This window comes from Pantherophis guttatus, chromosome 6 (assembly GCF_059756535.1).
Source record: "Pantherophis guttatus breed Tessera chromosome 6, ASM5975653v1, whole genome shotgun sequence".
NCBI lineage: Eukaryota > Metazoa > Chordata > Lepidosauria > Squamata > Colubridae > Pantherophis > Pantherophis guttatus.
The window spans coordinates 27,418,054-27,682,195 of record NC_142068.1 but is presented as its reverse complement, the minus strand read 5'-3'; the positions used below and the strand labels follow the sequence as shown (position 1 = coordinate 27,682,195).

Below are 264,142 nucleotides of genomic sequence, written 5' to 3'. Positions count from 1 at the left end.
CAGAAATATACTTAATTTCAGTTGTAAAATGAAAAAAGATTTGGCAACACAATCCGATAAAATTGTCTCTAGCCAGAGCAAGCTCAAAATTCTAGCAGTCTCAAACTAATGACTTAGTTCATTTCTTCCCAGGAAATGTTTGAAATATTGTAGGAAAATTAATAAATCAGCTAACTTCCAAGGGATTTCTGCCACTCACAGATAAACCAATGATCATTTCAGGGACATATGATTTGGATTTAGCTGCAATCACTTCCAGTCCTGCTACTATATGACTCCATTGATATTTTAGATATTTTTTGTGGCACCTGGTAAAAATTCTTTGAAAAAAACACTTGTAGTCTCTTGCTAAAGCAACATATTTTATCTTGGCTTGCAGTAGAAAAAAGAGGAAAAGAAAATGCATTTCAAAAAAGGAGAGAATTATACTTCCACTATTTCTTATTCTAGGTCCTGTTTCAGCCCTATACCTTTTCAACATGTGATGTCATTATAAAGCAATTTATCCTCTGGGAAATCAGTCTTTGGTAGAAAATGAACTTCCCTCAGCTATTTTAGGGCTCTGCTATCAGTATAGTGCTTCTGATTTGGTAATAAGCCTAATGAGATGGGACAATAATGGGTGACAAGATTCTCTAAAATACAACTTAATCACAGTGTTGATTTTATTTTTCTGTACTGCTTAGTCACAGGAAGTTGACAGAACTTGAATGATTGAAGTAGAGATAGGAACTTTTAATTCCCTCATTGAAAAGTCCTATATCTACTAAATTTGGCAGAATCGTGGACTTTCTACTCATTTTAATACAATAGCTTCATTTACATGATTTTGTGGCAATGGCTCATGAAAGTGGGAACAATACACCCAGCTTGGACTAGTGGCTAAGACACCAATGTAGATACCAGGAGATTGTGTATTCGAGTCCTGTTTTAGGCATGAAACGTAACTTTGGGTGGGCCACTGTCTCTCAGCTCAACTCACCTCGCAGAGTTGTAGGGAAAATAAGAGGAGGAAGGAGTGTTAAGCATGTTCGTCTCTTTGAATTATTTAGAAAAACAATAAAGTTGGTTTTTTTTTAAAAAAATGTTTTGTAATTGGATGGAAAAGGTTCAGGACCCTGGACAGTACCCCTGGCTTTAGAGATTCTTGAATGAAATTTATTAAAAGTTATGACAGATGATCTTGCAAGAATCCTATGGAACTGTAAAGAAAGAGACAAATAACTCCAATACTACTCTGAAGGTATTCTTTTATAGGTAGCCTTTTATATTTTGAGCAGAATAATCCTTCTCAGAACCACAGAATTGAATTTGCATCTTTAAAGCCAGCACTTATGTTTTCTGCAGCTGTCATGCGACCTTCCAACCCCCAAAATGTTTTCATTCTGAATTCCATTTATTTCAGCTAATAACTTCCTAGAATTCTCAGCTTGATATTCCCTTAGATTTCCTAGCATTTTTAGTCTGAATTCATAACAAAACACAGGTCTTTCATCTGAGCACTGAAAAGTCCTCAAAATGTTGAGTCAGAAGCATTAATAAGCAGCTGAAAGAAGGTCACTTTGACATAATGCCATTTCCATATTGCCAGGCTGGGGAGACAGAACATATTTATTAGTCTACTTTTTATAAAGAGTCGTTCTTTTGGCATTTATATAAGTAAAGATAATATTTCGGGGGATGGGTGGGTATTTGCAAGGCTGTAATAAACCAAGAAATCTTGAGGAATGACCATGAGAATTTCATCAGCTTTATAACACAATTGTACTATTGATTTACTCTGATAATAAGTGAGTTTATATCTTTGACAAAAATGCACCAATATTTCTTTACCAAACCACATTGGTTATACTGTATTTGTATGATGTGCCTGTTTATGGTTAACAATGGTTTAATCAATAATCCAACTGCCTATATTGAACCATAAACCTGAATATATGAGTGGAGTACACACATTATTTTTACAATAATTTTATTGAAGTTTGCAAATACAAAGATAAAAAACTAATACAACCTAAGGAAAATATAAAAAGAAAAGAAAAAAAAGGAAAAGAAAACATATAAAAGATTATTCCCCTCTGTCTCTAGACAAATATGAACAATTTCATGAACTTAACATCTTCTCTATATTTCAATTAAAAAGCTCTTTTCTTCCATATCTTATTCATTATCAAACAAATAAAAACCCATAATTCAATTCTAATCAGCAAAATTCAGAAATATTAACACACCTATTTTAATTTTAATCAAAAAATCCATTTTGTAATCTAATATTGTTCTCTAAGAAACAAAGTGAAAAATCTTTCCACTTATAAACAGATCCTTACAGCCTCGCCATTCAATTTCCATTAACAACTACCAGAAACCACAATTTATATATTTTAATCCTGATCAAATTGATTCACTTTGTAGATGTTCTGTTTACCTTTAAAAAGCTTGATCCTTATTTGCATTAAGTAATGTCCCACAGGTTGAGTTCTTATCATTTTCTCTTTATCTGCTCTCAGAAAGTTTCCTTTGTTTCATACTTTCCTTTTAGAAATCTGAGATAAGAAGGTCTTCCACGTTCTTCTTTATTATTATTATTTATTTATTATTTGTAAGTATCTTTAATTATTAAGACATCAGCTGGGTTCATTTGTAAATCATTTTGTCATCTTTTTCCATATCACTCTAGCATTTTGAAGTCCATTTTCACATCCACAGCATGTTTTTCCATATCATTTTTGTAATCCATCATCTCTTTTGAATTCCAATTCTACACTCAAATCTGAGTCTTTGTTTTATCCAATAAAATTTGTCTTAATTTTGTTTCATCCAATAAAATCTGTTGTTATTATATATCCTTTTCTACAATAGTTCAACTATAAGATAAGCATCTTGAAACAACATATGGCTAAATTGTTTCCCAAAACAATAAGGCTTTGCTGTGACCAGCAATAGAAGTAAGTAGTTTACTTAATCAGTATTGGTTATATTTAGGACTTATATTTGGTTGTTTTAACATTTATTATTTAGACTTGGACTGCAATTCAATATTTATTGATCGGTTGGTTTTTAGTTTTTAGTTTAGTGTGATGTGCAGCCTTTGACATTATGATTTAGCATGCCATAGGAACCAGACTATTTTTTATTTGAGAAATGTTTTATGACAACCTTTTCAAATCTGGTCTTTTCAGACATGTTGTTTCAAATTCTCATTATCTTACATAGCCCAGTTATCTTAGGATAATACAGCATGATGATTTTCTGACATAGGTACGAATATGCTGGGGGAAGAATAAATTGATACACAAAAATATATGAAAACGTCCATGTATGCATTTTGGAAATAGCACCAACTATTGGAACTAAAATAATAAACCTGAGAATAAATGTGGAATAACAGAATAACAGGACAAAAGAAAAATAATATAAAAATTTCAGAGATACAATTTCTAAAATTTCTTGTTACACATAATACTAACATACAAGATGAGTTAGAATAAGTTCCAACACAGATATTTTATTTTCTTCTGTTTTGAACATTTTTTTCTACCAACAATTATTTGAAGCTACAGGGCATAGCAGATTTATTTATGAAGCATAAAATTCCATATGAGAAAGATCAGATCTAAAGCTAAAGGAGAACAGTGAAAACTAAAATAAATATTTTAATAAAGAAAGAAAAATATTACAACTTTACTGCATAGTTTACTACATATGGGTCCAGAGCTCTCAAATATGACATTAAACAGAAGGTACAAACATCTTTGGTAGTTCATAAAAAGTATTTCAGTTAGAAATTAATTATAGGACATTAATTTCTAACAGAAATGCTTTCCTATAGAAGAGAAATAACACAAGATGGCACACAATAGATGTAGTCAATGAACAGAAGCTGCTTGAGACCCACAGAAGGAATTCATTTATGAGTAAACTCTCCTTTTGTGAAAAGAAATTCCTTGGAGGTGAGTTGAAAATACTGGATGCCAATTATAATGTCTGATTTCAAATTGGCACTTCTCATTTCTATTGGAAAAGTTTATTCATTGTTGATTTTGACCACAATTTTTCATCTCTAACAATTTCAGCAGATCAAATTTTTAATCTGTATGACTTGCTGCTGAAATTATGGTATATGGCAGGGGTGGGTTGCTACCAGTTCACCCTGGATCATCGAACTGGTAGCGGCGGTGGCGGGAGGCTCCGCCCACCCACCTGGACATCTCTGCGCATGCACAGAAGCATCGCCCGTGCGTGTGAACGCGCGCATGCCCTTGAGTGAACTGGTAGAGACAGGATTTGAATCCCACTACTGGTTTACGGCTGGATGTTTTCAATTTTAATTCTTGAGCCCTTCTTTGAAATGAAAACTGAGATGGCTGCACATATTTCAAATTTTTTTCGAAGTATGGATTGACAATACTTCTAAACAAACGCTTTTCAACATAATTTGCAAATAGGAAATAAACAGATTCTGTTATGGATTGCTGCAGGTGTTCTGTTTTACGTTCTTTTTGTATTGCTGTGATGAAAAGTGATAATATAATGAAAATAATATTACTGAATAAAGCTCTTATGACATTCTGTTTGCTGGTAGCTTGTGGATGTTTCTGCCTTAAAATACACTTGTAAAAATCAACCTTTTAAACATGTGTATTCTTTGCATCTTTTGGAAATAAAGACAAGATGAATTATTTGCATAAATCAAGATTTAAAGTACGTTTAGTACATTAGATCCATTGCTCCATTTGGTGCCTCAGAATTTTTTGATTTTGAAAAAGGAAATGCAAATCCAGCCAGGCGTATAAGCAGAATGTTCATAAAGTGTACTAATGAGCACACCAGGATGATCCAGAAGGATTTTGCAAACTGCTCACTGTGAGTTTTAAAAATAAAACTTCCTTCTTTATAATTAGCTATTTTCTCAGAGAGGTGGTGGATTTTCACTTCTGAAGAAAACAGTATCAAAATAAGAAAGCCACAAGAAACTGAAAAAGAAAGAAATGCAAAATTAATATTTGGTCAAATTTTCAACCTAATTCTACAACATTTGTTGTTATACTTCAACATTTATCAATGAGCTCTTCTGTCTATTTTTTTAAGAGGTTGGGTCCCAGTTGAATCCAACAATTAATAAGAACAGATAATTATAACTTGATTTTGCTCTATTTCTTCCCTACCTTTTCTCTAAATATATCTGTTTGAAGTCCACGCTCCACTGAGTTTCACCTGGTTTGCGTAGCCTGCCAGCTTCATCTGACAGATACCCTTTCTTGCTCTATTTGGTACTTGCTTGGATTAAAATGAGTGTTCCAATTCATGTATTAAAGGGTGAACATGCTAACTCTAGCTTTTTTCTTCTTTATAAATGAAACAAAACTCCCCCAAATCTGTTTGTGCATGAAAAATAAACCATATTAATCTGTTTGAATGGTAATGTTTGTTGAACTATATCTTTCCCACTGCTTGTAAAGCAAGTGTGCTTGCTGAGCTAATTCTATTCCCTGTTGCTTGAGACAGTCATAAATAGCATTTTTTCCTAAGAGCAAAAACTAAGGGTATAATGTTCTATGTATGCCAGAGCTTTGTTTAAAGATTCTTTAGAAAAGAAGTTTTGCCCTTGTAGATGATGCTTCCAGCTTCCCACAGTACAACTTGGTCCAAAAGATTGCATAGTCCTGTCCCAGTGTCTGGAAGCTGTAAGGGTATGGATTGCAATGGATTTTGATTGAACCCAAGCAAGAACGAGTGCTTTAGGTATTTGGGCCTTACATTGATATGTTTTTCCCCACTGTTGTTCCTAGATGGGGTGATTCTGCCCCAAATGGATCCAGTGTGCAGTCTATAGTCAATAACCGCAGACTCACATTCCTGATATCAATTCTTGCCTTGGATTGATCCCTGGCTGTATACAAAAGTACCCAAGGATTTACATGCACATGACAATGAAGGATTTATTCAGACCGTGGTAAGGTATAGTGAGGCTGATTGTTGTGCAAGTGGAAAGCCTTCTAATTTTCATGGAGAATGTGCAAGAATCATTAATCAATATATGCCTTCGGAAGCAGGTGCTAGAAAGTTTAAATAATGAAAATGTTTTTATTTAAGGATACAGTTTTGAAGTTTTATAACTCAGAGAGTTATATTTAAATTTAAACCAAGGTTTATTTTAAATTCAAGCTGGATTTTGCTTGCTAGTTTGTAGTTCTGCGCATTATGTAGCTTTGTACTTTGCCAATTTTATATAAGCTATTTTATTCATTTTTAAAAATTGTTTTATAAAATAAAATTACATTTTAATCTCTAGCACATATAACAGTGTAGTGTTCTTTTGATAACTATTGTAAGTGTTTGTAGCATTTCAAACTCTCAATTTCCAGCAGGGCTATAGTGTGAGGGGAAGAGTGACTGTGAGGGGAGAGCGAGGGGAGGGGAGGGCGAGGGGTGGGGCCAGTCAGTGGTGGGATCACCTGACAGGGAGCCACAGCAGAGGACCCAAACAGCCACATGTGGCTCCGAAGCCGCAGGTTGCTGACCCCTGCACTAGGTGAATCCATTACCCATAAAAAAAAAAAAATAGAAGGAAGGGAAACGATGACTGCTTACACTAGATGGAGATGTTGAGGCTGTAACAATCACAACTGGAGTGATTCTCTTAACAATTGTCAAAATACCAAGTTGGATTGCATGTGATGATGACAACATATTGAGTAGAAAGCATCAGTTTAAAAAGAAAAAAAAACCTGTTTTTTTAATGTTAAAAAAAAAGAATAACCAGCAAAAAAAAATTGGGGGAACATATAATAACTGTCCACCTCATCTTACATGAGAATCTGGTAAATGAATTTATATCTACATGCCAAAGTATTGCTGGACTTACCTGAAATGAAGCTCCACAGATAGAGTCCTAATGGACCATGTAAGGTTTCATAAGGATTGCCAAATGCATTGTACATGAAGAAGCCAGTTGCAATCAGTGCAAAGACGAATAATGCCAAGCAAAATAGGATGACACTTACATGGATACTTGCAGGCATAATTTTGAATAATTCTGGAAAAACTAACAGAGTGGGAAAATATTTATTATTTATAAAATCTGAAAAAATAATGCAGAAAAATATTCATTTATTTATCTATGACACTGCATGTTGCCTCCATCAATCATTGTGGCTGGAACAGGGAATTAACTATCAACGTGGAAGGAATCTTGATAAGCAAGGCAAGATGTTTTTGTAACTTATTTATGATTGAGGATTGAAATTAAATAGAAGTATAGATAAAATAGACAATTATATGAAGATAGTAAAACTGATATAACAGAGGACATATTGTCAATGTTTATGTTTTAATACATACCATTTTACGAGAAAGGTTTGCAAATTAAATGTAGTTTGGTATCATTTAAGGTCCTTTTGTTTCATCACTGGAACAAAACTCACATATTCAAACCTGATGAGACACATCAATCCACCAATCAGCATTCCTACATTTCCTAACATGGTTTCTTCCAGAAGAGCTAGACTTCACTCCAGTGGTGGGATTCAATTTTTTTTTCTACCAGTTCTGTGGGCGTGGCTTGATGGGCGTGGCAGGGGAAGGATACTGTAAAATCTCCATTCCCACCCCACTCCAGGGGAAGGTTATTGCAAAATTCCCATTTTCTCCCGATCAGCTGGGACTTGGGACGCAGAGAATAGATGGGGGCAGAGCCAGTCAGAGGTTCTCCAAACTACTCAAAATTTCCACTACCGGTTCCCCAGAACTGGTCAGAACCTGCTGAATACCATCTCTGCTTCAGTCCCAAAATTTCTATCCAGCAGCACAGTCATATATAGACAATATTGTTTATTTTCTCTAGGTTACTCTCCATTATTTAGTGTACAGGTACTCCTCAAATTACAACAGTTCATTAAGTGAACAATGGCACTGAAAAAAGTGATTCATGACCATTTCTCCATACTTATGACCATTGCAGCATCTCCATGGTAACATGTTCCAAATTCAGATCCTTGGCAACTGACTCATATTTATGATGGTTACAGTGTCCTGGGGATATGTGATCATCTTTTGCAAACTGATAAGCAAAGTCAGTGGGGAAACCAAATTCATTTAACAACCTGGTTTCTAACTTCACAACTGCAGTGATTCACTTAACAACGGTGGCAAGAAAGGTCGTAAAATGGAGCAAACTCACTTAACATGCTCGCTTTCTTGCCAATGTTGTTAAGTGAATCACTGCAGTTGTTAATAACATGGTTATTAAAGGAATCTGGCTTCTTCATTGATTTTGCTTATCAGATCAAAGATGATCACATGACCCAGGATACTGCAACTGTCATAAATACATGCCAGTTGCCAAGCATCTGAATTTTGATCACATGACCACAGGGATGCTGCAATAGTCCTAAGTGCAAAAAAACCAGTGATAAATCACTTTTTACAACTTTGCCTTTATAACTTTGAATGATTGCTCGTTGAATGCTGGTAAGAGGACTACTTGTATAGTTTAATTTCCAAATGATTTAAATACAGCATGCATTCCACAGATGGTGAGTTTTTGTTTGTGAATCATATCCTAATTTGGTTCAGCCTTACTAAACATATTGTATATTAATATATAGCAAGAAATGCACTATTTATCTAAAATATATGTAGTCACATAATGGCTCTAAAGGCAATGTACAAGTAGAAAACTATTTAGGCAGAATAGTTTGTGGGTTAATCTTTCTACTGATTTTTAAATACCTCTGCTGAGTTAGCCACAACACATATTTTAAAATGATTTGTAGAATACAAGATAACTGCTCTTAGTCCACAGGGGTATGATTAAACTGGTGCTAATAATTCCTTAGAATTGCTTGGCTGTGGTTAAAACATGCTGAGAAAAAGCAATGTAGGTACTGCAAATAAATTTATATAGCACATATAATATAAATTATCTGCAACTCCATTTGAACTCTCTAATTCCATCAACTGGCTTGAGATTCATGCACTTCATCTTAATATTATAATTTGCTGGTGGAGTAATGGTGCAGTAGACTGTGCTGTTGGGCTTAAAATGCAGATTTCTAGAACATTCCCTGACTTTGAAATGAATTCTAGTCGTCAATATTGCAAATTAGATCGTTGCCCACGAGTGGAAGGCTTAGATGTACTGGTGTAAAAACATTAATTACTTTTTCAATTACAAGCACAATTCAATGTCCTGTCCTGATCTTAATCTCTAAAATCTGTGTAAATTTGGATCCAGTTATCAGAAGGACAATGTCTTCTCCGACAAGCCTGCCTGAACATGTCAGATCATTATCGAAGCTTTGTCTCCAAGCTTTTACTCTTCAAGAGGCAAGACAGGTGCTAAGTGAAGAAATAGTTGTTTCAAATATGCTCTTTCCCCATAAAGATTTGTGTGACATCATTTTGTTCCTTTTTCACACAATTCCTTGTTCTGAGAATTGTTTCTGTTGCTGTTCCCCCCACCCCGTTTGATTTATAAGTTTCTGGGAGATTTAGTTTAACCTGAAGAGCAGTATCTTCTTTAAATAAATATCACTATCCTACCACTAAGAAAACTAATATCACGGCATCCAACCCTCTCAGTTCCTGACAAATAGATGTGGAAGAAATGGAGGTAGTAACAGATTTTATTTTCCTGGGCTCCAAGATCACTGCACATGGGGACTAGAGCCAAGAAATTAAGACGCTTGCTCCTGGGGAGGAAAGCTATGGCAAATCTAGATAACATACTAAAAAGCAGAGACATCACCCTGCCAACAAAAGTGTGTATAGTCAAGGCTATAGTTTTCCCAGTTGCAATGTATGGCTGTGAAAGTTGGACCATAAGAAATTTTGGTTGAGCGCCAAAGAATTGAGGCCTTTGAACTATGGTGCTGGAGAAGACTCCTGCAAGTCCCTTGGACTGCAAGGCGATCAAACCAGTCAGTCCTAGAGGAGATCAACCCTGACTGCTCTTTAGAAGGCCAGATCCTGAAGATGAAACTGAAATACTTTGGCCACTTAATGAGAAGGAAGAGCCTAATGCTGGGAAAGATTGAGGGCAAAAGAAGAAAGGGACGGCAGAGAAAGGGACGGCTGGATGGAGTCACTGAAGCAGTCGGTGTGAACTTAAATGGTCTCCGGGGGATGGTTGAGGACAGGAAGGCCTGGAGGAAAGTTGGGTCGCGATGGGTCGGACAAGACTTCGCAAATAACAACAACAACATCCTACCACTTCTGCATTCAATAGCTAATCAGGATAAACAGACTATAACAATAAATTAGTGAAACAGCTTGCCTTCAAATGTTGTGGGTGCGTCATCACTGGAAGCTTTTAAAAAGAGACTGGACAGCCATTTGTCTGCAACGGTATAGAGTCTACTTCTTGAGCAGGAAGTTGGACTAGAAGACCTACAAGGTCCCTTCCAACTATTATTCTGTTCTGTTCTGTACTATCGCAAATAAATAAAACAAATAAAGTCACAAAATTTATCTACTGTGGGTTAGGATAAACAAAAGAATATTTTGATTGACTTAATAAAAAGCTGGTAAAGTTTTTAGAATTTAATAAAAAACTGTGAAGATTTTAAAATTGTAAATATGCCTATGTGCACTTCTCTGGAAATGAGGCAACTGGATAAAGAAGCTATTGCTAAAGATAGATAAAAAATTGGATGCCGTGATATCTATTTCAACTGATCTTCCATGGTTTAAGTAATTGTACTCCTTTCAAGGATACTTATAGAGATAATTGTTCAAACGTTAAAGTAATCAAATGTCTAAGGCATCTAATTTTGCAGCATGTGTCAATGAAAATATCCTACTTTACAGCAGGGGTGAAATCCAGCAGGTTCTGACAGGTTATGGAGAACTGGTAGCGGAAATTTTGAACTGTTCGGAAAACTGGTAGTGGAAATGTTGAGTAGTTTGGAGAACTGGCAAACTTCGGCTGGCCCAGAGTGGGGTTGGAATGGAGATTTTGCAAAAGCCTTCCTCCAGGAATGGGAGGGAATGGGGATTTTGCAGTATCCTTCCCTCAGGAGTGGGGATGGAATGAGATTTTGCAGTATCCTTCCCCTGCCATGCCCACCAAGCCACACCACACCCACCAAGCCACGCCCACAGAACCAGTAGTAAAAAAAATTGGATTTCACCACTGCTTTACAGGCATATCCAAAGATTTACGCTGATGATGTTGGGAATTTCAGTGATCTGCCATATTCTAATTTATCTTGATATAAGTGATGAGCTCAATGTAGCAGAATGCACAAAACAGCACGGCTAAAAACTTTAGCTAAAAACTTCAAGCTAAGCATTCAATAACTGACTTCAGGAATTTGGCCTTCTAAATGTATTTGGACTTTCTCCCACCATACCAACCTAGAATTTAGGTCACCACACATTGTGGCATCTGTAGTCTTAGCACACAATTAAAGCAACATATAGCAACCAGGCGCCTGATGGATCCTGATAGGTTCCAGATGGAGCTTGGGCCATTTCTTGAGATTCTGGCTCATGACTCGGCTGAAGACTTGGTGACCGCTTGGGATAGTGCAGCCGCTGGGGCTTTGGACTGCATTGTGCCTTTGCGGCCTCTGACCCGGCACTGAACTCGCCTAGGTCCTTGGTTCTCCGAGGAGCTGAGGGAGATGAAGTGCCGGAAATGATGCCTGGAGAGTGGTTGGAGGACCAGCTGCTCCAAATCTGACTGAACACTGGTGAGGTCTCATATTAAGACCTACCTTGTGGCGATAAAAGCGGCAAAATCTAGCTATTTTTCCACTCTTATCACGTCATCAGATAACCGCCCAGCTGCCCTGTTTAGAGTGACCCGCTCTCTCCTCCATCTGGAAGCGCGGGATGATCCCTTGCAGAGTTGAGCTGAGGATTTTGTCCAGTATCTGTATGATAAAATCACTCAAATTCAGGAAGGCTTGGCCTCTGACTGGGTAAGTCCGGACGGAATGATTGAGGCAGGTCTTGAGAGTGTTATCTGGGAGGAGTTTGATCCTGTGGCTCCCGAGGACGTGGACAGGATTCTGGGATGGCTGAACGCAACCACATGTTTATTGGACCAGTGTCCCTCCTGGCTGGTGCTGGCTTCCCGGGAGGTTACACGAGGCTGGCTCCAGAGGATTATTAACGCTTCTTTGAGTGAAGGTGTCCTGCCGGCTGCCTTGAAAGAAGCAGTGGTGAGGCCCCTCCTCAAGAAGCTCTCTCTGGATCCAGCTGTTTTGGCTAATTATCGTCCAGTTTCCAACCTTCGTTTAATTGCGAAGGTTGTCGAGTGTGGTGGTGCGGCAGCTTCCAAGGTACCTGGATGAAGCTGTCTATGTAGATCCGCTCCAGTCCAGCTTCAGGACTGGGCACAGCATGGAAACGGCATTGGTCGCGTTGGTGGATGATTTCTGGAGGGCTCGGGATAGGGGTTGTTCCTCTGTTCTGGTCCTGTTAGATCTCTCAGTGGCTTTTGATACCATTGACCATGGTATCATGTTGCGCCGGTTGGAGGGATTGGGGGTAGGGGGCACCGTTTTGCGGTGGTTCTCCTCCTATCTCTCTGACCGGTCGCAATCTGTGTTGGCAGGGGGGCAGCGGTCGATCCCGAGGCGCCTTGTTTGTGGGGTGCCACAAGGGTCGGTCCTCTTGCCCCTTCTGTTCAACATTTATGTAAAGCCGCTGGGTGAGATCATCCATGGCTTTGGGGTGGAGTTCCATCAGTACGCTGATGATACCCAGCTGTACATCTCCACTCCAGGCCACCCCAACGATGCCCTTGAAATGATGTCCTGGTGCCTGGAGGCCATGCGGCCTGGATGGGGAGAAACAGGCTCTGACTCAACCCTTCCAAGACCGAGTGGCTGTGGCTTCCGGCGTCCCAATATAGCCAGCTTGTGCCATCGCTGGTTATTGGGGGTGAGTCATTGGCCCCCACGGAGAGGGGGCATCCTCCTGGACGCACGACTGTTTTTAGAAGAGCATATGACGGACGTGGCCAGGGGGGCTTTTTATCAGGTTCGCCTGATACGCCAGTTGCGTCCCTTTCTGGATCGGGACTCCCTATGCACGGTCACTCAAGCACTCGTCACCTCCCGCCTGGACTATTGCAATGCTCTCTACATGGGGCTCCCCTTGGGGTGCACCCAGAGGCTCCAACTGTTCCAGAATGCCGCCGCGTGGGGGATTATGGGAGCGACGGGGTGCTCCCATGTGACACCTCTCCTGCGCGAGCTGCACTGGCTCCCGGTGGTCTTCCAGGTGTGCTTCAAAGTGTTGGTGACCACCTTTAAAGTGCTTCATAGCTTAGGGCCTGGATATTTACGAGACCGCCTTCTGCCACCAATTGCCTCCCACCGGCCAGTATGCTCTCACAGAGAGGGCGTCCTCAGGGTGCTGTCGGCCAGACAATGTTGGCTGGCGACCCTCAGGGGGAGAGCCTTCTCTGTGGTGCACCCACCCTCTGGAACGACCTATCCCCAGAGATATGCACGATATCGGACCTCCGGACTTTTCATCGGGCCCTTAAAACTCACTTATTTCATTTAGCCAGGCTGGATTGATTCCATCCTTTGGTTTTAATTTGAAATTAATTTTAACTGGGTTATTTTAAATTGTGGCTGACATTATTTAATATCTTTTAAACTGTTTTAATTTTTGTATGTTGTGTTTTTACTTTGGCTGTCCACCGCCCTGAATCCTGCTGGAGAAGGGTGGTATAAAAATCAAATCAAATCAATCAATAAATAAATACACCAGTGGTGGATTGCCCCCGATTCGGACCAGTTTGCAAGAATCGGTAGTAAAACCCATGGGAGGCTCCGCCCACTGACCTGGATGTCATCGGAAGTGATCTGCACATGCATAGAAGCTTCTGTGCATGCTCAGAAGAGTTCACGTGGGCACAATGTGAACCGGTAGTAAAGGTAAGTAGAACCCACCCCTGATATAAACCTAGTTTATGCAGAGTTCCAGATTATGGAAGGCTATGCTGGTGAGTAAACCCAGTGGTGGATCATGGATAAACCTGCTTTGACCTACAATGCATATTGTGCAAAAAATGTCCATAATGTACATGTACATCACAAAATGTTGATTGTTTTGATAGCTAGTGTGATAATTTTTCTAAGCAATTGCAATACTTAGGCTTGACATCATGCCACACTAGCCACCTATTTCTCTCCATAGCTACATTTAAATTTTTTAATATATCATTAAAATTTATAGCTGGCCATCTAATAAAATTTAATCCTGCAACAATGTTGCCCTAGAAGCAAAACCACTTTAAACGACGAGGAATAAATCTGAATGCTGATGGCCTTTTAGAAAATGAACTGCTGATCCAGAAACTGACAAGAGTCAGAGGAAACCAAGCAGAAGGCTCTCTCTGAGCCTGTATGGGTTTTACAGGCAGAGCAAATTCATTTTACAATTAAAATATATATATATATATATAGTGGTTCATAGGAAAAACATTTAATTGGAGAACAGGCCTAAAAAAGGGCAGATGATTTAATTTTTCTCCTCAAGCATGACACACAGGGACTCAGTGCACTAATATGCAAACACAGCAAGCGTAAGTAAATGGTACCATCACCAGGGACATTTTTTGTGTGACTTAAATAGAGTTTGCATGAGTGGTGCTGCAAGTGATGATAAAAAGAGTGTTAAACCTTTCATAGGAATTAGCTGCCTTAAAGCTACAGTGCAAAAACAAATTAAATCCAGAAAAAGGGCATTAAAAAAAAATGCTGCCACTATTTTATGCCATCATTGCTTTCTGCTGTCCCTAGATTAATCACACTTTTCTGGTGCCAAGGACTTCAGTACAAACACCTGTTTTTAATATAAAAACAATAAGTTATGAACAAGCAACCTACGGAGAGAAGGATTATATAGACACAATTTTCCCATTTATTGGCAAAACTACATATGCCAGAGGTGGGTTTCAGCAGGTTCTGACCAGTTCTGGAGAACCGGTAGTAGAAATTTTGAGTAGTCCAGAGAACTGGTAGTAAAAATTCTGACTGGACCCACCCCTATCTATTCTTTGCCTCCCAAGTTCCAGCTGATCGGGAGGAAATGGGGATTTTGCAGTAACCTTTCCTGGATATGGGAGGGAATGGGGATTTTGCAGTATCCTTCCCCTGGAGTGGGGTGGGAATGGAGATTTTATAGTATCCTTCCCCTGCCACACCCACCAAGCCACGCCCACCAACCCATGTCACGCCCACCAAGCCACACCCACAGAACTGGTAGTAAAAAATTTTGAAACCCACTACTGATATATGCACTGTCTTGTACACATTACACACACATATAATCAGTATGCTTTACCCAGTTTCCTGTAAATGAACCAATCAAAATTCCACATTTAGAAGGAATATTCATTTATCCTTCTAGCCTTTGATCATATTGCCCAAACATACCTACAGCACATGAAAGCTGGATTGGATCCTAGAACAACGGGTTGCTTACTAGCTTCAGTGGATGTAGACAGACAGTATGAGAAATTTACTGCTGTCCCCAAAGCATCAAACAACAATTTTTTGAAGAGTAGTTGTAGACCAAATACCATAAACCCTAATAGGAATGTTATTGTATCGGTGGTGGTTTGTTTTAATTGCACTGTTGCTGTTGTTTTGTTTTACTGTTTGCTTTACTGTTTGCCACCCAGAGTTTATTAGGTGTTGCTTGGAAATGCTGTCAAATAAATATAAGGCACAACATTTTTAAAACATTCATTTATATGTTGTTATTAGTCCATTTGCCTGTTTAGAACTTGATTTTACTCCTAAAGTGTATCTCTAGTTGCAGTATGGAACACCTTTGTATTTTGATGAGTTAACTGACATACAAGTAGTCCTTGACTTGCAACCGTTCATTTAATGACTGTTTGAAGTTACAATGGCAGTGAAGAAAGTGACTTATGCCTGGTCCTTGCACTTATGACCACTGCAGCATCTTCACAGTCTTGTGGTCAAACTTTGGGTGCTTGGCAATTGTACTTACGACAGTTTTGACCATATTAAACAATCATGACGAGCAAAGTCAAAGGGAGACTATGATTTAATGAACACCTAACGTCCTAATGATTTCCTTAACACAATGACAATAAAGGTTGTAAAACTGAGCATGATTCACTTAATAACCGCCTTGCTTAGCAATGAAAATTCTGCTCCCAATTGCGATCATAAGTTGAGACCTATCTGTTTTTTTGATTTCTCCTTCGTATTAAGGAAATTCTAGAAGTTCGGAGTTCATTCCAAGCTATATTTAACCTACTTGTTTTTACTGTTCCTTGATAAATAAGGGAGGAAGAATTTTCAAACAGCTGAAGATTGTTTAGGCGAGCACTGGCTTATCAGAATGATCATTTCCATTTCAGAATTATACACTATCTGGTCAAGGCCAGAACTTGCGGTCTGGTGACCATGGAAGCAGGGCCATGAAGTCTTGGTGCCAAGATTTAATAACACTGAATGTTCATTAAGCTTTGTGCCTCTAAACAGGCTTGTAAAGTCAGCGCTGTCATCCCTGGCCTTGGACTATCTCTGTTGCTTGAAATGGGCCTCCCTGCAGCTGAAGGAAAACCATCTTGCTTGGAATGTAATGCTTTTTTGTGTTTCTATTTAGTTCCTGTTATAATTAAAGTTTGAAATCTCCTTATCCACTGGTACGTTTATTTTTCTCTCCAAATGAACCAATAGCCTGAACAACTGATCACTTGGCAACACAATGCCTAAATTCTATTAAAATAACTTAAAATTTAAAATTCTATTAAAATAATTTTGTGCTTGTTTATAATGACAGAAGTATGTCCAGTGTTCAACATGTTCCTTCAGAGGTTTGTGCCTCTTTCCAACACTATGCCTCCTCAATAGGAATTTGTTCTGTAGCATCTCCAATCAAAGGATGTAACTAAGTAAAGGAACTTCTGCTTTGCAGTCAAAAAACACCAGACTTAATTTTGAATATCTCCTGGTAGGTGTAGAAAATTTGCAGTGAAATCTGGGCAATAGTGGCAGTATTTGGCTAGTTGGATGGTTGCAGTATTCTGGGGCCTTATGATCACCTTTTGTGATGTTCTTACAAACAAAGAGAATGAGAAGCCAGATTCACTTAATAACTATGTTACTAGTTTAACAATTGCAGTGATTCATTTAACAACTGTGGCACGAGAGGTCATAAAATTGGGCAAAATTCACTTAACAAATGTTTCGCTTAGGACCAGAATTTTTGGGCTCAGTTGTGGTCATAAATCAAGAACTATCTATAATCTAGTCTCTGTAAATTGCTAGTCTTATTGAAGCATACTTTGGATTAATGTACATTTTGGAAATAATTTGTACTTTGTGTGAATGCAAGCTCTCTATTAAAGCAGTGTTTCTCAAGCTTTAAAATGGGTAGACTTCAATTACCCCTGCTGCAGGGATGAAATCTACTTACCTTCCCTACCGGTTCGGAAGTGTGCCCTCTGTGTGCGTGCACACTTGGATCCTCTGCACATGCGCAGAGGGTCAAAAACAGGTTACTTCCTGGTTAAAACCAGGAAGTAACAATATCTGGGCGGGTGGGCAGAGCCTTGCGCTGCCACTGCTACCGGTTCTCTGAACCACGTGCTGCTGCTGCTACTGGTTCTCCAAACCACGTGCTGCCACCGAACTGGTCCGAACCGGTAGCATTTCACCCCTGTGCTGGAATGGGGACTTCTGGGAGTTGAAGTCCACCCATCTTAAAACTTTGAGAAATACTCCTTTAAAGCTTCCATGTGAGGTTGAAAGGAATTGCTGCTGTAATTACTGCTTTAAGGAATCCACTTATCAGAGTGCATGTGATCCTTAAAAGCAGTGACACTGTTGCCAGCCTTGAACAGAAAACTGCAAGCAGCTTTTCAGTGAATACCAATGCAAGATTGGATTTCTTAATCATTTCTGAAGCATACCTCACTGCATATGAAGAATATTTCTCTTCTGCCCCATTTAGCAAGGTCTCATTTGACTAGAGTAGTAATAGAACAGCCAGGCTGTGTTTCCACCCCCTGTCCTAATAAAGCAATACTATCCCCTTTGGCTTATGCTGGGTGAAAAAAAAGAGAGGCTTTATTTGCACTGCCAGTGAAGCATCTGTTTAAGAGGCATGTTCAAGTTACAATTATATTGTCATCATGGCTCTTGAAACTTACCTTGTTGCCTCAATCCAGGTTGGTCACCATTTTGCATTTAACAAATTAGTAACCAAGCTCTCATATTACACGAAATGAACGCTCTCCATTCTTAGGACTTAATCTTAAGGATTCCAGGCATATTGTAAGACCAAATTTATTTACTTTGCCTCATTTTAAACTAGGTCTGAATTCTGGATTATGTTTCTGTTGTATATAAACCAAAGTTTGTATTACACAAACACAGCAAACTGTAATTAAATTTAACTGGATTATTGAAATCATCTAAATGTGACTTGTGAATTTGTGCTTTTCTCACCAATTCATCTAAAACTATCCTCTTTCACACAATTGTATCAGAAGAGGAAGGCTCAGTAAAATGCATTGTCTCCAATTTATGTACCCTTAGCCTTAGTACAGCAGTTCATGGGGTTGGAATGTTAAGATGATTTTAGTAAAAATAACATCCAGTTCCTGTTTCATTCTTTACAACAGCATTCATAAAATTAACAGTAGGCTGCAATTTGAAAAGTAGATCTTCAAATTGCAGCAGAAAGGAATAAAGAGAACTTTTTGAGAAAAAAAAGTTTATAAACGGCTTGCTGTAGAATTTAATTAACAAAGCTATTCTTGTCAATATCTTGAATGAATATAGTTACCATCACTGCAACGATTTTAGACCATCACAAATTATTTGGAGCAGCCAGAACTGCTGCTCTGCAGATTGCCTGCCAATTCTTGTTGAGAAAATAAAATAAACTTTAGGTGACATGTTATCAGCTGTTGTCTACATAACCATGATTTGTGTGATGCTCAAATAAGTCAGCTCTGTGACTGGCAGCCTTAACAATATTTTGGGGTGGAAGATAAACTGATGCATTCCAAAGTATAATTCCTTTTGTGTCAAGGAGAGTAGCGGTTAGCAACACAATCAACATTTTATTTCTCCACTTAAGGTAGTGTTCCAATTTACAAATAAATCTATTGGAACTGAATCCATCTTTCTTTTTAAAATGCTAAGCCGTATTAGGCTCAGTTTATATTTACACATCTATGGATCTAAGACAAGTAGGCTTCTTTCTGTATAAATGGAATTGCCCACAGGTAAGATTGCCCTACTGTATTTAGTTGTCATTTTCTACACCTATTGAAACTAAAGGAAGATTCATTCCAGTTCTCCTTGCACTTCTTCCCACTCTTTTAAGCAGATTAAAACAGAAGACAAAGGTCTATCTGGTGGAGGGAGGGGGAGAAGCAGCTGAGAAGTTAATATTGCAATTTTCTGTAAATGTATTTAGAAAAAAAATGCCCTATGGAATAAAGTTGATGTTACTTCCATGCAAATCTCTGTAGGTTGAGTCTGCCTGTTCCTATGCAAAGGTATATAATATAGTGTAAGAGTATCAAACAGGAATCAATTTTAAAGAAAGATAGATTATATATCACAGCACTATAATTTTGCATTTCCCATTTGCATTTTGCATTTCCCATCTTTCAGAAGAAACAGGAGAAAGCTCATTTACTTTGTCTGTCAAACCATGATAGCATGCACAAAGTATTAAATAATTCAGATTGTCATTGTTACTTACATGAAAACTGAAAAGGTCTCCCTCCAAGGCCACATTGTCTAACCCTCTCCCCATAGAATAGTCCATACTGAATTTCACCAATAAACTTATCTAATTCCTGGCCAGTAGCATTAACCAGCAATGCTCCAGTTTTGCAAAGAATTTTTCCTTGGATCCATAGCTGAGTTCCTATAGCTGCTGCGATGGCCAGAGCACAAGCAAAACTGAACACAGCAGCTATGCAGAAAACAACTTTCTTCTGTTGGGCTGGCATATATAATCCTAGATGAGGCATGCAGAAAAAATGGAAAAATACAATTTCAAATGAAACCTTTAGTAAGGTGGGTTTTGCAGCAACCCTTCTCAATGTTACTTGAGAACAAAGGTTAAAATAACAGATGGAAACCTCCGTGTAATTTGATGAGTGCCCTCTTTGGGTTTGTTTGTTTTTCATAGCCTTTGTCTGATTGGGTGAACTGAAAATTCCAGAATGAGACCTGGCTCTTGGATTAAGTTAGCCACTGTGTGCAATGGGCGAGGAGGTAATGCTTACATTTAAATCAGGAAGAACACAATAAAAAAATATTCAGATTTTAACATTTTATCTTTGCATAGCATTAAAATGTCATTCAGGCAGATGATACGAGGTCTGTTTAATGTTATTATTAAAATAAGGATGACATTGTTCTATTTTATTCTCAGATTGGGCATATGAATGGACAATCAGTAATAACTATTTTACTTCTTGTCACAAAGCCATTCAACTGGATGAGTGCTTTCTTTCAAACAAGGGTTATCTGCAAAATTCCAGATGACCTCTAGGTGCCAGCAAAGAGACGGAAACACTCTCTTTGTTAACATCAACCCTAATTCAAATAGCTTTTCTAGTTAAGCAATTTCATAGTTAAATTAATGTACATCTAAATGTTCTGGTTCCGTTAAATGGAATTGTTTATTATCCCCTAACCCCATTTCTCTCAGTGGCAATGATTTAACTATTTTCAGTTGTGCAGTAGAATCAACTGATTGAACTCAAAGCTTGTAGCTTTTAGATACACTTCTTACTTATTCATTGCAAATCTCTCCCTGGAAATGAAGAAGAGTAGAATAGCACGTAGAACATTGTGTATAGCACATACCTGTTCTTTAATGATGCTTTGAAATGGATTTATGTAAAACCTGGCATTTGTAGAACAGTTTTCTCAATTCCGAGCAGGGCAAATCATCTCTAAAATTTAAGCATGTTGTAGTGCCAAGCAACATATTATATGAATTCTTTCTTTCATTCCCTCTTTCTGGAATAATTCAACCACGGCATTCTTAATTAATTTATGCACATGTAATTATCCTTCCATGTGTAATTTGCTGCCTTGTTCTTTCCTCATACATATTGTAAGAAGTGGGTAGTGGGAAGAGAACTTGTACCAATTCTTATACACAGTCTTCATCTCTAACAGGTTATTCATGCCAACAATTATGTTTATATGTTCAGAGCTCTAAGAATAATAGCTGATTCCAGATATTTTCTTCTTTTCTCCCAAATAACTGACTAATGTTTTGAATGCTGTAACATACACGTACATTTTTGGCCCTTAGTGGTGATAGGTATAGAATAAATTTCTATGAAGAAATTGTATAACATTTGGAGCTATAAAGGTTGCATAGTAGAGAAATTAGGCTGAATCTGGTGATTGTCCATCCTATGACTAAGAACATTTTGTTCTAGCAAAGGATTTCTCTAAATTTTCTGTTTAAAATGCGGATGGAGTCTAGTGCACGTTAACGTGTTAATTCATTTCCAAAATCTAATTTCACATCAACCTTTTCAACCGATAGAAGAGAAAGCATAAATTTATCTTTAATTTCCAGGCTAGCATTTCAAAAGCATCAAAAAGAGAAGATGCAGCCATTCACAAATTGAATCTAAATATGGCACCTTCACATGTCTCAATAATCATTGTTTTCTCTTATTTCCTCATAATGTTATCTTCATGTGATCCCTATCCTACGCCAGAAGTGTTATAGAAGTGTTGACTTTAGTAGTGTTATAGTAGTGTTTTTCCTCTTATGTATATCATCCTATGACCTTCAGCAACAATTCTGTTGGTAGTGTAATCAAGCGACCCATCAAGAGTTGGGATTAATTTATTGGCCACTTTAAACTAATAAAGGAATCCTCTTCTTCTGTCCCTGAGCACCAAAGGCATTCAGATTTAAAACTGGAGATCTCTTTAAGTGTAAGTATTCATCAGGTGTCTGAGTTGACCTTTTGCTTGGAGACCAAGATCACCATAAACAGCAACAGACAAGCAATGGTGGTGAGGAGGGGATTCATAGTGAAGTGAGAGAAGTGTATAGGTTAGACTGGGAACTTGAAAAGCCACCTTATTTGGTCTTGTAATCAAATTTGGTACTTTAATCAAGAAAACAACATGAAAGTATGCCTGAAGTCACTAGGAATAGAGCATAATTTGTTTCCTCAATCAACAATCTATTTCCTTAATTTTCATTTCCATGAAGTGAGAACCATTGTTTCTTTCACATGAAATGGACTGACCATTTCCCCATTTAACCAAACATTTAACCAACATGCATTTGTTTTGACAATATAAAATGACACTTCTGTCATGACAATTTCACTTAAAGTTTATGACACACGTAATTCCGTGTATGTGTGGAAAGAAATGAATACAGTTCCGTATTTTGTTAGTTTGGCCCTGACACACTTTGTGCTGTCAAAAATATTTGAAAATAAAGTCTTTGTGTTAAAACTTTAGAAGTTTTTTGGACTAAGAAAATTGTTTGGACTAACTGCATACACACAAGTGTGTGGAAATGGTAGAAGAAGGAAAAAGGAGTCAATAAAATAGAAACTGATGATAATGGGATTTTTAAAATTGCCCTAAAATAGAGATGTTATATTGAAATATAAAATGCTACAATTCCCACTGGAGAATTAGTCAACCCAGCATTCAAGTGACTGAAACTCTGTATAGGCACAGTAGGCAACCCGTTCAGAGATTGAATGTACTAATTAAAAAGCTAAATGAATATTTATGTAATCTGTCAGGTGAGAAGATTTCATAGAGCTCTAAATTCAAAAGCTATACTTCATGAACAATAATTGCTTTCCTAAATCAAGTTTTTGCATGTAGCTGTATTACAACATGATCTTATAATATACATTATCTATTGTTCCAAATTAAGCTCCATCATCAAGTACAGGCATTATTTTTATATAATGGAGTTTATTATTAATGTATTATTACCTTTCATTATGAAAGAGTATTTTTTTTTTTAAAAAAAGAGGTAAATCTATAATGTATGCATAGAGGAATCTATAGAAGAAAGGAGATTATAGCTGATTTGCTTATATCTACTCATATTATTAACTTATAAAATATGAACTAATGTGAGTACTTTGCTGTGACCATCTGCATGTATGGCTTTTTAGGTTAAATACAGTTTTGGCTTCTACCAGTAAATTTTCTTCATTCCTGCCTGGATTTCTGTTTTAAAATATAAAGATTTAAAAAGCATATTCTTTTATGCTACAAAGATTATGATAATCTTTAAAAGATATACAAAGAGTACAGGACCAATTATATAATCTACCACCCCCAGAATTTCTAAGAATTGGTGGAATTGCAAAATTGATCTTTTCCCAGGTTGTTTTTTTTTTAAAAAACATTTGAAAGGTTTTTAAAGAGGAAAATGCACAGCACAAATGTTGCAGAGGTTTAAATTTCCATTTAATCTTTTGGCTCCTAGCATGCTTGAGTGGCCTTCAAGCTCACAGAAGAGGCTCAAACTAGATATAGTTGAAGGAAATGCACTAAAATGGGATGCAGTGGCTCAGTGGCTAAGAGGATGAGCTTGTCGATCGAAAGGTTGGCAGTTCAGTGGTTCGAATCCCTAGTATCGTGTAACAGGGTGAGCTCCCATTACTTGTCACAGCTTCTGCCAATCTAGCAGTTCGAAAGCACGTAAAAAATGCAACTAGAAAAATAGGGACCACCTTTGGTGGGAAGGTAACAGAGTTCCGTGCATCTTTGGCGTTGAGTCATGCTAGCGACATGACCATGGAGACTTCTTGGCTCTTCAGCTTTGAAACGGAGATGAGCACCGCCCCCTAGAGTCAGGAATGACTAGCACATATGTCCGAGGGGAACCTTTACCTTTTTAATGCACTAAAATACTGATATAATGTCAGAAGAAAATTCTGGTTCCAAGCCAGGTTATGAAAGGAATGCACTGGATGAACTGCTTGAAAAGGAAGGTAGTTTATTAGTTTAGCATAGGTTACAGCAATTGAGGTAACTACTAAATTGGAGGTCGGAGGCTAGTGATATTTATAGTAAAATTGATCCTTTGCGAGGTGTGGGATCAAGGTCTTTGTTTTGATGGATGTGCCATTCTGAGGGTGACAACATCATTTTCTCATCTTACTGGGTATCTTGATTTCTTGAGTGTATCTGGGGTGTGGGATTTGGGGTACCACATTGTGTAATTTCAAGATTCCTGCATCCTGAAGGGATTTATTTTAATTATAATTAAGTTGCTGGTGTTTGCTTTTCCCAAGGCGACATGCTTTTACCAGTTTTAGCCCCACTGTCAACTAGGGGCCAAGAAGAGCTTAACTGGTCTTTTGCAATATTGTACATTCTCTGCTTGCAATATTGTATATCTTGGTTTCGGTTGAGTCTGCAACTCACTTTTTACAGATGGAGTGTACAGATGCAGCAAATAAATATGATTTTTCTGATGATCACAATTATTCTTCCCACTAGAGTAAATGATGTATCTAGGGATAATTCCTAAAACATTTTTTGCATCACGATTACTCATGACCCTGGCTCACTGCTTCCTTAAGACCCTCTGAATAGAATATGCTAAAGTAACTGAGCCCAAAGAGAAAGACAAACCAAAGTTGCTGCTTTCTGGGTCACTTTAAAATGGCTATAAAAATGGATGCTGGCACAGAAAACTAATTTCAAAATGGAGCCCTTGCAAAGTGTATTCAAATTAAAATATGGTCAGGAAGACGCTGTGAGAGCGTGAGAGGTGATCTACAGTGGAGCACGAGCAGCGTGAAACAATTAAAAATCACAGATAAGCAAAGCCAAAAGATCCCCAAATCTTGTCAGATAATCTACTTAATGGGGAAACTGTAAAATATGATGGACTTGAAACATTCATGAATGGTAGCCGGGGTGAAATCCAGCAGGTTCTGACGGGTTCTGGAGAACCGGTAGTGGAAATTTTGAGCAGTTCGGAGACCCGGCAAATGCCACCTCTAGCTGGCCCCAGAGTGAGGTGGGAATGGAGATCTTGCAATATACTTCCCCCAGGAGTGGGGTGGGAATGGAGATTTTGCAGTATCCTTCCCCTGCCACGGCCACCAAGCCACAGTCACCAAGCCATGCCCACAGAACTAGTAGTAAAAAAATTTGGATTTCACCACTGATGGTAGCTATCTAGTTAAATACTTCTAGTGATGCACATACAACCAGCTTCTGGTGTCATCTCCTGTTGTAGAGATGAACTGTTCCTGTCATTAATAATTTTCATATACATTTATCTGAAATTTCTCCCTGCTTGTTCTATTTCTGCTCCTTGGAGCAAGAATTCTGGGAAGATCATCAGACTTTATTCTGCTGTTTTAATTTATTTTTTGCTTGTTCAAGTGTTTCTAAAGTTGAAACTATCCTAAATATCTAAGATGAAAGTAATATTTTCATGGTCAACCTTTTCTTGAAAATCTCCAGTGATGGAACATTCACAACTCCAGGAGGCAAGCTGTTCCATTGATTAATTGTTCTGTTAGAAATTTCTCCTTAGTTCCAGATTGTATCGCTCTTTGATGAGCTTCCACCCATTGCTTCCTGTCCTGCCCTTGAGTGCTTTGGAAAATAAGTTGACCCTTCTTCTGTGTGACAGTCCTTAAGTACCGTGAGACAGTGGTGAAATCCAAATTTTTTTACTACCAGTTCTGTGGGCGTGGCTTGGTGGGCCTGGCAGGGGAAGGATATTGCAAAATCTCCATTCCCTCCCCACTCCAGGGGAAGGATACTGCAAAATCCCCATTCCCTCCCTACTCCTGGGGGAAGGATATTGCAAAATCTCCATTCCCACCCCTCTCTGGGGCCAGCCAGAGGTGGTATTTTCTGGTTCTCTGAACTACTCAAAATTTCTGCTACCGGTTCTCTGAACTGCTCAAAATTTCCGCTACCAGTTCTCCAGAACCTGTCAGAACCTGCTGGATTTCACCCCTGCCATGAGAGTGCCATCATGTCACCCCTATTCTTTCTCTTCTCTAGGTTATACATACCTAGTTCTCTTAACTGTTCATTATATGGTTTAACTTCCAGATCTTTTATCATCTTTGTTCCTCTTCTCTGCACTCTTTCCAGAATCTTAGCATCTATTTTGTAACATGGTGACCAGAATTGGATGCAGTATTCCAAGTGTGGCTTCACTAACGCAGTATAAAGTGGTACTATCACTTTTTATGATCGTGATGCTAGCTTCTACTGAGATCACCTGAGACTGCATTGGCTTTTTTGGCACCTGTAGCACACTGCTGGTTCATTAGGTGGTGTCAGGAATGAAATCTAAATTTTTTTCCCTACCAGTTCTGTGGGTGTGGCTTGGTGGGCATGGCAGGGGAAGGATATTGCAAAATCTCCATTCCCACCCCACTCTAGGGGAAGGATACTGCAAAATCCCCATTCCCTCCTGGGGGAAGGATATTGCAAAATCTCCATTCCCACCCCATTCAGGGGCCAGCCAGAGGTGGCATTTGCAGGTTCTCTGAACTACTCAAAATTTCCGCTATCGGTTCTCCAGAACCTGTGAGAACCTGCTGGATTTCACCCCTGGGTGGTGTCCACTAGGACATCTAGTTCTCTCACACAGTCACTACTCTTGACTTAGTTACTGCCAGTTTTATACCTGTGCATTTCTTTTTCCTGCACAGGTGTGGGACCTTACTTTTCACACCAAGCGACAACAACAATAATGTAGCAGCAAATGCAGAAGTTGTAAAGAAAAAGATGAAAATAGAACACATATTTAGCAGATGCTGCAAAATTGCTCAGCCTGGTGATAAATGATGTTACGACAGAGTTGCCACTTATTCCATTGGCATCTATACAATTTCTGATTTTCTTAAATGTACTATGTTTCTCAAAAAAATGAGAAAATAGTTGAAATGATGATGTTAATATTTGTGGGACTTTTGCATACGAATTAATTACCATCTAGAATACAACACACCAGATACTATATAACAAAGAAAAAAAAGTAATTTTTGTAGATGTGGCAATACACCTGGACAGCAGGATGAAGGAAAGAATTCAAATAAAATAAAACATAGAAATCTAATGATCAAAATAGGTAGATTATTGCAAAGACATTTCTTTATTTATTGATGTATTATGTGGAATGCAAACAGATTGAATACATTTTTACTAGTATTCAATATTTCATCTGCATTAACTATATATGTGCTTTCTCATTTTTGTTTATGTTATAATTACATTATATGGATAACTCCTAGCTTCCTGACTGGCATCTGAATTTACAAAAATACCTGTCAAAGATATGATTATTTTTATTAACTTATTAACCTTGATTCTGAAATAATTATAGTAATAAACCCTTAATATCATCAAACAACAAAATCTGCCTATCCCAGGTCCTTGGAAAAGACTGAACAGATGGATGAAAATGCCAAACCCAGTCTAAGCATCTGGCTGATTTTGTGAACAACCATAATAAAAAAAGACAAACAACTATTCAGATGTGGAATTTAATATATTTTGTGGTAGCAGTTTGGTGTGGCCTGCAATATGATCATTTCATCTTATTCTTTTTTTTTTGAGTAATTGACAAGCATACATACATATATTGTTTTGCAGCCTATGTTTCTTGTCCACATATATTCTGGTATAAAATTATTTCAGGCATTGTTAGGCTTCTTATGGACCAATGCTGGTACCAGAGGTTTCACAGGCAGAGATTCAAGAACTCTCTCCTGATAATCTAGTTTTAATACAGATACTAGAAATGTTGTTGATGGAAAACTTTACCATTGGAAAATGTAAAAAGCAAACCATATAAAGCAAAAGGAAGGTTTAAATCACACTTTTATTTTCTGGATCTGTGACCCTTTCACTTGGGGACAAGTGAAGCTGTTGGCACCTAGCCTTGGGATAGTAATAGTGAGGTCTAGTCTCAGGATCATTGATACTATCTGATGTAGTCCTTGCAACAAGAAAGTTGGCATTTTATGACCCAGAATTATAGTTTTCCTCAGTTGGGGTTTTTTTTTTTTTTTTTGCATTATAATTTTCAATTTCTATAAGGATTGCATAGTTACCATTCAGTTACAAATTCTGTATAACAATTGGCTGAGAGAGATCACCTGAGAACAGGGACTGACATCAAAGAAGCCAAGCACAGATTGGGAGTATGCTTCGGCATAATCAGTAAGTATTATTTTTCTGATTTGGATCATAGTAAGATTATATCAGGGGTTTTCCAAAATAATAAAATTTGTCGTTGGTAGCGTCTGTTAATTAGCTTCATTTACAGGTCATATGTAGAACAATGCTACTGCAATGCTCTCTACATGGGGCTCCCCCTGAGGAGCACCCGGAGGCTCCAGCTGGTGCAGAATGCGGCCGCGCGGGTGATTGTGGGAGCAACGTGGCGCTCCCACATAACACCTCTCCTGCGTGAGCTGCATTGGCTCCTGGTGGTCTTCCGGGTGCGCTTTAAGGTGTTGGTTCTCATCTTTAAAGCGCTCCATGGCTTAGGGCCAGGGTATTTGCAAGACCGCCTGCTGCTACCGATAACCTCCCACCGGCCAATACGCTCTCACAGAGAGGGCCTCCTCAGGGTGCCATCAGTCAGGCAATGTCAGCTGGCGGCCCCCAGGGGGAGAGCCTTTTCTGTGGGGGCACCAGCCCTGTGGAATGAGCTGCCTCCTGGAATACGATTGATCCCGGACCTCCAGACCTTCTGTAAAGCCCTGAAGACGTTTTTATTCGATCAAGCCAGCCTAGCCTAAATGGTTTTTAAATTGGGATTTTAAATTTTATGGATTTGGGGGTTTTAAATTGGGAAGCTAGTGATTTAATTCTTTTTAATTATCTTAACTTTTGTATTTGTATGTTTTTTAATTTTGGCTGTTCACCGCCCTGAGTCCCTTCTGGGAGAAGGGCGGTATACAAATTAAATAAATAAATAAATAAATAATAAAATGACCTTCACCTGCATTGGATTTCAATTTCCTTAAATATTAGCCAGATAATTACCCTGTTCCAAGAAGAATGTGGTTGGTTATTCAGATGTGGACCACACATTTAGACCTAAATTTTGAGTAGTTCAGAGAACCAGTAATAAAAATTCTGACTGGCCTCGCTCCCGTCTATTCTCTGCCTCCCAAGTCTCAGCTGATCAGGAGGAAATGGAGATTTTGCAGTAACCTTTCCCTGGATTGGGGAGGGAATGGAGATTTTACAGTATCCTTCCCCTGGATTGGGGAGGGAATGGAAATTTTACAGTATCCTTTGCCTGCCATGCCTATCAAGCCACGCCCACCAAGCCATGCCATGCCCACCAAGCCACACCCATAGAACTGGTTGTAAAATTTTTTTGAAACCCACCACTGGACAATATGGCTCTAACTTGATCTTTTACAGTAAGTCTTTTGATGGGGCAGCCGCTGCCATTATAAACGAATCCATCCTCCTTGTTGCTGGTCATTCTCTTCTCTTTCTTTCCATCTTTCTCAGCATTAGAGCATTTTCTAGGGATCTAGGTCTTTGCATAACATGTAGAATAATTTAAGCCTTGTCATTTGTGCCTTGAGTGAGAACTCTAGTTTGATTTGTTTGATCATTTCTTTGAGAGGCCCTTGGTGCTTTCTGTGCTGTTATTTTCCTGCAGATGGTTCATTATTAAAGCTAGGTATCATCATCAGATCATTTCTTTTCTTGGCTGTCCATGGCTTTCTGAGAAGTCTTCTCCTGCACCAAAATTCCAAAGAGTCAATGCTCTTCTTATCTGCTGCTCAAGAGTCCAACTTTCATTTCCATAGAGGGAAATATCTATGTATGTCACAGGGAATGCCTATCATGATTGTGATCTTTGTAGGTATATAGACGCTTCATGACAGTTGAATATCTTTTCCAAGGCTTTCACATCTTTCAAGTGTTAGTCTGAGGCATATTTCTTTAGTGCTTCTTCCTTTTTCTGTTGATGGATGGTCATAAAAGGTATCCACCATTTCAGTGTCTTCCATCGGTTCTTAGTGTTTATTTCATGTCCTGTAGTTTAGAATAGCAGAGAAGATACTTTTTCAAATATCTTCTCTTGTCACGGCTTAAACATGCTCTGCTTTTACAATCATTCTGCACAAGTTGTTGTTGGTCATTTGATCATATTCATTGACCTTCTCTGAACTTGCTCTAATTTGTCTGAATTCCTTCCCAAAACTTATCATCCAGAAACGGAGGCAATATATCTGAAAGCATATCCCACTGATGAAGATTTGGGTTCTATCTCCCCATGGCGCAATGGAAATAATAACTGTAGAAAAGTAGAATGGATGAATGCTGGGCGGGGGGGAGATCCTCTTTCTAGTTTTAAGAGAGAATTACTGAAAGGATCAGGGTGGAGGATGTTTCACCTTTTGCAGCACTTGTTCTAAAAATAGTTACTTCTCCAACTATCTTTATGGCCAGGAAGCAGTAATCTTTCACCCACGGCCCTGCTGATGATTTATCATTTAGGCCTACAGGAAAATAGATGAGTTGTCTGGGTTCTCCATAGTGGGCATAGATATAGATAGGACCTAAACCGCTTTTAAATTTGGGGGCAGGCTAATAACCTACCTGTCTTAAAGAAACTCTAAACAACTTGATCCTTTCCCCTTGGAACTTGAGGCATTTGAAGGGAATGTTTGTTTGTTCCTCTGGAGTGACTGTTTTTCTTTTTATATAGTGTTGCTTTTCTTTTGTTTTCCCTTAATCATGAAGCTGCCCAGAGTTGTTTTGAAATTGGGCAACCTAGAATAGATGAATAAACAAACAAATGAACACACAAATACACATTTGGCATTTTGCTCTCACATAGTAGACAGCTTGTGAAATGTCTTACCAATACTAAACTACCCTGTTATGGTGTTACCCAAACACACACTGGTGAGGTTCTTTCTCCTTAAATTCTCCAGAAAGGAATTCCATTATGGAATTCTCATCTCATTTTTCTTGATTTCTTTTTTTGGAGATTTGGAGAATACAAGGCCTTAAATCTGCCTTCTGCAAATTGATGCTTTCGGGCATGGCAAACAAAGGGTCACAGAGAGGAAGATGCCCCTTAAGCCTCTTCCTTTCCCAGTTCTGGCTGATCTATGCCATTTCTCTGGGAAGGCAGTATGAACAACGATGAAAGCTTTGCAAGTTTGGTGGTGTACTAGTGTAGAGCCATGGAGGACGCTGCATTTCTTGTGCTGCTGTTTAGAGCCACTAGCCAAGGCAGCTACAATCTGTTGGAGTGGCTGGTTGGTTGCCAAGAGAACAAATCTTTCCTTTTAGGATCTCCTGTGTCCTGGGCATTGATTAACTATTTGATTGCATCATATATTTTTGTTGCAGTGATATAGCGGATACAGATTTACAAAGGCCTCACTGGAACTTCTGTAAGTAAACACTCAAAACTAATTAACATAGTTTACGTAATATTCCTTAAATACCTTGTATCACCTTTTGTATTTCCATTAAGTAGTTTCTCTCTATAATCTTCCAATGTAGGAAGGAAAAAAAAAAGCAATGCTAATTTGTCATGCGAGTCCAAAAGCAACACATGCTAACACATTCCGCCAGTCAATGCATTTAATTAAGGAACGGATATGGTTGAGATAGCCTGGTTAAGGCAAGTTATAGTCAAGATCATTAGATTGATTTTACTCTCTCGCCTCCAATTTATAGGAAAAATGGAAATTCACTTAGCCCACCGTAGCCATACTGGGCATGACATTGGGTATGATAACCTACTTTAGATCAGAGGTAGAGATCTTTCTGTGGAAGACATTTGAACTTGGAACTTTGAAACCTCATGCGCTACTGGGGCAAGGGCAGTGGTGTCTGCTGTCATGGGAACTACTACATCCCTCTGTGTATGTGTGTGTGTGTGCTTTTTTTTAAAAAAAGCCTTTAAATATATCTCTGTGAAATTTGGCCTAGGGCAAGAGAAGGAAGAAATCCTGCAACTATTGGGAAGGAAAGATTCATCTCTTGGGGGTGGGGGGAGGAACAGGGGTCTTTTCTCCCTGACCTCTCTATCCATTTTCACCCCCTCGTCTGGTCCTTCTTGTCAAACACCTCCCCCCCCCCCGCCATCACCCTCGCCGTTTCTCAGCTCTCCAGGGACGTTTGTCTGCGCGTGTGAGGTGTGTGTATGTGTGTGTTTGTGACATTTGCCTCTGTGGGCGGGTTGGGTTGCAATCCTGCCGCATCCTAGCCGCCCTTTGCTCTCCCGGCGTACGTCTCTATGTATGTCTCCCACGTAGGAAAAGAGCCAGACCCAGAGGGGGGAGTCTGTCTGCCAGCCAAGTGCTGCTCCCTGGTGCTCAGAGGCTGCTCCATCTCCAACTCCTCTCTCTCTCTCTCTCACTCTCTCATTCATTTCGCCGGCTAACATGAGAGATCATGGCCGCCTTCGGGCTCCTGAGCTATGAGCAGAGACCTCTCAAACGGTGCCGTCTGGGGCCGCCCGACGTCTATCCTCAAGACCCCAAGCAGAAGGAGGTAAGCCCGGGGTTTCCCTCGCGCCCGTCCGCGCAACACACCCGGTCCGGGGGAGAAGTTTGCCCGGCGACCACCCGAGAGGGGGAAGGGAAGGGAAGGCAGGCTAAGGTGGGTTTGCAGGAGGAGGAGGAGGAGGAGGAGGAGAAGGCGCCTGCCAGCCTCAGAGCGGAGCTTCTCGCAAGGCTTGTTGGGGACCCTGAGAGATTTCGTAGCGTTGAGTTACGGGTTGGGGAGGGGGGGGAGGTGATATGCTTGCGCGCCGGGCCCTGACGCACTCCGGGGCTATGTAGTAGATACCCGCCCCCTCCTCTTCGTCTCTTCTCGGTGCACTTCCTCCCCCCCCCTCCCCAAACTTTTGAAAGACATCAGCTAGAAAAGAAAAGGATGCTTCCCCTCCTCCGCAACCCTGACTTGCCTTTTTTGCATACCTAAATCAAGCCCTGGGCTAGTCTTAAACCCTCGGGTGACTGAGGCCACCCCTCCCCCAGCAGGTGGAAACGGCTCCTCTTCCCTTCCCTTTTCCCAGCTTTCCTTAAACGGGGCTTTTCTGGCAGACCTTGCCTATGGACCAGTGACTTGACATTTGGTCAGATGGGAGTGAAGCCGCTTCTCTTAGTCACCCCAAATCAGATGACTTTCAAAACACTGGCACTTTGAGTGTATTGTTCCAGCTAGTGGCACTGGGTTGTAACCATGACGTTATGGCACTGTGTAATTAACAGATAATTGCTGGGTTTGGGGGGGGGGGGAGGAAGAAGGAAGGTTGTTATAATGCACAGTACAATTTATCAAGGGATTCCTTAACTCACCTGCTATTCAGTTGCCACTAATTTCTGTCCTCTGTAGGTTAAAGTTGCAAGTAACTAAGAAACTGATAAATTAAGGGTTCCTTTAACTGTATTGCAACCTTTATGTGGAAGCCTTAGCAGTTTGGCTGTAATGTTGGCAGACCGTTTCTTGCTTGGCTATGGCCATTCCCATAAAAAGACAGTGTTTGGCCCATAGGCGGAACTATAGTTAATCATAGTTAACAGTTCATACTAGCAGTCTTCATGCATGCTAAACCTTAAGAAGCAAACACCAATTATGTCTTAGTCCGATGATTTGGTTCGTTCAACATGCTCCAACATGTTTTGGTTGGTTACTTAATCATAGTTTACACTTCATAGTGTTGGGTGAATCCAGGTAAAATCTATTTTAATGCTTTTTAGAAAGGGGTGTTACACTAGAACTTTGTGCTATTGGAGCAATTCTTATTTTATGTAGTTTGAAACTCTTATAATTACTATAGGAAATAATTGTTACAATAATTGTATATACATGTGGTTTTATATATACATACATATACATATACATATACATATGCATACATACATACACACACACACACATATATATATACATATATATAGGGCCTTCAGATCAGGGTTGACTCTTGGTGCCTGCCTGGAAAAGTCCCTGCAATTTCCTTGGCAGGGTTTTTCACAAGTGGTTTGCCATTGCTTCCTTTCTAGGGCTGAGCGGCAGTAACTGGTCTAAGGTCACCCAGTTGGCTTAATGCCTAATGTGGGAATAGAACTCATGGTTTCCTGGTTTCTGCAAGATGGCTCTCATTATAGGCAGTACATGATGAAAGAAGAGCAGTTAAATAGCGTTTGGATGATATGAAAAAGCTATATGTTCCACCAAATATGCTGGAAATAAGGATTGGGTCTAAGAGGTTATTTCAAAGTAAAGGAAAAAGTGTGTAGAACTCTAGTCAGAAGCTGATTTAAGAATTGGATATACAATGTATTTATCTTTACAGTGATGTTGATGATATTATGCTATGGTAAACTGCATCTACTTTTATACTTTTTATTGACTATTTTAATTACAATAGTAAACGCAAATACAAACTAAACTCAGAGAGAGGAGGACAAATAGAAAGAATAAAAACTGCAAAGAAAGAAAAAAGCAAAGGAAGAAAGTAAGATAAAGAAAAGAAATATATAAAGTTACTTCTGATATTCATCACAAGTATAAGCAAACTTAATAACTTTTTACTCTTTTAAGATTACAAATATGTCTTCTTCCTATAAACCATCCCTTATCTATATACAAGTCCATAGATCATAAATGTTTTGGTCTTGGTTTCAGCAAAAAGTCCACAAAAGGTTACCAGAACTTCATAGAGACACATATTATCTTGATCGCAATCAAACAAACTAACTTTATATACTTTTCTTCTGACAATCTTGACTTGAAATTCATTCATATGGTGTCAGCGTTCCAGAAAAACCCAACTCCAATTAAAAACTCTTGAAACAAGCATTTTCTCAAAGTTCTATTTATTAGAGTAGGTATACTGGAACATCTGGGAAAACCCAAATCTGAGAGTTCCGGGTTTTCCCTCAGTAAATCAAAACCCCCAAATCCATCCCCTGCACCCATCAGTCCATCACATGGTCCAATCATCATCCATGCCATCTCCAGACATCAGTCCAACCACTTCTTCTCCAGTTGCAGGACTGTCATAATCTTGACCAAAAAGAATACTACTTTGTCTAACTGCATTCCCTCTACTAAATCCTCCTTCCTACTTTCCCACACACAAGAAAGTGGCAGCGTGGAAGCTTCCGGTGCTAATATGGCTTCCAAAGCTGACATATGGTGTCACAGGATTTGGCCTTTCTTTAATTTTTCTTTTTCCCATCTCAAAGGGGAGCTTTCCCCCATTTCGTGGGAGCTTTTGTAAGTCTAGTAAAAAGTGATTATCCAGGTTATTCTCTTGGTTTATTATTTGTATTTTCACTTTGAATGTCAAAACTTCAACCAACATCTTTTGTATGTGCAGTAGAAAGTCCTTATCCAAGTCATTCTCTTGGCTTGACATTTGTTCTTCTGTTCCAAGCTGCCTTCTTTGTCTTACAACCCACATTTTTTTTGTTATCTATTTTTTCTGGTTCTAATATTTTTACATCAGACAAAATTTGTTTCACATCTGTCATTCCTTCATTAACATTTTTGGTCATAGTTTATCTATAGAAGCAGACATCATTCTGACATTGTAGTGGCTAATTTCTGGCCTCATTTTTTAAAAATCTGGAATATTTTCAATGTTTTAATGTTGTTTTGTAAATATCACATACTAATCAGAACCCAAAGGACAAGTTTACACTTTTAACTTATTTTCCTTTTTTGCTTGGAATCTTTAATTCCCTCTTTATCCAGTTTCTTAAATCATAAAGTGTCAAATCTTTCTTATTATTTAAGATAGATAAAACAATTTTCTTTCCACAAAAAGCTCTTTATTTTATATATTTAATTCCAAGTTATAGTAAAAGTTTCAATATTCCAAATTTGTTTGGATTCTTAATTCATTTATACCTTTCTTGAATCAAAGTCTTATGTATTTAACTTTTTAATCATTTATTTCCAACTTTTTAAAATTCTAAACTTATGGTTAATTTTTCTTTTGTTTATGAATGGAAGTAAACTCACTCACCAGGCAGCTTTTCAACTCACCATTCTGAAAATCTCTAATAGTGTTAAGATAGTTAAATAGGCAATTTCTGAAAGTGTTTAGAAAGTGAGATTGATGAACAGAGTGTCCTTTAAAAAGCCACAATGCAGTTGTAAGCATGATGGCTGGTGCCTTCAACTGGTACTCAAACTACTGACCTGGAATATTTTCACAAGGACCAACTGTCTGGTGCATATGTAATTAATATCTTGTCCTTTCCTTATCCAGAGTGGTTCTGAAGAATCAGTCTACTCACCAGGCCTTCACTCTTTGCTGCAACCATTGTCTTCACGCTTTCAGAGACATGCTTAGTTCCATGCCTCTCCCAGAAATTAGTATCAACTGGATCTATTATTGATACAGTCAATAGTGATTCCTGCCCTGGGCAGGTGTGTGTGTGTGTATGTGTGTGTGTGTAGAAGATAATGTCCATGGTTTCTTCAAACCTTTGTATTCTGAGATTTTAATACATAATACCAATAGCACTTAGACTTATATACTGCTTCACAGTGCTTTACAGCCCTCTCTAAGCACTTTACGAAGTCAGCATATTGCCTCCAACAAATCTGGCTCCTCATTTTACCAATCTTGGACGGGTGGAAGGTTGAATCAACCTTAAGCTGGTGAGAATTGAAATGCTGAACTGCTGGCAGCCGGCAGTCAGCAAAATAGCTTGCAATACTGCATTCTAACCACTGTGCCACCAGGGCTCTTTACATTAGCCATTGGATGTAATTGTGAAGGGACGATTTCTTTTTTAGTCAAAACTTTATTTATAAAGTAAATATTTCAAATCTTTCTTGTTTACTGCCATGTTAAAAACCTAAACTAGGACTTGTTAGTAATTTCCATTTCGGGTGATCCACAGAAAATGTATAAAAACTTTCATGTGTGGATTTAGTGGTATGTGGGACCTTGGAATACAGAGGAGGAGCCACAACCAGGAAAATGGTTGAATAAGAAGCAGCTTAGCTGCAGAAGGAATGTGGTGATAGCAAAAGCCTCAGTAGGGACAGTCTCTATTTTCCTGAGCTACAAAGGTGACAGAGAAAGAGATGTACAATATTACAATATTATGTTATTGTAATCTTACAAAAAAAGTAAGTTTAATAGTTTATCAGGGCATGCTCCTATCTGGACTATCTCATAAGGCTGATTGTGAAATTCTTATGACTTTTTACTTCTGGGATTAGGAAAATTTCATCTTTTTAGCATTTGCTAAAAAAGGCTGGAAAGTACTGTGGGCTATAAGAGAAATCTTGATGCTATTTTATAGTTCAGGTTTTTCAAAACACTTTAGAATTATAACAGTGAAGGTCTTTATTTATCTCCATAGACTTTCTATTATTAAAAGTATCCATATGGAATGTGAAAAAAATAAGTTGATTTTTTATTTTATTTTTCAGATTTTAATAACTTTGTCTCATATCATGTAGAAAGAAATGGACTGTTCTAACACCTATCAATTTATAGAACAATAATTTTGTGTACTATGTAATAATATGTCATCTGATCAGTACATTATTTACTGCCATGTTAAAAACCTAAACTAGGAATTGTTCAGTGGGTATATCTTAGGAAGTTAATATTTATACTGCTGGGGTCTGCACTGTAATGAATCTTACTCTTATCCTTTAATTTGATGTGTATATATATATATATGTATCTAGAGTACCATATTTTCATGCCATCCACCTTCTTAGCATTTCAGAGTGATTTAAAGAAATACAATTTACAATCTTTGATATGTTTTGGGTATCAAAAACTGTTATGCTTGAAGCAATAATCTTTGATTGAAATCTCTCTTTGTAGAGATTTCAATTCAGCTGTGGTTTTATGGCCTTGAATTTCCTTGGTTCCTATTTAATCCACTCTCCATGTATTGATGATGTAAATACAAATTCCCATAATTCCAAATTAATCTGATGTAATACATCAGACTTGAGTTTGCAAACGATTTTAAGATATAATGTGGTTTGTTATGTTTGGCTTAGATTGTCAAGTAAATTTAATCATTGTAGTTATTAAGCATTGACTCTAGCTTAATGTGATGCTTAAACCTAGCTAATAGTCACGTATTCAACAAAGTATGATTAAGTAAAGTAGCCCATAACTGTCTAGATTCATGAATTCCACAATTCGAAACTGAACAAAGCACATTATTGCTTAATATTGTCTGGATCCAGCCAATGCATGCCAAATTTAATAACCAAAATATCTAAAATCATTCCTTTTGTGCCTTGAGCATACATTGTATATACAACATATCCGATGGCCCTTTCTAATAGGCTGGTGTATTAATTTATTGTATTGACTTCCTTGTATTTTGTACAATAGTCTTGTATCTATTTCTTTTGGTCTGCTTTCCAGCTAATAGATTCTCAAAAGTTGATGCATAGCAATAAATAAAATTGCATATATAATTGTGCAATATTATACAATTATTAACATAGTTATAATAATATTAATATAGTTTGTGTAGGGCTAGTTCTTCATTTAGTATATGCACATTTGACTGACCTTGCTCACTTTTTTCCTTTCTTTTTGCATAAAAATATGCCATTAAAATAGTAGTGAAATAAACTGCAATTGTAAAAGCTTCCCTGAAGAATTTCTTAGCCATAATGTAAAAGGGGTCCAACTCTTGAATCTGGTGTATTGGTTGAAACTGATTCTTGAAAAGGTTGTATGTGCTTAAATGTGACCCTTACTTATTAAGGTAGTCCTTAAAGTTGAGACAAAGTTTGAACCTTGGAGCTAATGGGGAACAATTTGGACAAAATTTTACTTATCAGATACGGGGCAGTTGGATCTGGCCTATCCTATTCTGATTCAAAAACTTTCACAAAACTCCAGAACAATTTCACCAGGTCAACTTCACCAACAAAGTTTTGTTCAAAGAGGACTTCCGGTTGATGTCGCGGTTGAACGGACTGGAAAATAGCGGGATCTGATGAGCCACGTGAAATCCAGCTGGATGAACTGCTGCCAGGAAGCTTTTGAGCCATACCCGTCTTGCAGGGATGGTGAAAAAAGGAGAGGCATTTCATAGACTGTGAGGAATTGGCAATCTCCTTGCTGGAACAGAAACAGCTCTCCCGAAGCAGCAGCGGCGGAGGCGGCCATCTTATGGTAGCCACCTTGAAGCTGGGACAACTGGACCTAAGAATTGAGCTGGACTGGTGTTTGGATGGAGTGCTAGAACTGGGTGAGATAATTGCCAATTTATACTAAGAAAAAATTGAAATTGGAGTCTTAAAAGAAATTCCTGAGCTTGGACTAGCAGCTATCTGGCATTTGGGAAAAACACACACACACATACATGGAAAAAAGAAAAAGGGGGCACTGTAATATCAAAAGCCTAAGAAGAAGTTTTAGATTTGGAAAATTGGGAAAAGCAAAATATTTCAAAAGGGGAAAAATGTGATTTTCGAAACAACTTTTATGAGGATTTTAAAAATTTCTCGATATTTTGATAATTAATCAGACTTAACAGACTATTTTGTAATGGAATAGAAATGGAGAGTGTCATTTGCTGGAGGAAAGAAAAAGTACTGTAATACTCTACAAACAGAAGAAAAAGCAGCTGGAAGCCCTGACCTTGGTCATATAGAAGAAGATAATTTGGACGCTGTGAGAACAATTAAGGAGTGACTGTTTTACATTTTTGATTTTGTTTCATTTCCCTTCTCTAATGGAAGATAGATTTTTAATTGGATTTGACTGTTGCTGAACTTGGACAATTAATAATTGAGGAGATCTTTTTAAACTTGAAGAACAAAGGAATAATTGAAGAAGAAAAAGAGAAAAGAAAAGAAGAGGAGATATAAGAAAATTAAATAGACCTTAAATTTTGGCTAATTGCAAAGAGATACAATTGGGGATGTTTTAATAATCTTTTAAATTGCTACAAAATGGAGTTGCAGATATATGAAGAGTTAATTTTGATGTTTAAAAGTATGTGTGAATATTAGGCAAAAAAGAAAAAGAAAATTCACTGAAAGATATAGAAAAATAAAGTGAAGAGGAGTTTGAAGAGCGAATTGTAAATGAGAAGCAAGAAGTTAACAATGTTGAAGAAAAAATATTAAAAAATAAAAATCAGATAGATAATATTATAGAAATTTTTGGGAATGCAAAAAAAAAGTAGAGAGGAAAGGGGGAAAATTTCCCCTAAAAAAGAAACAGTTAAAAGGGAAAAAGGAAAATATCTGGGAGAGACAAGGGAAAGTCTTAGTAAGGGATGCTCAAAAAGTACAACAAAAAAAGAAAAAGGAATCCAGAAAATGAAATGTAACACACACACACACACACACACACACACACACACACACACACACATATAAAGAGAATTGAGAAGTTAGAGTGAGATAAAGGGTCGAGCAAAAAACTATTAGAAAATGGGAAAAGATTGAGAGATGATGGTTAAAGATGAATGATGATGAGGTAAATGTTAGTAAAGATATATAATTAGGTAGATTAATGAATGGGAATGAGATAGTAGACAATATACCGTATTTTCCGGCATATAAGATGACTGGGCGTATAAGACGACCCCCGACTTTTCCTGTTAAAATATAGGGTTTGGGCTATACTCACCGTATAAGACTACCCCTCTTCCAACGCACACCAAATAAAAATTAAAAAACATCAACTGGCTCACCCACAATGTAAAAGCAGCTGTGCTAGACCCAAAATGGCCCCTGCAACAAGCAGGAACCTCACACAGCCACAAAAAGCCCAAAAAAAACAACTTTCACACTTCACACATACAAAATTCCACATACAGCTTTGTGAGATTTTGTGTGTTTGTGTAGTTAGAGTGAAACACTACAGAAACACACTAAATCTCAGAAAGCTGCACAAATATTATTTTATTTTTATTTTTATATGAAAACTAAATTTAAAACTTCCTAAACTTTAAATGGCTAGGTCTAAAAAAGAACAACTAAAAAAAACCCCAATTAACTATTTTTTTTAAAGCTCCCAAAGGGGAAAAAAACTTACCCAATAGAACAGGGGTCTCCAACCTTGGCAACTTTAAGACTTGTAGACTTCAACTCCCAGAATTCCTCAGCCAGCTTTGTTTTACTGGCTGAGGAATTCTGGGAGTTGAAGTCCACAACTCCTGCCTGCTTGATTACAGGCAGGGAATGGCTTGCTGATGGAATGGATTCAGGCAAGCGAAGCAAGGCAAGCGTTGCGATTAGCAGCTAAGGTAAGCAAGCTGGAGGGGGAAAACTTTTTTTCTTTTACAGGGCTCTGGCGATCCCAGCTGAGTTGCCTGATTAGCAGGCAACTCAGCTGGGATCGTCAGAGCTTGGATCGATGGCTCTGGCGATCTCAGCTGCGTTGCCTGTTTGGCAGGCAACTCAGCTGGGATCGTCAGAGCTTGCAGAGCCACGTAAAAGGAAAAAAGTTTTTTCCTTTTACATGCCTCTGGCATCCCAGCTGAGTTGCCTGATTAGCAGGCAAAGCTGGGATCCTCAGAGCTTGGGTTGCCAGAGTCATTTAAGGCTCGTCAGAGTCTTTCGGGCTGGTCTGCCTGGTTACAGGAGAATGACACCCGGCGTTTAAGACGACCCCCGACTTTTGAGAAGATTTTCATGTGTTAAAAAGTCGTCTTATACGCCAGAAAATACGGTAACAATAATAGTCATTTTGATAGTCTTGAATTTAAATTGTTATTGTATTGGTAAGAGAGAAGAATAATAGGATATATTGTGATGTTATTTAGGTGAAAGCATTGAATATGAAATGATAAATGTGAAAATAAGTAATTTGATAACATTAATTTTGATAACAATGTAAATTAAGATGAATATTTAAAATGTCAATTGTAAGAGAATAACAATGTTGAAATCATGTAAGCGATTATAATTGTAAAGAAGAATGAATAGAACTTGTTTGTGATAAATCTCAGCAGATAGAAAGGCGAAAATAAGTATTTTAACAACATTTTTAATTTTGATAACAATGTAAATTAAGATGAATAATTCAAATGCTAATGACTGGGAAAAAGGAATTAGAGACGTACTTCCGGAAATGAAGAAAGATGGTAAATAACTGGAATAATTGAAACAGAGAAGAAATATAAGGTGTAAAATGATCTTATTTGTATGTAAAATTGAAAATGATAAAGAATTAGAGAAAGAGAACAACATGGCAGAAGTTGAAATAATAAGATACGGTAAAAATGACTAATTTGTGATAAAGGATTATATAAAAGAGTTGAATATTGAAAAAAATGGGAAGATTAAAATACATTATAACTACGATTATGATTATGTATAAGATGTGACCTGGTCAACACTCTGTTCATAAAATATGTATGATGAAAGAAAAAATTTAATAAAACTTATATCAAAAAAAAAAGTTTAATAAAACTTGTATCAAAAAAAGAAGTTTTGTTCAAAAAGGAAAACAGATTGCTACCTAAATTGCAATCTTGGAGGTGTCACATGAAATGGGAATAGGAGAGCTGTCAAAGGGAGAGAGGAATGTCATCCTTATAAAGATTACCAACCTGCTTTATCTCTCTAGAGATATGGCATGAATAGATCTTTATGAGCATTTGATGATTTGTAGCCTTAGGCTAAATAGACATGTGTGAACAGACTTCTAGATAAATTCTAGTCTGTTGACTGCCTCGGAGGGAGGGGGCTGTTTTTGCCCCATTGTATTAGATCCTCCAAGTTAGTATTGTAGTCTTTGCACAGTTCTGTAATTATGTATAACTAAAATTAGTGAAACCATTTTAGACCTTATTGTATAACTTTTAGTATCTTATCTGAAAGTTCCTGTCAATATTTATGAATACGATGCAATTATACTGGAGACGTATTTGGATGTGAACTACAAAGAAAAAAGTCAGATGGATGCATCTTAGCAAGTTCTTATACAAAGTCTATATTAATTTAATGATGGATAATTCTGACTTTCATCCAATAGATATAACTTTCTGGTCGATACACCTTTAAATGAGAATATTTGTAGTTCGGAGTTGAAATGAGGGGTCCGTGGTAGTGTCTGAGCACAGCTGTTTTCATGCAGACATTTTATTATACAAACTAGGTAACGTAATCAGTGCTAGTCACTGTGTTAGTCACTAGCACTGATGATATTACCTATTTTAGGTACCCCAAGTTTTAGTTACACAAAATGGCTTTATGTAGCTTCATACAATCATCAGGGAAAATATCCATAATATAAAGCATAAATATTATGGGCAATACTATTTCTCTTATCTTAGTCCTGTCTAGTCCATATAGAATATATCATCAAGAAAAAGTTCAATAGAGTAGCTTTTTTCCAGTTTGTGATTCTGTGACAAGACTGGCAACATTTAAGTATATTTCAGAATTTCTTCACTCCCCCCCCCAGCTTAATTCTGGGAGAATAGGTCATAGGTCATCCCCCCATTTACTATAGAATTCTTGGATTCATCTTTGTGTTTTTTAAAATTATCATCATGAATAATTGGCTTTTAAATTTAGAATTCGTAGGTTTACAGCATTCCATTTCTCAATATTATATAAACATTCAGAATCAATACAGCTGGTCCCATGCTCTTTCTTCTTGAACGTAATACTTAATTTTCTGCTATTATTAAGAACTCAGTGAGTTTGGATTTGATATAATTACATTGTTGATCAAAATGAAATAAATTGAATTCACCGAACTTGTAATTATCCACATCTGGTTTCAAACCAAGAAATCTTAATAATTTGATGCCCAGGTTTCCTCAGAGAGCAATGATATTGTAAAATATGGGAATCTTATCCTTTCTGACAATCTCCTGCAAAAATTAGTTTCTAAATATTGATTTGAGGTAGAAAAGATAAGATAGATAATACAAATTTCAAGAAACGTGGAAAGGTTGCCATTGCAAAATTATGTGTGGAACTCATTGTCTCCTTTGAGTAATTTTAATTTTTCTGCTCTCCCCCCCCCCCGCAATCTGGTACACTAAATGAACATGTGCAAAACTATAAAAGAATCACCTTTTTTTTTTCTTTTAAAGAATTGGATGTAAGGCTAAGCAGTGTTTGTACTGAATAAATCCAATAGTTTTCCTCAAGGCTTTTTAAAAATAAATATGCATTTGTTGTTTGGCATATGTAGACTGTCAGAGAGTTACAATTCAGGTTAGCTTTAATTATCTGTCAATTTCCAAGTGTAAAAGCTTGAAAGGGAAAAAAAAATCTTCATTTGTATAAAAACTGTTGTGATTCAGGCTATTCAGATCGTCTATGCAGTTGTACACTGAACAGTGATTGCTCTCTGAAAGCATTGTGTCATTCTGTCTTTCAAGACTGTACTGAAATGACATAAATTGAATGGAGTAAAGACAATTCAGAAAAATTAAATTTTTGGATAAAACACTGTAAATTTTTTTTTCACAAGACTGATTTTTTTTTTTAAAAAAAAGCTTGATGTAAAAAAAAAATCAGAACTAAAAATTACTAATGGGATCTGGAGGTACAATGGTCCTAAATGCTTTGTGGATTCTGTTTGTGTTATTGTATAGTACTGGCCAAAATTGTGGAAACCTTTTGGGAAAAGTGTATTTTCTAAAACTAGCTAATAACACTACTTTTTTTGGAGTAGTTCCATACAATTATATATCAATGGAAAGATAATTTAATCAAGAATGTATCACAATACATTTTATGAAAGATTTGCTATTAGAATAGCAGTTACAGTATAAAGAAGAAAAGTGAAACATGTAGAAAAAAAGAGATATACAAAAATTATCACCATGTCAGTCAATAGTTGGGTAACCTTTAGCATGACTTACGGCCTTACAATGTCTTCCCATGGAGTGAACCAAGTTTTTTAGTTCTGTAGCTGTTATAATGTGAAAACAAGATTGAATGATTGCTTCTATTTTAGAAGTTGCTTCTGACTAACAAGTTTCTTTAGTCGGCTCCATAGATTTTCAACTGGGTTAAGGTCTGGGCTGTTTCCAGGCCATTCCAGGAGTGGGATATGATTATCTTGAAATTCAAAAAAAAGGGGTGTTATTTGCCATCAAACCTCAAAAATACACTTTCCCCAAAAGGTTTCCACAATTTTGCCCACTATTGTATACAGCTGTAATCCTAGAGATTGCATCCTAAACTAGAAACAATTTATTAGAATATGTGATCCTGATGTCTTTCACAGATAGTTTAAATGCTGATTATGAATTTCTCTAGATTCGAGTGAGGATTTGATTGATTATGTGAAATTAGTGATGCTGACTTTTATCAATCACATAGATTTATAAAAGTGAAAATGAATCAGGGATCTTATTATCCCAGCACATGGAACCACCTTTGAAACATTTTTTCCCATGGAATATTATCACCTTTTGTTCAACCTTGGTCCTTTTTAACCATCATTTCCTGGTGACTGAATCTTAGTTTAGCACTAGTGAAGAAGCAGAAGAAAAGCAACTGAGGTATAAAAGGGGAGATTGTTCTGTACTTGGAAACAGAGTATGGATTCTTATATCATATAATATATTATTGGTAGTACAGGGGTTTAAGGCACCCTGTTATTAAGCTTATTAAGACCAGCTGCCTGCAATTACTGCAGGGTTTGAATCTCGCCAAGGCTCAAGGTTGACTCAGCCTTCCATCCTTTCTAAGGTAGGTGAAATGAGGACCCAGTTTGTGGGGGCAATAAGCTGACTTTGTATAAATATACAAAAGGATGAAGGCTATTGCTGAGCACATTGTAAGCCGCCCTGAGTCTTCGGAGAAGGGCGGCATATAAATCAAATTAAAATAAATAAAATAAAATAAATAAAATATTGCTTCATTTTGTCATATTGTCTTCTCTGAGTCCAACTATTATCATTTGTGAATTTTTGTTTATGGCTTAGGGCAGTATATGAATCAAGCCAATTGTGATTTAATTTGAGGAATAAACTAGGTCACTATGTCATGTCTGAATCATTGCTGTTTTACAGCTGGTTTTAATTGCTGAAAAAGTCTAATAACCCCTAAAGCAGCTAACAAGATCAACAAGATAGATTGCTGTTAAAGCTTTAGGTGACATAGGCTGGAAATATTGGGAGTTGTAATCCCAATAGTTCTGGATAATGAAGCTGGGCTTTCATGAAATATCAAAGAACTAATGAGAATAAAAATGCAATTGGTGAATGTCATGTCCCATAGAGCAAGACCAAGGATGCAGGAATTACAAATGGTCCTTGGCTTACAACCACAATTGAACCAAATTTCTTTTGCTATGTTAGGTAGTTGTTAAGTGAATTTTGTGCCATTTTATGAGATTTTTTTTGCCACAGTTGTTAAGTGAATCATTGCAGTTGTTAAGATAGTAACACAGTTCGGTGCATCTGGCTTCTCCATTGATTTTGCTTGTCAGACAGTCACAAAAGTTGATTGTAGGGCCCTGGGACACTGGAGCCATTATAAATACATGCCAATTGCCAAGAGTCTGAATTTTTATTACGTGACCACGGGGATAATACAATAATCAAGTGTGAAAAACTGTTATAAGTCACATTTTCCAGTGCTGTTATAACTTCAGGTGGTCATTAAATGAAAACTTCAAACTAAATGAATGGTTATTTATTTATTTATTTTATTTTATTTTATTTTATTTTATTCAATTTGTATACTGCCCTTCTCCTAGTGAACTCACGGCGGTGCACAGCCAGAACTAAAACACATACCAATACAAAATTTAAAATTATTAAAAGAATTACATACTTTGGCCCAAATTTAAAACAATTCGAATTAAAACCCATTGACAGATTAAAAGCTAAAAAACTAAAAAACTAAAAAAAAAAAAAAAACTAAAAAAAGGGGGGGTTTCACGCCAGCCCTGCTTGATGGAAAAGAAAAGTTTTCAGGGCATGGCGAAAGACCCCCGTATCTCCGGGGGCAAATCGTTCCAGACGGCAGGAGCTGCCACAGAGAAGGCCCTCCCCCTGGGGGTCGCCAGCCAACATTGCCTGGCTGACAGCACCCTGAGGAGTCCCTCTCTGTGGGAGCTTACTGGTCGGTGGGAGGCTATCGGCGGCAGAAGGCAGTCCCACAAATACCCAGGTCCTATGCCATGGTTACAAGTCAAGGTCTACCTGTAGGTGATTGAATGTGGGCAGAATTTTTGTTACAGATGCCTATTCTGATAGAACACTTTTGTTACAATATCTTACGTCTACTGTTCCTGATTTATATCTAAAATCTATTGGTGTTATCTATGGATAGAAAAATTTACTTTTCCCAATAGAGAACATCCAGTTCTTGGATAAAAATAAGATCTATGGTGCAAATCAATTGAATGCTTTTTGGTTGCTGTTCTTTGAAGCTGTTCATCAGGTTCATGTTGTCCTGAATCAGGAACTGTGTACATTTGATAATGTAGTACAACAAAGGCAAACAGTATGGGCTTTTTTTTTTTTTTTTTTTACAAACATTAAGACTGAATGTACATTTTTCAGGGAAGTGCTGGGATTACAAGCCTGAAGGCACAAGGAGGACTGTTTGTTCAAAAGTATCTCTTTGCATTTAAAAAGTTAGTGTGCTGGTTTCATTTAATCAAAAGGATGTGTCTCAGCTGGCTCAAAAAAAAATAATAATCCTTGTATGCATTTTGAAATCACTGTACATAATTGAACTTGTTCAATTTTGCTTTTCAATTACATACATACATATATACATACAGATTATATATATGTGTGTGTGTGTGTGTGTGTGTGTGTGTGTGTGTGTGTTTTCTGAGATTTTCACGGTGTAGGTCTTTGGTTATTCGGGTTTTCTTCCGCGTAAAATTGGAAGTGTCTTGGCGACGTTTCGACGAAGTCTCATTCATCATCTTTAGGCTGATGCTTTCAGCCTCATGCTTCAAGAGCAATGTGTGTGATTGCAGCTATTTCTTCCTTTTAACTGACACCCACCATGAAGATGTGGCACGACAATGAATGCAAAGCCAAACAACAGCAACGCAGCTCACCAGCTCAAATCCCCCTGCTACTCAGACTAACCCGAGGACAACCAAGCTCCCACCTAAACAGAACACACCCCCAGCCAATCAAGCACAGCCAACCTCCCATCCAATCAGAGCACAGCCAAACCCCCAACCAATCAGAACACACCTCCACCCAATCAAAACACAGCCAAGCTCCCACCCAATCAGTTCACACCCCCACTGCCAGTTAAAAGGAAGAAACAGCTGCGATCACACACATTGCTCCTAGAAGCATGAGGCCGAAAGCATCAGCTTGAAGATGACGAATGAGACTTCGTCGAAACATCGCCAAGACACTTCCAATTTTATGTGGGAGAAAACCCGAATAATCAAAGACCTACACACGCACACACACACACACACACACACACACACTTATTTATTTATTTATTTATTTATTTATTTTATGGCTTAGAGCAGAAGTCTTCAAACTTGGCAGCTTTAAGACTTGTGGACTTCAACTTCCAGAACTTCCAGCTATGCTGGCTGGAGAATTCTGGGAGTTGAAGTCCACAAGCCTTAAAGCTGCCAAGTTTGAGGACCCTTGGCTTAGAGAATACATTAAAATGTAGCATTAGTCTCTACCTTTTGTCCTTTAAATGGGCCTGATATACTGGACTGGGAAAAACATTATACTTTCTGATATGGGCAGTTTGATTCATTACTCCTCCACATAGTAGCTAGGATATGCAAGATAGAAAGTTAGGAAACATATATGGTGATGATTTATTGATTTGTAAATAGGAGTTAAATTTCCAATGGAAAGATGATGTGCCAGATGCAGAAATATTTTAAATGCTAAGCTGTGACACAGTATATATGAGTCCTTCGGGAGTAGGGCGGTATACAAATTAAAATAAATAAATAAATAAATAAAATATAGTTTTCACTTTATTTGTACATGATCACGGTTAGACGTTTCGCAAGTTTATGAAGAGGTAAGGGGGAGGCCTTGTACCACTGAAGGATATAGTTACTAAGGATATCTTCAAAATTACATCTGCATCTTTTAAATAGAAGTTCAGATGGATTACAATGGATCACAGTTTCATCTGTACAGCTGTGCTATTGTTTAAACAGAAGACTGGTTCATCTTCACTGTTGAAATGAGTTAGCTTCAAAACTAATGACAAGGATTTGAATTTTGATCTCTGTTGAAGTCTAGAGTGTTTTTGTTGCCGAATTTTATGAGAATGAAACATAATAGCACATTGCGCTAAAGCTAGCTTTAGTCTTAACTAAATTAACTAGATTAACTAAAACTAGAAATCTAAACCTCTGTGGAAATTCTCAGTCATCCAGGTCATAGTTGTCTCAAATGTGTTTTTTTTTTTTTTACAAGGCAACTGGACTGTTTTTTCCTTGAGGAAGAAGACAAAAATGTTTCACTCAGGGGTGAAATCTACTTACCTTCCCTACTGGTTCGGATGTGCATGCATGCGTCATGTGCATGCACAGACCCTCTACGCATGTGGAGAGGGTAAAAAACAGTTTACTTCCTGGTTAAAACCAGGAAGTAATGACGACCGGGTAGGTGAGCGAAGCCTTGTGCTACCGTCACTACCGGTTCTCTGAACCACCCACCGCCATCGCTACCGGTTTGGCTGAACTGGTCCAAACTGGTAGCATTTCACCCCCGGTTTTACTTCTCATCCAAGAAACTTCATCAGGTCTTATGGTGGGGAGGATGGAAGGATAGGTTCTGATAGAATGGAGGCGGTCTGGGGAGGAAATGGAAGGATTGTGTTACTTTGCAGTCATCTGGTTATTAGCACTCTCTCTGAGAGCTATTGAGGCCACTTGGAGGTTTATCTATGCCTTCAGAGTCACCTGAATCACAACCACAACCAATTGCACCCTGAGTTGTCTAATGATTTGTTTCTGTAATGTATTCAAATATAACAGCATGTTTTTTTGTATTATCCATAAATTGTCTCATTCCTAAATGCCAATCTGAATAAGATCTTTGATTTTTTTTTTCTTCCATTCAATCATATTAAATTCTTGGAGACTCTTGGATGAGTTCCTGCATTTTTCTTTGCGAGATTTTTTCAGAAGTGGTTTGCCATTGCTTCCTTCCTAAGACTGAGAGAAAATGATTGGCTCAGGTTCATCCAGCCAGCTTCATGTCTAAAGTGTGACTAAGACCTCACGGTTCACTATGTTTCTAGCCTGATGCCAACTGCTACATCAAACTGGCTTTCCCTGGATATTGTTTCAGGGTAAAACAAATAGTAGTAGAAGTGGAAGAAATAATTACCTATGTGCCTAAAACCCCAGTGTTTGTATCATTAAATGTGTGAGATTGTCTGGACTTTTTTTAAAAGAAGTATTCAGATCAATTTGATAAGTGCCAAATTTTAATTATTTTTAGATAATATAAGAGAATTGTGTATAAAATATTTATAACAAAAATTCATAAACAGATTTGCATTTGCAAAGAAAGTGTGAAATGTTTATACATAGCGCAACAGAATTTTTAATTCCTTAGTGAGAATCTGACCTCGCTTAAATTTGGAACCTGCTGCAAAACTAAGTTAACATTGTACTTTATTTGTAGGATGAGCTAACTGCTGTAAATGTAAAACAAGGTTTCAGTAATCAGCCAGCTTTCTCAGGAGATGAACATGGGTCTGCTAGAAATATTGTTATTAACCCATCAAAGGTAAGTGCTTTTTGCAACCAAAAAGTGCTTCCTCTTAAGACATTCTAATTTTGTGTGCTGTTTTGCAATACTTTATTGATTTGGTAATGTATGTCTTCATTTTTAAAAAACTTTTTAGACAGAAATCTGTTTAACTTGAAAATTATGAACACATGGGTGAATGCATGCATACAAAGATGTTGATTTCCTAATGCTGAGTTCCTTACTCCTTCAGTTTGAATTGAAACCTCTGGATATATTGATTAGGCTTCATTTCTCTGAAATGTGTCCTCAATATGGTGGGGAAATCCACCAGGGTCAGAACCGTGCCCGGCACAGGGTAACGATTTGGGGGGCACTGGACGAGGGATTGGGAAAGGGATGGGGGACGATATCTATGAGGGTTGTACCATCGGCACAGTAGATGGGAGGGGCAGATATGGTGGGAGCAGGGGACCATATCAGGTGTTGGGGGCTCGCACTCACTGTCTGAGAGCAATTCCTTGCCCCGGTCCCCAAGGCTCCGCTTGGATACTAGGTGGCTTAGACACTCAGGATCTGGGTCTTCGGCTGATGCTGTGCAACGCCAGGTCCGTGGTCAATAAGGCCCCCCTCATTCACGATCTTATACAAGAGGGAGGAGCGGATGTGGCGGGTATTACGGAGACCTGGTTGGGCCCGGAGGGCGGCGTCCCTCTGATTGAAATGTGCCCACCGGGCTTCAGAGCATTCCATCAGCCGAGGGCCCAGGGGCGGGGGGGGGGTGGCGGTTATTATTAATGAGGATCTGGGTCCGAGGGAGACCACTGTGCCTCAGATAGCCAGATGTGAGTCCCTCCTTGTGAGGTGGGGCCGTGGGGTTCAGATGGACTTGCTGCTTACATACCTGGCTCCCTGCCGCGTGGCAACAGCCCTACCTGAGCTACTCGACGTGATAGCCACGGTGGCAGTAGATACACCCAGGCTTTTAGTCATGGGTGATTTCAACTTGCCATCCGTTGGTGAAACGTCTGAGGTGGCTCGGGAATTCATGGCTTCCATGATGGCCATGGACCTGACCCAGTTAGTTCATGGCCCTATTCACAGGGGAGGTCACACTCTGGACTTGATTTTTGTCTCTGGCCAGTGGTTGAGTGGTCTTGTTATTGGGGATATAGACATGGAACTCTTGTCATGGACAGACCACTCACTCCTTCGCCTAGATCTTCGAACCGCTGCCCCCCGCCACAGGGAGGCGGATCCAATTAGATGGATCCGCCCCAGGTGCCTGATGGATCCTGAGAGGTTCCAGATGGAGCTTGGGCCATTTCCTGAGGTTCTAGCACATGACTCGGCCGAGGACTTGGTAGCCGCCTGGGATTGGGCGGCTGGTGGGGCCTTGGACCGAGTCGTGCCTTTGCGGCCTCTGACCCGGTGCCGATCCCGTGCAGCTCCTTGGTTTGGATGGCCAGTCTCGCTGAATCTGATCGAACACTGGTAAGGTCGCATATTAAGGCCTACCTAGTGGCGATAAAGACGGCAAAGTTTAACTACTTTTCCCCCTCTATTGTGTCATCAGGGAATCGTCCAGCTGCCCTGTTTAGAGTGACCCGCTCCCTGCTGCATCCGGGAGTGCGGGAGGATCCCTTAGAAGGCAGGGCGGAGGATTTCGGACAATACCTATATGACAAAACCGCTCAGATCCGGTGGGATTTGGACTCTGACTGGGTAGATCAGGGCAGAGTGACGAGGAATAGTCTTGAGAATGTTACTTGGGAGAAGTTTGATGCTGTGACTCCCGATGATGTGGACAGGATTTTGGGGAGACTTAGTGCGGCCACATGTTTACTGTACCCGTGTCCCTCCTGGTTGGTACTGGCTTCCCGGGAGGTTACACGAGGCTGGCTCCAGGCGTTATTAATGCTTCGTTGAGTGAGGGTCACTTCCCCGCTGCCCTGAAAGAGACGGTGGTGAGGCCTCTCCTCAAGAAGCCGTCCCTGGATCCGGCAATATTGGCCAACTACCATCCTGTCTCCAACCTTCGCTTTATGGAGAAGGTTGTTGAGAGTGTGGTTGCGCGACAGTTTCCACAATTCCTGGAGGAAACATCTTATCTAGATCCGTTCCAGTCAGGTTTCAGGTCTGAGCACAGCACGGAAACGGCATTGGTCGCGTTGGTTGATGATCTCTGGAGGGCTCGGGACAGGGGTTGTTCCTCTGTTCTGGTCCTGTTAGATCTCTCAGCGGCTTTTGATACCATCGACCATGATATCATGCTGCACCGGCTGGAAGAGTTGGGGGTGGGAGGCACCGTGTTGCGGTGGTTCTCCTCCTTTCTCTCTGACCGGTCGCAGTTTGTGTTGGTAGGGGGGCAGAGGTCGACCTCGAGGCCTCTCATCTGTGGAGTGCCGCAGGGATCGGTCCTCTCGCCCCTTCTGTTCAACATTTATGTGAAGCCGCTGGGTGAGATTATCCATGGCTTCGGGGTGAGATACCATCATTACGCTGATGACACCCAGCTGTACATCTCCACCCCAGGCCACCCCAACGATGCCCTTGAAGTGATGCCCCAGTGCCTGGAGGCTGTGTGGATCTGGATGGGGAGGAACAGGCTCAAACTCAACCCTTCCAAGACAGAGTGGCTGTGGCTCCCGGCATCCCGATATAGCCAGTTGACTCCATCACTGACTATTGGGGGCGAGTCTTTGGCTCCCACTGAAAGGGCTCACAATCTGGGAGTCCTCCTGGATATGCAGCTGTCCTTGGAGGAACATCTGACGGCTGTAACCAGGGGGACCTTTTGTCAGGTTCGCCTGATTCGCCAGTTGCGGCCCTTTCTTGATTGGGATTCCTTGTGCACAGTCACTCATGCCCTCATCACCTCTCGCCTTGACTACTGCAACACTCTCTACATGGGGCTCCCCTTGAAGAGCACCCGGAGGCTCCAACTGGTCCAGAATGCAGCAGTGTGGGTAGTGATGGGAGCAACATGGCGCTCCCATGTAACACCGCTCCTGCGCGAGCTGCACTGGCTCCCGGTGGTCTTCCGGGTGCACTTCATGGTGTTGGTCATCACCTTTAAAGCGCTCCATGACATAGGGCCTAGCTATCTGTGAGACTGCCTGCTGCTACCAACGACCTCCCATCGACCTGTGCGCTCACACAGAGAGGGCCTCCTCAGGGTGCCATCAGCCAAACAATATAGGCTGGTGACCCCCAGGGGGAGGGCCTTCTCTGTGTGGGCTCCTACCCTCTGGAATCAGTTGCCCCCTGAGATAAGGAGAATCCATGACCTCAGTGCCTTTCATCGTGCCCTTAAAACCCATCTTTTCCAGCAAGCCGGGCTGGCTTAAGAAGAAATTTTTTAAATTCTTTTAATCGGTTTGTGATTTCTTAAATTCTGGGCCAAATTTATATATATATTTAACTGTTTTTTAATATTTGTATTCTATGTTCTTATTTTGGCTGTACACCGCCCTGAGTCCACAGGGAGAGGGCGGTATATAAATTGGAAATTAAATTAAATTAAATTAAAATATATTGATCAAGGATCAACTTTTACAAATGATTTTTAATTGATATTTGAAAGAAGGAAAATGTCACAGACTTCAAATTTAACATTTGCCTTTTCTGGATAGGTTCTTTAACTGCAATTATACTTTAATAATAAGGTTTATTTTTATTATAGCCTAAGACAGGGGTGTCAAACTCAAGGCCCGCAGGCTGGATCTGGCCCATGGGGTGCTTAAATCCAGCCCATGGGGCCGGCCTGGAAGTATCAAAGGACTGGTCCGCAGTGTGCCTGGTAGGTAAAACAGGCTGCATGCGCCCCCTGCGCCTTGTTTTTTTTAAAATTTGATTTATATGCCACCTTTCTCCAACAACTCAGAGGGGCTTACAATGCGTTAAGCAATTTCACCCTCCATGGCCTCCTCCAGCACTCTGTCGGCTGAAATGGCCCAAAAAATGGCACGAAAATGGGCACGAAAATGGGGCGAAAAATCGGCTGAAAATGGGGCAGAAATGGCCCCAAAATGGCTATCAGAGTGCTGCAGGAGGCTGTGGAGGGTGAAAACGAGATGCAGGAGGGCTGTGCGTGAACCCCCTGCACCCAGTTTTGGCCGGAAGGGTGCTGCAGGAGGCATCCATCCTGCCCCCCCCCACTGCTCCCCCATCAGCCGCGTAGGAGAACTGCAATGCTGATCCGGTCCTGGAAGAAATCCAGTTTGACACCCCTGGCCTAAGAGATACTTTAATATTCATTGTCAATAACTTTTATATCCATAATATCCATACCTGAATGATAATGCTATTCAGATTATCAAGTTTCTGACTGCTGCAATAAAGAATTTAGAGGCTAATCTTATAAAGGTACTACTTAAAGTACACTTGATCTCTTTAATCCAGGACATTATATATATACATTATATATATTAGAAAATGCTTATTCTGTTTGTGTTTTCTTCCCTTATCAGATTGGTGCTTATTTTAGCAGCATATTAGCAGAGAAGTTAAAACTTAATACATTCCAGGATACAGGAAAGAAGAAATTGCAAATAAATGCTAAAGACAATTACTGGCTAGTTACTGCTCGGTCCCAGAGTGCAATTCATACTTGGTTTGCAGATTTGGCAGGAAATAAACCTCTGACTTTCCTAGCAAAAAAGGTATTTGGATGGCTTCTTCATTATTTGGGAGAGGAGGAGGGTGCATGTCAGTGGTGGGTTGCTCCCGGTTCGCACTGGTTCTATAGAACTGGTAGTAAAAGCAGCAGGAGGCTCCGCCCACCGACCCCGACGTCATCAGAATGCTTCTGCGCATGCGCCCGGCCCTGTTGTGAACCGGTAGTAAAAGTAAGTAGAACCCACCCCTGGTGTATGTGATTCTGATCTGAATCTCAAGTGCAATATTAAGAAAATAAGCAAGATATTTCATTAAAGCAGCTTCATGCAAAAGAAATTATGAGAGTTCCTGTTCTATTTTTACCTCTAACACTCCATATTGTTTTTTTCATTTCCCTTTCTCAAATTTTCTATGGTGTCTTCTTTCTTATGTCTGACCTGATGCTGAGCCTACCGAAAAGCCAACATAAATGATCTCTGAGGACTCATGCAAGTTTCTAAGCTGTTTGTACAATATACTACTTATGACTCTCTTGGTGGACAGAACAATTTTGTTCCTATTGCTATTGTCCGGCAGTAATAAGGCCAGTGAATGATTCCTTAATTACTCCTTGTAAGTGATTTAAGGAAAGGGATTGGTAGATTTCTTTCCTTCATTTCCCTTGTCAGTGGAAAAACAACCACCAATCATTTTTGGTCATCTGAGATAGTACAGAGTATTGTCAGTTTGGGTAGATGCTTGAAATGCTAAGTTTAGTTACTGGCCAAGCTGACTAAGGGAGTTATGAGGTGGAGCAGAAGAGAATGACTGATAACAAATGAGTACTATCTCTGGCTGATGCTGCTATTACTGGCAAGAAGTGACATCCAGCAGCAAACAGAGGTGGCCATGGAGATATGTGTATTACAGCAAACTTCTGGATTTTCACAGTTATGATTGGATTGTACATAATAGCAACAAGAAGTGCTGTGGAATGCAGCGGACAAAATGACACCTTATCCTCCAGTGAGTTGTAAGTAACTATGATGTATTGCACAAATAGATACTGAAACTTGCACGAGTCCTCAGAGACAATAAAAAGAGTAAAAACTGGTAAAAATTTATATCTGCGTGAAACTCCTTGTTGTGAGCTGTGAAAAAGTTACGTTAGAATTTTGTCTTTCACAAAGGTATCCACAACTTTAAGTGCTGACTTGTTTGTATTGTTTCATACTAAAGTGAATATATTGTGTGTAAAGTTCTACACAGCATTAAAAAGGAAGTTTTTGAAAATAGTAGGAATCCTAAACACAAAAGTGAAGGAAACTGACTTTTCAATATTTCAGGAAACCTGATAAAATCTATTTCTTAAGGGGTAGAAGTGTTGCCCATTTTTAGCTATTGTTAAGATCAAGCCTGTATTTCACCTAAGAATGTTGACTAAGCCTGCATTAGTGGAACTGATCTCTTTTTCACAGGACTTAAATGCAACATTTGTGGGCTTGCATCTTTAAGAAACATATCATTTTATCGAAGCTGTTAATTACATTGAGATGTAAGAGCTGCCAATGTGACAGACTATATAAGTTTGCCATATTTTGCTTCAAACATTTTTGAGAAGCAGAGTATTACAGCTATTATGGCTATTCAACATTCTGTTGAATGAAAATGAAAATACATTTGATCAATGAATAAAATATTCATTTTGCCAGCAAGTATGTTTTAAGCTCGCTATTTAAAATCAAGCAGCTTTTAATGGAAATAATACATAATTTCATTTGATCCAGATTAACAGAACCTTTAAATTATTTTTAACATACCAAAAAGCAACAGTTTGACTAATCTGATACCAATCAGTCACTAACTTTTGCTTTCTCTAATTACTCCTATCGTTATTTTTTTTCTACATGTCATTCAATTATTACTAGATCTCTGTAGTTGAATTAAATTTTACAATTTGTCATGTAACAGGTTTAGGGTACCATAGCCACACTTTTTTAAATTCTTTCTCTTCATCTTCAAATATAGGTCCCAATTCTCAGCAAAAAGGAAGATGTTTTTGCTTATTTAGCAAGATATTCTGTGCCACTCTTGCGAGCAGCATGGTTGATAAAAATGACGTGTGCCTATTACTCAGCCATCTCTGAAGCTAAAATCAAGAAACGCCAGGCAGCTGATCCAAATCTTGGTAATAAATTCTGAATGTAATATCTTTGCATTATTAATACACATTTTTGTACTGCTGTGGGGTTGCACTATTTACGGAGGGTATAAATTGATAATCTGCACATTTTCCTGTATGCTTCATAAACTACAATAAGTTTTATTTATTTATTTAGCGTATGGCACATGTTAGCCAGGGATCACTGAGGTGGCTGGCTGTCTCTGTGAAAGGAATTTTTTCAGGCGTTGTTATCTTTACCTGCGGAACTCCTGAATGCTGATAGGCAAATGGGGGAGGCTCCTTTCTTGTCCTAGTACAGTAGGTGTCTGTGCAATTCAAACAAGAATCATAAGGTGGTTGTATCATGAAATGACAATAACAAGCTTCCGTTTCTTTAGGTTGTCATTACTGATCAATGAAAATATATTTGAATTTTTAGTACAAGAGCAGAATGAAAGCTGAAGCCTGATTCATGACCTCTAGAGAAAATGTATTAATTGTTCTCTTCCTATCCTAAATGAGAAACTTGAGCAGATTTTAGACAAATAGGCTGTATCTATTAATGACTTTTGGTTTGTACAGTATGGTATATTATTAACACCATGTTTTAAAAAATGGTAGTTCGATCACTTAACTAGAGATTTAGTCACTGTATATTCAATTTATCAAATGGATCACTCCTTTGATTTAAACTATTGATATTGGTAGATAATACATACCCATCATGCTATTTCCTTTGGGCTGAATATGCTTTGGTGTGGAAGAAAGTAGTAAAAAATAAGTCAGATAAATTAAAGAAATAGGGTAAAAATGGAAGGAAATAAAGCTAGTTTACACTATATCGCTCCGTATCTTTATAGCAAAGTTTATAAAGATAGAACTTTCTATGCTTTTTCACTTGTATTTTCAGTCAATTTACATCCAGAAGTTTTCAGATTTTTCCATATTTGTTAAATGTGATTTTTGAAGAGAGATCTGCCAACATGATTCATTTAAGGGGACTTGTTTCACTAGGTTTTCCCCTTCTAATCTTGAGAACTCACTCACAGTAAAAGTGGATTCCAGATTTACCTTTCACTTCTTATACAAAGCATTTTCCTTTTTAAGGGTAATTTAGAGAGTTTAAAGTAAAAGATGTATATAAAAAAACCACACTGGTGTTGGCTTTTAAAGAAATATTCTAGTTGTTGCTGTTAGTTTAAAGATGTTTATACCTTCATTTTTTCACAAAGTGAGTTTCACTCTTGCATATTAAGCTATTCTGTATTATTTGTGCATTTACTCAATAAGATGTGCTTAGTTGAGTTTCATAACAAACATGCATATGGCTAGAGCTTTCCTTACTTTAGTGCTGATGTGACATGTTCAGGATGGCTAATTAAACCTGTCTCACACAATAATTCTTTCCAATTGCTTTTATATTATAGACTTTTGTCTTCATAGTTATCTATTGGTGCCTTCAAGCAAATACAATTGCCTTGCAAAATATGATTTATTATATGTAAATAGTTTTTCAACCTTGTGTTCTCCAGATGTATTGAATGTTAGCTCCTAAAACAACTGGATAAGAGTAATGTAATGTAATTCCCTTTTGCACGTAATATTATGACATCCATCAAACTAAGCTGAAAAGAAGCCAAATTGTGCCTTAGGTTTTGTTAACTAAACCTGAGAATCTTCTAGTACTTATGTCGTTGTCATCAGTCATTCAGTTGTGTCTGACCCTTGGTCACTCTATGGATCAACACTCCCCAGGCCCCTCTGTCTCGAACTGCTTCCTTCAGATCCACCATGGTTATCCCAGTGTCATCTTTTATACTGTCCAGCCAACAGGTATAGGGTGGCCCCTTCTCTTTTTTCTACTGATCATTCCCAGCATGGTTGACTTTTCGAGTGACTCAACTCTCATGACACGACCAAAGTATGACAGCCTCTGTTTGGCGATCTTGGCTTCAAGTGATATTTTTGGTGAGGTAAATAAATCTAATACTTACATCACTAACTAAAATGTCAGCATACAATGTACTGTGGCATGTTTATTGATACAGCAAATAAAATGAATTCTAGTTTTTTAATAGCTGTCACGCTAAATTTCAGAGATATTGTATTGACTGATCTGTAGAAGTAATAAGACTAATTTATTTTCTTGAATGCCCAGAGGCATCACTTTATATCTAGGATTGTTTCATATCTACTGTAATATGTTGATCTCAGTGAGCATCTCAGACACATGGATTATGAAAATAGAAAGGCTCAATCAGTAGTCAGCAGGAAGTAGAGTTTTGCTGTAAAGATGATACGTTGACAGTTTGATTTGAATATTTTTTCCTTTGGCATGTTCTCTCTCTAACATTAATACAGTACTGCATAAATCTTTGATAGTGATAGAGGATTCCATTCTGAAATATCTACTGGCATAATATTGAAATGATCTCATAGTTTATTTCTATAATATCTCTTGAAAGAATAAAGAAACTATGTATCATGGCTTAGGCCCGGGGTATTTGGCGGACCATTCGCAGCCAGCGACAGCTCCCCATTGCCCGGTGTGTTCCCACAGGGAGGGCTTCCTTGGGGTGCCGTCGGCCAGACAATGTCGGTTGGTGACCCCTAGGGAGCGGGCGTTCTCTGTGGGCGCACCTACCCTGTGGAATCAGCTCCCCCTGGGGCTCCGGGTGGCCCCTGACCTTCGCTCTTTCCACCGTGGCCTTAAAACATGGCTATTCCACCTGGCTGGCTTGGACTGAAGGGGTTTTAGAGGGGATTTTAATGGTTTTTATAGTTTTATTGGGTATTTTTTTAAAAAATGGAACTTTGTGTGTTTTATTGTTGTGAGCCGCCCTGACTCCTTTCGGAGATAGGGTGGCATATAAGTCCAAATAATAAATAAATAAATAAATCATTGCGTCTCTAAAGAAATGTAAGGGTAAAACTTACTGTTTTTGCATATCATTTTTATGGAAAATGTAGCCTGAAAAATGAATTTTTGGCTTGTAGGAATTGGAAGCAATTTAGTCACTAAGACATAACCAACATCTCCCAAAGGGATGCAGGTAGCCAAGAAACTCTTAAAAGATTATTACAAATTGTTACTTTTCATGTTACAGAAGGGAAAAATGAATAACTATATATACAGAGACAAATATCTTAAGCATATTTAATTTCACTTAAATTATTCAAATAAAACTAATTTTGAGTTTGTTTTGACTCTACCCATGGATTTGAAGAGTATGTATCTCTCAATATACTACTCAGATGTGTGGTCCTCAGCTAATAAAAGCTGTGCCAAAATAGTTGAAAAATGAACTAAAAGCTATCTCTGAAGCATTTGACACTGTAGAAATCTTCAGTTCAGCTACCATGCATTTTAATGAATAACATATAGCTTTGAACTCTATGAAACTAAATCAAAACTGTGTATTTAAATATAATTCCATGTTATGTATTAGATAAAAGGAGTACTTCTGGTTTAAAATATGTTTGGGGGATTAAAACTGCATTTTGGAAAAGATTCAACTTCTTCAGCTGCATTCTCCTTTTATAGTGCATAATGTGTAGGTGATTTCAGAAATACAGCAAGACAGACATACAGATAAGGAAGACCAGGATAATTAATTCTTTTAATGGATGGCAGCTATTATTGGGAGTGGAACGTTTTTCTTGAATAGCAAAATGGATTGTTCCACATCTCTTGTCACCTGAGTTCATATCACTGGGATTTAAGCAATCACAATGCACAGTGTTAATGGGTGAAATAGAATCTTCAAATAATAAGCTGCTAGTGTTGCTGTCCTTTTCTTAAAACTGTAAACTGAGTTGCCCTCAAATGCATAATTCGAATCCAGAAAAAATAAATCAGCTCACATTATGGTAAGCGTTAACAGATCTGAATTACAAATATCAGGAAAGATGGTGACAGATGATATGGGTCTTTCTGCTGCCATCGAGTTTTGTACCTCAGATACTAGCCATAAAATGATGCAAAGTGAACAGCTACAGAAACCTAAGAAAATCCAGAGGTCAATTTATAAGAAAATAGAATAGAATAGAATAGAGTAGAGTAGAGTAGAATAGAGTAGAGTAGAGTAGAATAGAATATAATTTTGTATTGGTCAAGTGTGATTGGACACTCAAGGAATTTGTCTTGGTGCATATGCTCTCAGTGTAAAAGATATGTTCATCAAGAATCATAGGGTACAACAGTTAATGATAGTCATAGGGTACAAATAAGCAATCAGAAAACAATATCAATATAAATCGTAAGGATACAAGCAATAAAGTTACAGTCGTACAGTCATAAGTGGAAGGAGATGGATGATAGGAACAATGAGAAGATTAACAGTAATGCAGACTTAGTAACTAGTTTGACAGTATTGAGAGAATTATTTAGCAGAGTGATGGCATTCGGGAAAAAACTGTTATTGTGTCTAGTTGTTCTGGTGTGCAGTGTTCTATAGCGTCATTTTGAGGGTAGGAGTTGAAACAGTTTATGTCCAGGATGTGAGGGCAGTCAGGTGTCACAGTTCAGCAGCCTAATAGATCTTAAATAAAGACTTCCAGAATCAAGTTTTCTGAATGTTTCCAAAGGCAAAAAGAAATTTGTTTCAGTATTATATGCTTCTGCCGTAAAGCTCCATCATCTGGATACTACATAGAAATGCTTGAAGAATAATTTTTATTCTCAAATGAATTCTCAAATCTGGTTCATATCAAACTACAATTCATTTCTCCTTGCTCAAAATACTGTACATCAATGTGATCCATGAAAACAAGACATTTGCAGAATAAACTTCCTTTAGCAAACTACAGGTACAAGCTTGCATTCTTTGAAAGCATTGTAATAAAGAGACTGTCATGCTAAAAGCCATTCAAACTGGATTCTTGTAGCTCTCCCACTGATCACTATTTTGAAGATTATGGGTTTGTGACAGCTCAGCTAAATATAAATCAAATTGTGTTGAGTTTTTTTGACACAGTTTTGTCATTGAAGAAAAGCGATTGTCAACGATTACTTAATTTGTGTCTCTATAGAATGGACTCAAATCTCTACCAGGTACCTAAGAGAACAGTTGGTAAAGATTGCAGAATTTTATCACATGTCTACAAGCCAAGGCAAAAACTCTGTAGTTGTGCCTCGTGAAGTGGAACAAGCTCTGAAGCAGTGGGAATATAATGAAAAGTTGACATTTTATATGTTCCAGGTAACCTTTTTTTTTTATAATGAAGCAGGATAAAATTCTGCAAAGCAGTACAATATGATTCTAGTTTGTTTTCAGTCTCCTTGCTCATAATGTGTTTAGTGTCAGGCTGTATTAAATGTTAAATAGCTAGTAATTAAAGCCAGACTTATTTCCAGCTAGATAGTCCTTTTGTGTTACCATCTGAAATATCCAGGGTGAAGAAATGTAGAATTTAAAGTAATGCTAAATAACAATAGCAGTAGCAACAGCAATATTACAGATGTGCATTTACTGTATGTCATTCATCGTCTCATGCAACAATCAGAATCACTGCCCTGACCACAAATTATTTATCTCCATATATTATTTATATATTATATATTAACTGCTTATAAGCAGTTATAAGAAATGTCAGATTATAGTGAAAAAATATGTTAAACGTATTTGATGAAGAATTATCAGTCAGATGATACAAAATTGAATAGTTGCAAAAAAACAGCTTATGAATGTACTGCTTTTATCAGGTAGTCCTCTCTTTATGACCTTTCACTCAGTGACTGTTCAAATGTATGATACTGCTGAACAAATAATATTTATAACTTATCTTCAAAGTTATGGCCATTGCAATGCTCTCCTGATTAGAATTCAGATGCTCGGCAGCCTACCTGCATTTACATTCATGTGTGCTTCAAATTCTCCTACCCATTTATCTCCCACCCATCTCTGCCCAGTTGGCTGCCCTGTACTCTACTTCCCCTGCACCTGGCCTCTGCCATCCCTACGACCCTGCACTCCATTCTGCACCCTCACCATCCTGAACTCTCTTGCCCTTGGCTGACTCATGAAAGGTCTGGCTAGGCACACCTTAACAATAGGAGAAGAAAGATGATGAAGACAGCTGGGATGGCAGAAATGGCAGAGGTGCAGGAGCAGTGGAGTGCAAGATAGTCAAAAGGCAGAGTTGCGAGGTAGATAGGTGGGTGGAGAGAGTTTAAGTGGAGACAAACACAGCAGGACAGGAGAAGCATGACGTCTTCCCCTAACATGGCATGTTCCTGGCCTAACAACTGCAACTGGGGCCACCAAAAGTGCTTTCACTAAACAGTGTGGTCACATGTTGTTTCATTTAAGTACTGCATCACTTACTGGTAGAACTTCTGGTCCCAGTTAGAGTTGTTAAGCAAGGACGAATGCTGTTAATTGATACATAATGGTATTAAAAACATCATAAATGCCAAAACTGTGCATCTTTAATGAAAAAGAAAACAATACTAGTTGCAGAATAAATTAACCTTGTACACTTGGAAAAAGATGTACCTGTATCATCCAATAATGCCTTCCTTTCACATTCTTCCCCGAAAAAGGAAGTATAGAGCTTGTTTAGCATATATTTACTATATTTTGGATATACACTTAGTCTTTGCCAAAGAGAGAACAATTAAAATATACTACAACTGGTAGTTCTACAGAACAAGCTGTAGTAGAAGACTTCTATTCAGACTTTCAAACTTTTAGTCTATTTATTTATTTATTTATTTATTTATTTATTTATTTATTTATTTATTTATTATTTAATTTGATTTGTATACCGCCCTTCTCCAGCAGGACTCAAGGCGGTGAACAGCCGAGATAAAACAGAGCATACAAAATTTAAAAAACAGTTTAAAAGGTAATTAAATAATTTCAGCCCACAATTTAAAACAACCTAATTAAAACCAATTTCAAATTAAAACTGACACGGATGGGATCAAGCCAGCCTGGCTAGGTGAAATAAATGAGTTTTCAGGACCCGATGAAAAGTCCAGAGGTCTGATATCGTGCGTATCTCTAGGGGGAGGTCGTTCCCGAGGGCGGGTGCCTCTACAGAGAAGGCTCCCCCCCTGGGGATCGCCAGCCGACATTGTCTGGCGGACGGCACTCTGAGGAGGCCCTCTCTGTGCGAGCGTACTGGCCGGTGGGAGGCTATTTGCAGCAGAAGGCGGTCTCGTAGATACCCTGGCCCTAAGCCATGGAGCGCTTTAAAGGTGGTCACCAACACCTTGAAGCACACCCGGAAGACCACCGGGAGCCAGTGCAGCTCGTGCAGGAGAGGTGTCACATGGTAGCGCCCCGTCGCTCCCATAATCTCCTGCGCAGCCGCATTCTGGACCAGCTGGAGCCTCCGGGTGCACCCCAAGGGGAGCCCCATGTACAGAGCATTGCAGTAGTATTTCTTCTCCCTACATTATTTTTTGCCTCCTCTCAAAAGAGGAAGCATGCTGTTCCCATTTAGTATGTCCTTTCCATATTAGGTACACTTTAGTGGTAGGATTCCAATTTTTTACTACTGGTTCTATGGGCATGGCTTGGTGGGCATGGCAGGGGAAGGATACTGTAAAATCTCCATTCCCACCCTACTCCAGGGAAAGGATATTGTAAAATCTCATTCCTTCCTCACTCCAGGGGAATGTTACTGCAAAATCCCCATTTCCTCCCGATCAGCTGGGACTCAAGAGGCAGAGAATAGATGGGGGCGGGGCCAGTCAGAGATGGCATTTACGGGTTCTCCGAACTACTCAAAATTTCCGCTACTGGTCTCCAGAACTGGTCAGAACCTGCTGAATACCATCTCTTGTACACTTATACTTGTAAGTGTGTAAAATAATTTTTCAGTGTAAGTAAGTAGTCTGAAAAATCAGGCTACAAGAGCATTCTACTCTTTTTAAATAAAAACCTCTGCCTTTTCTATTTCTTCCTTGTTCAACCACTCAGTTTCATTCATTTTCCCACCTAGTTGTTTTGCTTAATGCTGATCTCTGAACATTGCATTTCACTGAAATAAATCTACCGGCATGCTCTTCTGATTCTTGTTTGTGAATGGTAAGGTTTTGGCTACATAAGCACCATCACAGGAAGGATTGAATTGATACTGGAGGATGATAATGATTCTGTGTAGTCATTTCAGATGTTTAGGTAACCGGTATACAATTTTTAACTATTAATTTTAAATTTTAACATTGTTTTGTAATATATTAAAAATGTTCATATGGTTTATATGTCAGTTTTATGACATTGAATTTTGTGGCATTTATTCTTAATTGGCATCTTAAGCAATGAAGCAGTGATGTAATTGTTTTCTGTGGGATTTGGGAATTTCTTTACATATATTTCTAAAATTCCTTAAGGAAGGAATGCTTGAAAGACATGAATATTTAACGTGGATCCTGGATGTCTTGGAAAAAATAAGACCAGCTGATGACGAACTTTTGAAACTCCTCCTACCACTAATGCTGCAGGTACAAAGATTAATATAATTTGCCACGGTCCCAAAATACTCAAACAGGAGATGTTTTCAGAATTCAGTAAGTTAAACTAAGTGTAGGTTGCTTACAGTTGTAAGGTTTGATGTCAGATAAGAAATCAAATAACAGGTATAAAGAAAAAATAACTGCCAACTTTCAGTTTATCAACTAAAATATCTGCCTCCTCTCAGTAATTAACAGTTGTAAAGCTGTGGAAGAAAGACTCAAGTCTCAAACTCCTATACATGGAAATATGTTAATTCTAGACTAAAGGTCATTCAATTTCTGAAGTTGTATCAGCACTAACTTTCACCTTAATAAGTCTTGGTACAGAGAACTTGGTACAATAAATTCATGCCTGCAAAAATTCACTCTCAGTTCACATATCTACGAGAGGCTTGACAGAGAACTAGCAATGACCCCCAAATTGCATCAATAGATCTTGTGAGATTTATTGTGAGGCAAGAATGTGGAAATCTTACGAGGTTTTTTTCCAACTTGTAGCCCATTTAAAACATCTTATACATATAGAAAATCATAAGAGTGACTGAAAAGATTCCAATCCTGATTTTATACTATTTAACATTTCAAAAGTCTATTTTAGAACTTACCCTATTATTTTTGTTTACATACCACACTACTGATTCTGTCAGTATCTTGCTTTTCTTCTTCTGAGCGTTAAGGTTTCCATCTACCTCTTCCATCTATCAGATCTTTTCTTCCCTAAACCACACAAAATAGATCAGGGGACTCCACCAGGGGTCTCCAACCACAACTTTAAAACTTGTGGACTTCAACTCCTAGAGTTGAAGTCTTCAACTCCCACAACTCTGGGAGTTGAAGTCCACAAGTCTTAAAGTTGCCAAGGTTGGAGACCCCTGAAATAGACAAAACAGAGCCTGGCCATGGTGGGAATGGTCTGGGTCAAAAGTGGGCCTAAGAAATCACATAAAAAGTGCTGGAAGTCCTGTGGTTGCCAATTCTGATTTAGGAGAGATGGATTTGAAAAGTCGTAATTGGGAAAAAAAAAAAGTCTGGCAGACTTGATACATCAAACCAGTGGTGGGATTCAAATAATTTAACAACCAGTTCTCTGCCCTAATGATTTCTTCCAACAACCAATTTATCAAACTGCTAAGAAAGTTAACAACCGGTTCTCCTGAAGTGGTGCGAACTGGCTGAATCCCACCACTGCACCAAACGCTTTCTAGTGTGAGAGAGACTGGAAGTCCTTGGAAGAATTTAAGATTTTGCTTTGGATGGTTGGGATGCTAAAGAAAGTACAAGCAACTGGATGGGAAATTTTGATATACACTCTGATGATGATTTTTTTTAAACTAATATCTTTCAGTATTCTGAAGAGTTTGTTCAGTCAGCCTACCTGTCGCGTCGCCTTGCTTACTTCTGTGCCAGACGTGTCTCTTTGTTGATAAGTGACAATACTAACCTCATAGCTGCCCACTCGCCTCATATTATTATTGGACCAAATAATCCTCCTCTGGCAGCTCCCAGCTCTTCGACAACTGGTACTGTAGTCAATCCTGCCCAACTCGCCTGTTCAGATTTTCTTGCCTGCCCCCAACACCGCCCTCTTGTCTACGGCCTAAGCTGTATGCTGCAGGTAAGTGCATAGCAGAGAGGAAATTCTGAAATAACATTTATTGGCTATGTTACTGTTGAATAGGCAACACAGTGGCTTAGTGGCTAAGATGCTGAGCTTGTTGATCGAAATAGTCAGCAGTTCAGTGGTTCTAATCCCTAGTGCTGCATAACAGGGTGAGCTCCTGTTACTTGTTCCAGCTAGCTGCCAACTTAGCAGTTTGAAAGCATGTAAAAAACGCAAGTAGAAAAATAGGGACCACCTTTGGTGGGAAGGTAACAGCGTTCTGTGCACCTTTGGCGTTTAGTCATGCTGGTCACATGACCACGGACACTTCTTCGGACAGCACTGGCTCTTCGGCTTTGAAACGGAGATGTGCGCCATCCCCTAGAGTTGGGAACGACTAGCACATATGTGTGAGGGGAACATTTACCTTTTACCTTACTGCTGAATAAATACTGCATTGTGGATCTCTCTCTCTCTCTCTCTCTCTCTCTCTCCCTCTGCTCACAGAAAGCAATTATGTATGCATTTAAAATATCTCAGATAAGTTTGAAATTTAATCAGGAAGAGATTGGGATTAAAATAGTATTTTTCCTGACAAATATTTGGGTGATTATTCCTTACTTTCTAAGATATTTTCTAGAAAGGCCATTCTTTTCTGACTGTCTAGAACAGTGATGGCTAACCTTTTTGCCGTCACATGCCAAAAGCGGGGGTCACGGGAGGGGTCATGTGTGTGTGTGCCCACATCCATAATTCAATGTGCCCCGCCCTCCTGTGCATGTGCACGTGACCCCTCCCATACTTCTCCCTGCTTTTGGCACACAATGGCCCGGTAGGCTCGTTTTTTTCCCTCCCCAGGCTTCAGAGGCTTTCTAGGAGCCTGGGGAGGGCAAAAACAGCCTTCCCCATCCCCCCAGAGGCCTTCTGGAGGCCAGAAACAGTCAGTTTCCTGACTTCCGGTGGGACTGGAAGGCCTGAAAATCAATTGGCTGGTGTGCGCATGTGTGCTGGAGCTGAGCTAGGGCAACACTCGCGTGCCCACCAATATGGCTCCGTGTGCCACTTGTGGCACCCGTGCCATAGGTTCGCCATCACGGGTCTAGAATAATCACATAGCTATAAAATTGGAGTAAAAGGCTTAGTATTGTGCCCATTCACTGTGACTTTTTCTAATATAGCGTGAAGATAATAATACCAAGCATTTACTTTTGTTCTCTAGTAAAAGTGTCTACAAAAACAAGCAGAATCTCTAGTATTTTGGGGTGTGTGGGGGAAATAATGGTTTTCTTTTTATACTTTTTATTTTATTTTTAAAAATCAATTCTGATGGTTTGTTTCAGTTTGAGAATTCAGAACAGCAAATGTTTAATTTTTAAAAGTAGCTTTTACGCGTTTGTATTTTGAATTGAAATACGTTATGCATATTATTTCTTGAATTGCAGTGATGTTAAACAGTCTATTTTTTGATGAATATAATGAAATAGATATAAGGACATTTTGAACAAATTATGTGCACTTTTTAAAAAACAAAACCCTTTTTTCTAAAAAGTTTTTTTTTTTTTTGCTGCTTTCTATAAAATTGAATAATCTAATTACATCATTTAAGTTCTTCTATTTTCTACTTCAGACTATAACTCTCTGTTGCCCAAGTGCCTTGGTCTGGAATTATTCTACAAATGAAAGTAAAAACATAAATCCTGGCTCACCTTTGGATTTACTTCAAGTTTCTCCATCCAGCTTACCAATGCCAGGAGGAAATTCTGTATTCAATCAGCAGGTAGTTTTTACTTGGATTTCAAAACATGAACACTCCATTCTGCTGAAAAATCCCATAATTCTGTCTTTTACAGCTAGTGGCTGTCACTCATGCATCACCTTTTCCTGCTTCTCTATTGCAGAGTTGATATATTTATATAGGAAGAATGGGTAGGAGTTTGCTTCATGAGAATGTAGAAAGGTAGAATAAAGAGTGTGATAAACATGTAAGAAATGAACTTTCTGAGAATGTTGGAATATTCATATAAAAGAATACACCATATAAACATGTTTAACTTTCAAGTCTGTGAAGGTATCGTTTCACCAATGCTGTACATACATCCTGAGTCTCAACTGCAAATGGAATGGCTTTGATTGGTCATATGGTTCCAGTGTTCCATACAGGTTCTTTGCCCTTTTTAATATTGACAAGAAATGTATAAATTTAAGTAAAATAATAAACACTACACATAAGCTGAACCATTTGCAAGAGATAGGAACTATCTTTAATATCAGTGCAGTAGTATTCCCCATTAAAGTGAGTGTAACAATCTTTGAAGGTATCACCTTCCGTGTTATTTATTTATTTATTAATTAAGGCAGTAGCCTAAAACCCAGCTATCCTAAAGCTGTTTCTGCAGTAAGGACTTTTGCTCATTCAATTTTAATGTAGCAGCTCCATCACATCAACACCACCATCATCAAACTCTTGTTTAATAGTATTTATGGAGACTGAAAAATTGAATGATATGCTAGACACCAGTACCTTACCATTTTTTACATCTGTTGGCACCATTTTAGCTATTTTTAAAAAATAAAATTAACATTTAACTTGTTCTTCAAATAGAAAAAAGTGTTAAATGAATTGTTAACATAGTTTTGCAGCAGATTATGAAGAAGGCCTGTCAATTAGCCAATGTAAGTGACTTACATGTGGGTCTCCCCTAATTTTAGCTTCTTAACATGAATTGTTTGAGGTAAACTTCAGCTGGAGTGAGTGACTGCACTCAAGGCCTCAGCAAGCTTCTTGCCTGAATGAGGATTTAAATTTGGGTTACTTGCTCAAAGCTGAAAGCATTTATTATTTCACTGGCTCCCACATTAATAGTTAGTTGTGCATTAATAGTTACACTGAGATAAATATTTAGAGCTCATAGTACAATTTAGCATATCTCAAAAGATGGCTATTTTGAGGATAAATGAATAGATATCATATATGTCTCTTTGAACTCCTAGAGAATAGGCAGAATATAAATGTAGTCAATGAATAATATTCATATTCAAATATCAAAAAAATATACAAACTTTCAAGTCATAGTGTTTTGATTTTTATTTTATGTGATTTTCAGCAATATTGTAATAATTGCACAATAGTGTATATGTCAAACGATTTAAACATTGAGCAGTTGTATGGAGTATTGAGATGGTTAATCCTGCTCTGTCTACATAAATAGTATCCTGTCCATAATTCTGAGCAGAATTCAGGGAATACATTCTTTCTCTGAACCGTTGAAAATAATTTCCTTTACAGCATTTTCAAATGCTAACAAATTTAATTCAAACTTTCAGAAAGATGAATGTTAAGATTTTTCAGATCAAAAGGCTATTTTTGTTGTAACTTACAAGAGTATGTCGCGTTCCTGTTTTCCTGTGGTTCATCCATGCTCATTTATTTTTCAAATATATATCCTCATGCTCTGGAAAAGCCAGCACTAAAATGTATGTGTTATGTAGTACATTATGCATTATATATTATATAATTGTTGCTTTCTTTACAGGTTCGTGCAAAGATTTTTGAAGTAGAACAGCAGATAAAACAAAGGGGACGTGCTGTTGAAGTACGGTGGTCATTTGACAAGTGCCAAGAATCAACTGCAGGTAGACACCAAAATGGATTGTAAAAGCCATGAAGCTTTATGGACTTGTATTTCATCCAGAGAAATCAATTGATTTTTAAAACCAAGTGATAATTGCATTTTAGTTACCATTTATTGCTTTTCAGTCTTGGATTAAAGCCTTATTCTAAATATATTGGTATTGTCTACTTAGAATGTAGAAGATGAACTGATCTGGAAGGAGTATGTTCAAAAATATTTGTTGCTACTTTTATGTCAGTTTTTAAAATTTATCCAAAATGTTATCATGAGTTTGAAACAACCCCATCTAAAGATGCCAAGTCATTGGATATTAGATGGGTGACAAATAAATTTTCTAATAAATAAATAAAGATAAGCCATGATTGCAATAATAGAAATAAATGCAGTTACTGTTGTGTATTATATACACAACAACGTGAAATCAACAGCTGCCAGTTCTTTAGCTTAAGTTGGCTTTCATCCGCATCAAGTTCTTCCCAACTTGAGAACTTGAGACGTTCTACACAGTGTGTGGCATAGTATACGTGTGGATTGAAATTATTTATGGTGATATTTCCATGAATCTGAATATTACACTATAATGGTCTAGATGCTGATTCCAACTATTCTAGCCTTGAATAATTAGAATCAATACTTAAGTTTATTAGACTATTATTTATTTGTGCAAAAATGATCATTAGTATGACAATTCATCAACATAATCCAAATAATTTCCCCCCACTACTTGGCAACACATTGCCAAGAGGAAAATAACAGTGCTAATTTGTATGGTGTTCTCAAGAAGTGGCTGCTGCTCTTTGTCTGAGTTTGGAAGCTAAGATGGCTCTGGTTAGAAACTGTTGAGAACACAGGAAAACTCCAGAGCTATGGGATACGCTTGGAAGTTGAAAGAAAACTTCCAGAACATCTCAGAACAAGGCGATGGAAATACTTCTGCACTATTGCCAAAACTGCATCCGTGTACATATGTACGTACACACACACACACACACACACACACACACACACACACACATTCCCTAGGAGTAGAGCTTCACTCAAGGCCATCTTTCTTTCTTTTTTCTTTTGGGGTGGGGTTTGCTTTAAAAGTGATACTTAAAAGTGGTAATTTTTGCTTATGTGTGTGTTGAAAAATCAGTGAAAGAAAGAAAAGGAAGAAAGATTGTGAACATCTGGTCTTGCCTCTATATTTCAAAAATTATGCTTATTGACTATTTTGTCATATTTTGGAATTCTTTTTGGAACACTATGACCAGGCTATTTTTGGAAGGATTGTTTTGATATAAGTAAGAAGCTGCATGTACTTTTGTACCCCTGAGATCCCAAGAATCACAGCCTGTCCCTAAGGAAAAAAGAGGAGAGAAGTCTGGGAACGTATCAGTTTATCGTTCTTTTTCTTCCTTTGAAAAGTTATGGTTTCCTCTGGTAAGCAGGCCAACTATTTGAAGGATTCATTTTGTTCTATTGTTCCGCTAGTTTTATGCATTTTCCCAAGAGATTTTTGTTCCACATTTCACAGTCGAGCCTTTTACATATATAATTTGAAAATAGCAAACAATCTTTCATGTTTTAAGTCTACAAAACTTTTCCATTTAAGCACATTCAAAAAAAAATGTATTTTCCGCAATCAACTAAGTTTTTATCACTTAAACTGAATAGACACTCACACTCAAATATTTATGTCATTAATGCCATTAAAGTTTTCTTAATGTTTGTGCAAGAATCTACTCAGTTAATGTTCTTAGCATCTTTAAGGTTTCTATGCTATAGCAATTGTCCCTAATATGGTACCCTTCAGGGATCTCAGATTCCAAATCTCATTATTTGGCCATGCGGATTGGGAGTTATAAGATCTGTAGCTCAAGAGATCTGGTGGACACTGGTTAAAGAAGCTTACCTTAAAGATTTACTTAAGTAAATCCTAAGAAACAATAACATCTTTATAGCTATCAACACATTTCAAAACCCTTGTTATCATTGTAGCAGTTAATTAGGAGGACAGAAATAGGACTTGTGGGAGAAAGGTAGGTGATAAGGAAGACAATTAAAAGTGTGTGGAGTGGAATTCCATAAAACAATACACAGGGCAGCTCCCAATCAATATCAGTTTTCTTCCAACGATTGTAATAATTTTGATGTCACAACTTGAATGTACCATCATTTCTGTTTTTTTCTTTATCCAGGGGTTACTATCAGCCGTGTTTTGCACACTTTGGAGATTTTGGATAGACACTGTTTTGATCGTTCAGATTCTAGCAACTCAATGGAAAGCCTTTATAACAAGATTTTCTGGGGAACCCATAATAAGGATAACCAGGAGGTATTTGCATTATTCATATTCATTTTCCTTGGTGTTTAATCATTGTATTGTTCTTCAATATATTTGCTTCAAATCTGATTTTCAGATTGTGTCTCTGTGGACATGATGTAGACTTCAAGGTATCAATTAAAGCCTGAGACAATTTTTTCAGCATTGTGCCACTTCATTTATGTTATGTTTTGTGATTCCAACTTGCCAAGAAACTACATTTTTGATCTGACAATTGTGTACAGAAATGTCAAATGAACAGCTGTGCATATAACAACACAATAAAAGTATTTACATTTTTCCAGAAACGATTTGATGCTAGCTGCCCTTTCCCATTCCTCTGGCATTCAAAATAAATTTTATGATGCCGATTAATTGCTAAAACCAAATATTTATGTAAACAACCATTCAAACCATTTCTATAACACTGCAGAGGAATATATATTTATTTTCACATTCAGGTTAACACTAAAATTAGTGAATATTGAATTGAATACTTTCCTTTTAGTATTTGGATTTGACTGTATTTATGTAGCATATTTTGATGGAAGGACATTTCTGATAAGCTTTGATAAAAACAAGGCTAACAGCAGCATCTTTTCTTTTTATCCCAAGTAAGTCCCATTGAGTTCAACAAGGCTTACAGTCTGGTAGTTGTAGGATGTACTTCTGAGAAACCAAGGGAAGACTTGGTCACAGTAGAAATACACATTCAAATATAGGATTTATCTTAAAAAATAACATAAGGAAAGTGTTAATTTTTTCCTAAAGATAACAGCATAACAGTTTGGAAAAAAACTAAGTAAAATCAGAACTCATTATTATTGTGTGTATCCTGTTTCCCCAGAGATCTGTTGGCCCCGACCCGGTTTGCTTTTTGCAAGGCTTTAAATGCACAGGCATTTGGAACAGATGAGCCCATCTGGCTAGTTGTTTAGTCACTGCTTCAATAATTGTATTAGAATTATATTTTTTAACCCAAGGATATAGTTTATTATATGGTGTCTCTATTTGTGCATTTGTGTTAATTTTTTTTTAATTTTATGTTTTCTACTCCATTTAAAGTTACCTCATGAAATGGGCAGCTATTTCAATGGTATGGATATATGAATAAATAACTAAATTAATTAATATTGGCTGGGACACTTCCAAGAGATCCTGAGGCTGAAAGCTTGACTGTATAACAAAACTAATAGTCTTCAGAAGATAAGCTCAACTCTTCACATTTATTTATGAATGTTATTTGCATTTGAAAAATGTTCAACACAAATTCAAAATTCTAATAATTGTGCTATTAATATTGATGCATGCTTATAGTTCAGAATTCTTAATTTGTATTATGCAATTAACTTGATAACAGAAGAAACAACAAAAAAAGATGTGTAAGTAGATATACCAAAATCCCTCAGTATAATATTTACTACAGAGGTTCATTTCAACTTATTCAAGAATTGCAGTAACTAATTTTATCAAAGGAAAGGGGAAAAGAGCACTGTAGAACATCTAACCAATAAATAGTTAGTCCACAATGCTTAGAAATCATAGTTGTTTTTATCATGTATGTTTCCCTCAGTCTTGGCAAAATTGAAGGTAAGTTGAACGCTGCATGAGTTCATACAGGTAGTCCTCAATTTATGATCACAGTTGGGACTGGATTTTCGGTTGTGTCAGGATGGTTTTTAAGTGAGTCACTACATGCCTTCATTTACGGTAATTTTATGAGTGTTTTTATGATAGCCCCAGTTGTTTACCAAATCCAGCATTTCCATGGAAATGACAAAAACATCACGAATCAATGTATTATCTTAAAGTCTTTAAGCCAATTGACAGAACAAATGCTATAACTGTGTATGTGCTGATGTTGACTTCTGGTTGCAACTGGACAATTTGCCAATTCTCAGCTACAGAGGAATAATATTTTTAGAAAGTTGTGAGAAACTTTTCTTGAATACATGGTCAAAAAACTATATGGGAGTGACACTATAGTTAGCTGGAAAATCTGCTTTCCATGATATCTGTGAGAGCCTTAATCTCATCTAACAGATGTAGCATTTCTAACATTATGACAAATAATTTACTGATATTATATTTTGACCACAATGACCATAATAAGTCATGATTCAGTTGATCATGGTTTGTTGAATAAGTAAAATTAACTTATTCTTTTGTATAAATCTAAAATTTGAAAAATTGCATCTGAACCACTAGATGGAACCACTAGTTTATTTCTTTATCAAAATAGAGCAAAAACAGTGTATCTTCTTTTAAAGCTGGACACCATGTTCAAAAGTCGTGAGTATTTTTCAAAATAGTTTTTGTGCTTTTTTTTCTTCCTAGCAAGTTATTGATTATAATTTTTATTCAGTTTCAGCATATAAATTTTGAGCCCATGTTGCATATACAAGAGTGAAATTATTTCATATATACAATTTAAAAAGCCGTTAAATTATTTAGACTGAAACATTGACAAATTGCCGTAAAAGTCTACAAAAACACCCGAGTGACTAAATTTATTAAAAATAAAAGTTAGTGTTAGCTGATGTAATTAAAAAGTGTCATTTGGTTGATATGGGCGGCCATAGAAAAATAAATAGATAAATAAAAAGTTACCTTAGAAATATGATTTCACTCTGAACTTGCGAACAAAACGATCATTGGATTATTTTAACTTGTTAAAAGTGTATTTTAACTTTATTAATTATATAACATTTAAAAAATTATCCAGAATTCTTTAAGAACACATCAGGAAAAGCTAAGTATTTTGAGGTAATATTTATGATTTGGAGAATAAATATTAAGTTGTGCCCTTTTTATTTCATGTTGTGGGAGAATAGCTTTTGGAAGTTTTAAGAAATAAAACCTTTGAGAAAAAAAAGAAAGGACAGAGGGAATTTACTCACAGCAACCTTTATCTCTTCTCTGCCTGCTGAGTATTTACTCAGAACAAGCCTTTAAAGTTTTCCAGTAAAGTCCTTAAATAAAAACATCTTATTTAGCACTAAATTATTCTTGGGTAGCAAAAGGTTCAGTTTAGTCAACATCACAGTTTCATTTAGCTTCTCAAAGCCATGTTTTTGCGTTCTCTTGAACTCTGCTACTATCCTTTGATGTTACTTTTCATCTCATTTTGTGGAGAAGATACCCAGCCTCGTACTAAAAGTCTGCTTTCACAGACAATACCGTCTCCTGGTATTGGTTATCTTCCCCTTACCTCAAAACTACTTCTTTTGGAAAATCAGTTCTTAGAGCTATCTTTTGTTGTTGAGAAAGGAACTGAAACATTTGGCTACTTGCTTACTTTGCTTATTTTCCAACTGGCTTGCTGCACTTTCTCTCTAACTTTCATTATTCATGATGTATAATATTAGTTCATGCAAGGAGCCCCATATATTAAGCATACCTCAGCCTCAACCAGAAGATTAATCTACCCTTCTAAACAAGCTGAGTTGGAAGAAAGATTCACGCTATAAATCTTGTTGTCAGTAGCTGAAATTTTTAGAAAAGCTAACAGACATTGAGTCAAAATGAAACATTTTCTTGAAAATAAATCCACCCATTATTTTTGTCCATTTGGAGTGAAAAACTGAACTCTCATTCTTTTGGAAATGAATAAGAAAGCATATGCTACCAGGAAAACAGTTGGGCATGATGCCTGCCCTTAATCCTTATTCCACAAGATCTGTGCTAGAAGGTAGAGGATCTTCATTAACCGTTTTCCTAATAAGAAAATAGCTAACTGAATAAGGAATAATCATGGTCTACTTATTCTCTTTCCACTACTGTATAGTCATATTCTTAAGAACTACAAAATAAATTAAATGAAAAAAAATACAATCCATTAATATAGATCAAATAAATAGATGTGCAGATAGGGAAATATTCAGCAGGCCAAATTATACGTGTCATTGTTTGCCCATTGAAATTCATTTGCAGGTTCTATCCCTTATAGTTTCCTTGATAGTTTTCTTGTTAAAAGTATCCCTCCCACACCTGTAGAAAAATTAGGGTAAAAACTGAAAGTTTAATCATAGAAAATGTTGATTAGAGTGGCAGTTTTAATAGCAATAGCAATAACACTTAGACTTATATGCCGCTTCACAGTGCTTTACAGCCCTCCCTAAGCAGTTTACAGAGTCAGCATATTATCCCCAACAATTTGGGTCTTCATTTTACCCTCCTCGGAAGGATGGAAGACTAAGTTGACCTTGAGCCTGGTGAGATTTGAACTGCCAAATACTAGAATACTAATTCTAGTATTAAGCAGGGGTGAAATGCTCCCTGTTCGGACCGTATCGGGCGATCCAATAGCGATTGTGGCAGGTGATTTAGAGAACCGGTAGTGATGGCGGCGCAAGGGTCCACCCATCTGCCCAGGTGTTGTTACTTTCTGGTTAAAACCTGCTCATGCGCAGAGGGTAAAAAAGATATTACTTCCTGGTTAAAACCAGGTTTTGCACATGCACAGAGGGTCTGCATGTGCATGTGACGTGCGTGCGGGTGTGTGTGTGTGTGCACTTCCGAACCGGTAAGGAAGGTAAGTAGATTTTACCCCTGGTATTAAGTTTATGTGAGACTAAATCAAACCTAAAGATTGCTGCAAATTGCATTAACAATAGCATAATATGATATAAATTTAATAAATAATATGAATAATTATTTCAGCTACTCTATAGGTACTATATAGCTGTGAAAATCTTGCTTTCTAAAGGACCATTTAACACCAGGGGTCTCCATACCTGGCAACTTTAAGACATGCATTTTCCTCAGTCAGCATGTTGCCAGGTTTAGAGATTGTGATTTAGACTCCTGTTCAGTGCAAGGTTCCAAATTAAAGCATTTTGGACAGATTGCTGTCTAGCATCCATACTTAAGTACATCAAATCCACCATTTTGGATTACTGATTCCATTGTTGAATTGTTCTTAATATTAGAAAGTTGTTTTATGACATATAATTGTAGGTATCTTTGGTTTTTTTTTTTTTGCAATTTAGACCCATTCTTCTATGTCCTGAACTTTCAAACAATAGAATATATGTCTTGGAATCTTGATCTCTATCTAATCGCATTGGAGTATTAATGAGTATTCTTTTTAAGCCAGTTAATCATCCATTTAATTTTATCACATGCAGGCCACTCATACTGGGTCACATGTTTTGTTGAAATCAAGCTATACTATGTATAAAACTTGCCTACAGTCTGGTAAAAAAATTGTTTGATCCAAACATGAGACAAAGTAGATTTGGCAAAACTTGTTCATGACAAGTTTGTGCTGACTTTCTTGGCTATCTGATAAATTAGCCAGTCTAGCCATTCTTATTTTTTCTAAACCCTTTCCTGGCCTATTTATTAGAAGAACTTGTGTTTTGATATCTTTTTGGTCAGAGTTTGTCAAATATCGCTGCAGTTTCTGTCTTATTTTGAAACTTGTGAAACTTATACGAAACTTCTTTTTTCATATCTTTTTAGTCCGAGTTTGGTCAAATATGGCTGCAGCATGTGCTACTATAAGTTATGGCTGATCTGCAGGAAGCCAGTATTTCTGGTTTAAAGTTGATAAAGTTGTCTGTTTATTGATGTATTAATATATTTTTCAGCTGCAAAGTGTTTTTTGCTTTAGTGGATCTGTGGTGGGTGATACTTCAGAAAAGGCCTCAATAACACACTCTTAACCTCTTCCTGTCATAGGAGGTGGTTTGCTGATAATATTTGGTTGACATAGGAAAAAGATATGCTTTGCTTCATAAAAGCATTGAGGTTATTTTACAGCAGAAAGTTATTTAGCATACTCTAAATGGTAAATTGGAAAGCTGTCTGCAAATCAGAAGACAGCATTACAAATATGCAGAACAAAATGAAGTTTTAGGAAAATTCAGAAATAGAAAGGAGAATCCTTTTAGTTGATTTTGCTGAAAGTTGTATGAGAAATTTTGACTTAATTAAACATTAAAATTACTAGAATTTTCAATTGATTTCCTGTTGTAGAGATTGAGCAGTAAAGAGAGATTTCAGAGTTGAGAAGCAAAAAAGAATAATGCTGAGGATTATTGTAACATATGAAGCTGCAGCTCCTGAATTTTATTCTTTGATGCTTGGGTTGACTTTTGGGTTCTTCTCCTTTTTTTGTCAACTTACATAACATTAAAAATTTGGTAACACACAATTTACTAAGAATCAGCAATACACATTTAGTTTATTTGTAGAGTTTACTATATATTAAGAGCCAGGATTTTTTAAATGTAGGATGCATTTACCATCCCACAAGAAAGGAATCTACCTTTAGCAAGCAGACTTTCAAATATTAAATGCTTATGTTCTGATAGCTAGCCTTAATTTCACTTTTTTCTATGAAGTTGAATAGGCATCTTTTCTGCTTTGAGCATCATTGAGCCAAACGGGCTTGTCTTTCTTCAATTTCACAAACATAGCCATAAAAGGTATTGAAAATCTTCCATGCCTGGAAGAATTGGGTCAAAAGGTAACCATACCAGTCTTCCCTTAAAGTTCTTGAAAGTTGGGTTAAAATAATGTGTGATATGATTTCAGTCATCAATACATTTTTAAAAATGATATTCTACACATTTCTGACTATTTTTATTAAGCTACTGCTAAGTGTTCAAAAATTATCACACATTCCTTTTTAAATAGAAAATTTAATTTAGTTCCTGTAAACATTTACACATGGGTTGTAGAAAGTCACTGTTGTTATTCTGAATGTTTAGCTTTCGTGAGGCAGAACAAGCTGGTTTTTCTTATTTTTGCTTTGTTTATGCTACTGTCCACCCTCCACCCAGTTTTCTAGATCTCTGTTAAACAAGGAAGGAATTTTTACAGAACCGAATCCAGTCATACTTTCCTAATGAAGAGTTTATTGTTTCTTACAATGAATTTTTCCTAGCAGCATCTTTCTTACCTCTTTGGTCAGTGCTGTTAGTCTGGAACTTCACTTAGGAACAAGGACTATGGGATAGCCTATGCTGCTTCTGCATTGAAAGACCAGGTTAGGGATAGATTGTCATGGTGAAAATCTATGTAGTTGCTAAGAGCTGACCACAATCTGTTGGCATACAATCAATCAACCAATTGTTTTTTTTTAAATTATTTCACATCTATCCTTATACTAATAATAGATGAAGCTCTGGTACTTAATTTTGTCTACGGAGAAGGGCGGCATATAAATTGGACTAATAAATAATAAAAGTAATCAGGGCTTGTTGAAAATTCTTTTTCAAAACAGCACTAGACACTGGAAGGACATATAATTGTGGGTGGTGATATTGTAAAGGAGTCTTGATCGGAAATGAGAGGTCCCACCCTCAGTCTATATCCGTGATTGAGAACCAATGGCATGCATGCCGGAAATGGCACACAGAGCCATCTCTCCAGGCATGCCAGCCGTCGCCCGTTCCTCTTCCGGGTTCCGGTGTGCACATGCGCACCGGCCAGCTGGTCTTCACGTGGGGAGGGGAGCACCAGAAACCATAAAAGCAGCTCCTTGGGAGTGCCGAAAAATGGAATGCATGCACAGGGCACCTGAGATTCCAGTTTCCGGCACACAAATGTGCACCGGTCACCTGGTCTTCCAGTTTCTGGTGCACATGTGTGCATGAAGACCAGCTGGCAGGTGTGCGTGCGCGGTGGAAACTGGAAGCTCAGCTTCCCAGCGGGTGCATGTGCACCAGGGAGCTGTTCTTCTGGTTTCTGGTGCTCCCTTGCACGTGAAGACCAGCTGGCAGTGCGCATGTGCACACCTGAACCCGGAAGATGAACGGGGGACGGCTGGCATGCCTGGAGAGATGGCTCTGTGTGCCATTTTTGGCATGCATGCCATAGGTTCGCCATCACGGGTATAGACTGAAGGTGGGACCTCTCATTTCTGATTAAGACTCTTTTACAATATCACCACCCCTTTACCCAGTCACCTAATTCCCTCTCCCCTCCCTCCGTCCCTCCCTTCCCCCTTCCTTCCTTCCTTCCTTCCTTCCTTCCTTCCTTCCTTCCTTCCTTCCTTCCTTCCTTCCTTCCTTCCTTTCCAAGGAATCTTAAGTCTTTTGAGAATGCATTTAATTAAGAAGCTGTTCTTGAAATGTACATTTTATCTCACTTCTCTGGGCAAGCTATCTTCAAGGCTGTGAATAGTGAAGGATAAGAAGGTCAACGAATCTCAAAGAAACCAAAATAAAACATGATTTATGAGTCTTGATAAAAGTGTAAAACTCTAATACCAGACCTCTGGACTTTTCGTCGGGCCCTGAAAACTCATTTATTTCACCTAGCTGGGCTGGCTTGATCCCATCCGTTTCGGTTTTAATTTGAAATTGGTTTTAATTGGGTTGTTTTAAATTGTGGCCAAAATTATTTAATTACCTTTTAAACTGTTTTTTAAATTTTGTATGCTCTGTTTTATCTCGGCTGTTCACCGCCCTGAGTCCTGTTGGAGAAGGGCAGTTTACAAATCAAAATAAATAAATAAATAAATAAATAATAAAATATTCTAATATTATATTCTTTAAAATGTTCTAACACTCAAATGAATAACAGATTTGCTTTTGTGATTTAATAGGTTGCACCTAATGATGAAGCTGTTGTAACATTGCTTTGCGAATGGGCTGTGAGTAGTAAAAGATCTGGTAAGCACCGGGCAATGGCTGTAGCTAAACTATTGGAGAAGAGGCAAACTGAAATTGAGGCAGAAGTAAGTTATCTGCTAGTCTTCATTTCTAGAGGAAAATTTGGTTTGACTTTTAGAGCTCAAGATCATGTTGCTGATCTGCAATGCAAATCTGTCTACAGAGAAACTTTAGGATAATTCTAAAGGAGCTTTAGCATGCTTCTCACATTTTTGGAACAAAACAATGAAAAAACATTTACATATGGGATTTCCTATAGTTCACTCTGAATTTATAGAGGGAACATAATCAAAATTGTATAACTTAAAGAAAATATTAAACTGCAACTTTAAAACTGCTGAAATGATTTTTCAAGCTATGGTTAAATATTATCTTTTACTACATCATGTACAAAAATATATTTAAATATAATGGATAGATGCAATAGTTCCTATTTATTCATGTAACTCATGGAGGCTTGCATTAATTATTTTGTTCTCTGTAGATAATATTTGTATGCAACCTAGAATCTTATTAGTCTCATTAGTGTCTATTTACAGAAAGGTTATAAAAGATGTTCCAGTGTTGAAGAGTGTATTCATTTATTTATTTGTTGAATGTATATCTACTGCAATCAACTGATCCCTTGAGGTTTATAGCAAATGAAAGAATAAGCAGCAATAGCTATCAATAGTTATTTTAAAATGTTCACACTAGAAAATAAAATCAACAAATTTATAAGATTTATAAAATTATAATTGAAGTTGAGCTACTATGGAGGAATAAATCAATGGTTATATCTTTGGAGCAATACCCAAATGGCTGCCAGCTACATGGAAATTTTGAACTTATTAGACCTCAATATTGCGACTTTGCAAAAAACCATCCACTTGGAACTGCCTATAAGCTCAGATGGTCTTAGGTCTCAATAGTTTATAGGTTCTTGATTAGGACTTGAACTATTATTTTACCACCTCTTCGACCAAGAGGTTGCAGAAAAAAAATGCTTTGAAAAGCCTCTGACGATCCCAGCTGAGCCGCACGATCATCAGAGGCTTTTTTTTTTGTACTTTTAAAAGCATTTTTTCGTCGGAAGAGGGTGTAGAAAAAATGCTTTTAAAAGAAAAAAAAAGCCTCTGATGATCGTGCAGCTCAGCTGGGCATGGTAGTGGGATGCAGGGATTTTTGCTACCGGTTCTCCGAACCACCCACTGACATCGCTACCGGATTGGGCAATCTGGTCCGAACCGGGAGCATTTCAACCCTGCTATATATTACATTCCTGTAGTGATATTAATAGATTATACCTGCCCTCCAGAAATGGAAGCAGAGGTTTACTTCTGGTCAAACAAACTGTCAAAAAGAAAAGCATGAACTGGCTGATCAAATGTGCTTATTCAAAGGAAACTGGGCTTTGTTTTTCCTAGAAGATGTTTTGCTTTTCATCCAATATGCTTCTTCAGTTCTGACTGAATGGATGGAAGGATTTATATTCTTCACAGTCATCTGGTCATTAGCACCAATTTTGGAGTCATTGAGGCTTTATCTGTGCTTCAAGGTCACCAAAATCGTACAAATGAGTGGAATGAGTGTGGAACCTTCTTGGAACTGCTGAAAGGATGGTGTTGTAAACAGGTGGTGTTGTATCCGTCCCCCTCTGTTGAGAGTGGGCTGTTCAATCTTAATGTAGATGGCCTCTTTGACCCGTCTTTCAAACCTCTTTTGGTTCAAACTTCTTTTGGTTTGAAAGAGTGGGTCAAAGAGGCCATCTACATTAAGATTGAACATCCCTCTCTCAACAGAGGGGGAGGGATACGACACCACATACGTCCTGTTTAGATAAAGTGAAACATTTTCAAGGAACAACAAAGTCCATTTGCCTTTGAAAAAGCACCTTTGGGACAACCATGACCTGGATGACTGAGAATTTCCATGAACATTGGCTAGTTATGTAAAAGACAGCCAAAAACAACAATTAATGCAAGTTAAAAATGGGAACTAACTAAATGTACAGGAAACAAAAAAGTGAATTTCAAAATATTGTAATAAAAACAAGTACAGAATGCTGTCAATGGAAAGGTTTAATTTCTGCCAAAGATCAAAAGGGAAGTGGATTCAGATAAATCTGGCACAGCCTCAAACATAAAAAAAAAAAGAAAGAAACTGAAGGCTTAATTTTGACTCTGCCAGACCAAGCTATTTGAAGCAATGCAATCAAGGATAGAACTGAAAAATCATCAAGTGATTCAAAGTGCAGATTTTGCAAAAAAACAGAGAAAATAATAGATTCATCACATGGAAAACGATCACACAAATTGATTATAAACAACAACATAACATAGTCACAATAATGATTCACTGAACTATCTGCAAAACCTATTATGTACCCATAATGAAAAATGAGTGGGAACATAGAATTGAAAAAATAGCTGAAAATAAACATTAAAATATTGTGGGATTGCTAAATACAGAATATAAAGTTTTGGCTCATAGCACATCAGATATAGAAAATCTGTGCATCTTCAAAATTTGCTTATGTGGGTTGGAAAAGGCCACACTTGGATCCACAGATAAATAACAATGTTCTAGTTTCTTGGAATGAACTGATGTGTATGAAGACCACTCTCAGCTAAGGAACTGGTAGCTGTGATTTCACATTGTTGTTAACAGATAATAATAATCAACCAAAGTTATCTTCTATAGTTCTAGTGGGTGAGCGATATAAGAATAGCCTTTAGCAAAAACAACAACCACACAGTGACACTGGAATGCAGTTTCTTAATTTGTATTTGTGTTTTACTAAGCCAAGATTCAAGTAACTCTTAAATTAGATTTCTTCATAGATTATCACATTGTTCCTATTACAAATGAATTGATAAGTCATTTCTTCTTAATTTAGCTGTTCTTTGTAATTTCTGGGAAAAGAGGGGGATGAAAGTAATTTTTACAGCTATGATACCACACGTTTATTATTTTATTTTATATACTTTTATAGAGATGTGGTGAAGTTGAAATCATGGATGAAAAGGAATCAATTTCTTCAGCATCATTTGCTGGATCTAGCCTCCCTGTTTTTCAGAATGTTCTCCTTAGATTTTTAGATACTCAAGCCCCCTCTTTACGTAAGTATCTAATTATATCTGTTCTAAATTAGGATTAAGTACATATAACATTTTTTCCAGCAACTGTATTACTTTTTGTACTTATTTGGATTTATTGGGAGTTTAACAAAATTCAACTCTTTTATCTATTGTCAGCTGATCCAAACAGTGGATATGAAAAAACAGAATTTGTGAACCTAGTGCTGCTTTTTGGTGAATTTATACGGCATGATGTTTTCTCGCATGATGCTTACATGTGCACTTTAATATCACGTGGAGACTTATCTGTCACTGCAGCTTCTAGAGCACGGTCACCAACTGGGGAAAACATGGATGAGCACTATTCTAAGGAACATGATGTGAAACTTGAGGTAAGGAATCCATTGTTGCCTTAAACCTGGAGATGAGTGGCATTTAAATTTAATAAATAGTGTATGTGTGTAAGATTGGATTATTTGATTTGTGAATTGATATAACGTCAGAAGAAATCTGAAACAATAAATTTAAAAGATAATTTGTGATTTGCCATAATCTTTGGCTCTCATGGCTACTACTGGATGAAATGAAATAAAATGCTTCTTGACTGTCATGTAATTATCTGGCTCCCTTAGATCAAATGGTATTTATGGTATTTATAAAAACAACAACAATAGAAATAGTTACTTTTGAAAAAAAAGTAGATAAATTTCTTTCATTCAAATACTTCCCAAAAATATACAACTCCTGTGATTTACAATAATAAAAACAAACACAACAAAGTTTAAAAGCCACAATACAAATATAATGTTAAAAAAATTAAAGAAGCAATAATAAATGTTATGGAATCATTGTGCCAAAACATGCCAGGCAACAGCTACTTGTGATGTCCTAAGAAACACATCTTTAAAAGGTCACAATAGTTAGTGCAAATCTGTTACTCCTGTGTGGGGACACCAACACAGGAGAGAAGATATAGTTAGCATTTGCAAGCATTTGGAAAAATCCAGCAATGTCTGTGGGGCCCTTGATGCTTTCTGAATTTGGTGCTTTTCTTGCAGATGTTTCAATACCCAACTAGTTAAATCATCAGCACTAGGGAAATGGGGAACCCTCCAGAAACAACCTTGAGAAAAGGTTGAGAGATGGGATATGGTTGGGAGAAGGATAACAAGGCCAGTTGTGCAAGAGGAAATTTACAAGCATATATTTAAGACTGCTTATTATTTGGAACTACAAGAGTATTTCCTTCCAGCTTTTAAATACATTGTAATTTACGATGCCTTAGAGAAATTGTAATCCTCTAGATCAGTCAAAACTGGTTTGCTACACTTTTTCTTCTTCCTCTTCATTGAAGCACATTTCCTGGGAGATCATTCATTCAATTGTAAACAAACTTACAGACTGATCTCCTGAGTACAGTCGACTCAAGCTTGTTAACTTTATCGTTTTAAACACAATACCAAAGATAATCTATCTTGATTGTAATGTCCATTGACTATTATAAAGTATTTACTCTTCCTGCATATAATCAGTAATCTATATTATGCTTGAATTCATATAATTTGTTAACGGTCCAAAGGATTTTCACTACATTCTGACTCACATTTTTGTTTTTGTCTCTTTGGTGACAATTAGGAACATAGTCTTATGGAACACATGTATATTGACTCAGGAACCACTAATATTTTTGATGATGTAGACAAGAATGACTTTAAGACAGACTTTGGTTCGGAATTTCCAGTAGGTTTAACTCCTTATTTTAAACCCACAAACTATGTATTTATTCATTCTTCCCTTTGCTACATGACATCATGGAATATGCTCTGCTTATCTGCTGTACGTTTCTTTTCACATTTTCACATACCTCAACTTGTCTAGCAGAAATCTACTGTTATTCTGCAAAACAGTATCACATTAGGTTTTCAAGCTGCTTCATCTAGTTTCACTAATGTTCAAAATGCCATTGTGGTGAATGCATCATGTACAAGTTCAAGCATAACTTCATATTATTTTTGCTTTTTCCTTCAAAAATCCTGAAATACAAATCCTTTCATAGACCTTCTAGCCATGTTTGCCCTTATTTGTTACTGTAACATGGATAGCCACATCATCTGAAGCAAATTTCAGCATGTAGAGTGCCAAGATCCCAAAGAGGATGTTTGAGCATAGTGTGATGTGTAGAAATAAGCACTTCAGAATAATCAGTCATCAGTGGCCTGACAACAAAGATGAATATTTCCCATATTATAAAATAAGAAAAATAAATAAATATGTTTTACATTTCCTTGATGTACAGTATTGTACAAAAGTGTACTGTAATTGTTTCCTTTATAAAATAGGAACTATTAGTTTTAGATGTTTCTGAAACAGGTCAATCGTCCCCCGTCCCCCCCATTTATATAGAATTAATTGTAAGCATTTAATTCAATGTTAGCCTGGGTTTATAGGCTCTTCACCTTATTGCGTGATGGGCTATTTCCAATCTTTATATCAGTAGCATAGGGAAGAGTTGAAAAAGTACTTTTAAAGAAACTATCTCTGTTGGGCATGCTAATTGAGACTGTTGCTTATTTGAAGTAAACAAACCAAACCAAACCGAAATGTCAGATTGTCCATTTGCTAAAATCCTGGAGAGTTACTGCTAACTGGCAGTACTAAGTTAATTAGATCAGTGGTGTGAGTCAATAGAAATCCTGCAGTAAAATGATTGCAAATATGATTGTTGCAAATTGCAGTGAAGGAACTGGATGTTTAGATATATCAAAACTTACAAATATCTGCATGCATATTGAACCAAACATCTGGTAGTTCTCGACTTAGAATTGGTCCTTTAATGAGCCATTCAAAGTTATGGTGGCCTTGGGAAGTGTGCTATATAGCCCGTAGAACACTTTTGGATATGGTAAAATTATTGTGTGTGTGTGTTTGTTTGTTTGTTTGTTTGTAAACTCTGGGCAGTTTACAATTATACAAGATAAAAATATGTACATATATTAAAATAAACAAATTTTGTATTGGTATGTTTTTTAGTTCTGGCTGTGCACCGCCCTGAGTCCACTAGGAGAAGGGCGGTATACAAATTGAATAAAATAAAATAATAAATAAATAAATAAATAAATACCTACAAACACAATGATCCAATTAGAGATGGCGAGGGAAGGAGGATCTGTTGTTAACTGATCAATCACCTCCACTGTGATGCTCCTCCATTGGGTCCCAATCTAAGTGCCAAAGCCAGGTCTTTAGGCCCTGACAAAAGATCAGGAGGGTTGGGGCCAACCTCACAAGATGTCCCAGGTGCAATGGCAAAGAAGGCCCTTCTGGAACCTCTGGCCAGAACAAACAGGTTGACAGGGCCCACAGAATGTCTTTTCTACTGGCACAGAAGGGATGGGCCAATCTCAGTGGGATGAGACAATCCCTCAAGTAGTCTGGACTCATGCCATGAAGGGCTTTACAGGTGATTGATTATCAACACCTTGAATTGCACCCGGAAGCAGACTGGCAACCAAGGCAGCTTGTAGAACAGTGATGTTATGTGGGCCATTCTTCAAGCCCCAAGAACTGCCAAGAATATAAAGTTTTCCTCCCCCCCATGATCACATGACCACTTTTCAGTTGCATGGCAATGGATATTCACTTAACAACTAGTTGCCAAGTACCCCCTCCCAATCATGTGATTGCCATTTACAATCTTCTCTGTTGGCTTCCTTAGAAAGTCAGTGGGAAAGCAGGCAGGAAAGGTTTCAGGCTGCTGCCCACCTGCTGAGAGGACTTCCCTCATTTCAGGGGTGGCTGAAAGAATTGCCTGCTGACTGGAGCTCAACCCCTCCATTGGGTTGCAAAAACTGGCCTTGCACCCCATGATTCAAGCATTGTCTCTCCACTCTGGAGAAGGTATTTTCTTCTGTGCATGGGTTAGCAAATACAATCATTTTTTATAGTTTGGAAGGACCCTTGTCACATGACTTGGAGAAGAATGTTCATGAGAACATGAATGTCTCATGAATGTCCAATGTTCATGAGAATGGGGCCTGCCTTATGGGATGGTGTGAGGCAGCTTTGGTAGGAAAGTCACATCTCAGATTCACTAGGCATGCCTGCCACTGCAGAAAAAAGCAAACCTAAGTGGACCTGGACATGATGAGGAAAGTCCTGGGCTTCCAGGGCATGGTGGATGCGAAAAGGCCCTGCATCTCCCAGGTGTGGTAGAATGTGATCCAGGGACATTGCAACCATCATAAATACAGGACAGTTGCCAAGCATCCAAATTTTGATCATGTTACCATGGCGATACTGCAACAGACATCAATATGAAAAATGGTCATAAGTCACTTTTTCAGTGCTGTTGTCACTTTGAACGGTCACTTAACAAACAGTTGTAAGTCGGGAACTACCTGTACACAGGCAGGTTTCTTTGGCATTAGAAACGGTTACTTAATCTTTATGTCTTTTTACTCAAAAGCTTTGCATTGGCTCCGTTTTCTTATTACTGCAACATAAAGGCTAGGAGGTGGAAGAGGAAGTTGTTCATTAAAATTGTCTGTTGCTACTTTCATGGAATATAGAGGGTTTGTTAGAATAGCAACTATTATATTGTTAGTACTGAATGCTATTCCAACCTCCTCATTAACATCTATGGATTACACATATTTTCACTATTACATATTTCAAGTTAATTCCATTACATTCAAAATAAATCATAGATACCATTGATTTATTTCTTGTTTCTTTCTTTTTTTTAAAAAAAAATAACCATACTATAAATCTGGAGGACATTTATGTTTATAATATTAAATATTTTAAATGGCCTAGATCTTTTCTCCAATGCCTGGGGAGTCTTGTGAAAATCTGAATTCAATACCAGTACAAAACAGAAGAGCTTCAGTAAATAATGAAAAGTCTACAAAGAAAGAAAAAGGAAGGGAGCTGATTTTTCCATCAAATTACCACCTCCTTCGACATTTGCAGTACGCTACACATTTTCCTATACCTTTGGTAAGTAACCCTTCCCATCTTTAAGAGTTGATGCAAAATTCTGAACAATGAGATCCATTTCATATATATTAATTAGGAAATGTGTCTGTGTAAGTTTCTCAGGTTCCCAATTTACTGTCATTTGTAGTCTACATCACAATTTAGCTGGATTGAAACTCGCTCTTTAACTGGCTTCTCCATTATTTAAGCTTCACTGAAAAGAGTAATAGTTTAATCATAACTAAACTTCTGTTATATGTAATGGGACCTAATAAATTATATAAATGTAACTTGGGATGGATAGAATCAACATTATGATATAATTTAAAAGATTTGACTCCTATGAATGAATTTTTTGTTATATAGACTTTACCTTCAGAGAGTCAGTTTGGTGTAGTAGTTAATCGAGAGACTGTGAGTTCTGATCCCATTTTATGCATTGGGCCAGTCACTCTCTCTCAATCCTAAAAAGAAAGCAGTGGCAAACCACTTCTGAATATCTTGCCAAGAAAACTTCAGGAACTTGGCCAGACAGATAAAAGCATTTTGTGTAGTGAAAGCACCATAAATTTTATAAAGAATAAAAAATGCTGGCCTTTTGAAAGGTGCACTATTTCACAGGTTTGAGATATTAGGGTTAGAGCCAGAGTTGGCAATCTGTGCCCCCTCAATTTTTGAAAACTGGGTGTCCTCCTGATTGTATGTCTGAAAATTGTCAGCAATTTAAATTTATTAAGTTACTGCCATGCTTAGAATACCTGTTTTAAATTTCAAACTCTTAAAGGATACAAAGTCAGATTAACTTATATTTTGGAAATGCTCCTTATTGTAAATAGGATGAAATAATGTTTAAAGCCTACCAAAGTATTTCTTTGGATCAACTGATACCTTGTGTAATTAAGGCAGAATTAGTTTTAGTCTCTTTCACATCTCCTTCAAATCCTCTTTCTTGGACCAATGTTCTATCTCCATGTTCCTGGGGTCAGTTAGACATTCCTTTGTATAGGACTAACATTTTCAGCTTTTTTGAGAAGGTGTCCTTCAGAGAATAATAATAGTAATAGAAAATAGTACAGTCCCTCTTAAAAGAAAGGATTGCATGAAGTTACCCAAAAGGAAAAAAATCTGGAAGTTTCTTCTAATGAAATTCTTTGAAAACTGTATTTTCTATTGAAAGGTACTTAATATTTCCATAGCTTTGAAGGACATCAAATTGGGAATAATGATCTGAGACACATTTGTTCTGCTTTAGCAATAGCAGATGTGCAATAAGGATAGGAATAAAATAGAAAATAGTGTTGGACTAATTTTGGAGACCTTTTTCAGTAAACAAGTGACACCTAAATCTTACCCAGGCCTATTAAATGAGCTTTTTAGCCAGTGCTCATGTTTCATGTCTTTCATATGTTTTCTACTATTTTAATTATAGCTTTGTATGATGATGCTGATCCTATATTTTTACTATTTAATTTTTACTATTTTTACTATTTAATTATGATATAATCTGGGAGGTTTATTGCAATCAGGAGCAGGGATCCCCAACCCCTGCTCTGCAGCCTGGTGCCAGACCGTAGTTTATTGAGAACCCGGCCGTGGAAGTGGTGGGGGAGTGTGTGTGCCCACAAAACCTTTCCCGCTTTCTCCCTCCCAACCGCCACTTCCTCCACCAGTCCACTGAGCCACCGAGTTGGAATGTCCATGTTTTCTTTCTGTTCAGTCTTACCATCTCTCGCCCCCAACAATCCTCAACCTTATTCAAACCATAGAAGTCCAAAATATACCAATGAAGTGGGAAGACAAATGCATTTTTAATGTCCTGTTGTAGAAAGGATGGCAGTTTCAGCTGAAACCTGAAACTCTGGCGTTCTTGTTTCATGCATTTCTTGATCATCTAGAGAAACGTGTCTACCTTGAAAGGATACAAAACTTTTAGTCACTGTTAGTCTAAATGTTTTTGAAAAATAAAAATACAAAATGGGATCAAAGCACAGATTTGATACACCAAAGAGCAAAGTGGATTCTTTTGCTTTGTAGAGAGATTCCCTGAGAAAACAGTCTGTGATTATAGTTTTGCTTTGGCTCAGCGTATATGGGATTCGAACAATATGGTAAGGAAGAAAACATATGATGTAGCTTGCGGTAACTAAAAGGATGTTTACCAGAGCTTTTTTTACACTGGGATAGCCTTCTGTACCTTTGTTTTGAAAAAGTAATCTGATCACAAGAAAATTAGAGATGAGCACCATAGCTGAAAAATACAGAAATATTGCAGTACATATGAAATTGGTAAACACGTGCCAGTCTCTTCCCACTTTAGTTTTGAAATCAATGCATCCTACATTTGGTGATTCTTCGACCTCTGTAATTGGAATAACCATATTCGGTACCATGATGAAGAGAACCATTACCCATACCACTGCTGATATCATCTTGGCAAAACCAGGTTCCTGAATCCTATAGATCTTGTATCCCTTTGTTAATTGGAGGCACCGGTCCATGCTTAAAAATCCCAAGAATATGATTGACAGGTACATATTAATGTAGATCAGGCATGCTGTGACTTGACAGTGGAATATTTTCAGTTTCCATGGGGCAACTCCTAAATCTACAATTATTTTCACTGGGAGGGCAAGGGTCAGCAAAAAATCTGCTGTCAGTAGGTTAATTAAGTAAATATTCATGCATTTGCAATGCTTCTTGGTCTTCAGGAAGGTCCAGAAGGCAAAACAGCTGCCAATAAATCCAATAAGAAAAATCAAGTAATAAAAATAAGTGAATGGCTGAATCTGAGAATAAGTATTACATTCTGAAGAATTGGTTGAAGCCATCTGAAATATTTCAAAGTAGTTGTATGAATCACCTCAAATCTGTGAATGAAAGAGAGAGAGAATGAGAAAGAAAGAACGAATGAAAGAAAGAGAGAGAGAGAAGAAAAATAATTGTTTGGGTAGAGTAATGAAACACACAACCTAACATACTTATTTGCATAAGAGCTCCACAACTTATACATTAGTTGTATACAACTAATTAGAGCTACAACTAATGCAGAAAAGAATTTTAAAAAGCTTTTGAATAAGGTCAGGATAGAAAAAGGGCAGGCATTGTGACTGAAAAAATTCTCTTGTTTGCCTATAATCTTAAAAATAGCTTAATTAAGATATAAATAGTAGTGTTGGATAGAATGTGGGCACGTTCAAGGTGTTAGTCTGCAAAAAAGTAGTATTTTTGTACCAGTATAAGTAGTAACAATTGTAGTAAATTGTTAAAGCATGAATACTGAATGGAAATTATAAAAGCAGTCATTTCCTCTTCAACATAAATGTGCTAGGAAACAGAAGCAAAGTAACTTCACCCAAATGAAAAACAATGAATCCTGAGTCTCCAATAAATATATGAAATATTACTATTTGCCTTCTCATTCTTAAAAAAAATGTAGTGTGATTAATAGATAAAGAGAAATCATAAAAATTTATTACTTAGATTGGTTAATAAAACATCTGCAAGAAAACACGCAAGCTCAGAGAGCACCAAGGAGCCCTTATTTCAACCCTGAGCTATACATATCCTCATTTATTGGTATCACATTATGATTGTCCACTACCTTCACAATCAGAATAAGAGGACCATCTTTTTTGCATTACTTCAGCTATCTGGCTATTTGTTCGTACATTCTTTTATTTCTTTGTAAGAAATTAACCGAGAAATGTTGTGCCCAGTGGTGGGTTTCAAAATTTTTTTACTACCGGTTCTGTGGGTGTGGCTTGGTGGGCATGGCAGGGGAAGGATACTGTAAAATCTCTATTCTCCCCCACTTCAGGGGAAGGATACTGTAAAATCTCCATTCCCACCCCACTCCAGGGGAAGGTTACTGAAAAATCCCCATTTCCTCCTGATCAGCTGGGACTTGGGAGGCAGAGAATAGATGGGGGAAGGGCCAGTCAGAATTTTTACTACCGGTTCTCTGAACTACTCAAAATTTCCGCTACCGGTTCTCCAGAACTGGTCAGAACCTGCTGAATCCCACCTCTGGTTGTGCCCAGAAAAGAGAAAATAATTAAAAAAGGCAACCAAAGCAAGAAAAAAGTAAAAATACTCAACTCTATGGGGCTCTCCTGATCAACCTATACTTCATAGAGCAGAGAGAGAGACAATTATGGAAAAGGTTTAGACCTGCCTCAGGTTGCCATAAATAAAGAGAAGCTCAGTGTGCTGTTTTTTTTCAAAGGCGGTTTTGCATCCTGTTCTTTTACCGTTAACATTAGAATAAACTTGTAATAACAATAACACATGGTACCAATCTAGGTAGGCATTTCAATGGTTTGAAGAGGTCTTAGTAGTATAAACCTTGCCATGAACCTTTTACATTCCTTTTGAAGTTAGCAATTTTACAGTCAGAAAGAGTCACATTGTAGTCTGGCTTTTTTCTCCCACTGCTGTAAATACAACCCTTTTGGTGACTTAATTTGTTTTAACTGGTGAATAATTACAAATACGTTACAGTTAGTAATTCCAGATTTTTACTAAATACTGAACTCCTGAATTCCTAAGCCATAGAAGGCATGAGAATTTTTTGACTGTTTAAATTCTTTAGAAAAGTTTTAAGTTCTTTAGAAAAGTATCAGATGTGGCAGCTTCCAGATTTGATCTACGATTTATTTTTATTTATTTATTTATTGAATTTCTATACCGCCCTTCTCCCGAAGGACTCAGGGCAGTGAACAGATTAAGATTTCATATACATACATACATACATACATACATACATACATACATACATACATATATATATATATATATATATATATATATATATATATATTATAAACAGTAAATAATAAATTGAGTCAACTTCGTGTATCTGCTAAGACCTTGGCATAGAATTTAGATGTTTATGTTAGCCCTGCTGGTTGAAACAGAAAGGTCTTCAGGGCACGTCGGAAAGTGCGAAGATCTGGGATTATTCGTATTCCAGGGGGTATTTTGTTCCAAAGAGTAGGTGTCCCCACAGAGAAGGCTCTCTCCCTTGGAACTACTAGATGACATTGTTTTAATGATGGTACTATGAGTAGGCCTACTCTGTGAGAGCGTATTGGTTGGTGGGAGGTTATTGGTTGCAGCAGGTGGTCTCGTAAGTACTCAGGTCCTAAGCCATGGAGCACTTTAAAGGTAAGAACCAACACCTTGAAGCGTACTCGGAAGGCCACCGGAAGCCAGTGCAGCTCGCATAGAAGAGATGTTACATGTGAGCGCCATGTTGCTCCCATAATTAGTCGCGCGGCCGCATTCTGGACCAGTTGGAGCTTCCGGGTGCACTTCAAGGGGAGCCCCATGTAGAGAGCATTGCAGTAGTCAAGTCGGGAAATGATGATTCCCTCATTCAAAATTTTATTGACTTAGTCATCGTTGAGATGTTCAGTTACAGAATTTGCAATAGTTTGGATCCTTCCTTTGTATTAATCCAATTTTCCCCTTTTAATAACCATTTATAATTTTTTTTAATAGTTAAATATTTTTGCTACTAGTTTTTTTGTTTGTTTCTAGTCTATGCTTTGTGTTTTGTGTGATGGTAAATTAGCACAAGCTGTCTAAACATCTGGGTAAACTATAAAAACATTGAAATAAACTAACGTTGCAATTACTTAAAAAAACTATTATCAACAAGATCAATTCTTAACTCAGGGAATTTGGAATATTTGGTGACACAAAGGATAAAATGTTGGAATCCAGTTGATCCCCTTGCAAAGAGAGTTGTACAAAAACAAGAGGTAATTGGATATGTATGTTAGTTTTCCATCCAGATATGTGGCATGGATGCATTTAAAACTCTTTGACTAAAATTAACATATGAATCTGACTGCAGATAGTCATTCAACTTACAACTATTTATTTAGTGACCATTCAAAGTTACAAAAGCACTGAAAAAAGTGACTTAGGAACATTTTTCACACTTAACAACTATTACGGCATCCCATTGTCACATGACCAAAATTCTGATACTTGGCAACTAGTTCATATTTATGATGATTGAGGTGCCCCGGGGGGGAGGTGTTATGTGATAATCTTTTACAACTTTCTGACAAGCAAAGTCAACGGGGAAGCCAGATTCACTTAACAAACAACTGTGCTACTAGTTTAACAACTGAAGTGATTCACTTAACAACTATGGAAAGAAAGGTCATAAAATGGGGTAAAACTCACTTAACCATCTCACTTAGCAACATAAGTTTGGGCTCAATTCAGGGGTGAAATGCTACCGGTTTGCACCTGTTCAGGCGAACCGGTAATGATAAAAGCTACTAGTTCGGGTGAACCGATAGTAAAAAAAGGTTTGTCCGAACCGGTATTTCCGATAATCAGCTGATTTCTAGCGAATCTAAATTGTGCGGCACAGCTGTTCCCTTGCCCTCGCTATTCTACTTACCTTGTTAAGCCTTCTTTTTTGCGTGAAGCGCATGTTTGGCATGCACTGCACATGTGCATGCATTCAGCATGTGTTTGGTGTGTACTGCACATGCACGCAATGTGCTTTTGGCGAGCAGTGTGCATGCGTGGGCAGCAAACCAATGGCAATCCACGGAGGATTTCACTTCAATTGTTATTACCTGTGCACTCAATTGCGATTACCTGTGCACAGTTACATACACATGCACACATGCATGCACGTACACACACACACACACACACACACACACACACACACACACACACACAGCAGGACTGGCTTATACCTACTTGTGGGAACCTCTTGTTGAATTTCCAGCATTTTTGAGTCCTACTGGGAGCTTAGCTGAGCTGGAGTGATCAGCTATTTTTACTAGCTCATTGCATGGTAGTGGCAATGGAGCTGGCAAATCTGCTGTTATTCATTTATTACTAGTGACTGTCTGTATACAATTTATATATATATATAATTTATATATATATAAATATATAAACCAAACCTTTGGTTAGGATTTTGGTTAGGATTTTAGCCAGAGTTTTAAAAGACCTTACAAAGTGTTTTGTTGGGATTTTGGGGGATTTTGAGCTGAGATATTAGCCAGGATTTTAAGCATTTTAACTAACAGACTTTTAAATGTCGTGTGTATATATATATGCATTTGAATTAAATCTATGCAATGAGGAAATATGCTGTGTTCTATATTTGGCATGTTTTACTTACATCTCTACTCATCACTTTAAAAAGTCACTCATTCTGCTAAATCTAGAGATCTAAATAATGTAACAAACAATTCTCTGAGGCAGTAATGGATTCCTGTATCTGTCAGAGGATTACATTAGATATTTGAAAGCACCGAAGTAGTTGGTTTGTCTTGCCTTTTCATTTCTCACATGCTTAATTATCTCAGGGTAAACCCTTGGTAAGTGATGAAGTTCAACATTACCCTGGAGATTTAGAAAGAAATACAATACTACATATGAAATTAAATAGTTTGAGAATGATAATGAATTATAATTTAAGAGGTACATACCTGCTGTATACAGAAGCAGTTCTGTTTAATGTTGCCCACTGAGTTCTTTCTTTGGTTTGTGGCTGGTAAAGTAGAATTTCCTGTGTCTTTCAAGTGTTCCAGCATATGCATATGAAGTCAGAACTTAGCTGAAAATCTCTAAGTGTGCAAGATAGCTAGTTCAAAGCTGCTTAAAGAAGGTTATAGAACAATATCTCATGCAAGATAGCAAAATAAATTTGTCGGAGCACCAGAAAATCCAGTTTCTGTTTTTGTAAGAAGGGTTTTGTGTATGTGTGTGAGAAAGTGAGAGTAAGTAAAGTAAAGGAATACACAATAATGAATTTTTATGGGGAAAGAAAGCTAGTTTTCTTGTAGAATTTATATTGTTGTATCTCTATTGTGTAAAGATTCACCTGTCCTTCAACTGATTTAACTCAAAGAGAAGACCTTGCTGAAGAAATTGGGGTAATAGGAGCATGGATTGGAAGGTATTATGCAGTGGTGGACTTTTTGTTTTTAAGAGAAATTAATGCTGAGTGTAGAAAAACACTTATCTAGAACTTTTTAAAAGGTAGGTTTTATGAACTCAGAGCAACTGTAATAGCATTTCATGATGGGAACAGTAACAGGGAAAATGCAATGGAAGGTGGGAGTATTTTTTTTTTTTTAAAAAGGAGATAGCAAAAACTGATTTGTAAACTGTTTCAATAGGAGTTGGGAGAAAGAGAAAACTGAACCCATAACAGGCTTATTTTAGGAGATGAATAAATTATAAATCACAAGGAGAAATAGAGCCCAAAATATAGAGATGGCACCAAGAATGCTAAAGATTAAGATGAGGTGAGGTTGATGAAAGGCACTAAGAACAACACAAAGTTATTCTTCAGATATGTGCAAAAAAAAAAAGAAAAGAAAAGAAAAGGAAGAGAGAGAAAGAGAGAGGGAGAGACCCAGTTTCTCAGTGAAAGTCCTAAAATGTATTGGTGCCCTCCTTTGCCCTAAGATTTTATTGCAGAGAACAGGTAAGAGAGGAGAAGCAGGGCTAATCATCTCTTAGTTTGGCTCAGACATATCCAGGTGAAGTGCCAGATAATTGGAGGTCAGATGTAGGCCCAGGTTTCTTTGTTTTTTTAAAAAGCAAGAAATAAAGATCTGAAGAACTTTGGTCTGCTTTGCATTGAAATCTAAAACAGATATTAAAGAGATCTATTGCAAAGAAGGAAGCCAGTTTGGGGAAATGGGTAAAGTACCAGGCTAGAAACAGTTGTTGTAATCAATTCTAGTTCTCCCTTAGATGTGAAACAGCTTGGGCCAGTCACACTCTCTCAACCCGAAGAAGGAAGCAAGGGCAAATCACTTCTGAAATACAGTCAAGAAAACTTGAGGGATTTGTCTAGCTGGATGACAGGTGTCACCAGTTCTATTCTGCTACCTTATTGTGGTGGTGGTGTGTTCCAGGGAGGGAGAAGTGAAGACTGTCAGAAGGGTATACTAATGTTGGGAATGCCATGTGAAGATCTTCTCAGCTGCCCAGTTAAAGCAAGCAGGCACCTATAAGGTGCAATAATTATTTATTTATTTATTTATTTATTTATTTATTTATTTATTTATTTATTTATTTATTTATTTATTTATTTATTTATTTATTTAAATTTGTATACCGCCCTTTTCCTAGTGGACTCAGGGCGGTGAACAGCCAGAGCTAAAACACATGCAGATACAAAATTTAAAATTGTTAAAAGAATTATATAACTGGCCCAATTTAAAACAATTCAATTTAAAACCCCATGACAATTTAAAACTAAAAAACAAAAAAGACTAAAAAATGGGGAGGGGGTTCACGCCAGCCCTGCTTGATGGAAAAGAAAAGTTTTCAGGGCACGGCGAAAGACCCGGAGATCCGATATCCTTCGTATCTCCGGGGGCAAATCGTTCCAGAGGGCAGGAAGATGCTGGAGGCAAATAATCATTTTAGTGATAATGGCAAAGACATTATTTCGTATCCTGGGATAAGGCAATGATAAACCACTCCTGTATTGTTACGAAGAAAGCAACATGCATAGGAAATATAATTAGAAGGAAAGAGAAGAAAAGGATGACCAACAGCAAGGTGGGTGGACTCAGTTACAGAGGTATAAATGTACATTTGGGAGACATGAAATAGATTGGGAATAGATCATCTATTGGACACTAGGAGTTAAAAATGATCAAATGGTACATAATCAATCAATTGTAAAGAACTTGAAAACAATACAGTATTTATTTCCCAATGCAGTTACGTTGGAAGGACCCTTCCTTTATTTTTTTAATAAAAAAAATACTAAACACAACAATAATAAATGAATAATAATAATGAAGTACAATAATAACAGTAATTGATTGCAAATTCCAATAAAACATTCATATGTTGACTAATTTATATACTGTACATTGACTCTGCAACTGATCTTTGAAAGCCCTCTGCTACAGCTGTATCTTTACCAGCTTCCAGAAGGGCCATAACCGTGGGACCCATGCTTGCCTCAAGACAGAAGTTATTCCAAAGGAGAAGAGCTCCCACAGAAGATGCCTAGTGCTGGGCTGCCTCCTGTTAAATGCCAGTCTTCATCAGGCTTTATTTGCTTCTCTGGACCAGTCAAACATAAACTATCTGGAAAAGGCATGGGTGGGTGGGTGGGTTAGATAGCCTTTACAAGCCATAATGGACTTTAAAGGTAGATTAGTACCTTGAATTGTACTCTGCAACATTTTGTAACCAGTATTGTTCCTATAGCAGTGGTACAATGTAGTAATAAAATGGCTGCCCAGGAAGCATCGAGTGTCAGACCTGGAAGCTATCTTTTAACTTTGAGCCTTCAGGCCTGCCACAATTTCTATTGTGGGAAAATGGGCGGGAGGATTGTATAGAGTAGGTGATATGTAATAGTCAAAATAACCTTCTTTCCAGAAAGTCAAGGCCACTGTGCCCGGCAGCTGCGATAAAGTAACTGGGAGGCATCTTCAGTTTTGGATGGTGTCTGGTGTCTCTGGATCGTGTGATGGACATGTGAGTGCTGGGCAAGGACTTGAATTTTCTTTTGGGTGGAGAAAATCCGGAAGCTTTTAGATTTGGGTTTACCCAGATGTGCCAATATGACATCTCTAATAAAAATTAGCTGTGATGAAACTCAAGCCTCAGAATTTGATTTCGTTGGGGGTTTTACTTGGAACCCTGATATCGACACTATTGTATTTTGGACCAGCTGAACAAGACTTTTTGTGAAATCTTCCTATACTATTCCATTACATATATTAAACAGATTTACATGCTATTGAAGAAATGTCTCTGGCAACTTCTGCAAGGTTCTTATTGCTGCAATTAATACTATCATTTCTTATTCTAGTGTTTGTGACAATAGAAACATAGTTTCTTTCCTGTGGTATCCTTTTATATGCCTCAACACTGCTAGTTCCGTATTTTTCTCACAGACTTAACATCCCAAGTTCCTTCTGCATGCTGTTTTGATGAGTGTTATAACCTAATTTAGACATTGTGGAAACTGTGAACAAGTAAAGCATGGCTTTATAACAGTGTGTGTAAGTGACATCAGAGAAAGTTACCCTAGTGCAGGAGAAAAGAGGAATGATTCAAAACATAGTATGCAAAGACATTACAGCGCTCTCTGATTATTTTTACTCATTAGTTAATGTTTCTCCCAGAATTGTCATATTTATTGCTGGTCTTTGGGAACTTGAGGTTTGAATTTGAAGTCAACTTCCATGGTCTATAGGCATATTAATAATGCAGATTAGAAGAGCTTTGAGCTTCTCCGAAGCTAAGGAACAATTTTAAGCTGATGTCATTAGAGATATGCAACTGAAAGAAATACATCTGAAGGAAAACTTGATTAGAGATCACAGATCTCTAATAAACTGTCAGCTAGTGCTAAACCTCAACTTGTCCAATCTTAATCTGTCTATCTGATTCAACTTCTGAACTATAATTCAGGGGCATTTGCCAATGGGGTAAATAAAAGTTAAGATGGCATGTGCATTTCATACGATTGAAGCCTGGGTCTTTTGTACATGCAAGCAATGTTGACATATATATCAAAAAAAATCAGGGTTTGATCACAAGGGTTTTGATTATTGGTCAAAACTCAACTTCTTGACTTTTTTGATTCCTCTCCAGCAGATGCCCCTGCAAATGAATGCTAAGAAATACAATTTCCAAGATCATATTGTTGAAAACCAGAAACAGTATCTCGCATATGATATAACTTAGTAAGTTGCCCTGGTGCACATTAAGCAGTCTCAAAGTTAAGATTTTTGTCTATGGGCCAGCCCCATGCAAAGAATCACATAGAGCAGGGGTCTCCAACCTTGGCAACTTTAAGACGTGTGGACGAAGCTGTCTGAAGAATTCTGGGAGTTGAAGTCCACACGTCTTAAAGTTGCCAAGGTTGGTAATCCTTGACATAGAGACTAAGAAGCTCCTTGTCTAATTCTTGTGAGCAGGAATGCCTGTCTTTTGGAGCAAATATCTCAAAAAATGGGTTGTGGACAAAGTAGTTGGTGCTATGTAGATGTTATATTAATGAAAGAAAAGTTAGGGGAATTTTGAAGAAATGAGAATCTATAACTAGGGATTTAACAGGAGCAAGCATGACTTGAAAGCGAGATCAACAAGAGAATTACCTGGTGAAAAAGAACTAAGACTACAGCATTTGGAAAGGTCAAATCAGGAGTCAGTGAAAAACTCCAGGACTGGAATTCCAAAAGGCTCAAAATAATTATTTACCCCTTCGCCATCACCTTTCTTGGTTAAAAGTAAGCTTGGAAAGTATGGAGTTTAACTGTCTAACAGAATGAAAATATCAAAGCATAGATACAAATATCTGTGTGAAGGAGAAGGGAGAAAAAGAAATGGTTAAGAAACTGTAAAAAAGTTCTGCATACAAATGTATGCATGTATATAAACACATACTTTGCTAAGCTAAGGCCAGCATAATTCTTTAACTTGAAAAGCATGATAAGAATAAACAGCACTGTATTTAGAGAAATCTGTGTGCGCGCCAGTACGAGCGTTTTTTTCTGGAAAGACCCTGTCCTTTTTTCACCCTCTGGCTTTCCGATCAACAGAGTGTCTTTCCTCTATTTGGTAATTCAACTTTATGCCGAATGTTTTATCTGCTGTCCAAAATGGCCTGTGGGTCGGTCATTCATTCAGTTTTCATTCTGTTGAACTGGCAGGCGAGCTGATACACTTTTGCTGTGTGGAATCAAAAATTGAACTATATCCTGATTTTCTAAGGAAAATCCTATCCCACAAAAGGCAATGCTCATTTCTCATTCCATTCCATACAGTTCTCTCTTCAAATGAGACTGAAATAAATATCGGTATCCAGCGATATCTCTAAAAGGAAGAAAATCTCTAGGACTCTGTCCTTATTGTACATGTGAAATTATTTGAAGTTTTCACACACCTATCCACGTACTCTTGTGTGGGCTACCTAGTAGGATGTCTGATGTCTGAGATGAATTTGTGGGTATGCTAATATGGGAGAGGGTTCCTTTATAAAAACAAAATGATGATTAGACTGGAAATCTTGGAGAAACTCAGAAAAACACAGCTAATTTCTTTAGCATTTTCAATAACATTTCTAAAACCAGGTTGTTGGGTTTTTAAAATGGTATTTGGTGAAATGTGTTTATTTTGCTACACTTTACATCATATATTATCCACATCTACATAGTTTTGACATCTTCATAATGACTGGTAGGTATATTAAGAAAAAACAGAAACCAAACAAAAACCAGGTAGTCCTTGACTTACAACCATTCATTCAGTGATCATTCAGTGTTATAGAAGCCCTGGAAGAAAAGTGACTTATAACTGGTCCTCACATTTACAATCGGTGCAGCAGTCCTAAGGTCATCAAAATTCAGGTACTTGCATCTGGCATGTATATACAATGGTTTGTATAGCAACCAGGGTCATGGGATCAACATTTGTGACCTTCCCAGCTGGCCTTTGACAAGCAAAGTTAATGAAGAAGCCAGATTCACTCAACAATTGCAGTGGTTCACTTAAAAACAATGGCAAAGAGGGTATTCAAATTGGCCCCAACCCATTTAACAATTACCTTGCTTAGTAATGGAAATTTTGGTCCCAACTACGGTTGTAAATCGAGTACTACTTGAGTAATTGAGTGAAATTCAATTCCTTGTGTAAGGAGAGGGGTTTCTGGATAGGTATTACAGCAATGATTGAGTAGGGCAAATATTCTTTATTTTATCAGTCACAAACTGTTTCCTTAATTCAACAACATGCCCACATGTCCATAATGTTGAAGATGCTTGCTATTGGAATTTATAAAATAGTAACTGTTTCAATAATAGCATTTGACTTTCTTGATTTAGAATTTTCGAACTCTTCAGATGTTTTAATTTTCAGATGCAATTTTTGGTACAATTTTTCCTTAAACGGTTGACAAAGAAATACGTAAATAACTGGATCAAGACAAACATTTGCAGCAGACAGTATCAATGTAAGTTCTTTTAGGTAAAACAGTATATTTTTAATCTCACAATTGTAATTAGGGTCGATTTGTTTTGATGTATATGGGGCTCTGACCAGGTGGTACGGAACAAAACAAATGATAAACACAAACATGATGGTGAAAATGTTTCGGTTGGTCTTTTTCTTTGCCAGCTTGGAGTTTTTCTTAAATTTTCGGTGTGAAATATATATTTTCTTGGCAATGGAACTGTAGAAGACTATTAGGAGAAAAAACACGATCCAGAAAATTCCTAAGCATGTGTAGGATGAAGCTGTGTGCCACTGGACCCCAAGAGGGCTTTTGAGGCTTACACAGTCCTTTGATTTCTTTTCTGTAGGAGTTTGGTTTGTTAAAATAATATTGGGAAAAGAGATAACAATCTGTAGCAACCATATGACCAGACATACAATTTTGCTACACTGGACATTGTAAGACGAAGAGCTGAATTGGGGCTTCATTACTTTAAAGCATCTGTCAAAGCCTATGAGTCCAAATAATATTATATTAATATACATATTTAGGTAAAAGATGACAGCAGAAAAGCGGCAGACAACAACGTTGAGCTGCCAATGTCCAATTCTGGAGTCAGAAAAAATTTTAAAAGGGTAAGTTAAGCTCATAATAAGGTCAGCTGTGACAATGTTCTTGAGATAAACAATAAAACTTGTCGTGCTAGGAATGTGAAGAAAGATCCAAGCTGCCGATGCATTTAACAGTATTCCACCTATAAAGATGAAACAGTAGATCAATGGAATAATTTGTTGTGTAATGATTTGATTGGTATCACAGTTACTTTCTGAAGTATTGCTTGAATCGACCATGTTTAGTTCATTTTCAGTCCCTGAAAATAAAATAAAGAGATCAAATTAAATTTAATAAAACAATTTCCATGCATTTTTCTCTTTTAAAGTATCAGAAGATCACATGCAATTGCAAGTAAAAAGGCAACCTGCTCAAATAAAGTAGAACTATTTTGAAATATAATTTAGAACAGGATCAAAGCAATTTGTAGCGAATAGTCTTGGTGATTTTTTTACTGCTTTTATTTACTATATTTACATAAACAGCTTCATCTAATGTTGAGATGCGCTACCTAAGCAGCCCCCTGGGTACTATCAGAGAATTGTAATTTTTAACATGATAGAAGAAAATAATTAATTGCTTCTACTGAAAGTTGAAGTCAGCCTCTGATAACAACTCCTGCTTGTAGTTTTCTTAATAAGAATAAGGAATATTTTGCCATTACCTTCTTTGAAATGTTTTTTTTCCCCAACTTGCGCATTTAGTTTAAAGCTGCATTTCCTGGTGGTTTTCCAGTATAAGCAAGTAATAATTCTGCTCAGTTTTTTAAAGTTCTGCCAAGATTGTCTATTCTTACACAGGCCCAGGGACATATAAATATTTTAATAAATACAGAAACAGTAGGAAATATTCATTCCTTCTTCCTTCAAACTTCAGAAACTCACCTTTTATAGAGCAGCTTTAAACAATGTGCTCTCATTTTTTTAACTTCACCTACTTGTAAAAGGTATCGCAGCTCACAGAAGGAAAAAAACCCATAAAAAGGACACTCTTTAGTTTTGGGAAAAGTAAATGAGATGATAAACTCTTTCAGACTTGTAAGACTTATGCCAGCTGTTTGAGGTAATCTAGACAAGAAGCACAAATGATGAGTACTAACTTACCTTTATTGTAAGGGTTACTGTAACAAAATCTTGGAAATCTGAAAATACTTTCCTCTCCCCTGCTTTTCCTAAAACTAGGGAGGGTCCCTTCTGAGATGCTTCCCACATTCCTTTTCCTTCTGTGGGTTAAGAGATCTTTGCTTGATGGTTGTCTAAGACTCTGTCTCCCAGTCATTCCCAGTAATAGAGATACAAATGCATCTGTAGATGCACACAAAAGATCTACACGCACACAATCTATTAACTAGAATAACTCATCACAGACTTTATGCTTCTAATGAAATGGACCTATAAAGGTAAAGGTTCCCCTTGCACATATGTGCTAGTCATTCCCGACTCTAGGGGGTCGTGCTCATCTCTGTTTCAAAGCTGAAGAGCCAGCGCTGTCCGAAGATGTCTCCATGGTCATGTGGCCAGCATGACTAAATGCCAAATGCACATTGAACGCTGTTACCTTCCCACCAAAGGTGGCCCCTATTTCTCTATTTGAATTTTTTACGTGCTTTTGGACTGCTAGATTGGCAGAAGCTGGGACAAGTAACAGGAGCTCACCCCGTTACATGGCACTAGGGATTCAAACAGTTGAACTGCCGACCTTTTGATCTATATATGGACCTATATATGATTATTATTTTTGTAAACAGATAGTGAAGTTTACTATTTTTTCTGAAATAGCCACAGGTTCCTTGATTATGGAAATTGATTTCTGCACATATAGAAGCCTCTTCGTTATGACCAAGTATTTAGAATATAAGATCATACTGCTATATTTTTAAAAATAAAATCATGTGTGTAAGTATGTGTATTATCCCTTGCTGAATGCACAGGAAAAATCTATCACAACCTTCATGTATATTCTGATTTGTGTAATCTCATTTTAATTGGGGGAAGCATAACTAGATTAGAATTTTTGTTCAGGATACCACAATTCAGAAATAACTGGAGTTACTATAATTATAAATGTTTCAATCCTACTTTCACTTCCCATAAATGCAGCTTTTCCTTCCAGTCTCCTTTTTCAGTAAGTCTATAAAGTCAGTTTTTGTCATTTTAGCATTTCTCCTTCTTTTAATGAGTTGAACATGAGAAAATTATAGGCAAACTTTCTCATTAGAAAAGTGCTATTGAAAAGTGCTATTGATAAAAGGGATGCGGTGGCTCAGAGGCTAAAATGCTGAACTTGTTGATCGAAAGGTCGGCAGTTCAGCAGTTCGACTCCCTAGTGCCGCATAATGGGATGAGCTCCCGTTACTTGACCCAGCTTCTGCCAACCTAGCAGTTCGAAAGCACGTAAAAAATGCAAGTAGAAAAATAGGGACCACCTTTGGTGGGAAGGTAACAGCATTCCATGTGCCTTTGGTGTTTAGTCATGCTGGCCACATGACCACGGAGACATCTTTGGACATCTCTTCAGCTTTGAAGCGGACATGAGCACCACCCCCTAGAGTCCGGAACGACTAGCACATATGTGCGAGGGGAACTTTTACCTTTACCTTATTGATAAAGATACACTGGGGCTTATGTTTCCTAAGATTTTATGGGACAAACACTGCGGATTGCAGGAAGTATAAGAGAAAAGAAGCAACTCATGTCAGTTTTTCATATTCATTTAATGATTTACTGAGAAATATGGATCTGAATATTAATGTGTTTGAACAAGGTGCAAGAAATGCAATGATTGAATCCAAATTACATATAAATGTTGGAAAATTAATGTAGATGAATTTATGTTTCTTGGTAAAAGTTAGCTAAAATTGAAAAATAGACAGATAAATTTGAAATGCTGAGGGAAGGGTAGTGAGAAATTCTGAGGGAAGGGTAGTGAGTAATATCAATCTCTTGCAAGGGATGAATGGTTCTTGACGTAAATGAAAATCGCTGTTTTGAAGAAGATGCCAAGAAGTATGTAGTGGACGAATAAAGACTAAATTACAAAGATGATATATAAAATTGAGAGAAGGAACAAGACCAAGTAAACTATAGATAATTGGAGTTAAGTTTTTCAGAAAAAAAATGAAGGCTATTTGCGTTATAAGCGAGAAAGATATAGAGAAGTATAGCGAACAGTATTGGTATTACTCATCTTTTCTTCTTTTCTTTTTCTTTTAAATCTCCTTTCTTTAGTTAAATCACACTAACAAGTTACATGATTGCAACTATTTAACAGGATCTGGGTTTTTTTCCCCAAATCCATAAACGCCTTTGTGAAAAATATTTCTGCATACATGGGAAATTTCTACGATTGTCATTTACAGCTGAAAACTTAATGAGTTGATTTAAAAATGAAGGAACAGCTAAAAGAAAAATGTGATATTTACACAATTGAACTTGACTTTGGACACGAGAAGGCCAAAGATATTGCAGAAATAAACTCTGCATGGGATTACATATATATTGTGTTTATAGGAACCAGTGAAAAATGTATCAACTGTTTTCTCTTTGAAACAACTCCAAAATTTCAGGCTGCGGTTTTATGGCCTCTTAAGACAACAGGTCCATATATAGATCCATTTCCTTGAATCAAATTAAGATCAGAGAAAAGGTGAGAGTTTGGAATCACTAATGTCATAGAACTTCTTGTGATCTTTTCAGACTGATGTGAGGAACTCAATACCCACAATAATTTTTGTAACAGCTTAGCACAGTAGGGGCCAAGAAGAAATTTGGACCCATTTCATTTCTCTGCTTGCAAACCAGAGTAGTCTTTATACCAACTGTTAACATCCAAAGTAGAATGGCAGGCCCTAACCCAAATATATCTTCCCAGAAAAATCAAAGCATAGCTTGAATCTATGGTGTTAAATTGAGGCACAAAATACACTACAAAAACGTATTTCCAGGAAAACTAAACTTGTTAGTTAAGCCATCAAATATTTCAAAGGCCAAGGAAAGATCATAAGTTAAGAAAAGGGAAGTAATGAAACAAAAATAGGAAAATGAGCAGGAAAAGCAAAAGAAGTTACTTCCAAGAAAGAAACTATGTTCATAAAATATTGCTTCTTTTTGCTGCTTATTTCCAGAAGCCCATTGACTTTGTAGTCCTACACTATTATTTCATAATTGTAGTCTAGTGGCCCCTCTGAGTTCACTAAGCACAATTGGTTATATACAGTGAAATACCTGGTTGCTATATCCCATCACACATATATTGCATAAGCCTGTAACTCCCTCTTTTTAGACCTATATTTGCCTCCAGTGTCATCCATACAGCAATGTAATGTATGCTGGTATCCAGTTCAAACCTGTCCCTATAAAGCATGCCCAGATCATAATAAACCTAAAGAATCCCCCCCCCATTTCTGTTCTGCACAGCTTTGAAATCGCTAGATTGCTCTGATGTCAGAAACCCCAAATTATTCTGCCAAGTATGAAGTTTACAGAAAGGCAAGGATTTCTAACAATGAATTATACTTTGTTTTAATAATAAAAATAACACAGTAATAAATATTTATTTTATTTACATTTTACAATATAAATTATATTGTAATTTGTGTAATGTGCAATATTTCTGTACAAAATAACCAGCATGGTGACAGGCCTGAAGATTCAATGAAAAAGATGGCTATATTCTTTGCTCAATAATGCTATTTTATACTGAATATTCATAGTAAGAGATAAGCCATTTGTTCATTAGCACTGGTTATCAAGCAAAATTTGCTTTGTGTTGCAAGTGTCCAGTCCAATAACATAAATAAGTCTTTTAAAAGAGCCTTAGCCGCTCCTTCTAATTATGATACTTTTTGCCTTCCTGGCTTTCCACAGATACACATAAAACTTGTTTTCCACTTTTATTTTTCACCAAAATCTTTTTTAAGAAATCAAATTCTTATCCCATCCCAGTAACTATAAGTACATAGCTAATTATACTGATATATTTGATATGGAAGCAATCTTTAATACAAATGCAATCAGATCTAACTTTTAATAGATTTTTTTTAAAGTATCAGAGGTACAAAGATGTATCAGAAGTACAAAGATAGCTAGTTTTATAACTACTTGAGTAATTAGTTCAGGGTAAGCTATATTTAATGCAATGTATAGCTAATAATGAACAACTACATACTTTATTTGTATTTGTAACTTACTGGTTTAATTCTCATTACTAGTTTTAAATTGCATTGAGATTTAACAATTACCTTTATAATGGTGTTGGAATTGAATGATGTATAGTCAAAAAACTATTTGTTAAAATAATATACTGTACCAGTGATATGATATAGTCAGCATACATCTACTCATTTATTGTGTTTCAAATATCGTTTTCTAGTCTGCAGTTTGGAGTTATAATCCTATGGCAAGATTTGAGATTAAGCATTTTGACAAGAATATATTAAAAAAAAACCAAAACAAATAAATGTATAGTAACTTCTTACCAGTACAGACTTGTAGTTTTTCAGATGATTCAGAAGTGATGATATCTTTTCAAATCTATGCCGAAATAAAGTTCCCAGGACTTCCACACTGGTTTAAAAGTCCCAGAGTTGTAGAGTTTGTGGCTCCCAGCTGATACTACATCTGACCATGAGAGGGTGATTAAATTGTGAGTGACAAATCTAAAAACATTGCCAAAAAAAAAAAAAAAAAAAAAGGAAATGTATGAAGTTGAAACCATAAAAGTTCCCCAGTAGCTATAGCAACTCTTTCAAAATTCTAATTTCCTCCTTCTTCCATGCCCAGTTCTTAGAAACTAACCAGTTCCCAAGAAGTTTGTGGCTCAAGCAACAAACCACACATTTATTTATTTACTTTAGAATCATTTCAAAATTATTGAAGTACACATCTGTGGTAATAAATGCTCTACCTGTACTTCCATATTAAGCAGAAAAAATTATTTGACCATACTTTTTTGTTTTTTGTTTTAACTGGTGAGATTTAATTATTTTCTTCAACGTGATATGTGCCTTGTATGGAAGCAGTTAAAATCTTTTCTAGGACTGCCTTATTTTTATGGAAGAAGTGCTCTGCAAAAAGATAATATCCTTATTAGTGGAATAACTGCAAGAGCTGCAGACAAAATGCTGTTAGATTTTGGTTAGTGTGGTTTCCCTTTTTTAAAAAAAGCCAGCAACATACTTTGTAGTTATTTCCTTTTTGTATTGAATGAGAAATGAATACCGTTTAAAATGAAAATACATGAAATCATGATGAGTAATAATATGTTAAAAGTCCTTGTGGGAACAGCTGTATAAATCTGTCAAATCTCCTGGAAAATTGCCACCTGTTGAGAGCCACACAGGAAGAGTTCATGATTCTGAGAAGTTGCAATTCCTGGTGTAATTACGTGAAAGAAGGTTTCTTTTTTTCTTGATTTAAATGTAATTATATAAGGAATAACTATTTAACTTTGATTAATAATATTGATTAATAATATTGAACATAATGAAATTGCTACTGAATTCTAAAGAAGACGAGTGGCATGAAATATGCCACTTGAATGAACTATCCACTGTAGATTCACTTTCTGTCGTCTAAGATTGGGAAACATCACATACCACAAAGTCTGCTTTTTTTCCATATGAACTTTTAAAAAGAAAGAAGTAGCCGTGCCTATATAAAACAGACTACATTGTTGACACATAAGAATGAAATGACATAGGTGCTAGAACAATTATTTAAATTTCCTTAAACGTTGATATCACCCTTGGCATATTTTCTTTCTTTCTTTCTTTCTTTCTTTCTTTCTTTCTTTCTTTCTTTCTTTCTTTCTTTCTTTCTTTCTTTCTCTCTCTCTCTCTCTCTCTCTTTCTTTCTTTCTTCCTTCCTTTCTTTCTTTCTTTCTCTCCTCCCTCCCTCCTTCCTTCCTTTCTTTTTCTTTCCCACATTCTATGTTTACTTCAATTATAGATTTATTCTTGAGCATTTTTATTAAGAAGCCTGTCTCATTGGGGCTTACCATCAGATAACTGTATTAACTGTGCGCAAACTTTCAAACCTTAAAATACCAAGCCAGTAGAGGTGGTCCTTGATTTACAACCATTTGTAAACCATTTGCAATCTTTCAAAATTACAATGGCGCTGAAGAAAGTGACTTGCAATCAGTCCTCACATTTACAATTGTTGCAGTATCTCCATGGTTACATGATCAAAATTTGGGCATTTGGCCATTGGCATGTATTTATGACAACTACAGTGTCCCAGGGTTATATGTGATTGCCCTTTATGACCTTCCCAATTAACTTATGACAAGCAGCGTCAATGGGGAAGCTAGATTTGCTTCAAGATTGTGCAGTTCACTTATAATTGCAGTGATTCACTCAACAACCATACCAAAAAAGATTGTAGAAGAGGGTGCAGCTCACTTAACAACTTAGCAATGGAAATAGTCCCAATTGTAGGTTATAAATTGAGGACTACCTGTATGCCACTGTTATTTTCCAAGAAATTCACAGGAAAGTGTTGATGACATTATACAAGCACATAATACAACCATGAATAGAGTGCTCTGTGTCAAACCCTTCACAACCATATGCCATCATGAAAGTTAGATCACACAATGTTATTAACCAGATTTATTTAAAGGAAAACAGGAAATTGTTTATAGAATCTTGCCAACTATGTTTACTTTAGTATCACATTTTTCTGTATAGTTTCCGGGGGGCAGGTTTCCTTAATTTTTCTAAGTACAGGTAGTCCCAGATTGGGACTTGAATTTTCACTGCTAAGTAAGGCAATTGTTATGTTGATTGTGCTGGATTTTATGACCCTTTTTTTTTTTTTTTTGCCAAAGTTGTTAAATGTTAAGCAAATCCAACTTCTCCCATTGATTGTGTTTGTCAGAACCAGCTGGGAAGGTCACAAATAGAGATGATATGATTCCAGGACACTGCAACAGTCATAAATACATGCCGGCTACCAATTACCCAAATTTTGATCATGTGAATGCTGTGATAATTCATAATGCAAGGATGGTTATAGGTCACTTATTTCAATTCCATTGTAACTTTGGATGGTTATAAAATATGTGGTTGTAAGCCAAGAACTACCTGTATCTGTAAATGTGGAGGAGAGATGGATATCTATTTTATGGTAAGGGGGAGATGTACAATTATCATAATGTTTGACTCATTTGCTGATGAGACAATAATTCCAGTTTAGAATAACTTCAAAATTATTCTTCGTATTGCTTCGTGTCATTGTGCTGATAGGCTTTCAGTCCCAATTCAAAATGCTGATTATTACTTTTAAAGTAGTGGTGAAATGTAAAATTTGTTACTACCGGTTCTGTGGGCACGGCTTGGTGGGGGGGAGGTAATGTGACTGGGTGGGCGTGGCCACCTTTTTTTTTTTACTTTTAAAAGCATTTTTTCTACAACCTCTTTGGCCGAAGAGGTTGTAAAAAAAAATGCTTTTAAAAGGCTCTGACAATCCCAGCTGAGTCGCCTGATCGTCAGAAGCTTTTGTTTTCTTTTAAAAGCATTTTTTCAGGAGACTCAGCTGGGATCGTTAGAGCCTTTTAAAAGCATTGTTTTTTACAACCTCTTTGGCTGAAGACGTTGTAAAAAAATGCTTTTAAAAGCCTCTGGCGATCCCAGCTGAGCCGCGCGATCATCAAAGGCTTTTTTTTTACTTTTAAAAGCATTTTTTCGGCCAAAGAAAAAATGCTTTTAAAAGTTAAAAAAAAAAAGCCTCTGATGATTGCGCGGCTCAGCTGGCCATGGTGGGGGACGAAGGGGTTTTTGCTACCAGTTCTCTGAACCACCCACCGCCATTGCTACCGGATCGGGCGATCTAGTCCGAACTGGGAGCATTTCACCCCTGCTTTAAAGTCCGGTAAGATGCAACAGTGGGATTCATCCAGTATTGTCTTGCCAGAACTGATTCTGCCTATGTGGTCGAATCTACGAAGTCTCTTAGGAGTCCCCACTCCTCAAAAGCGCCATGGGACAAGGACTATAAAACAGGCTTTTGCTGTGGCAGCACCAGTCTTTGGAATATCCTGGATATTTCTATTGCCCCAATTCTGAGTGCCTTTCACAAACAAGCAAAACTAATACACTCCTTTTTCTATCTTTCTTTGGCTATTTGTTGATTGTAAATGGCCATCATAGGAATTGATGAATATTTTTATAGGGTTTATATTATTTCCTTTTCATGTTTTTAATGCATTTTATATGTTGCTGTTAGCAGCTGATAAACCCTTTGAAGTGGGCCTATTTTAAAATAATGCATAATTAAATTTATATGAATTTTAAAAAGGCTTGATGCATGTATTAAGATAACTGTCATAAGATCAAAGAGTTGCAATTGCATTGTGCTTAACTAAACATTAGAGACATTTAAAAAAAATAATTTTTGGAGTGTAGAAGTGGCAGAACCTGGGGATGGAGTTAAAAAAGAAATCAGCCTAGAATTCCTATATAGCCACAAGCAAACTAAGTCCAACCTACCTTGAATTAATGATAGTGTGAACTTGTTAGGCATGTCAGTTTATATGTTATTAACAGTAATATATTGCCACCTTTTGGCTATGCAATATAACTGCTGTTAATAATCCTACTTTTTAACCTTCCATTTGATAAAATTCAAAATGGCATCTTCGCTTATACTGCTTATTTTAAAGATTTGCATTATGATTGCCTAAGGAAAATTTTGTGGAGAAGTTAGTATGTTTCATATTTTACTTCAGATAGTGCTGTAAATATGAGTAAATAGATTGGCTTGAATTTTAATTAGTATTCTTTTTCTTCAAAGAGAAAATAGATTGAAACAGGCTACCACTTATCTTGGCACAGTGTGAATCCTTTCCTGATTATTTGTTTGCTATCTAAATTATTCTTGTGGTTTATGCCAAAACGAACCTGACTGGAAACTATATTGGAGAAAGCTATCCAATCATATCTTGTGGGATGTATTAAAAGTAGTTTATTATGAGTTTTCTGTCTAAAACTCATATGTATACATACTCATACATATATGTTGATTATATTATAGCCTGACTTAAGTTTTATAGAATACTAGTTGGGCAACTGTGAGTTTGGGCAAAACCATACTTTGTTTAGACCCATCGCTGGTATAGCCACCTATCATTTCTTGCTTGCTGAAACCTATGACATTCTCTTTCTCCCTTTCCCAGGCCAATGGAAATAAACTTTACATCTGTTACAGCTGTGAGTTCAAAAATGCTATTTTCTGGCCTAAGCAGATGTCTTCAAGGCTTCCTTTCAATCTATTGACATCTTAGCTTTCATTGGTCAAAACACCTTGCATGCTTCCTCCCAATGGTGGGTCATGGTTCTGGGCAGCCATTTTGCTCTGCTCTATCAGGCTACAATGTCCTCCGATGATTGACAGATGCTATTTTGTTTTAATAATCTCATTGATCTACCAATGGCCAGTTAAGTCAATGAACTAGCCTCAACCCCAGAAACTGATGCTCCATTCAACCCTTACCTCTCTCAGTGAACTCCCTTTTGATATCTACCAATGGTGAGATACTGTATGCACCCCCTGATTTTCTACCTCCAGACTTCTCTTCCCTTTTGTTTATTTTTTAAACATCATCTTTAGGATGTTTAGAATGTAGAAACGTTAGAATCACTGTTCTTTGCTACAGAATTCCCATGGATCTTCAGATAAGTAGAAGTAAAAGGACAACATGTCCTTAATGCTTTGAGTGCTGTAGCATCACTGCAATAATGGTATCTATAAGTCAGCAAAGGAAAGATTATTACCAAAAGATATGGGAAAGGCAGGAAGGGCAATAATGGCATCTCTCTCTCTCTCTCTCTCTCTCTCTCTCTCTCTCTCTCTCTCTCTCTCTCTCTCTCTCTCTCTCTGTGTGTGTGTGTGTGTGTGTGTGTGTGTGTGTGTGAATATCTGGGAAAACTAAGGAAAAAAAGAGAACTAGTTAGAGGGAACAATCAGCAAGGCAGGGATGGGAAGCAGAGGTGGTATTCAGCCAGTTCGGACCAGTTCAGGTTCACCGGTAGCGCTGACGACTTGCCCCTGCTGTATCCTGTCCTTTATTAACTGCTTTGTAACTCAATAACGCGGCACAGCTGATTCTACGTACCCCCCCTCTGTTCTACGTACTGTTGCTGACTTGGAAGGTAAACAGCTGAATGCTTCTAAATGCTCCATTTTCAGCGCTGTGTTCAAATGCCTTAGGAGCATGCGCGCGCAAAGCGTACACTTCCCGAACTGGGTGTTAAACTACCAGCATTCCACCACTGATAGGAAGGGTAAGAAATAGGGAAACAACCAATCAGGCCTTATGTTTATGTCTTAGTCCCATTGCCAACTCACCAGACTGGAATTTTTGAAGTTGGCCTCAGAAATAGCTGTGAGCAGCCTTGGAGAAAAGCAACTTAGCCTACAGTTTTGAACTGTCATTAGATAGCATTGTTTCAGCTGCTCAGTCCTTGCATTGTATCACAACCCTGCTATTGTCCACTAGATGGCACCATATATCTTTTTAAATAATCCTAATGTAAGTAAAAAAATCCTCACTTGTCAATGGACATACATTTTGTAATAATTAGTGAACTGTCTTCTTCATTTTCAAACCGAAAATCATGGAAAGGATGTAAATGTTAATCACAAAATATATTCAAATTTGTAAAACAAGCAAAGTACCTTTATTTACAAATAGAAAACGTTGGTACAAATAACCATTTAAAAAAATATATGTTTAGCAATGATGTCACAAATCGGTATATTCATGATAAATTCGCACCTCTGACTTTCTGATACTCTGAAAGGATCTGATGCTTTCACTCCTTGTCCGTATGTTTGATTTTCTGAAAAGCCTCCGTGAAAACGATCTACACATAAAAAAGTAGATGATTGGATCTAGGCAGACATTGCTTGCCGATAGGAAAATAGTCACTTCCTTGCAGTAGTACAGGATCTTGTGGGATGAAGCACCTAAATAATAATCTAACTGGCACAAATTAAAAAGGATTGTGCATAGATGATATGGCACAAAGCAAATAAAAAATACAGACACCACCACCCTTATGCTTTGACTGTGTTTCCTCTTGTGACTTGAAGGGCTAATAAACTGCTTGCTGGATTTATAGATATATTTGGATATTTCAATATAACATCCTATTAATACAATTAGCACAATGACAAATATGCCATTATTGAAGTAAATGACAGCGTTGTGCCATTTGACTCCCAATGGGCTTTTCAGTTTTAAGCAGTCACTGGTATTTATCTTAGTTGGGTAACTATTAGTGAAGACCAGATCTGGCAAAGCTAAAAATACCATAACAATCCAAACCACAAGTGACAGAATTTTAGTGAAAGTAATGCTATACATCCTGGACTCTCCAAATGGTTTTACCACTTTCAAATATCGATCAAGGCTAATAAGTCCAAGAAAAACAATTGTTGTATACATGCTGGCATAAAACAAAACTTTTGTATACCGGCATAGGAAAAAATGGAAGTACCACGGCCCCAGTCTTGAATCTTGAATAATTTTAAACGGAAATGTCAGAGTCATCAGCAAATCTGCGACTACAATGTTTTTGAGGTATAAAATAAAGCTGGTCTTGCTTCTGATGTGGAAGAAAATCCATACTGCCAAGCTATTCAGAAAGATGCTTGCCAAGAATATAAGGAGATAAAGCAGAGGTAAAACAATAGTTGTAAATTCATTATTGGTAGAATTCCCAATGAGGTCTTGTGAATAATTGGCCCAAAGATTGATGTCTTGACCCGGAGATTGATGATCTACAGAAATGATGGTTAAAAAGGTTGGTTAAAAACTGTAACTATTTCAACAATGCTGTCAGGTAAGTATTAACAGAAATCATAATCACATTGAAGTTGGCTCTCCATGATGGGCAGAAAAGTCTGACTCATTTCTCTTTTGATTCTAGTTCACAGGCCCAGGAATCATAAGTCATAAGAATCTGCAATATGGTGTATGTCATTTTCCTTTATTATGGTATTATGCTGAAGCTCCCTTCTTTGCCCAACCCAAGAGTCTTTGAGAAATATTTTCTAGGCATCTCCTCAGTCAAATAAATCTATTTCCTAAGATTTATTCAGTATAGTAGGACTGGAGCATATGGTGCCATAAGAACTGACCAGATTTCTACCAGGTTTACATATATAACTTAAAACTAATCTTGATATTGTACTATTTAATTAAGATTGTAGAAATGGCATATAAGCTGCCAAGTCATGACAATTAGTGCTTTAACATCATGTCTCTTTGATTTTATACCGAGGATAGGAAACTGGGAGTTTCAATAAAATAGTATCCTTTTATAATATGTATTTATCCAAATGAATTAATTATACACTTGATAGTAGTAAAGAGCATTTGATTATAACTGTCTGTTAATGCACTGCTATACACATTCATACAGCCTTCTGTAAATGCTTAAATTCAAGTAATTGTGAACAAGTAATTGAGTAATTGTCTCAGAGAGCAGCACTAGAATTAATGGATGAAAATTATAAAAAGGCAAAGTTCAGCATTAGAAGGAACTGAAATAGAAGAATTGTGCAGCAATGGAGTGGACTTTCTCCGGAGATGTTCTTTCTTACTAGTAGGAAATATTTAATAGCAATAGCAATAGCACTAAGACTTATATTTATTTATTTATTATTTTTATTTATTTATTTATTTATTTGTTGAGCATATATAAAATAACAGGTAAAAGTATAAACATAATTTGAATATATGAAAAGAGTAAGAGTAAAAAGGAATATTAGAACAGGGACGGTAGGCATGCTGGTGCACTTATGCACGCCCCTTACAGACCTCTTAGGAATGGGGTGAAGTCAACAGTAGACAGTTTAAGGTTAAAGTTTTGGGGGTTTGGGGAAAAAAAACCCCACAGAGTCAGGTAGTGCATTCCAGGCATTGACCACTCTGTTACTGTAGTCATATTTTCTGCAATCGAGTTTGGAGAGGTTTACCTTGAGTTTGTATCTATTATTTGCTCATGTATTGTTGTGTTTGAAGCTGAAGTAGTCATTGACAGATAGAACATTGTGGCAGATAATTTTATGTACTATATTTACATCAGACCGAAGTCGGCATAGTTCTAAGTTGTCTAAGCTCAAAATTTGAAGTCTGGTGGCATAAGGTATTTTATTGCAGGTAGAGGAATGGAGGACTCTTCTCGTAAAACATCTCTGGACTCTGGACTCAATTGTATTTATGTCCAATATGCAGTGCGGGTTCCATAGCACTTCATAGTGCTTTACAGCCCTCTCTAAGCGGTATTACAGAGTCAGCATATTGCCCCCAACAATCTGGGTCCTCATTTTATCCACCTCGGAAGGATGGAAGGCTGAGTCAACCTTGAGCCTGGTGAGATTCGATCTGCCAAACTGCTGGCAGCCAGTGATCAGCAGAAGTAGACAGCAGTACTGCATCACCACGGCTCTTGAGAACAAGATATGGTTAGTAAAAATAGGTTAAGCTTTCAAAAATGCTGAAGTTGCAAGAAATCAGCTGCACGTTAGACTCAATGTTCTCAAAGATCACTTAAGGGTCCCTTATTTTGTACAGGTTGAGTGTCTAGAAAGAGTGCTATTGGTCATGATATTTAGGTTTGTGTGTTTCCATATTCAACTCAATACAATCACTGAGGAATGACATCAGGAAATTATTGTTGCTTTATTCTATTCTTTTGAGTTTTTGAGAAGCTTCTGGTTGACCACTACAAGAAATGGAATGAGACCCAACAGTTTTTAAGTTAAGCTTTGTAGTATTTTTCTGCAGTGGATCATATAAAGTTTGACATTTAATCCATTTGGGAAAGTTTGTCTTCTAAAGCTGCCTTTCAGCAACAAAACTGGTATTTCAAGAAATTCATTATACTACTGTGTTAGTATTGTATATAAAAAAAAGAACTTTAGACCACAGGTACAGCAATGAGGTGGCAGGGAGTACATTGTTTTAAATAATGAATATGTTTAGTGATACAGATGAGTAAGTTCCTGCAGCATGCAAGGGCTTGTTGAGCTTAGTCTCTGAAGACTTAGACAGGGATACAAAGAGCACTGAGTAACTCCTGAACACATTTATTGTGTTCGTAATTCTCAAGATCAGTTCAGCAATTGGACAAGCTCCCTAAGAAAACTTAGAAGCCTTTTTTTAAATATTCCATGTCTAAAATATGAAACTATCCAGTAAGATACATATGTGTGATCTAAGGGAAAAAAAGTTATATGGGATTGGAGAAGTAATTGAAGTTTAATTCTAAATTTATGCCAGCGTCATTGCTTTTCTAAATGCAAAGGTCATACAAGCATGGATCATCTATACTAGGGATGTCAAGCTGGATTTCATTGAGGGCTGCATTCTGTTGTGTTTGACCTCATGTGTGTGTGTGGCCAGCTTGACGTCACTTGTGTCGGGGGCATCCGTGGTGGCCTGAGCACTCTGCCAGTGAAAAGGGCTCTGTTTTCGGCTGCGATGGCCTCCTGCAATCCTCTGCCAGTGAAAACAGAACTTGGGAGGGCCATGTGTGGCTCTCCTGAGCTCTGTTTGTGCTGGCAAAGGCACCATGGGCCGGTCCTTCACTGTATCCAGGGTGGCCCCATGGGCCAGATCTAAGCACCCCGTGGGCTGGATGTGGCCCGCAGGCCTTGAGTTTGATACCCCTGATCTATACAGAATTTGGCTGCATTTTTGTAGCTGATTACAAATAATGTACAACATGTATGCTAGTTAATATTAAATATGGTTTACACTGTTAGAAGTATGCATAGAAAAGAAAGGAACAATTTATGGGAAATTCTTGAGAAAGATCTGCAGTCCAAAGCTCTATGACTTTAATTTACAAAAAGGAGGGACACTTTTAAAAATTAATAAAATGAGTGATAAAGATGGAATAACCCATAGAATAAATTTATATATGCTTTTAAGACTTAGGCAAGGACACAAAGAGTAGCTTTAGATTGGAAAAGGTTTGTGAGGAGTTTTAAAAACTAAATAATGTAATTATTAAGACAATTAAACAACTTTAATAATAATATGAATAATAACTAATGTAACTTTATTAGACCGATTAAAATTTTGCATGCAAGCTTTCAGTTCAGTTGGCATTAGCATAATAAAGTTACTGCCTTAATGGCACTTGGATTATTTTTCACCCTAATTTCAAAATAGGCATCTCCTGTTATGTTCATCTGATGATTGAAATAATAACATGTTCCCGGACTAAAACTAATATTGATTATTTTATTGAATATTTTATTTTTTAAAAAATTTAATTTATATGCCGCCCTTCTCCGGAGACTCAGGGCGGCTTACAATGCGTTAAGCAATAGCCTTCATACTTTTGTATATATTTTTATACAAAGTCAGCTTATTGCCTCCACAAACTGGGTCCTCAATTTACCTACCTTAGAAAGGATGGAAGGCTGAGTCAACCTTGAGCCTGGGGAGATTCGAACTTGCAATAATTGCAGGCAGCTGAATGTTAATAACAGGCTATTAGCCAGCTGCGCCACCAGGCCCAGCTTTTAGTATAATTTTACACTAATATTAATGGTATCAGCATTTCAGATGATAACATGAAATGAACTGAGGCTTAAGCACTTAGTAACCCATTTCTCCAATATATTTTTGGCTGTTTTAAACTTCTAAAATTTAATATAAAAATAATGGTTATAAGAAGAAAAAGGCACTTTGCCTCTTTCAAAACAAATGATTTTTGGATGCCTTCTTTTAATACTTAATGAAATTGGGATTCACAAGAAGATAAAAGTTTCCCCAGGAGCTTCATGAAATTGCACTGTTTTTGTGAATATCAGCGGTGTAATTTTGTGGGAAAACGTATGTTTACCTAAATGAAACAACTATACAGTTTAATCATAATATAATTCACATATAAAACACAATATGTTTAATAAATAGCTTCACCTAAATAAATTGGCTGCAGTGTCAATAGTGAAATACTTTGAAAGTATTTGCTTTCTCTCTACCATTAACACTATTTTGTAAGACTTAATCAAGAATATCTAAAGATTATCTAAAGTTCTGGCAATTTATCTTAAATGTTATATGAAGATTAGAAAAAGTACTCATTATGAAACTGAAGCCAATTTGATGTAGCGGTTAAGGCACCAAGCAAGAAACTGGGAGACAGTGAGTTCTAACCTCACTGGGTGACAGTTACTCTCTTTCAGCCCTATGAAGCAGGCAATGGCATACCACTTCCAAAAATCTTGCCAAGAAAATAGCAGGAACTCATCCAGGCAGTTGAATAGGAATGAAATAATCATAACATTTGTTTGCTAAATGTTATGTGAATCTTGCAAAATTATGCTGAAAAGGCAGAGGAAACCATTTAAAAGTGATAGAATTCCTTCTTTTCCTTTTTTTCCCTAAAAAAACCAACAACAACCATTACCTGTAAGGTTCAGATATGATATATGAGACCCCATTATTACTGTTGATTTGCACATCAAATGCTTTTCAGAAGTCATGTTGGTGGCAACTGATCTGCAGTATATGATGGATTGTGCAAATTTTAATTTCTGAAAAATATAGAAATGAAAATATTTACAGTGAGCAAATAATTCAGTGTAACTATCTTATCTATAACTGGACAGGGAAAGAAGCAGATGGAGATGATGGTACCTTTGTAAAGAAACATGTCACAGTTATTTTCTGTATTGCTATTATTTTATGCTTTCTTTCTTTCCTTGTCTTATTAATGAACACAAATTGAGCTCCTCAAATCAGTGGTCTTGATTTGTCTGGAACTCTTGATTTCAAGTAGTGTTAATATTAATTTTTTCAGTTATGACCATATTTCTCATTTGTTAACACAGTTTGCATTCTTCTACATGAATGCTTCCTATTTTGTTTTAGCTATCCGTCTGTGCCTCACTCTTCTTTTTTAATCCTTTCTTTCCCAATAGAAAAAGATCAAGGTTTCAACAACTGTAGTTGAACTCTATTAGCAGTCTCTGCTGTAAAGTTGAAAGGCAGCACTTTACTCAAATCACCAAACAAATAAGAATTCTTACAAGCTTTCAGTGATGGAGCACCCATCACTTCTGAAGGCAAGCTGTTTCACTGGTCGGTTGTTCTCACTGTCAGGACATTTTTCCTTAGTTCTAGTTTGGATCTCTCTTTGATTAGTTTCCATCCATTGTTTCTTGTCTTGTCTCTGGGTGCTTTGGAAAATAGGTTGATTTCTTGTCTTAGGGCAGCTCCCCAAATACTGGAACACTGCTATCATGCCTCTCTTGGTCTTTCTTTTCACTAGACTAGCCATACCCAATTCTGCAACCATTCATCATGTTTTAGTCTCCTAATTATCTTTGTTGCTCTTCTCTGTATTTAGCAATGTTTTCCATTGACACAAAAGGTAAATAAAGAAACCCTATCATTATACACAGAGGAAAGAATACTATTGAATTCTTCTGTTCCTAGAATTATTTAAGCAGGAAAAAAGAAATAATAAGATGCAAAGATTATTTGGAGGATGTGCAGGGATTTTCTATTGTTTGTACAAGTCATCAAACCTCTCCTCAACTTAGTTCATGAAATTCTCATGAAGTGATTTTTATAAACCTGCTTCAAGTGTAAACAGAGAATTAGAGTGTATATATGGATAAGTGGCTCAGTGGCTAAGACGCTGAGCTTGTTGATCTAAAAGTTGACAGTCCAGCAGTTCGAATCCCTAGAGCCGTGAGACAGGGTGAGGTCCAGTTATTTGTCCCAGCTGCTGCCAACCTAGCAGTTTGAAAGCACGTAAAAAATGCAAGTAGAAAAATAGGGACCACCTTTGGTTGGAAGGTAACAGCATTCCGTGCAGCTTCGGCATTTAGTCATGCTGGCCACATAACCACAGAGATGTCTTTGGACCTGCAACATTGTTCCTGTGTACAGTATATTTCTATAAAACCTGTATGAGAATTACTGAATACAGATGCTCTGCTATATTTGGGCACTTGGAAAATAAAAGTTTGTATGCCTCGTGTTTAGATAACAGCAAAACAATGTTTATATACAAGTATTTGCATAAATCTTATTAGGATCAGACTATTTCAAAATATGGGACTCAATTGAGAATCCTTGAAGAAAAGAAAATGTGTGTGAGAGAAACAAGGAGTGTGTGTGAGAGAAAGACAGTACCTTAGCAGTGTGCTGGGACCATCATATTTTATATGGAAGGCTGAAATTTTTCCTTCATAAGAATCACTTTAGGTCTATTATCTTCTTTGCTTATCTCTAGGAATGCAAGCAAGTAAGAAGGGGATTCAGGGATTCAGATACAAAATGAACTAAACTGAGACTGAATCTAAGTATGGGAAGACAGCTGATTGGATGAATTTGAATTTATTCAAATTGCAGGTGAAGGAGTAACATACCCTGAGAGCAGAGTCAAAAAAGGAATCAGCCTAGAGCCACTACATAGCCACAAATAGACTAAGTCCAACTTCTCTTTAATTCCATTAACCTTTATCTCATGCCAAAATTTGCCTTCCCAAATGCTGACATTAACCCTTTTTATAGCAATCTATACAATCACTGGCAGTGAGTTTCAAGCAGGTATAGTCTATTCAAAATAATATAACATAGATTATGGTGCCATAATAACATATGTTGGAATGTTGGAAATGCTTTTAAAATCAAGTAACATTTAAAGAAGAGTGAATGTATAGGGTTGGAGTAGGAAGGAATAAAAGTCAACTAATTTATTTTGAATCTCCAAATGGAAGCTATTAAAATTTTGCTGTCCATCAGGTCTTAAAGTCATTCTGAAATTTCATGGCCAACTGAAGAGTGCTTCCACATTTCATTTTGTCAAATGTATATGATTGTTACTTGTGTATTCAGAAGGGAGTGACAATCACTTTTATTTCCATTGTTTGTACTATTTCATTTTGTGCGCTTTTGACATTAATTTATGACAAAGCAAGTCTTCCTACTTCATTCTTCTTAATTGCCTATTGGTCATAAACATCTGAACCTTGCTGTTTAAGGAATTCAGTATAACAGCATTTAAAAATTCCCGCCATAGCTCAACAGAATAAACCACTGCCTTAGTCAATATAAATTGCTTCATATTCAAATCCAAATAATCCTAACCAGGTGTGTCCAAATACATACTTTAAAACCTTTATTAAGTGTATTGTAAATATTTTACATTTGATAATTTGACTATCAACAGATGATTTAGTTTCTTTTGCTAGTGCACTACATGGCTGTTTCAACAAGAATTTAAAAGAAAAGAGGAATATTTTAGCCATATTTAATTTTAATAGATTTTGTTATTCTATGTTGTTTAGCATCTATAAAGTTAGAGCTTATCAGATGGAATAATTGTATAAAAAGTAAGTACGGGGTTACAGGTATTATGTAATTTGTCAGTAAGGTTGATGGACAGGTTTGGGTATAGAAGTAACAGTCTTGCTCAAGAAACAAAATCATAGATTGAAGGATAATAGCTAATAATATCTGATCTATTTATATTTGTTTCAAAATGAAGGATGATAGAAAACATTGCATAAAGAGATACAAATCTCAGCCTGAATTGCCATTTCCGTTTCCATCTGTTTTGTTTGTTTCAGTGTCTGATTACAAGCAATGCAATATTTTGAATTCTGGATGTGTTTTTGATGTAGCCTGATATGGATGCTCTCTTTTCTTGAAGCCTTTGAAATAAATATGTATCAAGTTGGCAGAAAGACTGTTTGGTTGGAGAAGACAGATCTTCTCCACTTTGATAGAAACGAAGGAGGCTGTTTGCACAGGGTAGGGACATCTGCTCTTTGTATATTTTTTGTTGAACTTCATCAGAGGAGATTTTGTGTAATTGTCTACTGCACTGGAGCATCAATGCAGCTCTTGGTATTTGAGCTAAAAATTGCCATCCTTAGTTGTTACAAGTTTTTACTCTCTAGTGGATTAATACAAGTTTAGTTTTTTTTTCCAAAAACGATAAAAAGTACCTTGGAAATTCTCTTGTATATTTTAGCCTTTCTTCCAGTTTAGACATAAACCGCTTTGGACAGTGCAATGCTAAGTTTTTTGCAAACTTTGCTATATGTATACCAGAACAAACATGGAATATATACTAGAATAAATCAGTTTGGTAAACATAATTGTGCATCTTTTTATACATATCTTCAATGAAAGCAAACATCACTGTTTGACTAGACTATATTTTTGGGAATATAGCTAGAACATCATCTCTACCCAGTGGATCTATTATATTGATGTTTTAGACTACAATATTGTTAGGTGAAAGTGTCAGAATTTCATTAGTTTAACTTAATTCTAGACACAGTGTGTGAAATTATCTTTTAATTTTAATAACACATAAATTTATAGAATTGAGAAGAATGCTAGGAGCTGTCTCCTGCAACCTAAGATCCACTAGAGTCATTTCACTAATGACTATTCAACTTTTGAGGACTGCCAGCAAAGTAGAACTCACCCCTTCTTGTCATAGCCTGGCTGACACAGGCTTGCACAGTCAGGAAATTCCTTCTGAGATTTAGACTGATCTACTTCCTTGTACTTTTGCAGATCACACAAAATGACAATGGCTGGCTAATATTTTAAAGGAGATTCATTCATCTTCCTTATGATGCCATTGCTGAGAACAGGAATATAGATCACTGCAACCATTAGCAAATAAAAACTTTTTTGAGATCCAGATAAAATATGTGCATAGTATTCCCCTAATCTACTAAAATAATAATTCGGTTGAAGGAAATAATTTTCACCTGACATGATTTAGAAACTAAACCTTTGCTAGCTCCTCTTAATTGTAACATGCCTGTCTAAGTGTTCACATACATGCTGATTAATAATCTGTTGGAGGTTTATTACTTGTCAATAATCCTTGATAAATCTATATTTATGGATACCCCCCATCCCATTTTTGAAGCTGGGGATAGAATTTGTTCTCAGTGGCTAAGATGCTGAGCTTGTTGATCAGAAGGTCGACAGTTCAGCGGTTTGAATCCCTAGTGCCGTGTGACGGAGTGATCTCCTGTTACTTGTCCCAGCTTCTGCCAACTTAGCATTTGAAAGCATGTAAAAAATGCAAGTAGAAAAACAGGGACCACTTTGTTAGGAAGGTAACAGCCCTCCGTGCACCTTCGGCATTTAGTCATGCCGACCAGATGACCACGGAGATGTCTTCGGACAGTGCTGGCTCTTTGGCTAAGAAACAGAGATGAGCACCACTCCCTAGAGTCGGGAATGACTAGCACACATGTGCAGAGGAACCTTTACCTAGTCTCCTTGCACAATCACCAATTTTCCAGTTCTCAAATATTATAGACAGCAATTCTGTTTTCATTTCTGCTAGTTTCATCATTGAAATTAGCTCTCTCTTAATACTTCTTTGTTTATTAAACTTCTTCCAATGGCATAACAATTACTAACTAGGTTCTGTTTCCATTTTGAAAGACGAGTGATTCAAAAGAGCCCTTAATAACTATTATCTTCTCATCATCAGCCATTACCAGTTCATCACTTTCTTTTCACCCTATACCTTCTGGCGCTCTCCTTTTGTCTCTCATGTACCAAAGGGTCATTCTGTTATATAAATTTCAGTTCAATTTTAGCTTAAAACTTTTTAATACCATTCCTACCAATTTCTGAAGACTTCATAACCTTTGTATTCTTCATTAGATATCCATCTTTCCTTTTTCTTTTCAGCATTTTAGAGAGATCCAAGTTTGCCTCTTAGTTTCTCTATTTTTTTTTCTTGGTGTACAAAATATTCACGATAGCTCCTTCAGTATCTCATTTTATAGAAGTTCTCATTCTTCCCATATACTTTGCTCCTTCAATGTTTTAAGCCATAGGATCTGACTTATCTTATTTTCATAAGAATCCACTTTTCTGAAGTATTCAGGACTAATTCTTTTAGTTCCTTTTCCTCTGGTTATACTGAATTCAATGATAACATGATTGTTATTCCTCAAGGTACAAGTCAATTTGATTTTTCTTAACAAATTGATGAAAATTAGATTTAGGAAAGCAGATCACCTTGCTGTTTCTTCCACCATCTTCCATACAATGTTATCAGCAAGAGAGGACATACATTTGTTAGAGATCCAGCTTGACAGAATAAGATTCTTAGCAGATATCTGGATAACCACTGAGTCACAGTGACGCAGTGGTCAGAGTGCAGTACTGCAGGCTACATCTGCTGCCTGCTGGCTGCCTACAGTTTTGCAGTTCAAATCTCTCCAGGCTCAAGGTTGACTCATCCTTCCTAGGTGGGTAAAATGAGGACCCAGATTGTTGGGGGGCAATATGCTGACTCTGTAAACCGCTTAGAAAGGGCTATAAAGCACTGTGAAGTGGTATATAAGTCTAAGCGCTATTGCTAACTGAATAATTGAAATCTCCCATTATCACTATCACATGACACAGACTTGTCATCTGACACAAGGCTTGATATGAATCTTTTGTGTGCCCAGATAGTCCATAATAATCTCCTTGGACAATGTCATTTTTCTTCTTTCTCCATTTATCCTTATTCAAACTTTTAACAGAGTTTCCATGTGCTGATTCCTCATTTTTTTGCAAGTATATTTTCTTTATGTGGATAGTTCAAGACTATGCATCCATGATGTTTGACTGAGGTAATTTTGTATTTCTGAATCTTCAGTACTATGCTCAATTACACTAACTATTGTTGAAGCCAAGAAAATATCAGGGCAAAGACCATAAGAGAGCAACCCATGTGGGTTCAAATCAATCTGGCAGGCAGATCTTCTGGTCTCTGGCTGAAAAGATTGTCCTCTGCACAGGGAGTGGAGAGAAGAATGCCCTAATTGGCCTAGCCCAGGGGTGGGCAAATGTGGCCCTTTTACAATCTGTGGACTTCAACTCCAGGATTCCTGAGACAGCTTAGCTTGGCTGTCTCAGGAATTCTGGGAGTTGAAGTCCACAGGTTGTAAAAGGGCCACATTTGCCCACCCCTGGCCTAGCCAAAAGAAGTCATGCCTTGTTCAGCCCACCCAGAGAAGGAATGTACAGAGAGTGAAAGGAGAGCAGGCTGCTCTTTCATTCCCTTCATGGAAGTGAACTTCTTCTCTGGGCGGGCCTAATGGGGCTTTGATCAGCTAAGGAGTTTCCTCCTTTCCTGGATGGGCTGAATTTTCCTCATCCAGTAAAGGAGTTCTTTTCTGCACATGGAGTGAAAGAACTGTCTGTCCTCTTTGGCCTCCTTAATGACTGCAACTGGAAAAATGATGTGATTACATGGGTTTCTCATTTAACAACTGCAACAAACTATGACCCGATAATTCTAGCCTTGATTGTGGTAACTAAGTGAGGACTACCTGTGTTGACTTTTTATTATAACATTCATAGCCATTCTAGAAAATGATAGTTTGCATATAACAAAGCAAAATTCAAAATCTAATAGCTTAATTATTATTAGCATAAACACAAATTAATAAAGCTAACTAGCTTATTAGACCAAAGAAAAATCTGCATTATTTCAGTTGCTTTGCATTTAATTGCCAGAGCAGTGACCTTCCAAACAGAAGGAAGCTGTTTAAACTATAAGCAACGAGGCACCAATTTAGCAAGATTAGCTAATGTTGAAGGTTGAGTACCTGTTGAAAGCAGAAGTAAACCAGGGTTTTCCCCATAACAATAATACATTAAATACTTTCAGAGCTGGAATAATCGTGAACAAATGGCACAGAATATTTCTACTTCATCAGAGTAGATTCATGGTCAGCCTAGTGGACAGTGAGTCCCTTAATTATATTCTTGTCAGGCATGGTAGATCAGGATGACACTTGAAGTTCCAATGAAACCGATTTATTCTTACTCATGCCTATGCACAGGAATCTACTCAACTAATGGTTAACACTATTTTGCTGCTAGATATGGATTAACTGTATTTCAGAAAGGTTGGACTCTTGTTTGTGGCTATGTAGAGATTCTAGGCTGATTCCTTTTTTTACTCCGCCCCTTCTCCTACAATTCTATAGATTGTCATTCCAAGTTATACAAGTGTTAATACAGCCTGTCCCACAAATTATATCACAATTATGCTTTATTTTTTTCTTCCAATCACAATGTGTACATAATTATAAAATTCATAACACAATTCATTATTATGAACTTCAAAACATGAAGTACAAAACTGAGGAAGCAAAATTACTTTATACACTCTACTATATTGAAATTATGAAATAGATGTTTACAGTCAAAATATTTTGTTTAACACTGAGTAAAAAGAAGAACTAAAAAAGTAAAAGGTGTATTAACTGTGGTATATAATTAATTTATGCATCTGTTATATTGATTTATTACCTGATAGTTAAGAATTATGTTTCATTGTTGCCTCAATGTGTGTGTTAGTATAGTATATAATAGTTTGGACAATATTTAGCAAATTAAAACGGGTAAAGTCCAAACTACAGTACCTTAACTCCATACTTCTGGTCTTGCTTACCCATGGTATGAATTGAGCATGATTAATTAAGTTTAGCACTGACAGACTTTAAATAAAGTAAATTTACTTTGGCAAATTGGTAAAATAGTCTACTTTGGGACTGCAACAACCACTTAAAACATTCCTCAGATTCCTGCTGCTATCCTGTTCAAGATAGAGCTGCACCTGTCCAATGATGCTGTGGCCTATCTGTCTATATAGCTTACTTTGAAAGAAATAGTTAACATAATTTTAGCCCTAAATAAGTAATTCTATACACATTTAGTAAGAAGTCCCAGCAATAGCTGGAGTGGAGGAAGTCTACACTGTTCTTTCCTCTATTTGTTCTTTATATTGACTCCCCGACGATATATTTAATTTAATCCATTTTAATTTAGGATTACCAGAGAAAACTAACTGTATTGCTTTGTTCTAATGAACTTTTTCTAAAGCTAAGAAAATAAAATTGCCCTAATTCCCAAGAGGCACTTATGTCAGGACAGGCTGAAACTGTGTTGCCTTTTGTCTCCAGGCTGGATTTTTGTCTTGTCAGACGCATAAGAAATATCACATAGCAATTAAAACAGTGAAAGAATTCCAAGAAAGCTTTGTACTTAAATGTATACCAGGTAGTTAATTAGGCTTGTAATTAAAATGTATAGAAGTTCACTATATGTTATCAAAATACAGAGTACTATGTGTGTCTCTGGATTAGCTATCCTTTTCTTACCCTCCATTAGCTCTGCTAGAAGCCACAATATTTCAGATTAAAGGTAGTACTAGATACATGCTCGAAATTTTGAGAAGATTTTATGGGTACCTATACAACAACTACCATGGTAGACTTTCTTATTCATAAAATGAATGCCATGATGAAACAAAAAACACCCATTGATCAGAAAATTAAGCCTACACTTTCAGCGATGGAGTCTAAAGGTTTTCCTACCAGTGACAAAAAACACTATGTGCTATGCTAGTGCTATTCAACTATTAAAAAGGAATATCCAAAAATGGCAGACAGAAAGACTTGGGACCACGAAAGGGAACCAATCTTGCATTGGGGCAAGACCAAGGTTCAAAAGTTCATTGACTCCTTGTATTCAATAACACACTAATTTGGATGTCCCAGAGGTACTATTTGAAGACGCAACTGGATTTCCTTGTTTTTCTTTGAAGGCATTTCCCTTCTCATCCAAGAAACTTCTTCAGCTCATAGTTTGGATCCTCTCCTGTTGTTTTGGCAAATTCTTTGTAAAGAAATTTATGCTGGGTTGCATATGAATCTTCTACCACATTGTCATATACAGTCTGCTTCTTAAAAGAGAATATTTGTAGCCCAGGATAGAACTATATGGTCCTTAGTGCTTTGAGCTTGGTTGTTTTCTTGCAGATGTTCCATCTAGCACTTTGCTAGCAATGATGAAGTTAGCTAATTGGGTAATCAAACATGTGCAAGAAAATAACAAGCCCAAGGACCACCAAGGCTCCTCAATACACTTTTTATCTGTAAACTAGGAACCTGTGTTTGTGTTTTTTAATTTACTGAAGCATTGTCTTTTAAAAGTTTCTGGCTGATGTAATTCTGCATGTGATCAAAATAAAGATATCTTGAATGTATTATTTGTTAAATATTTATAATTAACAAATGTATATCCTACTTTGATGTTTAAACCAACAAGCAACGTGCTTAAAACTGTAGTATCAATATCAGTGAAAGATGAGATGGGCTCATTGTTGTATGCGTACTAAGTTAACATTCTATCTAGTGATTCTGCAGATAAGTTGGGATCAGAATTCCCAGGATACCCAATTAATGTGACTTTGCTAATTGGAAATTCTAAAAGTTGGATTTGGAGGGTGAAAAATTGTTCCAAGTCATCGGAAATGTTAGCCACTTTATCCTAAAGCAGTAAAAGCACCCATCCACAACACATTAACGTAACACTAATTTTACATACATACTGGACTTCTATTTAAAGAACCTTATTGACTATCTCTAGGAAGGACAGTTCTGTGCCTGAAACTTGCAGAACAATCAAGAGATAGAGTAACACAGTGCTGGGTTTAAGAAACAATAGGAATGATAATTTTAGTTGCAGTTTATGTTGGTTTTTTTATTATTTTACCAACTGACTAGGTTTCCTTTTACATCAATCTGTAATCTTAAAGTTGTCAAGATTGAGAAACACTGCTTTATATAAAATTGCATCAAAAGGAAATTTATGGACTAGGGATATCCATTGTAAAATTCTTATAAAATTTGAAATGCATTATATTTAGAAGAATAACAGAGTTGGAAACGTGGTAATAATGCCACATGATAAGATCAAGTAAACTACAAACACTGACCCTACGGCTGTTTAGGGGACCATCTTATGATTCTTGGACCATGACCCATAGTATTCTTTTGATTTCTTCTTCCAAAGTCAAGACCCTCCAGTATTTCAAATCTTGGAATCTCTACTCATGCCTTCTTTCATTGGTCTGTTTTTTCCCCATTTAATTTCTAATTGTGAACCTAAGTAGAACAATTTTTGCTTAATGTCCTAGCATGCATCAAACTATGGATAAAAGAGATGAGATTATTTTCATTGCCCTCATAATTTTTTTTCTTGTGAATTGGATAACATTTCTATAAATACATTTTACTTTTTTAATGCAAATGGAACTTTTAGCTCTGTTTTCCAGACTTTAATAATTCAAAATTGAAAAGTGTAGGTTAGAACAAAAAAAGATAAACATTTGTATCTGAATTATTTCAAGATAGTAAAAGAGAAACTAATGGATAAATAACATTGCATTTATTAAGTAATTAACCTACTGCAGGTACTGCTTTAGAAACAGCCTTCTATTTATATGTCTTCTATTTATACATAAAGGAGTCTGATATCTGAGGATTGTCTCAAGTAGACTATTTAATCTTCATATCATAGCAAATAGCATCTGACCTTCAATCTTAAAATGAAATATTTATAATAAAAAGTTCTCATCATTCATTATCTTGGTTGAAAAAATAATCCATTCTTATTTCATCATTTCTATAGTTAAATTTTATTTAACTTAAATAAATGCCACTTAAAAAATACTCAGAGACAAGCAGTAAACATAAGACAGCTTGTAATTAATCTAAGTTCCTCTTATTTCTCAGCTTCCATCTTCTTTAATCTGTCTGCTTAAAATAAGCTCTGTAAATGAAAGAGCTGCTCTATTCTGGAGCAAATTAACGTACAGACAAAATTAGTTCCAATAAATAATTACAAACTTGCCTTTAATCATTTGGCATTTCATAGCCTTTTCTGGGTTTTTCCTGGTGTAAATACATGCAGAATAAGTTGTGAGACTGTAGTAGGCACTCTAATATCTTTATGAACTTAAAGACTATATTGTAGAGAACAACATGTCCTAAGTTGCCAAGTATCTTAGAAGTGGAATAAATCCAGAGAATACTGCATGCTATTACTTGCACAAGAAATTGTATAGTTGAGTGATTTCACTTTGTCCAGAGTTCCTTTAGGGTTGGGAGTGGAGGAAAGGCAATCATAATTAAAGAATGGAGACATTGAAAGACGACTTACATTTAACGGGGAAAGTTGTAGATGAAAGGAAATAAGAAAGTACAGGCTGAGAATGTTTAGAACTTGTGCACCATCCCTATGGTTCATCTCATATGTTCACTGTGAGTCAAAAATGCTTATTGACTCTCCACACATTCACGTAATTTTTGGCAACTAACAAGGAGATCTGTTCTCACAACCTTACTTGAAACCACAGAACAAACAAATAAGTTATAAAGAAAGACACTTGGTCTTTGGTTCTGCTTTTGAAGGAATCAACAAATGATGTTTACGTATTGAATAATTCTACATATTTAATAAGCCTGACTATAAAGAACACTTAATTTGGTAAAAAAAAAAATCCCAAAACAATGTACCTGCAACGTTTGTAAAATTATTCAGAATCTGTAACAGAAGCTTTACATCTTTACAAAAAAAGGGGAAATATTAAATATAAGTGAAGTAGGACAATTTTAATATGTTACAGGATTTATTTATAAACTTTCTGAAAATTCAAATTACCTAACTTTCAGATAAATTTCCCATTCGAGCAGTTTACAGCACTGTCCTGTTTTTTTTTTTTGTCTTTTATTCCTAGATATACTTTTTTTTTAATACAAAGAGTAAAAGCTTAGCAACTACACTTAGGGTATTTAAAAATGTGGAATGTTAATACTTTTGTTTATGGTAGTTTCTAGAGATTTCTAGTCTGACATGTGCTAGCATGATTTCAGAACTCCTTCTGTATCCCTAGTACAATTAAGAGAGTTAAAATCCAATGTTGTTTTTCTTGAACAAGAGCAAGCAGTTCTAAAAGCATTCTTTCACTTTAAAAAAAAAATGGAACATACAAATTTTATAATAGAATGCTACTTTGCATTCTACTTTAAAGTAAAACAATTTTGAACTTTATCCTCTTTTACATATAGGGCAACTTATGTTAATTAATTCAGCAAAAATCAATATAGATTTCTACATTCAGAAACACTTTCCTTCTCATTAATTGCACTTCACTCCAAATTACGTTCCTTGTTGAACAAGAAGATCATGAAATAACACAAAATTCAATCACTGCCCATAGCATTCCCTATCTGAGAACTTTTAAACATTACCTGTCATTTTTCTTTCTTCATTTTCCTCCCACTGCGTCCAGGTTGCATTGTGTTCTTCCCCAAAACAACAACAACAAAAATCTTGTTAGCTTGAACCAGGGGAAAAAAAAGAGATAAACATATATCCTGACTGGAAATATATAAAATCTCTTGGAATAAACTGGATTTGTTAATAAGAAGGGGCAGCATCTAAGCCTCGGTGAATGTCCTTTAGGTCTTCTATGCCTGAAATGTTCCAAATGGCTTCAGCAAGGAAAAGCTTGAGCAACTGGCTGATCAGTACCTGGGGATGACTCACAAACTAGTGTAGGTGAGATTTGGAAATTAGGACTATTTTTTCTGAGTCAAGAGTAAAATTAAAGTGACAGATGGCATAGGAAAAAAATGGGGAAAGTGTGTTTTACCAATATAAGGTTTTATGTAAAAGATGTTTACTTTTCATTTGAGATATGTGCAAGAAGCAGCAACACTATTTAAAAAATAACCATTTTTTTTTCACAGAGAAAATAGTTCAAAGGGACAGAGGCAAAATAATTTATATGTGGTATGTTATCAGTGAACAAAGCAATTAACATTTTTATGCTGTCTTTTTAATAATTGTGCTGGGGTCATCTGAATGAGAGATAATGTTTAGACTAACTATAATTCAGAAGAGACACAAATGCAAATAAAACAGTACCGGATTATTATTTTTACCTGCAAAGATTTGGGGGAAAAGTCTGAACTTGCCAAAGGCTGTCATTTTTTGCCAGTTGAGCTTTCCTAAGAAAAGAAACTTTGCATATGATAAACTTTGCCATTTACCAGAATGCAGATAGTCCTTATTTTAGCAAATGCAGTTGGGACAGGCAACTTGGTTGTTAAGTGAAATGGTCACTATGTGAACCTGTGATTGTGCTTATGATCTTACTTCAGCAAAGATTTTAAATGTGACGACTGGTTGTAAAGATATTTTCATCACTGTCATAATTGCAGTCACTAAACGGGCCAGTCTCTAATCGAGAACTACCTGCATAGTTTTGTAAAATCCAGAATGAAAGCATTTTCTAAAGTGCCTTTTACGTCCTCTGCAATATGACGATCTATTTCTGCCTAAATGTTATTGTTATTTAACTAAAGCTACAGTTTCTTTCATGAAAATAATATTAAATTAGAGCTAACTGTATATTGCTTATAAATTGGTTTATTTTAATTTCTATTACCTTACGTATTATTGTTATGTGCATTGTATTTGGCCTACAAGAGTCTTTTTAATTTCTTTGCTGCCATCTAGTGATTTATGGGATCCAGTGGCTCAGTGGTCGAGAGACTGAATCTTAGACCATTAAATGTCTATAGCTTGGCAGTTCAAGACCTGAGTGCTACAAAATGAAGTGAGCTCCTGTCACTTGTCCCAGCTCTCTCCAACTGAGCAGTTTGAAAACATATAAATGCAAGTTGATGAATAGGTACTTCATCAGAGGTGGGTTTCAGCAGGTTCTGACCAGTTCTGGAGAACCGGTAGCAGAAATTTTGAATAGTTCGGAGAACCGGTAGTAAAAATTCTGACTGGCCCCGCCCTCATCTATTCTCTGCTCCCAAGTCCAAGGAAATGGAGATTTTACAGTATCCTTCCTCTGCCACACCCACCAAGCCACGCCCACCAAGCCATGCCATGCCACGCCCACCAAGCCACACTCACAGAACCGGTAGTAAAAATTTTTGAAACCCACCACTGTATTGCATATAAGCATATGGGAAGGTAACAGCGTTCCATGTTTCTCCGTATATTCTATGCTCTGGTATGATGTCATGCTGGGCAACCTGACTCCCTAAAGTTGGTTACGAAAGCAGAGTAAAACCCTCAAGGACCTTTACATTTACTTTTTCTACATCTAGTGCTTATCCCAATTTTTGCAGCCCAGACTAATATTATGGAAACATAGACACAACATATAGTTGAATTTGTATATTCAAAACAGTTTAATGGGTTAACACAGCTATTGTACTGAGGTAGTTGAAATTGAGCTTTGGTTTGCTTCTAACATAGGCCCCATGGCTCAGGACCTGGGTACTTGCGGGACTGCCTACTACCACCAATAGCCTCCCACTGGCCGGTACGCTCCCACAGAGAGGGGCTCCTCCGGGTGCCGTCGGCCAAACAATGCTGACTGGCGGCCCCCAGGGAGAGAGCCTTCTCTGTGGGGGCACCTACTATCTGGAACGAGCTCCCCCCGGAGATACGGAGGATCCCGGATCTGCGCACCTTCCGCCGTGCCTTAAAGACCTTTTTATTTCATCAGGCGGGCCTGGCCTAATTTTCTCCCTCTTTTATAAAAGATTTTTAATTTTTTAATATTTTTTAATATTTTATATATTTAAATTTTAAAATTGCTTTTAAATTGATTGGGGTTTTAATTTGTCTGGGCCAAAACTATTTAATTTGATTTTAATTCCACTTTTAAATTTTGTATGTATGTATTTTATTGTTTGGCTGTGCACTGCCCTGAGTCCTTCGGGAGTAGGACTGTATAGAAATAAAATAAAATAAATAAATAAATAAAAAGAAATTTGTTTGCCAACTCACAAGGCTTGTTAAACTCAGTCAGCAGGTAATGGAAAAATCCCATGACATTAATAACAAAAATAATGCCAAATACAAAGGAGATAGTTGAAAATCTATATGGAGTATTATTTCATTTCTATTACAAGTGGATTAGCAAGAATTCTGTAATAAATAATGGCATGGGAGTGAACAGGGAAGAGATATTATCCAGTTTAGAGGTAATACTTAAAAACCAATGTGTTGGTTTTTGCATGTGTTGGGTGAAAAGCCAGACAAACTTATATTATGATGGCATTCTCAGCCTCTAAACAGTAGAAGTTCAAAGTCTTTTAGTAGAAAATACGAGGTTGCAATGAGTGATTTGTGATATCAATTGCTCATTAACACGATAGTCTTTATTTTGCATTTTAAAATCTTGTTTGTTATTTACAAGTTGTTTAAGTAATATGTTTGCAAGAATTAATGTTCAGATCAGTTAAAACCAGATGTGAAACTGCAACCTGGGCAACTGGAGAAGGGACACGGGTTCCATCAATCAGCCGTGTCCACTATTTTGATTTTTTTTGACACCCCCCCCTCCCCAATCATATAATCCTGCAAACCTCCTCCACTCTTGGAATGCGTTCCTTAACAAAGTGTGTAAAAGCTGGTGTGGCCACTGAGCCATTTGAGACCAGTGCCAGCGCAAGGTGCCCCTAGGCGACATTGACTGATGACTCCACATCCTGCTGATGTAAAGATTAACACTTTGTAATGATTCAGATGAAGACGTGGTGCTGATATTGCCTAGATTTTGGCACGCTAAGCCGGTGCCTGCTCAGCTTTGGCCTAAAAATGACCTTACTTGTGACAAAATGTTTAGATTTTATAATTGTAACAATATTAAAGGGATTTATTACAAGTTTGTTTGGAGTACTTGTCCTCGTTTTCATAGTTCCTTTATTTATCATCAACTTATTTTTTCTCTCTCTCTTTCTGAAATAGAACTCTCACTTAGTTTTTAAACCCTACCACTGTTGACTCAATCAGTCTATCATTTACATTCTCAAGTTGTATAAACTTCACATTTGTTTTTGCAGGACAAAATACTTTAGTCATTCAACTTCTCCTGCAGTTTTACTTTTTGATTCTTTTACATTCTAAATGAGATTTATTTGTTCCTAGCAGGAATGATTACAGGTAATACTTGACTTAACAATTATTCATTTAGTGACTGTTCAAAGCTACATTAGCATTGAAAAAAGTGACTTATGACTGGTTTTCACTTTTACCACTGTTGCAGCATCATCATGGTCACATGGTCAAAATTCAGACATTTTCAACTGTTAACTGTTTATGATGGTTGCAGTGTCCTAGGGTCATGTGATCACCTTTTGTGACCTTCTAATAAGTAAAATCAATTGTTACTAACTTAATAATTGCAGTGATTCAAGAAAGTCATAAAATGGGGCAAAACTCACTTAACAAATGTCTCACTTAGTAACAGAAATTTTGGGCCCAATTGTGGTCATAAGTCGAGAATACCTGTGCTGTTATGCATTATGGTTTGCTAGCATATATTTACAAGGTATCCTTCATATGCTCATCATATGGGATTGGTCCTCCTTATGGGTCTTTTGGTTGTGTCTTCAAGGTTGCATTAAATTGAGGACTTCCAATCTCCTAATATAAAATCAACAATAGATGAGATAATTGATATTCAGCCAACCCTTTCAACCCTTTCAATGTAACCTGAAATTGAAGGCTTCTGCCATTGCCTGCACATTGTAGGACATCTGTTCACATTGTAGGACATCTGCTCATAACAACTTACTTTCAGAAGTTGTGGGTGCTCCAATACTGGAAGTTTTTAAGAAGAGATGGGACAACCATTTGTCTGAAATGGTATAGGGTTTTCTGCCTAAGCAGGGCATTGGACTTGAAGACTTCTAAGGTTGTTATTCTATTCTATTCTACATTAGCAAAGGCCACTGCTAGCATTTACAGGGATAGCGTCAAATCCATGTAAGGTGTAGGTAACACATAATTCTAATTCAGTGGCTACATAACTTGCCTTCTTCTATCACTCATTATTCAGCAATATCCTCTTCCTTTCTTAGTCATGCTGTTCTAGGAGTTATTCATAATTAATATTTGAGCATGTATTAATACATAGGTCTGATGGTATTTGTCAATAATTTTTCATTATATTCCTTCTTGAAACACCAACTCTTTTCAATTATCCTTTCAGATTTCTGAAAACTTTAGAGGTCTGAATAATGCATATGAGGTACAGTGCAAGTGATGTACTGAAGTTTCATGGTTCACAAGATACCTAGTTTGTTTACAATAATTTCTGTTTTGATGGTAATATGTTTCAGCATGAGATTATCTTCATGCTGATAATGGAGGAATTAAAAGTTCATATTTGGTACTTTTGCATTATTTGAATAGGCATCTGCTTGCCAGGATTGTTTCTGATTACATAACCACACTGCTATTGGAATTTGAGTTAATACTCATGAACAAATAATTATACAAAATAAATTCACAGCTTTATTGTTCAGATACCTTGATGATATCTTGGAGAGAAATTATAGTATAAAGAAGACTTATAGTTTTAATAAATTCTTTAAGGAAAGACTTACTGTAGCACATCAGTTTTTTTTTTTATAAAAATGCAAAAGAACTACAGGCATTCCTCAACTTACGATCACAATTGGGAGCAGAATTCATGTTCTAAGCAAGGCAGATGTTAAGTGAGCCACACCTGATTTACACCTTTTTTTTGCCACCATTGTTGTTAAATGAATCACTGCAGTTGCTAAATAAATTATGCTGCAATGGGCTTCCTTCATTGATTGTTTATCAGAAGGCAGCTGGGAAGTTCACAAGTGATAATATTATGACCCTGGGATGCTGCAACTATTATGAATACATGCTAGTTGCCAAGCGTCCAAAATACACTTGATCATTGTAATGAGGACCAGTTGTAAATCATTGTATTATAAGGTGACCAGATTTTAACATTGGTAAAGAGGGACATTGTGGGCGTGGCTTATTTTGTGGGCGTGGCTAGCTGGTCACGTGACTGGGTGGGTGTGGCTAGCTGGTCATGTGACCGGGTGGCCATGGCTATGTGTATAGGGTAAGGTGAACAGATTTTAACATTGGTAAGAAGGACACCATTGTGGGCGTGACTTATTGTGTGGGCGTGGCTTGGAGGCCATGTGACTGGGTAGGCGTGGCTAGCTGGTCATGTGACCGGGTGGCCATGGCTATGTGTATAGGGACTACTCAGAGGGCTGAAAAGTCATTTCTGACAGGTCCTCACACTTTTGACTGGTCCTCACACTTATGACCATCCTCACATTTATGCCCGTGCAGTATTCTTAACAACCATGTCACTCATTTCACAACTGCTTCTCTTCACCATGATGACAAGATAGGGCAAAAATGTAAAATGTGAGGACAGTCGTAAGTTCAAGGACTGGTCAAAAGTGTGAGGACCAGTCAAAAATAACTTTTTCAGCCCTCTAAGTAGTCCATATGCACAAAAGGACTAAGCAGAGGGCTGAAAAAATCATTTCTGACAGGTCCTCGCACTTTTGACTGGTCCTCACACTTATGACCATCCTCACATTTATGCCCATGCAGCATTCTTAACAACCATGTCTATTTATTCATATTTGTTCTCTTTTATTCTTTAAAGTTTAACCATTCATTCTTTATCTTAATATCTTTATATTTGTTTGGGATTGGCTTTCTTCCCTTTCATCTTTTTTATTGTACAGCAATCTTTCTCCTCAAACCTACCACCTCTCTCTTTTCTTTCCTTCTTACTTTCTCTTCCCCACTCTTCTTCTCCTCCCTACTTCCTCTTCCTTTCTCCTTCTCCTCCTCTTTTCCTCCCCCTCTTACCTTCACTCCTACTCTAATTTCCCTTCCCTTCCTTCATCCCTCTCTATTGCTGTATCCTTTTATGCATATGGACTACTCAGAGGGCTGAAAAAGTTATTTTTGACTGGTCCTCGCACTTTTGACCAGTCCTCGAACTTACGACTGTCTTCACATTTTACATTTTTGCCCTATCTTGTCATCATGGTGAAGAGAAGCAGTTGTGAAATGAGTGACATGGTTGTTAAGAATGCTGCATGGGCATAAATGTGAGGATGGTCATAAGTGTGAGGACCAGTCAAAAGTGCGAGGACCTGTCAGAAATGACTTCTTTCAGCCCTCTGGTTAGTCCTTTTGTGCATATGGACTACTCAGAGGGCTGAAAAAGTTATTTTTGATTGGTCCTCGCACTTTTGACCAGTCCTCGAACTTACGACTGTCCTCACATTTTACATTTTTGCCCTATCTTGTCATCATGGTGAAGAGAAGCAGTTGTGAAATGAGTGACATGGTTGTTAAGAATGCTGCATGGGCATAAATGTGAGGATGGTCATAAGTGTGAGAACCAGTCAAAAGTGCGAGGACCTTATTTTCTTTGAACAGAGTATTTGGCCGGTTCACAAATTTAAACAGTGTTTAGTCACTTCAATTAAATTTACAATTTCTATATTTCCTTTTTGCCATATTTATTCCTCATCTATTTTTTTTAAAAAACCAATATTACCCTTCATCCTCATCTCTAATCTTAATCAAATTCAATTTTTCCCTTCTATTCTATATTATACCCCTTCCCATTGTCATCTATTTTTATATCCATCCTCACATTGTTTAATTATGTAATTATGTAATACAGTTGTTTAATACAAATTCAACATTTTAATATAAATCAATTAGTTATAAAACTATCTTTTTTGTATATTAATCAATATGAACATGAATATTCCTATTATTTCCATGCAATCCAATTTCTTACAAATCAATTAATTATATTTACCAATAATAATAAACCAAATAATTTCCCCCATATATTCCTCTGAACCACAACTTAACCATTTCTGCTTTCAACACAATATACAATTAATAGTATCTCAATTATTACAATTCCCTAGTTAAATACAGCTTTTTTTTCTTTTGTGTTTTAAAATCTTGAACTCTCCTCCTAAATTTCCCATTGTTTGCAGTTTTTCACCTACCTTTTTTGGGGAGGAAAAATAAAAATAAAAATAAATCTCTCTCTGCCTCATTTTGTCACGTTGCACCAAAGATCCTGGTTTCGGTTTCGTTTCTGCAGCTTAGCTAGGGGAAAAAAAAACTCTTTACACTGATTGCCTGTAGGGCGGCCCTTTGAAGCCCCGGGCAAGAGTTTAAACAGTTTTTTTTTCTTCTAGCCATCAGCTGGGGCTCAAGAGGCAGCGGGACTGAGGAGGCAGAATGAATCGGGACTTTTTTGAAACGCCGCGGGACGCGGGACAAATTGCTAAAAATCGGGACTGTCCCGCCAAAAGCGGGACGTCTGGTCACCTTATTGTATTAGTGCTGTTGTAATTTTGAACAGTTGTAAGTCAAAGGCTATCTCTATATAGCCTGAATATTATATGAATAAGACTTTTTCTCAATTTTCTCAATTTTGTGTGAGATATATAATATAAAGGCTATTCTTACAGGAAAGATAATTTAAAGGAGTTATACCAAGAATTTTTGAAATGGTAAGACATGGAAAAGGCAAATGATGATAATGATCGAAAGAACAACTGAAAAGAGTTGAGTCTGTATAAATGTACTGTAAAACGATATTGTATACCAGTGATGGCTAACCTTTTTGCCATCGCGTGCCAGGAGAGGGGGGGCGGGGGAGGGTCACACGCGCACATGCCCGCGCGCATGCGCACACAACCCCACCCATCTCCGCTCCTGGCACATGATGGCCTCGTAGGCCCGTTTTTCTTTCTTATTTTTTTTTGCTGACCCCAGCCTCCAGAACCTCTCTAGGAGTCTCTAGGAGTCTCTAGGAGCCTCTCTAGGAGTCTCTGGAGGCTGGAGACAGAAAAAAAGTCACTTCCTGTCCCACCGGGAGTCGGGAAATGGGCCCTTTCAGCCTCCGTAGGGCTTCCAAGGGAGTGGGAAAGGCTGTTTTTGCCCTTCCCAGATGCATAGAAAGGATCTGGATCCAGGTAAAAAAAAAAAAAGGGTCTTCCCCACACACTCCCAGGCCCTCCAGAGGCAGGAAACAGTCTGTTTCCCTACTTCTGATGGGCCCAGAAAGCCCGAAAATCAGCTGGCCGGCACATGCATGCGCCCCAGAGCTGAGCTGGCGTGCCCACTAATATGGCTCCACATGCCACCTGTGGCACGTGTGCCATACGTTCGCCATCACGGTTGTATACTTTATGCTAGTATATTTTGTAGACTGCAATACACTTAAAAATCATAGAACTGGAAGAATGCTCAATTATTGTCCCAAAGGTGCTTTTTTCAGGAGGCAATCTTTGGGACAACCATGACCTGGATAACTGAAAATCTCTACAGACTCTCAATTATCGTATAGTTCAATTCCCATTAATACAGGTAGTCCTTGACTTACGATCACGATTGAACCCATTAAGTGAGACAATTGTTTAGTGAGCTTTGCTCCATTTTATGACCTTTCCGCCCTAAGTCTTCGGAGAGGGGCGCCATATAAATTGAATTAATTAAATTAAATTAAATTAAATTAAATTTCTTGCCAAATTTGTTAAGTGAATCACTGCAGTTGATAAGTTGGTTAAACAATTGTCAAGTGAATCTGGCTTCCCCATTGATTTTGCTTGTTAGAACTTTGAAAAACGGGATCACATGACTTTGGGACACAGCAACGGCCATAAGTATGAATCATTTGCCAAGCATCTGGATTTTGATCACATGATCATGAGGATGCTACAAGGGTCGTAAGTGTGAAAAATGGTCATAAATCCCTTTTTTCAGTGTCTCCGTAACTGTGAATGGTCATTAAATGAACTGTTGTAAGTCTAGCACCACCTGTATAAGAAAGCCACTGCTCAGAACCCCTTAGGACTGATTCTAGCCTGTGTTTGAAAACTTTTAGTGATAGAGAGTCCATCATCTTCTGAAGCAATTTATTCTATTGCGAAATAGGTCCTACCATCTGGAATTTTTGTGTGCACTCAGCATACTTTTTGTTGTAATTTGAATTAACTGGTGTGCAATACTTAAGTTATGCAATGGAGAGGCATACACCGTGGGAATGACCAACTAGATTGAGGTTTTACTCTAGCTTCAAAGAAAAAAGTACAAACAACGTGCATTCTTGCAAATATAAAAACAAGAACTTGGTGAAAGGAACAGGAATGAAAGAGAATAAAGTGCCTCACCCCTTGTTCTTGCCAAAGCTCTGGAGGCAAAAGATGATTTATTTTTTCCTTCACAACAAACCAAAGATAGTACTGCTTTTTAAAAGGAAGGAAACCTTTTTGCAGGGTTTGAAACTGACACCATCTAAAAATAGAGCAAAAGACACGTTTTTCATGATTATTTTTGGATTTAGAACGTTCCTCCTAACATCAGAATTTTGATTTTTTTTTTCATTTTATAATAAATGCCCCAGAATTCTGAGATTTCTTGAAAATAATGAAAGAAATAAAAAAGCTTAATTAACAGCATAATCTGTTTTGGCTTTTAGTGCTAAATTGATTTTTAACTCATAAATGTGCAGTAATATTTCTGATAAAGAATTAGGATTATGCCTCAATTTATCTGTGAAGCTGTTCGTTGTAAATACAATATGACTGCCATTCTGAAAAGCTGATTTAGTGAATTTAAGCAGATATGTGAATAGATCTCTGCATGGCTTTAAATCTTTTCTAAAGAGCACGATGTTCTTTAAATAATAACAACAATATAATAACAGTAACAACAACAATGATAATAATAATAATATACTATTTGTCGTTTCACTATTGAAGTTGAAATTTCAAGTTCAATAAAATAAAGATGTTATCTCTTATCAGCATGATATATTGCAATGGTAGAAGGTAACTTCTAAGAAGAGTTTGCTTTTCTTTTCCTGGAACAATGGTTTTCAAAGATTGATTGTCTGTCAAACTAATGAGACTAATTGTCCTTAATTTTCACTCATTAGGATCTCCGATAATGGAGACCTCATTCTAAATTGCAGCTGCTTACGTTTGCAGAACATGACCATAGATTTTGGCTTAATGTACAAGATACCACTTGTTAATATTATGCCAGGTATATTACTAAGCAGAATTCATCAAATAGGAGCATGCATGTTTTGATCTGAAATGATTAGATGTACGTATTAAGTTACACAATCCATTGAAAGTATCAAATGCAGTGCAAAATGGAGAAGGCAAATAATAACAAATGTATTTGAAAATTATATTTCTAATTAGAAAATTAAAAAACAAAAGTTTAGTTATTTGTTTTTGTTTTATAAAATAAATTATAATTATATAATTATAAAACACATTGTGCTGAATTTTAAATACACTGCAAAGTTCTCCATAGCTTCAAAGGTCTAAAAATACTTGCAGAAAAATTGGAACACATACTAAAGACTTTTTCAAAAAGGCTTCTTTCAAAATGCATAGTACAGTACAAAGTACTTAAATATAAGACGGCCTGATACAGAAATAGAGAATAATTCAGTAATTTATTATAGATATATTTCTGAAGGATGAATATTCAAATGTCATATTGAGAGAAGTGTAAAAAGGCTATTAACATTTGTGAACAGATGTTTACCATCTTCTGGTGAGTACAGATTTAGTTTGGAGATGTCAAAAGTTATCATTCTAATGGTAAGATCACACTTGAAATATTGCATCTAGTTTTGGTTGCTACACTATAAAAAAAGATGCTGAGATTCTAGAACACGGGTTCCCAAGCCATGGGTCATGGCCTATTCTAGGTTGTTAGCATGGAACCATCTCTTTCCTACTGCCCTATCACAAAGCTGGATATATTGGGAAACTCTGCTGTAGAAAGAGTGCAGAGAAGTATAATAAAGTAAAACATATGAAGAATGGCTGCAAGAATTGGGTACGTCTAGTCTAATGAAAAAAAGAACTAGGAATGACATGATAGCAGTGTTCCAATATTTGAGGGGCTGCCATGAAGAAGAGGGAGCCAACCAAATGGATGGAAACTAAGCAAGGAGAAAGCCAATCTAGAAATAATTAATAGATAAAATAATTAATCCCTGGAATGGCTTGTCTTCAAAAGCTGTGGGTGCTCCATCATTGAAGATTTTTAAGAAGAGATTGGATAGCCATTCATCTGAAATGGTATAGGATTGAGCAGGGGATTGGTCTAGAAGATCTCCAAGCTCTAGCTCTGTTATTCTGTTATATCTGCTGTCCTTTTAATCTGGTCCCTCATTTAAGGTCAGTCTTTTTATCTTCCAGTAAAAACAACCAGAACAATCTTTCTACTTACAAACCATTCTTGCAGTTAACAACAGCCACACCTTCTATGATCACATGATTATATTCTAGATGTTTGGCAACCAGTTCACCTTTATAACCATTTACCACATCCTGCAGTCACCTGGCCACAATTTGCAACATTTTTGGCTGATTCCCAGCATTTATTTCTAGTTTCCAGCAAAAAAATGCATTGGAGAAAACGGATTTACTTAATGACTGCAGCATTTCATTTAATGACCATTATTAAAAATGCAGCTGTAACTTTGAAGTTGGTCACTTGGTGCTTCAATTTATGGCTGCAATAATTTATGACCATAATTCCAGGCTCTGTTATTATTGTAAATTGAGGATTATCTTTAATACAGATTCCATACGGCGCCTTTCAGTAAAATAGAAGTTATGTTACATTAAACCCCAAATTCCCACCTACGGTAGACATGGCTAAGAATTTTTGAAGTGGTAGTGGTATTGCTGTTATAATTTTCTATGTTTTTGTTTACTTGAATATATTGTAATCTCTCTTAAACAGAAGATTATTTTTGAGAAAACTTGCATTGGATTATCCTCTAAATTTAATATGTAGGCCAGACATAACACTTATTTATGTCAAAATTATGCATTTTATATTGTTTAAAGCAGATTTATTTATAATAGGAAAAAACCCAATAATTGTACTTTGTTATCTATCTGATCACTCTGATTAAGAATGCATATGATGATGATAATTATTAGCCTTTCTCCCACTAATCTTTATGGAAATAAGAAATGGATTTGTATCAGTTTGTAATTACTAGTTTCTAGACATTTCTTTAGGCTTCATCTAAAGCTTGAAGCACTTCAAGGCTATGTACATAGCATTAAAAAGTATAATAAAGCAGATAAAATCAGTAAAAATAATAAAGTGGAATGATGACAACTAAAAGCAACCTCCCAAAAATACTATTCAAGGAAAGCCAAATGTTTTTTTCAAGGGAAGGGAGAGAAGAGCTTTACAGAGTGGAAACTCATCCCAAATTGAAGGGTGGTTATTGAAAAAAGCCCTCATGGTTTATGCATAACCTTAAGGGCCAGGAATGCTTATAGCAAGTCAAAAGGACTCCTCTCAAAAAAAAAAAAAATAACATTGGGACTTATTGGTATGGGTAAAGATAGCCTTTTATGTAATCTGGATCAAGTTCATTGCAACGTTAAAGATTAAAATCATAACCATTTTAGAAATGCAGTATTACCAATCAGGCACATCTTGGGCAATAGCAGAAATTCATACAGACTGTTTCCAAAATAGAATTGAGAAGAATCAGAATATGTATCTATTTCCAACATTTATTTAGTTTACTCAGAAACACCATTCTCTAGATGGTTTACATAATATCATAAGACGTAATGCAATGTGTACTAATACAGAATAGTAGGACAATTATTTTTTAAAAGCTTGGGAGAATACTGAAATATTTATCTGCTACCAAAATGATTACATTAAAAAAAAATCCCAGTCAAAATCCCATTTAATATGAATGAATTGGTACTAACCAAAATGGTCAAAGAAAGTACACAGCCTAAAGCAGGAGTGTCAAATTCAAGGCACGTGGGCGAGATCCAGCCCATGGGGTGTTTAGATCTGGTCCGTAGGGCCACCCTGGAAACAGTGAAGGAGTGGCCTGCTGTGCCTCTGCCAGCGAAAACAGAGCTCAGGTGGGCCGCATATGGCAAAGAGTTGCAAGAGACCATCACAGCCAAAAACAGAGCTTGGGAGCCTGTTTTCTCTGGCAGAGTGCTCAGGCCACCACAGGTTCCCTGGACATGAGGGTATTGAGCTGGCCATTCCCACCCTGGCCATGCCCCCTCCACCGCCTCTGAGGTCAAACACAACCCTGATGCAGCCCTCAATGAAATTTGAGTTTGACACCCCTGACCAAAGCTTTGGAGTACAGATCTGTATTCTGTTGTGGAGCAATGTTTGGCACTAAACAAAGCTAGTCTCTATTTTCCAGTTTAAGAAAAAAATCTGTTTCTCAAAGAAATGTACTATGATAACAGCACTGTGATCTTCCTTCTGATATACCTGCAGATAACAAGCATTGTTCTATTTTCCCACATAAAAAATACACAACTCAAGTATGACATATTAGCCAAGCATAAAGGAACATTATTTAATCTTTTTCTATTAATAACCTACAATTGGCATTTAAAAACAGTTTCCAAGACTTATTTACTGAAAATAGAACATCTATGTAGATATTCCAGTATCCAATGCCAGGGTTGGACTTTCTTGAATTGGAAAACTGGATTTTTGTAATTTAAAACAAAACACTTTTTCTATAAATTTCCGGCATAAGAACACATATATTAACGGATCCATACATATATTTGCAGTAGCTAACCAGAGAGTGGTTTCTTTGCCTATGAATAATTGATTCTGTTTAGCACAATTCATACTTTGGCCACTTTGGCTAAGAGTATAAGGTACCCGAACAAAATGATAAGGGGCAAAACAGATGAAAAAAACAGCTACAATTATAAACACCTTACTTTTGGCTCTTTGTTTAATTTTACAGTCTGCTATCTTGGTTCTTTTATAAGAGCTATAAATCTTTTTAGCAATAATTACATAAAATAGAAGCATCAAAGTCAGCACGGTATAGAAGATGATTTGACAGATGTAATTGACAGCTTCATGCCATTTCAGTCCCAAGTCACTTTTCAACGAAGCACATTTCCTCACTGGGAGAGAGGTAGCCTCACGGTCTGTCAAAATCACATTGGGCAGGGAGAGGATGAAGAAAAAGAGCCAGACAGACCATGAAATCACTTTAGCTGAAGTGATCTTATGCAACCAGAACTTCCCAAAGGGCTGAATGATCTTGAGAAACCTATCTAAGGAAATAAGTCCAAGCAGCACAATGCTTATATACATGGTCTGGTAAAATATTACAGCTGAAAAACGACAAACAAATGTTTTAAGTTCCCAGAACCCTATTTCTGAGTCTGTGAGAATCTTGAAAGGCAGCATGAGAGTCATGATGGAATCGGAAACCACGGTGTTCTTAAGATACACAATGAAACTTGAAGTGGTTGGAATCTGAGAAAAAGCAACTATAGCCACACTGTTCAGTAGAAATCCCACAAGGAAAAGAATGCTGTACAAAATTGGAAATACAACATGAGATGTCCTGGTATCTCGGGGGCATTGCCCAGAGACGGATGTCCAGTTGGAAGCGTTGATACTTCCATTCATGGTTTAAGCAGGAATCTGGGGAAAATAATATTTATAGAAAGTAAGTACACATAAAGGTTTTACTTAAAAAACAAAGTACAAAAGCAAGAAGACTGGAAAGCACCTAGATTTTACAACAAAATAGAACCATTTTGGATTGCCAGGAGCAATACATACATTTTGATAGCATATATGACATTACATCATTTGGGATTTTTCATATCAAAAAAGAGGTTTAGTTTTCTATGTGGTTAAGAATTGTATGAACCCGGTTCTACACTTTGGTGCAAAGTGGACGGATGGGTGAATTTGCTCACATCGGAAAAATGATCTGAGGGTTTTTTCCCCCACAACCATAGAAAGCAAAGCAATTACATTATTTTTTGACTAACGTTACTTATAGATTATCATATACATTCAGCTCCAGGAATAGAAAATAGATTATTTAAGATAAAATAATAATAATAATAATTAAAAATTACTCACCAGTTTAAAAAAGCATAAAAGTAATGCTGGAAAGGCCTTTTCACTGGTTATCTGCTGGGTTTCATTTGGCAGAGACCTTGAAAAAAAAAGGTGCACAAGAAAATCCTGGCGTTTAGGTTAACTACTTGTGCAAAGAGTTATTCTTCCAATTAGGTAGACCTCCGAGCTGGAAAACTGCTTAAGGCTCAGAACCAGCAGTTTGGCTGAAGAAATGAACTGGCTGCACATTCTGTTTGGCTGTTTTTGTTTCCTAGAAAAGGAAGTTAAAAAGCCAAAGGTTTTGGTGGAAATTGTGATAATCCGACTTAATGAATTCACTTTAACAAAAGACAGGATGGAAACTGCATGCATACATTTGGACAGCTGCTAATGTTACACAAATGCCAAATGGGAAATGTGTTTGCCATATTTCTTAACCCATAGTCCCTCCCCCCCCCAAACAAAATTACGGATGTGCATTTGTGATACAAATATACATATCTGCATTAAACATACACTGAGAAGTTCAGGTAGAGCCAGTGAAAGAGTAAGCAAAACAAAAGCAATAAAATAATCCCATTGCATTTCTGAATACAATCTTTCCTTCTTTATAAGTGATTTCTGAGATTTTGTTGTACATATTTGTAAATGCCATCCTGAGAAGGTTCAAGATGGCTGGAAAAACAATCTATCTGAAGCAGAGAGCAGGATCTGTGCCTTTTCTCTAAACAGTAACCCCTCCTGAAGAACACTGTGCTGCATTCATGTATAGTTTTATGTGTATGATAGGATACAGTTGTTGGTTAAAAATTTGGTTGGTTTTCCTATACATTAGTGTGTTATGGGAACCCAGCCTTTACAATTAGTTCATGTTCAATGTTGTATGTGAGTCAAAAAAATGGGTTAACTTATTAAATGGTGAGCGTAATTTCTCTTTCACATCTGACTATATAGTTTTTATAAACAGCAGCATTTTTCTCTGTGGAAGGTCAGTGGGATTGAAGTCCTTGGGTTAGTTGAGTTTGTATCGTATTCCTACTTCAAACAGTAAATTAGATGATTAAATGGGGCAGTTTAGATAGCTCAGTATTAGTTTTTTTTTTATTACTGGCTTTTGAATTTTTACTGAGTTCCAAGTATGACATAAGCTGTACTTTAAGAAACTTCCTCTTTTCGTAAAAAGACAGATTCTGCTCTGCGCTTCAGACCAGATGGCTTCTTTGGAGCACAGCTATTGATAACTTGGGTGGCCTTAAAATTGTCACATTCTTTCATTTTCTTCCATATTCTCTCTTTCTAACCCATCCAATGGGACTGTTGTCACCATAAGTGAACAGAGAACACTATAAATTCCTCACAATTTCTTGAAGAAGTGAAATAAGAACAAATAATAAATATGATTTAGCCAACCAATCCTGATTTTGTCCAAATTATAAGGAATGCCTTTCCTTGAAATCTTTTTTTTTTTTTAATTTGATTTATATGCCGCCCTTCTCCGGAGACTCAGGGCGGCTTACAATGCGTTAAGCAATAGCCTTCATACTTTTGTATATTTATTCAAAGTCAGCTTATTGCCCCCACAAACTGGGTCCTCATTTAACCTACCTTAGAAAGGATGGAAAGCTGAGTCAACCTTGAGCCTGGTAAGATTCGAACCTGCAGTAATTGCAGGCAGCTGTGTTAATAACAGGGTGCTTTAGACCACTGTGCTACCAAGGCTGCATTGTATGCAGAAGTATTCCACATATGCACTGACTAGCGACCTATTAGTATTTTCTCAACTGAAAATCTCACAAGAGATGTTATACCCCATCCCAAATAAGTAAAATAAATTAATGAAATATTTCCTATGGAAATAACACATTTGAAAACTCTTTTAAAATTTTTATGACCTTAGGTATTTCTCTCTATAGCTTGATTAATAATAATAATAATAATAATAATAATAATAATAATAATAATAATAATAATAATAATGATGTTAATGATCCATAAGGCAAGAATAAAATTGCTTACCTCTCTGTGAAGAAGTACTGGACTGGCGTACTGGTAGTTTGAAATGTAGACAGAAAAACTTAGTTTCGTAAGCAGTTTTGCTGTAGGTTTGTTCCTCCTTTTTCACAAGCCTGGCTTCTCTCTCTCTAAAACATCTTCCCCACTTCCCTCTATCTGGATCAGATGTTACAAATCTCAAGAAAAATATTCAAACACAAAATATTTGGAAGTATCTTACTCAATATGAAGCTCTTTCTATCTACAGAAAAAGAAACACAGATGGCATGAAACATGGAACTGAGTTTGGCTAAACCTAACAACCAAGAAAAGAATGCTGGGAAAAACTGATAACAGGGGCAGGAAATAAGAAAAATAAGGAATAAGAAAATAAGAAAAAAATAAGAAATAAGAAAAAAATGGAATAATAATATCGAATGACTGTGTATTTTTGTGTGTTCTTTTCAATGATTATTTTTAATTGGTAGTTTTGAGGATTCTAAATAATGTAAGAAGTCTGTAGAACAGTGGATGTTGAATAGCAGTTTGTGTTCCATACAGTTGTAATGGCTAATGTCCACAGAGTGACTCAATTTTCTTTGTATTCTTTTCTGCTTGCCTTTATATTTTTAGTTCTGTACAAAGATTCTTATTTTGCATGACAGAAGATAACAATTTTTTCCATCAAAATACCTCCAATTGATGTTATTTACAAAATGACAGTGACCAATTTTTCTTTCTAGGTCACATAAAAATGTTTATGGAAATAAGTGGAAGTGTTGGTGGCACTGTAGAAAATGTTCTTTCCATTGACTAGTTCCAGAAAGTGAAAATCCTGTCCTGTGTCTCAGCAATACCTAAAGAAAGAGAAGCAGTGATGACAGAAGAACATTTTCAATTGTATCACCCTATTTTCAAAGTTCTCAAAATAATTTTACCGAAAGCAACATAATTTTTCCCCAATACCATCCATTGTATGTGCTTTTAGTATATGTTCATGTTATCCTGGTTTCCTAACTCCTTACCAAAAAGTGTATTTTACTGTACACTGTACCTTGGTCCTCACCATTAATTGGTTCTAGGAAGCATGATGAGTACCAAAAATTACAGGTACCAAACAATTTTTTCTCATAAGGACTAATGTAGTGAGTCACAAGCCAACTAGCCCTGACAAGTTCTACCTTGTGCATTGAATACCAAACAAATGATGAGTACTGGGACAATTTTTTTGCATCAAAATACATTGATTAACAAATTCAATGAGTTTCAAAGCAGTTGAGTACCACTGTATTTTTATGAGATTTTTAAATTTGTAAGCCATTGAGGAGCAGATGAAAGGGTGGCCAAATTAAAGCAGATAGTGAAGACAACCGCCATCCCACAACAACAATAAAAGACAATTGGATACAATATTTAGACTAAACAGCACCATTGTGCATTGAGTGGATAAAAATATCTGGCATGATGAATATATCTTTAATAAAAAATGAATAAAAAAAGAAAATATTAGGACAGGGACGGTAGGTACGCTGGTGCGCTTATGCACGCCCTTACAGACCTCCTAGGAATGGGGTGAGGCCTACAGGAGACAGTCTAAGGGTAAAGTTTTGGGGATTTGGGGAAGAAATCACAGAGTCAGGTAGTGCATTCCAGGCGTTGACAACTCTGTTACGGAAGTCGTATTTTCTGCAGTCTAGTTTGGATTGATTTACCATGAGCTTGTATCTATTGTGTGCTCTTGTATTGTTTTGGTTGAAGCTGAAGTATTCATTGGCTGGTAGGACATTGTAGCAGATGATTTTATGTATTTTAGGTCAGACCGAAGACGTCGAAGTTCTAAGTTGTCTAAGCCCAAAATTTCGAGTCTGGTGGCATAAGGTATTTTGTTGCGAGCAGAGGAGTGGAGGACTCTTCTTGAGAAATATCTCTGGACTCATTCAGTTGTATTAATGTCCAATATGCAGTGCGGTTCCAGACAGATGAGCTGTATTCAAGAATTGGTCTGGCAAAAAAAGTTTTGTATGCCCAAGTTTGCAGTTCAATATTACCGGAGAAGAAACCACGCAAGATTAGGTTAACAACTCTTAATGTTTAATGAATGACTGAGTTGTGTTCATTAGGATTTTTGAAGAATTTACTAAGAAGAGGGATATTAAATGTAGCCTAATTCTCCAAATATTTTTTTTAACTGAGGCTTTTGCAAAGATTTTGCATTTCTGTTTCTTCACATAAAAGTGAAACTATAATGGGTTTTTTTTGCATATTATTCAATGAAATAGGTATTACAGTACTTACAGATCAAGCAACAGATATTACAATGCATGTATTATTCAGGTTAGAAAACAACTACTGTGTCCTTGCAATAAGTTTCACCCTAAATGAACTTATAAACTTTGTTTATATCAATATTTCTATTCAAATCAGGTGGATTACAACCAGAGTTAGAAGGACTGCTTAGCTGACATCAAGCTGATATCCATCATGTTGTGATTAGGTTTTCATGTCTGTTTTTTAATTGGTTCCACTTGTGTCTTATTTCCTTTTGGGTGTTTTTTTTTTAAATATTCAAGCTACAACCTAGAACTGCTTTCATTTCCCATTTATTTAATTTCCTAATTCCTCTACCATTATTCTACACAGCAATTTCTTCAAGCAAAACAATGGTCAAAACTGTTCCCCAGTAATTTGTGAATTTGATAAATTAATTGCCCATCATGCAAACATATTATGCAAGATTTCTAAACCAGCTTCATATTGTGACTTGACATTTGATGTTTGTGACTTTTGCAATTGTAGTTTGCCATGATTGTCTTACTTATAATTTCCTACTTCACAGTTTTTTCAGTAATTAGTTAGCAATTGATTACCATTTTCATCTCAGTAAAATTCAGTTTTATATTGTGTGTTACATGACATCCATACCAGAATTATAATTAATTTATATATTTAAAAAAATGAAATTGAAGAACATGAAGACATTTATTCATCTTAAGAAAGCAATTTAGAAAAAAAAGGCTTACTAAGCAGATTTTTTTTTCTTTCTTTAAAAGACATATTTTCTGTTATGCAGGGTTTCCCCCCCAAAAAAATATTACATCATTTAACAAAAATAAATTATATAGGACATTATTTTATTTCTTAAATCATTTTTTTGAAGGCACTCAAACAGTAATTTATAAGATGCTTATTGATATAAAGTCCTGAAAAAAAATCTATGTGGTCACTAAATATCATAGATTTGATGGTACATAGTCAGACACTAATATATAGCAAATAAGATATTATTCTAAAGTAAAAATAATAGTATAGCCTTATAACGTAATACTTATAAAGTAATACTTATAGTAATGCTTATTATGTGTTCTTAAATACTTAATGGTAGTAGATTGTTATAAATAAAACTAGGTGCCTCTTTTCCATACTTTGGGGGAAATGATTTATAATAAATAACTGCCAGCATTATTTAGTTTTATTAACTAAATAAACTACCAAGTTATATATTAAAATTGCTTGGTTAGTTTACATACTGTAAGTACCCTATTTTTCAGAGTATAAGACACACTGGAGTATAAGACACACCTTAGTTTTTGGGGAGGAAAATAAGAAAAAAGCTGATTGGTGGGTGGATCAGCCTCCCAGAATACCCCCAATCAGCTGTTCCCAGAGGTGAATTTTAGCAACAGGTTCCTTGGTTGTGAGCTCTGTGCCTTGCTTTTTTTTTTTTTTTTTGCGTCTCTGAAACTTCTGAAACTCTGTTTCAGAAAAAACTTTTTTTCCTGCCTCTGAAAGCCTCCGAAACAGAGCTTCAGAACAAAAAGCCTCTGAAGCTCTGTTTGGGAGCTTCTTTTCTGAAGCTCTGTTTGGGGGCTTCTTTTCTGAAGTTTTGTTTCTGATGCTTTTTTCACCCTCTGAAACCTCTGTTTGAGAAGCTGGGTGTAGCTACATTCAGAGTATAAGCAGCACCCAGATTTTCACCCCCTTTTTGGGGGGGGGAAGTGTGTTTTATACTCTGAAAAATATGGTAATACAAGGAAGAGAGACTTCTAATTAATCCAGAAACAAAGGGCCCAAGGTGAAAAAAATTGATGCATCAATTGAGGCATCAATTTATGCCTTTCTGAAGGGAAAGGGAGTTGAAGGTGTTGATTATTAGAGTGTCTGGGAACTAGACCTTAAAAAGATATAAAGTTACTAATAGAAAATTCTGGATTGAAGATTTTGAAACATCTTTTTCTTTTTAAGTCTATAGGATTTCTGAGTGATGTCTACTTATCATTATCACTGAACTTCTTTAATAGTCATCTACTTTTTTGTATACTTAGTGCTCCCTGCCTTCCTCTAAAGAGCCTTTTTCTTTAAGTATACAGAATTTTTGTTCCTGTCCAATTCATTTTTTCTTAGTGTGAATCAATCTTTCTAGCTATGATATTAAAAGAAAATGCAGCAGCAATAATTCTGTAGCTGGTTGTTAGTATCATAGGCTATGTGCGATTCCTGATTTCTGTAAAACCAAGAATGACGAATTTCTATTAGAAAATATAACTTGCATCAGAGTGATGCAAACTATATTTGGCTAGGTTTTTTGTTTATCTACATTGGTGTCTCTTGATCTGTAGTTTCTCTACTATGATCCTCTGTTGTTTTCCTTAAACATTTATGCAAATTATTTAAAAGAGACTTTCTAAATGATTTGCAGAGGGCAAAATAAATGAATGGGTCTAAGCATGCATTCAAGGAAGTCAACCACAAAGTGGTCTCTTTTATGTAAAACAAAATATTCTGGGTTGAACACTGAAAAACATCTCTGGTTTGGCTCAGAGTATAAGGAATTCTAGCAAAATGGAAAGGAACAAAGCAGACAAAAAATACACCAATAATTATGAAAATCTTGATATTCACAGTCTTCTTGTTTGCCTTTCCCAAACGTCTTGTTCTTTTGTAAGAGTTGTACAGTTCCCGGCCAATGAGTATGTAGCATACAACTATGATAACAAAATTAATCCAGAAGATAAACTGGCAAATATATGCAACGATTTCATGCCATAGTAATCCTAAGGAAGATTTTAGATCAGCACATTTCTTCACATTCTCATATGTTGGTTTCTTGTCTGTCAAAATCATGTTTGGGAGGGAAACAGAAAACATGAAAACCCAGATAATTATAGACAAAATCTTGGCTGCTGGTACTTTGTCAATTCTTGATGATTTGAAAGGTTTGACAGTCTTCAAATATCGATCAATCGTTATAAGTCCAAAAAAAATAATGCTGATGTACATGGTGAAGTAAAATATGACCTGAGTCACCTTGCAAACAAATCCTCTCAATTTCCAGGAAGTCAGTTTTGCATCACTGAGAATTTTGAATGGAAACGTTAATACCATCAGAATGTCAGAAATCACTATGTTCTTGAGAAAGACAATGAAATTTGATTTGCTGGGGATCTGGAAAAAAACTCCCATGGCCAAGCCATTCATGATTATGCCAGTGAAGAAGATAATAGTATATAACAAAGGAAAGAGAACTTGATTCATCTTGCTATCTGTGGTGCAGTTGCTGCTGTTTTCAGGAGGGCTGTAGTCTAGTCCCATTGTAGCTTTAATTGCTTTCTACCAAAACAAAACAAGCACATTAGTCATAAATGTCAGCTATTTTAATTAATGCTTCAATCCAGTATTTTTAAATTCTCTCTGTATACAAGTAACAGCATGAATAGCTTTTTAATATAGAATTTATGGTATAGAATAGTGATGGCTAACCCTTTCCGGGCCGAATGCCCCAGCTTAACTCCGCCATGCATGCACATGCACCTTCTGCTGGCCAGCTGGTATTCACATCTCTGCTGCGCATACACAGAGGTAGGGCACATGTGGGGGGACTGTGCTGGGAGGGCAGGGCGCATGTGGGGGCCATGCACACCTGCGCGGGTGTGGGATGCATGGGGGGCACACACACATTGCATTTTGGGGGGTTGGGTGCGCACACATGCATTTGTGCATGTGTGCTCAGGCTTTGGGCACTCGGCCCATCACTGTCATGTTTGTTATGAATTCTAGGAACTGAAAATGCAACCCACATGGGAGGCATTAGTTTGGGAAAGGCATTGCTGAAAATAATCTGCATGTATAGGAATTACAAATTCAAGAAGACCCAATGAAATAATCTTGCAAATAAATAATTGGTAGTTAGGTATACAGCCCTGTAATTCAGAGAATAAGCATATAAAATACACCCTGTTTCAAGAACCCACATAACTCAGATTCTAAATGAAAAACTTCAACCAGTTTTATTGTTATAATGTGTTGCTCAGAAAGTAATGTACTCACATGGAAGAACAATATAATTAACTTGAAGGAATGTCAGTATAGTCAAAAAATAAAGAAATTATGATGGCAAAATCACTGGACTCGGAGACCTTTTAATAGGAATCCTAGTGCTGCATCTCTTTTATAAAACAAACAGAAAAAAACTCATTTTAGTCAGTTCAAGTCAAAAATTTTCCAGCTGCGTTATATATCTTTACTTTGATAGGCAAAGTTAATTAATGCAAGTGTAACTGGGCATACACAAATACACGTGAATGCTGTTTTGTCCATTTATTTCAAACACACGTATTTAAGACATGTTTATATTTAAGATACATCTTAAGTAAATGTTTGAAACCTCAGGATTTTATATATCTTGTCCAAAATAAACTGAAGTAAAAATGTGTTTACTTTTAGAAGACATAGAGTGAATTGTTGTTGGACTTCAGAACAACAGAAATATTTGTAGCTAGGATTTTACTTTCAACATTACAGAATTACAGCAAAACAAAACATCAATAATCAGAGGGTTTTAAAAGATTAAAATGTATATACCGAACTTTTTGCTTCTGCAAATCATATAGAAAGGTCTATTGAACAGAATGGAAATGCATACTAAAATTACAATGAAAAATATGAAATTACCTTAAATGTCTGGATTTTCCTTCATTGGAAAATTACCTTTCCTGGAAACAAGGGTTTCCTGATCTGTTTTCCTCTCTTTTTATTTTGGATTGACTGTTTGCTCCAAAATAAGACTTATATAGCAAACTCCATCAGCAGAGATTGTTCTTGCAAAACAGAAGTGTAAGAACTGAATGAGTCAGAACACATATGGGGAAGTAAAGGGTTTAATTTTACTTTTTCCCTTTAAACAGCTGGAATATAATCAATTAGAAAGCAGAGGGAGGGCTTGCTGTCCTGCATCATAATAATAGAAGGTTTTCTGATTAAGAAAATAATTTAAAAATATATTTTATAGCCTGGTGTCGTTATTCCTTTAGACTTGACTAGAAGAGCGCTCATGTAAGCTAGTAGAGTCTGGCACTAATCAAATCAAATTAAACAATAATTCTGAAAAACAACCAAAAATACTCACCATAATATAATTTAAAAGCTTTTGGCAGGGTAGCTCAACGACATTAGTGAAATGAATGGCTTTCTGATTAGTAAAAGATAAGAGTACCTCTTTTCAGAATGGATTCAATACTGTATTTTTTTATGCATTTTTTATTATTGTGAAGCCTTGTTTTAAGGTATAATCTGTTGTGCAAATTTATAAGCCCTGCACAAACCCCTGTTGATCAGAGTTATGATCTGCTAATATTTTATCATCATCAAGATGAATTTTCAAATTTTCGTTGAAATGAAGAATATTTGTGCATGGCTAACCATTATTATGTTGGTTGGCATTGTTGGAAGTTGTACATAGGAAGGCTTATGATGGAATATATGAAATATAATCTTATACATTCTGAAGAACCCTCCCAATCAGATTAAGAGTAGCCCCAGCTTGGGTTCACAAAAGGTTCAATGCATTTACTTTCTTTGAAATAATATTTAAAGACTACTGCTTCTAAATATAAAGGTCTTAACTTTTGTGTTCATTATATTTTTAAAGCCTCTCCTCTCCTCTCCCCCCACACCCCGTCTCCTCTCCTTTCCTCATATTCAATCCTGGTGACTTCCATGCAGTTTTCTTGGCAAGATTTCAGAAGTGGTCTTCCATTACTTTCTTGTACAACCAAAAATAACCAAGCTGGGTCCTGTGCTTAAGGGAGGACTAGAACCTGTGCCTTCCTCACTCCTGTTCTATCATCAGACTGCATGGCCTCGCTATATTATACTATATCATTGTTTTTAGTATGCATGAACTGAACATAAAGGTTTACTTGTATATATAGTAGTGATGGTGCTGGATTTGTACCTTTCCCCTGACTATTTTCTGTTAATTTCCTCTTCCATTGTGGTCTTCTACATTGGTTGAAGCATCCTGAAGATTTTGGGAATGTTCTAGGGCAGATGTCCCCAACCCCCAGTCTGTGACTCAGTAATGATATGCTGCCTGTTGGGAACGAGGCCATGCAAGCAGTGGATGAGCATGCAAACATTCATTTGCGCATGTCATGACATTAGGTTGCAAGCGCAAAACATCCCTCCTTACCCCACACCACTGCTGCTGCCCATCCACTGCCACTACTCCCAGTCTGCTAAGCCAGAAAGGTTAGGGACCACTGTTCTAGGCAAAATAAGGAACTTGCTTAAAATTATGTTGTTCTCATGCCTTTGCTTAAAATATTCAGTGGGTCAGAACTTTCATTACTGAAATAATGTCAAATCCAATATAATAGCTATTTTCAAGGGGTCTGCCTTTGCTATTCTAGTACCACAGATTAACTTTTACTTCCACAATTCCCAGACAATCAGTTCTTCATAGAAAAGCCATGCAGAAGTACTCTCTTATCATTAGAGTATCAATACTTTATTTGTCAATACCTTTTGTTTCTTTTCTGACTAACAGGATGAATCATCAAGTCATGAATATAACCAGCGCATGATACTTCTTTACGGAGTTGGAAAGGAACGTGAAGAGGCCAGGCATCAACTGAAGAAGATTACCCGAGATATTCTGAAAATCCTAAATAAGAAAAGCACTTCTGAAATGAGTGGTAATTAACTAACTGTTGATGCTTATTTTGCAGTGCATAGAATAGCACAGTTGTGGATTGAGAAGGGGTACCTTTATAAAGTTTGCAAGTTTTTAATGAGAATTACGCTTTTGAAAATAACTATTTTAAGACTGCTGTGAAGCATAACATATAAACCAATTATAAGTAGCTTGCAATTGTTTTTTATAACCAAAGTAGAAAATGTAAGCATATACTATAAATTCTTGTATATACTTACAAGAATTTACTGTATCATCCTGAAGCCACTTATATGAACTTTGTAAGATTGTAAATTGAAAAGCATGGTGTTTTGTTTTGTTTTTTTTTAAAAGAAGCTGGTTTTCCATACCAGATTGTAATGTAATTTCATATTCTTGATTCTGAAATATATTTAAATAGAGATGATTTTTTTAAAAATAAAATTTGCTTTTGATGTAACATATGACTTTTATTTACTGCAAAGCATAACAGACATATGTTTTAGGTGGCGATGAAGGGCAAAAAGTCAGGAAGAACAGACAAGAGGCATTTCCAACTTTAGAGACTGTATTTACAAAACTTCAGCAGCTCTCATACTTTGACCAGCATCAAGTGACAAGTCAGGTACTTCTAAGCTGCCATTGATGACAGAAATTGCATTGAAGTTAGAACGTAATATACTGTAATATACATGCAGTATAAAATGGAAATTGTGGAGAGGAAAAAAGTTCATCACAGGGAAAGAACTGCTAGATGAGTACAACAGGGCTAAATTAATGAATACAAATTTGTGTGTGTGTTTCTGGGTATACAAAAAAGATTGGCCTATGACGAGATGCTAGAAAATGGATTTTAGATGAGTGGGTGGTAATACCAAGAGAACATTTCAGACTAACCTACTAAACTTACTAACTTTTGAATCACATTTAATTGTTAATTCGTCTAGAAAGGGGGTGTCAAACTCAAGGCCTACGGGCTGGATCTGGCCCATGGGGTGGTTAGACCTGGCCCACAGGCCATCCTAGAAACAGCGAGGGACCAGCCTGTGGTGCCTCTGCCAGCGAAAATGGAGCTCCATTTTTGCTGGCAGAGTACTCGGGCCACCACAGGTGCCCCTGACACAAGTGACATCGAACTGGCCATGCCCACCCAGACCCCTGAGGTCAAACACAACCCTGATGCGGCCCTCAATGAAATTGAGTTTGACACCCCTGATCTAGAATACTTTAAATGGAGTTTCCCTATGTCATTTTAAATCACAGCTGCTAGGAACAACGTGTCTTGATTCATACTACAGACTTCACTAGAAAATTAGCCCTAGCCTGCATGTTTTGTGAATAGCTGGAGGTGCTTGCTTTGATGCCAAACACAAAAGAAAAGAGACACAGCAGCATTGCAAGCTTATTCCTGTAATACTTTAATTGTATTTCAGCAGTAGAATAGAGTGTAAATCAGACATTCTCACCACACTAAATCTTTATGGTGATGTTGAAACAAATTAAAAGAATGTAAAATTGTTCTAGGCCTGAGCTAGGAAGAATGTCAGTGCTGGTACATTTTTGTCTTTTTGGACAAAGGGTGGAAAGTCGAATTTTGTACTGACTGCAAAACTTAACTTAAGGAAAGTAGGGCAGGTTGGAGGAAGAAACAGCTGAAATTTGGAGAATGTCATTGTTAAACTTGGTGTGAGTTAAGATTCATGTTTTCCACTAAATACCATGAGAAAAGCATATAGAACTACCACAGAATAATTATGCAGGAATATTATAAAATTACAAAACTACAAAGAATGTCTGCAATTAGAATGGGGGCTAACTTTAAAATCTGCTTTTTAATAAAGTTATTAATTATTATTGTTTTGGATAGATAGAATTAGGTAACATTTGTACTTACGTTTCTACTTACAGCAAGAATAAATTTCACACAAATAGGTGAAGTAAAAATAATTTTGGATTTGGAAGAAGTAAACTCATGAATCAATGGCAAATCATTTCTATATTATGTTAGGCAAAATGTATCCATTAAATCAGGAGTTTAGCTTTATTTGAAAATTTAAAGTAATAATAATGTGATCTGTTGCAAGAAATCTGTTTAATTTCAGACAGTTGATTAGAATTATTTTGTTGCTTTGGAAATAACTAAATGTTATTTCTTATGACTATTTTATGCTCATCATTTAGATAAGTTTTCTAAATATAAACAACTGATTCTCACCTACTGCAAGCATTTTGATTTAAAGATAAACTTTAAAATCTAACAGATTCCTTAGATCCATCATATACTGCAATGGATATCTATCTATCTATCTATCTATCTATCTATCTATCTATCTATCTATCTATTATCTATCTATCTATCTATCTATCTATCTATCTATCTATCTATCTATTAATTTTTATCACTCCAGGCAGTGTTGATATATATTAAAATATCCTACCTACTGTAACATAGAATAAAATTCCAATCTCCCAACCTCATTAAAACACAGTATATTAAAAAAAAAATAGCAGCAGCTGAATGACCATTAATTTTTGAAACTTGCTTTCATGCCTATATATATATATCTTATGTATCCTCCCTGTAAAGGTACAGTATCAATTTTCTTACTTCTTCGTAGGGTTTATGTGTGTTTTTCTTCTAGCCAGGTTTTCCCTATGGGTGTGGCCTACTGATGAAAGCAAACAAGCTAGAAATGGATCTATTTAGGTCTCCCACCTAGCAGTTAGAGCTTGCTAGCTGTTAGAAAGGAAAAAAGCCCAGAACCGAGTAGATGTGATTCTACTGAGCTGGAGCTACAAAAAAACCTTGGTTACGTAGGGAAAACCTGGCTAGAAGAAAAACACACATAAACCCTACGAAGAAGTAAGAAAATTGATACTGTACCTTTACAGGGAGGATACATAAGATATGGGTGTGGCCTACTGATGAAAGCAAACGAGCTAGAAATGGATCTATTTAGGTCTCCCACCTAGCAGTTAGAGCTTGCTAGCTGTTAGAAAGGAAAAAAGCCCAGAACCGAGTAGATGTGATTCTACTGAGCTGGAGCTACAAAAAAAAACCTTGGATACGTAGGGAAAACCTGGCTAGAAGAAACACACACACACACACACACACACACACACACACACACACACACACACATATATTCATGCATATATGTATGATTTTGAGTCATTCTTGGTTCCTGGTGACATTCTAGAGAAGGACCTGCAGTTTTGTGTTGAATTATATTTTACCAACAAAGAAATAAAGGGAGAAGGCGCCTGGATTGGGACTGAAAGGCGAAAGCGGACGTAGTATACTCCGTCCCCTTAGTTGGGTAGACCAGGTTGCCCTGATAGACCAGTCTCACCGGAAAAAATACTTGACTTGCAGTTTTCTTTGCAACAATTTTCAGAACTGGTTTGCCATTGCCTACTTCCTAGGGCAAAGAGAGAGTGACTGGCCCTAGGTCATTCAGCTTTTTTTCTCCATAAAGCAGAACTGGAATGTACATTGTTCCCATTTTTTTAGCCCAGTGCTTTTAACCACTACATCAAACTGATTGTCATTTGAATTATTTAGATGGAAGAATACATTTCTATTCTCCCTAAAATAATTCTGGGCAAACAAGTAAAATGTCTTCCAGTTTCAAATCTGCTCCAAACAAGATAGGACCATAGTTTATTGTCCCATCTGGTATTATCTGGAAATCATTTCATCAATAAACAGAAGCCATGAAAATATACACTCAAGAAATAAATTCCTTTTAATACATCCAGCATCCACCTTTTTCCAGAGCTTCAAAGCATCAACTCATTCATGAAGCCTAATTTTCAGATACAGACTCTTTGTAGAAATTCAGTTGCACCTTGGGCTACAATTTGAAAGTCTGAATTAAATTCTCTATAATCTTATAATTCCATCCCACCCCTTACAGTTATGCATATATATGCTTGCTAATTCTTTGCTGTACTGGTTCCCACAATGCTTCACTTTGCTAATGGGTCTGTTTGTTTTTAAACAGATCTCCAACAATGTTCTGGAGCAGATTACTAATTTTGCATCAGGAACATCATACCATCTTCCACTAGCTCATCACATAGAATTTATCTTTGATCTAATGGAACCTGCTTTAAATATTAATGGACTTATTGACTTTGCTGTTCAGGTACCTGAAATGAAGTTTATATATACATATTTATTTAAACTATTTTATTCCAAGACCTTTTAAGAAAACTACAAAATATTTAAAACAATACTTTCAATAATTGGACAGAGACTTGCTAAGTTCCCCTCATTCCATTTTATTAATATGGAAGTCTCTCTCTCTCCTGCTGTTTTAAAACTCCTAGCCAGTTTTAAAGGAATAAATGCAATCCATAGAATGTTCACTTCCCAATCAGCAGAATTTTATTCTGCATGGACCACATTAGGATCTTATAAAATAATTACATGTTACAAGATAGAAGAAAAGAATTCATACCAAATTTAGCTGGCCAGCTTCAGACACTACAGCACTGGGCACCTGTGTCCATGGGGAGAGAGTGGGATCCAAAAAGGCAAAATAACAGTTGCAGCAGCATCCACTTTGCATGTTCATGTGTCATCAACCACATACAAATGTAGTGGGCTTTTTTTTTTGCCTCTTCCTGTGAATGCCAGTGATATTGTGATAGTGACTTTAACAATAAATTTGCAAATGCCAGTTTGCATGCATTCCAATAGCATGATAGCTTATTTCCATTCTCAGCTAAAATAAGGCAAAGTTTCTAGTACCTTTGTGAAGTGAAGGTACTTCACAAAGAGTAAAGGTTCTTCACGAAGAGTAAAGAGTAAAGGTTCTTCATGCTCTATCCAACTCCAGTAATAGAATTTTTTGTGCTAAGAAATATCTAAACCTAGAATTTGTTTCTGAGAGTTGAAGTATTTCAGATTCGCTTCACTTTTTGTATACTTTAATGATTAGAAAATCTTTTTTTGAAAGAGAACAAATAGAAGATATAGAACTTTGAGAGAAAGGTCAAAGACGTCTCAGATGAGGGAAGATCCTTGTGAATTATTCACTTGCTTGAGGATATTTATATTTCTGTTCAAAACCTATTACATTTTTAATGCATCTCTTTGAAGAAAAAGGGATTGCAACACTGTAAGAGCATTTATATATCACAGGAAGCCAGAATTAAGGCCTTCTAAGCTATAAGCAATGAGTATCAGTGTAGGAGTGTCAGATCAGTGTGATGATGCTTTCTGACTCCCAAGTGCTCATGGGAACATCTATACAATACTATAGATCCATAAAAATCCTTGTTATATGAAAGGCTTCAGCTGTGGTTTCTTGAACATGTCATTTAGATCAATAATTAAGTCGTCTTGTTCTTGGTTGAGGTAATATTCTAAATAAACTATGGATACAACTACAGTATATGTAAAAGAAGGCACTTCTTTTAGTGGATGTGATCAAATTAGTGTGCACTAAGGTACCTTTTGATTAGGATTTGATTAGGAAGCCAGATTTTTTACGACGTGAAACCACTCTATATCCACTTAAATAGTTCAGCATTGACAAACAACTACAATGCAATTCTGTGGCATTTAGATTTAGAGAGGAATCCTAAAGCGATATTTAACCTTTTATTTTAGCTGCTGAATGAGCTGAGTGTGGTGGAAGCTGAACTACTACTGAAGTCATCCAGCCTGGCAGGAAATTACACAACTGGACTGTGTGTTTGCATTGTAGCTGTGCTAAGGCATTATCATGCTTGCCTCATTTTGAATCCAGATCAAACTGCTCAGGTTTTTGAAGGGTTTGTAGTAGTAATGTTTTTCAAACACTACTTAGTTTTCTAATGTTAGTATGTTCAGTTTGTAATTAGGATGCAGTATTATTAGAGAGTTTGATGGGAAATTTAACACCTTTGTGTAATCAGAAAGGCAGAAACTTAATAGAATTAGAAATGCAAATACCATTATTTTCCCAATCTAAGATTTTAAAGTGCCTGAAATAGCCTTATCTATCAGCTAATGACTTCTTCCAAAAGTGATTTGAGAAGAAAGATCTGAATTCTAGTTTAATAGATACATTTACAATGTGTTGGACAGGATACATTTCCACATATATGAATTCTTGGTTTTATATAATTGAATTCTTTTTTGTGATTCTATAAATGTTATTTTTATTACTTTATTAGTCTTAAAAATAATATATATATATATATACTCAGATGTTCTTTTTATAACCAGATTAATGTTAGCCAAATTGATTGAAGAGACTGTGTGTTTTGTGAGTTGATTGACTTGCATATCAGCTATTATGGCTTAGAGAGTATCAAAATATTTGTAGTATAGACAGATCCATAACATAGCTAGGGTGGGTATACAGAACCTTGTTTTAGACTCGGGTTGTATCTAGTTTTAGAGTTGAGTTCCAGCAAGCCAAGATAAATCTAAAATTGAATTAAATAATAATTATTAAGTAATTATATACATTTAATTTCATTACTTCCTGTGCACTTGATTATTTCCGCTATCATCACTTTTACAGTTATAATTTGCTGGCAACCTTTGAAAAGGCTTTACAGTAGAGGGTCATAGATAGCTCCAGGCCCATAAGTTGCAAATTCTTCATCTGGTTTGTACACAGCTGTATTTCTAGAATTAAATATAAATATTATTCCCTGTCTTGGAAATTCAGAGTAGGTTTTAAGACCATATTCAACCCTATAGTTTTAAATCATGTGAAAGGACAGTACTGTGACTGACTTCTAATGTTTAATAATGAATTTATCTTTCTATAGATTATGTGGTGTGGTCAAACACATAGTCAACCCATCAGAATGCTCTTCCCCCGAAAGGTGTATTTTAGCCTACCTGTATGATCTCTATGGGTCCTGTAGCCATCTTAGAAGCAAATTTGGAGATCTTTTCAGGTTAGTAGTAACAACTTATACTTTGCTTTATATTTCAATTAACCTTCATGCAACAATCCTTCATCAGTCTGATATCTTTCAGATGTACTGGATCTATAGTTCTTTCTAAGATATGACAGAAACATTTCTGTCTGGCAATTGATACACCTATTCTGGTTCTGCTATGGATATTTTTATTCCATCCTTGTTTATCAATAGACTTTACAGTTAGAAGAAAGCAGTAAATGATTTTTTTAAAATAAATGGTTTAGAAAGAGATAGAATTTGGGAATTTTCTGTTTAATATTTTAGACATATTTTCTTGGACTTGAAAGTTTCCCCCAAAAGTTCCCTTCGGATTTCTTAGGATTTCAGTTCTAGAGATTTCCAGGCAAATTTCTTATTATGAATTATGAATTGTGAAACCTGTATACAACTCGGAGAAGGTAGTATAAGACATACACATTATTAAAGAAAAGGATTGCACAGTATCATAATAGATTTCAGTTAATATTTTACTTCAACCTTTTTCTGTTTTCTAATAGATTCACAAATAGGACCAGTTTCTCTGAGATGTTTGTCCATAAGTAAATGTATAGCTATCCTAATATTAATATGTAGCCATCCCACAGAAAATAATTCACTTCTGAAAAAGGGAATATGAAATAAGAAATTGCTTCTTGTGGTTTTGGCTTTGCGTCTGTGGACCACAATAGGGCAAGTCAATCTTACTTTTTAAAAATGGCTAAAGTCACCTCAACCTTATTTATTTATTTATTTATTTATTTTATTTCAAATTTATATACCGCACCTTCTCTCGAAAGACTCAGGGCGGTGTACAGCCAGATAAAAACATACAATACAAACATTAAAAAACAATTAAAAGGATATATATTAATTTGGCCCCAGTTTAAGATAACAAACCAATTAAAAATATGTTAAAAAATATGTTAAGCCAGCCCGGCTTGCTGGAAAAAGAAGGTTTTAAGGGCACGGCGGAAGGCACCGAAGTCTTGGATTCTCCTTATCTCTGGGGGCAGCTGATTCCAGAGGGTAGGTGCCCTCTGACTTCAATTTACATAGCTTTATTTCCATTAACTGACAACTCAATTATAAAAAGTCTCGTTATTCTGCTCTGAAGTTTTAATTACCTGCGAAAGTACTATTTTAATACCCCCCCCAACAATATATCAATGTATCAGAAGTGAACAGGTATATTGCTTTTGCTGTATCATACAGATTCGCTTTTCCAATAAGATTATGATGTACAGCTCAAAGTAAACATTTTATATTTTTTAAAATGTAGAATCTGATGATCTAATAAAAATATTTCAAATGAAGTTCTTACCTCTGTTTTCATTGAAGCATATGTTTTTTTTATACAATTCAGAAGTTAAAATGCTGTGACTTCCTATGTATTATTCATTTTTTTGATCTAAATTCCTTAAAAAAAAGGAAACTCATTTTGGAAATGAGTTATATTATCTACACTTTCTAAAGCTTCTGGTCATATGATGAAAAGCCACCCATGTTCTCATATTGCCTGCTTTGCTGTGTTAATACTACTTCTGCAAATCTCTTAAACCTTCCACTGTAGACAGGTTGCTTAAAGGAAACTTAAAAGTATTTCTTAAAAGTTTGCATGTATTGAGAAACCAAGTGTTGAGTTTTTCCTACTGCTTTAAAAAATGCACTAAAAATGTGTGAAAGGTAGTTATTATGGGTCTTTTAATTATTATTCACTTGTTTTAGTTCTAATTAGTCTGAAGGGACAAAGTATGTTTTATTTAGGGCAAAATTAATTCTTAGCACAGCTTCAAAGTCAAAGTCAACACTATGGTCCCAAATTATTTTGTGGCTTAAATGTCTCTGTCCCAAGTTTTTATATAACTGGGCAAATATTTCTTTTCTTCATCAGTCCACCATTATTATCATGCCATCAGTGGTATCCCCTATTTTCTACTATGTAAGATAACCAGCCCTGAAATTTAATGAATGTATAATAATGGTTTTCAGATCTTTCCTGTTTCTTTCTCTATTGCTTTATTGGGCTTTTAAATTACAGGGATTGAAACAAATGCTATAAATGTTAGTGTCTTCACAAAAAAAAAATGATGAAAAGCAAGTCAGAACTGTTGTATGTTGAAAAGACTAAAAGTATTGATTCTATATCTGGAGAAAAGTTAATGTATCTATCCAATTTGCTTATGGAATAGCAGTGTGACTTCTTTTTTATATAGGTGAAGAATGTGTTTGTACCTGAAAATTAAAAGAATGACATTATCATGCATTGGAATGTTGCTGTTTGTTGGCTTATTGAGAGATGTATGAATGTGAAAAAGACTTATGATTGTTGATTCAGACAAAGTGTATTATTATGTAAATATGTTTGAATTGTGTTCAGTTATTAAGGCTGATAGCTGAATATTTCTGAGAATAACTGGAATATTTAGAAAGTGGTTCAATATGGAACAGGAAGTAAGATAAGGGTGTATGATGTCTTTTTCATTGTATAGTATATTCTTGAAGTAGCTGGATACCCGTGCTTGGCTATGAAACTGTGTGATCAGGCTTGATAAATAGACACTTACAGCTTGAAAATTAATGAATAGTTACGATCGGCCTCTCCTCTCCCCTTCTCTCCCCCAGCCTTGCCCCACAGAAGCCTCCCCTATCCTATCCCCTTCTCTCCCTCAGGCTTGCCCCACAGAAGCCTCTCCTATACTATCCCCTTCTCTTCCCGAGGGTTGCCCCACAGAAGCCTCCCCTATCCTATCCCCTGGTTGCTGCTGTGAAAGTGAAACTGAAAGTGAAACTCCTGTCCTCTGCTTGTGTTTTGCATTTGGAACAGATTTCTTTTGAGGTGAGGAGGGGCAGTAGAACTCCTTAGCATCAGAGCGTGTTAATCATAATATAGGAAATACTAATGCTCTGATGGTCATTTTGAAAAATCCTTTCTTAGTGAGCATCTAGAAGCCAAGAGGAACATATGTGGCAAATTTCAAGTTTGTAGGCTGTACAGTTCTGGAGATTTCCTGATTATAGCATGAGTTGTTTTCGCTTTTATATATAGAGAGTAAAGGTAGACAAAATGTTGGTGGATATTCTAGAGGTGTTTGGAAACATCCATATTTGTTTACTCAGTATGCAATTGAGTTCATGCTGTTGTTTGATAACCCAAATGATTTGTAGTGAATATTATGCTTCAACAAGGTTTATGGATCTAAAAATTAATCTATCATAGATAAAGGTAGTTTTGTTTGACCTAGAAAATTAAACAAACAATTAAACATTATACATAAATGGCAGAAAGCTAAAACAAATAGATGGATTGTGTACCGTTTTATGTGTACCATTGGGGAAAATGACAAAGTCAGTTTTAGGCGTGTTTTCATACAGTGTCCAAATGCTAGTAGAAATGTAGTGGATAGTAATTGGTCTGTTGAAAGGAATAGATATTTATTAGAATAAATGCAAATAGCTGTGTTTCTGCCAACTTTATTATAGGAAAGTGAGAATTTGGCAAAGGCAGTGGGGATGAGTTGTTTAGGAAGTGTGTGTCGTAAAAGAAGAGATAGGGTCAATAATGCTGAATGAATGTGGACTAAAAACAAAGATTAGTGACTAATATGAAACAGGTCGTGGAGATCTGGTAACAGAAAAGAATAAATAAGGATCAATTATTAAACAAATATGCTCATTTATTGAAAATGATGATATGGTTGTCCATCTTGTAATATACAATTCTTGGCATATAATAGCAGTACTAAAAATACAACAATACAACAATGAACGAAAAAAAGAAAAAGAAAAAAAGAAAAAACAGGCACCCAGTCCAACAGCTATAGCCAGTCATCTACACAATCGCACAGGACTGAACCTTACTATCCAAGCCATAGATGTCAGATTGTGCACCAGCTGTGTATGTGGAAGTGTATGCCATTGAGAGTCAAAGATAACATGTCAGCCGGACCAATGGCTAAACCCAAAACCATTTTTGTTTGCTAGTCAGAGCCAGTTCCTTTTGACCTAGACCCCACAGCTTCCAGGCACTGGATCAACCCTGAAATGGTGTCATTTGCCCTGCCAAGAGTAGATATCTGCATACTGCATACTGATTATACCTAACTCTGTACTGTTGTATGATCTTACTGAGCAATTTCTTGTAGATATTAACAAGGAGTGGTGAGAACCCCAAAGGCTAAGGCAACCTCCTACATAGGGCTGGATCCTTCTTCTCCTACCAATTGGTAGTGGCCACAGAGGAAGGAGGAGGACCTTTGCAGAAAAGGGCCTTTGACATTTTTTGTTGTCAGTTCAGAAAGATACCATTGTTGATGGTACTGAAAGCCGGCATGTCAGTTGCACCATCTCCATCTCAAGCCCTCCAAAGGCCATCCACAATCACAATCATTGTTCTCTCCTTATGATATTTTAGCCTGAATCCAGATTAAAAAGGGTTTAGATTATTCATCCAGATCTGTATAGCTGAAACCAATTTTTTTCTCAACAATCTTCCATAAAAAGAGAAGATTAAAGACTAGATATTTGTGTTTTGCAATACAGTTGAGTCCAAGGATAGCCTCTTAAGAAGGGGGTGTGCCACCTTAGGATATATGAAGGTGAAAAGAAGGATGGAGATAATCAAAAAGTGACTAAAATTTAAAAGAATAAAATACAATATATGAAGCAATGTATGGATGATTCACAAAGATAGATAACAGTGAGAAGGTGTTAATATGAACTAGTTTTAGCTAGTTGTCTTGTACCTTTAACTTTTTTGGTCTTACTGCTTTTTAATCCTCTTCTGTGCTCTACTTAATGTTAGTAATCCTAAAATCCTAAAAGGGAATAGTATATGTGGTGTTCTATATGTGTGTATATATGGTTTATGTTCCCTTTTCCAGTGATCGAGAAACATTCTCTGTGCTTATACAGAGATATGCCTGTTTCAAATCATTAATGTTTTAAAACTCTCTCTTTGCATCACTGCCACGTATTACAGTACTGTGAGAGTTCTGTTATACATAGTATACACAGAGTAATGGATAAGTTTCCTCCTGAGTTCTGGAATGAGAACTTTATAGAGAATTATACCATTATTTTATGGTCTTTAGCATCACAGCACGGATGTTTTGGAATCACAAGAAACGACTAATCTGTCTGCTTTCAAAAAATGTGTTGTAGACCAGGGTGGAAAAAGTAAAAGCTTGAAAAAATAAATAAAAAGATTGGTATGTGTTTATAAGCATCGGAATAATGTCACCCCATTTGGAATGCACTTTGAATCATACAGCTGCGTTTAGAATAAACATTTAACCAAGAATATTTCTGGAATTGCCAGATGTTAAGTAGGATCTGTAAAGGACTTCAAGGGGTCTTTTAAATATCCAGGGCTGAACGTTCATTTGAGATTGATGCTGATGTGGTTCACCCAATATATCTGGCATGGGGAAATCTCCATTCTTTTTCCAAAACCTCTACAGCAAGATTTTGACTGCATTTGCTGCCTCTCTTATTTCTAGTATGACAATGTCCAAGATGTTTGCCAGAGAGGATACAAAGCAGATAGACAATTTGATTTATGGAATCATACCCCAGCCATGTAGTCATACAATCCTTTGCTATTTGATTTAGGTATATTAGCTATGGATTCCCCCCCCCCTCCGAATTAATATGGGTCATATATATGTTTTTTTCCTGCTTTTGAACTTGCTGTTGAAAAGTCTTCTAACATTTTTCCCTTGTTGTGTCATCTTAATCCATCACTCAAGAATTGACCAGGATTTACTTGGTTTTGAGACCCATTGTTATTCATTTTTAGTAGACAATATACTGCAAGTGATCTGTTGGGAAGAAGGTCACGCAATTGGCAAGCGAGTATGTGAAGCTCCATTTGCGCAAGTGGCACATGCGTGAAACTATCCTCTCCCCACTTGCCACTGCTGCTGCTGCTGGTGGTCCATGGAGCTGGAAAGGTTGGGGACCAATGATATACCTTTTCAATCATGCAGTTTTGGCTGGTTCAACTATGTATTTTGTGATCTCTTTGAAAACTGGAATTTCAATTCTTCTCAGTTATTTTATATGTATAATGCTTTAGGGGCAAGTGTTGCAAAGTAAATTGTACTCATTACACATTACTGTACACAGTATTCATTAGCTGCATAACTTTGTTTTGTATGAAATTGTTGTTTTCCTTGCTTGATTCTTTGTTTCCTTTCCTTTTTTTTAGTAGTGCCTGTTCAAAGGTAAAGCAGACCATATATAGCAATGTTCAACCTTCAAATTCCAATTTGTTATGGGATCCTGAATTCATGTTGGATTTTATTGAGAATCCCTCCATTCGCAGCCTTAAGTATTCAATGTTGGGCAAGATTCTGAGTGACAATGCACCAAGTCGCTATAGCTTTGTGTGTAATGCACTAATGAATGTCTGCATGGGCCATCAAGATGCAGACAGGTAAGACATACAGCTTCTTATTTAGGCAACTTTCACTAGCACTTACCCATTGGGGTCTGCAATGGGATCAAAACAAGAAAATTAGATAAAACTATGCAAAACTAGATGTAATTCTTTCATTTGTCATTGCATTTGTACATACAAGAAGTGGGGCATACACCATAATCTGACATCTTGCTCTTGTCCTTCATTGATGATTATCAGCAGTTTTTCCTGCCATGGACTCCCTTCCTTAATCTCTGACGTTATAAGATGTGCTGACAATACTTCCTAAGAGAATACAGCAAGAACAAAATTGCACATGAATAGTTTGACATAGGAATTCAATCCTCTAAATTTTATTTCAAATATTTAAAAAATGATGAAAGCAGACTGATTGGGCTAAGAGATTGCACCTCATTGGCTGTACCAGCTGCAGGGTTTGATAGTTGGGAGCACTGTGCTATGTGGTTCTCTCTCAGAGGCTGAGTCCAGTCAGTGTTGACAATGGAGGGAGAATCGGTCATGCCCTTGGCCCCTGTAATGGTATATGAGAATGGCTTTAGGAAACAAAAGAGCTGCAGCCTAGACAACCATCAGGCAAACAGTATCTCAGCCCAGAGAAGGAAGTGTCTCCGAAGGAACCCCTAGAGATCTAGTTTTCTGGAAAGTAAAAGCAAAGAAAGAAGTGTTTGCAATGTTTGTTAGTGTAATGTTATAATATATGTATTGCTAGTACTCATGGTTTGTGCTTCTTGTCTGGACCACCCCAAAGGGCTGACAGGTCTTCATGGAGAGTGCCCAGGACTCTGTTCCTTTCTCTTTAATAGCTACATGAAACAATTGGGTGAGTCCATCAGTCAGTTTGGGTTCTGATATCATTAATATGTGTATGTACACTTCAACTTCAGGCCACCCAAGTGATGCTTCAATGTTTTGTCCCAGTGCCAAGTTTTGCAGCTTAGTCCTGCCAAGGCTAAATTGCTGTGGATTATTTTGGCCCCTGGATCTGGGGATTTTCCATCTTTATTCTTGGATAGGGTTCCCCTTCCCACATTCAACACTGCTGCACAATCTAAGGACTGTATTGGACTCACAGCTTCTGTTTCAATGGCAAGGACACCTGTGGCTAAGAAGATCTTTGCACAACTTCAGCTTTATCTGGTCTGCTAGTTGTGCCTATTCCTGAATCAGCAGGTCCTTTAGTCAGTTATTCATGTCCTAATCATTCACAATTAGGCTCTTGTAATGCATTGTAATGGGGCTGCCCTTGAAGACCACTTAGAAGCTGCAGCTAATTCAGAATGCAGCAGTGCAAGTAGACACCCATGTGATACTATTCCAAGCTGAACTGATTGCCAATAGCTTCTGAATATAGTTCAGGGTGCTATTTATCTCCAATAAAGCCCTTCAAAGCATAGGTCCAGGATATCTCCTGTGGTCTCTGCCCATTTGATATGCATTGGTTTCCTCAATTAAATGATGCCATTTATTGGGGACCAGAAGGTATGACTTCTCTGTCATGGTATCTGCCATCTGGAATGATATTCCCCGAGAGATGTTTATATCCCACTCTGATGGTGTTGTTGTTACACAAGTCTTTAAAAACCTGGCTCTTCTCCCAGGACTTAGAATAGGATGTTTGTGAAGCTCTGGCTGGTTGGTTGTACATTTTGTCCAGATGTTTAGGTTCTTTTGTTTTCCTATTTTAAATGTAAGTTGCACAGAGTTATTCTGGAGTCAAGGTGGGTTCTAAATCTACCAAATAAATAAATACATAAGTAATAGTTTTGACATTCCTTCCTCCAAATTCTAAATTTTGTAATTATGCTACTATTACAGTATAATATAATGGTACATTTGCTTTTTCTACATAAATATCTTTTTGAAGGAAAATCATGCATGGAGAATGTCCCTGATGATGTAAAGCTTTCCAACAATTTCATCACTGACTGGGTCCATAAATTGCCCTAAATCCTAATTTGTGTGCTTTAGCTAACCATGAGGAAGGAACCCAGCATGTATTATGGCTTAACTTGATATGTGAAGCCAATCACTATAAATCATTCAACCAGCATTGTTAAAATAAAACTGTGTCTTAGCATACTGCTAAGAAATTGATATACAACAGATGTTAGAAATTGCATTTTTACCTAAAGCTCATGTATCTTCCTGTAAAGGTACTATGGCACTATTGCACTAAAGGTACTATTGGAAGATATCAGATTGTCCAGCAACATTGCAATTTCTTGAATTTCAGATACCAACATTTCTAACTCTGAAAATTGTTAGATAATCCATCTATTTGATAATTGAGTCATAATATTTTAAGAAGACTCTTTTAAATAGCTTATACCCAGAATTAATTTAAATCATATATTTTAACTCCCTATATTTTACATTGACCCAAGTATAGAGTGATTTTTCTCTTCTCCTTCATTACACATTTATTTTATCTAAATGTGTTAATAAAAAGAAAGTGTGTTTGGTTGCAGACCATTGGATACAGCAGATATTTGACTGCCATAAAACTGTTACATTTTACTTTGTTAGCCTGATTTTTTTTCAAAAAAATTTTGTCTCCTAGAATTAATGATATTGCCAACTTGTGTGCAGAATTAACTGCTTGCTGTACAGTCCTAAGTTCAGAGTGGTTAGGAGTCTTGAAAGCCCTTTGCTGTTCTTCAAACCATGTCTGGGGATTTAATGATCTTCTCTGCAGCGTGGATGTAAGTGCAAAAGATGCACTTAAAACGATAAGTCTGATTTTTATTTTGCATGGTATTTGTAGATTTCTTGTATAATAACAAGGCAGATAATTCTTTGATATTATGCTTCTTACACGTAACACAATATTACTGTGTTTCCCTGAAAATAAGACCATGTCTTATATTTTTTTGAACCCTGAAATAAGCACTTGGCCTTATTGCCATGCACTCAAAAGCCTGATTGGGCTTATTATCAGGGGATATTTTATTTTGGGGGAAACAGGGTAGTTGTTAAATTACACGAGTCATTCCTGAAACCTGCTGGGTAACAGTCTATCCTCCATATTAATCTACCCAGGCCTCGTGCTCTGGAGAGGACACTCCAGCTTTGCATACAGCATTGAAACAACACGGGAAGTGGCAGTTACTGGTTTTAAGTCTTTGCTTGATTGGCGTAGAGCGTGATGCCAGGGGCCACTTTCGTTGGTGGGGGGATTGCCACTCTCGAATTGGCCTTTTTAGTCACACTAGATGCTCTTTTAGGACTTCTTTCCAGAGCACGATACCATAGTCTCTTGAGACTGGAGGATGCCAATGAACCATTCCTGAAATGTTCTGCATTTTCCACTGGTTTCATGAGAAATTTCAGGAAAGATTCTACCTGATACCAGAGTATAAGGCAGGGGTGTCAAATTGGAGGCCCATGGGCCAGATGTGTCCCATGCAGGCCATGCCCAGCCCAGCTCCACAAAGGGAAAAACCATCGCGATACCTCACATGATGGAAACATGACCAGAGATGGGTTTCAGCAGGTTCTGACCAGTTCTGGAGAACTGGTAGCAGAAATTTTGAGTAGTTCAGAGAACCTGTAAATACCCCCTCTGACTGGCCCTGCCCCCATCTATTCTCTGCCTCCTGAGTCCCAGCTGATTGGGAGGAAATGGGGATTTTGCAGTATCCTTCCCCTGGAGTGGGGTAGGAATGGAGATTTTGCAGTATTCTTCCCCTGCCATGCCCACCAAGCCCGCCCACCGAGCCATGCCACACCCATCAAGCCATACCCACAGAACCAGTAGTAAAATTTTTTGAAACCCATCACTGAACATGACGCAGTGAGTTTGACATCCATGGTATAAGGGAAAGCAGTAATTTGAAAAATCTTCAACTGTTCATTGAAGTCCAAGGACTTTTCTCTATAGAACTTTTTAAACAATGAATTAATTAACTTTTAATAGAATAGTGGAATTAATAAAGTTGAACTGAAATTAGGGTAGCATTTTATGAATACTTTTATTCTTCTGGTTTGGGGGATAATTCCCCATTGACAAGATAACTGAATCAAGGTATCTCGTCTTGGCATAATGTTATAATAAAGCCATTTCAGTGCAGTAGAACAAGTATAGTCTGGTGGCAGCTGGATGTATCTACTTCTCGTGTTAATTGTGATGTAAATTACCTTTGCTGCTGAACACTGTTACTTTTGCCCCGAGTTGTATTACCTCTGTACATCAATGGTGACTTCACACTTTCAGACCTCTGACTTGCTGGGATCAAAGCAAGTTCAAAACCAGCAACTGATATATTGTGGCACAGAAGGGAAGGGTAAATCAAATCAATAGAAAGAAATAGAAAACCATACAAAAGAAAACCATACTTCTACAAAATTAGATCCATGTTAAAAATATCATGTTTCTGTACTATCAAGTGAAACAAACAGAAATGTTGACCCTGGGTTTTTCTTTTTCTTTTTCCTTTAAGGTGAGTGATCTTTCATTCCATGATTCGTTGGCTACCTTTGTTGCAATACTGATAGCTCGTCAATGTTTTTTCCTTGAGGATGTTGTACAACACGTAGCTCTTCCTTCTTTACTTACAGCAGGTGAGGTTTCAATGTTTATTAAAACAATAAAAGTCACCACTTCTTGGGGAGAAAGATTTGTTAAGATTGTTTGTAGAACAATCCATTTGTTCACTAACTATCTCTTTGTGCTAGAAATCGAAGCATTTTATCTTTTTTTACATTTATAAATTGAACATATTTTTTCACTATTTTTTTATCTGAGATGTTCTATTACTGCCATCAAATACTAATTTTGCTTTGGGTTTTGTTATAGTGTGTTGCACAGCTGTTGCAAGTTGTTTCTTTTGAATTTTTATAAATTCATCTGAACTTAGATCTTGCATTATGTCTACTTGAAACCGCTTCTTAAAGTCTCACAAATTCATATTTGGCTTTTTAAATACTTTTTACATATCTATTCTGTATTTTCCAGTTCCTCCATTGTTATTTCCCATAATATTTCCTTATTGTTACATCCAATGTTCGTGTGTTTTTACAAATCATATTTCTTCAATCATATATTTCACATCTTTCATTTTTCTTCATAAATTGTCTTGTCAGTATCTATCAAATCTTCAAAATGCATTCAAAATGTTAAATAATAGTTTAAATATTTTCTTATTCCATACAAAGGTGAAATATTAAGCTGGAAAAATAAATAACTAAACAGAATTAAAATATATTTATGAAAAAAGTATTTATAAAAAAACCTTTTATTTTGTGGAACATTTGATTTAGGAAGAATTTTATGTGAAAGCCTTATATATATATATTTTGTTTTATTCAAATGTTTAAAATCAGTTTTAAGGGTTTTTTTCAGTATTTCATTGTATTGACGATGACAATTTAATTTTCTATGATATAATGCTAAAGTGGTACCCTTTTCTTAGCTTGTGGAGATCCAGATGCTGAGCCAGGGGCAAGGGTGACTTGCCGACTTCTTTTACATCTCTTCCAAACACCCAAGATTTCCCTACTGTCAAATGGTAAGAACTCCAAATTCATTTCCTCTTTTAAACTACAATAGTTTTTGTGCCACTGAAGCAGAAATCAGTATTCCTAAAGCATATTGTTTTCTTTTTATATAGAAAAATGTTTTCCAGGAATTCGGTCATCTTGTGATCGCCGCCTTTTAAGTGCTGCTCACAACAGCATAGAAGTGGGAGCAGTATTTGCTGTTTTGAAAGCAATTCTTATGCTTGGTATGATCATGCTTTAAAGTTCTTCATATACGTGTTTACTTTGAAGCTAGGCATATGGTCCTCAGAGGGATAGAGAATATTGGCCAAGTGTGATTGGATACACAAAGAATTTGTCTCTGGTACATAAGGTCTGAGTGTATACAAATATACAGTATACAAACAAACATAAGCTCTCAGTGTACATACAAACAATAAAGTGATAAATCATAACAATCATAAAAAACAAACAACAAAGTTATAAATAATAAGATAACCAATAGGAGAAGGTAATAGGAAAGATGAGAAGGATAATAGCAATATAGCCCATATATTTACTAATATAGCTAAATATCCTTAGGCAGGAGTCAGTGTTGGGGAATTAGATGTTCAGCAGAGTAATGGCAAGGCAACAAGTTTGTGTTTAATTGTTTGGGCTTGCAATGGGATTTACTTCCAGATATACATTTGGATATTTACTGAAAACCTGATAGATTATAAACTTGAAACTTTTCTAGGAAGTGAATCACAGTGCCAGAAACATCTTCCAGGATGAATCATAGGTTAATAAAAGTACATATGGAAGCTAGTACAGGGTACTGTATGAGATGATCTGGAAGGTACTGGTTAAAATATTGGACAGGTGGGCAGGCAGAGCTGGGGGGAGTTAAATGTGTCATCAGCTTAGAGTCCTTACCTTGCCACAAATGATCCTAGTCCAGCCCCCCAAATTCTGTTGACCCTAATCTAGCGCCAATTTAGTGCTAACCGTTAGTTGATTAGATTCTTGTGTATAAGCCTAAATAAGTCTTCTGTGCTTCAACCTCCAATCAGGTATGGTCCCTATCCTTTGCACTTGACACGGGCCAATAGAGTCCAGGTTGAACCCCACTTGCCCACAGATCTCAGTGTTGACTTTGGGCAAATCACTACCTCTCAGCTCAACCTAAGAATTACGTTGTTGTACTGGGTAAAAACAAAGATCCATTTACCTTTAAGCTCCTAGAAAAAAAGACAGGATGTAAAATTAAATAGCTAAATAACATAATGTCTACCAATCAGTATTCTTCCTCTTCAGTAATATAAATTCACCTTGGTGTTGTATGGCATTGTTTCTTATTTGCTTTAACATAAAATTTAAAAATGTTTATCTTACATACTTGTAAGAACTCTAGGGTGGTAGCAAATTATATCATACTATAGTACCGTATTTTCCGGCGTATAAGACGACTTTTTAACACATGAAAATCTTCTCAAAAGTCAGGGGTCGTCTTATACGCCGGGTGTCATTTTCCTGTAACCAGGCAGACGAGCCCGAAAGGCTCTGACGCGCCTTAAATGGCTCTGGTGATCCAAGCTCTGATGATCTGCTAATCAGGCAACTCAGCTGGGATCGCCAGAGCCCTGTAAAAGGAAAAAAGTTTTCCCCTTCCAGCTTGCTTACCTTAGCTGCTAATTGCAACGCTTGCCTTGCTTTGCTTGCCTGTATTCATTCCATCAGCAAGCCACTCCCTGCCTGCAATCAAGCAGGCAGGGAGTTGTGGACTTCAACTCCTAGAATTCCTCAGCCAGCAAAACAAAGCTGGCTGAGGAATTCTGGGAGTTGAAGTCTACAAGTCTTAAAGTTGCCAAGGTTGGAGACCCCTGTTCTATTGGGTAAGTTTTTTAAATTTAGCTTTCATATAAAAATAAAAATAAAATAAATAAAATAATATTTGTGTAGCTTTCTGAGATTTAGTGTGTTTCTGTAGTGTTTCACTCTAACTACACAAACACACAAAATCTCACAAAGCTGTATGTGGAATTTTGTGCGTGTAAAGTGTAAAAGTTGGGGTTTTGGGCTTTTTGTGGCTGTGTGAGGTTCCTGCTTGTTGCAGGGGCCATTTTGGGTCTAGCACAGCTGCTTTTACATTGTGGGTGAGCCAGTTGTGTTGTGTGTGTAAAATGTGAAAGTTGTTTTTTGGGGGATTTTTGTGGCTGTGTGAGGCTCCTGCTTGTTGCAGGGGCCATTTTGGGTCTAACACAGCTGTTTTTACATTGTGGGTGAGCCAGTTGATGTTTTTTAATTTTTATTTGGTGTGCGTTGGAAGAGAGATAGTTTTATATGGCGAGTATAGCCCAAACCCTATATTTTAACAGGAAAAGTCGGGGGTCGTCTTATATGGCCAGTCGTCTTATACGCCGGAAAATTCGGTATATGTAATTGAAGAAATGTTCTCTTTTCTAAAAGAGTAACCAGACATCCTCATATATTAAAATAATATACCAAGAACTTCTAGAACTGGAAGTAGCATTAAGTAAAAATAAATTAAGAGGGCACTTAGGTGAAAGTCAAACTATATTAAAGGACTAATACACATTTTCATCTTTTTTTTTTACTGTTCCTACAATATAGGTGATGCTGAAATTGGAAGCAACAATATTCCCTCCTTGAAAAATTCTGATTACTCAGTACAAAGATTATTGGGAGATCTAAATGATGATGAGATATGGGAAGCTACCTCACAGTCTTTGTATGGAAAAACCATTTCCATAGAAACTGCTACTCTCAGTGAATATGCTAGATATGTACTAAGAAGCATTTGTCAGCAGGTAACACTGGTTTCATTTTCCTTTATTATTGTGTACATAGATATAATTTTGGAAAAGTGACATTATTGCCATACTCCAGGGATTGTGAAAGTTGGTGACTGCAGGCTTCCTGTGGTGTGCATAGGTCTGCACCACAGTGGTTCACACCACTGAAATTGAAGCCGTTACCCTTGCCAGTACTGTATATTCTAGTAAGTGTAAATAGGATCAATGTGGAGTAACTGTTGGAGTAGAATCAAAGACAATCAAGAGATTGGTTTCTAATCTCTACTCGGCCATGTCCAGTCTCTATCTTAAAGCCTATACTGGAGCTAAGAGTATTATTATGATAAAATGCCAGTGACATATGCATTTTAACTCTTGCAAAGAAAAGGTGAGATATGAATACATTACATGTAATAACTACAATACTGAAAAGCGGTATTTTATTCAAAATAATTTCAAATCATGTATACGGTAGAAATGACATCTACAATATTTGTGTTCAAGTCAGATCTTCAGTACACGTATTGAAGCTACAGTGCAAGATGAAATTAGACTCATTTTTTTGTCATAAAGATGTAATAGCTAATATGAATTTCATTCTTTTTGAAAAATACTGTGTTTTTGTTATACACTCGAGTTACATTCAAGTTAAACATTTAAGTTTGGCTTTGACTTTTGCATTGATGCTTATTCTCCATCTAATTCAGGGGTCTCCAATCTTGGCAACTTTAAAACTTGTGGACTTCAACTCCCAGAATTCCTCAGTCAGCAAAGCAAAGCTGGCTGAGGAATTCTGGGAGTTGAAGTCCACAAATTTTAAATTTGCCAAGATTGGAGACCCCTGATCTAATTCTTTTGGTAGGAATGGGTGGGGGAACACTGCTTGAAAGAACCTGAGAGGCTATGTACCGACAAAGATCTTATCCTGGATCCAGTTCTCTCCAACAAACAAGCACAGAAATTGTTGCAGCTTATCTGTTACCCTCACAGTATTAAAGAATGCACAGAAGGGGACAACAATCCTCAGAGACAACATATCAAGCGCATTCTTCAGGTAACCCCATTTAAAATGAAATTATTTAAGTTTAGATTAAAAAAAAAGTTTGATTTGCTTTTTTCATTGCATTATTATTGCTTACTTTTTTCTAAGTGAAGTAAATATTTTGAATATTGTTTCATAATTATTGATAGCACTTAGATTTATTTACTGCTTCATAGTGCTTTACAGCACTCTGTAGTTTTACACATTTTACAGAGTCAGCATATTGCGCCCATCAATCTGGGTCCTTGTCTCTTACCAATGTCGGAAGGATGGAGGGCTGAGTCAACTTTGAGCCCATTAGGACCAAACTCCAGGCCGTGGACAGTTAGCCTGCAATACTGCATTCTAACCACTGCACCATAACCAAATGTTAAACAGTGCACAATTATAAAGATGGAATAATTGATTCATAGAATGGAATCAATTCTAATTGATTGGGTATTATCTAATCAAATTGCCTCAGTTTGAGAATCTGTTACTATAGACTTCCTGACCATCACGGTCTGGCCTCTATTTAAATATTTCTTATATTTAGGACAATTGTAGGACAATCTTCTACCAATTTTTGGTTATTGTTTTTTGGATGCAATTAAATTTGTCAGTGTCTTTGCTAAACTTTTAATGCTCAGAACTATACACTGTATTCTAGAAATTGCCTGATATAATATTGCTATTGGAGAAGGATAGCTGCATTATACTATTGTTGTGATCAGGGGTGAAATGCTCCTGGTTCAGACCGGATCGCCCGATCCGGTAGCGATGGCGGTGGGTGGTTCGGAGAACTGGTAGCAAAAATCCCTGCCCCCTCCTATGCCCAGCTGAGCCGCGCAATCATCAGAGGCTTTTTTTTAATTTTTAAAAGCATTTTTTCTACAACCTCTTCGGCCAAAAAAATGCTTTTAGAAATAAAAAAAAGCCTCTGATGATTGTGTGGCTCAGCTGGGATCGTCAGAGGCTTTTAAAAGCATTTTTTCTACAACCTCTTCGAAGAGGTTGTAGAAAAAATGCTTTTAAAAGTGTCTAACCATCCCAGCTGAGTTGCCTGATCGTCAGAGGCTTTTTTTGTTTTAAAAGTAAAAAAAAAAAAATTGGTCACTTCCACCCAGTCACATTAACCCCCCCCACCAAGCCACGCCCACAGAACCAGTAGTAACAAATTTTACATTTCACCACTGGTTGTGATGCAGGCTGTGATTCATCTTTTACTCATGTAATATGGTCTACAATTATCCTCAGATGCATCATGGATCAAGTTGGAAAACATTGAGTAGCATACTATTACAAAGCTGTCTTTTAGGCCCAGTGCTATTCCATCTGACTGGGTGGCTCAGTGGCTAAGACACTGAGCTTGTTGATCAGAAAGATTGGTGGTTCGTGAGCAGGGGGTTGGACTAATGACCTCCAAGGTCCCTTCCAACTCTGTTACTGTTACATATTTATACATAACTTGGATTAAGAAATAAAGATAAGATCATCACTTCTACAGGGGTCACAGAGATGGAGGGGAAAACAAACAACAATTTGACAACAGTATACAACTCAAGAGAATCATAAAAGATTGAAACAATTAGAAGAAACTAGCAAGTGGAATTTTCACAGAGACAAATGCAAAGTCCTAGATTAGAATATGGAAACTCAAAGGCATATCTACATGCCTTTGGCATTCCCATTGTTAAACTAGATTTGAACGGAAGACAAACTTTGATCATTGCTATAAGGTTATATTCCTCTTCTGCAGCCCCATTTTCTTAATTTAATCCATCCACAGGATTCTGCCAGCAGGAATAAACAAAATTAGCTGCATCCAATATACATTTATAAAAATTTTGTTCATCTGACATAATAAAAACATACATCAACTTTATTAATGAAAATAATAATTTTAGAAATGTTATGAAGAAAAATTTTCTCCTCCATTTTTTTGATCCAGAATATAGACCAGTGGACTCTTAGACAGTCATGGCTGGAACTTCAGCTAATGATCAAACAGTGTCTGAAGGAACCTGTAAGTATTTCTTCCTTTCTTTTTAATTAATCATGTATCTTTACAGAATAACTTAGTGTATGAGCAAACATAACATGAATGCGCTAGTTTACTTATGTTTTACTGTAGGGTTCTGGGTCTGTGGCTGAAATGAACAGCTTGTTGGATAATATTGCAAAGGCGACAATAGAAGTGTTTCAGCAATCCGCTGATCTAAACAATAACTCTTCTAACTCTGGTATAGGCCTCTTCAATCCAAACTCTCTTGGAAATGCTGACACACATATTACAAGGCAGAACTGTAAAAAGACATTCCTAAGGTAATGTAATCAATCTGAATTGGAAACGATGAAATTGTGTGCACTTTTTTAAAAATAGAAGCTCTTGAGAGTGGTCTACTCACAAAGACTGCTGCTGAATAATTGTGGTTTTAACTCTGAGAAATATAGTGTGCTGAACCAGAAATCTTCACACAACACTAATTTCTTCTGCATGCAAAAACTATTTCCTCCAAAGAGTACCTGGGCATGCAAGAATGCCTTCATTCTCTTGATTGTTTACTAAATACAGACTAAAGAAGATAAACACAATGTTAGCTGCAGGCTAAATAAATACTTTGAGTCAATGAATTAAGAATTTGACACCATAATCTTTCTCTGATTTAGAAATAAAATGGTTTGTTGAAATTAATAAAATTTCATTTTAAAAGAACATAAGTTTCAAATTAGACCTGACTCCTTGGTGAACTCTACTTTTTTTTTAACTTTAAGTTAACTTTAAATAATTGTTAGTTTAAGATGAGATATAGTTTCTTTATTTTTCATTTCTAACAAGTTGATTCTTAATGGGAAGAAATAAGAAATTTCTATCTAAGCAGACTACATCCAGAGTGTTAGATTAGGAATGCTAAATAATACTTAGTCAAACTGAATTTAATTCACTCACTCATTCACTCACTCATTTACTCATTCAGTCATTCAATTTCCCATCTCAATCAATGCCTCTGGACAGCTTAAAATTGAAAAATTAGTTGTAAACTATTACCGTGTTTTCCCGAAAATAAGACCCTGTCTTATATTTTTTTGAACCATGAAATAAGTACTTGGCCTTATTTTCAGGGAGGTCTTATTATTTTGGGGCACATGGTGCAAGAAGGGGCTCCTCTTGCTCTCTTACCTGATTTCCAGCTTTGTCTCCCTAACCCTAACCAGAGGAAATGGCGGGGACTGGCAGCACATGCGTTTAAATATTTTTGGGGAGGGCTTATTTTGGGGGAGGGTATTTTCAGGGGGGGTTATTTTAGTGCATGCGCTCAAAAGCCCAATTGGGCTTATTATGAGGGAATGTCTTATTTTTGGAGAAACAGGGTAATACCCTATCCAGTATATATATGTTGCCTTTCTTCCCAAGGCATAAAGTGGCATACATAGCATTCTCTCTTTTAGTTTTTTCTTTTCAAAACAAAACATGACTGGCCAAAATCATACAGTGAACATCCACCATGGCTGAGGGTTAACTTGGACCTGACTCTTCCCACTGCTATTCTAACACCTACATACCTTATACCATACCAGTTCTCAGTTTAATCTAAGATTTATTCAATTCTTATTTAACCTTTATTTATAACCCTATGGGGTTCTGAACCTTTCCGGTTGTGGTGTCCATTTGGGAAGCAGTTCCAGGGAGGGAGAGGGCCTAGGATGATGCTGCAGGAAGATGTTCTCATGTTTCTTTCTGGTGCGAAGCCAGCTCACCCTCCTGTGGCACACCTTGGAAAGCATGTTGGCGTTTTCTTCAACAGAGCTGGTAACTTGGCAGCCAAAGTACTACTCTGCAATAGCATTGTGGTCTTCTGGCTAATATAACAATGTCATATGATGATGATGATGATGATGATGATGATGATGATGATGATGATGATACCCTGTGCAGAACTCTGTGCCTTATTTTAAGGCATATAGTAGATTACTAAAATCATATATATATGACAGGCCTGAAAGTGATGATTGGAGAGATCATCCCACTATGGCCATTTAACAACTTTATCTACATAGGAAAAAAACCCTGAATACAAAAATATCATACATTTGAGCCTATGAATTAAAAAGAATAAATATTTGACCTTTACAGGGAGGAGTCATAAAATATGGGTGTGGCTGGCCGATGAGGTCCAAAAAGACCGAAATAGTGCTAATGTGAGAAAAAGTACTGAATATATTGATATTCTGCTCAAAAATCTTATTTGTTTCATGTCTTTAGCTCTTCTGAAAGACAAGGTGTCTGGTTAGTGGCTCCCCTGATTGCAAAGCTTCCGACATCTGTTCAAGGCCGAGTCTTGAAAGCAGCTGGAGAAGAACTAGAGAAAGGCCAGCACTTGGGATCATGTTCAAAGAAGGAGAGAGACAGGCAAAAACAGAAGAGGTAGAAGATACTGGAAAATATGGTTGTATTTTAAACCAGTAATCTCTGCTGCAAAGATGAGCTGTAGAATTTGATCCTTCTTTAAAGAAACCAGTAGAAACTAGATTTTGTTCTGGGGAAAAAAAAAACCCAACTGTGGTATATTCATTTTTAAGAAAATGAACACAGTAAATTCTTAAATGAAATGAGTCTACATTTGGTACTCCCTATTACTATGAATATTGTGTTTTGAAAACTAACCTAAATACTTATCCTGAAGACTACAAAAAAGTAATAAAAGTAACTTATTTTGTCCTTAATTTACACATGAAGCTAACTACTTTTACAGTAGATCTACTTACCACAAATATACTTTTTTATCTTTTTAAGTAAATATTAGGATTGTGCCTAGGAATTTGGTAAATCATGAGATACTAAGATGTCTTTTACTGAAAAATATTCCACTAATTCCACTGATTCATGTCTAAATTTGAAATTTTCTTTCTTTTCTCTTATCATCTACATCAAATTTCATATTTCAAAATTAAATTTATGCCATTAATTAGTATTAATTTGTCTTGAATTAATTCTCAAAAAAAGAATTAAATAACACTTTGTTACCAAGATGAGAAATGCTCCTTGCTAAATGTTCTTTGAGTTGCTTGGTAACCTAAATAGCCTCAAAAATTGCATACTATTTTTGTCACCATGAAAGTAAAATATAAAATGGAAGAACAGGAAAAACAAGAATCTTATACTTCTTTACCTTGTCTCTAATAGGATGAGCTGAGTCTCAAAGTACAAGACGATTTGAGATGCTTATATTTCATGAGAAAAAAAAGTCACACATCTCTCATTATTAGGCAATATTAAATTATTTGCCTAAACAGTTTTGTGCTTGCTATCCTGAAGAATCCTATGTAAATTGATTTATAGATCACTACAGAATTTTTTTTAAAAAATATTCTTTCTAAGATGCATTTTTCAATAGCAGGAATGTGTACTTCTATAAATTATTATTTTCAGAAACTATTTATTCCTGCAAAAGTTATCAATGTTTTGAAGAAGCTTCCTACTTTTAGAGTATTTTATTTACTTATTTATCACATTTACAAACTGCCCATCTGCCTCACAGAATGACTCATAAGGGAAGCTCTCTTGCCTGGACCGTAGTCCGTTTGACACATCATTCTGGTCACATGCATGAGTAAAGGCAGGAACAATTTTGTGGTTTTTAAATAGTGATGAGAGTTTATAAAGAAATCCTTTTAGAGAAATACTGAAAAGGGGAAGGAAGAATTTGAAGAGAGGAAGTATCAGAAAGACACATCTAATTCAGTGTTGTTGTTTTTTAAAGTATGTCTCTTCTGAGTCAGCAACCATTCCTATCTTTGGTACTCACTTGTCTGAAGGGACAGGATGAACAGCGTGAAGGGCTTCTAACATCTCTGCAAAATCAAATTAATCAGGTAAAAACCAGACAATGTCATGCTCTGCATCTATTAAAAACCAATTAAAGTAATGGACTGAGGCAGAAGGGAAATCATACCTCAAACTATATATGTGCCTTTTGTAGCAAAATCAGTGAAAGGAATTCATTCATAAATCTTGTTTATCCATTTTTAGTATTCTACAAAATGTGCTGAATTTTTCAGAAATTGAAGTAGTCACCAGACAAATAATAACCTGTTCCTTGAATTATACTAGTAGTCTTGTTCCATTTTAGTAAGGCCTTCCAGATCTTTTTATAGGAATAATATGAAATTCAAATGAACTCTTACATTTATATGAACTTGGTGAGATATTTAATTATTTTTCATTGTAATCTCCTATAACACTTGCCTTTGTACCAATGGAAGCTTATATGGCAAGGAGAATTGGCTTTTGAGGCACTAAGACACAATATCCACATGAGTCCTGTCCAGCAGCTGTGCAACTATCTATTAAAACCTGTCCTACATATTAAAGTAAATGAGGTAGTAGAATTAACAACCCCTTTTGTATTGGATTTGGAGCATGTATTACTGTTGAATTTTGTGTAAGAAAAAATTAGTGCATCAAAATTTAACCCATCCCACTTTCAAAGTATTTTCTATAAGTCCTTGATTTATGTCCTACCAGAAAAAGGGTGTCAGGCTTCCGACAAATGCCCTAATTAAATCATGAGCCTCAAGCCAAGCTTCAAAAGAAATCCACTTATTTATTAGGAGTTATATGCTGGCACGGACCAGGTGGAGCCAACTCTGACCTCAGTTAATTCACGCTTTGTCTCTGTTTGACTCTGTTTCCCCATCCCCCCAATCCCCCCAATATGTGTCATCAGTCACATTCTCCAACGAAGCAATTTCGTGGGTCGTAAAAGTCACTCCTTCCGGCCACTGTGGGTTTCCATGGAGACAACCTTGGCGTAATGGTTGGAATGTGCCTTGTTTTGACTGAGATACCAGCTCCTTGATGCAGCTGCAAAGTTCCCCATCCCGCTTGCCTATGGAACTCAAGAGCAAGTCAGGGATGCTTTGCGAGTTGACAAAGGGGACATGCGACCCAGATCAAAAGTTCCTATGTTTCCCCCCCATGTCATGTGACCACATTTTGGTGCATGGCAACACACCCACATTTACATCCATTTACAGAATGCCACAGTCATATGGTCATATTTTACGCTGGTTTTGTAAAAACCCAGCATTTCCAGTTTTCAACAAAGTGAACAAATGGGTTTGTTTAACAATTGCGTAATTTGCTTTTATGATTGTCACATTCACTTAATGGCCACCACAAAAAAGTTGTAAAATTACATAGTAAAGTTACCAGTATTATGACTCATGGCCATAATCTGTACACTCCACTATGGCCATAACTCGAGGACTACCTGTAAATGCATAGGGCAAGTGGAAATATATAATCAGCCTGTTTCAAAAAACACCTTGTATTGTCTAGGAAGGATATTTACTATTTACCTTGTTAATATGGGATTTTTATATAGATATTACTAGAGGAAAGCCAGTTTGAATAAGGCCCTGGGTTAGAAATCAAGAGCCTATGTGTTCTAGTCCCACCTTAGATACAAAGCTAGTTGGATGATCTTGGGTCATTTTCTCTCAGCCCTAGGAAAGAAGCAATGATAAACCTCTTCTGAAATCTTGCTACAAAATATTAAAATTATTCTTTTAACTGACAGAATATTTTCCTTTGAAGAATTTCAAAATAAATGTTATAATAGGAAATAATACAGTAGTTTTCTATATGTGTAGCATTCTGTTTAAAGGGATGAGACAGAATACATAAAGCAAGCAGAAGTGCAATAGTGATCAAATAAAAAAAGAAATGTACAGGAAAATTCTGCAGAAAATAACAGAATAACAGAGTTGGAAGGGACATTGACGGCCTTCTAGTCTGACCCCCTGATCAAGTGGAAATCCTATAATATTTTAACCCCTGTAATATATTAAAAAGACATATTATGTTATACAGGTCTAGGTAAATAAATAACGCACATCAGTGCAAACTGTATTTTTCTTCCTAGATATTAAGCAACTGGAGGGAAGAACGATACCAAGATGATGTTAAAGCAAGACAAATGATGCATGAGGCATTACAACTCCGTCTTAATTTGGTAAGAAAGAATAATATTTATTTTCTTAAGGGGATATTTGTTTATTATTTAGAATAATGCTGTGCCTCTTCTCAGAGTGATCTTCCAGGCAGCCTGAAGCAGAAAGGGGCTTATAAGGTTTCTTACTTTAATTATTGTCCCTTATACTCTCTAAATACTGTATTGCCTTACAATTTAGATTTATTGATTGATTGATTGAGTCTATTTCTTAACTTAATATTTGAAGAGATTTAAACTAGTGGTATCACAAATATAAGATTAAATAAGGATGACACTTATAGACAATGTGATAAATCAAACATCAGAAAATAACTGGACAGAAGAAAAAACAATTCCTACAGCTTCCTTCCCGTGGATTACAAAAAGTCCAGGCGAACAAAAAAAATAGTTTTTATCACATATTAATTGCTCTTAGGTTATCCTTCATAGTCATATTTTCACCCCTACCTAATCTGCTTGGAATTCTGCACACAATACAATATTGTAGTCTAAAGCATCTAAAACATGCAGGTTTACTAATAAAGAATAGTTAGAAAATAAAGATTGTACAGTACATTTGGTTTATTTTTTTTTATATCTATTTTTTTTCAACGCTTCAATTCTAGGTTGGTGGAATGTTTGATACAGTGCAAAGAAGTACTCAGTGGACCACAGACTGGGCACTTCTACTCCTTCAGATAATAACATCAGGGACTGTTGACATGCAAACCAATAAGTATGTATCCTCTAATGCACATTATATATTATGGCTTCTAGTATTTTGAGTAACAATATTATTTGTAAAGCAAAAATTACCATTCATTTTGCACAAATGGAAATATTTATTTATTAAATTTATATGTTATCCATCTCACTATCAAGTGACTCTGGGCAGCATATAAATTTAGTAAATAAATAGCGTGTTTCCCCGAAAATACGACCTACTCAGAAAGTAGGTCCTAGCTTGATTTTTACATGTGCGCCCAATATAAGCTTTAGCCCCCAAATAAACCCTAATTAAAACCCCGCCAACTCCAGGGTGCACAGGAAAAAATTAAGATAGGGTGGGGATGGGGGGGATGGAGCTGCCCTACTACTTACCTTCAGACAGTTGCAGCAGGCCTAGCACACCTCGGTCCATTTCTTCTGCAGCCAGCAAACCTTTCATGAAGCTTCTCTAACCGATAAGAGAGCTCCGGATCAATCTGGAGTTCTAACTGTATTTTCTTTTAAACTAATTTCAAAAGTAAATTCTCCAAGTTCTATTCATGAGCTTTCTTAAATTAAGGTAACTTCACTACCTTGGATTCAGCCGAGGATATGAGTGTGGATTGGCTAGTGCTGGTTACTGTTTTAGAACAAGGTAAATATGGTAATGTTTGTGTTGACAGTGTAGGCTTGGCTGCTCCTCAACATTTATAAATAGAATAAAAATAGAGCGTGGAAGACGATATTACTTCACAATCTGATTTGAAATATTGCACAAAGTTTATGGTGTCACATGGTATTTCTCTTTAAGAATAACAGTGGCAGATGCCTTTCCTTTTTTTAAACATAAACTCTGTCCTTACATTCCTGCATGTGACTTTGCAATCCAAGTTTAAAAATGTGGGGCTTGTGTCATGATGTCATGATACACACAACTAAGATGATTAAGGGCCTGGAGATGAAAATATATGAAGAATGGCTGCAGGATTTGGGTTTGGTTAGTCTAGAGAAAAGAACAATTAGGAAGGACATGATTGCAGTAATTCCAGTATTTGAGAGGCTGCACAAAGAGGAGGAGGTCAATTTATTTCCCAAAGACCAGAGGGCAAAGCAAGAAACAAGGGTTGGAAACTAATCAAGGAGAGAAGCAACCTGGAATTAAAGAGAAATTTCCTAACAGTGAGGACAATTAACCAATGAAATAGCTTGCCTTCAAAAGTTGTAGATGCTTCATCACTGGAAGTTTTTTTTAAAAGACTGGACAGTCACCTGTCTGAAATGGTATAGGGCTTGAGCAGAGGGTTGAACTAGGAGACCTCCAAAGTCCCTTCCAGCTCGATTCTGATTAATGTCATCATTTTGGCATCTTTGTGTCTAATTGCCAACAGACAACTTGCAATGATTTAAAATTGGAACATAAGTATGTAATATAGCATTTGTGTGATGATTTTGTTGCACATGTGTAATTATTCTGTCATTATCTTAGTTTGCTGTAGGACATGCTACTTCCTCATCCTTGAGTTGATGTAAAAGTGGATCATTTGACACTCTAGAAAGAAATATTAAGCCTCTTAATAGGTACTAGTACAGCTCTTCAGAATATAATTTGTTTGTTTCTTTTCCCTTTTTAGTGAATTATTTACAACAGTGCTTGACATGTTGAGTGTTTTGATCAATGGAACTTTAGCTTCTGACCTCTCAATTGCATCTCAAATGGGATCTGAAGAGAACAAGAGAGCATACATGAATTTGGTGAAAAAACTCAAAGTGTGTTTTCATCTGACCCTTGAATTCTGTAAAATGTTTAGTGACTAATGTGTGGGTTAGAAATTATGAAACTGTGAGTTCTAGTCTTCCCTAGGGCTCAAAAATTGTTGGGTGATATTGGGTCTATCATTACCTATCATCCTGACCTATTAAAAAAACTTTTTGTTGTGGGGAAATTAGGAGTCAGGAGCAGGCTACCAATGCACTTTGAATTGTCCAAAAATAAAGGTGTGATAGGATAGATAGATGGATGGATGGATGGATGGATGGATGGATGGATGGATGGCATACTGAATAAGGAAATCTGAAATTGTAGTGACACCATACATTTGAAAGATTTCAAATTGGGGAAGACTGAAACAAAACATGAGCTACCTCTGTGAAATTACTAGGAGAACATTTACATTTTGAGGTGGTTCATTTTCCAAATTTTAAATTGTCTGGCCTCAGCTGCAATCTGAGCAGATTATAGTATTTCCAGCTGTAGAACCCTTTTAATAATAAATTAGCAAACAAACACACAGTAGCAATAGACTAACTTGATTAATTAAGAGGAAGTGTACACAAACAATGTGATTTAAATCAAAGTTATAAATATAACATTTCCTTTCTTTCAAAAAGCCACTTCCTCATGTGAATTAGCTGTGCTCAATGTGAAAAAGCTTATGTTTATTCTATGGCTAGATAAAACATTCAGTTTGAATTCTTCCAACTTTTTGTCCGAGACAATTCCTGGCTTCCCCGTTAAAAACGGGGATCAAGTAGTATGTGATGCAAAAAATTGCAGTTGAAACCTTGGAATTTTTTTTCAGAGTAGAAGATAGTCAACTATATGGACAAATAATCTGACATGCTACAAGATACCTTCCCTGTATTTCTGTTAGAAATATTAAGATCCTCATCAAGTAATATTGGTATGGAAGTAGCATTAAGCATATTTTAGAAACAAAAGGGCCAGATTTTTTGCATTACTGCTTTAAAAATTCTTGGTAGCAAATGGTAGGAAAAACTTCTGCTTGATTATGCTTTTCAGAATACTTAATCCTGATATTGTGATTTGGTTTAATGCTAAAATAAGGATCTGATGTCCATAGCTCTAAGATGAGAGAGTGAGAGAGGGAGGGAGGGAGGGAGGGAAGGAGAGAGAGAGAGAGAGAGAGAGAGAGAGAGAGAGAGAGAGAGAGAGAGAGAGAGAGAGAGATCCTGCAATTAATTTTTGTTCTAGGAAAAGAAAAGCTGATGAAGCACTTTTCAAAAGCTGTGCTACACAACTTGAATAAAATTAGTAAAAGTACAAGGAAATGATTCATCTGAAACTTCTCCAGCTTTGAGTTCCGATTTTTTAAAACTTTTTTTTTGCCTTTTTGTCCTCTTGTAGAAAGAATTGGGCGATAAAAGTTCAGAAAGTATTGACAAAGTTCGTCAGCTCTTGCCATTGCCCAAGCAGATGTGTGATCTTATTGCCTGCGAGCCTATGGGATCACTGATTGATACGAAGGGAAACAAAATCGCTGGATTTGACTCCATAGATAAGAAACAGGCAAGGACAAGCATTTTCTTTAAAACCTTCCTGATGTATCAACTTTCTCACGAACATAATTTTGTAGAAACTTTAATATATTCCTTTGTTTCATCACATATTTATACATGCTTCAATTCAACATATAAAATATCATTCAATCAATTGTATCATTATGTACATGATATTACTGATATTTTTGTCTGGTGATTATATGCATCACTATTTTAATAGTAAGCTCATAAACTGCAATTATAGGAATTTGGAAATTAGAAGGAAATTGTGATCAAGCAAACTTTCATTTTACACTTTTTTTTAAAAAAAACCAGGGACTCCAAGTCTCAATGAAACAGAAAGTATCTCCATGGGATTTACTGGAAGGCAATAAGAATCCAGCTCCATTGTCTTGGGCTTGGTTTGGAACTGTTCGCATTGATAGGAAAGTCATAAAATACGAGGAGCAGCAGCACCTTCTTCTTTACCACACACACCCTAAACCTAAGCCACGAAGTTACTACCTCGAACCTTTACCTCTTCCTCCTGAAGAGGAGGAAGAGGAAGAAGAGCCTACCACTCCTGCATCTCAGGAACCAGAAAGAAAGTCAGCAGAGCTTTCAGATCAGGGAAAACCTTCAGCAGATGAAGAAAGAAAGGGTAAAGGCAGAAAAAGAAAGACAAAAGCAGCTTCCAAAACTGATGTAAGTGGTTAAAAAGTCTAAAGTTTTTTTTTTTAAAAAAGTGGTCCTTCATGAATTGGCCATCTTATCAGGTATGGTAACCATCAGATGATTTCATTCATGATTCCATTGACTTTTATCTACCACCCCTTTCCTTTGACCGTTAGTAGTCCAGGTTCTTGTAGAGAGCTTGTTGTTGTTGTTAGTTGTGAAGTTGTGTCCGACCCATTGTGATCCTATGGACAACATTCTTCCAGGCCTTCCGTTCCTCCAGGCCTTCCTTTCTGACTCCATCCAGTCCCCTCATTCTCTGTCATCCCCTTCTTCTTTTGCCCTTAATTGTTCCCAACATTAGGCTCTTCTCCAATGAGTCCTTAGTGAGCTTAAGCTTGCAATAAACCTTTATGTGCATTTGAACTGACTATGATTTCCTGATTTCCCATGCTTGTCAGGAAAGGTGTTTTGGAGCTTTGGAAGAGAGATGAGTGGCTTCCCACACTCTTAAAAATGGGCTGATAAGATTTTCATCCTGACCTTTTTGAGTGATGTTATTGCATCACTAGGTGACATCTTGCCACACTTCAGAAGGATAGGAGACAAAACTACTACTCAGTCCCTCTAATATGTCCCATTCTAGGGGCATTATAGAAACTACATTGCCAACCTTTGCTTTATAGAAGCATATAGTTTACTAACTATAGTTAGTAAACTATAGTTTATTTTTGGATAATAGCTTTCTTTTTTTGAATCAATTGCCTTTTGGATAAGAGTGATAGCTTTTCAGTACTAGCGAGTGTATCTTTCATTGTAAGTGGCTTGTGGAACCATCATAAGCTTCATAGGAGTCATTGCTTTCATGACTGATTGCTTAATCTCTTGGCACTCACAAGTACAGCACTTAGTCATCTCTGCTGATTTAGCAGATCAGTTTATGTGTCTTTCTAAGACTTTTGCAGAACTGCTTCCTTCCTTTTTCAAGACTGAGACAGCATTGCTTTTTGGGATGGGGTGGGGGTAAACCATTGATGGGCCACCAGATTCAGTTCTATAAATGGCTCTCCTGATACTTGAAATATTTTTAAAAATTCTCACATATTTTCGGAAAGCAAGGTAAAGTTATAGGGTGGGCTTCAAAATTTTTAGCAAGGGGTTCTCTACCTGGTTGCTGGGTGGGCATGGCCATGGTGGGTGTGGCCTAATTGGCCTCCTGCACCATGGTGGGGGGGTGTTTTTGCCCTCCCCGGGCTCCAAAGGCCCTTCTCGAGCCTCCGGGAGGGCAAAAACAGCCTCCCCAGGGTCTAGAGGCCCTCTGAAGGTCAGAAATGGGCCCATTACTGGCCTTCCCAAACTTCCAATAGGCCCGTTTTTCACCCTCTCAGAGCCTCCATGCGCCCTGCACTTACCTGCATCCAAAACAGGCCACGTGGAGACTCCTAGGAGGGGCAGGGTAGGGTGGGCATGGCCAGCCAGGAGTGGGATTTGGGGGTTTTCCAAACTGCACAGAATCTTAACTAGAGATTCTCTCGAACCCCTGAGAACCCCCAATATCCCACCCCTGGTTATAGGAGATGTTTTAGTTTGAATCCTATCCTGTCAATGAAATTGAAACGAGATAATAACAAATATTTAAAATTCCAAAATTAATTTATAGAACTGGCTACACTGTTGTAGCCAGTTCTATAAATTAATTGAACTTTAATTCAGTTTTCTTTTCTAAGCAGTCCTCCCAGTCCTCTTGAATCATCTTCATGTAAAATCAATTCAGATATGCTTCAGAAAATATTCTCCTGCTACATAATGCTTAATGAAGGGTTAAAATTAGAGAACTATTTTAGGACTCTAATTTCAATACATATTGCAATAGATTCATTGTATAGTGGTTCTCAAACATTTTGGTCTCAACACTCCTTTACATTCTTAAAAATAATTGAAGGCCCCAAAGCATTTTGGTTTATTGTATATGGGTTTTAAAATATTTATTTAGGCTGTTGGTTTGAGCTCCGAGCTTGGCAGTGTGGTTGCAAACGTTTCATCACCTTCAGAACTTTGCAACCACATTGCCAACCTCGGAGCACAAACCAACAGCCTAACTACCAAACCGAGTTACTAATATTCAAACACATTTCAAACTATTTATTTATTTAACTTTTCCTGACCACTCTGAGAAATTCTGTCTTTACACCCACTTGATTTTAGATTGTATTACAAGTTATTAAGCCCTTCAGTGAAATGATCAATAATGGGCAATTTCCTCAATACTATGAAAATGCAATTTCACATTTCGAAATACATTTGAAGAAAATATATTGTTCACTGAAGCCCAACAAACCTAAACAGTGATACATACTCATCACATACATCTTAGAGCATGCTCAAGAGTCCTTGACAATGCACAGGGATACTGTGGCATGAAAACAAATACGGAAAGCATTTCCTGAAATTATAAAATTTAGAAAGCTTCATTTTAAAAATTTAAATTTATTTATTATTACCTAATTCCTTCCTGTAATTTGCTTCCCAGCATATGTTTCTAATTGGCTAAATAATGATGCTTTGATATAATTATAGGTGCAGTTAGTAGATTATGGGATGCAGAAAAATAGTAGAAAATTAAGCATTATGAGACAACCAAATAATATGTGAGATAAAGCCTAATTGTAATAGTCATAAATTGCCTAATTATTTGCTAGGAAAAATGACTTATTTATAAATTGGTATCATTTAAATGTCAGTAATGTTTAATGTTTCCTATTTTGCTCAAGGAATATCCTCAGAACAATGGATGTAGAATGGCTCCTAATTTTTCACCACTTTATTCCCAAATGTTGCATCACCCTCAATCTGCTTTGTGGGGCTACAATGTTATAGGACAGCCCCAACAGTCAGGTTACTTTGTCCAGAACCAGCCTCTTCCACCAGGTAAAGCAGGGAAATCTGTCACATAAAATAATTCTTTTTAATTAATATTGTTTTCTTTGGAAAGTACTCACACTGGATGAATATGCTTAAATTAAATGGAAATGTATTTGTAGTTGATACTATATGCCTACTAAAGGTAAAGGTTCCCCTTGTACATATGTGCTAGTCGTTCCTGACTCTAGGGGGTGGTGCTCATCTCTGTTTCAAAGCCGAAGAGCCAGCGCTCTCCAAAGACCTCTCCGTGGTCATGTGGCCAGCATGACTAAATGCCAAAGGCTCACAGAACGCTGTTACCTTCCCACCAAAGGTGGTTCCTATTTTTCTACTTGCATTTTTACGTGCTTTCGAACTGCTAGGTTGGCAGAAGCTGGGACAAGTAACGGGAGCTCACCCCTGTTACGTGGCACTAGGGATTCAAACCGCTGAACTGCCGACCTTTCAATCAACAAGCTCAGTGTCTTAGCCACTGAGCCACCCCATCCCTTATACCTACTATACCACTATACCTACTATACTATACTATACCTACTATACCATTATAATATTTAATGTTAGATTTTAGACTCTTCCAACAATATTGCTCTTTTGTTATCTTTTACTTTACCTTTAAAATATATGTTGCATCTCTAGAAAACTTTGCTGGTTCACATTTTAAAAAAATGTAATGATTATATAAATAACCTGATTAAAGTGGCGTAATCAGCTTGATTCCCAGACTTATAGCATCACATCTGGAGCAGGCTTAGTGATCCTATAATTATTTTGTTAATCAATGTCTTTGAAGGTGGTTCCAGATTGGATCCCCCAGGGTCCTTTGTGCCAAGCAACACAAAACAAGTGCTCTCTAACATGCTGCAGAGACGTTCCAGCAATATGATGCAGCCCCCAGCAATTCACACTATTTCTTCTCATCAGCAGCAGCAACAGTTGCTTCAACAACAGCGGATTCTAAGGCATCAGACCCAGGCAAGGCCTTTCAAATTGTGTTGTCTTATATTTAGAAGTGGGATGGATGGGCCACGATTTATTCAGCTTTTCTTCATTTTGGACAATGAAGCAAAAGAAATAATGATAGGGTTCAAAGTAAGCTTAGTGTATATATGCAGGACCAGAACTGGTTCATTATATTTTGCTACCTGAGGGAGAAGACAAAATAGTATCTCTCATTCCACATCAAAAAAAAATCACTGGACTGGAATACTGGAAGATAATCCAATTTCAAGAATAACAAATAGACTGTGTACACACGTTACTATCCCAACATTCACTGCCCTAATCTGCCCATTGCTGTCTGCCATCTGTCTCAACTAATGGGTACGGCTGGTCTGTGCACGGAAAACTGGACAGCAGTTAAGGAGACAGAATTTAGAGATCTTGTAACACTAATCTGCCCACAAAAACAATCTCACTTAAAAAAGATATTCTAGTCCCACCAGCTTACTCTTACACTACATGTGTTTTAAGAGACCTACAGTACTTGCAATAAATTGCATGTCAGTCTATCAACCACCTGCACCAAGAGCCATGGTGGGGCAATGGTTAGAATGCAGTACTGCAAGCTAGGTCACTGCTCACTGTCAGGAGTTCAATCTTGACCGACTCAAGTTTGACTCAGCTGTCCATCCTTCCAAGGTCGGTAAAATGAGGACCCAGATTGTTGGGAGTAATATGCTGACTCTGTAAACCACTTAGAGAGGGCTGTATAGCACTATGAAGCGGTATATAAATCTAAGTGCTATTGCTTTTGCACCTATTGCTGTTACCACTTGTTTTTAGATGTTTTTATTCATTATTTTTATAACTAACTCAAGGCAGCAAACCTACCTAATATCTTTCCTTCTCCTGTTTTCCCCACAACAGCAGTGTTGTGGGATGTGTTGAGCTAAGACAGAACGACTGATCCAAAGTAACCCAGTTGACTAAGGTGACCATGGAACTCACCATCTCCTGATTTCTAGCCTGTTATTTATTTATTGGTTCAATTTATATGCCGCCCTTCTCCGGAGACTCAGGGCAGTTTACAATGCGTTAAGCAATAGCCTTCATACTTTTGTATATACCTGCCTAGTAGGGCTTTCGCCCCCCACCCAGCAGTGTTCTTTTTTTTTTAATACAAAGTCAGCTTATTGCTCCCACAAACCGGATACCTTAACTATGAGATCAAACTGGCTCAAAATGAGCATGTTTAGATTGGTAAACTTTTAATATATAACAAGTATCATTTATTTTTTATTGGTGAACTGTTTTACAGGGTCCAACAATTGAGCAGGCTTCCATTTTTGCTCAACAAGTCCGCCCCTCTTCTTCTCAGCTAACACAGTATCCAGGAATACAACAATCACAGGTAAAGCATTCCTCTTAAAAATTGGTTCAGTGGGATTCAGAGAAATATGATGGTAGCTATAGTAATCTTGGTTTTATAATGTTTGAAAACTATGAGTAGCCAGTCTCTTTAATGAGTCCCCCTTTTATGAATGGCCTTGCCCAGTTGTTGTAGACAAGCAATAACCACTAGTAGATATTATTTGTGGGAACTAATATTTTTATACCAAAGCCATGGGGAACACAACTGCAGAAATTGAAAAAAAGATACTATAACCATAGCTAGTCTACCCATTTTCACCTAAATTGTGCTACAGGGAAGCACTTACTTCTCTCCCTTTAATTTCTTCCACATCATCCAGACTTTCTGTTAAACAAACAAACAAAAAATGAAGTTGACATGAGATCTATATGAATAGCTAGAAGACTCAATTGAGCCTAAGAAAGAAAATGAGATGCAAGGTTCCTATTTCAAGTTACAGTATTTTTAAAACCAGTAAAATGCCTAGATGTTTAGAAAACTAAAAGTCAAAATTGTGTGTTTTGAACTGTTTTCCACACAGACAATTCCTCATGGCTATACAATGTATAGTACTCAGATGTCATTGCCATCTCAACAGACTGGGGGTATAGTTCTTTCACCTACCTACAACCCTAGATCATTTCAAGCAACTCATTCTAGTCCAGTTTTAATGGAAAGGTTAAGACAGATGCAACAGCAGCCAAGCGGGTACATTCATCAGCAAGCAGCTGCCTATCTTCAGCCTTTAGCAGGCAATCAGCGGTAAGGCTCCTATAATTCCAGAACTTTGTTAACCTGATATTTTGTACTTTTCTGGGGAGAAAAATTGTCATAAATTCTGACCCAGCCAATCAAATTCCTGCCAAATCACTTGGGCTTCCAACTTAGCTTGAAGGACAAAACAAATTAGAGTTGAAACTTTAAATATCTGAAGGGGATCAGATTGAGAAAGTTTATTCAAACAGTTAGCTCAATCCTAGACAGGTAAATTATTTCTATACTATTTCCCAAGGCCCACAGTGCTTTGAATTACATGTAGCTTCAACCAAGCTCAGTCTTTTTATTATTCAGACTAGATAGAATTAAGCTGATGCTAAATACATTTGGAAATCCCCTTGTCTCATAAAACATGTGTATACTGTATATATGGCATAATTTAATAAACATATCATTGTGTAATTTCTATTTATTTAATGTATGTGTTTTGGAGCTATTAAATGGATCTTTGGAAATTATAAACCAAGTGCTTCTAAAATTTGCTAATCAAAAGATCCTATTAATTTATTCAGTCATTCAAAAGTATAATATTTCTAAGTGCCTAATTTACAGACCATCTTTCTAAAGCTGTAATATCTATTTTTTAAAAGCTGTTTTTTTATTTTTCCGTTTTACTTTTTTTGACAGCAACCTTGAGGCAGTAAAACAAATATTTCATTTCTGTGTTTATGAAAATAGTCTTTCTTGTTCTTAGCACCATTTGAACCCAGATTTAATCACGGATGAAAAGGGAGTCTATTCAAACTCTTCTCTGTTGTAAATCCTTCTGTGACAAGCACTTCAAGCACATGACTGATCTTAAATGGATAGAATAGAGGCATCTAATCTCTATTCTCCCCCTATCAAAGGAACTGATAGGCAAGGATAAATTCAACTGCTTCACTGGGGAATGGCAAATGTTGTACCTGTTCTGCACAAATTTCATCATTTGAGGGTATCATGAAAAGCATGTTGCAATCTTAATGCTTAGTAGTGAATAGGGAAAAAGGGTTTATTTTACAAAAGAAAGCACACATGTCTTCTCAGTTGCAAATTAAAGTTTCATCTAAATCATTACTGCTTATTTTTTTGTATCTAGAAGATCATTTTTTAATTTTCTGCTGAACGGAATACGAAGTTTTTGTGGCATTACTGAGGCTTTCTCTTGGAATGGTGTTTAAAGACAGCCTCCAGAATTTCCTGTTATTCACATTAAATATTTTTGCAAGCTGTAAAATGAAAAAATGCACAATTTGACTTAGAGTTCCATTTACTAATTAATACTTGCACAGCCTTATTACATACAGGCAATAAATATAAATTATAATTGGCTGTACTTGGAAAAAACCCTCCATTTTCCAATTCTTTTCTATACAAGTCATAAATATTATTTTAACAAATTAATTTTAACAAGGCAATGTTAAAATCTTGCTTCTCTGGCAGTAGCTGAACTTGCTATTGTGTCTACAGAAATATACATGTGAAGCTTTCAAATTTTATTCAAATAATTTTGGAATTGGTACAAATCTCTTGAGACCTCAATATAACCCGAGACTAATATTTTTAACTTAATATATCATTCAGCTCTCAGCCATCTACATTTTTAGACAAACTGATTTATATTTCTATCTTTAGAAGAGAATATTTGTATCTCAGTGAGCTGTGAACTGTGGCATCCTTGGTGCTCTCTGAGCTTGGTGAATTTCTAGCAGACATGATGTTATCTAGTATGCTAATAAAACCTCTACAAGAAAACCAAGTTCAGAGAGTATCAGGACCCCAAATGTCCATCTTTAATATGAATATCAGAGTAAAGAATTGTTGAGTATAAAACTGCGTGTAAAACACATATGTTGTGAAAAAAAATCCTGCAGAGACCATGTGCGCACACTTTAAAACAAATTTGCAGACCAATGTGGAAATTGGATAGAAAAGACTTCTGCAGTGAAATAATTTTCTATCTTATCATGTGGTCTACTATATATTGCTTTTGTAGAAATCTTTTGATATGAATAGGATTTATATACCTTTTCTGAGTATATATGTCAGAAAGTTAGTCAGCCCTAACTTTTCTCTATAATTGTTTAGTAAAGTAAATTGGGCTGAGAAAGTTTGATTTTCCCCGGAATCATCTATCTAAACTCAGTGAAGCTTAATCTCGTCTTTCTAAATCTTCCATCTTAATCTAAACTGCAACTAAATTGTTATTCTGCTTAGAGTTCACAACTTTCCAGTCTCACATGCATCAATATCTTTTCTGATCAGTGTGTATTGATGTCAATATCAGTACACACTGATCAGAAAAGGAGAAAACATGCTAATTTCTTGTTTCTCAAAGCCGTCTTTATTTCATAATGATCACATTTCAATCCTTAAAGTAGATGGATATCCTTTGCTAATTATGGTTTATTTTAACTATAGTTTATTATTTTGTTTTATAATGAATTCACAATTGACTGGATTTATGCATCATGACAATTTATAAATAATAGTTTATGAACTATAATGTTGTAGTTTGTATAACATGCTAAGCTAAAACCAAAGAATTAAATTCTGGTTTAGCATAGCAAGGCAACTCACTTTCAAATGGATATTGGTATAATTAAGATTATGCAGATTTGGTTTAGTATATATATTTTTTTGTTTCAAATATGTGTTTCATAAGAATTTCATCATAGTTCTATTATGGGATGGGATGAAAATGATTTAAATAAAAAAATATTTACAAATTTTAGCTGAGAAATGAAGCTTTAATATGCATCTGTTTAATTTATCAATATTTTATTAATATCCATATATTGCTTTTTGTTTGTGATATTCCACTGAAATTGTTTCATGTACTTATAGAACATTAAACTTAGAATAACAGAGTTGGAAGGGACCTTGGAGGTCATCTAGTCTAACCCTCTGCTTAGGCAGGAAACCCTTATTTAAACCCTTATTTAAAATAACTTATTTATTTTACAATATTTGTATAAGAGAAAGACTCTGAGAAGTGCATAAGGAAAGCAATATAATTAACAACCATTTTAAAACTACTATTACAATCAAACAACAGTTGTATGTTCTGATATATCTTCAGTGTCTTCAAACTTCAACTACATCAATCACCCTAAAGGCAAAAGTAAAATGGACTATTTTTGAAATAAAATGGTTTATTTCACTAATTTTACTTTTTTACTTTTATTTTTCATACCTGCAAACTATGTATTTTTGTGTGTGTCTCAGTTCAGTTCACCAGTCTTTGCAGCAGAATAACTTGGTTGGAGGACCTCTGGATACAGTATCAGCCACACCTTCCCAGGCAAATCTTTACTCTGTCCAGGTGTCTCAGGAACAGATGAGACAGAGGCAACAGCAAATTCGGCAACAAAGATTCCTTCAGGTTTGGTGTCTTTAATTTTGTTAGTTTGAAATGATTATTTTTATTATGATGATCACAGTGTTCATTTGAGCAGGTAATGCTCCATTATGTCAATATACAGAGTCTACTCTGAAATGCATATTCAGAATGGTGGAGGCCCTCCTCTTAATTAGAGATCTTTCTACAAGAACACTATCTTCTATTACTCATCTTCATAATTCTTCATAAAAATAAATTGTAGAAGCCTGGGATCACAGGAAAGGATTAAAGCCAGAGGTGGGTTTCAGCAGGTTCTGACCAGTTCTGGAGAACCGGTAGCAGAAATTTTGAGTAGTTCGGAGAACCAGTAGTAAAAATTCTGACTGGCCCCGCCCTCATCTATTCTTTGCCTCCCAAGTCCCAGCTGATCAGGAGGAAATGGGGATTCCCAGTAACCTTCTCCTGGAGTGGGAAGGGAATGGAGATTTTACAGTATCCTTCCCCTGGAGTGAGGTGGGAATGGAGATTTTACAGTATCCTTCCCCTGCCACGCCTACCAAGCCATTCCATGCCCACCAAGCCATACCACAGAACCGGTAGTAAAAATTTTTGAAACCCACCACTTATTAAAGCCCTTACCAAGTCTACTTTAGCCTTTCAGTAGTACAATTTGTGAAAATTGTAGAAACACTATAATAAATTACAGTTATAACCTTTTTGTAGATCCAGTTTCTTGATGAGATCTACCTCGTAGGCTTGGGGTAGGTTTCATCCAGTTTCTTGATGAGATCTACCTCGTAGGCTCTAATAACCCATTTCCAGGATAGTCTATGTTGTCAGACCTCAAAATGGCCATTTTGGAAAAATGGAAGTTTAACATAACCACTAAGGGAGAGATTGCTAAATACACATGTATCCAAAGTTTTCAGACAATCTCTAAACATTTCAACACATATAATGTGTTTTTAATACATTGCAATTAATTGATAAAATCCTAGTAATCTGTACATGTAACCTGCATCTGCATAACCAATCTGTTTTCTCCGTCCACACCTCAGTTTAAATCCTTTATCAGTCTAGCCATCTGATGGTGGTCTACAACTCACAAAAGTTTATTCCTTTTAATGAAAATATATTAGCTGAAAAATCTATTAGCTGCTACCCAAATCCTGACTTTTTGTTACCATAAGCTCTCATATCTTTTCTTCTGCAATGTATGCAAAGCTCAGGACCTGCTTCATTGAACTATATAGTTCTTCCTATATGTATGTCTACATAAGCTTCAAGCATTTCCCTTCTCCTATCTTCTCATATCTCCAGAAAGGTTTTTATTCATATTACAAGTTTAACGACCTAAGGTTGTAGAAATTTATAGATTTAATTAGAACAACTGGCAAAGATTGATGAAAGGAGAATTAAATCTGATCATTTGGGCAGAAATTTATTAAGCACCACAAAGGTAGCAGCTAGAAGAAATTCTAAAATGCAAAATTACAGTTTGTGAATATGACTCATAAAAAGCATATGTTTCCTAGATCAGAATGTTATTACAGTATACAGTATGCTCTCAAACTGGAGAGGGGATGTGTGTAATCTGGGCAGGTGGCTCTCAGTCTAAAGTCAAAAGCCTTCTGTTAATGATCAATCCAACTGAAAAAAAACCTGACATTGTAATGCCAGCTTTAGCTTCTACCAGTTTACTTATTGATCAACTACAAGATTTCTCATCCTCTGAAAGTTGGCACTATTATTGCCTTTCTATTGCAATAGGAGTTGCAAAAACATCCCAAAACAATTTCCATATTGTTAACTAGGAAAATGAATACGTTAACATGTTCAGTAGGATGAAATCTGACTCTAAGAAAGATTTATACTTTTTTAAAAAAAAAGATAAACAGAATTGCAATCATTTTCCTTTTTTCCCCCTTTCAGCTTCAGCAGCAGCAGAATCAACAACAAATCATTAGTCTTCAAGCAATGCAGCCTCAACAACAATCTTTTGTAAGACAAATATTCATAATAAACCATATTCTGGAGCTCTTTCACAATATAGAAAGTCATAGGGTTCAAACTAGCATTTCCTGCTAATTACTGCTATTCATTTCCATGTTCTGGGAGAAAGGCGGAATTGATATGAGAAGACACTCACAATAATAAGAGTGAAGTGGCTTTGAATGTCTATTTCTAAGTCTCTTGTGTAAAAAAAAATAGGCTAAACTACAGTATGTGCTCTGTAAATTTCCTAATGAGGTAATTATTGTTTGGAACATTACCCATATAATGCTTCCCATATTTAGGAAGAAGATATTCTTTCTGAAACATTGTGATCGTAACTGTGTATATATTTTTAATGCTTGTACAAATACTCCATCTAGTGGATTAGGTTTCGATGAATTTCACTACTAGTCTGCTTAAATCAAATTTATAGCTGCTTAAAATGTGTTTGATTTGAACTGTGACCATCAACCTCCTGATGAGCTGTGTTATAATACTGCTGCCCTCTGCCCTCTAATGCTTGATAATTTCTACTTCCACTGAAAAAGACTTATTTGTACTACTTCTTTTAGAAGGTTACATTAATTTATTTAAAAATTCTCAGGGGAGGTGCAGGAGACCTTGTCAGGAGAGGTCTATTTGCTTTTCACTTTGTAAATGTTCCATATGCCCTTACTATTGAGAGTAAAACCATTACCTTTCCTACAACTTTAGCACTTTATAGAATAAACAGCACGATGGTAAGATGCTTATGAGATCACCTGGCTATTCCAAGAAGTACTAAAGTTATAGAAATAAATAAAAGTTAGCAATTCGTGCTCCAAATACTTAGGGAACATTTTAAAGGATCCATTCTCTTTAGCCAAATAGTGTGCAGCAACATCCAACTTCTATCGATTTATTGAGAATGTCTTTGTTTCATTTTGCTTTGAATTTCTCACAGAGATCTAAACAAATCAATTTAGATACTGTGTTAACAAATTTTATTTATTTTGATTTAGAGGATCGGTTGAGAAGCATTTCATCTATGCTTCTGTATAAGAAAAGGGTAATTTAGCTATAAAAATCATGATTTTGTTTTTATTTTGCCAAAATGCACATCTGGGAACAGTTGCTCAATTTCTAAAGGAAGAGAAAAGTATCCACATTAACTAATTGCCTTCACATTTCATAAATGGTCAGAAATTTCATTTTTTGAACTTTCCAAAGGAAATAACCTTTAGAACTCTAGTTTTAGTCTATTGGAATGAAGTCAGAAGATACTTGCACGATGGAAACTTGAATGTTTCAAAGAAAGAATGTCTTCTAGAATAGAAGGCAAATGTATAAGTACATCATTTAGATGATAGCCCCAATATTGCCAGAAAAGGAGGCGGATCAGAGCCTGTCTTTTCTATGGAAAGCTGATAATGAGATTGTGCGAAGATTGCTAGAACAGCGCTTACTTTCAAACAGATGGCTAAACACATGACTCTAACCATCTATTAAAACTTGGCTCCTCTCCAGCCACAGTCCATGTTAAGGGCAATGATTGATGGATGGTTTTTTACTCACCAGCAGTTAAATGAGCTATGCAGAAAACAGGAGAGAATCACTTCTGGCCTTCTTACTGAGGCACAATAGAGACCACCTATGTAGGCAGAGGAAACCATGCCAGCATACTATATGCTGCCTCATAGATCAGGAAAGCATGTTAAATAGGCAATCTGGATGCACGCCTATCAATTGTAACAAAAATTGCAGAAAACATTCATCAATGGGGCTCTTCCAAATCCTCATCCCGCCACCCAAGTTCTGAATGTTCAAATGTTGCACTTTCTGAATCAGTGGTGAAATCCTCCCGGTTCTATCTGGCTAACCAAACTGGTAGTGCCGGGGGCAGGAGGCTCCGCCCACCTGCCAGGATGTCATTACGTCCTGTTTTTTTTTTAACCATCTGCGCATGTGCAAAATAGATGCACGCACACATAGTGCGCACACAATTTCGTGCACTCCCATTCCCAACCGATAGCAAAGGTAAGTGGATTTCACCGCTGTTCTGAATATATTGAATGTTAAAGATCATTTATGCAGTTACCTATCTGGATGCTTCTGAGTTTCACATTGAGTTATGACATACCACATGTTCTGTCACACAAAACATTCATAATTCACATCCTAGAATAATGATTACCAACAGTCGCAATATTTATTTTTGCCAGGCTCATTTAAATTCCTGACAGTCCTAGTCAAAATTCAAATTTCAATAACTAGCAACTTCAGGTAACTTTATGTTAAAATATGGCTTTAGAGTACACAATTCAAGTATGAAACAGAGACTGCAATTTTTCAAGAATTTTCTTCTGTTACAATTTTATTTTCTGTACTAGGGATGAAAGAGAGCTGAACTGTTCAGTTAGTTGTTATGTTGGCTTAGTATCCTGATACACTTTTGTGGATTTTGCTTTGTTTTGAAAATACCAATGTGCTTTGGCAGGCAAGAAATTAAAATCAAGCTAGTGCATCATTGAGGCCTTTCTAGCCATTTGAATTGAAGCCTTGCCCCTGTGGGCAAGTTATTTTTCCCCCCTATTTTCTGATACTACAACATAATTGCATTTGGTTTAAATTAGAAGACTAGATATTATTTTTATTTATCTTATTTTATTTATCCTAAGCCATGGAGCGCTCTAAAGGTGGTAACCAAAACCTTGAAGTGCACCCGGAAGACCACCGGGAGCCAGTACAGCTCGCGCAGGAGGGGAGTCACATGGGAGCACCACATCACTCCTGTAACCATAGTTATCTTCATAGTTAATCTGTTCATTTCTGTACAATCTAAATTTTTTTTAATTACTTCTCTCTCCGATGGTATATTCTCTGCTTTCCAATTTTGTGCATAGCCAATCCTCGCAGCTGTTATTACATGTATAATCAAATACACATTGTCTTTACTAATTTTCTCTGGTAAGATACCCAATAGGAACAGCTCTGTTTTAAATCCATACATTGTTGTATCATTTCCTCCAACCATAATTTAATTTTATTCCAATAGTTCTTTGCTTCAGGGCATGTCCATCACATGATAATATGAACCTGGTAAGTGGTGGCATTTCCAACATTTAGCTGATTTGTCTTTAAACATTTTTGCCAATTTCTCAGGAGGCATATGCCATCTCATTTATGGTACTTTGTATAAACAAAAATTATTAAGATAAATATCAATTATTTATGAGAATTATAGCATAAAAAAACTACCATTCTAAGAAATTAACGGTTAAGAAATTCAAATAATATGAACCGTGCTTCTCAATATCTTGAGGTGAGTTTAATGTATCAAAAAACTCTACTTTATTGGACATAATATTTTATAAGAGTCACCTGTCCATTTCATTATGTTGGAAAAGTAAAGCTCAGTTAGTCCTTGATTTATGACCACTATGGGGTCCAGAATTATTGTTATTAGTGATGCAGTCATAAAGCGAGATATCATGTGACTGCACCATTTAGCAATTACAAATTTTGGTTGATGTTCTTATGCAAGAATTGTGGATTGTTAACTGAGTACCACCTTGAACAAATGGGGCTATTTGGTGGCTTCTTCCCTTTACAATTGTGGTGAGGTGCAGACAACATATGTATATCTGCCCTTTGTGTCCTGATCAGGGTACACTTGAGGACTTAATGGCAGCATGAAAGAATGCAATTAGTAGCCTGTCACGGTCACGTGACCATATTTTATGATGGTTGTGCCAGAACTTGGTACTTATCTCCATTTTTATTTATTTGTTTATTTATATCCCGCCTTTATTATTTTCACAAATAATTCAAGGCGGCAAACATATCCGTACTTCTAGCCAGGCGCTTTAACCATTAGACCAAAACTGGCTCTTTATTTTGTAATTTTATATATATGTGTGTGTATTAATTATAATGGTTTCAACAAAAAAACATTGGTTTATTTAACAACCACTATATATATTTTTATGACCACCAGAAAAAAGGTTATAAAATTGTATTGTTCAACATGTTTTACAACTGTCACAGATGGCAATTCCATTATGGTGATAAATCAAGGACTACCTGTATTTGTGCCACACTTACTTGTCCTATATTGCTATATCCCTTATCTTTACTTCAACATTCTCTAGCTGTGTAACTGAGATATTGAGACATCGTGTTATTTATGCTATTTTATTACCTGTTAATAGTGATGGTGAATGAGAATGAGCAAAACTGGCAAGTTTGACTCTGTTCAATTGGTCATCTGTTCAATAAACTATCTGATTTAAGAAGGTAAATTATAATATCTACTAAAATAGTTTGATTATCTTGAAAACATTAGATAATTCTAAATCTAAAAATTCAAGTCTTCAAAACCCTAAAGTCTTTGAAGAGGATCCATAATGGAGAAAAAACAATTTGGTTAGGGATACATATTTGCCATAGAAAAAGTCCATAGGAAATGAGCACTTTCTCATTACTTTAACAAGAGACATTTTCTGAGACTAGAGAGACAACATACACTGTGAATAATTTGCTAATTTTTTTCTGATATTGAATATTGCAGTTCCCAAGACAAGGTTTGCAGCAGACACAGCAGCAACAACAGACAGCTGCTCTGGTCAGACAACTCCAGAAACAGCTGTCAAGTAAGTATGTAGCATTAGATAAAGATTCTTTTCTGCTTCTTTCCATCTGGGCTTTTGCATATTTGGAAAACAGTTACTGCCAACTCATTATGGTTAAATAATAAATCTGGCTATCGTTGCTTGAGAGTAAAAGAATGTTGTTTGTGATAAAGCCCCTATCTTAAAAACTACAACATGTATGCACACTGCTGTTTAGTAAGAATGTTTTAAATATTGTATCTCATTCATTCAAGATTAGGTAGCTAACTAGCTAACTAGCTAACTAACTAACTAATAATATAAGCAATTAATATATTTATTACAGATCTGTATACTGACCTATTACAAGGCTCTAGACAGAAGTAAAATATCCAATAAAACAATCTGTTACTAAACCCAACAAGCCAAAGGCTTTCCAGTTCAAATCCAAAACATCAGTAGATTATAAATGCCTGTTTAAATAAGATCATTTTTACAACTTTGCAGAGCTCCAACAGGCTGAGAGTCAATCTATTTCAGGGTCAAGCTCTTTCATAATTCTGGAACTGCCACTTAAAATATGTGTTTCCAGGCTCATACTTCCTTGACTCACTGTGACACAGAGATCCCAAATATCTTCTGTCATAATGTTTATACAGGATGAACAGATTTTGACCAGGGCAGACATTGTGTCAAGATATATAAATGACATGTGTGTTATCGCTGGTATTTTGGACTTGGAAAATCTATTGGCAATCAATCCTGTGATGCAATTGTAGTAGCATTCATAAGCAGCCTTATTGTGAACCAAGTTTCCATTATTGTTTCCAAATAGTTTCAAAGGTAGTCCCAATGTAGTAGTCTAAGCATGAGGTGAGAAGGAAGTTAGATACAGATGCCAAGGCTATTTTGGTCCAAGAGAAATCATAACTATACATCAGGCAATGCTGAACAATGTTCCTCCCACAAGCTGTAGGCTTTACCTGTTGCTTACGTGAGAGCCATGAGTGAACCCTCAAATTACAGACTTGTTCCTTCAGATGGAATGAGACCAACATACTTGGTCTCATTTCCTCTCATATACGAACAGAATTTATTGTAAATAAATGTTTTATTTTTTTGCAGGAGGGAGGTTGTGAGCCACCCAGGATTTAGACCAGAGGGTTGGCTATATAAAAGTTTTAAATAAATAAATTCTATTCAAGCTGGTTTTGTAACATCTAGTTTCTTATAGCTTCCAAACATTAAATAAAGATCTCCATAGTATCTCTTGTCCAGCCACAGGTCAATGTGTATAAGTAGATATCATCATCATATTGATAATAGCTTCACCTCATACCAGTGGATGATCTCAACCAAACATAAGTATTTTCATATAGAAATTTAATAACATATTAGAAAATGTTAAGTCCTGTAGCACTTATCATGGAGAAGCCAAAGACTAGACTATTATTTCCCCATTAGTCCATTGGAAACCATTAGTGTCCGCAACTCTAAAGGGTGTTTCAGAAGGATACAATGATTAATGTTAATGAAATCCATAGGATTAGAGAGGGTACATTCCAATCAGATCCTAATGAAGATCAAACATGAGAGTGGCAATGCAGCTTCAGTCCCAAGTTCAAATTTGAATCTGAAGGAAAGGATTTAGATGGTGCATTTCATCAAGAATCCTTTGAAGCTGATACCTTACCTTACTTTTCAAAATCATTTTCAAGGAAGCATTCATCAGCTCCCAAAGTAGGTAGAGGAGGCATGAATGGACATATTCTGTGATGGAACTACCTACCAATTAATTGGAAAGAAAAATTCTTAATGACTCTTAAAGCCCAGGTTTGACAGATCTGTAATATGCTAGGGGTGGACCATCTAAATTAGTTCTCCATTCTTTCAGAGATTAAAGATTCTAATCATTCATATGTTGACCAGAAAATCACAAGACCATGACAAAGGTCTTCTATCCTCATGCCTCATCTGTTCTGAAATATGGACAAGAAACAGTATATGACCTTCTGTATGAATTGAAACAGAGATCACCTTAACCAAAGCCATGGTTTCCATGGGAGTTATGAAATATTGAGTCCATTCAAAAACAACTTCCACCTTGGGAAATTCCAACAGAAGGGTCATACCACGAGCTTATTCCTGCAATCCAAATATACTCACATTTGGTCCTCTGGAGAGCAACATCTTTGGTTATTGCCAAAGGTTTTCATATTTTGCCTTTAGTCTTATTTATTAACCATTACTTTTCCATAGCCTTAAGTGACAGGAGAGGTATATGAGTGGCATGAAGATTTTATGAGGTGAGTGGAACCAGAACATTGAAATTCTTTAAAAAATAAACTAAAATAAAAAGAGTTTAACAAAAACATCCGGTTTTGAGTATGACTATGACTATGTGTATGTGTATGTTGTTTTTCTTAAGTATGCAAAATCTATATCTTATCAGGCAGCATTTAACATTGAAGAAAATGTTATGATCCTTAGATTTCAAAATATATACATTGCCGGATAGACTCAACGTGGAACTCAAGGATAAAAGCGAAACATTGTACTATAAAATCTGGGCAAAATTCTATGAATGGTTAGATAAAAGGCGGATAGCCGAGACAAATGTGTTGTGTTAGACTAGAATTATATATGTTATTATAGATAAATATGTATGTGAATTGTATAGATAGGTATATATAGGTATATATATGTATAGTTGTATAGGAATAAGGTATAAATGATTAATATTATACTATGTTTAAATAATGTATAAGGTGTAAGGAATATATTATTATATCTTCATTAGTATATTATGTATTAACTTAAAGTGTTGGAAGATGCTTGAGACCAGTGGTGTCATATCTATGTCCAATTTGGATAATGATTATTTGAATTTTAGGCATATAAACTTAATTTCTGTTTGAAACTAAGGCTTTCCATTCCCTCCCCCCTGCCCCCCACACATAATTGTTACTTGGAAATTTATTTTGATCTGTTATATGGGATTTTCATTTGATGACATTACAGCATTTTTATGTTTTTGCTCCTTAGGTAACCAGCCCCAGCAAGGTGTGAATCCATACAGTCATCTTCCACACTTCTGAATCTGAAAGATGTCAGGAAGAGAAAGTATTTGCACTGAAGAACAGGGAGAGCAGAATTTGTTGCACTAATTACTCCTCCCATTTGTGTGTGTGTGTGTTGCCAATAATGTGAATATTATTGTAGGAATAATAAGTAGGAAATAGATTATTTTTGCCTGTAGCAAATTACAGAAATATAAATTATGTGGGACTTAACCTGTGGCTGCAAAATATATGGATTTGGTGCTTTAAGAGTTTTTTTTTTGGTGCAAAAAAAGTGGGGTTTTTAAAAAAAATACAAAATCCTTAATACTGTGCTGGACCAAATTCTGACTAAAAAGACACCTTTATTTGTCTGTTTGTTTGTTTGTTTGTTTGTTTGTGTGTGTGTGTGTGTATATATATATATATATAGTTTTTCCCCATTTGCTAATTTTTGGTCAACTGTATATTTATATAAGAATGCCATATCTTTTTTTTAATGTCCTGTGCTAAACACATTGGGCTACAAATGAACCCCACAGTTCTTGATCAGCAGCCATAATTTAAGCCTAATAAAATTGCTAAATTTATTTTTCAATGATGACATGCAAAGAATCAAAATTTGATTTCAAAGCCTATTATCACTGTACATGTTACTTTGAGAGAAAAAAAAATGTTACCTGGTGTTGGAGATGTCACAACTGATTTCAGACATATAACCTAGTACAGGGTGACTTACTATCCATACCGTTTCACTGCTAACATTTGTGTGATGTAAATTATGCCCTTTCTTCAAAGAATTACAGCTTGCTTTAGATAGATAAAAAACATTGTGTCTTTCAGATTGCTTCCTCTGTTTTCAGAAACATTATCAGAGACATACTCCTAGGGTTTTCACTAGATATTTCATTAGATATTAAGATGGCCTTTTGCTATTTTGTAGTCTATGAACGATCCAAAATCATTTCAAGAATTATTTCAATTTTTCAATAGGTAATACAAATGATTCTGACTAATATGAAGAGATCTGTTAGGATTAATACTATCTCTACTGTGTTTCCCCGAAATAAGACCCTGAAATAAGCACTTGGCCTTATTGCCATGCACTCAAAAGCCCGATTGGGCTTATTATCAGGGGATGTCTTATTTTGGGGGAAACAGGGTAGTAATCCAGCATTCAACATGCCAGAGAATGTATATGTGCGTTTGTCTATGAAGCATAGATGCATGCATATGTGCACATGTGGACATATGCATGTATGTGTGTGCGTGTGTGTGTGAAGGTATATATCTATATGCATGTTTCCATAGATGAGAAATATTCTATAAATAAGAGCCCTGGCCTATACTTTAACATGTCATAGGCTGCTGGTATAAGAGAAAGAGCAGGGATACAGAATGACAGAGTTGGAAGGGATCTTGAAGGTCTTCTAATCCAACTCTCAAGACCTGCTCAAGCAGGAAATCTTATACCAGGTCAGACAAATGATTGTCCAATTTCTTCTTAAAAACCTCCAGGGTTGGAGCAACCACAACTTGTGGAGACAAATTGTTCCGCTGATTTATTAAGTGCAGATCCAATGGAAAACCAATAACTGATGATATTTATTGCAGGTAGGGCTTTCATTATAAAATGTCTCAAATGGGAGAGTTTAAAAAAAGCTGCTATATCAGGGGTGTCAAACTGGCAGCCCACGGGCTAAATGCATCATACACAGGCCATACCCACCCCAGCTCTGCTAAAGGGGAAAACATTGCAATATGTCACATGACGGCAACGTGATGCTGCGAGTTTGACACCATATGCTATATAATGGCAACTAATATATTGTTACTGACTCGGCAACTAATAATACTGTTCTGACTCGGGAGAACAAAGGTGGAGAAATGTGAAGCACAGGCGGAAAGCTTATGTTGTTTATTTCTGGAACAGCAATGTCTTAACAAGAACGGGAAACCAGCAACAACAACAGAACAGGACAGCTGCTATTTATATAGCAACTGTCAAACGGGCCAACCAATAGCGGGCGTCCATTTTCCCACCGGCAGAACTGTCATGCCTAAACCAATGGGAGGCATTTCCTAGTTACTATGCTCCGGCGTGGCAGAATATGCAACACCTACAGTGTTAGCTTTGTGAGGAGATGCATTTTGTAATGAATCATCAAGTAGAAACTGATGTTATACTGTAGAATTCAGGTTTGGTTATCTCAGTGGTAGAATCTAATATTTATCACCTTATCAATTGTTTGTAAGAACTCGGCTTTAGTTTCCGAACCCTAGAATAATGGCTTTTCATTTTGTATGATAGGTATTCAGAAGTTAAAAACATTGATTTTATTTATGTAAATATATCTGTATTTATAAATTTGCTGCACAAGCACAACTATATTATTCAACAAATTTATATCTGAAATAGAAACTATTTTAACTTTGTGGAAGTGATATTTGCTCATATTTGGGTAAAGACTAAATAGAAGAAACTGTTTTGTGAATTTTGAGTATTTTTAGAGTTAGATGAACAAATTTTTGAATGTGTTTCATGTAGGGAATATTTAAAATATTTGAGACTATTTTACCACATATTCTGTCATAACTATAAATTTCTTTGTGATAGAATTACAATAAGGATTACTATGGATGAAATAATATCTATTAAGCAAATCAGTCCATTGATGTAGAATAAAATTTGAACTTGCAACACCAAGCCAATGCATTTCTATCTTCTCATAATGATATGAGAATATTTAGGGTAATACTTCTGTGAATTACTATGTACACTGTGAAAACATTTAGGTTGCACATTGTGAAAAAAAACTTTGAAATTTCTTGTAACTTGAATGTATAACATTATTTACTTTTGAAATGAAACCATGCCTATTTTCCTTATTATATACTTTGTTTTCTTAAAAATAATGAACAGTTGTAAATATATTTTAAAAATATTTGGTATTGCAACAAATTGCTGATTCAGGTTTATATTCTTTGTTGTCACTGTGCAATTATAACAAATGCAGAATAATATTCATTTCTGTGCTCTATTACTTGTTGATTAAATAAATAATGTGCAAAAGATGGCACATTATCCATGTGGTAGGATGGATCGGTAGGACCCACCTATCTATGGGGTAGGTGTTTCAGGTGTCTAGTTTTGCTACATTTCATGTTTCATTTGGTGACAATCCATCAAATCTGGAGATCAACAGATAGTCCTGAGATTTTATCATTGGATGGAGTCTGCCTTTTTATCAGGTGAAATTGCTAAAAATATATATCTGAATTAGTGCTATTCAAAAATTTGCCTAACTGTCATAGAAATCCAGTGAAAATCCAAACCAGAACTGACCATATTTTTTTTTAGATGTGGAATTTGAAATATGAAACTGAGAATTGTCTGGAGATTTCAAAGAAAGGCCTATTTTTTTCTAGACTCTGTTTCCTGTAATAGTTATTCTGGAAGCTCTTGGACTGAATGATGGTGAAAATCTCCTTCTTTTTGTTACTAGTGCCTGATAAATATCTGGTAAAGTTACAAAAATATTGGTAACTTTATTTTTATAATATTTGAACATAGCTGCTTGAGTTTTTATGAAACTTCAGTTAGAATATGATTCAACTATTCCCACTCTGAACATACGCCAGATGCGTATGCATTCTTCCAAAATTATCAGCAGTAGCTGTGCATGCAAGCAATTCGGGAAGACCATATCCATGCATCTGTAAGGCACTCAGGCTGCAAAAGATTGAAGTTATACTTCTGAAAAGGGGATTGGCATGGACAATAACAGCCAGGGGCAGAAATAAATTAGGATTGCTCTAGATTAGGGGTGTCAAACGCGTGGCATCACGGCGGCATGTGATGTATCGGGACTTTCCCCCCCTTCACTAAACCGGGCAGCGCATGACGCAACCGGCCCGCGGGCTGCGATTTTGACACCCCTGCTCAAGATTGTGTATCATACTGAATATTCTGTTTTAATTTTAAGGTGTGGTTATAACAATGCATTTATATTCACACACAGGTGGACTAAATCTTGGTTTGCAAGACATTTGTTCAAAATTCTGCATTTTAAGCCACTTCATTCAAGGAGAATAATGCCAGGGAAAATGTCAGCTTGAGGTTGTTCATACCAGGAAATCATTTTTAAGAGTAAGCTGCAAATTTCTTTAGAGAACCTTGAAATATTGATTTTCTCCTGGTGTTACATATATCAAAATTAATTAGGATGTCAAGTAAATGGTTGAATCTAGCCATATATAAATGTTTGTTCATTCTCATTTTTTTTTCTTACCTGGGCATGAAAAGTAGGCAACTCCAGTCCTTCAGCAGCTAACATATTGAGAAGAAAAATAAGTTGGACTCCTAGAGCAACCACTATAGATTTAGGAAAATTGGGATACACACACACACACTCCAAACTCCTGTGTAAAGCACTCAGCAAAAATGAATGATATCAGAGGTGAAATGCTACTAGTTCGGACTGGTTTGACTGAACCGGTAGCGATGGCAGCGGGTGGTTCAGAGAACCGGTAGTGATGCCAGCGTGAGGCTCCGCCCACCCACCCGGTCATCCTTACTTCCTGGTTTTAACCAGGAAGTAACCTGTCTTTTACCTTCTGCGCATGCACAGAAGGGTTTGCGCTTGTGCAGAGGGTCCACGCGAGCATGCGACACACGTGGTGCATGCACTTCCAAACCGGTAGGGAAGGTAAGTAGATTTCACTCCTGAATTATATCCTCCAAAGTTGAAGAAAAATAAGATATATAGTCTATATATTAATGATAGCAAGAATCTTGGTTCAGTATTGTATCTCATGATTAGGCAACAAAGATATCTTACTCTCCTTGCAAATGGATAGGCTTATATATACAAAATTTACTTAAACTATAGCCACTGTTTATAGAATCACAACACTGGAGGGACCACTGAGTTCAATCTTCTGCCCAGGTTTTTCCTACAAATGATAGTCTATCATCTGTTTGAAGTTTTTTAGTGAACCTAGCATAAATAAACCTACAAATAGTGATTACTATTTGTTAATTGCTTCCACATGATTAAGAAGATTTTTCTAACATACAGCTGCAAACTGCCTTCTTGTAATTTTAATCCATTTTTCTTATTCTTCTTTTGTGTCACATTCTTTTCATTGTTTGAAATATTACCAGTTTTTTCCTCTGAAAACTAAACATCCCAGTTACTTTATTCTGTCTTAATGGGACTTAATTCCTAGTCTTCTATATTTGGTGCCATTTTTAAAACTGGAAATTCAGTTTCTCTGAATCATTCTTAGTGTGTGGTGCCCAGAACCATACCCTAAAAATAATTTAGTATCTTAATAGGATCTGATTAAGTTATTTATCTAAAAAATGTAAGCCTGGCAAAATTTGCTGCTGCTGCTGAATAAATTGTCAGATTGGCTGTGTAAAGAATGAAAATGTGCTAGAAACAACTATTACGTTAAAATAAACCAGGTGTCTTTCAAGGTTATCAGGTAAATGGCAGGTGATCATGAATTTAGAAAGACAAAAATAAAAAAAACCCCATTAAATATAAATAGCATAGGCCTGTAAATGAGTTTGATTTTTGTGTACTGCATTGGACAATCTACGCTTATATGGCTCCAGTCTTATGTGCAATAAGGAGACTAAGCTTGTTGAATCATGTCTTTCAAGACGTCTGCCAAATAAGACAATTTCTGAATAATGGATTACTTGAGATTTATAGCCATGCCTGCAACTATTCTTTTTCATTCATTCATTCCTATGCACTAGCAACTTTAGAAGTATGCTGCTGAGAATTAGCAGAGCTCTTCTTTCTGAACAAAGCTGAAATATTGCATTTAAGATGTCTACCTATATTTTGGAGATTTTGACCATTTTGTATATGGATGTCCTAAAAAGCCTCTCTTTCAAAACATTGACAGAGTGTTGTGTTTGTGAGGCAGGCAGGGAGGCCAATTTGTAAACAGATACTTAATATGTGATAGACCTGGTTCGCTTGTAAATTAAGGAATCTCAGCTTTTAATGAAACTGAAACAACCACAAATTAAGTGGAGTCCAAACAATAATTCATGTTAGTCTCGCCACTGAGATTGATCTTGAAATGCAACTCTAAATTCTGGCATCATGGCAACTATCCTGAAATGTCTAGCATGCACAGATAGAATCTCTTTAGTTTGCCTATGTAGACTACTGGCTAGTACAGACAAAGTCTGTATTCATCACAAAGTCACTGGACAACTGCTACTCGCCATCAATACACCAACTTTATCCTTATTTCCTGTTACATTTTCCAATAGGTTTGTAAATAAACTGTATTCAGACTCCCAATCCAAACCTTCACTGACACAATGATGTCATCTTCTTTGTTCCCAGGGATTTAAGAATTTCTTCCTATAGAACTCAACCCCTACTGCTGATCATCCAGTAACAAGTATACTTTCATATTTTTCAGTATGAATATCCAAAATATACAGACTATGTTGAGGTATTTAGAAAGGGAGGAGCATAGTCCCTGCCCACCCTCAATTCTTTATACAACCTCATTCTCATGAAATGGCATCATACAACACAGACTTATCCTGCCTGATGGATTACAACTATTAAGGGCAGAGTCATCCTATCTGATCAGTATAAGAACACATTTTTTAACTTCCAAAAATGTAATCTGTGATTGTTGGCTCTAACCAAAAGGGATCTTTATTTCTGAAATCTTGGAACACTGTTGAGGGTATGTGCTTTTTATTAGATTATATTTAAGTGGATATATAATATGATTAATACGAAAGAGGATCAGGAATATTTAATATTTAAATATCTTTGATTCTTGTTATGGGAAGTTTAAGTATAGAATAATAAAGTCAGCCTCCAACCTGGTTGATTTACACTTTTCATTCAGTGTACATACTCATGTACTGTTCTCATGTTTGTACTCATGTACATACCATTACTCAAAAAATTCAGTGAGGGAGGTAGGTAGATAGTCATTAGTCATGACTCCAACAGTTTTTAAAAGATTATAATATTTGTCATGAGTTTAATTTACATTGCGATAATACATCTTGATATTTTGCTATTTTACTGAATCCACTCTCCACACTGATCAAGTTCTTCAACATCTTTATGATGGTTTATGCTAAGCTGTAGCATTAAAGGTAAAGGTAAAGCTTCCCCTCGTACATATATGCTGGTCATTCCCGACTCTAGGGAGCGGTACTCATCTTCATTTCAAAGCCGAAGAGCCAGCACTGTCCGAAGATGTCTCTGTGGACGTGTGGCTGGCATGACTAAATGCCAAAGGCGCACGGAACGCTGTTACCTTCCCACCAAAGGTGGTCCCTATTTTTCTACTTGCATTTTTATCCTTTCGAACTGCTAGGTTGGCAGAAACTGGGACAGGTAATGGGAGCTCACCCCATTACGCAGCACTAGGTATTCAAACTGCTGAACTGCCAACCTTTCGATTGACAAGCTCAGCATCTTAGCCACTGAGCCACCACATCCCACAAGCTGTAGCGTTGACATACCTATATTAGATATTATATTTCCTTAAAATATTTCAGCTAAATCAAACTAAATAAAATTCATTTTCTTGTGCATTCCTGCACCCCAATCAAAGATCCTGACCGCCTTATAGGATCTGTCAATTTTTAGTATGAATTTATTCTTAATTTTGATCTTATCAGGCAAGGGGGCTTCTTTTAAGTAGCCAACAAGCAATAGGCATTCATTTCTCAATCCATCTACCATCATTCACATTCCACTGAAATGTTTATTGTGAAGGCTGACGTTTTTAAATTTTACTTTGGGAGTTACAGTTTTATAATCCACTCCAGAGTTTGATAACAATCTCCTCCCATTCCTTTCTAGACATCTCTGTCAGGGGTGGGTTCTACTTACCTTTACTACCAGTTCGCAATGGGGCTGCACGCGCATGCTTGCTTCGCTCACGCTCACGCACGCGCAGAAGCTTCTGCGCATGTGCAGAAGCTTCCTGATGACTTCGGGTTCAGTGGGCGGAGCCTCCCACTGGTTTTACTACTGGTTCTTGAGAACCGGTCCAAACCGGTGCAACCCACCACTGATCTCTGTTCATTTAAAAGGATGTACTGTGTTTTTAACATGGCAGTTTTTTAAAATGCTAACTTTATTAAAATCTGACTTTTTAAAAGTTGAATATACACCTTTATTGTATTCAGGTTTAATTTCCTTTCCAATCAGTATCTCCAATATTATGTGGTAACTTTTTTCTGATGTCCTGCTATTTCCACTTCCTTAGCTAACTTTTCTCTATTAGTTAGTAATTATGTTTGTTCTTGCATATTTTAAAAAATTGCCCTGAGAAGAGAATTTAAGAACAATATGCATGTGTTTAGTACATAATACATAAAGTACTAGGACAATATTTTTGGACATACTGTTTCTGTTATTTTAAGAGCATTCTGGATCATATTAATTTAATGTGCCCATAAAGAGAAACACTGTTTCTTGCCTTTCAATAAAGTAATAAATAGTATGCTTTAAAACCTATAACATAAAATTATTTCCTCACATACAATAATTGACAATATAATTAATATTTACAGTTTCATTTCTTCACATGCAGTTTTGATGGCACTTCATTGTAAAAAAATAATGAAGCTTTATTTTCTTTTTAAAAAATTGAAATAATTATTTCTTATTTATTCTTCCAATGCCCCCACAAAAGGACTTCTGCATGAAAGAATATTGTAGTATTACAAACAAATCCATATTCTTTGTTTTAAAATATTTGAAACTATCAAGATTTAGAAAATGGTCATTCGCATCAATAATAAATGAAACCAGCAATCATGTTTTTCAATAGCTTTACAATGTTTATACTATCAAGTGGGAAATAAAAACTAGCATTTTAAAAATCCATTATTGTGTTAAATATTTTGTATTGCAAGTATCTTTAGAGAATATGTCGTCATTTTTACTGTTATTTTTGTTGAAAACTTAAGTGCCTTAAGTTTTTAAGGTTACTTTTTAATATTGTCTTAAAATCAACACTAGGTCATAATGCAAAATCTTCCCAAACCTAAATGTCTTTTAGCTTGACAACTGTAAAGTTAGAATTGTAATAGCACCAAAATTGAAATGCCTTTTGACTGGTTTTGATTAAACATCTTTGAAAGCCAAATGGTCCATTTTAGACTTTATTCCCATTTGAAATAACTTGAACATATGTCACTGTGAAATCCCTGCCAAACTGATTCTTAGCCACACATTTATATATGCCTGAATTGGATGAATTTGGATTGTGAATTATTAATGTTCCTTGTGGATGAAGAATATCACTTCCGGACAGTTGACCTTTGATGTCTGTGAAAAATAATGAATGGTTAGGCAGCTCCCATATAATTTCTGGATCTGGTATCCCAAATGCCATACAATGAAGCTGAATCGCCAATCCAGCCACAGTGTGAATATTCCGTGGGGGTCGTTTTGTAATCCTTGGTGAATGTCCCATAATTGTTACAAAAACAACTACCGTTGAATCACCGATATAGTTCTGAGCTTTGCACATATAACTTCCCCTATCGTAAATATTTGTTTCTCTAATAAGTAAGGTACCATTCTCCAGTAATGTATACTTCCCATTAATCTGAGGCCGGCCCAAAACAAAGCCACTAGGAAGTGTCCATATAATGTTTGGCTTGGGACTTCCAGCAGCGAGACAGTGAAGCGATAAAGATTCCCCATTCATGTTTTTTATTGCCCCTCCAGAGTGGAAAAAAATTGTGGGTGTTTCCCCAGTTTCCAATATGATTAACTTTTCAATGTAGCCTACTTGATTTTTAGCTGTACATCTGTATTTTCCTGCATCTGCTTTAGAAAGTCTATTGATGACAAGGGTGCCGTTGCTTCCCAAATAAAACCGGAGTGTTCTAATACCAACATAGAACTGTGTACCATTTGGTAATATCCAAATTATCTCAGGATGTGGGTTTCCATCAACAGAACAATTCAAAAATATGGTTTTTCCAGGTTTTGCTATGACTTTCTCATTAAATGGGTTCCTAAAAACCGGGCGCCTTAGGATCTCGAGCACTTCCAAATGGACTACCAGCATGCTTTCTCCCCCATCATTACGTGCTACACAAATAAACTCTGCCGTATCTGAAGATCTTACATTGCGAATTTCAAGAGTCCCGTTTCTGTGTATGGTTATCCTACTTCCATAATATGGGGCTGTTAGGAAAATATTGTCAGGCATGATCCACATAATCTGGGGCACAGGATCTCCTTCAGCATTGCAAGCTATTTGTTTTTTTGAGTGTTTTATAGCTGTTGCTTTAATGACAGTCTTGTTAGAATACAAACCATTGATCAGAGGTGGTTTAGAGATTACATCTAGTTTATAAACCTTGGTATCATCTCCACCAGAATTGCGTGCTACACATATATATTCTCCAGCATCTAAAAGCCTTACTTTAATGATTGACAATGACCCATTAATATGGAGAATATATCTCTGAGTAGAAACTAAAATCATATTGTTAGAAGGCAACAGCCAAAATATTTTCGGCTTAGGTTCTCCTATAGCATCACAGTTAAAGAACGCATCATCTCCTGCTTTTATCTTTGCATAGGCCTTTAAATTCTGCTTGATATGAGGTGCAGCTGCAACCACTTTTATCTGCACTTTCATCTCATCTTTTCCCAGTGTATTTTGAGCATGACAAGTGTAATCCCCCTCTTGCATCATTCCAACCTTATTGAAATACAGAGTCCCATTGTCAAACAGAGTATATTTCTTCAACGTATGTCCACTATCATCGGCTTGCATTGCATTATTGATTGTTGTGCCATCTGGCAAACTCCAAGATATTTCTGGCTCAGGAGATCCTGAAGCTTTACAATCCACTTTGAAGTCTTTTCCATAAGGTACCAGTTTCTTAAAATACTGTTTGTGATCAATCTTTGCAGGCTTCATTGTCACGCTAACTTTCAAAAGGGTCAAATCATCGCCCATTCTGTTTCGTGCTACACAAATATAATTGCCTGCATCCTTTTCTGTGATTGACTCAACAGCTAATGATCCATTGGGATACACGTGGATTCGGCTTCCCATTCTGGAAAAAAAAAAGGGAAAAAAAGAATCATTTATTTTGGGCTGTATGTCAAATTCCAAAGTTGTTGATTCTCATAGTAACTGAAGATTTTTTAAAAAAGAAATTCTAGAATTATAGGATTAGAAGGAACCCAACTCAAACTCCCTTCTTGGTAAGGTGAAGGTGAAGGTTCCATTCGCACATATGTGTTAGTCATTCCCAACTCTAGGGGACGGTACTCATCTCCGTTTCAAAGCCGAAGAGCGCTGTCCAAAGATGTCTCTGTGGTCATTGGCCAGCATGACTAAATGCCAAAGGCGCACAGAGCTCTGTTATCTTCCCACCAAAGTGGTCCCTATTTTTCTACTTGCATTTTTTACGTGCTTTTGAACTGCTAGTTTGGCAGAAGCTGGGACAAGTAACGGGAGCTCACCCCATTATGTGGCACTAGGGATTTGAACCGTCCCTTCTTGGTACAGGAATTCAAATTAAAGCATTCCTGACAGGCAGCCTAAATATATCACCTAAGCTTACCGACTTCAGAAAAATTTTCTAATTAGCTGTCAGGGTTCGTGCTGATGAAATATAACATATATTAGTGTGGTCCTAAAAGTGAAAGGAGTAGATTTCTATGTAATACAATGGCTGCTAAAAGAAATTTTGCAACTCTCCTAAAATGTTTGTTTGTTTAGTTCTACAGCTGCCCATCTCAGTCAAGTATATAACAATTGAAAAATATTAAAAACATTTTAAAACAATAATAACAATAAATATCAAAGTTTGGGTTCTTATTGAACAGTAAGTAGCAGTACTGTAAGTAAGAAGAGAGTCAGTTTGGTCTAGTGGTTAAGGCACCAGGAGAGAAAAGGGGAGACCACAAATTCTAATCCTGCATTACCATGAAAGCCAGATGGGTGACCTTGAGCCAGTCACTGTCTCTCAGCCCCACTCACCTCACAGGGTTGTTTTGGGGAAAATAGGACGAGGAAAGAATATTGGTATGTTTGCTGCCTGGACTTATTTATAAAAATAATAATGCAGCATAAAAAATTCTTTTAAAAAAGAAACAAATGAAGCTGCCCTCAGAGCTAGTGGAAATACTAGTTATACCCTTGTTCTATGTAATACCTGCTTGATACTAAAAAAAATATCTACCTTCAGTTATACTTTCTCAAGTTAAACAACATACTCAGTTCCCTCAGTTTCTTCTTACAAGGATCTAATCCTCTAATCTTCCTTTCTGATGTTCAGAATTTGATGAAGTAAACCTAGTGAAATTGTTACTTCATGTGATTGTGAAGGTAGACTTTGAGAAAATTGCATTTACCCAGTACCACACATTGCTTTTTGCTACATAGAGCAGACAAATTTTCTGATAGGGCCATTTTACTCTGGAAGGCCCAAACTATCAGAGCTTTACATGTCAAATAATTTTCTCTAGCAAATTATATTTTGCATTAATATTTTTGCTGTGTAAGTTCATTGCTTGAATTTTGGCCAACAGTGTCCCTTTAATCTGTTAAGAAAATTATCCTAATGAATATAATATGTCATATGGTCTGCTTATCCCACTTGCCAACTGAGATGTTCCAAAGGGAAAATGCTTATTTGTGTTGGTTTTGGAAGGGAATTGCTGGGGGCTTGTAACATTTTGTAATCGTTTAGAGAGATTTCCAAATAGAAATCCCAAAACACTACTTTTTTCAGGATCTCGGCCATCGGTCCATTGTTTATGATTTAAAGATGGATTACTCCTTTATCTGATTGCAGAAGTGAATAAAAGTGAATCTTGCAATTATCTCCTTTCCTCCTATTTAGGCATCCAAATATATGCCTGTGAATTTAGTATTAACAAAATATATAACTGTAGCTAACCATTTATCTTTGCCCATACATTGTATTATTCCTATTTCACATTATTCCTAATAATTTGCTCATCTCACTATTTTGGACTGCCAATGGGCATTTGGTTATTCCCACTGGAATAGAATGCAGTACCATATACAAATGTCCCATATAGTAGGGCTGTTCTCAGGATCTTGCATGCCCAGTCTTAAATTGCAGCTAGTCCCAAAGCTAGCTGTAATTTATTATTTATTTTATTAGATTATTTTTATTTTTATTTTTATTATTGTTATTGTTATTATTTATTTATTTTAAATTAGTTTCTTCTATCTTCCATCATTCTCTCATTTGCATTTCATTCTCCTTTAACTCCTTCTAGCATTTCATTTCCCCTTTTATTCTTCTATACCACTCCATCTTACACAAAAAGATAAAGGTAAAGGTTCCCCTCGCACATATGTGCTAGTCGTTCCTGACTCTAGGGGGCGGTGCTCATCTCCGTTTCAAAACCAAAGAGCCAGTGCTGTCCAAAGACGTCCCCGTGGTCATGTGGTTGGCATGACTAAACGCCAAAGGCGCACGGAACGTTGTTACCTTCCCACCAAAGGTGGTCCCTATTTTTCTACTTGCATTTTTTACGTGCTTTCGAACTGCTAGGTTGGCAGAAGCTGGGACAAGTAACGGGAGGTCACCCCATTATGCAGCACTAGGTATTCGAACCGCTGAATTGCCGACCTTTCGATCGGCAAGCTCAGTGTCTTAGCCACTTAGTCACCGCATCCCCTTACATACTAAGTGCTAAACCCCTCTACACCCCCTCTACAACTTTTCTAGTCACCATATTTTTGCATCTCCTTGCCATCTAAGCAACTCAAACAACAGACATAAAAACCTTCATGTCAGAAAAATTCACAGCCAGAAATTGTTTTAAATTAGTTTCCAAAAAAACTTACCTGTGCCATTGGTCAACAACAGCTTTGGAAGGTAATCTCCACATTATCCTGGGTTTTGGCTCCCCTATAGCTGAGCAATTCAGAAGTAACCTATTCCCAAAATTCAGCTGAGTCCATCTTTGGGATGTAGCTGAAATTTGGGGTATTATATCTCGGTGTTCCACTTGAAGTAGTACTACTCTCCTTTCTGAACCAGTGGAGCTTGTAGCTATACATTCATATTTACCGCTGTCAGAAGGAACTATATTCCTGATAAGAAGTGTTCCATTAGGGAACAAAAAAACCTTGTCATTTAGATAGTGCAGTGGTTTCACCTCTGTTTCATCAGGGAAGACCCAGTGAACAGTTGGATGAGGGTCTCCTTTGACAGTGCAAGGAAACTTCAAACTTTTCCCCATGGTCTCTAGTATAAGTTGCTTCTTATCTTCCAGTATAATGGGTGGTGCAGCAATGACTTGCAATCTTATTGCCATAGTATCTGAGCCAATTGGATTATCTGCTGTGCAGGTATATATCCCTCTGTCATAAACACTGACTTTCTTGATCAGTAAAGTGCCATCTGAGTGTAGAGAAACAGCCTCGTTTTCTATTGAAAATTCAGAGATATGAGTTTTGTTTGCAAGGACCCAAGTTATAGAAGGAATGGGACGGCCTTCAGAGGCACACTTCATAACTGCTGGCTTGCCAGAGTGAACAGTAATGATCTTGGAACTTTTCCCTAGAATTCTTGGTGGATAGGTAACCACAGACAAAGTGATTAGAAGCTTGTCTGAACCTTGTTGATTGGCAGCCACACACAAGTACTGTCCACGATCCTGGATGTTGACATTCTGAATGGAGAGTGTACCATTGGGAAGAATCTTAAATCTGTTACCATGTCTGTTTTTTGATGCATCAGCTCCTGTTTAACCAAAAAGAAACTAATGTTAGATTTATTAAAATGTTGCCTATTGCATAGCTTGTTAGAGTATTAATTTGCAAACAAGAAAATAAGATTCTGAATTTCTTCATAAAATTCCCTTTGAATTATTTTGTTCACTTAGCTTTTTCCCCTTAGAACAACTATAGGCAGCAAATTAAATATCTCAATTAATTTCATATACTGATTATTATGTTTAGCTATGCGTCTTATACCGGTTAATCAGGCCTGTATTTGCATGCTTTAAATTCAGAGCTTACATATATATTGGAATTATTTTTTGTTTTTGCTTTAGTCTATTATCACATGACTGCATTCATATATTAATCCAAGAATCTCGATCTAACCAGCATGAACAATAATGTGATGTTTACCTTCTCTCATTAATAAAGTAGATAAAAAGAAACATCTTGCAACAGCTTCATATAAACAGCCAATCATGGTTTATTGTCAAACAACAAAATTTAGCTTTAAAATGATTTATAGTTATGATTTATTTGAATTACTTGACTCTATTATTCCAGGCTTTTGCTATAATGTGATGCTATCCCTTCTTAGATTATTTACCCACTTTGATCAAGAAATGGAAAAATAATGAACTGTGTATACTAGCACAAGGCCTGTTTATATTGAGATTTATAGGACAAGATTCCTGGCTTTAAGTAGTTTCTTTTATAGTTTCTTTGGAAAGATTCTTGTTGGCTCCATATCTACATTATTTATACATGCATGTTTTTATCCAGTTAAGAAAAAGCATAAATATTATTTTCTCATGGGATGAATTATATTATTCTGGACCAGAGAAAACATATTACAGTTTAATGCTTTTTTATGGAAAGCTGGTGCTTTAGGTTTTTCCACAATATGCTAGTGTGGTGTGATAATTAAGGCATTGGCTAGAAACCGGGAGACTGAGATTCCCCTGTTAGGTACAAAACCAGCAAGATGATCTTAGGCCAGTCACCTCTCTCAGCTGTAGGAAGGATGCAATTGCAAGCCAATTCCAAAAAACTTTGCCAAGAAAACTTCAGGGACTCATTGAACAGTTTCCAGAGTCAACACTGCCTTAAAACTCCACCTTACTGCATTAAATGTATACTTTATATACTATTCTCTTAAAATACTCTAGCTTAATTAAGCTCCTAGTTAAAAATGTTTTTAAGTATAGCTCTTAAGTATACTTCAGAATTATCTCAGAATCATTCTGAGTATGGCTTCAGAGCAACAATACTGTATCGTGCTATTACTTTCTATGCTTAGAGAAAATACAGATAAAATCTGGATTATTATTGTTTGTTTTCTTTATATCCATTTATTTTTCTGGCACATGTAATTCTTTTCCATTTTATGAAAGATTTTAGTTAAATTTGAGACAGGCCCAAAGTCATTAGCAAATTTCACAGCTGGTTTAAAATCTGACTTTAATCCTAATCTAACACTATATTACATCATTTAATTCTAGGCCTGGGAACATACATAAGAACTTAATTTTGTATACTTCATTTCTTAAGTCACTTCTTGTTTATTATAAAAGAGAACACATATAAAATATTAACTTGAACAACTTACCTGCTGATATCTTGGTCCAATGGATGGTTGGTTGAGGATTACCACTAGCTTCACATGGAATGAAAGCATCTGAATTAGCCAGGACAGTAAACATTGCAAATTTTCCTCCACTTATTCTGGGTTTTGCCAATCTGGTTTGATAGAATGAATTTAAATCTTCTGGATTGGTAGTGGTGACTACCTGGTCTGTTCCTTCAGACCAGTTTCTGATATAATTGTTCTTAGTTGTCTTCCACAAAGGAGTATGCAGGGTGAAGCTTTGAGGTGATTTTAATACTGTGAATGTGTTAATTATGAGTGGTTTTCCAATATCTCTGATTTTAGAAAATGGAAACTGTTGTGGAATTTTACCCCATCTGGGAGATAAAGTAGTTTGTGTAGGTTGGATGAGCCTTGCTTGGGATAGTAATGGACTAGTGGTCATGTAAATTGCATTAGTAGGAATTTGTGAATTTATCTCATTTTTCACATGAAGGGCTGTTTTTGTTATTTGTGTTTTTGGAGCTGCAGTTAGTCCCACATATGGGTAAGATTCCTTATCCTCTTGTTTAGTAGTTTGTGCTACTTTAGTAAACTTTGGTCCAGTTGTTACCAGGGATGCATATGATAATGCTGTGCTTTTCTTTGTTGTATCCCATGACATCTCACACTGTGAAGCTGTAGATGAAAGCTTTTCAGATGTCAGTTCCATTGATGGCTTAATGGTGTAAGCATTGTCAAGGGATTCCTGAGAGGTATTTAAGAATGTATTGTCTTTTTTTATATCTGCTGTGCTAAGAATTGGTGGTTGTGGTGTAACTGTACCTATATCCATAGTGGTGAATTTTGAAAACAATTCAGTCAGTATGAGACTAGGAGGTTCAGTTACATTTTTTATTGTTTTCCTAATAGTAGAAGGAATAATTTTTTTAAAGGATGTTACAAATTCTTTGATCGAAATGTTTCTATGGAAAGGCATTGACTTTTGCAGAGGTCTTCTTCTCCTTTGACCCTTCTTTCTATGTCGTCGAAATGTTTTGAGTTTGGAAATCTTGTTTGCAACAGTGGTAATAGGATTAGGAATCAGTTGGATGGTTGTAGTATCAGTTTCTTTATTAAGATCAGTTGTAAAATTGTACAAAGGCCCTGGGGATGGTGATTCTGTAGTAATGAGTGATACTATTGGATTGTCTTTTAGTAATGATACATTCTCACTGATATGTTTAATTGAGTCTATAGGAACATCGGTTTGATCGTCACTTTTGGAAACATCAGTTTCATGTATTGATGAATTTTTGTATCCTGGCCCTGAGATGTGAAAATCTGTAACAGATATTTCAGATGAGGGTTTTGTTTGTATTATGAATTGCTTCTGCAGTAGCTCTTTTTGAACATAGCTGGTAACAAAACCATTAGGTGAAGGTATTTCTCCATTTGAAACACTGGAAGAGACATCATGGATACTAAAGGAGGGAATAGTGGATTTGATCATGAAAGGTGATTTATTAGCTTTGGTAAATGTACTTTTTATGTTAAACTTAGATTTATGGATATTGGTTGTGAATTGGTTAGCTGATGGATCTATATCAGGGATTGCCTGATGTGTATCTGATTTTATTTTTCTTTGTGGAACAACCTGGGTGCTTTTAGAGTAGAAGGGGATAGTTGTAGAAGCTTCATATACTTCATCTGTATCTATCTTGTTACTTGAGGATATCATAGTGTGACTTGAAATTGTTGATTTTGGATACTGAGATTTGATCGATGTATACATAAATGTTTGTGGGGTAAATGATTCAACAGATATATTAGAAGGAGTTGGTATGCTTATTTCTGCAGGGAGAGTAAGACTTGAGCTCTCTGGAACAAACCCTGATCTAGGAAAAGCAAATCTATGCCCTACATTACTGGGAATACGGTCAGGTCTAATTATTCGTCTTCTTCCAAAGGTTTTTCTTCGTCTGCTGTACCATCTGGGGAATGGACTAGGGGTTGTAGAATCCTTAACTACCTCAATCTGTTGATGGGCAAGAATGGCTGTGCCTGGAGATACCTGAAATGTTATTTTTTTTCTACTGTAAATATAGCCATGCTGTGATGCATTATTAGACAGACTGATTGCTGCTGAGGGCACTTGATGGCTTGATTTCTTTGATGCTTGCTCAGCATTTTCTACCAATAAATCAGGTTTTTCAACAATTTTGTGTGAAATTATAAATTGGCTATTATTAGTAACAGCCATTGTTGGTGTTACTGTTGGTTTGCTTTTAACATAGACATAAGCTTCTTCCGATGTTACTGATCTCTGAAAAGAATTTGAAGTGTTTGCTGAACTATTGGGTTCTTTAAACAATGAGGGCATTGTTACTTCCATCAGGGTTGGTGGCGTAGGCAGTGTTTGATATCTTTCAAGGCTTATTCCTTTCATTTCAGGTTTTGGCTCATTTAGCCAATTCTGGTTTGTAAGTGCCTCAGACTGCATAACCATAGAACTGGTTGCTGAAGGTTCTGATTCTGTAACTGTGATATGTGTTGCAAAAGAGCTGTAATTATCTGGTATACTTCCAAGTTTTGCTGTTGCTACATTTCCTGATGCTTCTCTCAAAGTATATTTTGAAGGTTTTCTAGTTGCTAGAAACATAAGTTCTTCCTCAGCTAATATACCATCTCCAGATATCTCTCCCTCATTTCCTGAGCTCTTTGAAGACAGAAATAGCTTTTCTGTTGGTTTTACTGTTATATTTTCTTGTCTTTTTAACAATGTGATATTTCTTGTTTTTTCTAAAAATGTTGCCCAGTGCAATGGATTGATTCTCTTGGTAGAGAGACCAAATCTCTTTTGTCCTCTAAACCTTCTGCTTATCTTGCCTCCATTGGTCCTGTAGACTTCTTTGTACTTGTTTTTGGTTTTATTTTGTATGAAATAATTTGTAAATGAATTTTGCATGGATGCTTGGCTGGTAACCTCGGCAGGACCAGTAGAAGGAAAAATTTTAATTTGGCCAATAAAGTCATGTTCTTGGTTGCCAGACCCTTCTGTTGCTTCACTACCTAGCTCAGTATCTTTTCTTGTGAGTTGTTGTGACTTGCTCAAATTCCTTTTAACAAGTACTTGATAAACTAAGTAATCTACACCATATTTATTGGCTGTTATACACATGAAGTGGCCATTGTCTTGTCCTGCTATTGTTTGTATTTTTAATGTGCCATTGTGAAACATAAGTTTATTTTTAAAAGAACTATGAAGAATCATGTTTCCTGGTATGACCCAATTAATAGAGGCATCTGGGACACCTGTAGAGAGGCAGGGAAGATCAATATTTTCACCTAAAAACACTGAAAGCTGTGGTCCATTTAAAAGGTTGTGCTTCAGACTTGGATCTATCACTGTAATTCTAAAAGTTAAGACATCAGCATCTTCATAGTTGGTTCCTATACAGTGATAAACTCCAGTGTCAAAATGATCTGCTGAATGTAGTAAGAGCTTACCAGATTTTTCTATCACTATTCTTCCATCTTCACTTACATATGGAGCCTTAACCTTGGTCCCATCAGGTAAAAGCCACTCAGTTACAGGGGAAGGATCTCCAATTGCTTGGCAATCCAATTCTACAGAACTATTGACTAAAATTGAATATTCAGTTTTGTGATTTTTGTCTCGTAAGATCATGGCCCACATTTGTTTGGTGGGCTTTGAGACATCATCAGGAAGAATGATTTGAGCATCTATCGAATACTGGATATGCAGCATATTGAGTGTAGTTGCGGTCCTGTCCAATTGCATTGACACTTGACTCTGCATCAACCAAGGAGGCTCAGCTGTCAGTTCAGCTTTTATGTCAGTGAAAAGTTCTTCATTTTTAGAATGTATTTGTTTATACTTGTAACCAATAGAAGGCATTTCTGTTAGTAAGTGTTCCCTTCTCAATTTTAGTGGAGAATCACTATAAAGAGCAAGAATGCTCCATAGTTGATGAATATGATTGTGGTCAATGCTACACTTAAGAAAAGTTGACAATGATATTTCAAGTAGCGTGCTGTTATCACTTTTTGTAAATATAACTGGAGACATTTTTGAAGGTTTCTGCACATTACAAGCTATATTTGCTTGATTTCCTGATTGGTCTATTAAGTTTAATGACACAGATCCTATAGGGGCCATAAAATCTTTGGGAGACACTGAAGTGAATTCTCCATCATCTACCATAGTTAGAGTTTTCAATTTTAAATCTGTGTCTATACTTGGTTTACTACAATTAAATGAAGGCAGTGGAATTTTAGTTAAGTGTTTCTCTTTAGAATTCCTGGGGTTGGTGCACAATGGACATTGCAGTGCATCTGTAGCCTCTTTGCCTTTTTTGCATTTTACAACATCTAGAAAGAAAGAGATCAGTAAAAGTAAATTGATGTTCTATTGTAGAACAGAACAGTTTCTAATCAGTTCAAATATATTTCTGGTATCTGTGAGGCAAGCATTTAGTAGCCATTACAAAACAGATTTGGAAGGAGCAAAGTAGGCCTTTAAACCCAAACTTCTTATGAGAAATTGAAATGGCAAATTGTGTTGTAACATTTTTTGTTCTCAAATTGTTTCCTTTAAACACATTTTATTTGCCTCTTCAGCCACCCCAAACTAACTGAAAAGCTTTGTCCCTGCCCCTTTTGTTACCACATTCCCCAATGGTTTCTGTCATCACCATCACCACTATCCCAGGAAAGTTATGAGACTGAGTTGTGACTCAAGCATTGCCCAGTTCTGGTTTACATGCAAACTATAGCTGAGTCAACTGCATTTTCTCTTTTTTTCCCCTGTGTGAAGAACCATCTACATGGCTCAGCTAAATATCATTGTAGTATTTTCAATTCATTTTCATCTCATGTTGATTTATAGGGTAATAGATTTCTCACTTACTTTTGTGTTATCTAATAAGATTTCCTTCACTTCATTACCCAAGTCATTAATAACAATATTGAAGAAAATGAGATGAGAATGCTGTGACATCCCACCAGATGCTCAATCTAGTTGTGCAAGCAGAGTTTAACAATCTTATTTTTGCGGAATAGTTGATGCTCTCTATGCTTGATTATTTGTTTGCAGATATTTCATTACTTGACTAAGTAACATTACCAGTACAAGCGATTGTGGGTTTTGCTCCTGCTTATATAAATAAATAGCCTGTTCTGCCACTGTTGGTGGCAGTGTAGTTTTTTCCTTGGTAACCTCTTGAATAGAATATTGTTATCTGGTTGATTATCTGATGTTAATCCCTGCAGATTTGGATGTTGGCCTGCTAGAAAGGGTGTGTTTTGATCTTTTAGTTTCCTTCTTTTGTTTTTTTGCCTCTTTTGAATGCTGTATAAATATGGTTTATCTGTATGTGTCTATTGATGGTTGTCTTAATCACAAACTTCCAGGAATTCCCAAGTGTTTTTGTATTTAGCCCATCTGTAAGCAAACAATACCCTAATCAATGAACTACCAAGAGAAAACCACATCCCACTAACAGTGGCATAGAAATCTACTATGGCCTATCAAGCAAACCCCTCACTCATTAGTACAGATATTACCTAGTTGGGTAATGAAAGATTCCCAAGCAAACAGCCAAGCTCAGAGAGCACCAAGGACTCCACAGTTCAAGCATGAATTACTGTGTTTCCCTGAAAATAAGACCCTGTCTTATATATTTTGAAGTAAGCACTTGGCCTTATTTTCGGGGAGGTCTTATTTTTTTGGGGGGGGACGCATGAAGCAAGATGGGGCTCTTCTTGCCGTCTTCCCTGATTTCCAGCTCTGCATTTAAATATTTTCAGGGAGGGCTTATTTTCAGGGGGAGGCTTATTTTAGCACATGCGCTCAAAAGCCCAATTGGACTTATTATCAGGGGATGTCTTATTTTTGGGGAAACAGGGTACATATAAAGTATAATATATTCTCTGTGCATCCTGTCAATTACTGCAATCTTTGTGAATGAGACCAGCAGATATTTGAGGTATATTGTTGCAATTTATACAAAAGACAATATGTACCTGAATGCCTTTCTGCCCATTTGGCAAACCATTTCAAAGCACAATCACAAGTCCAAGGGTTTCCATGAAGATAGAGACTTTCTAGTTCAGACATATATGTAAAAATGTCTTGTGGCAGAGAAGTCAGGAAGTTATCTGACAAGTAGATATGCTTTATGGCAGATGTTCTGAACACCTTGAGGTACCTCAAAGTGACAAAAGTATCTGGATGAAGTTGTTTAAGTAAATTTCCTTCCAAATGGACTAACTTCAGCGATGTGAGACCATAGAAAGCTTTTGGGTTTACAAATTCAATTTTATTATGATCCAGGTGCAAACGTACCAAAGCCACGAGACCATGAAATGTGTCTGCTTGAATAACTTTGATTTGATTATAGCTCATCTTTAAGATCTGTTGATAAAAAAGAGAATACGAAAAAGAGTCTAAGCTGAAGTTACATGTAATTCAAAGACTTCTAAAAAGTGATTTTCAGACTAACACAACAAGAGAATATGATCTCAATTCACACATTATGCTAAATGATGTGGTTTCATTGATTTTGACTTAGTATGTTATATATTCCAACATTGTGGTTATTCAATAAATTGTGGTTAAACCTATGAATGAACTTTTAATTATGCTCAGTGAATCTTATTTTTTAATCAAATATGTTCAGGATTGCAGTCATTTATTCAATGAGGAAAATGAGGAAAATGAAAGGTGAATAGAGTGTAATAAACTTAGATCTTACACTCTTCAGAACCATTCTACCCCACCCCACCTCAACAACAGGTTTGTGGGCAAAACTTTGCCAACTCTAAACAAAATCAGTGATGGACAATTTCCAGCTTAATCTTACCTTTAACAAATGTAAATCAGAGAATGTCTTGTCTTGAATTGTGTGTATCTGATTACTGTGCAACATCAACAATTCCAGTTTCTCCAGGCCAGAAAAATCTGTCTCAGTCAGTTTAACCAAATTGTTGTAACTGTAACAAATATTTCATTCCATATCTGGGTTTAGTTAGTCAGCTATAGTTTAAACGTTAAACAAACAAAAATAGAACCTCTGTTCTGAAGGTGTTTAAGCAGACTGTAATTAAATTTTGTCATTTAAAATTGAAAATACTTTGATCAAAACAATAACAAATGAAAAATATGACTCTTGTTATCATGCACTTAGGTATGATACTAATCAGTATTAAATCTATACAATTTTTCTGTTGTTCCTCTCAAAGTGTTCTGATAATAAAAACAATGAAACACTATATATATATAGTGTTATATATATAAAACTTACATAAACAAATATATATATATATATATATATATATATATATATATATATATATATGTATATATATGTGTATATATATATATATATATATATATATATATATATATATATATATATGAAATTATGCTACAAAACAACCAAGTACCATCAAACCATCATGAACAAAACACATATAAATGGAAGAATTAGAAAAAGGCTTAGAACCTAATCTCTTAATAAATACTGTTTAATACAAGAAGTTCTCGACTTACAACAGTTCATTTAGTGACTGTTTGAAGTTACAACGGGACTGAAAAAAAGTGACTTACGACTGTTTTTCACACAACCGTTGTGACATCCCCATGATCACATGATCAAAATTTAGATGCTTGGCAACTAGTTCATATTTATGACAGTTAAAGTGAGATCCCATTTTGCAACCTGACAAGAAAAGTCAATGGGAAAGCCAGATTCACTTAGCGACTGTGCTATTTACTTAACTGCTACAGTGATTCACTTAACAGCTGTGGCAAGAAAAGTCCTAAAATGGTGCAAAATTCATGGAACAAATGTCTCAATTAGCAACAGAAATTTGGCCTTAATTGTGATCCTAAATTGAGGACTACCTGTTTTCAAAATCAGGATGTTTACGGATAGTGAAGGTTCAATCAATCAATTTATTGCTGTCCTAGACCAGCATAATAGTGAGGGTTTAACGGAGCTGAGATTGATCAATGGTAGCAAAACACCAAGGAAACTAATAATACATTTTATTATACTATAATAATATAAATAAAATAAATAATCCAAATATATTTTACCAAGTAAAAACAGGAAGGCATGCTAAAAGCAATCAACATATTTCAAACAGAAGGTATTTAATGACAAAAAAATCAATTTATCAGGCATCACATGCTAAATAAAAAGCAAAAAAGAAATTCTGCACTGGACAATTGGATGGGAGTTCTAGAATAGAGGAACAATTTCCAAGAACATTTTCTCTATCCCACCATGGAATGATAAAAGGCTTTTCCAGTTTCAAGTCTAGGTAATTACAGTTATTGGGAATCATGAATCATATAAATTTAATAAATAATAATAATTTGGGCTTGCTGTCATCTTGTTCCTATGGTTTCTTTTTTATGGGAATACTTGCATACAAACAGATTATCTATCTTGAAAGAGATATAAGCAACAACAAATCATAGTTTCTGCATTCTAGTGAACGCCCCCCCCCCCCCCGAGTACTGGATGCTGTCTGTTCCAAAAATCCCTTTTATGGATAATGAGGCATAACACATAGGAGAATTATTCAGTGCATTCTGTGCACTATGTAGATTCAGAGTTATGTTTCTATATTATTTGTGAAATGAAAAGATGAGGAATAAGCCTATTCCCTTCCTGACTTCTCTGCATCTTAGGAAATAGAAGGATAAGGATAAGGATAATTTTATTTCTATATCGCCCCTCTCCCGAAGGACTCGGGGCGGTGTACAGCCAGGTAAAAACACAATACAAATATCACAATTTAAATTTAAAAAATTATTAAAAGTATTACATTTAAGGCCAATTAACTAAAAAACCCAAAAATTTAAGATTAAGAAGGGAATTATTCGAAACACACTAAACACCGAAGGCATTCATGAACAGTGATCATCTTTCTTGCTGTTCCTTCATGTTTGTAAACCCCAGCAGGCCTCTGAAAGCTTGAATATTTGTTCACTGCCAAAGTCTCAGAGAAACTGCTGAATTATGAGTGACCACTAAAATATAGCTGGTTATCAAAGCAGCCTCAATTTATGGTTCACTGACAAAGATGATTTTGTTAGCTGATTTGCATATGTAAGTTTTAAACAGACACTATAACTGCTTTGATCTGAAACTGTTAACTATAACATTGCAATACTGGGGGAGATGATGGACTTGAGATCATTTTTTAAAATGTTATATACAAACATTTTAAAATGTTTTATACAAAATATAAGCTTATATTATTGCATACTAAATTTGAGTCTACAGTCTATAGGACAATGATGGCTAACCTTTTTGCCGTTGCATGCCAAAATCAGGGGGGCTGGGGGTGTCTGTGAGTGCCCACACCCATAATTCAATCCCCCCTGTGCTCCCACCGCTTTTGGCACATGACAGCAAAAAGGGTGGGCCCAGCAGGCCCATTTTTCACCCTTCCCAGACTCCAGAGGCTTTCTTGGAGCCTGGGGAGGGTGACAACAGCCTTCCCCACCCACCCCGGAGGCCCTCTGGAGGCTGGAAATGGCCCATTTCCTGACTTCCGGTGAGCCCAGAAGGTCCGAAAATCAGCTGGCCAGTGCGCACATGTGCCCTGGAGCTGAGCTAGGATAATGCTCGCATGCCCACAGATATGGCTCCACATGCCACCTGTGGCACGCGTGCCATAGGTTCGCCATCACGGCTATAGGATCTACTAAAAATGATCCATCATTATCTTCCTTCCTTCCTTCCTTCCTTCCTTCCTTCCTCCCTCCCTCCCTCCCTCCCTCCCTCCCTCCCATCCATCCATTGTATGAGATGGCTCTAGCTATAATTTGAATAGCCACATTCAATATAGCTAGGACAACATGAACATCATAGGAGGCCAAAAATGGGCTAAAACAGGCCCGTTTTTGGCCTGCAGAATGCTTCTGGAGGTGGGGGAGGTGAAAAACAGGGCTCATGAAATCCCTGTGAGGCCAAAAACAGGCCCCAAACCCCCCACCTCCAGTAGCACTCTTCAGGCCAAAAGCAGGGTGCACGGAGGCCTCCCGGGGCATCCATGTGGCCCATTGTTGACCTCCCCCACCTCCAGAAGATAGACAGAGAGAAGGAGAGAGAAAGACAGAAAGAGAGAGAGATAGAGAGAGAGAGGGAAGGAGGGAGAGGGAAAGAGAGAGAGAGAGACACACACACAACACACACACATACAGAAAGAGAAAGAGAAAGAGAGGGAGAGGGAGAGGGAGAAGGAGAGGGAGAGAGACTTGTTCATTGTAAGCTCCTTGGGGCTGAGAAGAATTGCTGCAAAACTGAATTTCCTGAAGTGGACCACTAGACTCCTAAACAACTGAAAACACAATCTAGTAAAAAGAAAAGTCAACCATCAGAGCAACATGCAAAAAAAAGCAAAACAAAAAAACAAAAAAACCCACCCACAGGTGCAAAACAAATTAAAGTTTAATTTGTGTGCATTGTTTAATGGACTGCTAAATTGGCCACACCCACCTAGCCACATGGCCACCTAGCCACACCCATCCAGCCAGTCCAGCCCCCCCAACAATCTGCGGGACCATGAATTGGCCTCCTGCTCTAAAAGGATGAAAATAACCAGCTATCTGCAAGGAATATAAATCCTTCCATTCCCTACAGTCCTGTCAGAGCTGAAGATGCTTCTTGAATGAGAAGCAAAACGTTTTCAAAGAAAAAACAAGAAAGTCCAGTTGTCTCCTGAAAAAGCACCTCTGGGACAACCATGACCTGGATGACTGAGAATCTTTACAGACTTAAACCAAATTCTAGTTGAATCAATTTATGTTAGATGTTGACAACACATCAAGGATGCCATCATCTTTCATGTATACCAGGCACTCTTACCCACCTGCCTTTATTATTTTTCCTTTTTTAAATTAAAAAAAAAACCCTACCACAATTAGCTGCCAGTCTCGTGTATCCTCTCTATTTCCAATAAATGACTCTGGCACTCACATTCTGCTTCAGACATTCAATCATTTCCCATTCTTCCTGATCCAATGGACATTCATTTACCAGGATTGCCTATCTGTAACCCCTTTGATTTCTTGTAAACTTGTGCTTGTCATAATAGTCATCTTTTCTCATTCCATTTTCATTTGTTTTTATTTTCCTAACCATCAGGGTCTTGTCTAGCGATTCTTACCTTTGTTTTATGTGTACAAAATAGCTAAGGTTCAGATTCATTATTAATGCTTTCAGTGAGCATTCTGGTTTTACTTCAGCCAGAAGTGGAGATTTAATCCTTTTGAAGTCCAAAGAATTTCCAACAATTTTCTCCAGCACCACAGTTCAAAGGCATTTGTTTTTAATTTATTCAGTCTTTCTGATGAGCCAATGATCACTGTCATATTTTACAACTGAGATAACCACATCTTTGGCAACATGTACCTTTATTTTTGGTTGTCACAGTGATGTCCTTGCACTTGAATATGTTGTTTAGATTGGTTGCAATGTTTCTTCCAGAAGGAGATTTCACTTTATTTCATGATAACAGCCACCATGCCTGTTACTGATCCTATGAAGATAAAGTAAGTTACTGCTACAACTTCTTCTCCACCTGTTTATATCAGAGTGGCATACCTATTGATATAATCTTAGGTTTCCTAAATTATTGACCAGCAATTCGTCTTCTGCATTTTCTTCAACAAGAGATGCCTTAGGGTTTCCTCATTTCCAGCTATCACACTGGTATCACCTGAATATCCAAAATTGTTGGTGTTTCTCTAAGCAAATTTCATTCCAATTTGTAGTTCTTCTAGTCCAACTTTTTTCATGATATAGTCTTCATGAAAGATAAGTTAATAAGGTGACAGGTAAGGTGTCATTCCTTGCCCAATTCTGAACCATTTAGTTGTTCCATATTCTGTTCTGTTGTTTCTTGATCAATAGGTGAATAGGTTCAATAAGTAGATGAGATGACCCCAGCACACTCATATTTTTAAAAACCATCTACAATTTGTGAATAGCATTGTCAAAAGCATTCATATAACTAATTGAGGGGAAAAAAGATTTTGGAAGGTCCTTGCCTTTTCCATTATGCACCAGATGTTTGAAATCTTGAGAGCTTCTGCATCTTCTAAATCCAGTTTATATACTTGATTTATATACTTGACAGTTTTGATTCCATGTACTGTTGTAATCTGGACTGCAAAATTTCAGGCATTATTTTACCAGCATCTGAATTAAGAAAGCCAAATGCCCCACACATCGGATCCATAAAAGGGATGATTATATTTCTGCGCAATGCTTGGAACTATATCCACTCACCCAGAAACAAGACAAAGAATAACTGGATTGATGTACATTCTTGAGCAGGAGAAAGTGGAAATTAACAAACTTAGCTTTTTTTTCTGGTATTCAGTGACTGTCACACACGTTATGGTAATAATTTTGTGAATAGCCAGCAATCATCATTTGCAAAGGTATATACAAAATATTGTCAACTTTTCAAATTTCTACTTGTCTAAAAATCCTTAACCATGAAAGGCATAAAAAGAATTTGGATGCATGTGTTTTAATTTATCACTATAGGCACATTAATCAATATTTGAACTCTTCTAGATTAATGCCAGGAGGCTTCTTGCCATAAGTTGCTCTGAAAAAGTTTTATAACAGTGAACATGTTAGTTGTTCTCATTACTATTTCTTATTGTCATGCAGTCATAATTTTCCTAACCATTTTGTTCCTGTCAATTATCACTAAAAGAGATGAACAAGACGCTATTTCTAATGTTTCCAAGAGAAAGAAAACTGATGAAATTCCAAAAGAAGAGAGTTTGGTGTCCCTTCACTGTTCAATTTCCAAAGTAATGGATATTATAGAACAAGATCTGGCTGTTTACATTTGACAATTCATAATAAGGAAGAAACCAGTTGCATACTGCCTCTTAGTGTGTGACACTATGAATATAACTGCTTTCTTTCTAAAACAGTTGTGACTTCTTGGATAACCAGAGTGCACTTTTCAGTTACCACATTTCCCCATAAAAAACAGCTACTTTCATGGTTTCTAATAATGCTTGTTTATCCTGCAGGTTTCAAAACCATGCTCTTGTAATGTAATTGGAAGCATTGTGTTACATTGTTATTTAGTTAAGAGGTTCCAGTATCTCTCTAGTATTCTGAGCCTCCTTCAATTAAAGTAAGCAACTACTCTAGAAGGTATAAAATGCTGAGTTGGGATAAGAATGATGGATAATAGAAAAGAAAATAGCAATAGCACTTAGACTTATATACTGCTCCATGGTGCTTTATAGCACACTCTGGGCGATTTACAAATGTCAGCACATTGTCCCCAACAATCTGAGTCCTCATTTTACTGACTTTGGAAGATTGGAAGGCTGAGTCAACTTTGAGATGGTCAGGATTGAATTCCTGGCACCAGCAGAGTTAGCCTGTAGTATTACCTTCTAATCACTGTGCCACTACAGCTCCTAACATACAACACCATTAAAAAGTAACAAGTAAGTTCAAAAATATTAAGAGAAATAGTTTGGTCTAATAGTTAAGGCATCAGACTAGAAAGTGGGGGAGTGTGAGTTCAAATCCCATCTCAACCATGAAAGCCAGCTGGGTGACCTTGAGCCAGACACCCTCTCTCAGCCAACCTAGCTCGTAGGTTGTTGTTGTGGGTAAAATAGGAGGAGGAATTTGTTTGGGATATGTTCACAACAGTAGTGGGTTTCAAATCCCGGAGCTACCAGTTTGCTATCGGTAGCGTGCAGGTACGCACATTTGCTTTGCGGCACTTGGCGCATCTGCGCATGCACAGAGTGTTTTTGATGATGTCTGGGCGGGTGGACAGACCCCTCCGCCACTGCCACTACCAGTTCGCCTGAACTGGAGTGAACCGGAAGCAACCCACCACTGGTTCACAACCTCGAGTTATATGTAAGAATAATAAAGGGGGATAGATACAAATAAATAAATAAAATTTGAAATAAATTCTTAGGCACCCTGAAAAAAAAGTAGAAGAGAAACTGCAAAACAAATGTTAGCACAGCATTACTAATTTCAGGGTTTCAGCATTATCATGCAAACCTACCCTAAATTGATGCGTTCCACATGTTGGGAGATGTGCAATGGGATGGTAGTAAGATACCGGAAGGTGCAGTGGACTTCAGTCGGGACATAGCAGGCACAAAGCTTAGGACAGGCACTGCTGCCAGGAAAGACAGCCAAGAGGAACCCAAAGAGGACTCCTATTGCATAGGGATGGTTTCCTCTTTCTCTTTTCATCTTGTGTGACAAAAGTTTTAAACCAACCATCCTTCCAGCCAAGTGTGAACAAAGAATACTCTAGAAAAAAACACAACAGAAAGCATCAGATTAAGATGGCACATCAAAAACATCTGGCTTTGAGCAGGCTAGTTTTACTTAGTTTTTCTTAGCTACACATTTAAACTGCAGCCTTTGTGTGTTTTGAATTGCAACTGTCCCCATTCTCAGCCAGAATGGGATTTACCAGTTGGAAAAATGGGGGGTTCGGTCCAACACATCTTAAAGAATGGCAGATTGGAGAAGGCTGCCATAAGGATTACTTCTTCAAGGAAGAAAAAATCAGCAGTTTAAATACCCATAAGCATTAGTCCTCAATTAATGATGGTAATTGGAACCCAAGTACATTGCTAAGTGATATGGTTATAAAGCATGTCACATGGCCATATTGCGTAGTGATGGCAATTCCAGCAGTCCTTAGGCGAGGACCCATCCCAATCCAAGCCCATTTCCAGCTTGGTCTCTCCCAGCTTTAAGCCTCATAAAAGCCTCCTCTTCAACCCATTTGCCTATCTCTGCCACTTTGGCCATCCTGTGCTTCACTTGGCCCGCTCTCCTTGCCACCCTGAACTCTTTATGACCTGCAGGTTGTACATAACTTAGACAAGGCCCTATGTGGCCTTGAGAAAAAGGACTGGCAACAGCCAGAAGCTGCCTCACCGAGCATCACGTAAGAAGTTTGAGAAAGAAGATGGGGAAGATGCTGGGAATTGCAAGTGGAGTGGAGTGCCAGGAGAGGGCAGAGCAGCAGGTTGAATAGAGCATAAGGAAGCTCCAGTGCAGACTAAAAAGCGGCCAAAAGGGGAAAAATGGGGGAGGAGATAGGTGGATGGAGAGAATTAAGCATCCTTACAGCCAATAATAAATGCAGGTAGGCTGCCAAGCATATAAACTTTAACCATGTGGCCAAGGAGGTGCTGCAATGACTATATCTTTGGGGACCAGGGATAAATACTATTTGTTCAGCTCTGTTGTAAGTTTGAATGGTTGCTGAATGAATGGTCATTATTAACCAAGGACCACTTGTACTTCCTCTTTCCTATAAAACATTCCTAACAAGTTTTTTGCTTTTAGTGACTGTAGCAGGGAATAGGAGAGAGGTTGTTGACAGATATTAAAATCTGGAATTTGACATACTACTGAAACTGGAATTTGAACATTCTGCTTGATGAATCACAGTTTTAATTTTAAAGCAGTCATAAATCTGCTTGTGATTTGTTTGTTTTTTTGCTGACAAATACATCAATCTTTTCCTGCCAAGCAAATTAAGCCTCAAAGAATTAGGGGTTTAAGAAGACAACGGTCCTAGCAAAAAAAAAAGCTAGAGAAGCAACAATTAAACATTTTCCTACTTTTCTTCACCTTTATAGGGAACGAAAGCTCATCACTGCCCACTTCTGTTTCATTCTGGTTTGTCTTTTTTTGTTTTTATAATGCTACTTGAATAGATTAGAATTAGTTTAATGGAAAACAAGAGTGCAATGAACTATTGTAAATATCCATGTTCTGTTTGGATGAGTTATTCTCTTGATACAAACATTTTAAAAACTAGACCTTGCAGTTCTATGACCTCAAAGAGCTTATAGGGCCATTTGTGCCTTGATCAAACAGAAGAGGCAGATTAAGAAATCTTAGCCGTTTTAAGCATTCATTGCTTCAGAATGTTTTCAGAAATGTTTGCTTTGTTTCCCTTTTACTAATGTCAATGGGATATATTTATTTAAACAATAACTTAATTGCTTAAAATAATGTAAATGCACCTTCTGTTCTAGGTACAATAAATTGCAAGGTGCAGAAGCTGTGGTTTCTTCCTTCCTTCCAAACTATAGGATTGAGGGATCCTTGGTGCTCTATGAGCTTGCTTGTTTTCTTGCAGATGTTTCATTACCCCAAGTAGGTAACATCATCAGTGCTAGTAAGGGGTGCGTTTTGCTGTAGGATTATAGGATTCTTTTCCTAATAGTATTTTGAAACTGAAATTAGTTAACATAGTAAAAACTGGATTTCCCATCAAGATCCTGAACAGGAACTTTTCAAATTCTTGGTGATTCTTATTCAAGAGTTATATGAATATGGAATGATGTAGGATTAGAATATTGGTGTAGTTGTAAAAGAATAGAGCTCAAATCTCTGGTCCCCTTTGAAGTCTATAGATTGACTGGGCTGTCATGAAAAGGAATATTTATTTCACCCCAAATTATTTGGAGAAGTGGTACTAAATAAATAAAAATACTACTAATTATTTTTAGCCTCAATTTCTCTTCCTGAAACCAAAACCTCAGGTACCATATCATGAAATACAGAAGTTATTTAAATCAGTGATTCTCTGATTCTCATGTCTTGCATTATAAAGCACTCATTTGATGTCATATTTGTCATTGCTAGATGGCAAATCTTTTTATAGATGACCAGCATGTGTGAAGATTTTAGATTCATTTTTAATTTGTTCCCCCACCCCCTTTCATTTACCAGGACTGTCACATGTCACAGCTGATGATGGTTCTACAAAAGATGGTCTTAGGGGATGAAAAATGAAAAATAAAGGTAGTCAGCTATTCTTTGAAATTACTGTAGGGTAGCTTAGAAAATAGAAATTGCTCTTCTGTCCACTTGGATCTTCAGAGAGACCTACATTTTAAAAAAAAATGCAACAAGCCACAACAAAATAAAGATCAGCCCTTGAAGAAATTCAGAGAGAAGTCCAAATTTAATAAAAAGCTTCTGTGCAGGGGATTTTGTTTTTAAAGTTCTTGTCAACTCATTTCAATGAATCTGACGCCTGCCAAGAAATTACAGCAATGTAGTTAAGCGCCTTAGTGACAAGAATTAAAGCATGCACTGTAATAAATAGCCTTGCGGTTGACACCGGGAAATGCCTCATCCATATCAGCTCAGAAATAGTTTTCACTCTCTTGCAGCCAACCCAACGGAGTGTCTGCAATATCTTGAAAAACAGAACGTTATACGTGTATTACTATGGCATATTTTCACTGATTGGCGCATACCACAGACGGAGCCAGGGAATCAGCTGCTATTTTGCAAAGCAGGTAGTTTTCATTTTTTAAAAAAGTCCCCAAACCAAGACTGGACTGGCGAGGGAAAAAAAAAAAAAGACGGCAAGGGGGCTTTCCAAAATATCCTTCCAGGAAATAAGAAGAAATAAAACGTAAGAACGTACCTGAACCTTATTACCTTTCCTCTCTAGCTGGATCCGCGTGGATGTCTCCTTACGTACATCAATAACCGCGCTTGATGGAGGACCCGAAAGATGCGCGGCGCGTGAGGGAAGCCGTTGCACTGGGCAGGGGTGGATCCCAGTTTGGGAGGATCAAAACACGCCCCTCGGATCTGGAGCAGGCGGGGTGGAGAGCCGGAGTCCCCACGCGTGCTTTCCTTCTAACGCCGCTTCAGTTTTCTTGCCCAGTCGCCTTTCGTGGGAAGCTTTCCAGACCTCCCGGCTTCCCCGGATCTCCCAGCGTCTCAGAAAAATCTTAGCCGGGGGTGGAGATCGCATCGACGACCCCTTCACTTCTCTAGACATCCGCTCGGTCTCCTGAGTTTGGCTAGACGCGCTTTTCCCACTTTCCTGGAGGAAGAAACGGGAGGAGGCGCAGTTGAGGGGCCGCCTGGATTGGCAGGTTCTCCAGCTTGCCCGGGGAGCTTGGCTAAGCGAGACTCGGACTTCTGTCTGGTCGTATCAAAAGGCAACTGGGCTTTGTTTGAAGACCTTTCCTTGAAGACCTTTGAAACGTCTTCAAAGAAAAACCAAAATCCACTTGCCTTTTGAAAAAGCAGTTTTGGGACAACCATGACCAGGAGGACTGAGAATCTCCATAGACGTCTGTTTGGTCGTAGTTCGCTGCTCCAGAGGAACTTCTCCCGCTGTGGCGCTCGCCCGCCACCACTCGGTCCTTAAGGGCTGTCTTCTCCCTTAAAGCAGGGAACTCCAAACTTGGCAACTTTAAGGCGTGTGGACTTCAAGTCCCAGATTTTCCCAGCCAGCATGTGGAGACTCCTGCCCTAGATGGAAGGGCACCCTTCAGAGGCTTCAAAGTAGCACAATTTCGCCACTTAGCTCCCTCCCTTGAAGCTCTCCATTCCTTCAGCAGAGCGCGCGGAGCTGAGAGATGGAGTTGCAAGATTGAGAAAGTAGGAAGCACAAGGCGTGTGTATTTCCCTTCTGGCGAAGAATAGACAAGGCGAATCTAAAGCATCCACTTTTCAGGTACAGCCTGGAGGAAAAGCTAAATTGGTCTTCAACTCAGCATTCTCAGCTACCCTTACAAATTTTGGCATTTGGGCTTGATACATCTCTATGGGGAAACTGGGAAAAGCAGGGGTGGGGAGGGGGGATACCGGCCTGGAATGGGTGGATTCATTCCAATATTCTTCAGAATGTCACTTGCTCCCCCCCCATCACTTCCAGCATAACCTCAGAGTTATCTCTTCCATTGCTAAAGTGCTTTGCAACAAAGTCTTAAATCTAAGACACCTTTCTTAAAACTGCTAAATTGCAAGGGTTTCTGGTTCTACAAAATGTTACATCAGGCAAGATGTATGAATCACATTTTCCTCTTCCAAATTACTTCCCATTCTTCCCCAGGCATAGACCTCCTATATTTAGACTTCAGAACTTTGAATATAAATCCTGTTGGAACACTGTTAGTTTGTACATCCAACTCTGTTGCTTTTATATAACTTGGCCATTCTCATTCCAACAATTTAATTATTCCTACTTGGCCAACAAATATTGATTTTTTTCCTCCTCTTAAAAGCCAGAACCAACTCCAGATATTAGGCAAAGTCACTTATTTATATTGTCAACATATTGACAAATGTTAGATGTCAACAGTTTTTAGGAAATATCCATTTAATGTCATTCTCTTTTTTTCCCCCCTTTGCTTGGTGAAAGTCCTATTTTGGCCTTCTATTTGATGTGCCAAATATTTTTCAACCACTCTTTTCAAATTGCGGTCTGCACTATTGCAGTTATTGCAAGGATATTTATGATGAGATTTCCGTTGGTTGTTTGCTTATATTTGTTTGTAGTTTTATTAGAAATTTAAGGTTGAGGTATGAAAAGGATTTTCTCCTAATGTGAAATCAGGTTATTTTGAATTCATAGTAAGTGTTTCTCTATTTGCGAATAATAACAATAATCTAATAAAGATTATATCCTGCAACAATACCTTTAACACCTTCAAAGAACATCTGCCTATTCCAGGTCCTTGGAAGGGGCTTGATAGGTGGATTAAAATGCCAAATCCAGTCTAAACATCTGGCTGACTGTGCAGTGAACCATTTTTAAATTGCCACATCCAGTCTAAACATCTGGCTGACTGTGCAATGAACCATAATTGTAGTACCTGGAGACAGCAAGAAAAAAAAATGGAGAAAAATCACAAAATACAAACACCTGCTAATAGAAGTAGAACAACTATGACAAAATACCACTTGAACACCATAATCAACATTGATGAAATCATTGTCAGATAATTGCAAAAGGTAGCTTTCATTGAAACAGCTTACATCCTGTGACACATTTAATACCATCAAACAGCAACATCTGCCTATTATAGGTCCTTGGGGAGGCCTCAATAGATGGATAAAATACCAAATCCAGACTAAATATCTACCTGACTGTTGACCAACCATAATAATGATATAGTAGCTTCTAAAAACCATGGGTTTTCCCAGCCTCTTTATTCAATTAATTTGCTTAATATTTTTGCATATCATATGGTACCATCAATTTAAACCTTCTTTTTAAAGAGATCAAGTCTTTTTGTATTGTGTTGCTGGAAGAAAAATCTGGTCCTGTTCCAAGCCAGGAGAAATAAAATGGAGGCTGATTGGAAAGAAGGACTCTGTTTATTGATGAGCAGAACGAACATCAGCATGCAGTTCTGGGACGGCTGACAAAATGGCTGAAGGAGTGGAAAGATTTCTCTAGGCTTCTATGACTTTTAAATTTGAACTGTTCCTGGGATTGTGCAATGAAGGCTCTTTTGTGTCTTTTGCTATTCCAATGGTGGTGGGTTAATCTTATGTCCTAAAGGTCATGTCCTGTTCTTAGAATTTGGATGGGGGATGTAAATTTTAATCCCATCAGGTCCAAAACTTCTGTGAGTTTTGTTTATGAATAGATTGGCCCAGTCTTTCTTAATGGGCACAAAATATCCATCTTTAAAGGCTTAAGACTTCTGCTGCAAGCTGTTGGGGCTGCTTTCTGCCTTTGTTAAGATTTTTTTCATTATTCCTTTGGGGAAATATAATATTCTGCATCTTAATATTCCCCAAAACATTTAACTATCTGGGCAGGGGTGGGGAGGCTGTTTCCTATGGTGTATTTAGATATATTGTTTTATTAAATTACATGTTATATTATTTGAAATGGGTCCTGTCAAAAATCAATCAAGCCATATTGTCAGTTATCATGTGCATAGAACAAGGGTGTCAAACCTGCAGCTTGCGGGCTGGACATGTCATGCGCTGGCCATGCTAACCCCATTTTACCAAAGAGGGGAAAAGTCATGATACATCACATGACAACAATGTGACGTCAGGAGTTTGACACCCCTGAAGAGGTGGGTTTTAGCAGGTTCTGACCAGTTCTGGATAACGGGTAGCAGAAATTTTGAGTAGTTCAGAGAACCGGTAAATAGCACCTCTGACTGGCCCTGCCCTCATCTATTCTCTACCTTCCGAGTCTCAGCTGATCAGGAGGAAATGGGGATTTTGCAGTAACCTTCCCCTGGAGTGGGGTGGGAATGGAGATTTTACAGTATCCTTCCCCTGGAGTGGGGTGGGAATGGAGATTTTACAGTATCCTTCCCTGGAGTGGGGAGGGAATGGAGGTTTTACAGTATCCTTCCCCTGCCACGCCCACCAAGCCATGCCATGCTCACCAAGCCACACCCACAGAACCGGTAGTAAAAGTTTTTGAATCCCACCACTGCATCCCTGGTATAGAAGGGTAGGGTTATCATGCATATAGAGAACTATTTAGGGCAGTTCTCCCTCAATAGAAATCAGCTAGGACAGTCCTTTAAGGTAAGGCTGCACAGTTTAGCAGACTTGCTCCCCTGCAAGGTTGAGAAACACTGTGCTAGAGGGACACCAGGACAAAGACACACTCTTAATTTCTTTCAACGTGCTTTTCATTCAAGATTTGCAGAGGTAGGAAGAGAAAGGGCTCACATTCATTCTGATAAACAGGTGCTGAAAAATAGGATGAGGACCCATCCATAATCCCTGTAGGTGAAACATTCCTCATCAGTTATGGCAGCAGAATGCAAGCATGCAGGGTGATATTTAGGGGCTATTCAGAAACTCTTTTGCAGGCATCTGAGAACCATGTGCAATTCATTTGCTGAGGGGGTTTCTTCTGACTTGCCTGCTTTGCTGAACTCAGGCCTAGAAGGACAAATGATGTCCTTTCTTTTACCTTAGACTCCTACTGCCGTTTTTTTAAAAACTGAAGTTTAATACCCATATGCTGAATGTGTGTTATTGAAATTATATCATCAATTAAACTATGAATCAGATTACCAAAGAAAGAGGACATAAATTACTTTATCTAAAGAGACAAATTTTTAACATATGTTAACATTGGAGTGCAAGCATTTCTCGTCCAAAACTTTTGCCACACCCAGTGTCCTAGCATGCAGGAAATTTTTAAGGAGGCTTTTAAAAGTTTTGAGTTAATAATTCAACACCACAGTGATAATTTTCCCTTTGTATTGATACATGCAATTCTCACTAATGAATAGGGAATGAGTGGAATAGAAATATGGTTGGGATTTTTCCATTCTTGCCTTTACCTTCTCAACTACATTCCATACTGATAGGGGCTTTCTTTCTGTTACCTCTTACCAAAATTCAACAATCAAAAAAAGCAACAGCCATTTAGCTTTAGACTGTAGAAAGGAAAGCATAGACCAAGATTGAGTAGGGCCAGAGATACCACTAAGACACAGTTTTTAAATCACCTTTTATTGAATAAACTTGAATTAACCATATTCATACAGCATAGAAAAGCACAAATATATAAATCATATTTTAGCTTTATCCAGTTATTGAATTGTAGAATATGGATTTATTTGTTCATTCATTGCACTTGTATACTGCCAAATCCCACAAAACTCCAAGCAGTTGGCAGTGATGTCCAGATAAAATATCTACTTTTGTAAAATATTCATGGTAAAAAACCGGACCCAATAAAACACCTAAAACATCCTCAGTGAGAACTAAATCTCTGTGGAAAAGCTTAGTTTGAAGCAATCATCATCATCATCTTGTGGGACTTTAGGATTCAGACTGACAGGCACTTGGTCCACAACACCTGACATAACAATAGTTGAAAAGAAAAAAGTATGGTTCATTGACATTGCAATACCTGGTGATGCACGGATTGAAGATAAGCAGCAAGAAAAAATCACAAAGTACCGGGACTCGCAAATTGAAGTTGAGCAACTGTGGAAAAAGAAATCGTGTGTTGTCCTGATTGTAATTGGAGCCCTTGGAGCAATACCCAAAGGGCTACCCCACTATTTAGAAATTCTAAATTTACCGGACTTGAACATTTTGACTCTACAAAAAACCACCTTACTCGGAACAGTTTACATTCTCCAACGATACCATAACAGTTGCTAGGTCCTTGGTTAGGACTCGAGCTGCTGAGCTATTAACCAGCCTCAAAGGCTGTGAATCTCCCCAAAGATTAAATAATAATAATAATAATAATAATAATAATAATAATAATAATAATAATAATAATATCAATTATTGAAAGGGGACCACCATAAAACTGAAGTTCAACACTTCAGCTAGACTGATTACAGAGCTAGACACGACCAAGTTGCTAAATTAATCCACTGGTCATTATGTAAAAAATACGACTTACCTGTATCCAAAAAGTCATGGGAACATAAAGTGGAAAAAGTTATAGAAAATGAGAAGGTGAAGATCTGTGAGAGTTTCGAATACAGACAAATCATCACCTGGAACACAACACGCCAGATATCACAGTTGTCGAAAACCAAAAGGTAAAATTTATTGACATCGTGGTAACAGGAGATGCCAGAGTTGAAGAAAAAGAACTGGAAAAAATCATGAAATATTGCAACCTGGCCATCGAAACTACACGACTATGGATGAAACATGTAACCGTGATACCCATTGTCATCAGGGCACTTGGTACCATGTCCAAGAATTTTATAAGATACATCAACAAATTGCAGCTTCCTGCAATAACACCAGTGGGACTGCAAAAAACTGCGCTACTTGGAAAATCGTACATCTTAAGAAGGTACTTGGTTGATACCTAGGACACTGGCAGCAACCCAAATCAACCATTAGCACCAGTCAATGGTATTTGTGATGCATTTTTGAATGTTCAGTTGACTGAGTTTCATGTTTAATGAATAAAGTAAATAATAATAATAATAATATCATCATCAACATCATTATTTTTAATAAAATTAAAGTAGCCTCAATTGAAAGGCGACCACCATAAAACTGAAGTTCAGTTTTTCTAATTTCAAAGAACTATAGCACAACTAGATGTCAGCCCTGGATCCATCTTCGGCCAGACTTTACAGGGCTGCCACAGTGGGAACTGGAGAGTAGCAAAGGAAGTAAATCATAAACATTCTGTTTCATGAGATAAAGGTTGGGCTGCTGGCACCTGGAGGAGAGTGAACGAAGATTGGCAGCAGCTGAGACAGGGGGTTGATTGGGCCATGTGATGTGAATGTCACTGGACAGGGCAGGGTGTGAGTTTTGGCATGGGTGGGGGAAAACATGGGATTTCAGATTTGGGTTTTCCCCAGATGTGCCAATATGACTTCTTTAATAAAATCTTACTTTGATGGACTTTGTCTCGGAGTTCTGAATTGCAATGAGGTGTTAGTTGAAATGCTGACACTAGAATTGTCTCCCAGGAAATCTTGATTGTTACAGGACACAGTTATCAGTCTTCCTATTTTCTCCAAACATTTGGCAATCGTCTATTAGGTGATTCCCAGTCATGGGTACCAGGCACAAGCTAAAAAAAAAAAAAGAATGTTTTGGAAGGTTTAATGTTATCCCTAATTTACTTCTTGTTGGGAATTCTAGGAGCTGTACTGCAAATACTTTTAGAAAACACTATAGTCTGCTGTCAACCTTTTCTCATTAATCCAGTTGGAAGGCAAATAGATTGATTCCTGCCCTATACTAAAACAGATGTTTCTGAATTGCACCTGCCGGCAATCCTTCACCAATCTCAAAGAATTCTGGCAGTTGTACAGCAGCATCTGGAAACACAGTTGAAACACCCATGGCATGATACTGAAGTAAATGAATGTAAACGCCATTGTACTGATATCATTTAAATTTCAATAAAGCTATTTTAATAAAGATACTTTACATAGACATTTACTCTGACGGAACATGTTTCCTAAGGAATATTGCTTTGGCTGTAATAATTCAAGTTTAAAGATATCTAGATTACATGTGATTTCCTTTGAAAATAACCCAGAGATTTTATCTGAAATACTTCCTTTGGTTCATCTAAAATTGCATCAGAAGTCTAGGTATACCTGGTCAAATCGTATTTTCCAATGAATTTATAAGATAACAAAATTTGACATAGTATGATATAGTAGCAAGTTAAATGCTACATCTTTCAGCAAAATGATAGCTCATCTGAAGAAAACCTGTTTCAATTGTTTCACGCAACAGATCATGAAATGGCAACACTCCTATGTCCATTAGTCAAGCTTTCTGGTTTGCTATATCAAGTAATATAGCTGTTAATGCTGTTATTTATATCAGGTTTATTTGATAATTTGGCTGTTTGCTTTAAGAACTCATTGGATACCCGTTTTAAAGTTCTGAATTCATATTGAAGAAAGTAATGTCTTTGCCTGGATTTTATATGGTGGATTTTAGTTTTCATCAGAGTACATCCATGTACATCCAGACATGCCTCTGATTACATTTTCTCAAAGCCTGTTTCACTCATCTTTCTGGCTGTCATTTCTTGCTCAGTTATCTTCATTCATTTCTTCTTCCTGTCTTTTACTGGCATAAGTTTCCAAGATTTATAGCTAATTCTATTACTTAGAGTAGCTCCTTCAAAATGACCATGAATTTGGACATACTCCTTTAAGGTAAAAGGAGGTAATCCACATTCCACTTTCCTAAGATCCCATTTGCAACTCCCAAAAATTCTAGGGGCACCATTTTGGACTTTTTATAGTGATTTTTAATGGATTTTTAAATGACCATTGAGATTTTAGACACCAACCTTGTCTTCAAAACACTCAGATTCCCCCAAATTCCTCAAAGATAAAAAAAAGTACACCCAGTCCAGTGCTGTCACAAAACCACCAAGCATGTTCCAGCAGTCTTGAGGAAGAATAAGAAAAAAAATGGCTTATTTCAACCTTAAGCTAAGGTCTGCAGGCATTACTGAAATTTATGTGTAATTTTCCTGTCTCTTTCTACAAGGTTGTTTTCCCTGGGCTGAATTTTAAATTTTGAACCTCTTGGCTTTTGGACTAGAAACTCCTTGGCATAGAACTATTCTTATGTATTTTGGCTTCATACAGAATAATGATGCTATATAAATAATCAGGGATATTATTACAACATGATGAGAACTGCTTCAATACAAGAAACCAGACTAGTAAGCATATTGGTAGGGATGTTCTAGCCCCTAAAAATAGTGACCCTTTGAAGATGTATCTTCTTTCCTCTCCCAAAAGTGATTCTGGCAGTGGGTTCCAGTAGAAACTTTGTATTGGTCACTTATTAATTCTTGGGTTTCAGTGGAAAGAAGTAGAACTCCATACATCATTGGGTGGGCTCTTTATATCTAGCCATGTTTCTAGTGGCTTCAAGATTATTAGTGGTTACTGGAGAAAATGGACCATTGAATACTTTGGTCTGTGGGCCATTTATTGGTACTGTTGGGCCTGTCTATAAGGAAATCTGCCTTGTATCTACAAAACCATGAATTAAAAAATAATAATTGGATATAGCAGAAAACTAAGTTGTAGTTCTTATAGAATTAAATGATAGAAAAGCTTAAAAGTCACCATTATAAGAGCTCTTTCAAAGTCATGTGCTTTGACTACGATTGAAATGTAATGAATCTGATTCTTTGAAATCACAAATGCTTTTAGACAAGTCCACGCTAGTGCACTGCTTTGCCAGCAAATCTTGGCACAATTAGTTATTAAACAATGGTGATTTGGATGAGATTCATTATTAAATAGAGGGAAGGGAATTTTCTATGTGAAATTAAACTGTGCTTTGGCTGGGATGATTGGCTGGGATGATTTTTCTCTATTCAAAATGAAAAGAAAAGAGGCAGAGGCTTTATATGTGTTACTGCAATTGTGTATGCATACAAAGAAAAAAGATACATTGAAAATTATTGGATTTTGTGAATGGTTGGTGAATGTTGGATTTATGTGGAAGGGGGAAATCAAATATGATCTAGTAATGAAACTATTTTGTTGGTGATAATGGGTGTCTGGTCATATTCCAAGTGGAGGTTGGAATATCAATTCCTAAAGAAAAATATGGAAGTCAATGTTCACCATAATCTATGTGTCAAAGGTCAGGTTTTTAGCATATTGAGGAAAATCCAGATGCATGGGAAGATGAAAGGCTGCAATAGAAAAACCACAAAGGTTCATACATCATACTAAGCCATCATGTTGACTGATTTGTTACTTAGCATGTTTTGTGAACTCTACTCCTATGACCTATGACTTCATAACATGTCCGCTCAGCCAATTGCAGCTCACTCAGCAAACTACGATTAAACAAATCATCCCTTCCCACACTGTGAAAAATCTAGAAATTTTATTTCTCACAATCAGGAGCTTAGAACTGAAGCATTTTATTCAAAGCTCCAACTATGGCTCATCTGCTGGTCATTATAGAAACTCTTCTAAAGTTTCCATTCATGAACAAAATCTTACTTCAAGAAGCATCTTTACTTACTGTTTTTTCCCCTTCTTAAATGTGTATGTGTACATTTGGCAGCCAACCTAATCCTTTGGCCACAAGCACTCCCTAATATTGGGTGGAGCCATTAATGATTTCTTGGAAATGGCAGAGATCCTGTTGATAGGTAGTTCTCAACTTACAACCACAACTGATTCCAAAGTGAGACAGTTGTTAAGTGAGTTTTGCCCCATTTTACAACCTTTCTTTCCACAGCTGTTGAATGAATCACTGCAGTTATTCAGTTAGTAACAGGGTTGTTAAGTGAATCTGACTTCCCCATTGACTTTGTGTCAGGCCTGGAAGCTATCTTTTGCATTGGATCTTCAGGCCTGCCACATTTAGTGCTGTGGGAAACTGGGAGGGCGGATTGTATGGAGCAGGGGAGATATATAGTCATAATAACATTCCTTTCTCTGAGAGTCAAGGACATCTTGCCCTGCACCTGGAGTGGTGTGACTGGGAGGTATCTCCAGTTGGGACAGTGCATTGATTGGGCCATGTGATAAACATGTGGGTGCTGGGCAGGGACTTGGACTTTCCTATGGGTGGGGAAAACCTAGAAGCTTTCAGATTCTTTGGGTTTTCTCAGATGTGCCAATATGACATCTCTAATAAAATGAAACTTTGAAGAACTTCTAGTCTCGGAGTCTTCTTTAATTGAGGGGTATTACTTGGAACCCTAATACTTTGCTTGTCAGGAGATCGGAAAAGGTGATCACATGACTTTGGAATACTGCAAATGTCATAAATATAAGTCAGTTGCCAAGCATCTGAATTTTGATCACATGACCATGGGGATACTGCAATGGTTGTAATTGTGAAAAATGGTGGTAAGTCATTTTTTTCCAGTGCTGTTGTAACTTTGAATGATCACCTAATGAACTGTGGTAAGTTGAAGACTACCTGTACAATAGAATATATTTTTGCTTTTTACTGATGGTTTAAGAAGCCTTAAGGGATTGTATTTGGTGGTGAGACAGAATTGATTGACAAGATTATCAGACATACATATATAATCTCTCCCCTTTATCTTCTATAGACCCTCATCTTCCACATATATATTGGTATTTCACTATTTGCATTATGCAGCTGCTGGGTGTTATTTATCTGCCTGAAGGAAACTTAACATGTTTAGACTTTTACTGTAAAGCCATTCAAAAAGGCCTCTTTTTTTAGTCAAACCATTGGGGGAAAAACATCTGTTTTTAATCATAAATTACTTTAATGTGATCTCTGTATTTCCCAACAAATTCCGATATCCAATTGTAAGTTTTTGCATTAAATAAAACTAGGCAAGCCCTTTTGAAGTTATTATAAATGCTGTGCAGTGAAGGCTGGTTCTTGGAAAACGAATCCCAAAAAAGAAGAAGCATATCGGTACATGCAGCTTTTAAAGAAAATGTTCTTATCATGATTATATGCTTGAAAGATAAAATCAAGGGATTTTCCCATTTAGTTCTAGCCTGTGACCTTTCTCCATATGTCGTTAAGTCTTGTTTCTGCGTTGCTCTTTAATTTAAAAATGTTCCAAATCTACATTTACATTTTGACTTTCAGGAAAGATCTCATTGGATGTTATATATTTTCTGACATTCTTTCTATGCACTTTGGATGTGCATGCCTATGAGGAAGAGAGAAAGAAAGAGAATGATTTATAGGTTTACAGTGCGAAAAAGTATTCCACTGTTCCTTGGAATTTAAAAAAAAGTCAAATTTCTTATACAAGCAGTTAGAATAGGAACAAAGGAATGTCATAAAGATCAGTGTATAGAAATAAATGTGTGGGAGGAATACTAAGGAAATATTTATATTTGGTTTCACAAATTATCTCCTTTTTAACCATTTCATTGTATTGTTTGTTGTTATTGTAAAATGTTAACAAATGCAGGTTGTCCTCCACTTATGATCACCAATTGAATCAGAATTTCTATTGTTAAGACAAGTGGTGGTTGAGTGATTTGGGTCTGATTTTATGACCTCTTTTTGCCGTGGTTGTAAGGCAAATCACTGTAGTTGTTAAGTGAATCACATGGTCATTAAGCAAATCTGGGTTCTCCACTGACTTTGCTTGTCAGAAGCCAGCTGGAAAGGTAGCAAATGCCAATCACATGAACCTGGTATCCTGCAGCCTTTATAAATATGTGCTGGTTGCCAAGCACATAATTTTGGTAGGGTGATCATGACAATGCTGTGATGGTTGTAAGTAGTGAGTCAATTTTTTCAGTGCCATTATAACTTTGAATGGTCACTAAACAAATGGACACTAAACATAAGGACTACCTGTAATGTTTTTCAAAGTTCATGAGAACAAGTGAAGAAATGTTGAAAGATATTTATTTATTTATAAAATTTATTTCCCCCCCCCCTTACCATAAGGTAACTCTGGGCGGCTTACAGACATAAAAATACATCTACATTAAAACAATAAATTAAACCAGGATTAAAATCAAGGACACATGGAGTGGGTGGGGGCAGAATGGGGGGATATGGGATCTATTATTACTCAATCAACTACCTCCGTTGTGCTGTATCCCCGGCCAACTTGCAGAGCCAGGTCTTTAGGCCCTTATGAAAAGATAGGAGGGTTGGGCCAACCTCATATGGCGGGGGGGGGGCAAGATATTCCAGAGGACAGGAGCAAGAGCAGAGAAGGCCCTTCTCCTGGACTGGCCCCCCAGCTAAAATAATTGCTATGAGTCCCAGCTGATGGGAAGAGCCAATCCCAGTGGGATGATCTTATTTATATCAAGTAATCTTATTTAATCTAAAGAAGAAAAGATTTAAGCGATATTTTAGCAACATTCTAGAACCTAAAAGGCTGATGTACTGGTGCGGACAAAGTTTTGTTCCAGTGAATTTAAAAAATAGAATTGTAAAATGATAGATTTTGGCTGACTTACATTATAGAAGAAAATCCTTATGATGAGAGAGCCCATGAACTTAAAGGGATGGTAGGATCTTCTTCACTGAATACAGCAGTTGTGGCCAAAGTGATGCCCATGGGCAAATGGTGCCCTTCTTTGTCATACAGTATAATAAATCAGGGCTTTGAGAGATAATAAACTAATCTTTGAAGTTTTGGATGTTTTTCCCAGCTTTAAGGATAGCTTATTTTAAAAGTGTTGGATATTACCAGTTGCTTGAAGTATCCAATAGGGATCTTGCTTTTGCTGGCTTTTGAGAAAACTGCATCTCTACCATCACAGATATATAGTGACCATTTATTCAATTAAAAAAATTCAATAAATCTAAGAGGAATTTGATTAGCTTCATCTTACACATTTCCCAGACATTGTACTAGAGCTCATATACATTAGAGAAAATCTAGAAGCAGTAGCACCGCTGGGACTCTAGAGATCAGTTTTATGGGAATGTTTCACAAGATAAATAGTCAGCACAATGTTAAACCACCATGTAGTGGACTTTCTGAAGAAAAGCAACCGCTTATAGTTTAATAACATTTTTATTACTTTGTTTTATAGTTAGGTCCCTGGTGATACAAACCTCAAGAAGAAAAAGCTAAGATTTTTCTCAGTTTATCTGTTTTTTTAAAAAGTCATAAAAACATAATTTGCTGAACTTTTCAAAGGAATGGAGGGTTTTTGTTTGAATGAAAGTGATATAAGTGAAATTTTCCATGAAATGCTTCATCTTATTTAAAATGTTTTACGAATAGCTTGTACAAATAGGATTGTTGTTAAATGTAATAGTGTACCAAAAAAAAGAAAAACTCACAGAAAATTCTTCTTACAGTATATGTGGATTATGGTATTTCCCAGGAGAAGCATGGCAATTTTCAACGTGTAAAATAAAATTAAACTAATGACGTTGGCATACAGTCCACTAACCACAGCTTTTGATGTGTATACCAGCTCCATTTAGATCTTCATTTCATTCAGTTATGCCAAGAAAGTAGTATACAATTACTGATTCATTTTTAAATCCTGAATAAATCAATGTAACTGGACATGCAGGCATAAACCACATTAGAGTTATAAGTCTTTGGATTTTAATGAATTTTATCCCATTTGCTTTTATTGTGTTAATATCATAGTTTATGCAGTATATTCCTGCAGTTTAGTACCTTTGGTTTTCAAGCTTTCAGAATGCAAGAGTAGATTCCTGAATTTCACCCCTGGGACGAGGGTATTTGAGGAGCTGTCTGTCCCAATTACATCGAGATGTCCCACCCAGTCAAGCAGTGAAAAATGCTGTGAATCCTGTCAGTGAAAGAATTTCAATTGGTGGAATCTAAGAAGAGGGTCTTCTTTGCTGTTGACTCCGCTCTTTGGACCATCTAATTCCAGAGGTGAGAAGCCCTGATTCTTCTGGTTTTCCAGAAGAGTGTTAAGGCCTGATTCTGCCATTTAGCACAGGGGTCTAAGAGTGAGTGCGATGCAACCTTGAAGATGGCTGGTGGCTTGATTGCAGTCTCTCCAGCTTGTTAACCTTTTAGCCTTTAAGTTTTTTAACTTTAATTTTCATGTTTAACTTTTAACCTTTTTAATTTTGTTTTTAACAGTGCTTTTAGTTATGTTTTATATTGTCTTATGTTGTTTCTTAACCACCCAGAGTCATAATAGTTTTCTCTGCTATCTAAGGTAAAATGGCTTTTGTAAAAAGAAAAAGAAAGGAATGAAATTTAGGGAAAATATGTTGGTTTATAAGTATGCATACCATTTTACTTTTGCCTAAAAGTAAAACAGCAACCATATATGAACTGCAAATTTGGAATGTGTTGCTTTGTCTTGTAAACTGTGTTCCAGTTTTGTGGTAATGGCTGCTATTTGTGATGATGGTACATTACCTCTGGTATCCAAGGTAATTTTCCAGCTCATAGGGAACACAAAGAGAAGGATGTTATTGTTCTTAAAC

General features: G+C 36.7%; 9 protein-coding genes across 20 annotated transcripts; 1 reads left to right on the top strand and 8 right to left on the bottom strand.

Annotated features, from left to right (window-relative positions):
* Positions 1-4,467: 4,467 nt before the first annotated feature.
* On the bottom strand, positions 4,468-20,008 carry CLRN1 (clarin 1). The gene is made up of 3 exons (XM_034440307.2): positions 19,729-20,008; positions 6,866-7,045; positions 4,468-4,973 (listed from the first exon to the last, which is right to left on the bottom strand). Exons 1-3 carry the CDS (start codon positions 20,000-20,002, stop codon positions 4,708-4,710), a joined length of 720 nt encoding a protein of 239 aa, XP_034296198.1. The 5' UTR covers positions 20,003-20,008; the 3' UTR covers positions 4,468-4,707.
* A 12,192-nt stretch (positions 20,009-32,200) lies between these two features.
* On the top strand, positions 32,201-215,860 carry MED12L (mediator complex subunit 12L). 6 transcript variants are annotated; one of them, XM_034439217.3, is made up of 44 exons: positions 32,201-32,525; positions 50,576-50,680; positions 55,114-55,305; positions 57,269-57,428; positions 62,436-62,605; positions 65,749-65,859; positions 67,217-67,486; positions 69,099-69,248; positions 71,005-71,104; positions 73,287-73,423; positions 81,972-82,103; positions 85,013-85,139; positions 85,275-85,489; positions 86,733-86,837; positions 89,913-90,095; positions 161,138-161,285; positions 161,770-161,888; positions 165,271-165,414; positions 166,887-167,050; positions 168,041-168,172; positions 174,390-174,614; positions 177,181-177,322; positions 179,060-179,180; positions 180,032-180,127; positions 180,230-180,343; positions 182,715-182,911; positions 183,759-183,950; positions 185,869-185,943; positions 186,052-186,242; positions 188,182-188,343; positions 189,680-189,791; positions 191,846-191,935; positions 192,541-192,650; positions 194,254-194,389; positions 195,768-195,929; positions 196,238-196,606; positions 199,348-199,504; positions 200,289-200,470; positions 201,756-201,848; positions 202,390-202,610; positions 205,833-205,989; positions 207,880-207,948; positions 212,492-212,573; positions 215,577-215,860. In XM_034439217.3, exons 1-44 carry the CDS (start codon positions 32,427-32,429, stop codon positions 215,627-215,629), a joined length of 6,471 nt encoding a protein of 2,156 aa, XP_034295108.2. In that variant the 5' UTR covers positions 32,201-32,426; the 3' UTR covers positions 215,630-215,860. The 6 variants fall into 6 exon arrangements, 5 of the variants coding, with proteins under 5 accessions (XP_034295108.2, XP_060538975.2, XP_034295111.2 ...); XM_060682992.2 differs by having other exon boundaries at positions 174,387-174,614; XM_034439221.3 differs by having other exon boundaries at positions 32,402-32,525; positions 65,753-65,859; positions 174,387-174,614.
* GPR171 (G protein-coupled receptor 171) lies at positions 91,864-97,610 on the bottom strand. The gene is made up of 2 exons (XM_034439226.3): positions 97,547-97,610; positions 91,864-92,941 (listed from the first exon to the last, which is right to left on the bottom strand). Exon 2 carries the CDS (start codon positions 92,900-92,902, stop codon positions 91,883-91,885), a length of 1,020 nt encoding a protein of 339 aa, XP_034295117.2. The 5' UTR covers positions 92,903-92,941; positions 97,547-97,610; the 3' UTR covers positions 91,864-91,882.
* On the bottom strand, positions 103,185-110,264 carry P2RY14 (purinergic receptor P2Y14). The gene is made up of 2 exons (XM_034439227.3): positions 110,129-110,264; positions 103,185-104,911 (listed from the first exon to the last, which is right to left on the bottom strand). Exon 2 carries the CDS (start codon positions 104,889-104,891, stop codon positions 103,881-103,883), a length of 1,011 nt encoding a protein of 336 aa, XP_034295118.2. The 5' UTR covers positions 104,892-104,911; positions 110,129-110,264; the 3' UTR covers positions 103,185-103,880.
* On the bottom strand, positions 110,181-135,051 carry GPR87 (G protein-coupled receptor 87). Of its 3 annotated transcripts, none has more exons than XM_087872613.1 (4): positions 134,778-135,051; positions 122,087-122,213; positions 116,431-117,437; positions 110,181-110,308 (listed from the first exon to the last, which is right to left on the bottom strand). In XM_087872613.1, exons 2-4 carry the CDS (start codon positions 122,160-122,162, stop codon positions 110,222-110,224), a joined length of 1,170 nt encoding a protein of 389 aa, XP_087728739.1. In that variant the 5' UTR covers positions 122,163-122,213; positions 134,778-135,051; the 3' UTR covers positions 110,181-110,221. The 3 variants fall into 3 exon arrangements, with proteins under 3 accessions (XP_087728739.1, XP_087728740.1, XP_087728741.1); XM_087872614.1 differs by lacking the exon at positions 134,778-135,051 and adding an exon at positions 123,823-123,838; XM_087872615.1 differs by lacking the exon at positions 110,181-110,308 and having other exon boundaries at positions 116,310-117,437.
* On the bottom strand, positions 147,948-152,615 carry LOC117678278 (P2Y purinoceptor 13). 2 transcript variants are annotated; one of them, XM_034439228.3, is made up of 3 exons: positions 152,338-152,615; positions 150,343-150,592; positions 147,948-149,892 (listed from the first exon to the last, which is right to left on the bottom strand). In XM_034439228.3, exon 3 carries the CDS (start codon positions 149,875-149,877, stop codon positions 148,870-148,872), a length of 1,008 nt encoding a protein of 335 aa, XP_034295119.2. In that variant the 5' UTR covers positions 149,878-149,892; positions 150,343-150,592; positions 152,338-152,615; the 3' UTR covers positions 147,948-148,869. The 2 variants fall into 2 exon arrangements, with proteins under 2 accessions (XP_034295119.2, XP_034295120.2); XM_034439229.3 differs by having other exon boundaries at positions 150,343-150,418; positions 152,338-152,440.
* On the bottom strand, positions 155,274-159,441 carry P2RY12 (purinergic receptor P2Y12). 2 transcript variants are annotated; one of them, XM_034439233.3, is made up of 2 exons: positions 159,262-159,441; positions 155,274-157,920 (listed from the first exon to the last, which is right to left on the bottom strand). In XM_034439233.3, the coding sequence occupies exon 2, from the start codon at positions 157,900-157,902 to the stop codon at positions 156,904-156,906; it is 999 nt and encodes a 332-aa protein (XP_034295124.1). In that variant the 5' UTR covers positions 157,903-157,920; positions 159,262-159,441; the 3' UTR covers positions 155,274-156,903. The 2 variants fall into 2 exon arrangements, with proteins under 2 accessions (XP_034295124.1, XP_034295122.1); XM_034439231.3 differs by lacking the exon at positions 159,262-159,441 and adding an exon at positions 158,638-158,725 and having other exon boundaries at positions 156,784-157,920.
* On the bottom strand, positions 173,829-193,196 carry LOC148113066 (uncharacterized). 2 transcript variants are annotated; one of them, XM_087872616.1, is made up of 3 exons: positions 193,016-193,196; positions 175,010-175,131; positions 173,829-174,884 (listed from the first exon to the last, which is right to left on the bottom strand). In XM_087872616.1, exons 1-3 carry the CDS (start codon positions 193,080-193,082, stop codon positions 174,738-174,740), a joined length of 336 nt encoding a protein of 111 aa, XP_087728742.1. In that variant the 5' UTR covers positions 193,083-193,196; the 3' UTR covers positions 173,829-174,737. The 2 variants fall into 2 exon arrangements, 1 of the variants encoding a protein (XP_087728742.1); XR_015728583.1 differs by lacking the exons at positions 173,829-174,884; positions 175,010-175,131 and adding exons at positions 188,371-188,455; positions 189,725-189,770 and having other exon boundaries at positions 193,016-193,104.
* Positions 215,861-224,233: 8,373 nt separating the features above from the next.
* On the bottom strand, positions 224,234-250,733 carry IGSF10 (immunoglobulin superfamily member 10). 2 transcript variants are annotated; one of them, XM_034439213.2, is made up of 7 exons: positions 249,438-250,733; positions 246,027-246,280; positions 238,802-238,931; positions 237,963-238,353; positions 231,957-236,309; positions 229,469-230,369; positions 224,234-226,691 (listed from the first exon to the last, which is right to left on the bottom strand). In XM_034439213.2, exons 2-7 carry the CDS (start codon positions 246,248-246,250, stop codon positions 224,765-224,767), a joined length of 7,926 nt encoding a protein of 2,641 aa, XP_034295104.2. In that variant the 5' UTR covers positions 246,251-246,280; positions 249,438-250,733; the 3' UTR covers positions 224,234-224,764. The 2 variants fall into 2 exon arrangements, with proteins under 2 accessions (XP_034295104.2, XP_034295105.2); XM_034439214.3 differs by having other exon boundaries at positions 238,285-238,353; positions 249,438-250,543.
* Between the last annotated feature and the right edge of the window lie 13,409 nt (positions 250,734-264,142).

Coding starts and splice junctions, on each gene's coding strand:
- CLRN1 (XM_034440307.2), bottom strand. CDS start 20,002: ATGCCTCATCTAGGATTATATATGCCAGCCCAACAGAAGAAAGTTGTT. Junction 7,046..19,728: donor GAGACCTTTTCAGTTTTCAT/GTAAGTAACAAT, acceptor CCACTCTGTTAG/TTTTTCCAGAATTATTCAAA. Junction 4,974..6,865: donor TCTGTGGAGCTTCATTTCAG/GTAAGTCCAGCA, acceptor TTTCTTTTTCAG/TTTCTTGTGGCTTTCTTATT.
- MED12L (XM_060682992.2), top strand. CDS start 32,427: ATGGCCGCCTTCGGGCTCCTGAGCTATGAGCAGAGACCTCTCAAACGG. Junction 85,140..85,274: donor TACTCAAGCCCCCTCTTTAC/GTAAGTATCTAA, acceptor ATCTATTGTCAG/CTGATCCAAACAGTGGATAT. Junction 199,505..200,288: donor GAACCAGCCTCTTCCACCAG/GTAAAGCAGGGA, acceptor ATGTCTTTGAAG/GTGGTTCCAGATTGGATCCC.
- GPR171 (XM_034439226.3), bottom strand. CDS start 92,902: ATGGCTTCAACCAATTCTTCAGAATGTAATACTTATTCTCAGATTCAG.
- P2RY14 (XM_034439227.3), bottom strand. CDS start 104,891: ATGGTCGATTCAAGCAATACTTCAGAAAGTAACTGTGATACCAATCAA.
- GPR87 (XM_087872613.1), bottom strand. CDS start 122,162: ATGACTTCTGAAAAGCATTTGATGTGCAAATCAACAGTAATAATGGGG. Junction 117,438..122,086: donor ATCATATCTGAACCTTACAG/GTAATGGTTGTT, acceptor TCATTTCTGTAG/ATCATCAATCTCCGGGTCAA. Junction 110,309..116,430: donor AGAGTATCAGAAAGTCAGAG/GTGCGAATTTAT, acceptor CAATGTTTTTAG/ATTTGTCACTCACAATTTAA.
- LOC117678278 (XM_034439228.3), bottom strand. CDS start 149,877: ATGAATGGAAGTATCAACGCTTCCAACTGGACATCCGTCTCTGGGCAA.
- P2RY12 (XM_034439233.3), bottom strand. CDS start 157,902: ATGGGACTAGACTACAGCCCTCCTGAAAACAGCAGCAACTGCACCACA.
- LOC148113066 (XM_087872616.1), bottom strand. CDS start 193,082: ATGAAAGGTTTGCTGGCTGCAGAAGAAATGGACCGAGGTGTGCTAGGC. Junction 175,132..193,015: donor CCTGCTGCAACTGTCTGAAG/GTAAGTAGTAGG, acceptor ATACCATTACAG/GGGCCAAGGGCATGACCGAT. Junction 174,885..175,009: donor CAGCTGGTACAGCCAATGAG/GTGCAATCTCTT, acceptor GTATTCTCTTAG/GAAGTATTGTCAGCACATCT.
- IGSF10 (XM_034439213.2), bottom strand. CDS start 246,250: ATGGTTGGTTTAAAACTTTTGTCACACAAGATGAAAAGAGAAAGAGGA. Junction 238,932..246,026: donor GTGGAACGCATCAATTTAGG/GTAGGTTTGCAT, acceptor TATTTGTTACAG/TTACAACAATTTGGTTAAAC. Junction 226,692..229,468: donor GTTGTTGACCAATGGCACAG/GTAAGTTTTTTT, acceptor TTTTTTTTCCAG/AATGGGAAGCCGAATCCACG.